Source organism: Panthera tigris, chromosome D4 (genome assembly GCF_018350195.1).
Source record: "Panthera tigris isolate Pti1 chromosome D4, P.tigris_Pti1_mat1.1, whole genome shotgun sequence".
Taxonomy (NCBI): domain Eukaryota; kingdom Metazoa; phylum Chordata; class Mammalia; order Carnivora; family Felidae; genus Panthera; species Panthera tigris.
The window spans coordinates 52155191-52443548 of record NC_056672.1 but is presented as its reverse complement, the minus strand read 5'-3'; positions in this window follow the sequence as shown (position 1 = coordinate 52443548).

Sequence of the window (288358 nt, the reverse complement as noted above, 5' to 3'; positions counted from 1 at the left end):
CTCTCCCTCTCAAAATAATAAATAAACATTTAAAAAATAATAATAATAATAAATAAACCTAAAAATCTTTAAATTGTTGTATTATAGGAACTCTTTATATATTCTAAATATGAATCCTTTGTCATATATATGCATATATGTATGTACACATATATGTATGTCTACATATATTATATATTGCTTGTATGTTTCTTCCCAAGAGTGTGTGAATCCTTGAGCAGGTATTTTACATCCATTTGAGCATCATCCATGCTTTCACATGGGAAGTTTTTCACTCTCACTGAATTAAGAGAATTTTAAAAAGTAAGCAAATCACAAAAGTTATAAATAAAACTACTATGTCATGAGGTAAAGGGATATGAATTTATTTCTTTGGAAATACTTATATAATTGGTTTCATTGTCCTTTTTTTAGGTGATATAAAGATGGGCAATTGACTTTTTTAATTTTTTCATTAAATATTATTAACATACAGTATTAATATTAGTTTCAGGCATATAATATAATGGTTCAACAATTCTATGCATTACCCAGTGTTCATCGTGATAGTGTACCCTTGATCCCCGTCTTCTCTTTCATCCATCATTCCACCCACTTCCCCTTTGGCAACCACCAGTTCTCTACATTAAGAGTCTGGTTTTATGTCCTTATCTTTTTGTTTTCATTTATTTTGTTTCTTAAATTCCACATATAAGTGAAATCATATGGTATTTGTCTTTCTCTGACTTATTTCACTAAGCATTATATACTCTGGATCCATCCATGTTGTTACAAATGGAAAGATTTTATTTTTTTATTTGTGGCTAAGTAGTATACCATTATATGTATGCCCAACTTCTTGATCTATTCATCTATCAATGAATGCTTGGGTTGCTTCCATATCTTGGCTATTATAAATAATGCTGCAGTAATTCCAGTAATGGAATTTGCATTCCCACCAGCAGTGCAAAAGGGTTCCTTTTTCTCCACATCCTCACCAATCCTTCCTGTTTCTTGTGTTTTTGAGTTGAGCCACTCTGACAGGTATAAGGTGATATCTCATTGTGGTTTTGATTTGTATTTCCCTCATGATGAGTGATGTTGAGCATCTTTTCATGTGTCTGTTGCCTGTCTGCATATCTCCTTTCAGGAAATATCTTCTTTATGTTTTCTGCCTATTTTTTAATTGGATCATTTCATTTTTGGTGTTGTGTATGTTCTTTATATATTTTGAATGTCAATCCTTTATCAGATATTCCATTTGAAAATAACTTCTCTCATTAAGTAGATTATCTTTTTGTTTGCTGATGATTTCCTTCACTGTGTAAAACATTTCAATTGTGGTATAGTCTCAATAGTTTAATTTTGCTTTTATTTCTCTTATCTGAGGAGACATATCTAGAAAAACGTTTCTATGGCTGATGTCAAAGATATTACTGCCTATGTTTTCTTCTAGGAGTTTTATAGTTTCAGGTATCACATTTAGGTCCTTAATCCATTTTCAGTTTGTTTTGTGTATGATGTAAGAAAGTCGTCCAGTTCCATTCTTTTACATGTAGTTGTTCAGTTTTCCCAACATCCCAACTGAGCCCAGGCACCCCTGTTGTAGTTTAATTAGTCATGAAAGTATGTGCTTATTTCTGGGCTATTTTGTCCCATTGATCTATGTGTTTATTTTTGTGTAAGTTTCATACTATTTTGTTTTTATTTATTTTTATTTTTTTTATTTTTTTTTTCAACGTTTTTTTATTTATTTTTGGGACAGAGAGAGACAGAGCATGAACGGGGGAGGGTCAGAGAGAGAGGGAGACACAGAATCGGAAGCAGGCTCCAGGCTCCGAGCCATCAGCCCAGAGCCTGACGCGGGGCTCGAACTCACGGACCGCGAGATCGTGACCTGGCTGAAGTCGGACGCTTAACCAACTGCGCCACCCAGGCGCCCCCATACTATTTTGATTAGTATAGCTTTACCTTGAAATCTAGGATTGTGACACAGTTGTAATGTGATTGGTTTTTAAATTAAAACACTAGAGGGGCACCTGGGTAGCTCAGTCAGTTAAGTGCCTGATTTGGGCTCAGGTAATGATCTCATGGTTCTTGGGTTCAAGCCCCACATGGGGATCCTCACTGACAGTGCAGAGCCTGCTTGGGATTCTCTCCCTCCCTGTGTCTTTCTGCCCTTCCCCTGCTTGTGTGCTCTCTCTTTCTTTCTCTCTCTCTGTCAAAAATAAATAAACATTAAAAAAAACACACTGGAAACTCTTGCTTTCCTCCTCATTTTAATCACTTTTGGTAAAATCGAACTTCTTCACTTTTTGCTTTTTATCAAAATGCTGAGTTGTATCCTTCTCTTTCCTTGTTTCTCTTTAGTACATGGAAGTGATTGTGTTTATTTCCTGCCACTTGCCCCACCTTCTGTCATAATTAATTTAAAAGCAACTTCTTTTGATCTGAGAAAATTGAAATTCTCACCAGGAATTTGTAACATATCGGGTCCTTTCATTTTTTCCTTCTTATAATTTATATATGCCAATCTCCAGTTTTATTTTTCACATTTAATTGTATCTCAGCAGTTTTCAAAAGTTGAACCCCATTGAATAATTTGTTATATTATTATATAGTATGGGATTAAGATGTTCTTAATTATTAGAAATAATAGGTTACTATGAATTATTACAAATAACTGTCTCACTCTGTACTCAAGACTCAAACTGAATCTGTCTGCAGGGGGTCACTATTTCAAAATAAAATCAGTAGGTGGAGTCACAATAGAATGTGTTATATATAGTTTGGAACTGGCTTATAAGGCGACAAATAGACTGCTTCATTTTTTTCTCAACAAATGTTTCCTCAACATTTTTTCTCATTTTCAAAAGTGATCTGCTACTGATTGTACACAGAAGTTAATGTTAATCTTTATCAAAGGATATATCCTTAAAGAAGATTCTAGGCGAGTGGCAATATTATTATTTATATTTTGATTCTTATATATCTTTTTAGAACAGTATGGTAATTTATAAAATAGTGCTTGAATGATTATTATTTATCAGAATTATCCTGGAGATTTTTCTTCTATCAAAATATATGTTACATGTCGAGACTTCTTTTAGCGCTAATGTAACAAAAACTAAATAATTGTTTTTTTCAAATAACTTTCAAAAAGTTGTTTCAAATAAATATGCTCCCAGTTTCATAAATTGTTACTATCTTTATAATAGAGTCAGTTAAACATTATCCTAAATATTATTTACCTTAGTGTATTTTTGATTAAGAAATATTGATATAGCTAAAAACTATCTGGAGCACCTGGGTGGTTCAGTTGGTTCGCTGTCCAATCCTTGAATTTGGCTCAGGTCATGATCCCAAGGGTCATAGGACTGAGCCCTGTCAGGCTCCATGCTAAGCATGGAGGCTGCTTAAGATTCTCTCTCTCTCTCTCTCTCTCTCTCTGTCTCTCTCTCTCTCTCTCTCTCTCTCTGCTTCTCCTGCACCCCCCCACTTGCATGTTTGCTCACTCTCTAAAATAAAATAAAATAAAATAAAATAAAATAAAATAAAATAAAATAAAATGATTGCAAATTACTATTCTTTTAAAAACTCTTATAGCTATGGCTTCCAGATTGACTGTTTTTGATAGTGTTAATTTTGTTAGTGACCCTTTACAATTTATTAATATTCTGGGCTCAGAATACCTGACCATGTTATTATCAGCCCCTTCTCACCTCTCAAGTAAATTAATTCACTAAATTTATCAATTATCTTGTTCAGTGTCTCCTAAATATCTCTCAGTTTTATATTTTATATATTCACACTAATTTGAGCTTGAGGAATCACAGAGAATATCTCCTAAATCCTGATCTGATAATCTTCACTATATTCCTACAGAAGGCAATTCTTTCTAAAATTTTGTTTCTGTAATCGTATTCACTCTCTAGATGTAAAAGCTTCATGTAAAAGCCCACTGCCCACTCAAGAAATAGCAGATTCCTTAATCTTCATAACCAAGGATTAATCTGATTTTTAAAGCTCTTCTTTGCTTTTCTGCAGTCTTACTCTCCTAGTCCAGCTCTTTTAATTTATCTATTACTTCTTAATTATTTTTTGTTGGCTATTTCCTCCATACCTCTATTTTTCTTCCATGCTCCCAAATTTCCTTAATTTCCCTATTAACTACTATCAGAATTAACTTTTATAATATGCAATTCACAATTGCCCAAATATATTGTTGGTAATTGTTTCTTACATTTGTTTTATGTGACATTGGCTCACTCAAGGACATGATGTTTTATTTTATATCACCAGAATAGTAAAAAAGATAATGATATATGCCACAAAATGATTTTTGTGAATGAAACTTGATTTAAGTTAGGGAATACAAGAGGTAGAAGATTCAACATGAAAGCAAAAACAATAGGATTTACGACTAGCTTTTTTGTATACAAGAATAAATTGGTCTGTTCAAGCTGTACAGAATATTTTTCATATAAATGATATCAGTATGAATAAGTAATGGTTTTCTAGATAACTTATGCTTTGTATTGCAAATAGCTTGTATTTATAGTGATTATGTATCAAGAGAAATGAAACAGTACATGCACTGTTGGTAAATGTATGCAATTTGGGGCATGAATTCAATTTATTTGTCATATTGACTCACCAGAATATGTTTGGCTTATGCAAAGTCTTTATTAGTCGGGAAGAGAAGCAGAATAGCTGTGTTCTTCAGAATTTGTTTGGAATTAAAACCTGCTTCTCCTGTGATCACTTGTTATCAACCCTGAAATATAAAACTTCCTTTTATCAAGTTTCTCTCACCATAAAAACATGGAACTAATACAAAATAATCAGAATTTATTTTTCGAAGGATGGTAGTGGACTCACAGGTGTATCTCATATAACATAGGCAGGTGGAAAAAATTACCTTTAAAATGTTGTGCTTCTGGGGCGCCTGGGTGGCTCAGTCGGTTAAGCGTCCGACTTCAGCCAGGTCACGATCTCGCGGTCCGTGAGTTCCAGCCCCGCGTCAGGCTCTGGGCTGATGGCTCAGAGCCTGGAGCCTGCTTCCGATTCTGTGTCTCTCTCTCTCTCTGCCCCTCCCCCGTTCATGCTCTGTCTCTCTCTGTCTCAAAAATAAATAAACGTTAAAAAAAAATGTTGTGCTTCTTTTCCCTCTCTAATTTCTTCCAGTTTATGTGGCTTTGTTCACTCACATTTTTTTAAAGGCCATTTTAAAATGTAATTCCTTGTAAGGATGGGCCATATCAAGAGGTGCCACAAAAGAATCCAAATTAAATTAAAAGAATACTTTGAAGGGTTTTAATTCTTTTATTCTGAGTAGATTACAAATTAAGCAGATCATGAATCATTTAAATTACAACTATGAACATTATCTTTTAATTAATGTTCCAGAAATTAGTTTATAAAAAGTATTTTGTTTAAAAATAATCTCTTAAGTCTATCAATAGACTGTGGGACAATTGGAATATGAGGACTAATATATTCAGTATAATTAAAAAAAAACTTTTAATTCAATTATGGATATTATGTGTAGATAACAAACCTCCATCTGCATTTCACATTATCTGAAAATTTTGCTTCTGGTTTAGTTGAGTAGCTCCTATAAAACTTTCTGAAGATAACAACTAAATTTTGAGGACAGGGGACCTACCTGAAGGCATCGGACAGTAAAAAAAATAACGTCAGAGACTAGAAGTGAGTTGACTCTTGGAAGGAGGGAATGGCCCTGGGGAGACTGGGCAAGTTTCTCATTTTTTAATGACTTCTACCTGAGGGCAGGCCCAGATCTGTATCACTGAAGGCACTTAAAACTCTGGTGGACAGCCCACAGTCACGCTGCATGGAAGAACCAGAAGATGGACTTGAGAGCTACTGTGGGTATAGGACAATCAAGGGGAAATCCCAGAAATGTGAAAGCCAGAGAATGAGAGAAACAGGCCCTGTGTGTAGTCATTGCTCAAATATCTGGCTTAGTGCTGGGCAATTCATAAGTTAAACTAATATCAAACAGCCCAGAAAAAAAGAAGTCAATTGAAATTTAAGCTGCTTACCCATCACAGGGAAGATGATTTTATAGTCTGATTTCAGCCTACTTAAAAAAATCAATATTTTGGGGAAGACCATAACAGATTCCAGATTTTCTACATTATACCATTCATGGTGGCAAAGATACCACAAAAATCTACTCAACATACAAGGAATAAAAAAAATCAGGAAAGCATGGCCCACCCTCAAGAGAAAAGACAATCAACAGAGGCCAACCTTTTGGTAACTTCAGTGTTCGAATAAATTGAAAAGGATTTGAAAGCTGATGATGAAATTGTGTTCAATATCATAAAAGTAAATATGCTTGTAATAAATGAAAATGTAGGAAATCTCAGCAGAGCATTAAAAAATCTATTAAAAATGGAAATTCTATAGCTGAAAATATAATATATGAAATATTAGCTATGTCTCGAACACATAAAACTCAGATTAGCAAAGCATGTTGTTCCCTCTAATGATTATAAGGGTAATCCATATGGTTTCAGTCAAAATTCGACTTGATGAGCTTTGTTTCTGAAATTGCATTATGGAAATAATATAGCTGGCATAAAAAATAAATGTGTACTCAATCCCCTTCTACCATTTAGGAGAATGAAGAGGGACAACCTCTTGTCTTTCTGCCTACCAATTCCCTGTTCAAGTTCAAGTGGCAAATAGCTCTGTCAATTGATTAAATCAGCATTGCTGCAGAAAAAAATAAATAAATCTAAGTAGATTTTCCCACTATTTCTCTTATACCATTTGTAGGTAACAGATTAGCTCTGCTTCTGCCTCAGACCATAGTCTGCTACTTGTGTCTTTTTATTTTAGCACTCAGCCTAAATGAAAATAAAAGGAAATACAATTTTTAAAATTTAAAATAAAAAGTGGAACTGAATGATTGAAGGAGGATATATCAGATATTTGGGTAGAAGAACAAGGTAAAAATGAATGGGAACAACACAATGTGTCAAAGAAGTCCCAGGACTCAGGGAGAAAGTATTATTATATGTCCAATTATATATCCAGGTCATAGTATCAGTGTCAATATGAATACCTATACACTTAGGTAACTAGGAAATATGAGTTATTCTTTTGGTCAAAATATGATGTATAATCAACAGTGCATTGAAATAGTTGCTAATTGTCATAACTGCCAAGTATGAGCTTCACATTTATTACGGTGATAAGATCAACCTTTTATAAAATCAAAGAATTGTGATATTGTTATTTCTTTGTGCTGGACTTGATGCAAGCTAGTGTCACAAGGCAAATGGAACATTCTAAAATTCAGCTAGGCAAACTGGCCTTTGTCTTCAATATATCTCCAACAGTCACCAAGCAAAAGCTAGGGCTCTGATGGATAATATGCTACTTGCAAAGGTCACATAAACCTCTCAGATCAGTTTATAAGCCTTGGCTATATCAGAGAAGTAGTGTCTATATTTTAACACCTTCCTGGATCACAAGCTAATTCAGGGCTTCTCCACATGAAAGTAAAGAAGCATAGAAGCATACTCCTTCTTTGTAGTCCTATGAAAGTTTTCCTGCACATTTGCAGCCTGGGACCCCAGGGATTTAAATAAGCCCTCCATAAATGTAACACAGATCCTTTCTCTGCAAAGATTAGCTTGAGAAATTATTGCCTACGTCACTTGGATTATACCTTCTGTATATTTCTTTAATTATTTTTACAGTCTCTTCCACATAACAAATGTAGAAGCTATTCAAGGGGAGACTTTTCTTGAATTTTGTAGCTCTGTTAGCTCTAAACATCAGTATTCTGTTCAAAGCAGGTGGATACATACTTGTTGATCAATTGATTGTTTGGTATGTACTTGTTTCTAATGCTTACATACTATGGTCTTGCCTAGTATGGGTTTCAGTCTCTACTCACATTCACAGAACAACACACCAAGAGCCATATATACATGTTAAGCACAAATTCACATAAAATATCAAAATCTAGCAAAAAGTAGCCTGAATCTGTGTACATGAATCAAGCTATAACTTCTATTAAGTTTCTCATTATGAAAGTTCTGCTCCTACTGTAACATAGGCCAAGTGACCAATTACATATTTTAATTGTAAATCGGTAAAATGATCTTTCCTCTATCCACCAGCAGACTTTGTCAGTAAGAGAAACAAAAAATGGAGATTTTATGAAACTCTCTTAATATGATCTTTCTTTGCCTTTTGGCAAAAAGCAATTAACAGGAATTTCTTACACTGCGACCCATTTTGGCAGTTTCTATGTGGGTCACAAATTTGGTTAGATATTGGTGAGCGTTGCAGGACTCACAAAATATTTCAGTTGTTACAAACATGAGAATTGGAGGATATACTCAAGATTTTTGGGTTAGAGGTTGAAAGATGCAGAAAAGAAGATAGGCTAGCTTTGGGGAGGATGCTACTTAAATGTCATCAATTTTTGTTTTTGTCCCTGTATGGTCAATATGGTTTGTCCTAGCAGGGGTCATGTCATGGTTTTAAATTATGACCCCCCAAATCTTTGGCATTTCTCCCTTTGAGAAGCGTGGTCTTGATGCTGCTTCAGTTTGGGACTGCTTTGAACAACGGAGTATGGGGCAGTTCTACTTCTGACTGAAAAGGCTATGAAGCTTTTGTCTGATTCTCTTAAGGTCCTCACTCTGGAGGAACACAGCTGCTGTTTAAGAAGCATGATTGCTCTGAGACAGGAATTTTGAAAAAGCCAAGCATTAGCCCTTTGGTCAGTATCACTGATACTGATATTCATACGTAGTAGCCAGGTGCCACAACTAGCCTTGTGAGGGAGTTATCTTGAACATGCAGTCTAGGGAAGCCTACAGGTGACTGAGCTCCAGCCAGCGTCTGAACACAACTGCAGGAGAGATTCTCAAGTGACTGGCACCGTTTCTGAAGTCTTGACCCACTAAACTGTGACCCCAATGATTGTTATGTCATACCTCTACATTTTGGGCTAATTTTTTATGCAGCAAAAAATATCCAGAACTTGCCACCGTGCTTTGGGCTTAACATTTGTTTCCACTTTGCTTATGTGCCTCCTGTGCTCACTGATTTACACATGAGGAAACTGAGAAGCAAAGAAGTTCCTTGTACAAAGTTTTACCACTAAGTTAATACAGGAGCAAACGGGAAATGCATATGAAGTATTAGCACAATGCTTGACACAGACTAGTTACACGGGAAAAATTAGGTCTTTACTGTGACTCTCATTGTGATTATATTTATTACTTAAAAGCTTCAAGCAAAGTGCTAGTTGTATATCAGGCTGCAATTGAGAGTACTTTGCTGAAAAACTTTTAAAAACCTTGCCCCTCCTTGAATTATTGAAGTAACTGGGGGATACTGCCTTGCTATTTACAGTACTCTGTAGGAAAATTTGGAAATGTCTCATACCTCCCTTGAAGCGCCGAAATAAGCACATGATAGACAGTCAGATCACCTGTTCCATCTGCTCTGGGGTTTGCCTTTAACCTGGGCAGGTTTCAGGACTTCTCATGTTCTCAGCTTCATCTGTAAAATGAGAGAACTAGGTCGTAGAACTCTACATAATGTCATAGCTCTTTGACTTTAATATGTTTTAATTTTTTTAATGTTTATTTATATTTGAGAGAGAAAGAGTGTGAGCAAGAGGGGGTGCAGAGAGAGAGACAGACAGACAGACTCTGAAGCAGGCTCCAGGCTCCGAGCTGTCAGCACAGAGCCCAACGTGGGGCTCAAGTCCATGAACCATGAGATCGTGACCTGAGCTGAAGTTGGTGGCTCAACTGACTGAGCCATCCAGGTAGCCCTAGTATGTCTTAATTCCCAAGATTGTGTTAGATGCAAATATTCCTTGTTTGAAAAGAATATTCAGCCATGTTTTGCCCATGTCTGGTGAGATCTAAGAAAATATAGGGGCACCAGACACCTAGGAAAGGAATGGTCTAGAGAATAAATTTTGACAGTGGGAAAGAAGTTAAGTGGTAGAAAGATAATCCCCAAGAAACACTTGAGCTTCAGCTCTTCCCCAATGATCTGATGTCTCCAAGAGAGAGCCCAGATATAAGACAAAAATTGCTGCAGCCTAGGATCCAACGTTAGTAAATTCTACACGTGAAAGTTTTTTTTTTTTAAGTTTATTTATTTACTTTAAGAGTGAGAGAGAGTGCAAGCAGTGGAGGGATAGAAAGAGGTAGAAAGTTGAGAATCCCAAGCAGGGTCTGCACTGTCAGTGCAGTGTGGAGCCCAATGCGGGGCTCCAACCCATGAACTGTGAGATTATGACCTGAGCTGAGATCAAGACTCGGATACTTAACCGACTGACCCACCCAGGTGCCCCTCTACACGTGAAAGTTTTGATGTAACTGAGCAACTTCACAGGTCATCACCCATGAAATCAGCCTTGCGTTGGAGAGGGCACAAGATTATGCCATCTAAACCTCTCACTTCATAGGCAACAGAATTGCAATCCAAAGAGAACTGGTTTACTAACAATCACTTTGATAGCAAAGCTCACAGAAAGATCTAGAACCTAGAAACATGGGAGTCTTTATAACTGCAAGTTGTGTAATTTTGAGGCAGTAGATTACAAAGAGGTGACTTGGGAAAAAGACCATGAAAACTAAAACATTCCTTAAGACATGACAAATAAAAATGGAATCTACAATGGGAAAAAAGCAGGGAACCTGCTCTGCAAACATTTCTTCTTGACAAATGTCCTATTCCACTAATAACTAAATGTATTTATGCCTCCATGACATGTTTATGTCAAAGAGGGGTCAGCAATTTTTTTTCTCTAAGGGGCCAAATAGTAAATATTTTCAGCTCTTTGGGCTCTGTGGTCTCTTTTGGAACTACTCAACTCTGCTGTTGTGGCATGATAGCAGCAAAAACCAATTTTATAAGTGAATGGGCATGGCCAGGTTCCAATAAAACTTTACTTATCAGAACAGGTAGCCCACCTTATCAAGGCAGGTGTGGCCCACAGGTAGCAGTTTTCCAATATAGATAGATTTGCTAAAAATTGTATTGAATAAATGTCTGAGATAACTCATAAACTCTTAATAATCTTGTAGAAGTAACTGCATAGAAATGTTGCCTAGTTAGTGTATTTTATTGCTTATTCCTTTATACATACATACACAAACATGTACACACACAACCTATTTAACAGCTCTCATGCATAGAAAATATAAAGAAAAATGACAAAATCCATTGTCTCAATGTGTTAAAAATCTAATGCATGTGTTCAAAGAAACAGAAATAATGAAGTGCAGTGTGTTCTAATGGAAGAGAGTGCTTTCTTGACATCAAGTGAGAGATTGGATAAACCTTTAATAGAAAAGGTGACGCTTGAGCTAGAGTTTGATGATTAGATAGGAGTTTATCAAATGACTAAGGATAATGGTATTTTTCAGGAAAGGATATCTTTTTATAAAGATGCATGGTCAGTGAAGGAACTTGATATTCCAAATCATGTAATTCTCAAGGCTAATTTTTTTATTAGATTGTTGCATTCTCCTTGGCCCTTCTATGTTAGTATCATCATTCTCATCAGTTTTTGCCAAAATTTAGTCTCATCTTAGTTTCCTATGAAATTCACCCATTCACTGATTTCAGAATTAATTGGAGTCTAGTGTGGCAGGAAATCCTGTTTTGATACCAGTATAAGTTTGGAAATACTCTTGGCTTAAGCCTCTGAATGGGTCAATCATTGCTATTGCCATAGAAAACTTTTCTGCATTTACCTTGCCTGCTTAGGATACACACACACATGCAGATATATAGCACCTGAACTGAGTACGTTGCCCGTCTTATCCCAGTAATGTTTGTTGTCCTGTACTTTGTCTTCTTCACTTATCACTTCAGGTGATTTCTTCAGATAAAATTTCTTATATCCTTGGGGCGTCTGAGTGGTTCAGTCAGTTGAGCATCCGACTTCGGCTCATGTCAAGATCTCACAGTTTGTGAGTTCAAGCTCCACATCAGGCTCTGTGCTGACAGCTCAGAGCCTGGAGCCTGCTTTGGATTCTGTGTCTCCCTCTGTCTCTCTCTCCCCTTCCCTGTCTCATGGTCTGTCTGTCTGTCTGTCTCTCTCTCAAAAATAAATAAATATTAAAACTTTTGTTTAAAAAATTTCTTCTATCCTCAAAGTTAAAGACTACTTTATTAGCAGGGCACCTGGGTGGCTCAGTTGGTTAAGTGTCTGACTCTCCGTTTGGGCTCAGGTCATGATCTCACAGTTTTGTGAGTTTGAGGCCTGCATTGGGCTCTGCTCTGGCAGTGTGGAGCCTGCTTGGGATTCTCTCTCTCTCTCTCTCTCTCTCTGTCTGTCTCTCTCTGTCTCTCTCTCTCTCCTCTCTCTGCCCCTCCCCTACTCATGCTGTCTCTGTCTCTCTCAAAATAAATAAATAAACTTTAAAAAATTAGAAAAAGAGTACTTTATTAGCAATGTCCACAATAGATAGAGGAAGGGAGAAGTGATAACGAAGGTGTTACGTATTTACAAGATATGATTTAGAGGCAACTTGGTTCTTCATGGACTTTCTGTATTATCTGTTTAATATTTTCACCTTCCTTTTGATATCAACTCTGTTTAACTCTATGCACCCATAGAGTTGTAGTATATTTATGTTCATGTTAATTATACGTTGGTTTATTTCTTTATTTAAAGTAATAGTAAATAAATACTTTTACACTTGCTACTTTTCACAGAATCTCTAATAAAGTACTTTTTAAATATTGCTTAAAAAAATTTTTTTTGAAACCAGAGAGAAAAAAAAAAATAGGCATTTGGAATCAACATCTTAGCCCCTGACATAGGATTTCAAGTAGGCGGCCAATCTCTTACAGCTAGTGAAGAGAGATAATCTATTGCCATCTAGGGTGTCCCAACTGGAAGACTGGATAGAAGCCTTAGTTGTCCCTCTCTTTTATGTAGGGATTCTTTCTTAGAATGGTTATGTTTTTACTTTCTTTCTGTTTTATTGGACCTTGTGTCTTCCCAATAGTTCATTTTGAATGTATCTCGCTGCCCCAAAAGTTACAATATAGAATGAAGCAAAGTCAATGAATTCATCTAAGTAAATCATGCTCAATCTTATTTCAGATGCTGAGAGAAGAAAATGAGGATCTGTGAGAACATATCATATGGTCTTAGATCATTCAATGAAAAAGACTATAGCTTTCAATAAAGGGTTCATCTTAAGTGTGGGCCTTCAAGAGAAACTATCTTACAGATAAAAATACATTGAGCAAGAAAACCTAAGAAACAAAGAACCTAAGAAACAAATCAGAGAAATTTTTCAAGTTTTACTGTAATAGTAGTGTTTCAAGGACAATTAGGATGAGTTGTCATCAATCTTCATTACACTAATAAATAAATAAGTTATACCCTGTGTTATTTCTCTATAAGTCTATCTTAACTGCTCAATTTAGTGCCTCATATTTGTCTGTTAATTTTAAGCCTAAATGATTATGCTGATGTTTTTCTTTTCAAGGCACTATTATACAATTTTTGAATCTTAGAGAAGAAAAGAATTTTAGATATTATACAGTCCCTCAAAATACATGTACACTCATAAGCGTATTTTATCATTATGAATAGAATTTTAACTTTTTCTTGGAATACATATTGAAAAGTCCTTAAAACTGCTCTAGGGTGGATTATTTTCATTCTTTGGTAATAGTTTTTGAGGACTATCTATAGGAATGAAGGAGTTTCATTTTTTGTTTCATATAATATAAGCAATGTGGAAATACAACTTTCTTATTGTTCTATCAAGTAACTTGAGCAACCAAGAAGTCTGACTAAGGCAGAAACTATAATATCTTTTAGTATTGGTTTGGTTCTTCTTGTGGTTTTTCCAGTACACATAACACAACACAGTTGCTTGGCATAAAATAAATGTAAATAATTGTTTTGACAGAAAAAAATCCCATACAACTCATTATTTTAGAGATATAGAATTTCAGGCCTAGAAAAATGAAGAAAGTTGTCCTGAGTGACACTGCATGATAACTCTAAATTCATTTGAAGAATAAATAAAGATGATTTGTTTTACTGATTAAGTCTTGTCTTTATAGCATATTTGCCTTGGAAGATAGATTGCGTGAAATAAACGCATCTAACTACTATATCTCTATAGGGTGTTTTGATTTTTTTTCTTTCTAATAGTAGAAAACTATATACTATATTTATGACTGCTATCATGAGATAATGTTAGTTTCTAAACATCACAATCCATTTTGCAGTAATCAATATATAATGAAAAAAGCTGACAAATTGTGTAGAGTTGGCCTCAAAAGGATCTTTGAGATATTCTATCAATACGGACAAAAATAACAGAATCATAGTCTAAAAAATAAAAATACAACTGTCCATGGTGTTTAATTTTACAATTCAGTAGATGACAAGTTTTGCATATCTTTTTGATTTTTATCTCTTATCTTATAGTTCATATTTCTGCCTAAGGCTCCCTTTTGTAAAAACACCTATTGTTCCCCTTAAGTGAATTAATCTTGAGCAAATCTATTAGCTGTACTTTTAGTAATTGTTCTTTCTTGCTGGTTTTGCTGCTAAATTAACCTACACACTAGCTTTTTCAATTTATTCCTTGGCCTCTGAAGCTTTTATGTTTCTTTCCTGCATGGTGTAGGTACTGGTCTATAATGGCGTTAGAAACCTCAATGCTCCTGTAATCATATTAACTTCTAACGGTATAGAGAATTCTGTGATTTTTAAAGCATTTCTTTCTGTACATTGAATAGCACTCATGTGGTAAAAACATTAAAATACTTGTCTTATCTTCATTTTCCAAGAACGAGATGAAAAATAAAAAATGAAACTGGTGTGAATATTTGGACATCCTGACAGTCAATTTGCACACCAAATAATGAAATTAAACATAGCACATTATCACAAAACTGCCGAATGATTAATATTATAGACCCAACATTGCAACATTGCAACCTGGAGGAAGGGGAGTTGGATTGACTTCTTCGGGAGGATTTGCATATGTAACTTCTCTAGAGCTTGTGTGATTAGTCAAAAGATAACTAGAAGTGAATATATTAAAATACCATGTTTGTTGTTCATCACAGATGTACGTCTTTACCAGACGAGTTATCCATGGCTTGGATAGAGGAAAAAAAACATAGATTTGGAGTTTTAAAAAAATGTCTTTAAATTATTGGAATAACTTTCATATATTTAAATTATTACAAAAAAAAAGGATTTGAGTTTTAAGGTCCTAAGATAACATCTAGGATAAAAGAGAAAAAAGTGTAAGTATAAAGAAATAGATTTCAGTTCAATATAATCTGTATTTTTCATTTATTTATTTATTAGTCATTTATTGAGTACCTCTTACGTGCCAGAAGAATTTTACTATGAGGAAAAACAGTGTCAGGTCTACCTGTGAAACAGAGATGATAGGAAATATACGCATAAAGAAGTTAGAGCTTGACAATATCCGTGAAAAATAGTTAGATATTCGTGACACTAGCACATTTAGGTTATATCTCCTTTGCAATGAAGATAAATTAAAGAGATTTAGGGAAGTGAGGGGTGGAATCAGATTCATGATTTATTTCGTTCTTTTCAGATATTGCAGAGGAAGTGTTTGAGATCCATAAGACTAGAGAGCAACCAACTTTTTAAGATACTATTTCACTTCTCCAAGTAAAATGTAATGTGTCCCTAAGTTGCAGCAGGAACCGATAAGATGGAGTAAAGGGTATGAATACCAAACATGTTCAAAGCAAGATTCAAGAGACTCAGTTACTGAATAAATTGAAAAAGTAAAGTGATTGAAATTTCTGTTTTGGATGATTGCATAGATGTTATTGTCATTCACCAAGGCATGAACCACAGAATGAGAAATAGATTTTTAAAAAGAAAAAAAAATACAGGTTAGTCTGTGTTATAGTCATTTTGAGATACCAGTAACACTTTCTGCATTAAGAAAAAAAAAAGAAGGAAAATTTTTACAAGGCAGTTTCCTATAGTCACAATTACAAAACTTAGGAATAGAGAGAGTAAGTAAAATTTCATTCATATACTTTTCATTAATGAAACATGCTTTGGTGTTTGAGTACACACTCTAGGTCACATGTACACATAGATGCGTAAGTATGTAGGTCGCATTAGTTAAAACAAGGAAGTGCGTTTGCTAATCTGTCAGGAGAAAACCCTCAAAAGTCCAGTCTGCTTTTAGTGTGAAATTTGCCCCATTTAGAATTTGTGTCTAATGTAGACGTTTAGCCAGGACAGCCACCGTAAGATTTCTAAGACCTCTCTGACACTCATCCCTTGAGGGAAGCAAGATCAGACTCTGTTCTGTGTTTTCATAAACTGGGTCTACTGGTTACATCTCATGGCAGTCTGCATCTGAGACATCTGGTCTGGCCCCTGTCAAGGCTGCATTTATTTGTCCACGGATCAAAAAATGAGAGTGGCCCCTGAGGCTGGAGGAAGAGAGAGAGCCATGATGCTCAGACTCACTGTGACACCTGCAGACTTTGACCACTGTAAATCTTGGTGCTAACACCTCGTGTTTGCCACACCCACCTCAGCAGTTATGAATTTATTCATCCTAGGGGATAATACAAGAAAATATTGCATTAGCCTTAGGTGCTAAAAGAAAATGTGGCACTTTGTATTTTCTTCAACCATTCCTCTGAAAGAGAATTGCATAATACGTTTTGGGGCACTTCAACTGTTTTCCCGCTAGAGAGAAGATTTAACAAGATGGAGAGTGTCATGTACCTGAAATCCAGAAGCAAGGCTGTCTACAAAAGATCGACTTCAGTGGGTGGACCAGTGGCCTCAGTCTTTATTAAAAGAAACAGGTCAGAAAGGAAGCCCCTACATGAATCAGGAAACCATCCTAAGCTACAAAAGTTTTGCTCAAATATGAAATATTTATTTCCTCTTAAATTCGCCCATGCTGTTAAAAAAATCCCTGAATAGAATTTCTATGAAGAATTTCACATATTCTAGTTATAAACTTCAAGTAGCTGCCAAGTGGCAACATATGTAATATATGACAGATAGAGGAAATATGTTTTTAATAGTGTAATCAAAAGAATCTCTACTTCATATGACTATACTTTCAAGTCATAAAAATGCATAATAAAATACAAACTGAAGGAACTTTGCTTTAACTCAAAACTTATATTACAAAGGTTTCTGCTAAAAAAAATCAAGTAACATTTCCCTCTGTAATACCACAGCAATATCCCTGTTTATAACAATTGCTTGTCACACTTACCCTCCTGATTTATGGGAAATTGTAAAAGAAAGAGGAGAATAGGATGATGGAGGATAGATGACAAGGGATTTCATTGTTGGGTGGTTTTTCCTGGTCTAAGTATTTGGAATCCCAGGGAAGTAGGACAGAAAGCATCATGTCACTGTGGTTCAGCACATCTACATTCACACCATATATATTTCTTGTTTTATGTAGTAGTGACCTGGAAATAGGAGACATGAATGTAGGAAAAAAATATGCCCTTTTGATCAGACTTTGACCATTGTAAATCTTGATGGTAACACCTTGTGTTCACCACACCCACCTCAACAGTTATGAACCTAGGCAGACATCATGGGAGAATAAGAGGGAAACAGAAACAGTGCAGGTTGTTTCTTCCCCATCTCTTTCTCATTAGAAGACTGCTTATTTGGAATGTTACTATTGTTGGATGATATATGCCAAAATGAAAACCTTTGATGACAAAACAGATGACTGGGCTGTGTAGTCATGCAATATTAGTGAATGGGCACTGGAATGCTTTTACATTTCTTTGGCTGTATCACAATTTTTTTTGAGATTTAAATATACCATAGGCTGGGACGCCTGGGGGGCTCAGTCGGTTAGGCATCCGACTCTTGATTTCTGCTCAAGTCATGATCTCACTGTTGTGAGATGGAGTCCCATGTTGGGCTCCGAGGTGAGCATGGGGCCTGCTTGGGATTCTCTCTCTCTCTCTCTCTCTCTCTCTCTCTCTCTCTCTCTCAAAATAAATAAATAAATAAATAAATAAATAAATAAATAAATAAATAATTTTTAAAAATAAAATAAATATGGGACACCTGGGTGTCTCAGTCGGTTGAACATCCAACTCTTGGTTTCAGCTCAGGTCATGATCTCATGGTTTGTGAGTTCGAGGACCACATTGGAGGGACATCCACTGTCAGTGTAGAGCCTGCCCAGGATTCTCTCTTGCACTCTCTCTCTTCCCCTCCCCTGCTCATCCTCTCTCTCTCTCTCTCTCTCTCTCTCTCTCAAAATAAATAGAGAAACTAAACTAAAATTAAATTAAATTAAATTAAATTAAAAAAATAAATAAAAATATCATAGCCTTACAAGGTCACAGTGCACTAAGAATTAACCCAAAAAATGGTGTAGCAAACTTGAAATAATTAAGAGTCTCTTATTCTTGTCAATGAAGCATGTGATATATCAATATATTTCTTATTTAAATAGCTCTCATTCCTCCAGTTATTTAACGTACTTGGAATGATGCATCCTACTTTTTAACCACTACAGAGATGAAAAATGCCAGCTTTCCTGGTCTCTTTCTCAACCTAACAGCAGGTACATGGTTCAGTCATGACCAATGAAAGACAAAAGGAAGTCATCTGGGACTGGAGGAGAAAGATCTTTTTACCTGCACTCTCCAACCTCATCTTTCTTCCTTAAGGAAGTGTTACACTGCCTTGTAGACATAGGGTGTTTCAAGAGCTGTTGTCGTCAAACTGAGTATGATTTAGCAAAAGGACCAGAAAATCTTGGGTTCACACTGGACTTATCAAGTCATTGAACAAAACTATGGACCACCTGTCTACTAATATCCTGGGTCATAAAAGTCCTTAAGGTTTGATACATTTTTAGTCAGGTTTTCTGTTACTAACTACTAAAGCACTCCATGTGATTCAAGTGGTAAATGAATTACTAAAGGGACCTATCATGTATCATCTGTCCAGTTTTGTATTTGGTAGTTTAAGGAGAACTTGGAATCTAAATGTGATCACCTTAGTCTTATTAGTAAATTTGAATCTCATTTATTTTCAAACTGAGATTTTTACAATTTTGTTCTTTTTTTAAGAGGATGGCCTTCATTTGAGCCTTTTAAAAGTTATTTTGTCAGAAAATCCAGCATGCAAGTGGAAACCAGTCACCTTGTCACTAGGTACATGAAGGATAAGTAAAAATCACAATACCTTGTCTCTATATACTCTGTCTCTATTGTGCTGATTTTTAAAAAACAAAGTGTATGTCCCCAACTCCTATTGGTCCTCTGGTTATTTACCTGTAAATCTGCATTACAGGAAAAATACTGGAAGGTAGAGGGTGAATTCTGCTTATGCTTTACAGATCTGACTCAATACGCATGTATGCATCTGTTCATAGTTTAATAAGAGAGAAACTACTTAAGACGAAAAAAAAATATTCACAAATCGCCCACACCATTGAGAATTGCCAAGCTTACTGGCTGCTCCTTTTCACCTCCAGTTAGTTGTAAAGTCATAAGAAAGTTGAAAAGAAATTTTGATTTTTCTCTTATTCAGTCTTCTCATGCTATTTTATGAATTAAAGATATCCAGACTACAGGGTAACTTGTGTTAAAATGGTGATATAGAATACATATCTGTCTATCTATCTATCTATCTATCATCTCGTTGTATATCCACATATAAATCAATAGATAATCCTTATGTGTCTTAAACGTATTTGAGTTAGTCCTTATATGCTAATTGCATTAGTTGATTTAATCCTCACAACTACCATATGCAGCATCACCATTGCCATTTTACAGATGAAGAAACTGAAATTTAGAGAGATAGTCTATTGAGTTCGTATAGCCAGCGAACAGTGGGGTCGGGATTTGATCCCATTCAGCCTGACTTGCTAACTCACCCTCTTAATCATTGCATTATACACATCCAGGTGTGTATACAGTTGTTTTCTGATGCAATAGTTTCTGTTACCACTGTTTAGTCCATCCTCACTAAATTGCTATTATCAACTTTAAACAGTAGATAGGAAATTAATGTACCTAAATCTCAAGGGCTCTCTCAACATTTGTCCTTCCTGAACATTATGTCCCAACATAGTTTTATCTTTGATGTTCAAAGTTTAAGTTTTCCAGAGTAAATTTATCCAGAGCAAGTGTCCACCAGAGTAACAGACGCAAAGATTTACAGTGAATTTCATGCAACAGACCCTCAGTGAACTGTGGGGTATTTATAATGGGTTACGGCATTGAAACGTGGGAAATGACATTGAGATTCCCATTAACATTCCAGAAGTGGAAAGTAACTGCCTCAAGGTAATCAGCGGTATAACAGCTAATTAAGTATTTCCCTGTGGTCACCTGGAACCATGTGTCCAACAAGAGCAAAGCTTTGAGTGACTAACTGCTGGCAAAGAACAGCCCAGAAAGTTCAAATAATTCTGCAAGCAAGGGTAAGGGGAGTTGTTTCTGACAGTTGTCCATATTTTAAAAGCAAAAGAATGTGACAAGCTCAAATCTTAAAATGCTTGCCTCAAGGCATGGACTGAAACTCAGGGCCTTTCTGTGACTAGGCTAAAAAAAAATCTCTCTATTGTAGCTATGGGGCTGAGATACCAAAAAAAAAAACAATTTTAGAGATTAAGTCTTTAGATTGCTGAATTAAAAGTCAGTTGGATTTATAATCTTCTCTGTTTTCTTTCTCTTTTTTCCCCCTCAGTTTTCTGATGTAAAGTTCAAGCACAGCTCTAGAACTAATATATCCTCAATAATTGGGACAATTAGGGTGCACTATATGGAGGAATAAGATCAGGTTGAAAGCCCAGATCTCTCAAGTCCTCATGAAATATCCTTTTTAAAAGCCGAGGAAATCCATGGTTCTCATGCAAGAGAAATCAAACAATCCCTGTATTGTTGAGAGACTACTGGCCATAATCGCGAATATATACAGCGATTGAAATGCGGAATTAGAGTAGTGAAGCTAAGAATTGGTCCCAGAAGGGTTTATAGGAATTTGCTAATTTGTGTAGTCTAAGCCTGGAAATTATTTGTAAGATTGGATTTCGAGAAAGCTTAGCCAAGGAGGGGGCTGAGGAACATAGTTTTGGATCAGGCTGGATTTATTGAAACAGTTACTCTCAACAGAGTTTCTGCGTTTATTGAGCGAGCTTAAGAAGCCAGCTGCCGCGTCTGGTTTAGATAAAGCAAACCTGGATCCAGTTTGCTAACCTGCACTGAAAGACCAAAACTCCCCAAGGAGACCAAATACCCAGAATGAAGTATTACCACAGACTTTGAGATATTGCAATGGGGATTGGCTCTTTTATGTGCATCTGTTCACTCATTGTGGTTATTATAGTGAGCATAGCAGATTGAAAGGTAATCAGATCACGTGGAAAGTTATGAGCTGCATATACACCTGACAATGAGCCCAGAGGCTACTTGAAATGAAATACAGTTGTTATGGTCTCTTAAAAGGGAAACTGTATACACATTTTACAACCGCAAATACATACTGTGAATCTTTCAGTAGCTCTCCATAAAGAGACCTGAATTAATATCCAGAAAAACTTTATGAAGGATAATGAGAAATAACTAAAAATTTTGGAAAGCACTGGGTACAAAATGCTAAGTACTACCGTGGCCTGCTGGGAAGAGGGAGTGCTTGTAGGGTTTGAATGATAGAGACACCTGATTATGACCTCAAACCCATCCTAGATTTTTTTTTTCTTCTTCTCACATTCTAGGACTAGTAATCTGAATATTCTCATAAAATGGAAGAATTCATCACGGACTGCACTGTAAAGATCATTATTGAAGGAATGTTCAGGATGAAGCTTTTGAAGACTCCTCTCCTTACAAAAGTAATGACATATCCTCAGGAAACTCAAAGATATTAGTGCCACCATCGAAAATCTACAAAATAAAAAAAATCTGAGAAATTTTAATTTTAATATAGATAATATGGGAAATTTCCATATTATTGCTGCTCATATCTTTAATTTGGCCTTTGAAAATTCCTGATGAGGCTTAGAAAATTCCTGATGAGGCTTAGAAAATTATGGAATTATCGAAGTTTAATTAAAAAAAAAAAGACTTCCACTATATACACTATTCCTGACGTTGTTATCTTACTGGGATAAAATAATGCAGTTTCTGGTTATTGATATCAGCTACTGAAATCGTTTATTTTCCTCAGCAAAAACAATAGTATCCTTTTACTATTTGTATTAGTTTTCTACTCCTGCTTTAGCAAATTACTGCACATTTCATAGCTTAAAACGACAAAAAATACATTATCTTTTAGACATAAAGTTCAGAAATCTATGATGTGTATGCAGCACCATGTTCCTTCCTGGGAGAATCTCTGTCCTTGCCGTGTGGCTACAGACTGCTCCCCTTCTACTTCCCTTATCACATCTTGTCTGACTTTGACCTTCCTGTATCCCTTTTTTAAGGACCCATATTATTACATTGGGCCCTCCTGGATAATCCAGGATAATCTCTCATCTCTAGTTCCTTAACTAAATCAGATCTGCAAATCCTTTTTTTGCCCTGTCACAAAACATATTCACAGGTTATGGGGATTAATATGTAGACATATTTGGGTGCCAATATTCAGTCTACCACACTTTTTTTTGTTTGTGGAGTTTGAATAGTGTGGCAGCATATCAGGATATTACCTCTGAAGTCAATAAAAACTTTTCATTTTTTGTTCTATCAACACTAAGAAGGACAAACAGTATTTGAAAGGCTAGTTAGAATTTTGAAAACATTTCAGTTTTCAAACCCGTTTTCCAGATGTAATAAGAAATTGATATTTGTGTGTGTGTGTGTGTGTGTGTGTCCCAGAGCAAGACAAAGCACTACAAGGGATTACTGTGAATGATTCTTTCCACTAGTCTGAATATTCAGCAGAAACAATGATTCTGAGTGTCTATGACAGAAAGGATGGAGACTTTGGCAACCATCATTCTCACAATGGAAGAGTTGGGTCCTAACAATGGGGATGAAAAGCATGATCCTTTTGGTAGTTGATCTTAGAGAAACAGCTTTTAACATGCTACAGGGCTCTGATAAAAATTTAACATATGACCATATGACAAGGTGATGTTACCAACATCATTTGGTTGAAGAGCACTATTATGGGGCCAATGCTGTGTTCTGCAAACCATTTGTCTATTGAGTGCTATTTCTCTTACTGCCACAATATGTAAGTCCAGGAACCAAGGAGCAGATGTGGGAGTGGTGATTCAGTAAAGTACATTCTTTGACCTTCTCTAAAGTTAATCTCATTTTTGCCACTCTAGGTTTACTCCACCAAGGCATACAAAAATGGTTACATTATATTAGAAGGTGATAAGGGTGCCTGGGTGGCTCAGTTGGTTGAGCGTCCAACTCTTGATTTCAGCTCAGGTCATGATCTCATGGTTCCTGAGATTGAGCCCCACATCAGGCTCTGCAGTGACAGCACAGAGCCTACTTGGGATTCTCTCTCTCTCTCTGTCTCTCTCTGCCCCTCCCCCACTCTCTCTCTCTCAAAATAAATAAATAAAATTAAAAGAAACATAAAAATAAAAAAATAGAAGTTGATAATATCTTGTAGCCCTTTTAGGCATTATGCCACCAAACCTATAGACAAGAAATAATTAAAGTCATTGGTAAGTAGGTTTCTGTTAAATGAAGGGAATAGAGTAGAATATAAGATCTTTGGGGTATACTATTTTAAATTAATATTTTAAGTTAATAAAAGAAGACAACTGAAGTGTTATCTAGGCAGGATCACCAGAAAATCAGATCCTTTAAAATTAAAATTTATGAAAGTATTCCAATTAGCTAAGTTTTTAGGCAAAAAGAAGGGGAATATCATCAGGAGGAGGGGCACCATAAATATAAGTTATACATTTGGACAATTACAGAAGCAGATATTATGGTGTTTGCTTATTAGATTACACTAAAAAAAACAAAACCGTATGTTTCCTCTTCTTTATCCATGCTATAAATAAAGGACACACTGATTATGGACACATATGGCATAGATTATGGGGTTTCTAGAAAGAAATAAAAATAAGACAAGAAACAAGAAAAAGAATGCAAGTCATTCAAAAATCATGAAGCTGTCGAGGTTACCTTGGGTTTATGGATGCCTCTCTTTGGCAGAGGCAGGGAGGAGATATGTGTGTATAGATCATATAGATAAAGATGATATGGATATAGATATGTAGATATAGGTTATATACAATAAACATTTATAGTATATATGATAATGTGAAATATATGACATGAAAAGATGCTGTGTGCGTGTGTTAAATTCTTTGCGTGAAACAAAATGATGTTGTATTGGGGTGCCTGGGTGGCTCAGTCCATTGAGTGTTTGACTCTTGAGTTAAGCTCAGGTCTGGTTTCTCACAATTCATGGAATGGAGCCCTGCATTGCACTCTGCCATGATGGCACAGAGCCCATTTGGGATTCTCTCTCTCCCTCACTCTCTGCCCCTCCCCCACTCATGCTTGCTGTCTCTCTCTTTCTCTCTCAAAGTAAATAAATGAACATTAAAAAACATAGTGTTGTGCTTATGCTGTGAAGCCAAGAAAAGCAATGGATGGAGAACTTATTTTTGCAGGCACATCTTTCCTTCCGCTCTCATTCAGTCATAATGCCTCTTAGAAAACTACCCTGTCCGGTCATATGCAGGCTGCTCCTTTCTCTTTCAGGTCTCATGACTCAAGCTAATCAAGTTAAACTCTCTTGTGAAAGCTAATCTGTATGAGACAGACACAATCAAATAAAATCTTTGGGCTATTCTGTAGAAACAGAATGAAGAAAGAATTTGTGAGTCCTACACAAATCCTCAGCCTGCTCTGTTTCCTGCCTTTTCTTAGATTCTATTGTAGTTTTCTCAGCTACTATTTGCCTTCAGATACAATTATTTTATGATAAAGTTATCCAGAAATATTTATTCTGCTGTTTATAAGAAAAATAGCTCCAGTGTGTGAATGAATAATATCTTCAAAATTATAAAAATAAATGACTTAGTCATGAAATAAAGTTTAAGAAACATCTCGATTTGGATAAATTTGAGGTCGTCTGCATTTGGACAAACAATTCTAACTAAAGTGAGCAGTGTGTGTAGTCATTCTCTTTTCTCTTTCTCATTAAACATAACATGGAAGGAAGCACTTTTTGACTCCATGTATTTTCTTTAGTTTTCCTTCTTTCTGTGAAGTCCTTGTCTTCCACATCTTCACGTCGAAATGGCCATTCATCATTTAAGGCCAAATTCTCTTCTCTTCTTTCTTAGAAGAATTAATTATTACCTTGCTTGTATTCTTATATGTGGGACACAGATGTAAGATTTTGTTAGAGTTGAATATGTGTGCATTTGTCTTGCTCACTGGACTCTGTGTTCCACCAGGGCTTTATGAGCATATTTTTCATTTCTAGTCTTTAACAGATGCCTTGCACAAAGCAGATGGTCAATCACTGAGTATTTAACTAAATATTAAGAATTGACCTATTTCTGGGGCGCCTGGGTGGCTCAGTCGGTTGAGCATCCGACTTCAGCTCAGGTCACGATCTCGCGGTCCGTGAGTTCCAGCCCCGCGTCGGGCTCTGGGCTGATGGCTTGGAGCCTGGAGCCTGCTTCCGATTCTGTGTCTCCCTCTCTCTCTGCCCCTCCCCCGTTCATGCTCTGTCTCTCTCTGTCTCAAAAATAAATAAATGTTAAAAAATTAAAAAAAAAAAAAGAATTGACCTATTTCTCATCAAAATTGAGCCAGAATTATTTTGGAAATATGTAATGATTCGGAGGTTCATAAAAATTGCAAAGCAGTATTTTGCCATTTGCAACGACATGGATGGAGCTAGAGAGTATTATGCTAAGGGAAATAAGTCAGTCAGGGAAAGACAAACACCATATGATTTCACTCATATATAGAACTTAAGAAACAAAACAAACATGCAAAGGAAAAAATAGAGAGAGAGGCAAACCAAGAAAGACACTCTTAACTATAGGGAACAGTTAGTTACCAGAGGGGAGGTAGATGGGAGGATGGATTAAATAGGCGATGGGGATTAAGGAGTGCACTTGTGATGAGCACCAGGTGTTGCATGAAAGTGCTGAATTAATATATTGTACACCTGAAACTAATATAACACTGTATGTTAACTGGACTTATATATTTATTCATTTACTTACTTATTTAAATTCAAATTAGTTAACATACACTGTAGTATTGGTTTCAGGAGTAGAACCCAGTGATTCATTGCTTGCATATAACACCCAGTGCTCATACCAACAAGTGCCCTCCTTAATGCCCATCACCCATTTAGCCCATCCCCCCACCCATCTCCCCTCCAACAACCCTCAGTTCATTCTCTGCATTTAAGAGTCTCTTATGGTTTGCCTTCCTCTCTGTTTTTGTCTTCTTTTTCCTTTCCTTCCCCTATGTTCATCTGTTGTATTTCTTAAATTCCACATATGAGTGAAGTCATATGATATTTGTCTTTCTCTGACTGACTTATTTTGTTTAGCATAATACACTCTAGTTCCATCCACATTGTTTCAAATGGTAAGATTTCACTATTTTTGATCACTGAGTAGTATTCCATTGTATACACACACACATGTACATATATATGTACATATGTGTGTACATACATATATATGTACATGTGTGTATATATGTACATATATGTACACACATGTACATATGTGTGTGTGTGTGTACATTTGGGCCCTTTCTATAATTTGACTATTGCCAATAGTGTTGCATTGGGTGTGAAACATTGGGGTGAATGTGCCCCCTTTGAACCAGCATTTGTGTACCTTTGGATTCCTAGTAGTCCAATTGATGGGTTGTAGGGTAGTTCTATTTTTAAATTTTTGAGAAAACTCTATACTCTATGTTTTCCAGAGTGGCTGCACCAGTTTGCATTCCCACCAGCAGTGCAAAAATGTTCCCCTTTCTCCACATCCTTGCCAATATTTGTTGTTTCCTGAGTTGTTAACTTTAGCCATTCTGACAGGTGTGAGGTAGTATCTCATTGTGGTTTTGATTTGTATTCCTCTGACGTGAGTGATGTTGAGCTTCTTTTCATGTGTGTTTGCCATCTGGATGTCTTCTTTGGAAAAGGGTCTATTCATCTCTTCTGCCCATTTATTCCCTGGGTTATTTGTTTTTTGGGTGTTGAGTTTGATAACTTCTTTATAGATTTTGGGTACTAACCCTTTATCTGATATGCCGTTTGCAAATATCTTCTCCCATTCCATCAATTGTCTTTTAGTTTTGTTGATTGTTTCCTTCACTGTGCAGGAGCTTTTTATCTTGATGAGGTCTCAATAATTCATGTTTGCTTTTGTTACCCTTGCCTTTGGAGACATGTCAAGTAAGAAGTTGCTACAGCTGAGGTCAAAGAGATTGCTGCCTGTTTTCTCATCTAGAATTCTGATGATTTCATGTTTCACATGGTCTTTCATCCATTTTGAATTTATTTTTGTGCATGGTGTAAGAGAGTGGTCCAGTTTCATTATTCTGCATGTGGCTGTCCATTTTTCCCAGCACCATTTGCCAAAGAGACAGTCTTTTTTCCATTGGATACTCTTTCCCGCTTTGTCAAAGATTAGTTGGCCATATATTTGTGGGTCCATTTCTGGGTTTTCTATTCTGTTCCATTGGTCCACGTGTCCGTTTTTGTGCCAGTACCATACTGTTGCGATGATTACAGCCTTCTAATACAGCTTAAATTTCGGAATTGTGATGCCACCAGCTTTGATTTTATTTTTCAACAGTACTTTGGCTATTCAGGGTCTTTTCTGGTTCCATACAAATTTTAGGATTGTTTGTTCTAGCTCTGTGAAGAATGCTGGTGTTATTTTGATAGGGATTGCATTGAATGTGTAGATTGCTTTGGGTAGTATGGACATTTTAATATTTTTTTCTTCCAATCCATGAGCATGAAATGTTTTTCCATTTCTTTGTGTCTTCAATTTTCTTCCTAAGCTTTCTATAGTTTTCAGCATACAGATCTTTTACCTCTTTGGTTAGGTTTATTTTTATGTATCTTTTGGTTTTAAGGGCAATTTTGCAATTGGTTTCTTTCTCCTGCTTCATTATTGGTGTAGCAACGCAACAGATTTCTGTATGTTGATTTCGTATCCTTTGCTGAATTCATGTTTCCATTCTAGCAGTTTTTTGATGGAGTCTTTGGGTTTCCTATGTAGAGTATCATATTATCTGCGAAGAGTGAAAGTGTTCCTTCTTCTTTGCCAACTTGGATGCCTTTTGTTTCTTTTCGTTGCCTGATTGCTGAGGCTAGGACTTCTGGTGCTACGTTGAACAACAGTGGGGAGAGTAGACATCCCTATCATGTTTCTGACCTTAGGGGGAAAGCTCTCAGTTTTTCCCCTTGGAGGATGTTAGCTGTGGGCTTTTCATGCATGGCTTCTATGCTGTTGAGGTATGTTAACTGACTGGAACTTAAATAAAAACCTAAAAAAATTTTTTTTTTAATTAAAAATGCGAAGTAGCAAAAGAAAGCAGAAAAGGAGGACAAGCATGATTTAACTTCTACTCACCAATATTATCCATCTCCCAGTAAAAAAGCAAAGTGAAGAAAAATAAATTTGTCTGTACACTTTATTCATAGTAGATAAGAAAGAGCTAAAGGTGAATTACTTTTCATCAGCAACTGCAAGATTTCAAAGCAAGTTGGCATATTTTGAGTATATTCATTCTTTTCCCTTGACCCATACCTGAGAGGGAACATTTTCAAAACCAGGGATGAGAGAGCTACACAGAGACAAAATTTCTTTTACTGCTCTTTGGTTTGCTCTTTGCAGTTGCTATATGGTATTTTCTTGTTTTGTTTTGTTTTTTCAGCAAGTAAAGTTTATGTGGGCAGAGAGGTTAGCACTAAGATAGAAGAAAGATGTAAACAGTGGAGTCATTGAACTTGTGACAAGGAGATCAAGAGGGATACTGTAGAGCAGTGATCTCCAAACGGAATCAGTGCATTCTTAAGACTATGCAAGATCAACCACTGAAATGAAAAAAGAATATACAGTATCAATATGTTTGATATCTATCCATACCTATATCTACATATTAAATAAATTAAGTCTCATTTATAATTAATAGAAAACTTGATACTGAATGTTACCTTAATTTGTCAGGTGGCCCTGTGTCAAACATGTCAACAGACAGGAGGCAATCTGAGTACTGGAAGAGAAAGCTACAACTCAGGGCTTCAGAGGCTTATGCTCGCTCGCTTTTAGATTCTTACAGTTTTTTGGGACATTGAAATTTACATGTTCTAAATTAAGAAGATTTATAGACTATGTTATATAATTTTAACTACATTTGCCCTCACAAAAAATGGTTTTAAAATATTTAAAGACATACAGATTAGAAAGTAAACTAATACAGGTAGAAGCATGTAATAATACAATGGCAGAATTGACAACTTTTCTCTTATTCCCAGCTGTATTATTAGTAATATTATGGAATTAAAGATTTGTCATCAATGATCTAATCAGATATGAGTAGAGTATTGGGCCAAAAACATTACTAGAGTAGTACACACATAGCCACATGCACAAATTATACTGCCATATACAATCATTTTACTGATAGAAGTATATAGACCAAACTTTTGTCTGAAAATCATTGGCTTGGAGGACTGGGTAGACTAAGACCAATTCTTGAAAAATACAGGAAAAAAGAAAGAAAAACAAAGAAAAAAAAAGACTGAGGGGAAGGGGTGAAGTATTACAAGGAATAATAGAGAAAAGTGGAAAAGACAGTCTCATAGTCCCGAGATCAGAAGAAACAACCAAATCAAGAGCAGAAGCAAAACGATACTTTCATATTTAGTGTAGCAAAACATTTGCAATAAGACTTTATATTACAAAGTATGTCTGTCATACCCTGAGAAGTATACAAGAAAGTCAAAGATAGGCAAAACAATGAGGTCCAAGATTAAGTAGGCCTGAGATATATTGACTTATCTACTCAAAGCTAGTATATTTTTAATAGCAGTCTGGTAATCAGGGATTAAAGGTATAGGATCAGAATCAAACCAATCCATTACCCTTGTTGTCTGAAAAGTTTGCTTTAAGTATTTAGTAGATAGGAAGTTATCAGTATCCAATAATATGATAAGATCAGTTGCAAGTACTGCATTGTATCTGGATTTCCAATGAAAACAGCCCTGTTTTGAAAAAGACCAATCATATCCTTCATAAATAGGAAAATGACTGGAACTGTAAGGTACAGTAAATGACAGCTTATGTGGTGCCTCAGGAAGGAGCCCATCTTATCTGGCAACAAGTGGGATATAGTTATTCTGATACACGCACAAAATTGGTTATTATTCCTAGTTGTACAGACAAATGAAACTCCTCTATGTTTCAGTTCAAAAAAAAAAAAAAACTTCAGAAACTAGAGGGTTTCTGGTTGCTATCTCATAATCTGTTGACATATATTGGTGACGAGTATAAAACAACAGCAATGTACAAAGTACTGACAAAAACTTACAAGAAAATAGCAGACAATAGTAAGCACTGTTTTAAATATGCTATGTTGCCAGTTCTCTTGGTGTCTCAGGAGATAATATTGTGTAGAAAAATATAGATTGTTTTACATTGAGTCAGAGAATATTTCAGAAAATTTGAGTTGAGAAGAAATTCTAGAAATCATTTGATCAGTTAGCCTTTGTTACATTTTTATTTTTACTGATATTTAACAGATGTATGATAAATATCTTTACCAGAATATGTATTTTAAAAAGCTCTGTTTTTAGTTCTAAAACAAAATTTCCAAGTAATAAGAAAATATTGAGTGAGTCAATTTGGTAGTGGTAACTCTTAGATTACACATGATAGACAAAATTCTACTTCTTCCCATCAGTTATGATGCAAAGACATCTTTGAAGTACATCAGCACTGTTCTGTCAGGAATATCTTGCTGACATCTTGAAAATCTTTCTTGAATTCTCATTCATGCTATATTTCCAAACAGGATTTCATTTCTCATTCTGTTGTGTGCTTGACTTCTAGACCAATAACATCACTCTTTTTCACTGTAGTATCATCTCTGTGCTTTGATGGCTGGAGCTTTCAGTATAAATGTGAGAGGGTACATACAAAAATGATTGGGCAAGTATATCAGAATGGTTGACTTGCAAGTGGAAGGAGAAATCACATACATTCAGGTAATCAATTATAAATATAAGCTCTTAAAAATTAAATTTCCCAGAAAATATACCTTCTTTACTTTATATATAGCAAGCATATGGCTACGGAAAATTTATATTAAAACAATCTAACAACATCAGCAATAACTTTTACCTGTCATTACATCTTCCAACATACCTTTCATTAGAGTTTTGCATTGTAAAATTTATCTAATCTCTCTCCGTTCTATAAGAACAGATTCTGGCAAACAATAGAATGCAGTAAGCTTTAGTGCATCTTATCAAAATTTTCATTTCAGTATGCCCCATGGTAATATAATTATTAGAATATTGGAAAAAATTCACGTTCAATGTACCCAAAGCTAGTTCACAGCATCAATTGCAGTAGAAATATGAGCAGAATATTTCATGCTTCTGTTCTCTCTTGAGGATAACACCTTTAGTAATTTCCATATGTCATCCAGTTAATGTGACAAACAAAGAAAAGTTGAGGATTTCAAGTACAATAACAGAAGTGAAAGATTTTGATTGACTGGTACATTATAACTCTTATTACATACTGTGGACCCAGGATGTTATAATAATTAACCTGTCAAGTCAATTGTTACTCTTCATTAAAAATGAATATAAGGGAGCAATTAATCTCACAACTTTAGCTTCATTAGGACATTTGTTTTTGCAGTTGGGTGCAGTTCAGTGTCTCAATCTAAAGGATGTATCATTTTCTAATAGAAGGTTTCACCTTCATTATTTTGATTATGTACTTGAATAGCAAAATGTAAGCTTATGTAATGACTGGGTGAAAATTCTGTGTTATTTATAATTTGCCTTTTGAAATTCATTGTAGATACAAGAGATTTTTCCCTGTTCCTTTTCTTCACCTTCACATTATGAGGCTGTGGACTCAGAATTTCACACTCCTTAAAAGTGATTCTATCCTCTGTGAATAATGTCTCTGAAAATGCTGACACCTACAAAAATAGACAAAGCTCAAGGACTTTTCTACAAGCCCAAAAAACATTGCAAAAAAATGTGAAATTAGAGTTGAGTTTTTCTTATAGTAAAGGTTAGATGAGTAATAATAAAAAAATTGTGTTAGTAATAAGATTCCAGCTTAGACTGTGGACTGATTGACTGCTCATAGTGATTGAAACCTGGCAGGTGAAAGTTACAGCACAGATCACAGAGATTATGGTTCTGCCCTCTCTGTTCTAATGAAATAAAGACAAGAAATAATAACAGTTGGAAATCAGCATCTTCCTTCATTTTCTGACAACTAACTCCATAAGTTATGAAATTAGAGAGAGAAAGAAGTCTGTATGGCCAGTAGACATTAGAGGGAATCATTGAAGCATAGACGAGCAATGGGAGAATAGACTCTAAAAGGCAGGCCATTTCCAGTCCCATCACCTTTGCCCAACTTTGGCATATACGACTCTATATGGGAAATGTCATGATATCTCTTGAGAATATATAAAACTTTCACTGTTGGCAAATGTTACTTACAATAACTTGAGGATATTACTGCTGCTGTTTATGTGAGCCAACATGGGGTAATGGAAAAGAGCATTTACTTAGATTAAACAATCTATGTTTAGATCATATTCTCCATTTCTATCTGAGTCAGTTGACCTTGGACAAAGTACATAACTCTGGGCTTCATTTACAATATCGATTAGTTTGCTAAGACTGCCATAAGCAGTCTGGCTTAAACAACAGACATTATTATTATGTTTTTTACAGTTCTGGGTGCTGCAAGTCTGAGATTAAAATGATAGCAGGTTTGGTTTCTTCTGAGACCTCTTTCTTTGGCTTTGTCCAAATTTCCTTGTATGATAAGGGTATCAGTCAGATTCGATTGGGGCCCACCCTAATAGCTTCACTATTTTAAAAGCCTTATCTCTAAATACAGTCACATTCTGGAGTATTGGAGGTTAAGAAAGGCTTCAAAATAGAAACTTTAGAGGGACACAATTCAGCCCATATCTATGTAATTGTAATATTAGTATTGAAACTCTCAGGGTTTTAACTGAATTAAATGATTCAAGACACATAAAGTGTCAGCTAAAATTTCTCTTGTTTATAGTACACATTCAACAGAAGTTATATTCTATTATTCCTCCTTGAGCTATTGATCATTTAACTCTTGAATTTCTCAGGTTAAGGGTTGTTCCTTAGTGGCCCAACAATCAGAATCTAGCAATTGGAGGTGGTGGTGAAATGAGGCAAATGAACTAGTTCCCTGGGTGAATCCTATATACCCTAACATTTATGAACTTCTGGAGTGAACCCAGTGGGAAAAGAATGGGTACATTTGGTCAGGCAGAAGATGAAAAGAATCAGAAGAATTTATTATTAGGTCAGAGGAAGACATACTAGTCCTTCAAAGAAGTTCATCAACACGTAAAGTGCCAATGTACTAGAGGTGAGCGATGGCTGGCACTGCCCAGGAACATCACAATGAGAATGTTAGTTAGGTTGTCAGGAATATTTAGTGACAGGAGTTGGGACCATCTAAGATTCAGGAACAGGACTCCACTACTGCAGGAGAAATTACTAAAATAAAATAAAAGACACAAGTTGCAAAGGGGTAAGTTAATAAGTGAGTAAATAAATAAACCAGTCATCACTGTGCGAAACCTTTTTAGATGCACTGCTCATTAAGTCACAATTTTAGGCATGGAGTACAATTTCTGCCTTACACATGGGGAAATGGTAGTTTGGAGATCTAAACTTCATGAGGCCAGAGTCCATTATTTATGTTTTAGCACCCACCAAAAGACCTGGCATATGGTGAATAGTAAATAACTGTTCATTGCCTGAACCAATGGATTGTCAGTTACCTTATAGTACAATGATCAAGCTAGGAATTAAACCAAAGCTGTGACTGAAGTCATTGCACCAAAAACAGAACATGAAAGAAAGGGAAATGGCACAGTGTGCAGTATATGAGAAATAAAAATGCGAACAGCAGTAAGAGAATTAAAAAGACGGTCTCCAGAGTTGTTGATTTCATCATTGGAAAATCATAGCAGTATATGCAGAGAGCCAAATAATGTGTCTTAAGTTATGTCTTTGTTCAAAAAAATTTTTAGAGAGAATGAGTGAGAGTGCAAGTGGGGGAGAGGGGCAGAGGGAGAGAGAAAGAGATAATCTTAAATTGACTCCACACTCAGCGCAGAGCCAAATGTAGGGCTTAATACCATGACCCTGAGATCATGACCTGAGCCGAAATCAAGAGTCGGCCAACCGACTGAGCCACCCAGATCCCCTTCAGTTATCTTTTATTAATTGATATCACTTGATTAGTCCTCTCTGAGAATTGGTTGTGCATCCATCTGTCAATCATCTTTCTTTAACACCTAGCCCATGTTTTTTTATTTATCACTAACATATTATTATATTTACCATATATCTAATAAGATTAGGCAGCATAACATAATGGAATAATAATGAACTTTGGAGTTAGCACATTGTTAGTCTTTTGATGTTCAGCTCTAGTACCTACCAGCTTAATTACTTTGGGCAAAGTACTTAATGTCTCTGAACTTCAATTTGCTTTATCTATGCAAAGGAACATTTTATAGTTTGAAATGAAGGTACAATTAGAGAATTTCTGTGACAAGCCCCCACCACAAAGTAAATGATGAGCTAACCTGGTAACCCAGCAAACAAATGAAATAAATTTTCTGCCAGAATAATTTTTATATAAAATTGTCACTTTCTTCCATGATGCTCATCAGTTAACATCAACTTGTTCCTCTTTTCCAGAATTAAATTTAAAATAGTTGTTTCTTCAATTGTCATCCTGCTGCATTTGACACCAGAGCTCACCCTTCATTTCTGAAAATCCTTGGTCCACTGTCTTTCATAGCACCATTCGTTCTGATATATTTTTTAATACCTTAGCTGTTTTTTTAATGAAGGATATACATATATATATTCATATTATCACGAAATTCAGTCATGATTTCCAGCTGTTTTTGAAAACACATCACATGTATTGGGAGATTTTATAAAATAGGAGTTGTATATCCCTAACGAAGAAGTCAGAAAATTTAGTCTTAGTTTTTCTTGACGCTAGGAGAGTGGAGGCATAGAAATGAAGCTCTGCCAATCAAGTTGAACTATGTGGGATTTTAACTGGGAAGTGAGGAATGAGACTGTGTGAAGATTAGGATGAAAGCATTCAGCATAAAAGCACAAGATTGAGGGTCTTGTGGTCCATGGGCAGTCTCCATGATTGTACTTGCAGCTCCTGGGTCTTTGCTGGCACATTCCTGTGACATCGGTGGAGCCTTTGGCTGCATATTCCCTAAGCCTGAATCTCTAGCGGTTACAAATATACTCGGAGCTACCTATTCTCTTTAATCTCTTCTCCTGAGTAAACTAGCTACAAGGGTTTCAGTTGTTAGTAACAAAGATCAGTGACTGACACAATGTCCCTCAAATGACTATCCATGACCTTCTATATTCCAGTCCTAACTAAAAGTTTTTCACCATGTCAGCCAAGACTCAGAAGTTAATAACTGCCAAGTATTGATTTCTGTCTTTGACATCAGTCATTTGAGCCTCACACATTATTTCCATTCATTTATTAGACATCCCCACATGAGTATGTATCAAAAGTTCTCAAACTAAATACATTCACAACTTACTCTCACTACATCACACATACAGTAGATGTAATTTATCAGTCAAGCCAAACACGTTTTTTGTTGTGTTTTTGTGCTGTTGTTTTGTTGAGGTGTTTTTTTTTTTTTCTGTTTCTAGATGTGATTGAGTTCAGTCTAAATTTCAGTTTATCTTCTTTAACTGTTCTGTCCAGTAGCAATTTATGCGATGATGCAAATGTTCAAAGTCTGTGCTGTCCAAAATGGTAGGCATACCCACCTGGAGCTATTGAGTGTTTGAAATATGGCTGGTGCAACTGAGGAGCTAAGTATTTAATTTTGTTTAAATTTTATTAAATTTATATGGAAGTTTCAGTAGCCACATATGGCTAATACCTTCCATATTGAACATTGTGGTTCGGTATTATATCCCTCAGCTTTGGTTTAATTTGCAGATGCAGCAAACTGTATTTTTATTCAGATTGAGTGGATAGAAATTTTTACAGTAAGACTTGAGATTTTTCCTTTAGAAATAATGCTCATTACATTGTCTAGGTCAGCATTTTATACTGATAACTCTTTGGGTATTAACCACTGACTAGTTTTACGGCCACCTAACTGTAGTGTCCAGAATGATCGTTCTGAACTATTGATGTAAGCCAAGTAAAACAATCAATAAGTTCCCTCAAGCTCTATGATATCTGTGCTAGCAAAGTTGATCATCTGAAACTGCCAGGTACATAGACTTTGTATCAAGTGAAAGAATAGATGTTTACCTTGCTTTTGGAGGAATTTGTAAAACTCCTGCCTGAAATAAAGTTGCTAGTACATTTCAAATTTGAAACTGCTCTATTTTTATTTTTTTTTTAACCATAGCTTAAGTAACAGATTTCCTTAGTGTGGGCTTTGGGGATGAGTTATAGGTTATGCTTAGAACACGTGAATCAACTATTTGTAACTAATTGCGCTACTGGAAACAATTGGAAATTTAACTAAACAAGACTTTTGAGGACTTTTTTCTCTAAATTAACAAAAGTCACACATTCTTTATTATTCTAAAGATGAAGCATGGGCACAATTTTTCTCTACAGAGTCAGATGGAAAATATTTTAGAGTTTTTGAGCCAAGAAGCAAAGTCAAGGGTATTATATAGACATGTACATCGTCAGTTATAAATGTAAAAGTCTGATATACTTTTAAAAAAATATATGGTCTATACTGTTATAGTAAGCATTGTAAATCTATGTCTGTGTATTTTTTGTTCATATATATTTGTTTTTGATGTCTTATTCTGTTCTTAAGAGTATTATTCCCTCATAGTCTGCAGAACTTAATTCATTCTAAAGTCACTTAGAGATTGTTCTATAAGTCTAATGTATTATAATTGCTATTAATTGTTGGTGCTTTTCTTAGTTTTCCTCAGGAGGTTTGTAAATTTAATTTTATGACATTTTACTTAGTTTTTTTTTAAGTTTCTGATTTTAACTCCAGCCTGATTAACATGCAGTGTTATATTAGTTTTAGGTGTACAATATAATGATTCGACAATTCTATACATTACTCAATGTTCATCATAAGTGTACTCTTTAATTCCCATCACCTGTTTCACCTATCATGAAACCCTTTTCCCCTCTGATAAACATCAGTTTCTTCTCTATAGTTAGAAGTCTGTTTCTTGGTTGTCTATTTCTCTTTTTTCCCCCTTTGTTCATTTGTTTCGTTTCTAAATTCTATATATAAGTGAAATCATATGGTATTTACCTTTCTTTGCCTTATTTCACTTAGCATTGTACTTTCTAGCTCCATCCATATTGTTACAAATGGCAAGATGTCATTATTTTTATATATTTTATATATATTTATATATAAATTTATATATAATATATATTAAATATATAATATATAATATATATTATTATATTTATATAATATAAATATAAAAATATATATAAATATATATAAATTTAATTTAAATTTTAAATTTTAATTTTATATTTATATTTAAATTTTAAATTTATATATATTTATATATATTTTATATATATATATATATATATATATATACATACCACGTCTTCTTTCCATTCATCTATCAATGGACCCTTGGGCTGCTTCCATAATTTGGCTATTGTATATAATGCAGCCATAAACATAAGGGTTTGCATATGCTTTTGGATTTGTGTTTTTGTAGTTTTGGGGTAAATACCCAGTAGTGTGATGAATGGATTGTAGAGTAGTTGTATTTTTAATTTTTTGAGGAATCTCCATACTGTTTTCCACAGTGGCTATACCAGTCCCACCAATAGTACACATGGGTTCCTTTTTCTCTACACCCCCACCAACCCACTTGCTGTTTCTTGTGTTTTTGATCTGAGCCATTCTGACAGGTATGAGGTTATATCTCTTTGTAGTTTTGATTTGCATTTCCCTGATGATGAGTGATGTTAAGCATCTTGTGTCTGTTATCTTTGGAGAAATGTCTGTTCGTTACTTCTGCCCATTTTTTAAAAGATTTTTTAAAAGTAATATCTACATGCAGTGTGGGGCTCAAACTTACAACCCCAAGATCAAGTGTTACATGCTCTACTGACTGAGCCAGCCAGATGCCCCTCTTCTACCCATGTTTTAATTAGAATATTTGTTTGGGATATTGAATTGTATCAGTTCTTTATATATTTTGTATACTAACCTTTTATCAGATATGTAATTGGCAAATATCTTCTCCCATTCAGTAGGCTATATTTTAGTTTTATTGATTATGTCCTTTGCTGTGCAAAAGCTTATTATTTTGTTGTAATACCAATATTTATTTTTGCCTTTATTTTCCTTGCCTCAGGAGACATATCTAGAAAAATGTTACTAAGGCTGATGTCAGAGAAATTGCTACCTGTGCTCTCTTCTAAGATTTTTATGGTTTCAGGCCTCACATTTAGGACTGTAATCCATTTTGAATTTATTTTGTGTATAGTATAAGAAACTGATCCACTTTCATTCTTCTGCATGTAAATGGTTTCCCAAACCATTTGTTGAAGAGACGGTCTTTTTCCCATGGCATATTCTTGCCTCTTTTGTCTAAGATTAATTGACCATATAATTGTGGGTTTGTTTCTATTCTGTTCTATTGATCTATGTGTCTGTTTGGGTGGCAGTACCATACTATCTGGATTACTAGAGCTTTGTAATATAGCTTGAAATCTGACATTGTGATACCTCCAGCTTTGTTTTTCTTTTTCAAGATTGTTTTGGCTGTTTGGGATATTTTGTGGTTCCACACTAAATTTAGGATACTTTGTGCTGGTTCTATGAAAAACGCTATTGCTATTTTGATAGGACTTGCATTAAATAATGTAGATTTGGGTCGTATGGACATTTTAACAATATTGTTCCTCCATTCCATGAGCATAGAATGTCTTTCCATTTATTTATGTCATCTTCAATTTCTTTCATAGATGTTTTATAGTTTTCAGAGAACAGATCTTTTATCTCTTTGGTTATGTTTATTCCTAGGTATCTTATTTTTTTCGGTGCAATTATAAATGGGATTAATTCGTTGATTTCTTTTTCAGCTACACATATAGGTGTGTAGAAATGCAACAGATTTCTGTATGCTGATTTTGTAGCATGTGACTTTCTTGAATCTGTGTATCAATTAGAGCAAATTTTTAGTGGAGTCTTTCAGGTTTTCCACGTAGAGTATCATGTCATCTGCAAATAGTTTAAACATGAAAGTTTGACTTCTTCCTTGCTGATTTGGATGAATTTAATTTATTTTTGTCCTCTGATTGCTGAGGCTATGACTTCCAATACTACATTAGGTAACAGTGGTGAGAGTGGACATACTTAACTTGTTCCTGACTGTAGAGGAAAAGCTGTCACATTTTCTCCATTAAGGATGATATTAGCTCTGGATTTTACATACATGGCATTTATGATGTTGAGGTATGCTCCCTTTATCCCTACTTTGCTGAGGGTTTTTATTAAGAATGGATAGTTTTTCAAATATTTTTCTGCATCAATTGAGAGAATCCTATGGTTCTTATCCTTTTTAGTATGGTGAATCATATTGATTGATTTGTGAATATTGAATCACCCTTGCAACCCAAGTATAAATCCCACTTGATTATGATGAAATGATTCTTTTAATGTACTGTTGGATTCAATTTGCTAATATTTTGTTGAGAATTTTTACATCTATGTTCATCAGGGATATTGACCTGTAGTTCTCTTTTTTAGTGGGGTCTTTGTCTTACTTTGGAATCAAGGTAATGCTGGCCTTGTAGAATGAGTTTGGAAGTTTTCCTTCCATTTTTATTTTTTGGAACAGTTTGAGAAAAGAATAGGTAGTAACTCTTCCTTAAATGCCTGGTAGAATTCCCCTGGGATGCCATTTGGCCCTGGACTTTTGTTTGCTGGGAGAGTTTTGGTTACTGATTCAATTTCTTTGTTGGTTATTGGTCTGTTCAAGTGTTCTATTTCTTTCTGTTACAGTTTTGGTGGTTTATGTTTTTAGGAATTTATCCATTCCTCCCAGATTGCCCAATTTGTTGGCATATAATTTTTCATAATATCCTAAAATGATTTGTATATTTGTGGTGTTGATCTCTCCTCTCTTATTTGTGCTTTTATTTACTTGGGCTCTTCTTTTTTCTTTTTGATAAGTCTGGCTGGGGTTTATCAATTTTATTATTTTTTTTCAAAAATCAAGCTCCTGATTTCAGTGATGTATTCTACTGTTTGTTGTAGTTTTATTTGTTTATATCATTTATTTTTGCTCTAATCTTTACTATTTCTCTTCTTCTGGCTTTATGCTTCATTTGTTGTTCTTTCCTAGCTCCTTTGGGTATGAGGTTAGGTTGCATTTTGAAATTTTTCTTGTTTCTTGAGATAGACCTGTATTGCTATATCCTTCCCTTTTATGACTGCTTTTGCTACATCCCAGAGGTTTTGGACCATTGGGTTTTCATTTTCGTTTGTTTCCATGTATTTTTTTATTTGTTCTTTAATTTTCTTGTTGACCCATTCATCTTTAGTAGGATGTACTTTAACCTCCATGTATTGGTGGTCTTTCCAAATGTTTTCTTGTTGTTGACTTCAAGTTTCATAGTTTGTGGTCTGAAAATATGCATGGTATGATCTCCATCTTTTTATACATATTGAGACCTAATTTGTGACCTATGTTTGTGAAGTTTGTGACCTATGTTTGTGACCTATGTTTTCTTGTTGTTGACTTCAAGTTTCATAGTTTGTGGTCTGAAAATATACATGGTATGATCTCCATCTTTTTATACATATTGAGACCTAATTTATGACCTATGTTTGTGACCTAATTTGTGAAGTATGTTCAGGAGAATTTCCCATGCACACTTAATAAGAATGTGTATTTTGCTGCTTTAGAATTAAATGTTCTGAATATATCTCTTAAGTCCATCTGGTCCAGTGTGTCATTCAAAGCCATTGTTTCCTTGTTAATTTTCTGTTTAGATTATCTGTCCATTGATGTCAGTGGGGTGTTAAAGTCCCCTACTATTTATTATTGTATTTTATCAATGAGTTCCTTTATTTTTGTTATTAATTGTTTTATATATTTGGGTATTTCAAGTTTAGGGCATAAATATTTATAATTGTTAGATCTTCTTGTTGGACAGACCCCTTTGATATGACATAGTGCCCTTCTTCATTTCTTGTTACACTCTTTGGTTTAAAATCTATTTTGTCTGTGGCACCTGGGTGGCTCACTCAGTTAAGCGTCCAACTTCTGCTCAGGTCATGATCTTGAAGTTCACAAGTTCAAGCCCCGCGTCAGGCTCTGTGCTGACAGCTCAGAGCCTGGAGCATGCTTCAGATTCTCTGTCTCCCTCTCTCTCTGCCCCTCCTCTACTCACACTCTGTCTCTCTCTCTCTCTCTCTCAAAAATAATAAAAACATTTTTAAAAAATTTAAAATCTAATTTGTCTGATATAAATGTTGCTACTCTGGCTTTCTTTTGACATGCATTTGCATGGTAACTGTTTCTCCATTCCCTCACTTTCAATCTGCAGGTGTCCTGACATGAGTCTTTTATGGGCAACATATAGATGAATCTTGTGTGGGGTTTTTTTTTTGTGTTTTTGTTTGTTTGTTTGCATTCCATCACTATGTCTTTTGATTGGAAAATATAGTCCATTTGCATTCAAAGTAATTATTGATAGGTGTGTATTTATTGCCATTTTATTATTTGTTTCATAGCTGTTTTGGTAGTTCCTCTCTTTTTTTTTCTTCCTTTGCTCTCTTTTCTCATGATAAGTTGACTTTCTTTAGTGATGTACTTAGATTCCTTTCTCTTTATTTTTTTCAGGTCTATTGCTGTTCATTTGGTTTGTATATAAATAACATCTTCTGCATATAGCAGTCTATATTAAGTTGATGGTCATTTAAGGTTGAACCCATTCTTTATTCTTCTCCTCCCCATGTTTTAGGTGTATGGCATTATACCATACAACCTTTTATTTTGTGAGCCCCTTGACTGATTTTTACAGATATACTTATTACTGCTTTTGTACTTCCTACTTTTCCTATTCTTATTTATGGTCTTTCTTTTCTACTCAAGTATCCCTTTTAACATTTCTTTTGGGACAGGTTTAGTGGTCCTTAATTCTTTTAACTCTTGTCTGGAAAACTCTTTATCTCTCCTATTCTGAATAACAGTCTTGCTGGATAGAGTATTCTTGGCTGCAGAATTTTCCCTCTCAACACTCATAACATTCCCTTCTGGCATGCAGTGTTTCTATGAAATATCAGCTGACAGCCTTATTGAGTTTCCCTTGTATGTAACTGTTTTCTTTTTTCTTATTGCTTTTAAAATTCTCCCTTTATCACTACTCTTCACCACCTTATTTTCTGTGTGTCTTGGTGTCCACCTCCTTTGGCTGATTTTGTTGGGGGCTCTCTGTGCCTAGATCTGGATTTCTCTTTCCTTCCCAAGATTTGGGAAGTTTTCAGCTATTAATTTTTCAATAAATTTCCTGCCCCCTTTTTTTTCTCTTCACTTTCTGGGATGCCTATCATGTGAATGTTATTACGTTTAATAATGTCACTAAGTTCCCTAAGTCTAATCTCATTTTACATAATTATTTTTTCCTCTCACTGCTCAGATTGATTACTTTCCATTACTCTGTCCTCCAGGTCACTGATTCTTTTTTTTTTTTTTTTTTTTTGCTTCATCTAGTCTACTATTTATTTCATCTACTGTATTTTTAATTTCATTTATTGTATTATTCATTTTCTAATTGGTTCTTTTGTTTCTCATTGTTAAGGGTCTCATGGTGTCCCTCACTCTTTTCTCAAGTCTGGTGAGTAACTACGATCATTACTTTAAATTCTGTGTCAGGCATATTACCTATCTCCGTTTGCTTAGGTGTCATACTATAATTTTGTCCTGTTCTTTCATTTGGGACACATTCCTCTGTCTCCTCATTTTGTCTAACTCTCTGTGTCTGTTTCTGTTCAGAGACAGCTATGTCTCCTTCACTTGAATGTAATGGCCTTATAAGGAATGGATCCTTTAGTGCCCCACAATGCATTGTCCCCTGTTCACTAGAACCTGGCACTTCATGGGTATCTCCTATTTGTGATGCATATGCTCTGTTATGGCTGAGCCCCTTTTTCCTTCAGTCCAGTTTTCTATAGTGGCTCTCCTTGGCTGTTGTGGGCAGTGTTTGGTCCCTGAGGTGTTAGTGGGCTGGTCTGGGACTCTTTTTTTTTAAATTTTTTTTAACATTTATTTATTTTTGAGAGACAGAGTGAGACAGAGAATGAGCAGGGAGGGGCAGAGAGAGAGGAAGACACAGAATCTGAAGCAGGCTCCAGGCTCCAAGCTATCAGCACAGAGCCTGATGCAGGGCTCAAACTCATAGACTGTGAGATCATGACCTGAGCTGAAGTTGGACACTTAACCGCCTGAGCCACCCAGGCACCTCTGGCCTGGGGACTCTTTTAGCTTGATTTGAGTCAGACCAGGTATTTACTAGAGATACAGTAGCACAGACCTGGATGGCATTTTCCCTGGTTGTACCCTGAGAAGCTTTCACTGGTGGGCAGGACCTATAGTCAGACCAGTTGTCTGTTTCCAGTCCACTGTGTGGTTATCTTTCCCTTTCTCTGGGTCAAGAGTCATATTGAGTGATGCTGGCCACTGTAGGGGCTGCTTGTTCACTACAAGTCTGTGACACCGCTCTATATAGGCTCTGGCCAAGAGTATATTAGAGAGGGTGGATATGTCAAAGCACAGTGCAGGGGCAGTGATTTGGGGTGGGGAACCTAGCAAGCTTTTCATGCCCCTGCCCTCTGTGGGAAGGGTCCTGCTGTGGAGGGACTGAGGCAGCCTATCCAGAGGGGTAGACCCCTGGAAGCACAGCATGGTGGGACAGGGAAGCCATGCCAACAAGTTAGGTAGTGAGTCATGCAAATGGCCATATGTTTATGTTGGGAGGCATGGGAGGAAAATGGCACTTTCCAGTTCGTTTGTTCCTAGAGGAGTTCCCCAGTGATTTCTGTCCCTCCAAGACATGCTCTGAGATTAGTAAGTAACTCTCCCTCCTGTAGGCCGAGGCTTCTTTCAAACTTCTGCTTCTATGCTGTATCTCTGAGCTGTTTGTTGTACTATATTTTTACAGGCATGGACTCAATTTCCTCTCATCTTCCCAATTCTCGTAGAGTGAACCCTGCTGTTTTTTAAAAACATGTTTTAAGTCCTGCTGGTTGAAAGAACTCATGAAATTTGAAATTTTGTCCCTCTGGTTTTCAAAGCCAAATGTTAAGAGGATTCATCTTCCCCATGTGAGCTGCCCAGTGTAATAGTCTGTTTCTTTCACCTCTCTGTGCTTGTGGTATCCCTCCTTCCTGCAGATAGTCCCATGAGTCCCTTTAATTCCCAATTGTATCTCCTCCCTTCCTACCCTCTTCATTATGATATCTTCTTTACAAAAAGTTGTGGAGTTTATTCTGCCAGTCTTTGGGCTGTTTTCTGGGTTATCTGAGTGAGTGTTATCTAGTTGTATCCATGGGACGAGGTGAGCCTGGGGTCCTCCTACTCTGCCATCTTCCCTGGAAGTTTCAAAAAATTTCTTTTGAAATGTTCCCCCTCAATATGAGTGCTTAACTTTTTCCTTTTAGGTTTTGTGGGTACTGCTAGTGAACTCCCAGTCCAGACTCAGGTATTCTATCAGTAGCTAAAAGCCTCTGTCTCATAGTAATGTTGTTGATATTCCAGCCTTCATGTTTCAACCAAGGGATAAATTGCCTGTAGCTCCATCTGCAATGATTTCTCCTGCAACCGAAGGTATACTGATCTCTATCAACTGTAGTCCCAGGCAGCATTTCCAGCTTATTTTCAGCTTCCTTGACTCAAATGGTCAATTTTGGTCCTGGCCTATGCCCCTCATTGGTTTTTCAATATTTGCTATGAATGTGCTATGCTGCTCCACTCCTAGTTTACTTCTGTGCATTTAGAAACCATGGAAAACTTTTTTTTTTTAATTGAGGTTCTGTTGTTCTTAGTATTGGATTTATAGTATTATAATTTAGTTCAGTACTTTTCCTGGAATTATCATGATTTAGTTGTGTGGGAGTAGAGTTTCCCAGTACTAAGCTCACATCCTTACAAAAGCCTTTAATGAATTTTCCAAAATTTGTCAGAAATACTCAGAAGGATAGAAACTTTTTTCTTTGAATTGCATTTCTTTACAGATGAATAGAAGTTCTTCTGACTAGCCTCTGTGCAATTTCTCTGCACCAGTTAGAACCTTCTGGTTTACATGGCAGATGTGGCTTGAAATGTTCTTGTGTAAACATCCATCATAAATACTGTGATATTGACATACAATATCTGTGAGTTCTCTCACCTCAAGTCAGATGGTGCATGAAGCAAATGTGGATCTTCCTTGCCTTTCTTTTTTTTTCAACTTTTTATTTTAAAGTAATAATAGAGCCACAGAGAGGTGTATAGAAATATACAGAATTGTCTGCCCTCTTTGCGACTGTAATATAGTAGTGGATTTTCTTGCAATTTTTTTGTTGCTATCTTCCACATTTTCTTCTAAATAATTGATATACATTTGTACATAAAGATAGCTGTGTTCAGGATGTATTTGCTTTTAAATTCTAACTTAATCTTTTAAAATTTTCTTTGAAGACCAACACTGTTTCTATATCGAGATATGCCAATCATTAGACAGTAAATATTTCAAAGCTTTTGTTAATTTTAGTCAGCATCACTAAAAAACAATGTTGTTTATTTTCATACACACACACACACACACACACACACACAAGCACTCACGATTATACACAGGCTGTCTTTGGAATGTATACAAGTAAAACTGTATGATAGCATAGTGTTTTTCAAAATGCAAATTACTATTTTAGAGAAGACCTGGACAGTGAGAACACCATCCACCTTCCTGTGGACGTTTGAACAGAAATAACAGGGTCCTCTGCCTTCTTTTCATCCTGGTTATGGCTCATCTCTTTAATATTGTTTGTCTTGTATTTTACCATATTTTTTTTCCTCTTTTTTTCTTTACCATTGCTTTCTCTAACTTCTTTTTCAGTATTTGTCATTAAGTTAATTAGTCTTCTGTCTTCATAGTGCAATTCTCTTCTCCATCTCTATACAATACAGCAGTCCATATACCTAAAACACCATTCATTTATTCATTCATTAGAGAACACTGCATCAGTCCTGTCCATTAATAGGTATTGTGAATGTCATTAAGTCCCATGGAGCTAGGAACCCATAATTGGGAATATGTCCTGAATGGCAGCAATAGCTCTCATGTGGGAATGTTAGTACGGGATCAAAAAAGAAAGAAAAGAAAGAAAAAATGAAAAGTTTCCTATTAAAGAATTTCAGCATCCAAAATTACAGAATCTGTGTCCTTTCAGAATTCATATGACTTCAAAATTCCATTTGTGTTTTGGAGAAGTTTTGCTTAGTTATCAACTTTACCCAGTTGTAAAAATGTGTTGGTTTTAATAGTTATTATTGCTGATTTTGTTTCGGAAGGGTCTCCATCTCTTCTTTCACTGAATTTTCTGCCAATAAGAATCAGAAAAGAAATGGAAAAGAGGCTAAAAGGAAAAGGTTTACCAGAGAGAAAGGCAGAGTGACATTTATTTTTAAAATTAAGTTGTAATAATTTATCTTGTTCACAGTGCAGATAGATACTGTCATACATTGTTCTTAGACTTACAAATATTTAGAAACTGTTTTAGAGGTATGGCAAATAAAACTTTAAAGTAATATACAATTACTCAAAAGGGCTTTTGGTAATGTGCTCAAAAGTTGCTTTTATAGGGGTGCCTGGGTGGCTCAGTCAGTTAAGTGTCTGACTCCAGCTCAGGTCATGATCTTACAGTTTATGAGTTTGAGCCCTGTGTCAGACTCTGTGCTGACTGCTTAGAGCCCAGAGCCCAGAGCCTGGAGTTCACTTTGGATTCTGTGTCTCCCTCTCTCTCTCTGCCCCTCCCCTACTCGTGCTCTGTGTCTGTCTGTCTCTCTCTCTCTCAAAAATAAATAAACATTTTTTTAAAAATTTAAGAAGTTGCTTTTATACAAATTAATCTTAAATATACAGCATCTCCTAAATTTCTAATACACATGAAATATTTCCTTTATTTCTTTTTCTTTTTCTTTTATTTTTTTGGTTCTGCCTGTAGTTTTTATTTTCTATTGTATTAACAAAGAAAGACTTTGGGAAATATAATTGCCCTAAAGAAAGAAATTGGAAATGTTTATCACAAATGTCAAGATGCTGTTTTCCTTATATGTAATATGTAAATTGTTAAATGGTCTGTTAATGCATAGATGGAACTCTAGTGTATAGTTGTATTTATTTGTTGTTTACTCATTTATTTCTCATCTGATTAGCATCTGTGTTTTCTCCAAACTCATCTGAAATATTTGGTCTCAGAACTTGTGCAAACGCAGTGTTTCTGCCATTTATTTATAAGAAGAGGCTTTAAAAGTTGTTTTGTTTTTTTTTAAATAATACTGCCTTGAAAAAAATATACAGGTACACTTACAGATTTTTGCCATGGCCTTAGATAACACATACACACGTGAGATTAAATACCTCATAAGATCGACCCCATTCCCTGGGAATATAAAAAGTCGTGTAAGACAGGCTAGGTGCATTTATGTAGGACATAGTTGCTACAGCTGTGCACATCTCAGCAATGTCCTCTTTGCTGAGGTAGAAAATGCCAGAGGCCAGCATACTTCATATCAATACCCACTGATAATATTTTGTGCTTTAAAGAAACAAAAAAATAAAAAAAAAAGAACACAAGGGGGAAGAAAACAGGCCCTCAAGTGAATGTTCTTATAATACTACTTTCATGTTCGCCCCAAACTAACCGTGTTGTACAGCACATGTCGTTCTACTTCATTTTTCTCAGCTATTCATTTTGATTGATACGCTAAGCCAAAATAGTTAACTGAGTAATAAAGTAGCCCATTTTTCTGAGTGTAGAGACTGTTGGAATCTTTGCTATCCCAAAGCACAACCCTCTGAAGCTGCCTCTGCAAATCAATCCCTGTGGGTGGCCTCTTGCAAAAAGAGTATGTTATCTAACAACCTCACATAAGAAATGGAAAAGGGCAGGGGAGAAAAGATAAGAGAAATATCTTCCCTATCCAGGGACCACACTTCATCTTGCTACGAGCTAATTAGTTTTTTCTTGAAATTTCTTGACCACAATACTCCTTATACCTTCTACAACTGTGGTAACTCAGAACTTCAAGGGTTTTTAATGTTTTTTGTTGTTGTTGTTTTCTCTCTCTCTTTATAAATCACTAGTCATTGATGTAGGAAATCATTGTATTCTGAGCCTGATAAACTTGAATGGACTTTTTTTTTTTAAGATTTTATTTATAAGTAATCTGTACACTCAATGTCAGCCTCAAACTCACAACCCCAAGAGCAAGAGTCACATGCTCTATTGACTGAGCCAGCCTGGTGCCCCATCTGTAATGAACTTTGAATTATGTTATACAATACCATTATATGAAGAAAAAAAGGCCCCTAGATATGAGTGTTCCAAATATGTTCTCACAGATATGAGTCTTTATATAGGAATATTAGAAGAATATGTCTTTCACTTCATAAAGTGGAATCCCTGATGTGCTCCCAAAATGGAATGAATAGAAGACTAGGCAAAAGGAAAGTATCAAAACACAGAAGGGAGTTCAGTTCATATAATCTCAGGGAGTTTCAGCAAAGTATGCTTTTTTATTTATGCTAAGTTATGTCCAGCAACAGAGAAAGCTTGAGACATGTTATTATTCCAGGAATGCGTTTGGGCCTGAACAACCAGAGATTCATCTGTACAGGGATGACCATCCTCTCCCATCCTGGGTTACATGAATGGAGGTCTCCAAAGACCTAAGGAGCAATGGCTGAACTATACAGTAACTCATGGAGAGCTGTAGGCCAGATATAACAGAGGTTCTGGAGCCGTGTTCTGAATCTGGAAGGGCAAAAAGGGGTCAGGAAAGAGGAAGGAAATTGTGGCAGTAGAGAGGCCACTCAAATAGTCACTTACAAGGGGATCAGCAAAGAAGGTTAGTCCTAACTACAAATTGGGACATAGTGTGGAACTTGGAGCCCAGGATTCAATAGTACATTAACCCCCAAGCTTTTTAGAGAATCTATATTATTAAAGGCTACTTAGTGAAAGAGAAATGAGATTGGGGACTATAGTTGGTATCTAACGCTAAGTAGTGGATGTAAGAAAGTGGCCAAGGGTAAGGAACAAAAATAGGAAATTTGGAGCTGGGGAACAGTGTGGGAATTAGCAGCTACCTTGCACAAATATGCCACGACTGCCCCATGCCAGAATAATATCACTCTCTACTTTTAGAGAGGCACAAATTGCCTTTGATTTTGCTTTTCTGAGTCTATTTAGCCTTGGAAACTGAGTGATATTGAGCCTGAAGGAAAGGCGTTCAGTAGCATTGAGTGTAAAGAACTAGGGGTGGCAAAGTCAGGAGCTAAGAATCTGGAAGGCCTTATTCAAAGCAAGGACACTTTTAGGAATGCACCGGCCTCTCTGGTACTCTTCCTATTTACCGCCCTTGTAAATCTAGCTCATGCATTTGTAACAATTAATTCATGTGATGAAATATTTTATGAATATGTTAGTTGTATATATTTTTTTGACTTTCCCCTTCTATTTTCTTTATTTTGTATGTTATGGTAAATATTCTCTTTTGTTTTCAATTAGTTTTCTAGAATCTTCTGAATTCACAGTACATTATCCATGTGAATATTGTATTTCCTCCTCCTCCTTTCTTTTCTTTTTTAAAATGTTTTTAATGTTAATTTTTTTGTGATAGAGCATGAGCAAGAGAGGGGCAGAGAGAGAGGGAGACATACAATCTGAAGCGGGCTCCAGGCTCTGAGCTGTCAGCACAGAGCCCGATGTGGGGCTCGAACTCACAAACTGTGAGAGCCGAAGCCAGATGCTTAACCAACTGAGCCACCCAGGCACCCAACTCCTCCTCCTTTAATACCAGTCCTGTAATACGAAGTCCATTAGTGTTCATCTCCATTTCCTATAGCTGATAAAATATCTGACACACCATGACAATAAGTGGCCTACACAGCTCATTTTCTAAACATTTTTCTGTGTTTTCACGCTTTTTTGTGCTTGCATATTTTATTTACTTTTTTAATAAGATCTTTTTTAGGTTTATTTTTTTAATTTTGAGAGAGAGAGAAAGGGCAGGGGGGCAAACAGGAGAAAGACAGAGAGAGAGGGAGAGAGAGAGAATCCCAAGCCGACTCTGCAGGGTCAGCATGAGGATCAGACTCACAGACTGTAAGATCATGACCTGAACCAAAATCTAGAGTTGGATGCTTAACCAACTGAGCCACCCAGGTGCCCCTGTGCCTGCACAGACATTTTAATGGGAAGTTGGCAGGGACTTATCATGAGTTGTTAGCCCAGTGCTTTCTTAAAAAACAGTATTTTTTTTTTTATTCATTTATCATTGCTGCAAAGACTGTCAATAGTCCAAACTAATAGTGCTTGAGAGCTCCCAGTTTATAGGTTTTTGTTTTTGTTTTTTTTTTAAATCCTTCTTACCTTGGCTGCAGAATCCTTAGGCAAGAATCTGAGTGAGCTAGAGAAGTGGGTAAATTGTAGCACTTACAAAACCTGACGTTGGAAGCAAGTTGTCTGGATCCAATTCCCACCTTGTTATCTTACTAGATGCACAACTTTGGGGACCTTGGGTAGGTTTATGTTCTCTGGGCCTTAGTTTCTTTATTTGTAAAATAACATTACTGAGAGGATGTGATAAGGTGATAGAGAGAAGCATTTAGCACAGCACCTGGCAAAGAGTAACACTATAGGGCTTTCATTATTGCTGTCTTAGAAGACCAGGGGTATATAATCTTATACAATTGCTTCGAAATCTGTATCAAGCATTTTTTTTTAAATTATAGCTCGATCATACTTGCAGCAACAGAAACCAAAGATATATGCCTCTCTTAGTTTCAAATGATACTGATGATTCTAAAAGTGAATAGATGCTAAATACTGTGGTTTATTAGCATGGCTTTAAATTTTCTGTCTTTGGGTGATAAGCATACATCTCATGATCAATAGGGTTGTTTAAATCAAAACCATAATTATGATCAATCAAGACACCACGTATTTTAGTTTAAAAATATCAAAAGATGGAAGCCAAATAAAGCATTGTTTGAGCCTTTGTCGTCAGCTTACCAAAGCTCATCTCCCAATGTGATCGAGCATAGATTTACAATTCTCAGAACAAATGGGGCTGAGTAGTGTGAAAGCAAACCAAGAGGCTTTGTTTAAATTGTGTGTGTGTGTGTGATTTTTCTAGGTTTAATTTATTTGGCATAATGTATCATTTTAATGTTTTGGGTTTTTTTTAAATCATAGTTAATATTTTTCTTACCGTGTTTGGACTTTGCTGCTCTTGATGGCTCTGGGCCAGAAAGATGAAAAAAAATACACAATGAGATCTCTAAAACACCGAAACTACAAGCTTTCATGTACAGTTTTGAGGTCTAGCAGGTGCTAGCAGAAAAGAAAATAGAATCCTTGCTGTCTCACTATTATAGAAACGTAAAATCAGTGGCATGGAGAACGAAATCCCAAAGTCCACAGACTTCTACACATCTCTTATTTATAACAATACATCTACATTAGGTAAAGCCTATCCAATTTTTTATGACTTAATTGGCTCTCTCTCTTTGCATTTATAACACCAATCTACTTTCTGTCTTTCAACATATATCCCAGAGAAAGGAAATAGAAAATAAAACACATTATTCAGTAGGATTTCATTGTGCACTGAGGGTAAAAAGCAGGCATGTATAAATGGAAACACATTTGAAAGCCTTCCCAACTGAAATCTGGCAGGAGGTAAAGCACTTCATTAGGATTTGTAACATCGATGGTGAACTGCTTCATACAAAGTGCTACATTTGCGAATAAGGCACAAAATTGACTGTCAAGGAGATATAAGACCATAGCAGATTCCAATCCATTTTATACAAAGTAGTCTATGGGAACACTGTACCTCAGCAACTCCAAGATTTAGATTTCATAAACTGTTGGTAGAGATTCACCATTGAATCTTCATTTGGTTCTGAAATAAGTCCTGTTTGTAATGACACTGTGTAAAGGGCACAGCTACACCCCGTTAGTCAATGAGCTTTTTACTGATATACTCAGAGAATTACTGGCAAAAAAGGTAATGCACATTTCCTAAATTTTAAACAGAGACATTGACATATCCTAATTTCATAATGGTCATAATTATATGTCACTTGGCAAAATGTATGGTTCAAGATAATGTCAAAATTGCATTTTACAAATCAGGGTCAGATGTAAACAGTAAAGCCTCTGGTCTTCTCCTCATATTGACTTCCATTATTGACAAGCTTATTAGCATGTAATAAGTATGTTTGCTTGCTGAGTTACAGACACGTGACTTGGAAGCACCTTTTAAAACACATCCCCCTAGTCAGTATTTAACTGTCTCTTTACCAACCTCTTCCTCCAAACCACGATTCTTCTGCACCACTGACATTTTTTTGTCTGGCTAAGAGTCAAAACCGTAAGGATGACCCTGTCTTTATTACCAATACCACTTATGTCATTTCATGTGCCTCATGTCAAAACCCTAGGAATTTAATTATTTGCAGTGTATGAGGTAACATAAAGATTGGCTCTGTAAGACCTGTTTCCCACCTCATCCCATAAAAAGAAGTATATAACTTCATATGTTTCCTTTTAGACTTGGATTTTAAGAATAAAATTCCTCAATATGATTTCTGTGCTTACATGTGGTTTGGATCTCCTACGCCTCCATAGATTCTTGGTATGTCTGATTCTCCCTTTCTGAAGGATTTTCTGCTCAATTTTTACTTCAATTTCAACTGTGTTGTCAGAGTACCAGCTCCTCAAGGGACAGGAAAGATGTCTGGTTCTTCTGTATTGCAAAGTGATGTAGTGCTGGTAGCATAGATGTGTTGGATTTCATTTATGTGATTATTAAAATATAGTCTTGTTTTAAGGAAAAGGTATAGCTTACTTGTAAATGGTGGGGAATTAAAGGGGTTCAAAATTTAAGTGGCTTGGAATAAGTTATGTGAGAGAACTACAGAGTACCATTGTTATTTCTAGGTAGTATTTCAGCACATGCCTGGTTTTAGGTTGTCTTCCTGTGATTTTGAAACTTCCTTGTGGACAAAAACCACCTGAAATACTTGTCAAACATACAGATTCTACAGAATCAGACTGTGTAACAGAGAAAGTTTGGTAATCTTAGATTTGACACATAGGAGCAACTGTTCAATAGTGCTTAAAGAGAAATATTGAGATGTGTAATGAAAGAAGAGACTGATGTGAAAGCATCCAGGACCTGAGGGGAAGAAATAAGTCATCATGAAAAGCAGCTGGGAGTTTCTGCCTCAAACAGCACCAACGGTCAGTCATATTCCTGGGAGTTTTCATCAGAAAGAGAAGTTTTACATCCTCTAGTGACCAACGTTCTAGGTTGACTAGAAGCAGATGGTGTGGTAACCTGGGGAAACCAGATCAATTGAAGGTCCCTTTTCCTTTCTATATCATGTGAATCACTCCTAAAATCTAATGCGGAGATGACTGAAAGCACAAAAATGGAGAGAGAAGGTGATTGGAGAGCTAGAAACTCCAGGTCTTTCAACATCTAGTTCCCTGAGGAGAGAAAGAGCATATGGTCACCAGGACATGTGGGACTTCGGAAACTGGGTGCTCCACAAGTCTGTAACTCAAGTGTCAGAGTGCTGACCAAGGCACCAGTCTTCTAAAGCACATCAGAGGACTAACTATTGGTAAAACTCATCTGATTCAACATGATTCAAATCCCTTTCAGATTTAAGGAACAAACTATACACTCCCATTTTTTATCTTTTCACATCTCTTTACTCCATTTTTTTTCAGTCTGTCACATGTGAAAGGAGTTACATAACCATGAAAGGGACAAGAAACTCAGTTATGGAAAGTAATTTATTGGTTATCTATTGCTGCATAGCAAAATATCCTGAAACATATCAAGTTAAGCCAATGGAGCTTCTGTTGTTCAGAAACCTACACGCTATGTAGCTGGGTCCTCTGACTCAGAATTTCTCCAAGGCTGCAATTAAGGTGTAACCTACAGATGTAATCATCTCAAGCCTCAACTGTGGTATGATTTACATCCAAGTCCAATGACATGGTTGGTGGCAGGAGTCAGTTCCATGATGGCTGTTGGCCTGTGACCAAATGCTCTCGCTGGCTCCTGGCTAGAGGCCTGCATCAGTCTCCTCCCATGTGGTTTCTCCATAGGGCAACTCACAATATGTCAGAGGAGCAAGAGAGGGCAAGCAAGACAGAAGCCAGAGTCTTTTTGTAACCTGGTCTTGAAAGTGGTTTTGCCCTATTTTATTTTTAGAAGTGATTCACCAGTACAACCCACAAGTAAGAGAAGGGATTAACAATGTCGTGATTACCAAGAGATAGGGAGCCATTTTAGAGGTTACAGATGTTAATGATAAATAGCTGAGGACAAGAGAACACTAGGTTTTGATGTAGAATCAAGCATAATGACGAACTGCTACCTATTAGTAGTAATGATAACCACTAACAGGTGGTGGTGGCAATTGTGATAATAGTTGTAAAAACAGCAGTGATAGTAACACCAGGTCCAATGATAATAGTGATCTAAGAGAAAGAACAAATAATATTTAGAGCTTACATATTCTAGCTATGGTGACTGGATTTATTTCAGAGGCAGTTGGCTTTGATGTTTTGGAAAAAAAAAGCTTGATTGGTATTTTTTTGTGGTGATATGTGAAGGCTTCGGGGCATGATTTGAATAAGTTTTTATACACTGGAAGCCAACACCCATAGTGTTTTATAAAGTCACTTAAGTGGCTTGAGAGTAGGACGCAAACAGAAGACAGAGACTGAAAAAGTAAATTGTTCAGGTTAAAAATGAGAAATAGATCAGGGACATAAAGTCTTACCTAGAAAAGGAAATCATAATGGAGAATTGTTGAAAGGAAAATTGACCTGAGGGAAAGGAGGAAGCTTGTAATTTGGTTCTAGTATTTCTTTAGTATTTAAAATTTCCTCTGAGTTCCCATAATCATTTTTTTCTATAGACAGCAGCTTGTGTTAGCAGTCCATGGAGAAAATGATGAAAAGTGTGCCTGGGGTGACACATCAGCATCATGGAAGCCAAGAGTAAGGACTGGGATCTGGCAAGGACACAGGCTGCTGAGGGAACAGTTCAGAAACAGACTTTGAGGGGGCACCTGGGTGGCTCAGTTGGGTAAGCATCTGACTTCAGCTCAGGTCATGATCTCACAGTTTGTGGTTTTAAGCCCTGTTTTGGGCTCTGTGCTAACAGTCCAGAGCCTGGAGCCTATTTCAGATTCTGTATCTCCCTCTCTGTCTTTGCCTGTCCCCTGCTCATGCTCTCTTTCTCAAAAATAAAAATTATTTTACAAAAATAATACATACAATTTTACAAAAATTATACATACATACATACATACATACATAAACTTTGAGACCCAGTCAGGTTGCCTTTGATAGCCTACAGATGAGACCAGAATCCACACCCAACGATATCTTAGATCAGACTAACATTTCACATAGTGCCACACTGCTGGGGATGAGAGTAGGAGAGTAGATTCAAACTGTTATGATCAAAAATGGGACTTAAAATCCAGGATCAAAGTAAAAGCAAAAGCAATTGAGGGATCCTAGCATACTGAGGGATGAGAAAGCTCTCATTTGACTGGTTTAGGAAAACAAGGCTGCCGTTATTATTTTTTATTTTTTTAAGGTTTTTTAAAATTTATTTTTGAGCAAGAGAGAGAGACAGAATGTGAGCAGGGGAGGGGCAGAGAGTGAAGGAGACACAGAATCTGAAGCAGGCTCCAGGCTCTGTGCTGTCATCATGGATTCCAATACGGGGCCCGAACTCAAGAACCATGAGATCATGACCCGAGCTAAAGTCGGACGCTCAACCGATTAAGCCACCCAGGTGCCGCGCAAGTCTACCATTATTGATGGGATTCACCATGAAACTTGTTGGGCATTAGAAGAATTCTGTGCCTTAATTAATAATATCTCCTTATATGGTTTCACCACACCAATCAGAAAATGTTCTGAACTTTTTGCATTCTCTTCACCATCCATGCCACCTTGAGAAATTCAGGTTTTACTAACATTGATGACCACTGGAACTGTGCTCCTTCTACTTTTAGGAAGATGCTATCAAGCTTAAATTTTTTCAGTCTTTCTCTCTCTACCATAACTACTTTAATGCATATGATTGATTTTTAAGAAAATTCAAATTATATATTCCCTTAAAAATCATGTATAATTCTGTTTAAAGTGCTCTTTATATATTTACATTATCAACAGATATTTTAGGAATAGCTTTATTTAAAATTTAAGAAAGGATGGTTCATAACTACAGTTAGTTTATTCTACTTCATGTATTATTTTGTGATTAATTTCTTAATGTATTATTTTATACATTTAAATTTTGAGACTTGAAAAAAAACATTTATTTCTTTATTTTCAGAGAGCAAGAGAGAGCAGGCAAACGCACTCATGATAGTGGAGAGAGAGAAAGACAGAGAGAGAGAGAGAGGGAGAAAATCCCAAGCAGGCTCCTTGTTGTCAATGCTGCAGAGCCTGAGGGGGGGCTCAATCTTGCAAACAGTGAGATCTTGACCTGAGCCAAAATCATGACTTGGTCACCTAACAGCCTGAGCCACCCTGGTGCCCTGAGACTTTTTTGATATTAAAAATAATAATTCCTAAAAAAAAAATTAGATCTTGGGAATATTAGTTCCTGTCTCTTGGCTGAAGCAATAATTGGTGAAATAAACTCATGAACAGTTCATGCGATTTCAAGCTACTGAAGGAAACTAATTGAGGACAAGTGTTTAATGAAATCAGAATTGGCTGTGTTTCTGGATCTTTTTCCTGCTGAGGGAATGTAGTTAGTTGCTTTATACAACAGGGACATAAAATAGCCTCATATACAAACGAAAGTTCTAATAATGTTTGTTTTTTTTTTTTTTGGATTAGCAGTTAAGCAAGCATAAACATTTATCAAATTGTAAAGAAAAAAAGACTTAAAAACAAATGAAAAATAATACTAATTTCAGTACAAGGATAGAAACAATGAACAGACAATGAATATAGAAACACTTGAGCTTTCCTATAAAGGAAGGGTAAGAGAAACAATGTAGTTAATTTACTCATGAGAGAATTATGCAAATGTGTACTAAATTTTCTTTGGAAGACTTATAATTGGATACGGAGTATAAAATACAGTCACAGTCACACCAGGCTAGCTAGCATCTGGGAACTGAGACTAATAATCATAATGCAATTGTACTAGCTTTCTATTGCTGTGTAACAAATCATCACAAACTTAAGTGTTTAACACAACATCCATTTATATCTCACAGTTTCTGTAGGTCAGAAGTTCAGGTACTGGTTAGCTAAATATTCTGCTCAGATCTCTCTAGGCTTAACCCCAGATGATAGCTGGATTTCTATTCCTTTGTGGTCGTTAGGCTTCTCTTCCAAGCTCATGTGGTTCTTGGCAGAATTCAGTCCTTGCTGCTATGGGTTTGATGTTCCCTTTTTCTTTCTAGCTGTCAGCTAGAAGCACCTTCAACTCCTAGAGTCAACTGTCAGATTCTAGCCAGGTGACTCTTCCCATAGGCAGTTCACCACATGCTTATTTCCTTTCTTTCAGGTCAGCAAGAGGGTTCCTCTTTTAAAAACTCACCTGATTAGGTCAGCCCCAACAAAGATAATCTCTTTCAAAGTCAATGAATTAGAGATCCGAATTATGTGAAAATGCCTTTACTTCGCCATGATGAAGTAAACTAATCATAAGAACAATATTTCATCAGACACACAGGTTCTGTTCACACTCAATGGAAGGGGATGATACCAAATATACGCAATCGATGGCAGAAGTCTTGGGAGCTATATTAGAATTTCGGCCATTACAATCTGCCCTCTAGCCCCCAAAGATTCACATATTTCCCAAATGCAAAATCCATCCACCCATAAAGGATGAATCTCATCCCATCACAGTATTGGCTTGAAGTTCAAAACCTCATAATCTACATCTAAATTTCATCATAGCTTCCACTCAGAATCCAAAATCAAATCTAGATATCAGCACTTCAAAGTCCAAAATCTCATCATCATCAAAATCATGCTAAGTCAGATGCAGTTGAAGCTCCTGTTTGTGATTCTTTAGTATAGCTCTTTGGGACACAATTTGTCTCCATCTGTTTGCTTCCACCTGGTCCCATCCATAGGTCCTTTTACAAAACAGAAATTTGTCTCATCTTCCATCATTTTCCCCCTTCCCAGATTTATTGAAAATTGTATATATTTAAAGTGTTCACTATAATTTAATATACATGGTGAAATGATTACCACAACCAAGTTAATTAATGCACCTTTTATTTCACATAGTTATCTTTGTGTATGTGTGTGATGAAAACACTTAATACCTGCTCTCTTAACACATTTTAAAGTATGTAATACAATATTGTTAACTGTAGTCACCATGCTGTACATTAGAATTTACTCATCTAGAATTTACTCATCGCATAACTGATAGGTTGTACCCTTGACCAATGTCTTCTTATTTGTCCCCCCAACACCCCCAGCCCCTGGTAACTGCCATTCTACTTTGTGTCTATGAGTTTGATATTCTTTTTCTTTTTCTTAAAGTTCCACATATAAGTGAGATCATACAATATTGGTCCTTCTCTGTCTGACTTATTTCATTTAACATAATGTCCTCTAGTTTCATTCATATGGTTGCAAATGGCAGTATTTCCCTCTTACTTATGGCTGAACAATATTCCATTGTGTGAAATATTTATTTATTTATTTATTTATTTATTTTTTATTTATTTATTATGTTTACTTATCCATTCATTGCTTCAAGGCCAGCACAAGAGCATTTCTCTGAAATCTCTCCCTCTTTTAAAGGGCTCACCTGATTAGGTCATGCCCACCAGGATAATATCACTTTTTATTAAATCAGAGCCACCTAATTAGGATTAACTACATCTGCAAAATTTCTTGTTTCATGTCATGAACATAAATGTTCAAAAACATTTCTTGTTTTATGAGAGTTATAGCCCACCATATTCATAGGTCAAGCTCACACTTGAAGAAGGGTTGGGATAAAGCAGGTATGTTTACATCAGTAGGTGGGAATCTTGAAGGCCATTGTAGAATTATGCCTATTCTAATAGGCTATAAAAAATAAGGTCATTTCCCCAAAGCTATTTTAAACATAATGCATGCAGGTAGGAGAAAAACCTCCCATTTCTTATTTTTAGGTAGTTCAAATATAACTCTAGTATTGTCAATAAAGATTTATGGGATATGTAACTTTGGGTTAAGAGAGAGGGCAGAGGGTACGCAGATGGCACAGTGTGGGAAAAGTTAGAGCATCTTACACTTAATCAAAATGTATACGATGGGAGAGACCAAAGGGGAAACAAATAATAAAAGCCTAAACTATTAGTTGTACTTCAATATTTGAAAGAAATTAGGCAAATGTGATATATCTACACTAAGGAAAAGCCGTGTTTTAAAAGCACGATTAACTCTGTGTGGGTTAATGAATGCCAAACAGGAGTTCTTAAGGAAAGGAAAAAAGCAGAAAGTATGTTTTAGATAGAACGTCCTGCAAGACACAACGCTGTGTACAATGTGTTTTGAGACCAGTAGAGGAGGGACAGGGGGCGTATGGGGAGGTGGCAGATTATTAGTGTCTGTTGAGGTCAGATTAATCATTCCTGTTGAGATGAGATTATGAAGGATCTCTACATCATTCTTCACAAAGTACGTATTTTCATGAGGGTAGTAGCTTTAAACATCGTTAAGCAGCTGAAGTGTTTTAAGCTTCTGAAACTTTTTCAAGTAAGATCTCATGGAATGTGGGATAGATCAAAGCAAGGTTGCACTGATGTTTAGTGGCTCTTAGTGTCCCGCCTGGAGAATTTATTTCGTATCTCAAAGACAAGAAAAGATAGAGACAAAACAAAGTTTAAGTGTGGATGCACTGATTAACCAAGTTCCTATCTATTAAGGACTTACATTTGTTAATACTCTGGAGACAAAGAAAAAGAAATAATGTTATTGTGGTAGGTTTTTTTTTTGTTTGTTTGTTTGTTTTTTGCAGAGGGGGCTGCCTAGTTCTTAACAATCCCCTGCCCAGTCTTTTGTGATAATTGCCTCTGATAACCAGGATAGGTCAGCTTCCTCTCTGGGCCTCTGCCTGCCTTGTGTGGCCTTTCCCGTCTGGCAGAGGACATTCGATCTAAGAGTAGAAAACCAGCTTCAAATAAGACAATAGGATTTTCTTTTCCAGAATTTTAAACTTTGAACAAAGAGAGATCGAACGTCCTTGAGGGTTCTTGGCTGCCTCCTCGAGGAAAAGTGGACAAAGTCTACCAGGCCAGTCCAGGCTGCCTATTTTTGTGTTTTGCATTTTTTTAATGGTTGGAGAAAAAAAGTCAGAAGAAGAATAATATTTCATGGCACAAGACAATTCCATGATATTTACACTTCCGTGTACATCTGTAAAGATTTATTAGAGGACAGCCCTGCTCACTCATTTGCGCATTGTGTGTAGCTCCTTTCACGCCACAGTGGTAGCATCTAGTAATGCAAAGGGACTGTCTGGCCCACAAAGCCTAAAATGTTTGCTATCTGACTCTTGATTGAAAAAAACAAAATGAAAAAAAAAAAAAAAGTTTGCTTGCCTCTGCTCTGGTCTAGAGGAAAGGACCAGAGTATTTCAAGCTGGCTTGGTTCAATCCCTTTGTAAGACTTGTTTACACGACTGTTCTTTTCATGACATAAGCGATTTCACTGTCTTGCCATTAAGGTTTCTGTTTTGTTGGAGCCAACAGAGTCCACTTTCATTGCTTGCAACCAAAAGAACATTAACTAATATAATTATCTAATGACTTAGTCCAAGAAATCCATTAGCTTTGCATAATTATAGAGCTGGATTGACCATTTCAAGTAAATTTACCAGTAAATTAGTGAAAACAAACAAGCAAAATATTCATTTAAAAAAATACCCAACGCAGTGAAAAATTGCTTCAATTTGTCTCAAATGGACAGCTAAAATTGTTAATGGAATTTATATTGTATGAATGGGTTACTGTGAATTCTGAAATTATTATTGCTGTTTTCTTAAAATTGGTGATTTCTGGGGATCAAGACTTAAACGGAAAGCCTGTGGTTCCTATACGAATTCTGTCAGGACCACATGGCACAACAGGTGGATACACTATGCAATGCTACCTTTTCAGTGCTAGAGGGAAAAGTTGCTTTCTCAGCTTTGCATGACTTTGAGCATGAAGCTTAGTGACTCTTCAGATCACCCTACTTGACGTTCTTTGTTTCTTATCTTTTTTTCCTTCTTCCTTCCTTTTCCCACACCTCCCTTGTGGCCAGCAGGCTATTCTTGGCCTGTGCATACCCACCCCTTTTCCTGCCTGCTCTTTGCTCTCATCACGAGACCAGATTCTTCTTGCTTATTTTGTGCAAGTGCAATTTGAGGACACAAATTATTAAAATTTTCACTCATTGTCCTTTCTTACTAAACCTATTACAAGAGTTGTATTTCTGTAATGGTTTCCTTTCCCCCTATAAATCAACCACATTATGATTTTATTTCTCAGTGCAAATAGCATCAATAATATAATAAGCCCTATCTGTGGTACATTTGCTACCACCAGAGATTCCCTCCCTTGTACTAACACAACTGCCTTTCTACCTCCCAATCATGGGTCAAACATGCCTTCCACTTTTTCACTTCTGCCTCTTCTGGAGGCAGAATAAGGGACACACAAAACGTGGTTTCCAAAGGTGTCGGTTAATAAAGACTACAAGAGCACCACTGGACACTTTAAGAATCTTGAATGTTTTCGGATTAAAAAAAAAGAATTACAATAAGCCTTAGAGAGGGACACCTGGGTGGCTCATTTGGTTAAGTGTCCAACTCCGGCTTAGGTCATGACCTCACGGTTCATGGGTTGGAGCCCCGCATCATGCACTTTCGTGACAGCTCGGAACCTGGAGGCTGCTTTGGATTCGGTGTCTCCCTCTCTCGGTGCCCCTCCCCCACTCTCTCTCTCTCTCCCAAAAATAAACATTAAAAATGTTTAAAAAAATAAGTCTCAGAGAAAGTCATATAGGTATTGGGATGGATTTCTTTCATAATCTGATTATTATGGGTTCAAGACCCCAAAACATAAATGAAACTGTTTCTGTGGAGAGTGCAATTGCTCAATGTAAGGTGTTAATTCTACTTCTCCCCAGAAGTGGGGCCAACCCTCCTGGGCTCTGGCAGAAACAGGGAGAATGATTAAAAACAGCAAGACGGTTTCTATCCTAGAATCCCCCAAGACCAAGAATGCAGTGTTGCACTTTTTCAGCCTATGATGCTGAGTTTTCTAATAAGTAGTGCTGCTACCCAACGTAATAAAGCAAATGTTTCCATGTGAACACAAAACTACATAATTTATTACCTGGCCAACCTGACCAAAAGCCAGGATTATAATGTACAAGAATTCTGACACATAACAATTTGGATTTACATATATAAAGAGAATTTTAAACTCTACCTTTATTTTTATTTATTTTTGTCTTATCCAATCTAAGTTCAGACTTAGAATTGCCCTTGGGATGGCCTAAGGTATTTAACTTGGAATTATAATAGGTCCATTCTTCCTTTTTTACTTAACTCTTTTTAATATAAAAACTAGATTTTTCCTTCCCATTCTTTCTTCCTAATGGTAGTTGCTATTAAGGTTTTTGGTTTGACCAGATTAATTTGATCAGATAAATTTAAGGCATGTTCATTCATTTAAAACATGCCATGAGACTGGTTTTTAAATATTTCAATAGTGCTTTCAATCTCAGGGATTTTGTTTTATTGAATGGGGTATAAACACTGGACCAGAGGAAATTGTCTGTGTTATAAATAAAGAACCTATGGAGGAGGCCTCTTTTCAACTCCTTTTGCTATAGGACTGTACCTCTCCTCTAGGTGATTGAGATAAGAACCTCATAAAACATTACTTTAGGATTCTCATTTTTTATGTATAAGAAGAACCAAATTATTATTATCATTATTATTATTATTATTATTATTAAATTTATTTATTTATTTTGAGTGAGAGGGTGAGGGCGAGCTCAGGTACCCGTGCAAGAGGGGGAGGGACAGAGAGAGGGTGAGACAGAATTCTAAGCAGGCAGCACAGAGCCTGACACGGGGCTCAGTCTCATGAACTGTGAGATCATGACCTGAGCCAAAATCAAGAATCAGACACTTAACCAGCTGAGCCACCCAAGCACTCCAAGAAGAACCAAATTATTCACTAGCCTTTCGCAGCTCTGTATCTAGAGCTGGCAGCATCCTCAGTTGAAAGATCTTGTCTTTCACTTTACTAAAATATACAAGAGTTATGTGTTCTCTTCCTTAATCATCCCTGCTCCTCCCCTGCATTTGATGTCACCTCATTTCTCCAAATCTCCACTCTACATGTGAGGCAGATGTGCCTGTCCTTTTATCCATTAACAAAATTTCCATTTTCTTTTTGTCTCTACCAAGTCAAAGTAGCACATCCCCTCTGCTAAAAATATCCACTATTACGCTCAAATCCATTCTCTTCACAAACACTATTGCTTCAGTCCATATATTGTCATATATCTCTAAGCTGGATCCTAGAACTATCTTTCCACCATAATATGCTGCTTTTCAAGTTCAATAAACTTTTAGTCATTACCTACTACCCTGTGTTCAATTGAGTCAAAAGTATCATTGATTTTAAGATGCACTAATATGTATGTTCCACTGAGGAGAAAAAAAAAAGATAAAGAAACTATGACATGTCATTGATTGTAAGATACATTCCAGTTTCAGAGATATTAAATTATCAAGAATGTGCATTTTTTTTTTAATTTATTTTTATTTTTGACAGAGAGTGTGAGCAGAGGAGGGGCAGAGAGAGAGAATTCTAAGCAGGCTCCGTGCTGTCAGCAAAGAGCCTGACACGGGGTACAAAATGAACCGTGAGATCGTGACCTGAGCCAAAAGCAAGAGTCACATGCTTAACTGACTGAGCCACCCAGGCACCCCATGAATGTGCATTTTAAATTGATGAATTATGCGTATGTTCTGCACTGAGGCATACTGAAGATACAGAAATGACTAAGATCATGTCACAGTTTTTGGAGAGCTTATGGACCTTTACACTTATTGCACTGTATGCTGTCTCAACAAATAAGGAAAATATTAAAAATTGAAAAATTTTATTCAATTGCATAAAGATTGCTAATTTCTGATTGTGCGTTTGCATCGTCTATGAGTTTTACTGAGCAGTTTTTGATCAGTTGTTCCAAACTCTTCAGAACAATTTTGATCAGTGCTTGTTGATTACAATAATCCTAAGTCACATTTGTATGGCACTATTATTTACAGTGGATGATCTGACTTAGTGTGCAAGTAAATCGTGATATTCACTCAAGCAAATACAATTAGGAAAGTAAATATGCTCATAAACAACTCTTGAAAGCATTCTAGTTCTATGCATAAATGTCAGTGAGGACTTTGACTCATCTTTATTACTCAAGAATAATAGAGGGAGAAACGTGTGTTGCAGTTAGCTGATGGTAAGTTTTGTGGCCATAGAACTGGTGACTTAGAGTTTGGTTTGGAAAAGATGGAGATTATTCCACATGCTGGAAGAAATCTTTAGCATACATTGCACTCTGTGCTGACACTGAAGATAGTGTCAGTTGGAAAGAAAATGTTAATGAAGATATAATGAGTGAAAAAAGAACCAGAAATTCCTATTTCTACAACTTTTCTCCCCAGCATCATAGGCACATATGCAGAAAATAAACTTGTCTTTATATTGTCACAATTCAGTTGAACTTGGATTGGTCACAGACTGGTTGTGCTTATATTAATCCTTTTCCTGATACTTATAAGTACATGAATGCTTTTTGATTACTGCTATTGTGACAATCCAGGGCTAAAGTAGAAAATTTACTGAGAAGCAATGGATACCCATGGATAAAGTTGTGGAATCAAAGGAGATTAGCAGTGGCAGAGATCCTCTATCAGATCTCTTTCATTTCCTTGGACCTGATGTGAAACTAAGAAGAATTTTGAAACTAGTTTAGAGCAAAAAATGTTTATGAAACAAGAATAAGTTAAACAGTATGCATTTCTGTTATATTTGAGCAAGTCACAACTAAGAAGGGTATGGCTCAACCTAAAGCTTAAATTTGAATATAGAATATTTCAAACTAAATCTAACATTTCTTGTATACCTACTCTTTGTAATGTGTGTGTATTTCTCAGTGATATCCATGGCAGATAAGTGTATTCAAGAGGAGGATCTGTTTGTTTTTCTATATTCCTGTATAAGTATATAGTTGAGCAAGCTTAACTTTGTTCTTAGCTCCATTGGTAATAATTCATCAGATATTAGCAAAAGTGAATGTCTGTGATGAAACTCTCATAAATTGTTAGCTTGAAAACTTGTTACTAATAAAATTCATAAAGTCAGAATAATTTATCGAATTATGACTTTTAAAATGAAGGGCCTCTTAAATAGCATTGGATTTTTTATTCTAATATCTAATGTTATATTACTTTGACTCAACTTTTAAACTATGGAATGCTTTTTATTTATTGTTACTATTAAAATACAAATCTACTTTAACTTTGTGGCATTAGACAAAGTAATAAAAATTGTTTCTGATATTTTATAGTAAATTCTACTTAATGCTTTTACTTTTTCTTGCTGCCAGTATATTTAAGGCAATATCTCTCTGAGCCTCTTCCTGAGTCTACATTAAATCAGAGAAAACATACATACTTAGATACAAGGTAGAAACCTATTCTCGGGGCAGACGTAAGGAGAATTAACCAACAGTCCTTAAAAAAAAGTGTGTGTGTGTGTGTGTGTGTGTGTGTGTGTGTGTGAGTGTATCAGCTCTTCTTTCTTTTATCACTCAGCTTAGTTTTCCTTGTAAGGGGATACGAGGTATATCTAAGCGGTCCTATTTGCATTTCATTTTTTATATAAAGGGAATCACATTTGATTCCTCTAAAAGGAGTTGCATAAACAGAAAAATCATGTTTGTGCAAAAAAACTATTTAACTTACTTTTGTGTAGAGGTGCTTGATGGACATCTTTAAGACTGAAATCAAATGCATACCCTTGAAAAGACCCAAAACCTTCCCTGTTGCAGATGATCCAGTCTCAAAGGAAATATGTTATTCTTCCCCTGAGTCTTTTGGTGGTTCTACTGAAATTGTTTTTTAAAAACTTCTAATTCTATGTTTATAGCCATATTATGCAGTATTCTTATGATAAGTCACATCAATAATTTTTTTTTCAAAAAAATATTTAAAGATTAAATAACAAAATGAAATATACTTCCTTAATCCAGTACTTTTTAAATGGTGCTGTTAAAGTACCTCTATCAGCAAAGTAAATGCCTGCTCCAATTTAGTGTCAAGCTTCTCCTGGGAGTAAAGGATGGCTTTGAATGCTAGGTTTCATTTTGGAAAATGCAGAGGAAGTTTGCATTTTATCCCATGCCATCTTAGGGATAATTTACTATAAAATTAACTTTGCAGTTGTTTTATCTTCTCAAGGAGGATGGACCAGTGTATACAGTCATTCTAGGCATTAAGTCCTTCTGGCATGCCACCAAGAAAGCTTGATAGGTCCACAGTATGAGACATTCTGTCTTAGACACTCAGTAATGTGGACAAAGAAAAAAGATAATTGGTGTTGAAAATGACTACAGTCAAAATATACCTATAGCCTGATGATTTTGTTAACTGTTTGCAAGTGACCCTATGATAGGTAGAAATAAATTGAATCCTATACAGTGTATATTTTAATAATACCATTGTGTTCAAAAATAGGGGGAGACATTTGATGTCACACTGCATTCTAGTCTACATTTCATTGATGAAGACAGAAAGGTCATCTAAAACAGCGTTTGCCATCTTTATAACAATATGTATATCATTTCATTTCTTTTGCTTCTTACTGGAAAAGCAATTCAGTGAGTCCTAAGTATCATTATTGTACATGAAAAACACACGGTGAGTGACACTACATAGTTGATGTCTTTATTATACGATTGACAAAAATACTGAGATGAGAATACCATGTAGTTTTTACTCAGAGATTGATTCACTAACATTTACTTTATCTCCTGTTGGTATATTAGGAAAGTTCACTAATTCTTTTGTATCCCTATACTGTCATTTGTGAAGGGTAGAAGTGGACAGGTTTGGAAAATACTGAAAATAATAATTATCAGCTCAAAAATTAATGCATTGAACTTCCATTTGTGGCAGTAAGGCAGACTAGACATTCTGAATATTCTTTTCAATGTGAAACACCTAGATGTTAGATAACCTAAAACAAATTTTTAAATGCATTGCTGAAATATTTCCTAAGTAATTTTTCTTAATCTCTGTTGTTTTTTTCCATCTTGGAATCAAATTACACATATATTTAACTTGATACTGTACTACAAGCCACTAAGACACTTCATATTTTTCAATCTCCTTGCTCTCTATTGTTCAGAATGGGAACTTTGTATCAATAAATCTTCAAGTTTAGTAAATATTTTGTAGTCTTCCTTGCTGTGAAGTTCAATGAAGTTTTCAACTCAGAAAATTGAACTTTCCAAGTGTAGACTTTTGTTTTAATTTACATTTTTACGTTTAAATTCCACAGTTTATTCATTATGATCCTCTTTTCCCCTACTTTCTTGAACACATTATAATAATTGATTCGAATTCACTGTCTTCTAATTTAAACATCTCGGAAACTCTTGGTCTTTTCTGTTGACTGCTTTTATTCTTGATTATAGGTCATGTTTTTCTGCTTCATCATGTATCCAGTAAATTGTTATTTTATGATGGTGATTTGAATGATATATTGTAAGGTGTCTGGATTATGTCTTCTTGTTCCGAGAAGTATCGAGATCTGTTTCTGCTGGTGGTTAAATTACTGGAAGATCCTTTTGCTCCTCCCAGAGGGATTTAATTATTTGCTAGAGCAAGGCTACAATGATTTGAGGTTCTGTCTTAGGGAGTGGCCATTATTCCTGGTTGTGCTCAGTCCTATTAGTCATGCATTTATTTTGGGATTTAATCTCACTGTACTAAGTGGTCAGTGAGGACTCTCCCCTTCTACTGGGTCAGAACTCCAATATCCCCTATGATGTATAAGCTCTGGTATCATCGTTGTTTTCAGCCAGAAGTAAATGTTATCTATAAGGTCTCATAGAGTCTTTGCATTCACTTAAGAAGCACAGCTTTTAATGAAATAATTATGGTGAATTTCCATGCAAATTCTGTACACCATAATGTACTGCTCTGTCTTTCCCTGGAATCCTATTATTTTTTAGTGGGAAGGGAGTCTAATTTTTTTTTTTTTTTTTGGGAGTCTAATTTCTATCTCCTTAGTGCAGCCCACGTGTTCCTTAACTCATTGCAAAAAATTGGCCCCATGCAGGAGGTTAAGATGATTCACATGGGGCTTACCCCTTGTGTTTTCCTTTGTATGAAAATCATAGTCTTATGCTGCCTGTTGTTCATTTCCTAACAGCAGTTGTCTCAAATATTTTGTCCAGTATTAACACTTATTTTTTTTCCCAGAAAAGTAAGTCTAATACAAATTGCTGTGTCATGGCTGGAAGCAGAAGACTTCTGCTGGCTATTTTTCTAAAATCATATATCGGTTATATACGAAGACATTTTGTATACCTTTGCTCAGTAAAACTCTCTTGGCATCATCAGAATCCTCAAATAACCTCAGTCCAGAATAGCTTCTAAGTATGTTTTTTGGATAAACTAGCTAAGCATAATTTCTCATTAGTGCTGTTTTTCAAATTTTGTCAACGTATATTCCTAATATCATTGCTTATAAAAAAGAGCCTTGAAGAACAGAATTATAGCATAATTGCCTGTATTTGGAGGCCTAATGGCCCTCTTCTCAATTTGGTTCATTACAAATAAAATTTCTTCTTTAAGAAAAATAAGGAAATCTTTTTTGCTGCTTTGTTTTAGTCTTGGCCCATCAAGAAGCCTTCACTGCCTCAGGCAGGGAAGAATGCTAATACTTGGAAAAGGTCATTTAGTTTTCTTCATTAAGACCATGAAATCAAATTGGATCTAAATGGTTCTTTACTTGAAGATAATCAATCTAAGATGATCTTTATATGATCATTTTAAAGGGCCTCTAGATCACTTATGAAAAAATAGCATGATTTTGTGTGTGTGACTAATTTTATCAGTTTAAACAAGTTAGATCCTTTTAAGACACAAATACAGACACTTTGCTGATATTCAGAGACTTTTATAGGTTTTTCATGATTGTTTTTCATGATAAAGCAAAACCATTCAGAGCCTGGTTATACCACTTTAAAATTAATATTAACTCTGAATTGGCCAGTGTTATATAAGTAGATATTTCATGTCCTCAAAACTGAAGTATTCTAAATCAAATTCAGGTAAGAGGCTGGTTATTGGAAACAGGTGTCATTTAAGCTGATTTATGCTACGTTGTAAGAACAAATATATTCTAAATCCCGGGGAATCAGTCGGGGTTCAATCAGAGAAACAAGGCCAACAGCAGTTACATATTTAAAAAGTTGTTGCGTGGAATTGACAGGCAATTGGGAGAGCTGGTGGGTAAGCCTAAAATCCATAGGGTAGGCTGCCAGGACACCAGGCTAGATCTTTCACATGTGAACTAAAACTGCCTTCTATGGGCCGAATTTCTTCTTTTTCAGGGAAGCCTCAGCTCTGTTCTTAAAGGCTTTCAGCTGATTTGAATGGCCATCTTGATTATCCAGGATCAACTTTCTTATTTAAGTCAGCTGATGACTTTAGTAATCTCTATATGATGCCTTTATGAAAATACCTAAGAAAGTGTTTGAGTAACTGAGGACGGTAGCTGCTATCATTTGTATATGTTCCCTCCAAATTCAAGTGGAAAGCTAACTTCCAAGATGATGGGATTAGAAGGAAGGAACTTTGGGAGGTAATTAAGTCATGAGGGCGGGGCCTTCCTTATAAAAGGGTACTCAGAAGGCTCACCTGCTCGTTGCTGCTGTGGAGGATACAACGGTAGCTCTGTGACTCAGAAGACATTTGACTATAATGACACCCTCATCTCAGACTCCCACCCTCCAAAATGGTGAGAAATTTCTCTTGTTTTTAAGCTACCTGTTCTGTGGTGTATTGTTGTAGGAGTCCAAACAGACTAAGCCAATAGTCTAGGTCATGACTGAGAGTTGCATCCTGCCCCTCATGGCAGTCTGCTGTAGGAATTTCTGGCTTGCCTTGGCAGTCCCACAGTTATGGCTGCCAGTTCTTAAAAGTAAATATTTTAACATGTATCAACAGTGGTTCTGTTTCTCTCCTTGAACCCTGACTGATACAGTTTTTAGCACCAGGAAATGGGGTGCTGCTATTTCAAATGCTTGGAAATGTTTAAGTGGTTTTGGAATTGGGCAATTGGCAGAGGCTGGAAGATTTTTGAAGAGCATGACAGAAAAAGCCTACATAATTGTGAAAAAAACGTTAGGACTATGGATGTTAAAGATTTTGCTGGTAAGGACTCAGAAGGGAATGAGGAAGTAATTGAAACTGGAGGAAAGGGGATCCAATAGAAGGCTAGAAGGCTACATTCAATTATGTCCTGCAGTTACATGAAAATCAAAACTTGTAAGCAGTAAATGGATATTTAAGGAGATTTCCAAGTCAGGTATTGAAAGTGTGGCCTGAGGAGGTCTTGCTGCTTACAATAAAATGTAAGAGGAAAGGGAAAAATTGAGGGAAGAAATGTTCCGTAAAAAGGAACCGGTATTTGATGAGGGGAATTTTGAGCCTACCCAAGTTGTAAAAGTTAGGAGAGATCAGGCAGAGAAGTGTGTTTTTAAGAGAAACTCAAGGGTCAGGGTGCCTGGGTCGCTCAGTCGGTTAAGAGTCTGAATTTTGGTTTCCGTTCAGGTCTTGATCTTGTGGCTTTGTGGGTTCGAGCCCTGCATCAGGCTGTGTGTTCATGGTGCAGAGCCTGCTTGGAATACTCTCTGCCCCTCCCCCACTCGCGCTGTCTTAAAGTCAAGTGTGTAGCTGGGTAATCTTTAATTAGTGTTTTGGAAGAATCAAATACACTATCCAATCACAAAGAGCCTTGTTTAAAGAGAATCAGAGTGTAAGGCTTCTATCTGCTCAATCATCTCAGCAGAATCCAGGGATAGGAATGGGAGTATCCATAAAATGTCTCTATAGAAGCCTCTTGGTTTTCTTGTCTGGAGGAATTCCCGTTACATATATAGAGACAGTGTTCTGGAGAAAATAATACCAGCAAAATCGGTCGTCATGGACTGAGAGAGGTAGAGTGTTCGCAATGTGGGATTGGAAGCAGAGGGAAAGAAAATGTTGTGATGAAAGTAGCAGAGGTCAGAGCCATGGGAGTTCACAAAACAGAACTTGGGCAGTCTGTAGAACCAGAAAAGGGCGAGGAAACTCTCCTTTTCTGGGAGAGTTCTGGGAGGAACCAAGTGACAGCTTGATTTTAGACCGTTAGTCACTTTGGATTCACGACCTCCAGCACTGTAAGACAATGTGTTTGTAAGTCATTAAGTTTCTGATCAGGAGTCTTTTATTTGTCCTTTTCCTTTAGGTTTTTCCCCTTTGTGTCTATGGCGATGATGATCTATTTTTGTTTTTATTGCGTTGATATCTTGTGGGGGTTCAGCTGGGAGGCAGAGATGGTATTTCACCTCCCATGTCACCAGAGTGTGAACCTCGGGGCACTGGGAGAGGCAGACTTGCCTGGTGCAAGACAACCACTCCATCTGTAGGAGAGGAGCTTCTCCCTGCACAAAGGAACCTGATGAGGCCCAGGAGCCAGCTCAGGGAGCACTGCACATGAGCCTGGTAAGAACCCGGTTCATTTTGGTAGACCCGCCCCTAACAGGCAGAAGGGGAGCCTGATCACCTCCCAGAGTTGCCTGAGTAGTTCCATAAGGAATAAGGAACAAAACTGCAACTCTAAGGGGCTGAGTGGCCGGTTGGAGTCCGTGTGTGACTGTGTGGGGACTTTTCACTCATTGATTTCCTGCGTCAATGACTAGGATGATTACAGCCAACTGTCTCTGATTAGTCTCAGAATGGGGATGTTAAGGAATATTCCCAAGCAGCTGCTCAACTCCCTTTGTTTAGGGGAAATTCCCTATCTTCTCTGGATTGACATGGACTGCCTAATTCCATTAGTGGAAAACAAAACCAAACAAAAACTTGGAGTCAGCTCCACTGCTGAGCATACAAGATTTAAAACTGGGAATTCTCTTCCTCTGCCTTCTGCTGGCACCTCACCTCTTCTGCCTTCCCTTCCCCCCTCCTGTTTGTGCACCACCTGGGGTGTGGCCTGGGTAACTAGCTCCTCAATGCCTCAGGCACTGTCAGCTCCTCCCCCCCACCCTAGAGGTTTTGGAGAGAAGATCACAGATTTCCCCACCTGTATTCTAGGTCAAGCTTAACCATGGGGAACAAAGTATCTTAAGTGGACCCAAGTAAAATGTATTCAGTATTTCAGCTAATTGAAGTTTGTTGGTTTAAGATAGACCTGTTTATCAACATTAAGTAAAAAAAAAAAAAAAACTTGTATTCTACCTAGGTTTGCTGAAGGTCGCATAAGCTCATGTTACCTCTGTTCCAATTTGTTAGCAAAAGGATGACTTAAAGTAATGGTTAACTTTGTCTCATAGTTTTCATGGGTAATTGTTGAGATAGCTTTTAAAGTCTTTGGTAACCTAAAATGTTCAAGTTATGCCTGCGGGGTAAATTTGGATTGAATTCATTGTATATATCTACAGAGCTAAAAGGCTAAAGCACTAAATACTAGATGTAGGTTTGTGCTTTTGCTTATTGCAAAAAAGGACTCTGGCTCTTACAAATAAGCTTTGTGCTTTATTAAGATTTACTATGGAAAACCTGCTTTGTGCCTAATAAATGTACCATCTTAAAAAAAAAAATTCTGATGTAACAGATCAGTCCCTCACTACTTAGTTGTCACTGGAGACTAAGGTTTCTAAGAGTTAAAATTCTGCTAAATGTAATTAAGACTGATTAAAAATAAGGAAAGTAACTCTGTGTGTAGAAAAGTAGCATATACATAAGAAAGATGTAAGGAATGGAAATACATTTTTTTTATTGAAGGTGAAAGAAAGCAATTTTGTCCTAAATGAGACTGGTTGTTTGGAGAAAAGGGACTTAGGTCAGAATCTGAAAGCAAAAGAAAGTTGTAGAAGGTTTGTGAAGGGAAATTTTTGGAAAGAAATGTTGTATGTGGTCAGGATGGACTAAGGTTAAAATAAATGGATTTTAAAAGTACAGTGGCATAAGATTAAAACTCTGCTTGACTCTTCTGTTTAAAAGGTAAAGTTTGGGGCGCCTGGGTGGCTCAGTCGGTTAAGCGGCCGACTTCAACTCAGGTCATGATATCGCTGTCCGTGAGTTCGAGCCCGCGTCGGGCTCTGTGCTGACAGCTCAGAGCCTGGAGCCTGTTTCGGATTCTGTATCTCCCTCTCTCTGACCCTCCCCCGTTCATGCTTTGTCTCTCTCTGTCTCAAAAATAAATAAACGTTAAAAAAAAAAAAATTAAAAGGTAAAGTTTTCTTGAATTGTTGGTATGCTTCTGATCAAAGAAGAAATAAAGGTTTTTCTTTTTTCTGCCCAAAAAAGATGGAGAAAAAAATACGATTTTAACCAAAAGGGCAGGACAGCAGGACAGCATGCCCTTTTGAGTTGTTTTACTCAAGCCTTGGTTGAAATTACCCCTCCTTTGATCCAAAGGCTGGGGAGACAGTGATGACATCCTTGCTGCAAGCCTCCAAATGCTCCACATTTTTGTTGTTTCTGTTTAGCAAAGGAATGCATGGCTGTGCCATATAAGGGATAGATGACTACCATATATAAAGGGCTTTTACTGGAATACATAGGGGCCATTTTGCTACAGTTAGCCCAGTGTATGACAATTTGTAACAATCGGATAGTCTAAAATGGATATCCACATGCCTGAAACATACTTATGTGGGCTCTGCTGAAAAAGGCAAGGTAATAGACCTTGACTTTAGCCCTTTTAGCCCCCTTGACAGCTAGTTTTATCCTTACAAAAAATGGCTTTTGCCAGCCTTTTACAATATATTTGTAAAAGGGATTACTTTTTTTTTTAATTTTTTTTTTAACGTTTTATTTATTTTTGAGACAGGGAGAGACAGAGAATGAACAGGGGAGGGTCAGAGAGAGGGAGACACAGAATCCAAAACAGGCTCCAGGCTCTGAGCTGTCAGCACAGAGCCCGACGCGGGGCTCGAACCTACGGACCGTGAGATCATGACCTGAGCCGAAGTCGGCCGCTCAACTGACTGAGCCACCCAGGGGCCCCGGGATTACTTTTGAGCCAAAATAAAATTAGTGCATCCTTCTACAACCAGGGAAGTCTTGCTTGGTCACAAGTTGATAACCGCACAGTCCCACAGGTGGAAAACGTAGGGTTAGGAGAAATCAGGGAAGACAAGGTTAGCTCTCAGAGGAAAGGTCAAGCCCCTGGGTAAGAGTGAGTACTCCCAACACCTCTTGAGACTGACAAAGCTTTTGGCTGCCATTTGCATAGCCAGCCAAAATATGTGGCCAGGAGATGAGGTTTCTCCTAGCCAGCTATGGAAATTTAAGATAAGGGATGCCTCTTCCTCGTTTTTCCCTATAGATGGGCAATTCTCCAACTAAGGCCAATACTCATTTGGGATGCATTCTAAAAACATGAATTAATTTTTAAAAATGAGATGATTTTGATCTATAAACTGAAGAAAAAGCAACTTGTTGATTATTGTGGGGCTGGAGGTCCTATAGGGAACTTCCAACTGCCTACTGGGGGCCCAGGTAATTCCCTCCCAATACAGACATATTATGCTAACTTACTTTCCAGATGTGAAACCAATCTTACTATATTAATAGAATATATACCACTTATATTATCAATCATCTTTTATATGTGGTTAGATTTACTTGTTTGTATTTTAATAAGGATTTGTATCCATATTCATCAACAGTATTGGTCTGTAGTTTTTGTTGTAATGTCTTCGGTTTGAGTATTGAGTTTGGAAGTATTACTTCTGTTTTTTGTTTTTAAGAGTTTGTGAATAATTGTTCACAAATTATTTTTTAAGGGTTTAGTAGATGATAGTGCTGAAGCCTTCTGTGTCCCTTCTGTGTCTGGGTTTCTCTTTGTGGGTTTCTTGATAATAATGATTGCTAATTTAATCTCTTCAGTTGTTTTAAGCCTATTTACTTTTTTTTATTACTTTTTGGGTCAGTTTTGGTAGTTGATGTCTTTTTTAAATGTTTGTTTTTTTAAAGAGAGATCATGAGTGGGGGAGGTGCAGAGAGAGAGAGAGAGAGAGGGAGGGAGGGAAGGAAGGAGGGAGGGAGGGAGCGGGAGGATCTGAAGCAGGCTCTGTGCTGACAGCAGACAGCCCCATGTGGGTCTTGAACTCACAAACCATGAGATCATGATGTGAACCGAAATCAAGAGTTGGGACGCTTAACAGACTAAGCCACCCAGCTGCCCCAGTTGGTATGTTTTTTAAAAACAGAATCCAGGGGCGCCTGGGTAGCTCAGTTGGTTGGGCGTCCAACTTCAGCTCAGGTCACGATCTCACGGTTCATGAGTTTGAGCCCCGTGTCCGGCTCTGGGCTGATGGCTCAGAGCCTGGAGCCTACTTCCGATTCTGTGTCTCCCTCTTTCTCTGCCCCTCCCCTGTTCATGCTCTGTCTCTCTCTGTTCCCAAAATAAATAAACATTAAAAAAAAAAATTAAAAAAAAAACAACAAAACAGAATCCATTCCATGTAAGTTACCTGATTTACTGGCATACAATTATTTAGTGTCCCCTCCTAATCTTCTATTTCTGTATTCCCAGCACAGAGTCTGATTCAGGGCTTGGTCTCACCACAGTGAGATCATGATCTGACCTGAAATCAAGAATGGACATTGAACCAACTGAGCCACCCATGTGCCTTGATACTACACTTTTTCTAGTTCAGTCTAGCTAAAAGTTTGTCAATTTTGTGGTTTTTTATTTCTTTAAAAAAGCTTTTGGTCTCTTTAATTTTTCTCCATTGTTGTTCTATTTTCTCTTTAATCTTTGTGCCTCTCTTCATTATTTCCTTCCTTAGGCTTGATTTAGGTTGAGTCTACTCTTTTTCCCAAATGTCCTCAGATGGAAGGTTAAGTTTTAGATTAAAAATTTTTGAACTCAAGAGAAAAAAAAGAAAAAAAAAAAAAAAGATGGGCAGAGGATCTGAATAGACATTTCTCCAAAGAAGACATAACAGATGGCCAACAGGCACATGAAAAGATGGTTAAAAATGACTAATCATCAGGGAAGTGAAAATCAAAACCACAATGGAATATCACCTCACACCTGTCATTATGGCTATTATCAAAAAGACAAGAAATAATGAAAGCTGGCAAGGATGTGGAGAAAGGGAATCCTTGTGCACTGTTGGTGGGAATGTAATTGATACAGCCACTATGGAAAACAGTATGGAGTTTCCTCAAATTAAAATAAAATTACCATATGTTCCAGCATTTCTTCTTCTGGGTATTTATCCAAAAGAAAAGCAATGAGTAACTCAAAAAGTTATCTATACTCCCATATTCATTGCATTATTATTTAAAATAGAAGAGATGTGGAAGTAACCTGTATCCATTGACAGATGGATAAGAAAATAGAATGTGTATGCACAGTGGAATATTAATCAGACGAAAGAAATCTTGCCATTTTCAACAGCATGCATAGACCTTGAAGGCATTGTGCTAGAAAAAAACTTTAAAAATACATACATATATATATAATGTAATATTAATATATATATATAAATATAATAATACACAAACACCGGTACAGCTATTAATTACCCTGTAAAGATTTGTTGCATTACATTCTATTAAATTTTGGTATGTTCTGCTTTCATTTCATTTATTTTCTGATTTCCCTTTTGTTTTTCATTAGTTATTTATATAACATTCCTAAGAGTGTGTTGTTTAATATCCACATATTTGTGGGTTTCCCAAATTTTTTTCTTAATGATTTCTAATTTCAATTCCATTGTGAACAAATGAAATACTCTGTGCCTCTCTACTTTTAAATGAATTGAATCTTGTCTTATGGATGAAGATACGGTCAATCCTGGAGAAGTTTCTACATGTAATTGAGAAGAATGTACATTTTGTTCTTCACTGGGGTAGTTTATAGTCTATCAAGTCTATAAAACACTGAAAACAGAGCTTTGAAGTGTGCAACCGTTATTTCTGAATTGATACCTCCATTTCTGTTTTCTTCATGTAAATTGTCACTCTATTATAAGGTGTGTATATTAATAACTGTTCTTTCCTTTGATGGCTTTACCCTTCTTGAATTGGAACCACTGCCTTATAAACCAGTGTAGGATGCTTAGGGACCCAATATTCTCATGGTACCATAACCCTCCTAATCTCTAGTAACAAATGGTTTTAACATATGTCTGATATTTGTATAGCCACTTAGCATTCCTTGTGTTTGCTATTTGCATAATAGATTGTTATCCATCTTTTAAAAAAAAAACTTTTTTAACGTTTATTCATTTTTGAGAGACAGAGACAGTGAGTTGGGGAGGGGCAGAGGGAGAGGGAGACACCCATAAACCATGAGATCATTACCTGAGTTGAAATCCAAGAGTCAGATACTTAATGGACTAAGCCACCCAGGCACTTTGTATTTGTATTTTTCTTTTCTTGTCCTTTTTTTTTTTTTTTTTTTTTGTATTTTTCAATCTAAATTTTGTTGACAGTATATAGGTGGATGTTTTAAATTTAGTGTTAAAATCTTTGCCTTTTGATTGAATTTTAATCCACTTACATTTTGTGATATATTTGATTTATGTGTCTTGATGTTTTTCTATGTGTCACATTTCCTTTCTGTTTGCCTATCCCTCCTTTACTGCTTTCATTAGCATTAAGTATTTTCTCATGACACATTTTACCTTATTTTATTTATTTATTTTTTTTTACATCATTTTAAGGAGTCATTATTTCATGGTTGCTCTAGGGCTTACCATAGATATCTCAATGTACTGGAATTATCAGATTTATATTAACTTAATTTTCAGTGAGCTAGAGAAATCTTTTCACATATCTGAATCTTCCTTTTGTAATATTTTTGTTGCATATGTATTATACCTATTAATATGGAATATTATGGAATTAATATGGAATAACTATTCCCATTTGCTTTATACCACAGCCTTCATTGTTTGGTGTCCTTAGACCTTAATTTCTCCAGGTCCTGTTGAAAATTAAATCGGATCTTTTGGGAAGAGATTAGGAGTTATCTTGTTTCTGTCCTGTTTTTTACCTCATGAAAAATATGAGCCAAGGCCAATACTCTTGAATTGGGCACAATGGCACACTTTTCTTGGAGTGACACCCCCTCTTTATGTATTAAACACTCAGGTGGGAGATGGACAGATGGACAGTAGTCGAAGGCCTCTTTGAGTTGGAACCACTGTGGAACCACTTCCTTATAAACCCGTGTAGGATGCTTACGGACCCAATATTCTCATGGTACCATGAGTAGAGTATTCTATACAGGAAGGCTGGGCAAGAGAAAGAACCCCATCCCTCAACTATGCTCACCTAGTATTTGGCCACAGCAATAAGAAACAGGGTAGATTGAGAAATGCTAATGTCTTGATCTTCCCAGGAATAAAGCCCTCTGACTGGGAACTGGCAGGATGGGGAGCCCTGTGTTCCTGGACACATTAATCTGGAGTCTCCATCTTGCTGAGCTGGGAAGTGGAGGGAGAGAACTCTCCTTGGCTTAAATACTACACATTCTTGGGGCACCTGGGTGTCTCAGTTAAATGTCTGACTTCAGCTCAGATCATGAGCTCATGGTTCATGAGTTTGAACCCCATATTGGGCTCTGTGCTGTTAATATAGAGCCTGCTTTGGATTCTCTGTCTCTCTTCTCTGTCCCTTACCCACTTCTGTGTGCGCTCTCAAAAACAGACATTTAAAAATAAATACTACAGATTCTTAATTATTACTGAATTTTCAATCTTTTGAACAGAAGTTTCTTCATTTGCTGTATTCTTTTAGAAGTACTCGTAAAGACCTTAAATCATTTTCTTTTTTTAAAAGTAGAACTTTTACCACTTAACTGAGGAGGTGGTCTAAAGATATTTCCATGCTAGAATTTGATGTAGGTATAAAGTTCCGAACCTCCATTTCTGAAACAGTTTGCAAAGCCATTACATATTACATATGGATCTCCAGCCTGGAGACCTAGTTCTCCATTATCTATTTGGGTATGGTTTCATTTCCTTATTGACATTTATATTTCTATTAAGCACTTGAGTAAGACAAATACTTGTATTAAAAGAAAATGAGAAAGTATAGAGTGACTCTAATTAAATTTAGTAAGGTTTTTCTATTTCCAATCATATAAACCACTTGAGCTTTTTACCATTTCTTGAATGAAGTGGGAAATAAGTCATTCCATTTGCCCTCATTTATTCTTCACAAAATTATTCCATAATGAGAAAGAAACATGTATCTGATTCATTAAGTTAGGAAGTCTGGATTTTTTTTTTTTTTTTTTTTTAAACAAAGGTAAAAGATGTCTGTATTACAGATAGGCTAAAAATGCCGGACTTCTCATAATCTACTTTTTTTTTTCTCTTCCTCAGAGCCCCAGTTCCAATGTACCCACTGATAGAATCATAATCTTCTGAACAAAGTTTTATGATGACAGCCTGTTTTCAGTTTGAATTCTGAATGTAAGACAACACAAAGAATTTCTGACCTCCCAAGACTTGATAATGCTAAATATTTAAAAATGAAAAATAAGCATCCTAAGAGGCCAGGTTAACTGTTTTTGTTTTGCTTTTGAAAACAAGGATGTAAATCCAAATAGCTTTTTCCCAAAACAACAAATAGTCATGCCTTTTCAAAACTGTAATCTGAGTTTTGAGTTAAACAAGGTTACACAGTCTGCCTCAGAAAAGCCATGTGACTTAGGCACCAAAATACAGAAATTACAAAGACCTTAATTTTTAGTAACAATAATTGAGTAATATCAAGCTTTCCTTTTCCTTAATTGCTTTTATTCTTAAAAGTGTTAGGTTTAAAATGATCAAAACATGTAAGATACAGAAAAAGAGTCATGAAAGGAGTGATTTACTGTATCTAGTTGTGGATACTGCTATATCATAATTATGCTTTCATTTTTCAAATAATTCTAAATTTGGAGAAATTCTATCAGCATAAAAGAGAACTCTTAGATAAATTTTACAAAAATCTATTAATTTCTAACATTTTTCTACCCTCCTCCCCACCTTCCTTTGTGTTTATGCATTGTATGCATTACTTTTTTTACACAAAAGTGAATACATGACCCATTTGCAATGATCAAATTAAGAAGTTCATATTAATACCTCTTTTAATAAAACTATCTTCTATATTCCAGTTTGGTAACCTGTCCCAATGATGTCTCTATTCTTCTATTCCAGGAGGAAAGCATCCACTGATGCTTCACCACAGTTTTAAAGCTTTGGTTATGAAAAGGTGAATCTAAATATCTGGAGATTGATTAGTTTCTAAATTTGAACAACAGGTCCTAACTGATATCACTTAGTAGAAAGTTTGTCAAACATACGGTGACCAAACTAGACTTGGTTATTGTCTTGCCTTAAGTGATAAGTTTGTTGTCTATCAAGGCCTCCTGAGATAAGAAGGGAAATGGAGAGAACAAAAATAAAAGTCTCTACCAAACTAAGTGTATTCCTGCTAAGTGAATTTTGGAATGGATATAAATCAGACTATTAAAGTTACTGAAGCTACAGTTAGAGTATATGCCCAACAATAGTCATAGCAAATAACTTTCCTACAAACAAAATTACCATTGCTTAAACATGGTAATTTTACCTCTAAACATTCTTCTATCATCAAATAGAGGAATCAGAATTTCTACACAGGAAACTTCTAATTTTGTGTACAAAACTGCCTTTGATAATGCATTGCAAAGCAAGTAGATGATTTTTACTTGTATTTTATTTAATATGTGAAAGATAGAAAGCTGCTTTTATAAACAAATTATGTGATATTTAAAAAACATTGTGTATAAAATTCTTTGGTTAGTACTGAATACTGAATAACATTTCATCTCTTTCTGATGTCATTTATTTTTTTAAATATTCTTTCTTATTCCTAAGGAGTCTAATTTTATTAATGATCTTAAATGGATATTTATTTTCATTCCTTTCTCCATTGTTTCCCTGGAAGACTGTTCCTATTTTGTTAACCATGCTCTGCTTAGTCCAACATCTACAATTTACCACAGGCCATTCTTTTTTATCTATCCTATCCTTCCACTCAGCTTTAGAAAGTAGAAAATTATTTATAAGGTTAAATTAAGCTAGCCCTTTTAGAAGCATATCATAGTGTATCCAGTTGGAATTAAGCTTTCCCCCAATCCTTTTACCCCAACAGCACTTGTAAGATAGTTTTGATCTGTCTGGCAGTAAATCTATTGGCATCAATGTTCTAAAATTGCACATATTGAGGAATAAATGAATAATTTGTATGTTTATCTTCTTCATTCCAGTTGGTTTCTTTAGAGAAAGAACTTTCTATCCTCCATGGTGTTATTCAGTTTTATATGGTGTGTGTGTGTGTGTGTGTGTGTGTGTGTATACACATATATATATGTTTATATTGTATACATACATAAACATGTATATAGTGCATTTTATTTCATAATATTTGACATACCCAAGAATAGAACACTGCAATGTCTGCCTCCTGGAAAGAATTTGGTATACTTCCAGATCTACTGGGCGGTGAACTTTGTGATGATTTTTTTTTTTTTTTTTTTTTTTTTTTTAGGAATACTGAAATAATCACTTTGGTATGTTTCTAGGGTTGGCATAACAATGCATCACAGACTATCCAGCCTAAACAACAGAACTGGAGGCTGGAAGCAAGATCTAAGTGTGAGGTCTCTTAGAGCTATGAGGGAAAGCTCACTTTTAAGCTTCTGTCCTTATAGCTTATGGATGGCTCTCATCCCCCCCCCCCCCTTATCTTCCAGTGTTTTCCTTTTCTTGCAGGACTTGAGTTAGATTGGATTAGGATCCGTCCTAATGACCTTACATCAAGACTGTATTTGTAAATACAACTACATTCTTAGTTACTGGTGATTTTAGGACTTGCACATCTATATTTAAGGAATCAGGGAACATAGTTTGGGCCACAATAGCCCCAGTCAAAAAATTTTGTTACATGAACATTTATGACTGTAAATTTTTGAATGAAGATAGATGTTTTACAATTAGACAATGATAAAAACCACTGGAAAACTTAAAACACTATATTAAGATTTATATGTCGAGTAAGAGACGATACTGATAAAGACAGAATTCGACAAATGTACAGGGAGAAGGGGGGAAGTAGAATTAAAACACAGCAATTATAAATTCCTAGAAGAAGAGAAAAGGGTTTCATGCACTGTGTAAACCGGTGGAGAGAACTTGGAAATGAGAAGGAAGAACACTACATAGAACTTGATGCTGATTTCCCTAGATATGACCCAGGCTCAATTTTTAAACAATTCCATGTTGATGATACATTCCAACTGTAATATGGCAAAAAGAGAATAGCCCAAACCTGTATGTATGAGATTTTTCCCCATACATTACTAGCCAATATAGCCCTCTCCTTAAAAACTCTCTGGGTGAAATAGTTACCTCTGTTTTTGCCACAGAACTCATTTTGAATTGAGAGATAATATCAATGATGGCCACCCTCTAATACTACTCTGAAAAATGTGTATCTGGCCACCTAATCCTGTGTTCATATAATTCCATGTGGAACAAAAAAAATTCTTGAGCTGATGTTGAAATAAACAGCATCTCTTTTTAGGGACCGATTTAGGGACAGTTTGATTTTTGCTTCCTCCCTCCTGAGGCTTGTCTTTAGTCTCAATTTGTTGCTCATTAACACCTTTGTCAAAGGGTAAAAACAGGAAATAAAGAAATGAAACAGTCCAATTCAGTCCTCATATTGGACTCATAAAAGCATTTAATGGAAGAGGATGTTGAATTTTATGGGATGGATAAAATGGTTGTTTTAAAAAATCAGCTCCTTTAAAATTGTAATGAGTGGCTTATTTTTGTGATATTGTATGAAAATAATGTATGTTAAATCTCACTAGTCACAAAAGCACTAGTCTTGCAGCTTCTGAAGATAGGTGAAGTCCTATGCTATTTTTGAGATTACTACTTATAAAATGCAAAAGAGATTAGAATATATTAATATGACTTTTTTCTAAAGTGATACAAATAGTACAAAGCTGTTTGTTACCTGTTACATCTCTAGTTCACTTAAAGTGACAATTTTCAACATTTTAAGAATTATTGACCATGTTAATACCTGCAGAATATCCCCTATAATTTATTTCCACCAAAGCTAATGTTGTTACCCATGGACTTTTCTTTGGGCAATCTCATGCCTCTGTAAGCAATTACTCTGTACTGACTTTCTATGATAGCAAGTAGTATTTTCCCAAGCTTGACTTTTCTGAAAAGATTATTGGCACTGTTATTTTTTCCCCTTGAGAAGTCAAACTGACTTACAAAACAGACTCATGGATACTCCTATCCAGAGTGAATTAAATAGAAATCAAATTGCGTTGTAAAGTTTTTTAGAAATAGTGAACTTTTGAAACCTGAATTTGGAGGTTGAAATGATGTATTGTTAAGCATATTTTGGCAAGTATTTTGAAAGCTAAGGCAGATGAATGTTGGGGGGATGGGTTTAAAAAAGCTCATGATAAATTCATAGAAACTAGTTTGAGATACAACTTTGCCGTACTACCGGGACGATGATTGGACTTTTAATGGTTTTAGACTTTCTTGCAGCAATAGGCAGTTTTTCCCTCCAGCTATCCTGCTGAAAGTCATTCCATCTGAATAGTAACTGTGAACAGTTTTATGGTGCTATCATATTCCAGAAATTGTCCTACAGGTGTTCCATGTGTAAATGGTGAATTTTCTCAACAAGGTACTATTTTAAATACGAGAAAACAAGGCAGGCAGAGTTAAATAACTTGTGTATTATCACTGTGAGAAGCAAGGGAGGTCAGAGAACTTACACTCTAGTCCTGGCAAGTTCCTGTCCTCAGAGTTCAAAGTGTGGTAAAGTAACACATAAACTTTACCATCTTAACTATTTTGAGTGTGCAAGGCAGTAATTACATTCACAAGGTTGAGCAACAAGTCACAATTAAGCTCTGGATGCATCAAACAACCACTCCTCTTTTCCTTTATCTCCTCAGACTCTGGCAGCAACCATTCTACTTCTTATTTCTATGAATTTTAACTACACTAGGTATGTTATATGAAGGGTCAAACAGTCTTTGTCTCGTTGTGGCTGGTGTATTTTGGTTAGCCTAATATCCTCAAGGTTCTTGTGCGGTGTAGCCTGTGTGAAAATTTCTTTTTTTAATGCTGAGTGATACTCCATTTTACGTATAAACCACATTGGATTCATCCTTTTCTCCCTAAATGGATTCTTGGGTTTCTCCCACTACTAGTGACCATTAATCAGGTTGCTGTGAACATGGGTATACAAATGTCTTCTGAGCCACAGCTTTAAAATTTTTAAAGTATGTAGTCAGAAATGGAGTTGCAGGATCATATAGTAATTGTATTATTATTTTTTTTTTAAAGAACCATTGTAGTGTTTTCCACAGAAGCTGTACTATTGTATATGCCCACCAACAGTGCAAAAGAGTTGAATTTCTCCACATCCTTATCAACATTTGTGGTTTTCTGGTTTTATTTTAATGCCAGCCATCCTGAATGTGTGAGATGATATCTTATTGTAATTAGGATTTGTGTTTTTCTGAAGAGTGGTGTTGAGAATCTTTACATGTGTTGAGCCATTTCTATGTCTTTTGGAGAGATCTCTATTCAAGTCATTTGCCTATTTCTTGGTCATGTTTTGTTGAATTCTAGAAGTTCTTTATATATTTATAAGATATTAATCCCTTATCAGGTACGATTTGCAAATTTTCATACATAGGTTTCCTTCTCACTCTGTTGCTTGTGGACTTTGATGCATAGAAGTTCTTAATCTTGACCTAGTGTAATTTACCTATTTTTGCCTATTTGCCTTTATTTTTAACTATTAATTGTGGTCTAGGTCTCTCTAGAAACTTGCCATGTACCCATGCATATGTCTTGAGCCACTAACTCTTCATTCCTTCCCTGTTGAGAAAATGTTTATTGTCCCTAAATGGCTGATAATTCATGAGAGAAGTTATTCGCTTTCCTGAGAACTTTGACCAACCTATCGTGAAAGAAACTGAACTCTGCTGACTGCTTCCTGCTAAAGACCTTAACTTTACTTGGAGACTTGACTTCTCCAAGTTGTTAGGCTTATACAGACTTATGAACTGTTTGATCACAGATTTGAAACCCACTAGGCTGATGATAGAGTCAGTTCTTGTAACCACTGAACCCACTGTAAGTCCATCTGTAATCAGCATTGAAAAAAATTACTGAATGTGTTACTTGCAAACCTGTGTAAAGATATTTTATACAAAAATGGTACTGAATTCTTTAATTTCAATTTATAGCACATACTGAATTAAAATATAACTGTTTCATTCATATATACTTTATTAAATAAAATAAAACAATTTAGTGTTTATAACTGTTAGGGAATTTCATGGAAAAATATACTATAAATGTGTAAGATCATTTGTAGCTGGCTCATGTTGCAATAATTTTGTGTGTTAAATTTCCCATTGGGAATAAACTCTCCAACTCATCATACTGTTAGGGTGGCCAACAAAAATCATAATGTACAGTTTACAGTGATTGACAATGAACCCCTTGTCTACTTACTATAAAAAACATGCAATAGAATTTTGAGCAATTTTTAATTTTGTCTACACAATAACCAGTAGTGTGTGAGGTAATACTAGCACAGTAATCATTGTTTTACATTTATCCATACATGCTATCTTAAAATGCAATTTTTTAAGAAACAAAAATGGAAACCAATCATAAATCAGTTTACCCTGAGAAGTGTCCTAAATAAAATATGCCCAAGCTGAATGTATTAGAATGAATTACCACATTTGTATTTGACTTAGAACTTATGAAACACACACGGGTATATAATTTTACATGGTAAGGGACAGGTTACTGAAAAGCTTTCCAGAAGAAATACTATTCCTTATTGGAGATTTGCAGTACACAAGAGGTGGAACTAGTATGGTACATAATTTCATCAATCCAGTTCCTACCATCAACAACTTGAGCCCAAACTTGTATAAAATAAAAGCAGATCTTCATAAAGTTGAACTCCATAACTTGCACAAAAGCAAGATCAAAAAATAAAATTCCCTTAAAATTCATAAACCCTTCAACTTTTGGCTAATAAAACACTTTAATCAGGGAATAATTGAAATAATTTCAAATAGACTTTATCTTGGAGAACCTAAATATTTCACTCATTAAAGCAGTGTAGGTGCCCTACCATCACAGGGGGAAGAAAAGAAGAGAGATCAGAATAAACGTCGTCCTTTCTGTAGCTATTCTCTTTATGGATTCCAACTTGAATAGACATCTAGTGTGTGGTTTCTTCATCTTCCCTCTTCCCCTTAACAAGAAGAGCCTTTTAGAGATAAGAATTTTAATTGTTAATTGTTTCAGACTTTATTTGGAATAAGAAATTTATATAGTATGTTTATTAGTGGTTTAGGGTTTTCTTTAAACAAGCAATTGCTTCTTTTTAAAGTTTATTATTTTGAAAGAGAGAGACAGAGACAGAGAAAGAGAGTGAAGGAGTGAGGGGGTAGGGGCAGAGAAAGAGAATCCCAAGCAGGCTCCGTGCTATCAGTGCAGAGCCCTTGTGGGGCCCAAACTCACAAACTGCGAAATCAGGTCCTGAGCCAAAATCAAGATTTGAATGCTCAACCAACTGAGACAGCCAGGCACCCCTATTAGTGTTTCAGTTTTATCTGTGAGGAGCATTCATGTTCTTAGTAATTTTCTTAAGTTTCAAGTTGAGCTCATAAATTGGTAGCAGATGACTTTATGATATTCTCTTCAGGAGAAGAGAATCCAGCCCCAGCTCTCCTATCAGTTATCCATGTAACTATTAGTCTCTGAGTTCCAGGTTTCCCCAATCATTAAATGGTCCTCTCACTAACAAATTTCCCATCTCCTTTATTGCTGGAGATGATTGAAAGTCTAGCCCGTGCGGAATATCTTACACATAGTTAATTCTGAGAATAACCTGATGTTGTAGATGTGACCCTAATTTTACAAATATTTAGAAGCCAACCAAGGAAGCGTTGTTATTCCACAGTAAAGTCTGCGCTTGCAGACATATTTGTTTCAAATTCGCTTTCCGTAGTGTTCTGCCACTTTGCTGTGATGGTGACGGCCCACTGAACCAGTAGTTTTGCCAAAAACATTTGTAAGCAGACGGCCGATACTTCTTTCTACTTGTCTGATAGAAGTAGCCTGTTGAAATACAGTAAAAGGGCACTAGAGTAGGGATTTGAAAATCAACGTTCTACTCTTCTGTGCTAGTTTCCTTTGGCGGCCATAACAAGTTAGTACAAAATCGATGGCTTAAAACAACATACAATTATTTTTACAGTTTTGGAGATTAAAATCAAAGTGTCAGCAGGGTCTGCTCCCCTTTGAAGGCTTTAGGAGAGAGTCTATTTACTTGGTTTTTTAGCTTTTAGAGCAGCATTGCTTAAGTTCCTTGGCTCATGGCCCCTTCCTTCAATATTAAAAGCCAGCAAAATAGCATCTTACTATATTATTGGTATGGTCAAAATTGCTAAAGACAAGCAAAATAGTAATGAAAATACACTTTAAAAATAAGTACTGGGGTCCCTGGGTGGCTCTGGTTAAGCATCCAACTCTTGATTTCAGCTCATGGCATGATCTCATGGTTCATGAGTTCGAGCCCCATGTAGGATTCTCTCCCTTTCTCTCTGCTCCTCTCCTGCACTCTCTATCTCTCTCTCTCAAAATAAACTTAAAAGAAAAAAACAAAACCAAAAAAAAAAACACTGCTTTAAGCACTCAAACCTAGAATGACTTCTATAAACGTTTGCTTCATTTGCTTATTTTTAAAAACTTATTTATAATCAAAGTAAATTGAATGTGTTGGACTCAAATCAATATTAAAAAAAAAAACAAGAGGTAGTTGTATCTTGCATTGCCACAGCTAGTTTCTCAGTTGATCATTTTCCAACATTTTAACTGCCCGATCACAAAAAAATTGAAAGTTGTAAATTAGCCTTAAAAGTTGAAGAAATTGAGAGAGAAGTTTGGTTGCTGGACTTACGTAATAGGTTAATAGAGTTAAGTTTTTATCTATGTTGCTGGCCAGAGAGAAGCACTCTGTAAATATGTCGTAGTTCGTGTAAAATAAGATATTCCCGCCGGAATTAACTGTGATGCCGGATTCCATACTTTATATCATAATGACTAAAACCCCCATTGGTCATGGTTATTTTTCTTCCATAATTTCATTCTATGATTTTGAGCCTACAAATAATCATATATCTATATATATATATATATATATATATATATATATATTCGTTGATTACAGAGATGGATGTATTACAATAGTAGGATATTGTAAAAATAATGGCAACAAGTAACTTAGGGGTGAGTTTTCACTGTTAAAAACATCTATATTCACCTTCACAGAAGTGTGATGTGATAGGTGCTATTATAATTTCCATTTGAGAAGAACATGAAGTGTTAATTACTCTCAAACGTCTTGTTAGAGATGAAGATTGATTTTTTTTTTAATTTTTTTTTAACGATTATTTATTTTTGAGATGGAGAGAGACAGAGCATGGGTGAGGGAGGGTCAGAGAGAGAGAGGGAGACACAGAATCTGAAACAGGCTCTGCACTGTCAGCACAGAGCCCGACGTGGGGCTCAAACTCACAGACCTTGAGATCATGATCTGAGCCGAAGTCGGATGCTCAACGGACTGAGCCACCCAGGCACCCGAAGATTGAGTTTTGAACACAGGCAATATACAAAACTGAGGGCTTAAATCTACATAATAATGCTTGATTATATTAACTTTTCGGGGTTAGGGAAACATTATATTTTCTATTAATCAGGCCATATTTTCATTTTTGTATTAAAGATAGACATATATAGACAAAATGCCATTGTATTTCAGACTTTCACAGATAAAATTTTATTCCCTGGCAACTCTTGTAGCCCATTGAGCATATCAAACTTGTGCACCCTAGATGTGACATAATTAGATGTCATTGAGAATTCAGTTTATAAGAAAATCTAGTGTATTTTCAACTACAAGTTCCTTCTGATATTAAGACTCACAGAGGTACTATGGTGCTAACATTAAAATAGTAACAGCTCTGCTAAATGCCTTAACAGTGTTCATTTGATTTATGACTGTTACAGCACTAAACTCAGAGCTGTTATGGATAGTATTTTTTTTTTTTAAGTTTTAGTTTTATTTTTGAAAGAGTGAGTATGAGCAGGGGAGGGGCAGAGAGAGCGGGGGACAGGGATCAGAAGCAGACTACACACGGACAGCAGCAAGTGTAAGGTGGGGCTTTAACTCAGGAACCTTGAGGTCATGACCTGAGCCAAAATTGGCACTCAACCAACTGAGCCACCCAGGCACTATTCTTTAACAGTCTTGATAATCCTCACAAAAAATCAGTTTATAGAGTAAAATAGCTGTAGTAATGATTTTAAGAGAAACCTCTTTGGCTTCAGAGACCAGTAAGTACAGAACTCTATCTTGTTTATGTGGAATATTCTTCCAGATAGACCATATGTTAGGCAATAAAGCAAGTATCCACAAGCATTCAATTGCATTAAAACACAGAATACTTGTATTCTGATTTAAAAAAAGAAAGAAAAGGAGTTAAACTAGAAATCATCAACAGAAGAAAATTTGGGAAATCAATACTTGGATATCTAAATTTGAAAAACAACAACAAAAACTCTGAATTCTGAAAATACTAAAACTTTGAGGCTGTAGAGTTTGTTGGCATGTAACTGTTCATAGTAGCCTCTTGGGATCCTTTGTATTTGTGTGGTATCAGTTGTAATGTTTTGTAATGTTTCGTCTTTGTATTATAATTTGAGTAGTCTTGTGTTCCTTGTTAGTCTACCTAACAGTATTGTTTATCTTTTCAGGAAAAAAAAAAAAAAACAATTCTTGGTTCCATTGTGTTGTTTTTTTTTTTTTTTTCTATTGTATTTTTAGTCTTTATTTCCTCTGTGATATGCATTTCCTTCCTTCTGCTAACTTTGGGCTTTTTTTTTTTTTTCTGGTTCCTTTAGGTATTAAGTTGATCTTGAAGATCTTTTTTTTTTTTTTTTCTTCTCTCGCTAAGGCATTTATCATCACATTATGAACTGCTTTTGCAGAATCCCAAGTTTTAGTAAATTCTATATTCACTTTCAAGGCTTTCTATTGTGTTTCATTGGTATATCTGTATGCCAGTTACATACTATTTTAATTGCTCTAGCTTTGTAGTATAGTTTGAAATCAGAAGTCTGATGCCTCTAGCTTTGTTACTCTTTTCCAGGATTGCTTTGGTTATTCAGGGTCTTTTATGGTTCCGTACCACTTTTGGATTTTCTATTTCTGTGAAAATTGCCAATGGAATTTTATGAAGGAATTCATAAATCTAGCGATGGCTTTGGGTAGTTTGGACATCTTAACAAAATTAATTCTTATCCATGAACACAAGGTATCTTTCCATTTGTTTAGGTTTTAACTTTCGTTCGTCAGTGTCTTGTAGTTTTAATTGTACAGATCTTTCACTTCATTGGTTAAAATAAGTCCTAAGTATTTTAATATTTTTGATGCTACTGTGAATAGGATAGTTTATTTCTTTTTCTGGTACTATATTTTAGAGTAGAGATAGGCCATTGATATCTCTGTTTATTTTACATCTTGAAATTTTACTGAACTGGTCGACTAATTCCAATTGTTTTGGTTGAGTCTTGAGAATTTACTACCTACAAGATCACACCAACCGCAAATAATGACAATTTTACTTCTTTCTGATTTACATGCTGTATTGTAAACCAACATTGCTAAGACACTAGTTCTTAATTGTTCCTATCACAAAAGAGAATTGGTACTTAGGTGACAGAGAGGTGTTAGCTAACATTACAGTGGTAATCATATTGCAATGTAAATGTGTCAAATCGACACATTGTACACCTTTAAGTTCTTAAACATAAATAACAAAAAATCAATGGAACCAGGGCACCTGGGTGGCTCAGTGGGTTGAGCGTCCAACTTGACCACCAGTCTGTTTTCTGTATCTGAGTTCTATCATTTTTAATTCCACTTATCAGTGAGATAATACAGTATTGGCTTTTTTCCTGACTTCACTTAGCTTAACGCGCTCAAGGTCTATTCATGTTGTCAAAAATGGCAATATTTTAATTCTTCTTATGGCTGAACAATCCACTGTGTTGTGTGTATTATGTGTGTGTACACCACATTTTCATGATCCATTCATCATCAATCCACGGATGTTTAGGTTATTTCTGCATCTTGGTTTTATAAATACAGTTGCAATGAACATGGGGGCACGTATAGCTCTTTAAGTTGCTGTTTTCATTTCCTTCAGATAAATACCCAGAAATATAATGTCTGGATCATAGGGTAGTTGTATTTTTACTTTTTTGAAGAGTCTTCACATCCTCACCAGTGCTTGTTACTTGCTGTCTTTATGATAATACCCATTCTAATAAGTGTGACTTGATTCAGCACATTGTGGTTTTGATTTGCATGATTGATTGATTTGATTTCTGATGATTAGTGATGTTGAACACCTTTTCCGGTACCTGTTGGCCATATGTATGTCTTGTAAACTGTGGTCCTCTTTTCCTCAAATGATAGAACTAAAAAATGGAACCTACAAAGGACTTGTTTTCTGAATGTATAAATAACTCTTAGAACTCAGTAATAATAACAGAAATAATCTAAAAGAAGATAAGTGGTTTTGACAAAAATTTCACAAATTAACATACTCAAATATCCAGTAAATACATGAAAAGATGCATAGAATCATTAATCATGAGAAATGGGTAAATTTAATCCACAAGATATCATTTAATACAAATTGAAAATACTGAACAATACCAAGTGTTGGGATATATAGCAACTAGAACTCTCATGAATTGCTTATGGTAATGTGTGATGATAGGACCACTTAGGAAAAGCATTTGGAAGCTTTTTAAAAATTTAAATGTAAACCATGGGACCCAGGAATTGTACTCTTACGTATTTACTCATGAAAAAGCAAAACCTATACTTCTCAAAGACTTATATCTAAATATTCAAAGTAGCTTTATTCATGAGAATTAAGCTCATAAAATTAGACACATTTATATCTACAGGTGATTATTCTTAAAATGGCAAGTATTTAGCAAGAAACAGGAAGAAACTACTGATAATGCAAAACAATGGATGAGTTTAAAAAACGACTATACTGAGCCAAAGAAGCCAAAAAAAGAGACATGGATAGTATATGATTACATTTATATGAAATTATAGAAATGAAGAATATGGACCATAGTGAAAGAAATCAAATGTTACATATAACATAAGGCCAGGGAAAAACTGATAGTGGAGTTTAAATGAGATGTCCAAAGACACATAGTTCAAAGTTGGCAAGTGGTTTAATTACAATACCAGTGATGATTCTACCGCCTCCTAGAAAATGTGAAATCAAATGTGTCAAAAGCATGTGGTTGTCCACTGTGTCCCACTGAAGAAGCTCTTTATCTTTCATGTGAACCAGCTGCATCTGGTTGAATTAGGAAATGAGCCAGAATCAAAAATTTTGTAAAGCAACTTGGAGATGTGAATTTAGAGTCTCTTTCAATGTTTTTAATGCATGAGAATGAGGAGGGTTAGAACATAAAGTCTTTGATCGTAATATAGGATTTTCTCCGTAATAAAAAGTTTTCTTCTACAATCATGCTCAAATGTTACTGACCTCTTTAACCATTAGCAAAAAAAAAAAAAAAAAAAAAAAAAAAATCAGAAGCCAATTTACACTTATTATGGAGCACCTACAGTGATTTCAGCACCGGAATATGACATAACCATCCCTCTAGCTTTTGTTCATTTTATATTGCCCTCCACACACTTATGCATGCCTAATATATGTTAAAGTATAAAAATAATAAACACAGAAGAAGAGTAATTCATGCTTTGTTGTATCTGCTCTGTGAAGTGTTTATTAATAAACCATTAAAAGCAAGGTTAGGGCACAGTTCATTTTAATGCTCTTATAAATATGGATTTCTTTTTAATTTTTTAAAACATTTTAACTTTCAGATACCATTATCTTTCCAGTATGAAAAACAACCTGAACAGAAGAGAAGCAGATACATTAAATAAATATATTGAGTCTGTTTACATAATGCCTTCTACTCTTTCTAAACCCTGGTAAAAATTTAAATTTTGTAGGTTTTAAAATTTATTATTATTATTCCGCACTGGAGCGTGTGGAACCTTCAAAAGGGGAGATTCATTTTTACCTAAAATTCTTAGCAAAGGAAACTCAACACTGTTAGAGAAAATTCAAAACAATAAATAATAATTAAAAATGGAAAGCCGCTTCATTTGTAGGCCAGTGAGTTCATAAATAAGCATGTAACATTAAGTCTGATGATCTCTCTGAATATTTTGACAAATGTCTGTCATGAAATAGTTTGTCATCGCCCGCATAGCCAAGGTGTAACATGAAGCCATTTGGAATGTAGTATACTCCTCTAATTTAGATTATCTAGAACTTGTAGACATACTGGATTGAATAAATCCAAGTCGGGAAAGATCGATAGAATTTTTGATATTTGATAAATTCTGTGGTTCACTGGAATGAATCAAAATAATGGAATTCAAATTCTGGTTTTGTCACTTACTAGCTGTTTGACTTTGGATAGTAATTTTAATCTCTGAACTGTTGTTTCATCGTAAGAAAAATAAGAGTGATATAGAACAGACTACAAGGGCTGTATAAAGAGTTAAAGAAGGTAATATTTAAACTAGCTCTGAAAGCATCGAAATCCTACAAGGGTAAATGTAATTAGTGTCCCAGACATGTTAACCCATATGAACTATTTTTGATACAATAGCATCTGGTTTTTCTGTGCATAAGAATCAATTCATTTATGTGTCTTTATGTGTTCTGTTTCCTGCCTTTTGAGTACGTTCTCCTTTCTATATCTGTTCAGATCTCAACTCAACTGCAACAATAGTCTGTACCATGCCCTCCTGCACAAAGCCATCGAAGTCCACAGAAACCCACAGTGGTGTCTCTATTTTCTAAATTGATAGCACTGATTTGAGTCCTTTCACTTAACTCTTATAAGATATATCCATGCCTTTTTTCTCTAAACGAGGCATAATTTCTAACATTTAGAAATGTGACTCGAGTAGGCGTACAATAATAAAATCGGCTTATCAGAAGATAGATAACATGTCAATGGGCCAACTCTAGCATATCATCATCTCATAAAACATTTTTCCCATGACCACTACTGAACGGGTAGTAGACCACATGGTGCTAGCCTTTGAAACTAGTGATATATGAGTTGGAAAACTGATTCAAGTGAGCCATTCCATTGGATATTCCAATCTTAAGAGAAAGAAAGAATGAATGTGATACTCAGAACAAGGGGAGGAGAAGCAAACTGTTGCCAAGAGAAAGGGAGAGGGAGGTTGTATTTGGGGAATGGTCTATGAAATCTTAAGGCATATATTCAATATGCTTTCCTATATACTTTCAACATACTCTCCTTTGTAGCCCATTTGGCTTATTTTCAACCAAATAATACATGGCCAAGAAATTGATGAATGCATTCTTTAAGTAAACTGACATACGTACACTTAGATATCAGACAGCATTACTCGTTCTATCCGATAACAGCAAGCAAGTAATGTCAGAGCTCTGTCAAACTGCATTCATTCATTCATTCCCTAAACAATAATTTAAAAAAAAATAACTAGGTATGTGCTTCCTCAGCTACCCTGTAGTTTCTAGCCTTCCTTGTAATTAGGTGTAACAATAAGACTAGCTGTAAAGTTTTGGACAGTAGAATATGAACAGAAGTGGTGGGTATTGATAATATACAAGTGCGTTGAAACAGTGAGCATACCCCTCCCACTCTTTGCCCTTTTCAGAAGCTAATACATGGAGGTACCTAGGATGCAGTTTTGGCCTGAAGATAAATAAAATGCCTCAGGAGATGACAGAGAAAAAAGATGGAACCCAAGGGCCTAAATGACCTGAGGGAATAGAGGCCTCCATTGATTTGGTATGCTCACTTTGGACTATTTTCAGGAGGGAGTTGGGGGAGAGGGAGATGTGTGGAATATGTGTGCTTAGTTTTTAGTTCTTACTGTCTCTTTCACAAGCAGCTTAATTGTCCTTTGCTAAAACAAAAATCATGATGTTATTACCACGGAAATAGTAGGGTGTTCAGGAAGAAATTCACACAATTCCATATAAAGTCTACCACACCAGGAGACAATATGAGGATTATAAGGAACGGATACTAGAGACATGAATGGTGATTGAACAGCAGCCCGATAGTTGAAGAGCTGTTAAGATTCGATATTTCTGGGGCGCCTGGGTGGCTCAGTCGGTTAAGCGGCTGACTTCGGCTCAGGTCATGATCTCACGGTCCGTGAGTTTGAGCCCCGCATCAGGCTCTGTGCTGACAGCTCAGAGCCTGGAGCCTGTTTTGGATTCTGTGTCTCCCTCTCTCTGACCCTCCCCTGTTCATGCTCTGTCTCTCCCTGTCTCAAAAATAAATAAAACGTTAACAAAAATTTTTTAAATAAAATAATAAAAAAATAAAAGATTCAATATTTCCTCTTACCCGACTTCCCTCCTGTGCTACAAAGTTCTGTCATAGCAGCCTTACCCACACAAGTATTCTAAGTTTTTCTCTCCTCAGCTAAAGAGTTTATGGATGATTTCACATACATTAACCCATTTACTCCACAAACCAATCTTTTGAATTGCTATGAATGCGAGATACATTGTGTTCTCCCTTTCACCAGATCTATGTTCTATTCAGCCAAAGGGAGGCAATGGCAGGAGCTTGGTGAGAGAAAATACAGCAGCAGTGAGGCTATTTTCCAATTCCATTCCTGTTTAACCATTAGCATCTATATTCTAGATGCACCTTCCCTTGCAATGAGCTTCAACTATGTGGCGCAAATTTATAGTTCTGTTCTCAGTGGTCTCCAATACATTATTGGTCTCCAATACATTATTTGTCTCCCTTGTTATTTCAATCACAGTGATGGTAACAGTTATGCTCTACAGTTAGTTTTTTTGTATCTCATCATCATCCTTTTTTTTTCTTTTAACCCTAAATACACCTCTATAAATAATTCCTTCATTAATATCTGAGACATCTTTTTCTTGCTGCTATAATATATTGCCCACGTTTTATGGATGAGGAAACAGAAGTACAGAAAGATCAACACCCTGAGGTCACTTAATAAATGATGTAATAAGGAATTGAAACCAGGCAGTCTGATGTAGTGTCTGTGTACCTAACTGCTAGGCAATAGTGTCTCTATATATCAGCACATGGAGACTGCATAGAATTGCTCAGAAAGAACTTGGAAATAAAAGAAATATGTAACATTCTGAGAATTAAATCATCACAAGGTGAGTCAGAAAAGAGTTTTGAAAATTTAAATGACCAGATACAATGTTACAATTAGAGCTAAAAAATAGGAAAAGTCTAAAAGAATGCAAAAATCAAAAGTGGGAGGAGTGTGGTCTAATAAAGAGAAAGGTAAAAGGGGTTCAATAAAGGAAGTTATGACAGTGTCCAACTCTGGGTATTCAGGGTATTTTAAAATTTAGCCCCATTGTCAAGGTTATTCTTGAGGCTGCTTTATTCTGGTGCCATGACACATTTAATACATCTCACTAAAACTTTTATTATGTGTTCATTCAGCAATCTTATGATCTTGATTTGTTTTTGTTATTCTGTCTAGAGGGGAATAATGCACTAATTTGTACATATTAAGGGTATGCTGTTCCTGTAGGTGTTTATCATATTTTAGAATACTGGATAGAATGATATTATGAATGTATTTTAAGTCCTATGAGTTTGGTTAATGGTTATCTGTCCCTGTAGGGTAGAGCTTCTTTCAGAGATCTGTAGACATTATGTTTTTAAACCTTTAAGACCTAATGACAATTTATTATGGAGAGCAGATCTCTTTTTCAATTTGAATTTTGGAACGGAAGCAGAATAGAAGGGGAATGTTGTCTACAATTAGCTGAGAAATGTAAAAATATCCTAGCTAGGAAAAATATGTCCTAGGAGATAGAAATTATCAGCATCATTCAGAAAAAGCACTTACAAAACAAACTGTGTGCCACTTTCTCCTAGTCACTCAAGTTAACAGAGTTCTCAAAAGATTCAGACTTTATAGCTTAACATAGAATTTGTCACAAAAAATGTACACACAACCAAACATGAGTATTGATGCCAGTTTGACAGTAATATTTCTCAGCATAAAATAATAAATTGTCATTCTGGTCTCTAAACACGTCTCTTGTGAGTACTATTAAATCATCCCTATCCCTGAGAGAGCAGACTAAATCAGCAATTTTCTGAATCCTAAAAAGCTGAAACCCACATGCTGGACACAGATTCCCCGAGAGACTCTAAGAACTTGAGTCCATCTGATTCTGATACCCGTGGGCCATAAGTAGTTGTTAGGAGGCTGGACTTGGTAATCTGACACGGCTGGGTTTCACTTTTGATCTTGCCACTTCTGCTGTGCGCTATTGGAGGGGTCTTAGTTCATAAAAGGGGAATATTACTGCCTATATCATAAGGTTAGGATGAAAAGGAGATGAAATGGAATAAGAGTTTGAGATATGAACCACATATAGCAACTCTTATAATTATTGTCATGAAAACTGTGATGGGCAGAATTTAAACCTGTCCTGGATTACTAGAAGTTTATTATAGAAACTTGTAGAGTCTTGAATTAGCATTATGAATATTAATCATAAAATTAAATGAGTAGATGAACAACTGCATGGAGATCTACAGTAAATAAATGTTCAGTAAGACAGCTTTTACTAGATTTGTATGCCTTTCTAAAACTTAGACTTGTGAGAACAATGTTGTTACTAATATATTTTTAGCCACCAGATAATGGACAGAGATAAAAAAAACTTAAACCTGTATTTCAAAAATATTTCACTGCAAAAGTACTTTTGAGATTTGGGTGAGGAAAATTTCCTAAAATTAAAGCAGACATATTTTGAACTATTTTAATTACAAATACTTAGACTTTAGTAGATTTATAAAAAGATATTTTTTCTTTTTTTTTTTATTTTTTTTAATCTTACTCATTTTTGAGGGACAGAGACAGAGCATGAGCGGGGGAGGGGTACAGAGAAAGGGGAGACACAGAATCTGAAGCAGGCTCCAGGCTCTAAGCTGTCAGCACAGAGCCCAACACGGGGCTCAAACTCAGAAACTGAGAGATCGTGACCTGAGCTGAAGTTGGATGCTCAACCAACTGAGCCACCCAGGCCCCCCAAGAAAAGGTATTTTCTTAATTATGCTATAACATACTAGATAATGGCTAAAATCTGTGAATGCAGAGACAACTGGGGGAAAAAGTACTCTTAGGGAGCTTACTTTGAAATATGTGTAATTTGTAACTGGTGATTTCTCTGCATTATTATGGATAAGCCATATATAATTACATGAAATTTAATGGGAAACAGACTTTATTTTTGTTTAAAGTTTTATTTAGGGGTACCTAGGTCACTCAGTTATGCATGTGACTCTTGGTTTTAGCTTAGGTGATTATCTCACTGTTGTATGAGTCTGAGTCCCACAGTGGGTTCTCTGCTGGCAGGACAGAGCCTGCTTGGGATTCTCCCTCCTGTCTTTCTGCCCTTCCCCCATTCGTGCTGTCTCTGTATTTCTCAAAATAAATACATTCATAAAAAGTTTTTATTTAAATTCTAGTTAGTTAACATGTAGTAACGTTGATTTCAGGAGTAGAATTTAGTGATTCATCAGTTTTACATAAAACCCAGTGCTCATTTTAAGTGCCCTCCTTGATAGCCATCACCCATTTAGCCCATCCCCACCAACCTCCTTTCCATCAACCCTCAGTTTGTTCTCTAAAGTTGAGTGTCTTCTGGTTTGTTGCTTTCTCTTTTTTTTCTCCCTACTTCCCATATGTTCATCTGTTTTGTTTCTTAAATTCCACATATGAGTGAAATCATACAGTATTTGTCTTTCTGTGACTAATTTCACTTAGCATAATACACTCTAACTCTATCCATGTCTTTGTAAATGGCAAAATTTCATTCTTTTTGATGACTAATGTTCCACTGTATATAAGTACACCACGTCTTCTTTATCCATTCGTCAGTTAATGGACATTTGGACCCTTTCCATAATTTGGCTATTGTTGATAATGCTGCTATAAACATTGGGGCGCATGTCCCTTTGAATCAGTATTTTTGTATCCTTTGTGTAGATACTTAGTAGTGCAATTGCGGGGTCATAGGGTAGTTTTATTATTAACTCTCTGAGGAATGTCTATACTGTTTTCCACAGTGGCTGAAGCAGTTCTCATTCCCACTACAGTGTAAAAAAGAGGGTTTCTCTTTCTCTGCATCCTCACAAATATCTGTTGTTTCTTGTGTTAATTTTAGCCATTCTTACAGGTGTGAGGTGGTATCACATTGTGGCTTTGATTTGCATTTCCCTGCAATTGAGTGATGTTGAGCATCTTTTCATGTGTCTGTTAGCCATTTGCATTTCTTTTTTGGAAAATTATCTATTCATTTCATCTTCCCATTTCTCAACTGGAATATTTGTATTTTGAGTGTTGAGTTTGATAAGTTCTTTATGGATTTTGGATAATACCCCTTTATCAGATACATTTTTGCAAATATCTTCTCTCATTCCTTGGGCTGCCTTTTAGTTTTGTTGATTGTTTTCTTTTCTGTGCAGAAGCTTATTATCTTAATGAGGTCCCAAAACTTCATGTTTGCTTTTGTTTGACATGCCTCTTGAGACATGTCTAGTAATAAGTTACTGCAACTGAGGTAAAAGAGGTTACTACCTGTGTTCTCCTCTAGGATTTTGATGGTTTCCTTTGTCATATTTAGGTCTTTCATTCATTTTGAATTTATTTTTGTGTATGGTGTTAAGAAAATGGTTCAGTTCCATTTTTTTGCGTGGTGCTGTCTAGTTTTTCCCACACCATTTGTTGAAGAGACTTTTTTCCACTGGGTAGTCTTTGCTGCTTTGTTGAAGATTCATTGACCATACAGTTGTGGGTCCATTTCTAGGTTTTCTGTTCTGTTGCATTGATCTCGATTTCTGTTTTTGTGCCAGTACCATACTATCTTGATGGTTACAGCTTTGCAATACAGCTTGAAGCCCAGAACTGGGATTCCTCCAGCTGTGCTCTTCTTTTTCAACATTGCTTTGGCTATTCAGTGTCTTTTGTGGTCCCATACAAATTTTGGTACTGTTTATTGTAGCTCTGGTAAAAATGTTGTTGGTATTTTGATGCTGATTGCATTAAATGTGAAGATTGCTTTGGTTAGTATCAACATTTTAGCAATATTTGTTCCTTCAATCCATGAGCATGGAATGTTTTTCCAGTTCTTGATGTCATCTCCAATTTCTTTCATAAGTGTTCTATAGTGGAAAAAAGGCTTTAAACAGGTAGAGATTTAATTGCAAGGGGGATTATAAGTTGCTTTTATTTTTTATTCTATTTTAAACTATTGTAGTGATAGAAGAAAATCATGGATCTCTAATAAAATGATTTTATCAGAGATGGATGTGAGTTTAGCCAGGCAGTGTGTATGTGGTGAGAAGTGAGAAAAGGAGGAGAAAAAAAAAAAAAAAGATGTTAAGCAAGGGGAAATGGTCAGCTCAGAGGAATAACCCTGATTGGCATATCTGAAGAACTGAAAGAAGTATGGATTCAAAATAAAAGTAGGTAACAAGAATCTTAGGGAGATTAGTTGGGTCAGACCACATGGTGCTGTATGAAGAATAGGCTCAATGAGACAAGATTTGCTATGGAAAGAGAAGGCCATGGTCTACATAGGATTATGATGATGACCTGGTTCAGTGTATTCGTGAACTTATATGAATACATTTGAGAATATAGAAGAGAGAATTTAAATTTTAAGAATAAAATATATTGGGCTGGGAACCATGTTTTTTTTTTGTTTGTTTTGTTTTTTTTTTTACACCTGACTAGATTAGATATTTAAACTCAACTATAATTAACTTAAATTGTGAATAAAATCTGTATTTTAATTGGTCTGTTAGAAAATACCAAGTCTTTAGAGCATTGGATTGAGTTACTATCTTTTAAAATGCTAGAAAACAAAAATGAAAAGGAAAATCCCGAAAATGTAGACAGAATCTAACTCTAAAAAATCATCCACTGCAGGGACCAGAGGAGGAGCACAGAAAGCTTTGGCAGAATTGAAGAAAGCCATAGATCTGTGTAACAGGGTAGGAATCATTATAAGAGGGTAGTGATGGGAGAAACTGGAGGGTGATAAGGATGAGACCTATCCTCTTCTAAAACTAAATTAAATGTGACAGTGAGGAGAGTAAACACGAGACTTGACAGTGTCAAAAACTCAACCAGATGTATGCCTCAGCGACTTCAAGATTTGCTGAAAAATCGATCTTTTTAAATAAAATTTTAAGTATAGAAAAGAAATGAATTGCATGGCCCCTGTATTCTTGAAAAGAGAGAAATCCTAGTATGACCCACACAACCAGCCTCTGTCTAAAACATAATTTATCCTGGTAGTCAGTGCTATTTTACTTTCCCTTTTGTAAGAAGGATAAAAGTCCCTCCACCTATCCAGTATTTTAACACTCAATGTAAGTGACTTAACTGTATGTTTTATAAATGACAAATGTTCTCAACTGGACTTAATACTTAAATCTACCAGACAGAATATAATAGCTTTTGAATGTTTCCAAATACTGGTTACTGATACTCTGTAGAACTTACCAATTTTTAAACTTGGGTTATAGTCCCAATATGAGAAGGAGTAAAGATCCAGAGTTACTCTCCAAAAAGAAATCATCCAGTTAACTCAGTTACACAAAAAACCTTTAAATGGCTAGCATCCAGTCATCATCTGAGAAACGTTAAGTCTGTCTGGCATAGTAATGACACATTTGCATTGAACTATGTGAATCTACTTTCAGAGTGATTGACCACTAAGGAAACGAATAAGTTTTCATCAACAATTAAATCTTTAAAACATATACACATGAATATAATACACATTGATGTGGGCATACATAGTGGTAATTAAATGTTTAGAGAAAAGTTTCAGAGTTCATCACACAATTATCTGGATTGAAAATACTCAGTGGTAGCTTTGATTACTAGAAATAACCAGAAAAGCTGTTTAAAGTCTGTTTAAGGAATTCATAATGTCTTTGAAGTAAAAGTGGGCCATTTATATTCAGAAAAATAATCATTCATGGCCTTAGCTTGTATGATGTCCAACAAGGTGTCATGACAACTGTAAGGTATTCTAATCATTACATATGAGTCTAATCTATTTTCTCACTTTAGGACAAGAATGCTTCAAACCAACTTTGAGACAGATGACCTGAAAAAGAGACACACACAAAGAGAGGTATAAAGAGACAGAGAATAGAGGAACATATGAACAAGGTCTAACAAAAGCAGTAAAGAAAAGCTTATGAAGAAAATTAAAAAAGCCACAATTCTATTCCCCCACCACCATCCATGTTTCCCACAGGCAACTTTTATTAGCTTGGATTTTCACCTCTTTCATTGCTTACCTCCATGTTGCTAAATATTGTGTTGTTGTTTTTTTTAATGTTCATTTATTTTTGAGACAGAGCATGAGCAGAGGAGGGGCAGAGAAAGAGGGAGACACAGAATCCGAAACAGGTTCCAAGCTCTGAACTGTCAGCACAGAGCCAAACATGGGTCTCAAACCCACAAACCATGAGATCATGACCTGAGCTGACGCTTAACCGACCGAGCCACCCAGGCGCCCCTCCATGTTGCTAAATATTCTTAAATTAAGACATTAACTGTTTTCTCTCTAATTAAAAAATGCATTAGATTTCATTACCTTGTTCCTCAGCCACTTCTCTCCTTTCAAGATTCTAATAGTTTTTGAATCATTATTTCTACCTTAGTTTTCATTTAAACAGTATTCTGAATGTTTGCATTTTCCACAGGAGCAAGGAAGCAGCCTTGAGCTGATTCTCTTCTTCTTCACCTAAAAGCAATAATTAACAAGAATGGGAATGAAAAATAATTTATACCATGGGTAAGACAGAGGCAGGGAATTCCAGAAAACTCCCCATAAGATGTAAGTGAGCAGGAAGAGTGGGATATCCAGGTCTGAAAACATCATTGTCAATAGGCTGGATCCTGTAGCAGGTACTGTGGGGAAAATAGAGGTGCTGAAGCAGACCTAGAGAAAGCCGTAGCGGGAGAACACCATAACTAGGACTAACCCCCTTACCCCTAGACAGAGAGCATCCACCCCCACCCCCAGGAGCACCTGACGTAATCAGTTCTAAGAACATTAGGGTAGCAAAGGTGTGCCCAAAGTGGCTAAGGGGGAAGGCATGGTAAGGTGCAGAACAGATGACCTGAGAGGATCTCCTGTTAAGGAAAATGCACATCATGGGAGCAATAGAAGAGTTCTTGTGACATTTAAACTTCTCCCTTCTCGAAGGGATCCGGGAAAATCCAAAACATCTGAATTTCAATTGCTTAAATATGAATACTAATTTTGAAAACATTCATGATCACATAAAGATTTTTGTAATTAAAGAAAAATTGATTTCCAACAAGAAGAAAAATCACCAGAAAAAAGCTAAAATTAAGCAGAAAATTTAATATACCATCACTTCAATTTAAACATACATCAATTGGAACTATGAAAGAATATCAAGAAACTAAAAGGAGTTTAGAAAATAAATGGACAGATATCTAAATGGACAGAGGGTTGCCTGGATGGCTCAGTCACTTAAGCATCTGACTCTGGTTTTTGGCTCAGGTCCTTATCTACTGGTTCCCGAGTTCCAGCCCTCAGTAGAATTTTCTGTCTCATTCATATTCTCTCTCTCTCTCTCTCTCTCTCTCTCTCTCTGCCCCTCCCCGCCCCTCCCCGCCCCTCCCCCACTCATGCACATGCATACTTGTTATCTCTCAAAACTAAGCGTTTTTAAAAAAATAATCTTAATACTAATCAAAAAAATTGAGACAGTGAGCATTTTTTAAAGTTTAAAGTTTGAATAATCATGCTAGTAAAAAATAAAAACTAATATAAATATTGAAGATAAAAGTAATGCATTAATAATTCTTTTTTAATTTTTTTAATGTTTATTTTTGAGAGAGAGACAGAGAGCACAAGTTGGGGAGGGACAGAGAGAGAGACAGACAGACAGACACAGAATCAGAAGCAGGTTCCAGGCTCTGTTAGCTGTTAGCACAGAGCCTGACGCGGGGCTTAAACCCACGGACTGCAAGATCATGACATGAGCCGAAGTCGGACCCTTAAGCAGCTGAGCCACCCAGGCACCCCTGCATTAATAACTCTAAAAAAAATTAGTTTGTCTTGATAAAAACTGAAAAGCAAACACCTACATACTAACCTGTTACAGTAATATGACATTACAATTCCTGTTTTCAAGAGTTAACTTTGGTGAATTGATCAATGATCATATTTACTAGCAAATGTATTAGGATTCATATTTATGGATTAGAACAACATGTAAACTACATTTTCTATATTCATAGTTGGTCAAAGAACATTTTGAAATCTTGGCCATATTGTTTTTTAACATCAAATAACAGATACCCAAATGAATAGAAAAATCTTATAAAGAGGAGTTTGGCAGAGATTCCTTAAATGGGGCACCTAGCTGGCTCAGTTGGTTAAGCATCAGACTCTTGATTTTGGCTCAGGTCATAATCTCACAGTTTGAGTTTGAGCTCTGCATCAGGCTCTGCACTGACTGCAAAGCCCGCTTGGGATTTTCTCTCTCTTCCTTTCTCTCTGCACCTTCTCCACTCATCTGTGCATGCTCTCTCTCAAAGATAAACTTAAAAAGTTGTATGCAGATTTTAAACTGTGATATGAGTCAGCACCCCTTACTCCTGTGTATGAGTGTATGTATATGTGTGTGTGTGTATATATATGTGTGTGTGTATACATATATACACACATATATTTACATATATATAAAGACATATATGCATATATATACACATATATAGATATATATCTATATATAATAAAATGAAGAACAGTAATGATACAAGAGACAGGAAAGAGGAATTAGTATTATTCTCTTTTTATAAAGTACTTGCACTGCCCATGTAGTGGTATAGTGTCTTATGAAATTTGACTTGGATTAATTGTACATGTATATTGCACACTCTAGGGAAACCACTAAAATAATTGGGGAAAAAAAAGTAAAAGCAATATGCTAAGAAAAGAGAGAAAACGGAATCATAGCAACTGCTCAGTTAAAAGCACAAAAGGCAGAAAAACATAGAAGACCATAACAGAATTTGTAATAAAAAATAAGACCCAACCATATGTTTTCTACAAAAAAATTCAAATATAAAGATATATATGGTATAAAAGTAAATGGATAGGGAAATGATAAGTCATGCTAACACTAAGAGAGTGGGAGTAGCTATATTTCAGACAGATAACTTTAGTGCAAGGAGCGTTATCAGGGATAGAGTGGCATTACATATGATGAGGGGTCAATTCCCCAAGAAGATGGAATAATCCTTAATGTGTATGTGCCCAGCAACACACCATCAACATGTATGACAAATTACATAAGGCAAAACTGATAAAACTCCAAGGAGAAATACATGAATATGCTCTGATAGTTGCAGATGTCAACACTCCTCTCGGAAATGGATAGATCAAGCAGGCAGAAAATCATTAAGGACATCTTTGAACTTAACGATACCATACATCAATTGGAAATAATAGACATCTATAGACTACGTGATGCAACAACAGCAGAATACACATTCCTCTCAAGATACCATGGAATATACATCAAGATAGACCACACTCTGGACCATAAAATACACATTAACAAAACTAAAAGAATGGAAATCATACCATGTCTGCTCTCAGACCACAATGGAAGTAAAAGAGAAATCCGTAATGGAAGGATAGTTAGAAAATCACCAAATATTTAAAGATTAAACCACAGACTCCTAAATAACACGAGTCAAAGAAAACATTCCAGAAGAATTTTAAAATATTTGTTCTAAATGAAAATGAAGTGCAACTTACCAAAATGTATGGATACGGTAAAATCAGTAAGTGGGAAATTTATAGAATTGAATGCATATTTTAAAAAAGATACACAATCAATCATCTAAGCTTCCACCGTAGGGAAAAAAAAAATCTATCATCTTAGAGATTAAAAAACCTTTCAAAAAGGTTTTTTTTTTGTTTGTTTGTTTTTTTGTTTTTTTTGTTTTTTTTTTTTAAGCAACAAAAAGCCAGAGGAAGTGGCTAAATGATAGAAAACATTGACATCACTTGATTTAAAATTTTAAGACAAGCGTATATTGGGTTTTTTTTTTTTCTTCATATCCTTCTTTGAAATATGATTATTTTCTGTATGTAAAAGCTGCTTGCTTTTGTTGTTGTCATTGCAAAATTAATGGTCTTCTGCATAATTTCTTTTCTTCCAGGAGCTGTTTTAAAGCTTGATATTTCACTGTAAAAGGCTCTTCTGGCTGCATGTAAATGTTACAAAACTTTATCTAAAGAAAAAGTAAATTATTCCCAAAAGCAAAATCACATATAGCAAATAGAAAAATCTGAGCAGATTCTTTTCGATCTCCATTTTCTTTTGGATAACACAGTACTTCAAAGTTGAAATTAACTTGCCCAAATTTCTTTTTATGATGCTCATAGCTTGACAATGAGCAGCACTTGACTTTTGTGGGAAGGTCTTTTTATTTCATACCAATATTCTGCAACAGTCCCATTGCAGAACAGAACTGGAGTTCAAGTTCTGTATGTTAGTCTTTGTAATCGCTGCACTTACTATTTATCTCAACTTGTGGTCTGCAGGGGAAGGTATGTGGTACCAACAGGATTAGAGACACAAACTGAATCAGAAGAAAGCTAGAAAGATTTTGAGCCGTTGCAAATGTACTCTTAAAAGAATCATGTGTGGCTGAGTCTACATACTTCCAGGCTAGTTGTAGAACAGAGTTCTCCAAAGTAGCTTCCAAGTATAAAATAATGTTTATTAAAGATAAATAATATTTATGAACTAATATGAAGCATATTTATATGTGTATAAGGGAAATTCAACAGTATGGTAAATATCTGGAAATTAGACAAAAGATTTTGGGGTTAATTAATTTGGGGAGTTAATATTACTGACATTATTAAAGTTGCTGGCATCTAATGATAATAAAAAGTAGACCAAGTGTTAATGAATGTTATTATTGAATTAAAATGCTCTGGAGAGAAAGCATTCATTTATTGACTACCCCCACATTTGACTACTCTCATAACTCTGTCCTTGGAATTTGATTGAGTGGACTGAGTTCTAAGAATTCAAAGAACACATGGGGCACCTGGGTGGTTCAGTCAGTCCGACTCTTAATTTCAGCTCAGGTCATGATCTCATGGTTGTGGTATTGAGCCCCACATCGAACTCTGTGCTGGCAGAGGAGCGTGCTTGGGATTCTCTTTCTCCCTCTCCCTCTGCCCCTCCCTGGCTCAGGCTAACACTCCCTCAAAAAAATAAGAATTAAAAGAACACAGATGCTACACTTAGTTTTATTGTTTGTAGTAATACCAGCATTTTTATTTTAAAGCTACTTTTATAAGGGTGAATAAAGCAATTATGTTAATTATGTTATGAATAAGTAGATTCAGTATAAGAGAAAAGAGATGCAATTATAAAATCGAGTTAAGGGGAAATACAATTATGTTAAAGTTTAAAAATATGAAATATCGCTGCCTATACTCTAAAAATACATACTCTTAAACATCTTTTCAGTAACAAAAACACTTGGTACTATGTTTAAGTCTCTCAGTTACCAACTTAATGGAACCAGGAATTCTAAGAGAAATATGATTCCAGAATGTAAACAGGCAAAGTAACAAGGATCCTGATATAAACCTGAAGAGCAAAAAGAAGCAAGTATTGAAAAAAAAAAATAGGATCATGAAAAAAATTATCTAGAGTCAGCTTGAATTCATGTTTACTAACCAGAACTTTGTAGGAGAAATCCTTCAGAGGGATGGATGTTAGCAAGTGCCAAAAGCATAAACTTGTTTTGAATGTTAGAACCTCTGCTTATTGTGTCTGAAGATAAATCACCACACTTAATGATGAAGTGAGGATAATGATACTTCTTAGGATTATTGTAAGAGTCACATAGTAGCAAACAATATTTGGCTTGCGATAGGCACATCCTAACTCTTAGATCACTTGACCATATCTATAACACTCCAGAGCTTTTAAAAAGTAAGTTCTGTCCTACGCAGTTTACAGCCTTTAAAAAAAAATGTGGATTATCCAGAGCTGTCTTGATTTATGGATAATCTCAATCCACTATTAGAACCAGTGATATTTTCGACTTTTGCCAAAAACATTCTGGTTAAGATTATTACTAAGGTGTTAATAACTATGAATTCTTTACCCTCTGAAGCAAGAGAGCAGATAAAAACCAACAAACAAAAAAAAAGTGAACAATGATTTATTTTTTTGAGATGACCCCAGAGGCCATGAGTGAGGTTTCTTTAAACAGAAGTCAGAAATTTGACCTATACTTCTAGACTCAGTACCATCTTGGAATAAACTTTCTGCTTTTATTTATCTTTTGTCATGTTTTACTTACTTGGGAATCAACGTCATTTAAACTTGACTTGATCCATTTTCCTTAGCAAAGTGTTAGTTTATGACAAAGCAAGATTTTATGGAGCTTTTGATCTATAGAGTTTTGTTAGCTTGTGGAAAGCCCAAACTCCCATTAGGAATACAGATTGAGAGAGGTAAAAAGTCTATGAAAACACAAAAATTAAACATTGAAATAGTGCTGGGCATTTCCAGTTGCAAATATCCTTTGTAGGAAATTTATAAAATCATAATTTAAGAACTAATTTTACATTATGGACAACTTTCCCAATGTCATAGTATTTTTAAATATTACAAATATAAATAGATTTTCAGGTCATAACATTTAATCCTTAATGAAACAAAAACAATATAACTTTGAATAAATTATTGAAGTCTTCTAAGTTTCCTGTAACATAAAAATGGTGATTATAATAGGAACTTACTTCAAAAGGTTGTTGTAAAGATGAAAGTGATGCCAGGGGTACCGGGGTGGCTCAGTTGGTTAAGTGTCTGGTTATTGGTTTCAGCTCGGGTCATGATCTCCGTGTTCATGAGTTTGAGCCCCACATCTGTGGACAGTGTGGAACCTACTTGGGAATTCTCTCTTTCTCCCTCTCTCTGCCCCTCCCCTGCTCATTTGTTCTTTCTCTCAAAATAAATAAACTTAAAAAAATTTTTTAAACGATATAAAAAATCACTTGCAGAAGTCTCAATAGTAGTAGCAGTTAGTGGTAGTAACTGTTACCACTCTACGCTGTGAATAACATACATAGGTGTCTGTGTGTATGTACACACACACCTATGACTACATATGCTATATCTCTAGATCCATGTATCTATACAGATAATAAATCCCTACTTCTTTATTAATTCCTTGATAGACACTTAGGTTGTTTCCATGTCTTGGCTATTATTATGAATAATGCTGCAAAAACATGGGGGTGCAGATATCTTTCTGATATCCTGTTCTCATTTCCTTTACATATGTACTCAGAAGAGGGATTGCTGTTTCGTATGGTAGGTCTATTTTGCATTTTTTGAGGAACCTTTATGATGTTTTCCCTAGTGGTGATCAAATTTATATAACCACTAACAGTGCAAAAGGGGTCCTTTATCTCATTATCCTTTCCAATATTTACCTGTTGTCTTCTTGATAGTCATTCTAACAGGTGTTTGGTGATACCTCGTTTTGATTTGCATTTCCCCTGATGATCAGTGATGAGAACATTTTCATATACTTGTTGCTCGTGTGGATGTCGTCTTTGGAAAAACATTCTTCCACTCATTTTTAAATCAGATTATTTTTTGATATTTAGCTGTGTGAGTTTTTACCTTGTCTAATGTTTGATTTGCAAATATTTTCTCCCATTCTGTAGATAGTGTTGATTTTTTTTTTTTTTTTCCGTGCAGAAACTTTTTAGTTTTGTGTAGCCTTAGTTGTTGGCTTTGCTTTTGTTGCTTGTGCTGTTAGTGCCATATTTTTGAAACAAATCCTTTCTTAGACCAAGGGGAAGGAGCTTCACTATGTTTTCTTATAGATGTTTTACAATATCAGGTATTTGCAGTGTGAGGTTTAAGTCTTTAAACCATTTGGAGTTCAATTTTTTAAGTGGTATAAGATGGCTTCAATTTGATTTTTCTGCATATGGTTTTCCAGTTTTCCTAGCACCATTTCTTGTATAGACCATCCTTTCCCAAATGTTTATTAGCCATGTATGGAGTCTTTATTTCTGAGCTCTCTATTCTGTTCCATTGGTCTGTGTGTCTATTTTTATGCCATCACCATATTGTTTTGATTACTGTAGCTTTGTAGCATATTTTGAAATCAGGAAGTGTGATGTCTGTGGCTATTCTCCTTTCTCATGTCTGCTTTAGCTCTTCAGGGTCTTTTGAGAAGATCATGTGATTTTATCATACATTCTATTAATCTGGTGTATCACATTTATTGATTTATATATGTTGAACACTCACTGCATCCCACGGATAAATCTCACTTGGTCATGGTGTAATATCCTTTCAATGTGTTGTTAAATTCAGTTTGCTACTGTTGTGTTCAGAATTTTTGCGTCAATATACATCAAGGATATGGGTTTCTGTATGTTTTCTTGTAGCTTTCTTCTCTAACTTTGGTATTAGGGTAATGTTAACAAGTAAATGACACTATCCTGAACAACTATTAGTCAGAGAGGAAATTAAAGAGAATTTTTAAATATCTCGAGACCAACAAAAGCAAAAATACACTATACCAAAATTAATGGAATGTAGCATAGGCAGTACTAAGAGGGATGTTTACATCATTAAATGCCTACTTTAAAAGAGTAACTTTCTATCTCAAAAAATAACTTTATATCTTAAAGAATAAGGTGAAGAACAAACTAAGCCAAATATTTTGAAAAGAAAATAACAATGATCAAAGCAGAAAACAATGAAAAGTTTAATTGACCTTTTTTATTGTCATTTTAGTATCTAAGTGTTGGTTTCTCGGAAAAAAAAAAGAATTGACAAATCTTCAGCTAAACTAAATAATAAAAAAAAGTTATGACTCAAATAATAAACGTAAGAGGAGACATTGCCGTGGTTACCTCAGAAATAAAAAGGGTCATAAGGAACTATTAGGAAATCCTGTACACCAACAAATTGGATAACTTAGAATTAGATAAATTCCTAGGAATATACACCTTATAAAAACTGAATCAAGAAGAAATAGAAAGCATGAGCAGGTCAGTAACAAATAAGATTGATTCAGTTATCACAAACCATTCACCAGGGAAAATCCCAGGACCAAATAGAAAGACAGGGGAATCCTAAACATTTAAAGAATAATTAATACCAATCCTTCTTAAACTCTTCCAAAAAATTGAATTGGACAGAATACTTCCAAACTTACTTTATAAGGCCATTATTACCAGGATGCCAATAACAGACAAAGTGTCACAGGAAAATAATGGACCAATATCTCTGATGAACCTAGATGCAAAATCCTCACTGAATTACTAGCAAACCAAATTCAACAAGACACTAAAAAGATTATACACCATGAACAAGTAAAATTTATTTCTGAAGTGCAATGATGGTTCAACATACTGAATCACTCAGAATGATGTACCACACTAACAGAGTGAAAGATAAACACCTGATCATTTCAATGGATACAGAAAAAGCAGTTGATGAAATTCAACATCTGTTTAGGACAAAAGCTCTGAACAAAATACGTACAAAAGGACATTTCCTCAACACTACAAATGTCATTTATGGAAAAGCCCAAAGCTGGCATAATCAATGATGAAACACTGAAAGCTTTTCATCTAAGATCTACTACAAAACAAGAATACCCTCTTTCAAAACTTGTATTCAACACAGTACTAGAAATCCTGCAAAGCAAACTCAGACAAAAAAAAATATCCAAATTGAAAAGGAAGAAGTAAAATTATCTGTATTTATAGATGGCATGATGATAAATATGCAGAATACCCTAACAATTGTACCAAAACATTGTTAGACCTGGTAAGTTAAGTAAATTTATAGGGTAGAATATCAATACAGAAAAAAATCAGTGAAGTTACATATGAAAAACAATGAACTGTCCAAAAAGGAAATTTAAAAAAGCCACATTTATGGGGCGCCTGGATGTCTCAGGAGGTTAAGTGTCCAACCCTTGATTTTGTCTCAGGTCATGATTTCAGTTTGTGAGATTGAGCCACATATCGGGCTCTGCAGTTGTAGCACATGGAGTCTGCTTGGGATTCTCTCTTTGTCCCTCTCTCTTCCCCTCCCCTGCTTCCACACTCACTCTCTTTCAAAATAAATAAACATTAAAAAAATTCACAACAGCAACAAAAATAAATAAAATACACACAAACTTAAAGAAGTGAAAGAATTTTATATTGAAAATGATAAAGCCCTGATTCGGAAAACTAAAGAAGACACAAATATGTGGAAAGATATCTTGTGTTCATGGATTGGAAGAATTAATGTTAAAGTATCCAAAATGACTACAGATTCAATGCTATCTGCATCAAAATCTGAATGATAATATCCTTCAAGAGTATATTACAATATCACAACTAGGATATTGATATTGATACATTAAGATATGCAATATTTCCAAACTCCTTAAGAGTCCTCGTTGTTGGTCTTCTAGAGCCACAGCTACTTCATTGTTCCATTTACCCTGTTCTTAAACACAAGCAACCACAAATCTCTTCCTCATTTCTATAATATTGTCATTTCAAGAATGTTACGCAAATTTGGATCATTCACTGTATTTTTCCACAACAAAATTTTCTGAAAATTCACCCACGTTTTTGTGTGTATCAATACAGTGTCTGTTATTATTGCTGAGTCATGTTACACGGATGCAAAACATTGTGACTAACCATTTGCCCATTAAAGAATATCTGTTTGGGGTGACTGGCTGGCTCAGTCAGTTAAGTGTCCAACTTCAGCTCAGGTCATGATCTTGCCGTGGGTCGGTGGGTTTGTGCCCCGTGTTAGGCTCTGTGCCAACAGTTGAGAGCCTGGAGCCTGCTTCAGATTGTGTGTCTCCCTCTCTCTCTGCCCCTCCCCAATTAAGTTCTGTCTCTGTCCATTTCTCCAAAATAAATAAACGTTAAAAAAAATGTGTATATCTATTTCGTTGCTAGTTTGGGGCTGTTAAGAATATAGCATAAAAATTTGTAAGCAGGTTTTTATACGAACATAAGTCTTCATTTCTCTGGGATTATTGCCCAGAAGTACCACTGCTGGCTTGTACAGTAATTTCATGGTGTGTGTGTGTTTAAAGAAACTTCCAAACTCTCCAATGTATTTGTATTATTTTCTATTCCCACCCACGTCATATCTTGTGATCCAGTTTCTCACTGTCCTTGCCAGCATATAATATTTTTATTTATTTATTTTTAATTTCACTTATTCTGGTTAGTGTGTAGTAATATTTCATTATGGTTTTAATTAGAATTTCCCTAATGAGTAATGATGATGGACATACTTTCCTGTGGTTATTTGCCATTTGTTCATAAAATGTCTGTTTATGTATTTTTCCCATTTTTTAATTGCATTGCATGGTTTCTTCTGTTAAGTTTTAATGATTCTCCATATATTCTAGATACTAATACTTGTGAAAAATGTGGTTTGTAAATCTTTTATCCCTGTGTGTAGCTTGTCTTTTTATCTTCTTAAAAAAGGTCTTTCATAACAATTTTTAATTTGATTTTTTTTTTATTTCAGAGCAATTGTTTTTAAAAATTTTGATGTAGTATAATTTATGATTTTCTTTTATAGATAGTATTTTTAGTGTCAGGTCTAAGACCTCTTTACATAGCACTAATCCCAGAGATTTTCTTCTATGTTCTTTTCCAAAAATTCTATAGTTTTATGTTTTACATTTAAGCTCATGATCCATTGGGAAGTTATTTTTGTATAAGCTGAGAGACTGTTTTTAGGTTCTGGTTGTTCAAATGCTGTAGCACCACATGTCTGGAAAAAAAAAGGTTAAGCATGCAGGTCTCTTTGTGGGTCTCTGTTACATCTATATATTTCTCCCTCTGCCAATATACATGGTCTTGGTTAATGAACTATGTATAGTAAGTCTTACAATCAGGCACAGAAAATCCTCACATTTTATTCTTCCTTTCCAAAATAGTTTTGGCTATTTTAGTTTTTGTGCCTCCCCATATGCATTTTAGAATAATCTCTTCAACATTTAGGTAAATACATACATAGAGAGATGTTTGGGATTTCAGGACTGGATTAAACCTACATGTCAATTTGGGGACTATGTATATATTCACTGTACTGAGTCTTGCACACCATGAATGCATTATGTCTTTTCTTGCTTTATTTCATTGGGTAGATCTCTAAAATTATATTTAATATAAATGATGAGGGAGAGCATCCTTGTCTTATTCTCAGCCTAGAGGTAAAGCATTTAGTCTTTCATCATCAAGTATAATGGTAGTTGCAGGTTTTCGGTAGATGCCCTTTATTAACTTAAGGAAATTTTCCTCCATTTCTATTTTGCTGAGGGTTTTTTTTTTTTTTATCATAAATGTGTGTTGAGTTTTATCAAATGCTTTATGTGCACTGTTTTATACAATCATGTTTTGTTCTTCAGCATGTTAATATAGTAGATTCCATTGTTTGATTTTCAGATTCTGAATAAGCATTTCATTCTTGGAATTCATTCCCACTTGGTCATGGTGTATAACTCTTTTGTATGTTGCTAAATTTTATTTGATAATATTTTGTTATGAAATTTTGCATATGTATTCATTATAGGTATTTGTATATAGTGGTGGGGGGTTTTCATTTTTTGGTTTTTTGGGGTTTTTTTGTTTTTTGGGGGGCTGGATTTGGTAACAGGGACCTATAACCTTCATGAAATGAATTGGGATTTGTTCCCTCATGTTACGTTTTTGTTTTTTTTTTCCCCAGAAGAGATTATGTAGAATTGGCGTTATTTCCTCTTTGTTGGATAGAATTTTCCGGTGAAGTCATTCATGTAGGCCTCCAGATTTCTTCATCAAACATTTAAAAATTATGAATTCAGTGCCCTTAATAGTTACAAGACAATTCAATTTCTCTGTTCCATATTCCATGAGTTGTAGTAGTGAGTGGTTTTTGAGGAATTGGCCTATTTCATCTAAGTTGTTCAATTGATGTATTCAGAGTAGTTTATACTATTCTCTTAACCTTTAAATGTCTTCAAAATGTGTAGTAGTAGATCCTATTTTATTTGTAATATTGATTATTTACATCATTGTTTTTAGTCTTGCTAGAGCTTTGTCAATTGTAGTGATTGTTGCAAAGAGCCAGGAATTTTAAAATTCCTTTTTCTCTTTTGGGTGTCTATTTTCAGTGTTGCTGACTTGTGCTCTTTATGATTTTCTTTGTTTTGAGTTTCTTTTGCTCTTCATATTCTAAGTTCTTGAGGTGAGAGCTTGGGTTAGTGGTTTAGGACTTTTCCTAATGGGTGCGTCTATTTATTGCTATAAATTCCCCCCCTCCCCAATTGATTTAGTTGTGCCACACTAATTTTAATGTATTTCATCTTGACTCTCATTTCAATACATTTCTTTTCCCTGAGACTTCCTCTTTGACTCATGGATTCGTTACAAGTAAGATATATAGTTTTTTTTAAGTATTGGGAGATTTTCCTTTTATCTTTGTGTTGTTGATTTCTCGTTTGATTCTATCATACTTGGATAAAACATTCCATATGATTTAAATTATTTTAAATTTGTTTAAAATTTTTTTAAGTTTTTTTTTTTTTTTTTTTTTAATTTCGAGAGAGACAGAGACAATGTGAGTGGGGAGGGGCAGAGAAAGGAAGAGAGAATCCCAAGCAGGCTCCACACTGTCAGCTCAGATCCCATGTGAACCTTGAGCTCATGAACTGTGAGATCATGTTGTGAGCCAAAATCAAGAGTCAGAGGCTCAACCAACTGGGCCACCCAGATGCCCCTGTTTAATTTTTTTTGTTTTGTATTGTTTTGTTTTTATGATTCAAGATAAGATCTTTCAGTATATGTTCTGTAGACATTTGGATATGTATTTTGTTGTCATTTGACGGGATGTTATAAAAACGTTGATTATACCCCATTAGTTGAGAAGTTGGTGTTGATTGAGCTCTTTTATATTCTTGTTGATTTTCTGTGTAGTTGGCCTATCAGTTCTTGAGAGAGAAGTGTTAATGTCCCCAGCTATAATTGCGGATTGGCTTATTTCTCAATGACTTATGCATCTGTTGGCATTTCCAAGTTGTCAGCTTCCTCAGGTCCAAGTCTAAGTAACATGTAGCAAAAACAAAACCCATAGAACTCATTATCATGCTAATCCTTCGATCCTGGGGTCCTTAGCCAATCTGATTTCTTTTACCAACATTTTATAGTCATCTTATATTTGTTTTATATAATATGTCCAGGGTTTTTAGTTGTATTTAGTGAGAGGAATAGGAAAAATATGCCTAATTCATCTTATTGAAGAGAAAGTCTATCTTTTTTCTTTTTATATTTCATCTCTGGTGTGCAAAAATCCCATAAAAATATATCCCTGTCATTTTAAGGTAGTGCTTCTCAACTTGGGTACAAGTTAGAATTACATGGGGATCTTTAAACATTACTTATAAGGTGATAACACCCCGTAAACATTATGATTTTAGAATTTGGAGTTATTTCCTGGATATTGGGATTTATAAAAACTCTCCTTTAATCCAAATGGGAAGGAAAGGTGGAAGATCACTATTTCAAGTAAATATAAAGTAATTTAAGGATAGGACCATAAGTACCCTGACATGATCTACCCTTTTGATTCAACTACCCTTTTGAATCTCTTCCATCCATGAGCTTTTAGGTTAATACCTGAATTAACAGAATCTCATCACACAATCTGAGGCACTGACTGATGGGTACTTGTTGGTATTATATCATTGTTTTCATTCTTGAGAGAAAAATATTTATGTAAAAATCTACATATAGAAACATCAGCAATGTGGTAGAATAGGAAGATACTTATCTCCCTAATCCCATGGACACACCAAATATTCAGTTGCACATAGATCAGTACCCTCTAACAGAAGTCCTGAAACCAGTTGAGAAAATTCTACATACCCACATTGAAATGGGTAGGAAAAACTGAGAAATACTCAGGCCATAAATCCTACCCTTAGCACAATGCATTGTAGTCAGGAAGGAATCCTAACTCCCAGCTTCTCCCTGAGGACCAAAGGTTTTGGACCACACATCTAGTGTCACCTGAGAGACTTCTAAATCATATGGCTCAGAGAGCCACTAGAGTTTGGCATTTTTGGGTTTTGGAGCACAACAGAATACAAATGGCTGTTTTTAAACAATTATATTCTTGGAGAATATATAAAATTACTACTAGGTATATGAAAAAATGCTCAATACCATTAATCATCAAGGCAGTGCAAATCAAAACCACAATGAGCTTTCCCCTCACACCTGTTAAGATGGCTGTTATTAAAAAGCCAAGAGTTGCTTTGGCCAGAATGTGAAGGGAAGGAAACCTTCTTGCACTGTTGATAGCAATGCAAGTTGGCACAAACATTATGGAAAACAGTATGAAGTTTTCTCAAAGAATTAAAAATCGCACTACCATATGAATCAGTGATCTCACTTCTGAATATATATCCAAAAGAAGTAAAATCTCTATCTCAGATATCTGTACTCTTTGGTTTTTGCAGGTTTTTTGAGGTTCAGAATAACCAAGATATAGCAGGAAACAACCTATATATAAACAATATATCTAAATTATATGTGTGTGTGTGTACATATACACACAATGGAATATTATTCAGCCTTAAAAAAGAAGGAAATCCTGCTAGTTAAAAAAACAGGGATAAACCTGGAGGACATTATGTTAAATAAAATAAACCAGACACAGAAGACAAACTTTGAATGATCATATGAATATGGAATATTAAAAAAAAATTAAACATGAGCCAAATTCATGGTAACAGATAGCAAAATAGTGACTACCTGATGCTGGAGCATAGGGGAAAAGGGGAGATTAAAAAAAAAAAAAATAGAAGGTGTTTGCTAGAGCCTTATGGGAGTGGGTTATAGGGATTTATTGTTTATTGGGGACAGACTTCAGCTTGCAAGATGAAAATTGTCATCTTGTGAAAGATTCACAACTGGTGACAGTTGCACAAAAATAGAAAAGTTCTTAATACCAGAGAAGTCTTTACTTACAAAAGGTTAAGATAGTAAGTTTGACCTTCTGTGTATTTTAGCAGAATATAAAAATGCATACATATTCCCTTGTTATAATTTGATGCGTGGTTTGGTAACTGTGATTTTCCTAACATTTCTGAAAATTGCATTTAATTTTTGGAGCTAAATGAATAAATTTCTGAGAATATGGATTATTTAAAAATGTAAAGTCTCAAAGAAATGAAAATTCTGTTTCTATCATCTCTTTTTTTTGACATATCTGCTCAGTATCCAAATATTCATTGCTGTTTACACTCTGATGTCTTTGGTACCCAAAAGATCTTTTGAAGTTGAAATGTTAACAGCAAGACTTTGATCCTATAATCAGGGGGAAATGTCCTATAAATGTAATGCTGCTGGGCTCTGAGCTTTGGCATAAGTAATATAAATCCTTTGTTCTTGATAATGTTTTGGTGATGTTGACCCCCCCCCCTTTTTTTTCTCACAGTGAATAACTATAGTGAGTGCTTGGTGTATACTTTTGTATTAGCAGTCTATCTAATATACATTTTTTTCTCTTCTCAGTTGGAGAATAATCAGTAACATTCAGATTTTATGTAAGTTAAGTAATGCTAGTAATACAACAGAAACTTTGAAATCTTAGTGGTTTAAAAAATATTTGAAGTTCATTTTCTCCTAGTAAAGTTCCAATTTTGGCTCTGCACAAGTCACTTAGAGACCCAATCTGATAGATTTACCATTTTCAACAAGATAGACTTAAAGGTTCCCTACAATAGGAGAAGGGGGAAAAAAGAGCAGAGAATTAGGCTGAAAATTATATTTAATAAGCTGATCCTTGGAGGGTATACATTCCTCATACCCACATTCCATTACTCAGAAATCCCAGCTATATACCCACACCTAAATAAATGTATTTATCAGCTAGTCAGTCTCTCACTTGTCCTGATATGTATATTGTCTAATTTTACATTCAAAACATTCCAGTAAAATCACATTTTATAGATGAGTAAACTGAGCCTTTGAGAAATTAATACCCTGTACTATAACAGTTAGAAATGGGAGCTCAAGATTTTCTAACTCTAAAATACATGATTTCACGTTTGGAAATTCCATTTTGAAAGCTGTTTAACCAAAGAAAAATGAGCTAAAAGAAGTTACTCAATAATTTCAATTCACTAAAACTTAGAAACTTTTGTCCTTTGTATAATATTAAGATTTATGTAATATTTCCACTAATATTTTCTTTAATATGATAAAATAAATCACTCAAAACTACAACCTACATGTAAACTTTTTCTCCTTGTAAAACTACTGAGGCTGATTCAAAATTTTCTGACCTTTAAGACGCCTTTACTCAATCAAGGCAAAAATGCAAGTAAAAGAAACTTGGCAAGGTATTGAAATTTGTCAGTTTATTTTCACTCCCAAGAAAAAAAATTGGTACACTAAGAAAAAAAATAACATAGATTCCTTTAGTTAATGTCAAGTGAGATTTTGAAATCATGGTCTTAGGAGTCACAAATCAAAATTTCTGTCGGAATAGTTAGAAAAAAGAATTAGCTGAAAAAGATGGCTCATTTTGTTATTGGTAATAAACAATAACTCAGTTATTTGTGGTCACTAAGGAGAGGCATAAATATAACTATTTGAGTGTTAATTATGCTCAGAATATACTGAAAGGTGAATTTATATTTACTTTATAGTTGTAGCTTAATTGTGATAACAGTGCACATAAATCTTTAGTAAAAAATGTGTAATATACTAAACACAGTAGTGAAGACCATTTTTCATTGTTCTTCTATCAAACACAAATGACAGGCATTTGAGGGTGAGGTGACACCCTTCCCTACCAGCATTCCTATAGAATACTCCAGCAATCCTATGAAGTCACCCACCAACAAAACTTTGGAATAAGTAACTCAGAAATGACTGTAAAGTTCATAAACATAAACCCAAAGTTGTCATTTCTGAACCTTTTCTGCCTGTCTGCCTGTGTGTGGGAGGGGGAGATTTCATGTTGCATGTAAATGCCATTAATTTAATCAATCAGTCTGTTTAGGATTAAATATTGAGCTGAGGTAACATGATATTGAGGGAGAGAGAGAGAGGAAGGAAACCAACTAAAATATGTTAGACAAATTCATTTCCATAGAGCTCTGGGTGGAAATTAGGTCAAGTCAGGATCTTACTGCTTTTCATAAGAGAGGAAATAAATTACATAGTTGAAACATCTGCAGTTTCTTTTAGAATTCTAATTTGCAAGGAAAATTCTTACATCGTAGCTACTGTACCCTTTATACCAGTATCTGTGTTTTATTTGCATATTTAAATTGACAAAAGTGAAACCTCATAGAAAATACTTTATAAAATGATTCTTCACACTTGGTAAATTAAATAGATTGTGGCAGAAAGATGGCTAGGTAAAATTTGAGCAAACAAGACTATAACACTCAACTAGCCTGTGGCTTCCACAAATCCACGAGCCTATTTAGTGTTCTGAGATTTAGAAAAACAACAACCAAAAACCCTAAAATTTAAAACCGTTATTTAAAAAGTAAAGTTAAATATAAGTTCACCACTTTGTTTTCATGTATTCATGTCTGGTTTGAAGAAATTTTAATCTCCCATGAAATAAGTTTAAAAAAAAGATACAGAAAACATGCAAACCACCACAGGGACTACCTTGGCCATTATTCCAATTCAGTGTTCTCAGTATGTTTTCTATCTCAAGTGTACATATGAAACAGCAGTCCATTCCTTTTTTATACCTTTTTCATAATTTATATGTTTAAGAACCAAACTTTTTGCAATAGCCATTTTCCCATTTCTAACTTGTTTAACTTTCTGGGAGATGAGTGATTATTAGATCAGTTTTAACCAATTTTGAAAGAATCAAAACAATTGTTGAATAGTAAAAAGTTATCTAGCTAAGGTCTTAAAACCAAAGGAAAGTGAAAATAGGATGAATTTTTAAAGGTAACATAACAAACCCAAGGACTACCTAAGTAGGTCTATAACAAAGAAATTTTGAGTCTAATTTCTCCCTAGTTTCCAAAAAAGGAGTTAGGTATAGAAAGTATAAATGAAGAGGTGAAACTCCAAGTTTGTCTATTCACTTAATCAGAAGAAGAAAAGAACATTGACCTATTTTAAATGCAGGGCAAAGGACAGTGAATTTTCATGTATGTTAGCATGTGTTTTTTTTAAACAATACGAACGTGTGCACTGTGGCTTTATTCAGATGACAAGAGTTACTCACAGTCTGCGGGATGCGATACAATTTTTGCTTATAAGCCAGCCTTAACTTCTAAAGATACATGTATAGTTTGTCATGTCCTTTGTCCATTTTGTAATGGAGTTTTTCTTTCTTTTTACAATTTTTTTTATTTTGAACTTTAGAGTTATTTCCATATTACAGATACTATTCCTTTGTAGGATATATGGTTTGTAAATATTTACCCCTAGTCTGTATCTTGACTTTTGATCTTCATGAGGTTTTTCACAGAGCAAAAGTTTGTCACTTTGATGAGGTCCAATTCATTTTTTTTATGGATACAATAAGAACTACTTGCCAAACCATTGACTTGGATATATTTCTTGAATAGAATTTACTGATTCATCATTTACATATAACACCCAGTGCTCCTTCCAACAACTGTCCTCCTTAATGCCTCTTTCCCATTTAGCCTATCCTCCTACCCAAAACCCCTCCAGCAACCCTGTTTGTTCTGTTTTTAAGAGTCTCTTATGGTTTGTCTCCCTGCTAGTTTTTATGTTATTTTTGTTTCCCTTCCCTTATGTTCATCTGTTTTATATCTTAAATTCTACATATGAGTGAAGTCATATGTTATTCGTATTTCTCTGACTTATTTCACTTAGCATAATACACTCTAGTTCCATCCAAGTTGTTGCAAATGGTGAGATTTATTCTTTCTGATAGCCGAGTAATATTCTGTTGTATATATGTACCACATATTCTTTATCCATTAATAAATCGAAGGACATTTGGCCTCTTTCCATGCTTTGGCTTTTGTTGATAGTGCTGCTGTAAACATTGGGATGCATGTGCCCCTTTGAAACAGCACTCCTATATCCCTTTGGAAAAATACCTAGTAGTACAATTGCTGGGTCATAGGGTAGTTCTATTTTTAACTTTTTGAGGAACCTCCATACTATTTTCCAGAGTGGCTGCACCATTTTGCGTTCCCACCAGCAGTGCAAAAAGCTTCCTCTTTCTCCATATACTTGCCAACATCTGTTGTTGCCTGAGTTGTTAATTTTAGCCATTTTGACAGATGTAAGGTGATATCTCATTGTGGTCTTGATTTGTATTTCCCTGATGATGAGCGATGTTGAGCATTTTCTCATTTGTCTGTTAGCCATCTGGATGTCTTCCTTGGAGAAGTGTCTATTCATGTCTTTTGACCATTTCTTCACTGGATTATGTGTTTTTTGGATGTTGAATTTGATAGATTTTGAATACTAATCCCTTATTTGCTATTTCATTTGCAAATATCTTCTCCCATTCCATCCCTTGACTTTTAATTTTGTTGATTATTTGCTTCCCTGTGCAGAAACTTTTTATCTTGATGAGGTCACAGTAGTTCATGTTTGCTTTTGTTTCCGGGCCTCTGGAGACATGTCAAGTAAGAAGCTGTTGCAACCAAGGTCAAAGAGGTTGCTGCCTGTTATCTCCTAGGTCTTAAATTTAGGTTTAGGTTTTTCATCCATTTTGAATTTATATTTTTGTATGGTTTAAGAAAGTGGTCCAGGTTCATTCTTCTGCATGTTGCTATCCAGTTTGCCCAACACCATTTGGTGAAGAGATTTTTTTCTTTTTCTTTCGTTTTTTTTTTTTTGGGGGGGGGGTTCATTTATTTTTGAGAGAGAGACAGAGTGTGAGCAGGGGAGGGGCAGAAAGAGAGGGAGACACAGAATCCAAAGCAGGCTCCAGGTTCTGCGCGAGCAGCACACAGCCTGATGTGGGGCTCGAACCCCCAAACTATGAGAACATGACCTGAGCCAAAGTCGGACGCTTAATCACTGAGCCACCCCGGCATCCCTGAGACGGTCTTTTTTCCATTTGATATTTGCTGCATTGTCAAAGATTAGTTGGCCATATGTTTGTAGGTCAATTTCTGGGTTCTCTGTTACATTGATCTATGTTTTTGCTTTTTGTGCCAGTACCATACTGTCTGGATGATTACAGCTTTGTAATACAGCTTGAAGTCCAGAATTGTGATGCCTCTAGCTTTGGTTTTCTTTTTTTAGGATTGCTTTGGTTATTCAGGGTCTTTGCTGGTTCCATTCAAATTTTAGGATTCTTTGTTCTAGCCCTGTGAAGAATGCTGGTGTTATTTTGATAGGAATTGCATTGAATATGTAGATTGCTTTGGGTAGAATAGACATTTTCACAATATATGTTCTTCCAATCCATAAGCATGGAATGTTTTTCTGGTTTTTTTTGGGGGGGGGTGGGGGAGGGGTCTTCAATTCCATTCATAAGTTTTCTGTAGTTTTCAGTTTAGAGGCTTTTCACCTCTTTGGTTAGGTTTATCACTTGGTATTTTATGGGTTTTGGTGCAGTTGTAAATTGGATCTATTCCTTGATTTCTCTTTCTGCTGCTTCATTATTGGTGCCTAGAAATGCAACTGATTTCTGTACATTGATTTTATATCCTACGACTTTGCTGAATTCATGGATCAGTTCTAGCAGGGTTTTTTTTGTTAGTCTTTTGGTGTTTCCACATAGAGTATCATGATATCTGTTAAGAGTGAAAGTTTGACTTACTCCTACTCAGAATATTCCCTTTTGTATTTCTTTGGTGTTGGTTGTGATTTCACTTCTTTCATCTGTGATTTTATTTGGGTTCTTTCCTTTTTTTTTTTTTTTTTTTCTTTTCATTAATCTGGCTAGGGATTTATCAATTTTGTTAATTCATTCAAAGAACCAGCTCCTGGTTTCACTGGTCTGTTCTATTGTTTTTTTTTTGTTTGTTTGTTTTGTTTTATACCATTGATCTGTAATCTTTATTGTTTACCTTCTGCTGTTTTTGGCCTTTCTTTGCTGTTCTTTTTCCAGCTCTTTAAGGTGCAAAGCTAGGCTGTATATTTGAGAACTTTCTTCTTTCTTTAGGAACACCTGCATTACTATATACTTTCCTCTTCGGACTGCCTTTGTTCCATCCCAGATGTTTTGGGCTGTTGTGTTTTAATTTTCTATGGTTTCCATGTACTTTATAATTTCCTCTTTAATTTTTTGGTTAACCCATTCATTCTTGAGTAGGATGTTCTTTATTCTCCAAGTATGCATGGTATTTCCGATTTTTTTCTTGTGGTGGATTTCGAGTTTCATAGCATTGTGGTCTGAAAATAAGCAAGGTATGATCTTGATCTTTTTGTACTTGTTGATGATTGATTTGTGTCCCAGTATGCAATCTATTGTGGAAAATGTTCCATGTGCATTTGTGAAGAATGTGTATTTTGCTTTAGGATGAAATATTCTGAATATATCTGTTAAGTCCATCTGGTTCAGTGTGTCATTCATTACTTGAAGATTTTTAGTATTTCATCTTAATTTATTTAGCATTTTGAGTGTATCTCTGTATATACATTTTTACAGTCACTGCTCTAGGTATTAGTGTGACTTAACAGTCTACTGGTGGTTACAATCAGCACTTCAAGAAAAGCGTGAAACCTCCTATCCACTTAGATCTCTTTAACTTTCTCCTTTTGTTTTCTTATGTATAAGATAGTGTTAAAATTTTCATTTCCATAATAAAATATGATTTATAAGCCTTGCAAGGAGAACAATGGTCTGTTATATATACCAAAATGTCAGCACTTTCCATTCTTCCACTTTCCTTCCTAATTCTCCATTATTCCCTCTTATCATGTCATAACTTTTTGAAGAATTTCCTTTATCCATTCTTAATGGATAGGTTTGATATTGACAACCTCTTTTACTGTTTCTTTGAATGAACATGTATTTCCTCTTCATTCCTTAAAGATAGTTTTGCTGGATATAAAATTCAGTTGATATGAGCGCCACTTCTTGTTTGGTTTGTTTTTGCCACTGTTATTTTATAAGAAAAAATTGGTTGTCATTTGAATTTATGTTCCCCTATTGGTAATGTATTTTTTAATCTGATTGTGTACATAACTTTTTTCATTTGCTTTATTTTTCTGAACTTTAACTAGAGTTTGTCACTGTGTATTTCCCTAGGTTTATCCTGTTTAAAAGTCACTTAGTTTCTTGAATCTGTAGGTTTGTGTCTTTCATGATATTTGAGAAGTTTTCAGTTGTTATTTCTGTGTGTATTCTTTTAGCTCTTCTCTCATTTTCTCCACTGGGACTCTAATGATAGTGTTCTATTGGTCTTTCAAGCTCTAATTACAGGTTTTCAATCTATTTTTGCTAGGAATTCTTACCTCAAGTTTACTGACTATACTTTCTGTCATCCTCACTATGTTATTGAGCCTATTGAGTGAGTTGTTTGTTTCTGTTATTGTGCTTCTCAGTTCCACAGTTTCCACATGGTTATTTTAAAATAACTTTTATTTCTTTGCTGAGTTTTTCTGATTCTTTTTTTTTTCTATTTGTTTCTAGATTATTTGTAATGCTTTGGTAAGCACTTTATGATGCCTGATTTAAAATTTCAACGTCTGATTCAACTTTGTGTTAGCATCAAATCATTTAGGTTGGATATGGGTGTCTCACACTTTTGGTGATAAAGTAGATACTGGGCTGGGCTTCTTGTTGGGGTAGGATGCCTTTGCATTTCCCTCAGGAAAATTAGTGTCTTGGTGCAGGAGTAGAGCCTCAAACAAGATGGGGAAGTGGAGAACTTCTAAGATTTAGGACGTTTTGTGATAGGACACCTCCTACAAGTAGAGGAAGGAGCTGCTTCCATGGATAGACTGTCCTTGTGTTTGGATCATTTCTGTGAGTGCCTTAGAGCTATCTGGTGTTTCTTAATGGATATTGGGAGATTCAGGTCTTCAGGGAAAATGTTCCTTCTCAAGCCAGGTTAGTTTTGGTGAAATCTTGCCATTGATACCTCGTTCATTTCATTGAGGGAGGTGTTTTCAGATCCTCATGGACCAAGAGGCTTCCCAGGCCAGGCTACTTGTTAGAGGGTTACATATTGTCCTCTTGCAAGGTTTGCTTGTAGACCCTGTGTCTCTGGGTGAGTGTTAAGACACTCAAGTCCATAGATACAAAGAGGCTTTCTGTGTTAGGCTTTTTTTTTTTTTTTTTGTAGTGGAATTCCTCTTGCCACTATCTCCATTCCATCCTGGTGGCTCTCAGTGAGAAATGAGAGTCTCAGATCCATAGGGATAAAGAGGCTTTCTGGATCACATGCCATTTATGGGAAGTACTTACATACTTACATACTTACTTTGTATGGAAAGTTCATACAAAGTTTTCATCAACATTATAGTTCAGTGTGGTGGAAGAATAAGTCTACCTGAATGATCTTCAGTTGGGTTAAATTGGGTCACCTTATTGTATAACATTCATAAGATGTTCTGCTGTGTTGTTCCTCTAATCCTGGGTTTGTAACCAGTTTTCATTTGTTCTCCCTTGCTAATTCTCTGTTGGTTGCCTCTTTGATTCTATCTAGGTCTTACAGCTATACTTGGAAGATAGCAATAGAGTTTGGGTATTGAGAATTGACATGAATCCAATTGTATCAAAAGAGATAGGGAGTAGCTTGAAATAAGTTTGACAGTATGGACAGTACTAGATTTTTAGTTCATATACACACTGAAGAATCTGAAGCAGAGATGTAATTTACTTTTATTTACTTCTTTTTAAAAGTTTTTTGCCCTAATAATAGTGTAAAGAATAAATTGAAGAATAGAAAGTTTAGAAACAGGCTGACATCTTAATATAATGTTGTTTTAGTCCAGAAGAGATATGATGGTGGTTTAGATTAGGGTAATGGTGGACATGAAAGGAATTTAATAGATTTTATATTTATTTTAGAATTAAGTTTGGGGCACCTCAGTGGCTCAGTCAGTTAAGTGTCCAACTTCAGCTCATGATCTCATGGTTTGTGGGTTCAAGTCCCGCATCAGGCTCTGTACTGACAGTTCAGAGCCTGGAGTCTGCTTCAGATTCTGTGTCTCCCTCTCTTTCTCTGCCCATCCCCAGCTCATGCTCTGTCTCTCTTTCTCTCTCTCACAAATAAACATTAAAACCTTTAATTAAAAAAAGAATTAAGTTTGATCTAGCTAATGAAAGAGTCACTATTAGAATTTTTCTGGAAGTAAGTCTTGTGACTACTTAAAATATGAATATTAATTAAATAGGTTAAAATGAAAAATTTTTGTTTTTGGTGTCAAGTACAAAAACTTACTGTCAGGAGTGATGTCAAGAAGCTTACCATCTGTGTGTTCTCCTTGGAGTTTTAAGATTTCAAGTCTTATATTCTAATCATTAATGCATTTTGAGTTGATCTTTTTGTTAGGTGTAAAATAATGTTTATTTTAGATTTTCTTTTAATTCCTTTGAATACATCTGTCAAATTTTCCCAGCACCATTTATCAAAGAGACTATTCTGTCTCCATTACATATTCATAGCTCCTTTGTCATAAATTAGTTGACCATGTATGTGTGGGTTTATTTGGGGGTACTCCATTCTTTTCCATTGATCTTTGTGTCTATTTTTATACTGATGTCCTACTGTTTTGATTATTATAGCTTTGAAATATTGTTTGAAATCAGGAAGTGTTGGGGTGCCTGGGTGGCTCTGTAAGTAAAGTATATCACTTTGGCTCAGGTCATGATCTCAGGGTTCATGAGTTCGAGCCCCACGTCAGGCTCTGTGCTGACAGCTCAGAGCCTGGAGCAATGCTTCTGATTTTGTGTCTCTCTCTCATTCTGCCCCTCCCCAGCTCATGCTCTGTCTCTCTCTCTCTCTCTCTCTCTCTCTCTCTCTCTCTCTCTCAAGAATAAATAAAACATTAAAAAATAAATAAATCAGGAAGTGTTACACCTCACGCTTTGTTATTTTTCAAGATACTTTGCCTATTCAAGGTCTTTTGTGGCTCCATACAGATTTTAGAATAGTTTGTTTTAGATAGTGAAAAATACAATTAGAGTTTTTATAGGGATTGCATTGAATATGTAGATAGCTTTGGTTTGTATGGACTATTTAACAATATTAATTCCATAGGTATGGAATATCTTTCCATTTATGTCATTTTCAATTTCTGTCAGTGTCTTCTAATTTTCAGTGTACAAGTCTTTCACTTCCTTGGTTAAATGTATTCCTAAGGCTTTTTTTTTTTTATGCTGTTATAAATGGGATTTTTTTTCTTAATTTATTTCTCAAGTAGTTCATTATTAGTATATAGAAATGAAACTGATTTTTGTGTTTATTCTGTATCTTGGAATTATTGAAATCATTTAATAGTTTAATAGTTTTCTTTTTGCTGGAGGCTTTAGTATTTTCTGTATATAATATAATTTCATTTGCAGGTAGAGGCAGTTTTATGTTTTATTTTATTATTTGGATGTCTTCTATTTATTTTTCTTGCATAGTTACTCCAACCAGGACATCCTCTACTATATTGAATAAAAATGGCAAGAGTAGGCATCCACATTTTTTTCCCGATCTTAGAAGAAAAGCTTTCAGATTTTCAATATTATGATGTTATCTGTGGGCTTGCCATATGTAACCTTTATTCTGTTGGGTATGTTCCCTCTATACCCACTTGATTGAAAGTTTTTATCATGAAGTTTTGTCAAGTGCATCTTCTGCATCTACTGAGATGAACATAGGATTTTATACTTCATTTTGTTAATTTGGTGTGTCCTTGTGATTGATTTGGGGGTGTTAAACCATCTTGCACCCTAAAATAAATCCCACTTGATCATGGTGTATGATCCCTTTAATTCATTGTTTAATTTAGTTTGCTAATACTTTGTTAAGGACTTTTACATCTCTGTTCATCAGGGATATTGGCCTATAATTTTCTTGCCTGGTAGATTCCTGTCTGGTTTATACATCAGGATAATAATGCTGGTCTTTGAAAATGAGTTTGGAAACGTTTTCTCTCCTATATTTTGGAGAAAGATGAGAAGGATTAGAAGGAATATAGAAGGATTAGGAGAAGGATAGAAGATTTTCTATTTCTTTGTGATTCAGTCTTATAGGTTGTATGCTTCTACATATGTATGCTTATAACTTTTCATAGGAGTCTTCTGGTTTTTGTATACCTGTGATATTAATTGTAATGCTCCTTTTTTTTTTTTAAGTTTTTTTCTAATATTTATTTTTGAAAGACAGAGCACAAGCAGGGGAGGGGCAGAGAGAGAGGGAGACACAGAATCTAAAGCAGGCTCCAGGCTCTGAGCTGTCAGCACAGAGCCCAATATGGGGCTCGAACCCATGAACCATGAGATCGTGACCTGAGCCGAAGTCAGACACTTAACCAATTGAGCCACCCACATGCCCCAGTGCTCTGTTTTTAACTTCTAATTTTAATTATTCTTTTTTATGTCAGTGATTTAGCTAAAAGTTTGTTTCTTTATCTTTCCAAACACCATTCTTAGTTTTATTGATCTTTTCTACTGTATTTCTTGCCTCTATTGTATTTATTTCTGCTTTGATATTTTTAATTCTTCCCTTCTGCTAACTTTGGGCTTAGTTTGTTCTTCTTTATCTAGTTGCTTGAGGCCTAGTGTTAAGTTTATTTTCGATTTTCCTTTTTTTTATGTGTTTATTGCTACTATGAACTTTCCTTTTAGAATTGGTTTTGCTGTATCCTATAAATTTGTGTTTGTTATGTTTACATTTTAATTTATCTCAAAATACTTTATTTCTCCTTTGATTGCTTGTTTGACACATTGGTTATTCAGCATCATGTTCTTTAATATTTACATTTTGTGAATTTTCTAGTTTTTTTTCTTGTGATTGATTTCTAGTTTCAAAACATTGTGATCAGAAAAGAGATTATGATTATAATTTTCTTAATTTTATTATAACTTTTATCTGGCATAACATACCTATTTCAGAGAGTGTTCTATGTGTGTTTAAGAAGAATGCATAGGGGCTCCTGGGTGGCTCAGTCGGTTAAGCGGCCAACTTCGGCTCAGGTCATGATCTCGTGGTCCGTGAGTTCAAGCCCCGCGTCGGGCTCTGTGCTGACAGCTCAGAGCCTGGAGCCTGTCTCAGATTCTGTGTCTCTCTCTCTCTGACCCTCCCCCTTTCATGCTCTGTCTCTCTCTGTCTCAAAAATAAATAAACGTTGAAAAAAATTTAAAAAAAAAGAAGAATACATATTCTGCTTTTTGGATAAAAAGTTATGTAAATGTCTGTCAATTTCATTTGGTCTAACTTATAGTTTAAGTTCACTGTTTCCCTATTTTATATCGGGATGATCTGTCTTTTAATGAAATTGGGGTACCAGCATCCCCAATATATTGTATTACTTTATTTATTTATTTACCTACTTATTTATACTTTGTTTGTTTGTTTATTTATTTATTTATTTATTTATTATTTTAATGTTTATTTATTTTGACAGAGACAGAGTGTGAGTAGGGAGTAGGGGAGGGGCAGAGAGAGAGGGAGACACAGCATCCGAAGCAGGCTTCAGGCTCTGAGCCATCAGCACAAAGCCCAACACAGGGCTCAAACTCATGAACCATGAGATCATGACCTAAGCATAAGTCTCACACTTAACTGACTGAGCCACCCAGGCGCCCCTATTGTATTGCTTTCTATTTCTCCCTTTAGATCTTTTAATATTTGCTTCAAATATTTAGGTGTACCTATATTGGTTGCATAAATATTTTCAGATACTATATTCTCTTGTTGGATTGACCCTTTTATAATGACCTTATTTGTATTTTGTAACAGTTTTGGCTTAAGTCTCTTGTCTGTATAGCCTCCCAGCTTTCTTTTGGTCTCCATTTGCATGAAATATCTTTTTCCATTCCTTCAGTCTGCATGTGCCCTTAAAGCATGTATTTGCGGTCTTTTTTTTTTTTTTTTTTTTTAATCTATGCCACAACTCTATGTCTTATGATCAAAAATTTAGTCCCATTAAATTTAAAGTAATTATTGGTAGGTATGGACATACTGCAATTTATTAAAAAATAAAAAAAATTTCTAGGGGCACCTGGGTGGCTCTGTCACTTGCACAGTCAACTCTTGATTTCATCTCAGGTCCTGATCCCAGGGTTGTGGGATCAAGTCCCCTATTGGGCTCTTTGCTGAACATGGAGCCTGCTTGAGATTTTCTCTCAGTCAGTCTCAGTCTCCCTCTCTCTCTCTCTCTCTCTCTCTCTCTCTCTCTCTCTGCCCCTCTCCTTTGTTCATGTTCTCTCTCTCAAAAAATAAACATAAAATAATTTAAAAATTTTTTCTAGATTCTTTGTAATTCCTTTGTTTCTTTCTTGTTTACTTCCCTTATGATTTGATAATTTTTTTGTGGTGGTATGCTTAGATTTCCTTCTCTTTATCTTTTATGTATTTATTGCAGGTTTTCGCTTTGTGCTTATCATGGGACTTACCTGAAACTTTCGTTGTAACAGTGTTTTACACTGTTAACAACTTAATTTCAAATATATTCTAAGGCTGTATTATTTTTACTCATTCACCTCATGTTTACATTTTTATGTGGCAATTTGCATCTTTTTATCTTGTGTAGCCTTTAACAAATTATTGTATTACAAATATTTCACTACTTTTGTCTGTTAACTTTCATACTAGATTTATAAGTGAGTAACCCAGCCCCATTACAATGTTAGATTATTCTGAATTTAATGGTATATGTATTAGTGAGATTTATTCTTTTGCCTGTTTGCTTGTTACTAAGTAGTGCCCTTTCTTTTCAGCTTGAAGAAGCCCCTTCAACAACATTTCTTGTATGGCTGATCTAGTGATGATAAGTCCCTGAACTTTTGTTCTTCTGGAAAAGTCTTTCTCTCCTTTAGTTCTGAAGGGCAACTTTGCTGGGTATTTGTGGCTGGCAGATTTCATTTGTCAGTTTGTTTGTTTTTTTTCAGCATTTTGAAAATACAATGCCACTCCTTTCTGGCTTGTGAATATTCTCCTGAAAAACCTGGTGATAGTCTTCAGGGGGTTTCCTTGTAAAGAAGTAGTTCTCGCCTTTCTCCTTTTAAGACTCTCTCCTTGTCTTTACCTTTCAACACTTGAATTATAATGTGTTTAGGTGTGGGTCTCTTTGGTTTCATCTTCTGTGGAATTTGTGGGCTTCTTGGATCTGGAAGTCCTCAGGTTAGGGTAGTTTTTGGCTATTAGTTCTTCAGATAAAATTTCTTTGCCTTTCTCTGTACTTCTTTTGGGACGTCTGTGATACAAAATATCAGTCCACTTGTGTATGTTGCATAAGTTCTTTAAGCGACTTTCACCCTTCCTTCTTCTTTTTCTTTGTGCTTCTTTGATTAGATGAATCAAACTGCCCTACCCCTGAGTTCATTGATCCTTTCTTTTAATTTATCTAGTGTTTTGTTCAACCTCTCTAATGAATTTTTTGGTTGAGTTATTGCACTTTTCAGATCTATGATTTCTGTTTGGTACTTTCTTATTTCTCTGTTGAAATTTTCACTTTGTTCTGACTATATTTTGAACTTTTTTTTTTTTTTTTTTTTTAAGGTAAATCACTTACCCTCATTTCATTAAGGTCTTTTTTCTGGGGTTTTATCTTCTTCTTTCACTTGGAACATATTCTTGTTACTTCATTTTCTTTGATTCTCTGTGCTTGTTTCCTATACCTTGGATAAAATGGCCACTTCTCCTAGTCTTTAAGGTTTCGCCTTGTAAAGATGAAATTTACTATCCAACCCTGACCTGTCTTAGCTCCTGGTTGGCTCTCAAATCTTTGTCCAAGCAGACTTCTTTGTTCTTAGTGGCTCCAAGTAGTGGAGGGTGTCAAGATCTCAGTGTCCCAAATCCTGGAAGATCTCAATCAGCACATGGATAGGCCACTTGGAATCTGGACCCTCAGGCAGCAGCTTTTAAAGTATGCAAATATATCTCTTTCAGGAGAAGACTGGTAGATGGGAGTTCTGTCTAATCCCTCTGCCCTTCAGTTAGTTAAGGACACTTAATATGTTTGCTCCCATCCTATTGAACCCATAGACACACACCCTGCTGCCACCGGAGCCAGACCATGAAGGGGTTTGTCTTCTGGGTGACAGCACAAAAGCTGAAGTTCCAAGTTTCTTGGAGGCACCAGTGACATGGGGTGGGGCAGAGAGAGGACATAAACATGACACCCACTGGCCTCTCTGGTCTCCAGAGAAAATAAAGTATGTTCTTACTTCTGTGTTAAATTAGAAACCTGACCCCCAGAGTACAGCTTTTAAGGTAGGTAAATAGGCCTCTTTCATGAGAAGTCCGGGTGCCTTTAAATATGTTACCTCTGCATTGGGCCCTGGTGGGATAGCCACAGTGAGTCCATTCAAGCCTATGAAGAACTTAGTTTGCTATAATCTTGCTGGTTTTATGGAGATGATCCCCATTGGCTTTTAGAGTTAGATATTTTGGGGATTTCTTTTTCAGCTTACAGTCCCAAAAATTTGGGTGCCAAATGTGGAGTCGAAACCCTTTGCTCTTCAGGAAGAAACTGTAGTTGTAAGTTCCCTCCTGGTTGTATGCCATCATGTCAGCGGTGGATTTATGGAAAGATGATTTCACCCTCTCCTACCCCTTTGGATTTTTTTATTCTTCTTCTTTGCCTAATGTATAGGATTTGCTCACCTAGTGTCTGAATTCCTCTGGAGGAAATTTTTCAAATGTAACTGTAGTTTTAGTATTCCTCTGGGATTAGGGGAGCTCTGGGGTTTACTTTGTCTCTGTCTTCTGTTTTTTTTTTATTTGATTATTTCTGCCATAAACTCACTAGCATTTTAGCACAAGTGTTAGTTTTAGATTATTCTATCTAATAACAGAATCAAGAAACTCTGAGTAATCACTCTCATTTTTATCTGATAGCTTCTGGAAAGTTCCATAAGGAATTGAAAATGGAAATACACATACATACACTATGAAGAGTTGGAATGGAAAAATAGATGTATATGTGTATACTTGCTTATGTACACAGTTACCTCCAACTTCATGGGAAGGAACACAAAGTCTCTAATTGGATTAATGGAACCCTCACATTTGGGCTATCTTCTCTTAAAATATGGTATTTTCAAAATCAATATGCTATGGTGTTTGGAGAGAATAATGACTTTCCTCATTTAATTTTTTTTTCAACTTTTTTGTCAATTGGTCATTTGGATTTCAAAGACTTAGTATGTAAGGGAGCAGCGGTAGTTTAATCATTCTGTGTAAAAAAAAAAAAATCAATGTCAATATTGGTCAGCTCTAACCTTGCTAACCCTGTTCGTTTTATGCTTACTCATATTTCGTCCTACATTGTCATCATTGTGTGATTGTCTGAAAAACACTACAAGTTTAAACTTGGATCTGCTTCATAACACTACCTTAGCTTTTATTTCTGAGATGGCAAGTTGAGGTCATCCAGCTTTTCTTCCCACCTATTATTCTGTCTGCTCTGGAAATGAAGTATTAAAGGAAATAATAAAAAGAGTGCCGATTAAAGGAATTGCAAGCCTAGGTTAAATATCCTATGAGACTAGAGTCATTAACATTGTGGGAAGCAAACATACACATGTGTTGTGTTTCCTGCTGTGTTGGGTGCTGATTCCAGGTGTGGCTGTGGCTTTGATAAATGGCATTTAAGTTCAAACGTTCTGTCTATACTTTGTTAAAATTTCCTCTTTTTTGGTCCTATGATAAGGCAAAATAATAAAAAATACTAAAAGTATGAAGACAATTGTTTTTGAAAACAATGTTGTTCAAATTAAATAATAATTTTCTTAGCCTCTATGAAAGATTCAGAAATTGAACCACAAAAAATCAATTTAAATGTATTGTTGAAAATAATTCTTTTTTAAAAACATCTTTCTCTGCAGGAAGTATTGAATAATTTCCTTTTAATGTCAGATGTTCTCTGTTCATTCTCTCTAATGTCACTTTGTCCATATTTTTCTTATAGGTCCACTTGACGGCACACCCCTCACTCCTTCCCCATCTCCAGTGTATAGAAATTAAGTTCCTATTAAGAATTCTGACTCAAACTTCTTTCCTTTTAGATCTTTGTATTCTTTCTTGCTATTTGATGTCATTTTGATATTTTCACTTACATGGTAAATTCCCATTCTGTTTGTGTTACACTGTGACAAACAGCAGTCTATTTTCTGCAGTAGTTTTGCTTATTCTGATATAATCTCATTCATGTTGCTTTGCCACCTCTTTATTCCAACTTGCCCAGGATCAAATTTCTTTATTGCCTTTTTCTATTCTTTCTCACTGTTCCCTAATTGTTCTCTCGACTGCTATATCCTGGGACTGTCTGTGTTTATTACTCTCTTGTCCACCTAGACGATGTCTATTTACAATTAGGCAGCTTCCTAAGGTTCAGTAACAATAGTCCTTTCAAGTCTGGTACGATTAAATGTCAGTTTCCTACAAACTCTGTCTTAGGAAACTAAGAAATACAGAATAGGGTCAGTTCCAGAGTATGGTCAGTTACTGGTGTACCACTGTGACTAAGATTGTTAGACTTTCACAAGCAGAGTAAAGAACATTCAGTTAACGGACATTCTGGAATCTCTAACTGCAGTCTTTAAGTCACCAAAAACCTCTCATTGCTTTTACTTTTCAGTATGGAAATACTGACAAATATTTTTGTCTCTTGCCAATTTTGTCTATGAAATAGACAAAAAAAAATATTAGAGATGCGGCAGTGTACTCATTAAAGACAGCACAATATGTTTCATCTTCATACAGGTGCCAGTCAACCTGTAGTGGCCACATGGGTCATAATGTTAGGAGGGAGTCTGAGGTCACGATTAATAGCAACCAATGGCAGCACCGTAATAGCACTAATTAATCAGATATCACTGATTAATCAGTAAAATCTGCCTTGAACTTAGAAACTGAGACTGATACCTAAGTGTTATCTTTATCATCATTGATCTAACAGAAAACTGCTGAGGTCCTTCTTAGGGGGAATTGTGAATGATGACACCTCTGAATGAGATTGCCAGTGACCTACGAAATTACTGAAGAAGAGTTTTGCAGGCAGGAAGCTAGTAAATGAGACTGTTACCACATTTTAGTTTCCATTCATGTTTTATTATTTTTAATGATCTTTAATGATACCATTATACCCACAATTCTCTGTAAAAATAAAATTGAAAAAAAATGACTTAGGTCTACTTAACAACATTCTTAAGTCTAGTCTTTTCCTCTCTTCCCCAGAGATAACCATAGTTATGCGTTATTCACTTTTCCTATATTCAGTAAATTGGGGTTTCTTAACTTCAACATTATTGATATTTGACATGATATCATCCTTGGCGGTTGTTCTGTGCATGGTAGCAGCATCCTTTGCCTCTGCCTACTAGACACCAGTACCAAACCCTAATTGTAACACTAAAGAATGTGTGGCCGACTGTCTCCAATGTGCAAAACCACCCCCAATTGAGAACTGACCTATACACCTAAGAATCCATAGGAAATGTGTAGAAAGAGAATTCAGTTTAACACAGATGTGGAAGATGTTTTATCTAAGCTCACTCAACTCTGTTACAATTCTCTTGAAGTGTTCCTTACTGCATATTACTGTAAGGAAAGCCACATTTCCAAAACTCTTTTACAGTTCAGATTCTGCATGTTGTCTCCATTCAGTGAAGTTAAAGAATGAGTATTTGGAATTGAAGGCAAAGAAAATAGCATGAAGCAGCTATAGGACTCCTCTGGAAAGCATGACTATATCATATTTGGCTTCTCTGTGTGAGCTGTACCAGAAATCCAAAGCCAGGAACCTAGTTGCTTGGCTATGGAGAGATGTGGGGCCAATATTTTGTTGGTCCAGTTCATGGCAAACACAGTGTGGTCATGGAGTAAGGAATAGTAATAGCATTGTGTTAATTCTCTAGTGTTCCAAACATCACACGATCTGTATCTACCTAGTGGTTTAGTTCATCAGTGTTGTTCAGGGAATTAGTCAAGAGCTGATTATCTAGACTTTTCAGTGATTTTGTAACTCATGTGATAATTGATCATAAATAACAAATCATCTCCTTGTTACCCTCCCTAGAGGGTATCTGATCGTCAACAGCTGAAATCAATACTCATGTTTTGCTGCCTTCTGAAACTTTAATAAAACAAAAATGAAGAATGGTTAATTGTAAATTTACAATTCCAAAGAAGAGGAGTAGGGGCACACGGGTGGCTCAGTTGAGTGTCTGACTTCGGCTCAGGTCATGATCTTGCGCCCTGCGGCAGGCTCTGTGCTGACAGCTCAGAGCCTGGAGCCTCTTTGGATTCTGTGTCTCCCTCTCTCTCCCTGCCCCTCCCCTGCTCTTCCTCTCTCTCAAAAATAAACATTAAATAAATTAAAAAACAAAAACAAAGAGGGGGCACCTGGGTGGCTCAGTCGGTTAAGCGTCTGACTTCGGCTCAGGTCATGATTTCGCGAGTTCGAGCCCCACATTGGGCTCTGTGCTGACAGCTCGGACCCTGGAACCTGCTTCAGATTCTGTGTCTCCTTCTCTCTCTGGCCCTTCCCCTCTCGAGATCTCTCTCTCTCTCTCTCTCTCTCTCTCAAAAAAAAAAAAAAAAACATTAAAAAAAATAAAAACAAAGAGGAGTAGAGACTAGTGGATAGAGGATGTTACTAAACTTACAATGACAGAATGTGGACAAGGCATTAGATTTAGAAAGTCGATTATCAATTGCCTGCAGAGAATAATGCAAAGAAAAAGCAAGATAATTCATAATACAGAACCCTGAGTAGACTTAAGTATCAGAAGCACTGATATTATTGGGTGGGATATAAAAGTGAGAATGAGGACTAGTAAGTGTGGGATTAAAATCAGGGAAGTATGTAAAAGCATAATACGAAGCAGGTGTGTATCCCCAGGTTACTTTCTCATTCCATACATGACAGTCACTACTTGTCTCAAACTTGAATTGTTTACCAGGGAACTGGGAAAAAAAAATGAACTGAAGAGGCATCAGACTCAGGAGAGAAAAGAAAGAGCTGCATTGCAAAAAAAAACCCAAAAGAAGTGTTCAGTGAAATTGAGCCCTGAGAACAGTGGGACCTCCAGCCATCTTCTATGATTAAGAATGCTGGTACCCACATTTACCTACCTCAAGTATGAGATAGGTGGGTCCTTCTATAGAGACCTTGAATAACCCAGTAAAACTGACTTCTAGATAATGGTATATAGAAGTTCTCCAACTAAATTCATGGGCCCCCAATCTGCCCATATCATCTTTCTTTAAAGAAAACCTTTAGTTGACAGTTTTTGTCCCCTCACTGCTCAACAGAGTGTCTATCAGTATTTTAGTGCCCTGAAATTAAGTATGAAAGAAGACATCAAATATCAGATATTTGGGGGATATGGGTGTTGGGGGGGGGAGAAGGAAGGCAGATTTGAGGGTATCAAACAACATGAAAGATAATGACCTAAACAATTAGGAGAAAAAAAGAATTAAGAGAAAATAGGACATATGTGCATACCTGCCTGTGTGTGTGTGAGAGAGAAAATCTCCAAATCAGCCATACTACGCCCTATTTTTTGTCCTTCTAGAGCATGAATTTAGGACCCAGTACTCTGGGACTCCCTGGTCTACTCACCTGGAGCCAGCTTCCAGGTCCATTACTTTTCTTCCCTTGTGGTTCTTCCAAATGCAGACTATATCCTCGTAGCAAAAGCTGCTTGGGAATGGACATCTACAAGTGATTGAACAGGCTTTAATCACGTCTAGATGTGCAACTAGAAGGAACTGTGCTGTGTCCTGCGGGAGCCTGGAAGGAGAGAAGTGGATCTAGCTAAGCAGAGCTTCTAGAGCCCAAGGTTGCTTCTCTTGCCTCAGCCACTGAAAATAAAAGTTAGCCAGGGCCTGTTCCCCACCTCCACCCGATAATCCTAGTGTAAGAGACTGTGCACCTTGTGGCAAATTTTTGAAACTCCATGGGCTTCAGATTTTGCATCTGTAAAAATGAGAAGCTAGAACTTTATCTCTGAAGATGTGTTAAGCACTAACGCTTCACCAAAAGTAAAGAAAATTAATAATTTTTTATACCCAACGTATCTTTATTTGCAGGGTCACATGAACAATAATTTTGCAAAACACTTTCATTTTCAAAAGACATGGATTAAGCACACATAAAGCAGCAGATTTAGTCATTTCTGTTTTTTTTTTTTATTTTTAATTTTTAATTCTTCCAGCCTTGAGAAGACTTTAAGTCAGCAGTAATAATGCCTCCATTGACCGGCGGGGGCTTCTGGCAGTGACTCAACATCTTTGGGTTCATTTTTCCCTTAGACTAAGTTAAGATGCCAAACCTAAAACAATTTTTCTATGCAAGATTTAGCATGGAAGGAATTATTGAAACCACAGGGTGGAAATTAATGATTAGCCTGAGATGCTATTAGCATACCAGCAGGCGAAAAGACTAAATGAGCTATGATCTGAAGTAAAATATGTCATCCTGGAAATTGCAAGTGATATGATGGAGAAACAATGCTGGGTAATAGGGGAGGAGAAGGAATGAGCTATTAGACCGAGAGGCAAGGAGACAAGCATTTAAATTAAGAGGACAGGACAATGAGACAGTGTGAGTTAAATGCCCGAGAACCCAGACTGAATGACAGTGGTTAGTGATTGCAGACAGGAAACAATCCATCAGCGGGGCTAGAATGCAGCTCTAAGGGGACTGGGCATGGAAGAGGATGCAAAAGGACTTTCCTGCTTAGATAAAGCAAGCAGACATAAAATTCATTCCAGGCACATTCCCTTAAGCGATATCATTAAGTGCTGCCGCAAGTAAAAGGCTCACTAATCAGAATATTACGGGGGAAAAAAATGGGTGAGCAGATACAAAAAGACTGGGTAAATGTTGGAGATAATATACAAAAAAAAAAAGGAAAAATGAAAGCCACTCTACACTCTTGGCAAAGGTGGGTATCAAAGTGCAGTAATTATATACATAGAGAATGAGAGACCGATAATCTCATCAAGAACTAGTTTCTTTGTTTTGGAAGGAAAGGTGTGTGGCTTTTGCTGTTGTCAACCTTTCACATTTGCTGTTTTCAACCTTACAAATAGTTACCAGCAAAATGGGTTTATTCAGGAATAGGTAAGGAATTGTAATTCAGGATAAGCAAACTGTGGCCAACCAGAGGCAAATCCAGAGACAAAGGGGAGTGCAGCTCTTATTACATTTTCAGAAAATTGAGGAGGTTTGTTTTCAACAAAAGTTGACTGGAGAAGAACAACAGTTTGAGGTTGTGGTGGGTTCTCATTGGGTGCAGGTGGTGCTTAGTGCATTGCGGCCGGGCAGGAAGGAGTTTTTCTCTTAAAAGCAGGAGATGAAAGTCCTATGTGAGATGTCCTCCATGGACAACTAACTCTCACCTTCCTTCTTTGTGCTCATTGTGGAGTTCTATGTGCATAAGAGCTCCCCCTTCAGGGCTTTCCAAATCCAGTTTAAATGAGGTTTCCTTTATTTATTTTCACACTGTATAACATCGTTACCTTCGTAGTGCTGTGCAAGCTGTGCTTATGACATGTCATTCCACTCTGTGTCTGGTTCCAGGAAATTCGAGTGGGGCAGAGAGGGAAATAAGCTTGTAGCTGCACAGCTAACTAGCCAGCGGGAATGAGTATTAGGTTTTTCCATTTTCTGTGAGTAAAAATAGTCAATGAAACTAGCTAACAAATTAGCCCCTTTAATCACCAGAAAGCATTTTTTCCACTATTAGACACAAAACGTAGGGATTTCTGATTCCTTAACATTTCCACGTTCGAAGTTGGATTACTGATTCCAGCAAATCTTATTTATAAACAACAACCCCAAAAGGAATGAATAAGATTTATGAACACAGCACCCATGTATCCAGTCAGGTAAATTTTTTAAACATTGAAATTTATTTTTCCGATGTGCTTAGAGATTGAGAATAATGAATTTTGTTTATAGCTTTTCATTGTCAATGAAAAGGAATTGAAATCTTATTAAAATAATCATTGATGGGACTTTTTAAAGCAGACTCTCATTTTGTCAAGAGTATTTCCAACTTCTTTTATTCATTAACAAACTTTTTTCTTTTCAAGTTTTATTTCCAAGAACTAGGACTACATAGGTGAGTAGGATACAGTTGCTTTTCTCATGTAATCACACTCCAATATGGGAGTCAGCATTTTGTAATGAACAAGTGCAGTGGAGAAAATGCTCTAATGCCTGTTAGTGAAGAGGCTAAGATGACATTATCAACTTTCTTGGGTGATGAAATAATTATTTACAGAGAAGATGCTTGAGCTGGAATTTGAAGAATGAGAAGGGTTTGTCACTTAGTCAAAGTGGAGGTCATTTGGGGCTGACACCGGCATTGACATGTGCTCGTTAATGTGCAACAACATGAGTAGGGAAGTTACGTTTCTAAGACGATGGAGCATACAAAGAGTGAAAAAGAGGGCTAGTGAGCAGTAGGCAGGGGGTTAACCAATAGTGGAAGAGTTAAACAACATGAAGTCATGATATGATTATCACCAGTTTAACGCTGTGATTGGATATGTATGTATGTATTTATTTATTTATTTATTTATTTTTAAATGTTTATTTTGACAGCATAAATGTGAGCAGGGAAGGGGCAGAGAGAGAGGGAGAGAGGATCTCAAGCAGGCTCCATGATGTGAGTGCAGATCCCAGTATGGGGCTCTATCTCACAAGGTGTGACCTGAGCCGAAATCTAGGGTTGGATGCTTAACTGACTGTGACACGCAGGCGCACCCACCTTTACTTTATGGTAAGATCATAGGATTTGCTTCTGCGTGATTTGATCTTGGTAATCAGTGATAACATACACTGTGGTCAACAAGCCATATTTGTCATCACAGACTAGTTTGATCTATTGATTTGCTTTTTACCAGGTCAGCCACCTGCACGGAATATTTCAGGTGGAATAAACAGAAGTATATCCTGTTTCATATTCCGCATGGATGTCTCAGAATGGTGTAATTTTTGGTTGGGCAAATCATAATTCTTTTCTTCCTGTTGTGAGAGTTAGCAAATTTCTCAGCCCTTTTAATGCCTTATTTATTAATTGATAAAAACGATTATCCAAACAGACGGCTTAGTTAAGGAAAATAGTTACTTTTATAGCCCATGGGGAAGAACCATCTGCTCAGATTGGGGTTGGGGCATTTCCAGATGTTGTCATTTCCCTATAACCTGTGGAGTCTTTGTAATCCATTATTTCAACTGTGATACAGTACTCTCTATAGAGTAACAGCTGGCTTGCATTATCCTCCCTATCAACACATGTAAAATATAAGGATACAGCCAAATATACTGGATCAAAGCCAGAGCTCATTATCACATCTCTCCTTACCTCACCTTTTGATTCAAAGTTTAAAACTTCCATTATTAAACCTACAGTGGACATGAAAAAAAAAGTAAAAATGAGTACAGGACTTGAACAGACATTTCTGTAAAGATATACAAATGACCAATAACCACACAAATAGACACTCAACATCACTAATAATTAGGGAAGTGCAAATCAGGTTGGCTCTATAGCTCAGGGGTTAGAGCACTGGTCTTGTAATTAGGGAAGTGCAAATCAAAACAACAATAAGATGTTACCTCACATCCGTTAGGTTGGCTAGTATTTTATTTCTTTTTTAATGTTTATTTTTGAGAGAGAGCACAAGAGGGCAGAAAGAGGGGGCAGAGGATCTGAAGTAGGCTCTGAGCGCACAGCGGCAAGCCCAACGTGGGGCTCGAACTCAGGAACCATGAGATCATGACCTAAGCCAAAGTCAGATGCTTAACTGACTGAGCCACCCAGGTGCCCCAGGATGGCTAGTATTTTAAAACTGTTTGAGCAAACAGAAAATAATAAGCATTGACTATTTGCAAGAAACAAATGGAAAATGACAAGTCCTCGGTATTGGCAAGATTATAAATCCAATACAATTGAAAGCAGGGATTCGGGTAGGTATACACACATGTTCATAGCATCATTGGATAAACTTTGATAACATTATGCTAAGTGAAGTAAGCTGGTCACCAAAGGACAAATGCTGTATTATTCTAGGATCCTAAATTAGTGGAATTCACAGAAAGTAGAATGGTCATTACCAGGGTCTGGGGGCAGGGATAAAAGGGAGTTACCATTTAATGGGTACAGAATTTCAGTTTTGGAAAATCAAACAGTCCTGGAAATGATGGTAAAAGTTGCACAATTATGTGAATGAGATGTATTTCATTCTCAACTGTACACTTACACTATTTTAAATGATAAATTTAACATTATGTATATTTTAACATAATAAAATAACTGAGGTGAGTTTATTAATATTGTCAAAACTAATACCATGATTTTTTTTGTAAATTTTTTTTGTTTTATTTTATATTTAAAGAGAAAGAGAGAGTGAGCAGGGGATGGGCAGAGACAGATGAAGACAGAATCTGAGGCAGGCTCCAGGCTCTGAGCTGTCAGCACAGAACTCACGAGCAGTGAGATCATGACCTGAACTGAAGTTGGACCCTTAACAGACTGAGCCACCTGCCACCCAGGTGCCTCATAGTTGCATGAGTTCTAACTTGGAAGTTGTGCTTTACTTTTCCTTCCCAGATTGGGGACAGTTCATAGACAGTTCTTAATCTTTTATCTTTTACTCTAATAAGCTGATAAATGTATGATACCTCAATAAAATTAAAATACCAAATTGTCATTATGCCCTTAGTCTTTAAATTTTTTGTACTGGATCAAGGGTCGTAGTATGATATAACAGCTGAACAAGGAAGCGAGACATGAGGTCAGACTACAAAAGAAAGACTCTTAGATCATAATCAGAGATCCCACATGTAAACAAAATCAACAGAATATAGTGTTAAGAGTATGGTAAAGGTGTGTAATTACAAGCCAGAAATCTGCAGAACCTAAGGATCAAGAAGAAGGCCAAAGCAGTCACTGTTCAAAATTGAAAAAATTGGAATACCTGGGTGGCTCAGTCGGTTGAGCTTCCGACTTCGGCCCAGGTCATGATCTCGTGGTTCAGGAGTTCAGGCCCCACCTCGGCTCTGTGCTGACAGCTCAGAGCCTGGAGCCTGCTTTGGATTCTGTGTCTCCCTCTCTCTCTGCCTCTCCCCTGCTCATGCTCATGCTCTGCCTCTGTCTGTCTGTCTGTCTCTCTCTCTCTCTCTCTCGAAAATAAATTTGAAAATTTTATTTTCAAAATCGAAAGAGCTTTGAGTAAATTTGCATTGCAGTAACACTGGAAAATGAGGTAGACCATGATGGGCATCACCACGTAATTGATGTAATTGCCACCTCCACCAGTGGCAGTCTACACTAGGGGGCTGATAGAATGAGAGTAAGCATTATCGACAGAGTTAATTTTTCCCCACAGCACAAGGCAATATTAATACTAATAAGAACTAGCATCTGCATAGCACTTGTCATGCTCCTTACATCTCAAAAGCAGTGGTTCTACGTTTTTCTGCACCAGGGTTGGGTTGTGGTCCTATACTGGAAGGAAAGATCATGCCAATTCATTGTGCTCTGACACTGATGGATAAGTACTTCTGATAATCATGTTAAGAAACTTCAGTGATCTAAGATTCATGTCTTCAGTTATTTATAAAGAAGGAAGTGAAAATAATAAAAGTTTATAAAAAAGAGTTAATTTTTAACTATTACAAAAAGTAACTATCACAAAAAGTACAATGTTGATGCCCAGTCCTTTATAAAAGGAATAATCCAAGTAAAGAAACAATATTAAATGCAACGTTTATGGCTTCCAATAGTTAAAAAAAAAAATAGAATCAACTTAAATAATCATTTGTAGGGAAATAATTATTTTAAACATAATGTAGCAACATAAAATTTATAAGCAGTAAGAAGGAAAAATGCAAGATAAAAATGATACAGTAAAATGACAACCATTTAAAAATACATAGTCATAAAACAGACACTACACATACCTAGTGGTAAATGAAAACGTATGTATTTTTTTTCTTTTAAACTTCATGTGATGATGCTATGTGAATTTAATAAGAAATGTATGACTTTAACTAGAATGGGTTAATAGCTCTCAGGTAAACAATATTTACATTACTTCAGTAATATCTGGGAAGCCTGTAAAATAAGTTCTGTTATCCCTACTTCAAAGAGGAGGAGGGGGGAGGAGGAGAAAAGGGACGAGAACAAGGAGGAAGGGAAAAAACAGTGATAGTGGTTGTAGTAGTAACAGTAAATCATAGTTAGACTGGTCACACCGGTATCAGGTAGAAGATTTGGGATTTGAAAAGGGACTGGTCTGCCTTTGAAACTTGCCATTTTTATATTATGCATTCTTCATGCTCTACGCCATGTTGCCTCCATGCCTTGGAGCTCCATGCAATTCTCCCAGAACACCAGCTTTCATTTCTGATGAAGAATGCCAAGTGTGATTGTATCCCTGATCGCAAAAGCCTTCAAGTCTTCCCCAATTTCCCTCACCCATTTCTCATAGAGGTCTCTTTTTCTTCTCTAGTGTTGTTTGTTTGTTTTATATCAACACAATTTTAGAAGTTGGGTGAAGACAGTGTATTTCCTCAAAATCTGTATTCTCGTGCTGAAATGATTGTTTTTAAACTTTTAATTTTGAAATAATGGTAGACTCACTAGTCACAGAAATAGTGCAGAGGTTCCCTTCATCATCTTCTTTTCATGTTAACATTTGACACATCATAGTAAAATGATCAATACCAGGAAATTAAAATGGATACAATACTATTAATCAAACTCCAGATCACATTCAAGTTTCACCAGTTTTTCCACTAACTTCCTCTTTCCACTTCAGGATCCAGTGCAGGAGCCCACATTACATTTTTGTTGCTGTTGTTGTTTTCCCTTCCTCTCTTCCAGTATGAAACAATTCTTATTCTTATTTTTTTATAATCTTGAGACTTATGAATAGTACTACTGATTGTTTTGTAGTATGTTCTTCAACTTGGGCTTGTCTGTTTTCTCAGGATTGGACTGTGGTTATCAATGATTGGCATGAATATCAAAGAATCAAAAATAATATCAATGTGTCTTTTTATTGGTGATGTTACTTTTGATCACTTGGTTTGCTGGGTTACTTACTCTCTTTCCATCTTTGTTAGTAAATATATTGGGGTATGTGTTTTGAAACTATGATAATACCCTGTTTCTTGTCAATTTTTTGACTGCTGCTCTTAATATCCTCTAGTAAATCCTGCCTGCAGCTATTATGTCTGTCGTGTTTGCCACTACTGATTTTCTGCTGAAATGTAATTTGAATCTGCAGTAGCTTAAGGATATATACATTACAAAAGACACATATATATGTTTTTCCTTTCTCAGATCCTCAGTTCCTACCGGGAATGTAAATGTATCTCTTAATATTGTTCTTTGCCTTAATCAGCATTGAATTCCATGAAAAAATGCTAATTACCTTCAGTCCATAATCTCACATTTCTCAGCCACCTCATTTTCTTTGGAACTGGAGTCGCCTGAGCAAAAATTAAGACTGCACTGTGTGCTGTGAGTCTGTTTCCTGCATAAATTCTGATGGGGAAACCATCAGCAGTATGCCTTTCAATATGATAGATACCAAGAACCAAAAAAATCCCATTGATTTTGTTAGATATTCTCTAGTTTGGGCCATTAATGAAACAAATTTGATTACATGTAAGAAAAGTCTCTTCAGGCTTTGTTTTATTACTGTCCAGGCCTTCTTATCCTGTGTTTTTTTTTTTTTAAAGGAATCATAGTAACAGACTGAAATGCTGTATTCTCATAACACTAAAGGAAAAGTTTCCCTTAAGGACAATAGGAGGAATTAAGTGACTGTAAGAACCCCCATCCTCATATTCCATCAAGACAGAGAATTAGAAGAAACAACTTAAGGCATAGGATTGGCTATTCCACTTATATTTATGTGTGTCCCCAGACAAGTCTTCCTTTGACTTCGCTTTCTCTAAAACTAGACAGGCAAATAAGATCTCACGCATTTCTCAGAGCTTTGAAATGTTAGTTAAACTGAGAGAGGCCAGGTATAAATTAGTTAAGCAATAGCACTGATTTTTCCCAAATATATATTTTTTCATTTTATTTAGGAATAACACTACTTGGTTTTTTTATCTGCTTCCTTTTTAGAAATGAACTCTGATAAGTAGATGATAGGTTTAAAAAGTTAATCCATATATATATAGATATAGATAGATAGATATAACCTTATTTCTATCATTTGTATATTCAAATACTCAATATTTTATAAGTTATATCAAGACATAAAAAGAGTCATGTTCATTATTTTCTCTAACCTGTAAAGGGCATTCCTAGTGAATGTTCTTTCCATCTGAAACAAATTTGTTTTTCAATTTGCCTATGCCAGAACAATCTTAGGCAATATTGTATAGCAAGTCATTGTAATCTTTGCTTTCCCTTATTTTCCTTCCTTACTCCATTCCACATGCAAAACTATGAATTGACTGCTGCTAGGATCTTTGTCTTAGCCATCTGTTTTTTTAGTGCTTGTACAGTATTGGCATATTGTAGGCATTCAGAATGTTTTTGGTTGAACTCAATGGAATTGATTGGGATGAAATGCAAGATTGTTTCTGGTTAGGAATGAGAAATCTGGAGACAGAAACAGAGAGTCTGAGGCCAAATCCTAGATCAATCACTCAAAAACTGACACATGGCATTTAGCCAGCCCTCAGTTTCTTGACTAAAAATATTTTTTAAAATGTCCTTAGAATGTTTCTATGAGACTAACAACATACTGAACTTCCTCTCCACTGACAGAATATGTCTCCATAATATGAAGAGGTGCCATTACTGAACCATAAAATTAAAATATTTATGGAATATAGAATGCAAAGGAGATTAGATCAAAAGCAAAGCAAAAGCATCATGAGATGGAGCAAAGGTCAGCAAGTGAAAAATTTTGACACCCCCAGTTCTACATAAAAAATAGGCTATTCTTAAAGCTCTGCCTAACTTAATATCCCATGAACATTTTTCTTTCTAAAGCAAGTGCCTAATTTCTACCTAGAGAAATGTCTCATGTGTGAGAAATAGGATCTGCAGAAAAAGAAAGCATTGCTGGACTTGTGAAATAAAAAGAGAAAAACTTATATCCATAAAAGAAATTTGCTGAGATACTATTACCTTCTTATTTTGGAAATTAGGGGATGCCTACTTTTCTCTGTAACGGAAAAATCTGTTAGTTGGCATGTACTTATTGGCAAACTTATTTAAAAAACTACTTTAATAGAATTTGCTGTTAAAGCTCATTTGGAGGAGGGAACTACTGAGAAAATAGGACTATATACCTATATAGAAAACATATACCAGCTATTTCTACCGATCAACCTGATTTTCCACTTAAAAAATATGAGAAATAACCCTTATCACCTGACAATTCAGAAAAACAAAACCAAAAACACAGCTATTTGAAAAAGGAACAAGATATGGAAACAAAATCTGACTCAGGGATAGAGAGCAAAAATTTTAAAACTCTAGATCATATTCTTAAGATGTGAATAGTCATTATCTTTACAAAACAAGTAAAATACAACAATAATTTATCAGGAATTAAAAATAAAATTATCAAAATAATTTAAAACTTTAATAGAATGGCTAATTAATAGGACAAATGCAGTTACATACTTAATTAGTAACCACAAAGTTCATTTGGGGAAAAAATCCTTTAGAATCCAAGTCAAGAAGAAAACAGTGAAAAATATGAAAACATTTAGAGATAGGAAGCCTTAACCACCTAAGAGACAATTACCAACAATATTATAGAAAAGTATTTTCCTAATCTAAAACATTTTAGCAAGTTTATACTTTCAAAATGAACAAATACACTTTATCATAAACAAAACTAAAAAACATTATGCACCTATATGTTTTAGATATATGATCTTGATATTGATTGACAATGATATTATTTACAGGAACATGAAATTGGTTATCTACAAATAAATGCAAGTCATTGTCATGACTTCCAGTCACCAACACATGAAGATAGAACGTAATGTTAAATTTCCTTTAAATTCTGAAAAAGTTAATATGTTCTAAAAGTTCTATATCTAGCAAACTAGCATCAAAAGTATGTGGGTATGTGTGTGTTCAGTGAAATGAATCCATACATATTCTCTATACTTAAAAAAAATACTGAAGATCTTATGGTAAAAGATTGGAAAAGAAAACAAGACTGGAAAAGAAAAAAAATGGTCAACATGAAATATTACAGACACAGATTGCACTTGGCTGTGGACCATGAGGCATCAGTGAATCATGAGGGAATTAAAGGAAATTGCACTTCACTTCAAAGACTGGAAAATTCTCCTTTAAATAGCATGTTTACTTACTTTTCTACATTATATAAACATACTGACCATCCTGCATTTCTACTTAGATAATGTATTAAAACTATCTTACAAACTCAGTGTATGCATGAAATATTTCCAGCAACGTGGATTATGTATACATTTTATACTGCTTGAAATTTCTAAATTCTGTCTGTTCAAAACAATTGTTAGAGCAATTAATTTCACAACAGTGAAACCCTACTCTCCACAAGCATTGTTCCAGAAAGAAAAAGTACAATATTGTTCTTTCTGGAGAACTGGTTTGTCACTATTTTCAAAATAGGGAGTGTTTCAGTCAAATCAGAAGAGGTAAAAGTAGCAGTTTCTTTTGAAATCAGTGAAAAGAACAATATTAAAAAATAAAAGTTTTATAATTATCATCAGTGAAGTAGCTGGTACTATGTAAAGGACAAGATAAACCCATTCATGTACCATATACAAAGAAAAATATAAAATAATGAAAGTGAACATAACTTTTTTTGTCCATGCAAAGAAGGACCCCAAATTTCTTGGCATAATTTTAGATCAGAAGTGAGATGGAGCATTTTTAACATCTATCTAAAGCTTTGAATTTAAGATTATCTACACATAAACATCAACTCACATTTTCATAAATATGCCTTTTTTTTTCCTACTCCAAATAATAAAGAGAAGAAGTCTCAAGGAAGAGACCATATTGACTCCTATCTTCTTCATTACCAGTTTTTCAACTGTCACATTGAAGCCTGTAATTCCTATCACTGGTGTCTCAAATAATATAGTAGGTAATACTTTAAAGAAGCTATATTAGGTTTCTCTTGCTGATATAACAAATTACCAAAATTCATGGTTTTGAACAATGCAAATTTACTATTTTATAGTTCTGAAGGTGAGAAGTCCAACACACATCTCACTGGGCTAAACATGAATATGTCAGCAAGGCTGTGTTCCTTACAAGGCTCCCATGGAGGATCCATTTTCTTTTCCAGCTGCCAATGGCCACATACTGGTTTGGGCTTTTCCTTCCACCTTATAGCGAGTCATATTGCACCTCTCTGACCATTTTGAAGTTACAGCTCTCTCTGACTCTGATGTCAGCCAAGAAATGGTCTTTTAAGGACTTTCAAAATTAGATAGGGCCCCTTCGGATAATCTAATATAATCTCCCATCTCAAGATACTTATTTCAATCACATCTGCAAGGTCTCTTTTTCCATGTAAGGTAACATGTTACAGGTTCCAGTGACTAAGATGTGGACATAATTAGGGGTCCATGATACTGCCTACCACTGTCTGCCTTCTGCCCCCCAAAGATGCACACTCTTTCACATACAAAATACATTCACCTGATTGCAGCATTCTAAAAAGGGTTATTTTTAGATTTATCTAAAACCCATTATATCATTGACTCAAAATTCAAAATCTTACCTAAATCTCATTCGTTCAAAATTGCAAAAACCTATCATGTAAAACATCAAAAAGAGATATTAGTGTTACTCTGCGAATAATCCTTTCTGGGGCCTCCTCTCCATCTATGGACTTATGGAACTAAAGAGGCAAGTTATCTGTTCGTAAAATACTGTGGCAGGGCAGGCATAAGACCACAGTTACAGAAATTCTGGAAAAGTCAAAACAGAAGGAAGAAGTGTCATGGCTTCCAAGAAATTTCAAAATCCAGGTGGAAAAATTCCATTAGATTTGAAATCCTGGGATTAATCCTAGGTGCCTCAGGTAACTTGGGTTCCCAGTTCTGCCCTCTGAAGCATCCTCCATTTCTCATGAATGCTAATGTATGTTTTGCATCTGGGTTGTCTTATCAGCCTATTTCCTTTCTACAGAAATTTGTGGTTCTATCAACTTGATTTAGTATTGTAGTCTCTCTAGTCCTTTGAGTTCCCAGCCAGCAGTGTTTGTACTGGTAAAAATTCTGAAGACTCTTGTGGATCTCTTGTGCATGTTGTGATGTTCACTCCATTAGTCAAATCTTCCACAGATCTTTCCTAGATAATCCCGTCTCTATTTGTGGCTTTTGTAGAGATGGCCTAAGGATAATGCTAAAGCTTCTTAGATGCTGTCCAGTTAGATTGAGTTTATATGTGAGACAATACTTTAATCTCCTCAAAGACCCATTGATTGATATGAATGAATACTATGACGTTTTGACTTTTCTGAGGTATTAACAGAAAGTGGTACAGCCCCCATGCTTGGCCTTCTCTTCTGTATCATGATTTACTAATGGTGCATCTCTTAATTTTGGTATTTTCTTTTTCAGTCTGAATAGTCTGAGAATGTCCCAAATCATCCAAGACTGTATGTTTCTTTGTTTTTTGTCTGTTTAATAGTTGTTGCTTAGTTTATCCCTTCCTTCTACCATTTTGCTATAAGCAGCAAGAAACCAGGCTTCATCTTCAAAACTCTGCTTAAAAATCTCCCATTAAATATATAATTTCATCACTTACCAGCTCTACTCTCCACATATCTGAAGAACCAGTTCTGCTAAGTATTCTGCCATTCTACAGCAAAGACTTTCTTTCTTCTAGTTGCCAGTAACACGTTCCTCATTTCCTTCTCTGCCTTTGCCAGCTGTTCCTTTAATGTCCATTGTTTTTACTAACCATCTGTTCACAGTGATTTTGGATTCTGTAAGGATATTTGTTTTCTCAGACCTGTTCCTCACTTTTTTCTGAGTCCTCACTAAAAGTAATTTACATCGGTATTTTTACTAACAGTTTGTTCAAGGAAATCTAGCCTTTTTCTGTTATGCTCCTCAAAACATTCCCAGATTCTGCCCATAGCCCAGTTACAAAGCCATTTTCACGTGTTTAGATACTTAGTACATCAGCATCTCATTTCTGGTACTGAATATATGTTAGCACTTTGTTAGAGTAGCAATATTAAGCTAAAAGAAATAGTGTCTTAATGAAAATTTATGATCTTACATATTTGTAGGTTAGAATTGTAAAAGAGGCCTTATTGGATTTAAATTAATTTACCAGCACGGTGGTGTTCTCTTGGAGATTCTAGGGTAGGATCTGATTCCTTGCCTTTCCTAGCTCTTAAAGAATAACCACATTTCTTGACTATTGGCCCCCTTCCTTCATCTGAAATCCAGCAATATGGCATCTCTCTGACAATTCTCACATCTTCTTTTCTGCCTACAGCTGGGAAAGGTTGTCTCCTGTTAAAGATCACTGTGATTAGATTTGGCCCCCTAGATATCGAGGACAATCTTCTCATCTCAAGACCCTTAACTATAATCAAAGTTCCTTTTGTCATTAAGGTAATACATACACAGGTTCTGGGATGGGAATTAGAATGTGGACATCTTTGCAAGCCATTTTTCTTCCTACCACTGGTGGCCTCATCTGAATAGACTTAATAACTATCAAGAGCTTCTTTTCTTTTTTTTTTTTTTTTTTCCTCTTTGAGTACTTGCTGCCCCACACCTCCATCATTTTAATCTTTGAATGAGTGTGATCATCTGTCTAATCATTTGGCCAATTAGCCTTGCTCCCTTAATCTCTATGGGCTTCTTGGCAGCTGACAATGGATACAGAGGCAGACTGTTGTAGATCTTTTTGAAGCCTGGGTTCCCCAGAAAACAGACTGCAAAGTAGAATGTACATTGTAGGAAGCTTGTTAGGGAGTGTTTTGGAGATCTTCAGTGTAGAAAGGGAGGGAAAGAAACAGCAGGGTTTGGCAGAGAAAAATATCAGGTTGTAATATAGTCTCAACAAAAGCCTCAGGTGACAGTATATTGCAGAAGGAATTTCTAAAGCTAGGTGTACTCTTTAGATTATTCTCTGTTACAGCAAGAGGACCAGGCCTTTATGCTTTGGAAGCTATGAATCATTGAATGTAGGCTACCCACAAAGAAGTAAGGCAGTCTCTCCAATCTAACTTCCAGAGGAGGCTAGAAGTTGAAAGCCATCAGACAGCAGTACTCATAGCAGCTGGAGAAATAAGCTCTTCAGTCTTGCATGGGGATCTCAGAAGGACACCACCGCATCTATTCCTCCAGAGTTTGGTTTCTTAACCTAGATCTGATCATTGCCACATATATTCTTACAATATATGTGTTATCTGTTACTCTAGTGATGATGTCTGCCCAAGCCACTCATACAGCTACTACCCAAATTTCCATTAAAACTGAGTATTTGCTTGTTTATATATACCACTTCCAGATTCATCCCATCACTCCTGTTAACAAATGCTGCCCCATCATCCTGTTTGATTTGAGGTTTTTGTTTTTTTTTAATGTTTATTTATTTTTGAGACAGAGAGAGACAGAGCATGAAGGGGGAGGGGCAGAGAGAGAGGGAGACACAGAATCCGAAACAGGCTCCAGGCTCCGAGCTGTCAGCCCAGAGCCCAACGTGGGGTTCGAACTCATGGACCATGAGATCATGACCTGAGCCGAAGTCAGACGCTTAACCAACTGAGCCACCCAGGTGCCCCTGATTTGAGTTTTGATGTAAGAGAGTCAATCAGGTGGAACTGAAGAAGGCAATTTCCCCTTCTACAGGGCTGTCGATTTTCTACAGTAATCCAACACATCCAATTTAGTCCACAGAGTGGGATGGTGTTAAGAAGGAAGCCAATACTTCACATCCTAAAGTTACCTGCAAATGAGAAGTGGAACTGAGAAGTCTTGTTCCTTCTGTCATTTTCCTGTACACAATGACATGAGTAGATTTGGAGTCAGAGCTGTATTAAAAGTCAAGATCCACCACTTACTGATACTGTGACTCATGGCAAAAAAAAACAAAAAACAAACAAACAAAAAAAAAAACTACATTGAGCCTCACTTCCTTTACTTCCAAAATTTAAATAATTATTCTAATATTGTCTTTATGCTGAAAAACATAGTGATAGAAGGTCTCTGCAGGTGGCACAGAATTACTGTTCATAATGCATTCATTTTTTCTAGGTTATTATTATATCTTTAATCATCTTTCATCTCTCTTTCCCTTACCTTTTTCTATTAGCCACCATCCTTATTATGTACTTAGTATGCATATATCTATTATAATAAGCCTAGAAATAAAAATTAATACATAAAATAGTTGTTTTAAAAAGAAACTTTAAAAAAATTTTAATTTAAATTCTAGTTACCTAAAATACAGTGTAATATTTGGTTGCAGGAGCAGATGTATCACTTACGTGTAACACCAGGGCTCAACACAAGTGCCTTCCTTAATACCCATCACCCGTTTAGCCCATCCCCTGCCCACCTCCCTTCTGGCAACCTTGTTTGTTCTCTATAGTTAAGAGTCTCATGGTTTGCTTCCCTCTTTTTTCCCCTCTTTCCCTATGTTCATCTGTTTTGTTTCTTAACTTCCACACATGAGTGAGATCATATGGTATTTGTCTTCCTCTGATTGACTTATTTCATTTAGCATAATACTCTCTAGCTCCATCCACATCATTGGAAATGGCAAGATGTGATTCTTTTTGATGGCTGAATATTATTCCATTGTATATACATATCATGTCTTTTTTTATCCATTCATCGGTCACTAGACATGCATGTGCATGTATATCGGCACATTTGAATCAGTATATTTGTATCCTTTGGATAAATACCTAGTAATGCAATTTATGGGTAATACAGTAGTTCTATTTTCAAAATTTTCAGGAACTTCCATACTGTTTTTCAGAGTGGCTGCACCAGTTTGCATCCCTACCAACAGTACAAAAATGTTCCCCTTTCTCCACATCCTTGCCAAAATCAGTTGTTTTCTGAGTTGTTAATTTTAGCCATTCTGACAGGTGTGAGGTGGTATCTCGTTGTGGTTTTGATTTGTATTTTCCTGAAGACTAGTGATGTTGAGCATCTTTTCATGTGTCTGTTAGCCACTGGTATGACTTCTTTGGGAAAATATCTATTCATGTCTTCTGCCCGTTTCTTCACTGGATTATTTGTTTTTTAAGTGTTGAGTTTGATAAGTTCTTTATACTACTCTTTATCAGCTATGTGATTTGCAAATTCTTTCATTACATGGGCTGCCTTTTAGTTTCGTTGATTGTTTCCTTCGCTGTGCAGCATCTTTTTATCTTGATGAGGTCCCAATAGTTCATGTTTGCTTTTGTTTCCTTTGCCTCTGGAAACATGTTTAGTAAGAAGTTGCTATGGGTGAGGTCAGAGAGGTGGCTGCCTGTGTTCTCTTCTAGGATTTTGATGGTTTCTGGTCTCACATTTAAGTCTTTCATCCATTTTAAATTTATCTTCATGTTTGGCGTAAGAAAATGGTCCAGTTTCATTCTTTTTCATGTTGCTGTCTAGTTTCCCCAACACCATTTGTTGAAGACACTATCTTTTTTCCATTGGATATTCTTTCCTGTTTTGTTGAAGATCAGTTCACTATACAGTTATGAGTTTATTCTGGGCTTTCTACTTCTTTTTCATTGATGTATGTGTCTGTTTTTGTGCCAGTACCATCCTGTTTTGATTACTAAAGTTTTTTAATGTAACTTAAGTCTGGAATTGTGATGCCTCCAGCTTTGCTTTTCTTTTTAAAAATTGCTTTGGCTATTTTGGGGTCTTCTCTGGTTCCATACAAGTTTTAGCCTTGTTTGTTTTAGTTCTGTGAAAAACATTGTTGGTATTTTGATAGGGTTTGCATTAAATGTGTGGATTGCTTAGGTAGTGTAGGCATTTTAACAATATTTGTTCTTCAGATCCATGAGCATGGAGTGTTTTCCCATCTTTTTCTGTTGTCTTCAGTTTGTTTGATCAGTGTTTTATGCTTTTCAGAATACATGTCTTTAATTTCTTTGGTTAGATTTATTCTTTCTCCTAGGTATCTTACTTATTTTGGTACAGTTGTAAGTGGGATGTCTTCTTAATTTCTCTTTTTGCTATTCATTATTGGCATGTAGCAATGCAACAGATCTCTATACATTGATTTTCTATCCTGCAATTTTACTGAATTCATTTGTCAGTTCTAGCAATTTTTTTGGTGGGCTTTCAGGTTTTTTACATACAGTATCATTTCATTTGCAAATAGTGAAAATTTTACTTGTTCCTTATGGACTTGAATGCCTTTTATCTCTTTTTTCTATCTGCTTGCTGTGGCTACAACTTCCAGTACTATGTGGAATAAAAGTGGTGACAAAAAACATTTCATCTTGTTCCTGACCTTAGAGGAAAATCTCTCAGTTTTTCTCTGTTAAGTATTATGTTAGCTGTGAGTTTTTCATATATGGTCTTTGTGATGTTGAGGTATGTTCCCTATAAACCGTCTTTGTTGATGGTTTTTATCTTGAATTGATGTTGTACTTTGTCAAATAATTGTTCTGCATCTATTGCAATGATTATATGGTTCTTATCCTTTCTCTTATTGATGTGAGGTATCAGGTTGATTGACTTGCCAATATTGAACCACTCTAGCAACCCAGGAATAAATCTCACTTGAGTGTGGTGTTTGATTCTTTTACCATATTGTTGGATTCAGGTCGCTAGTATCTTATGAAGGATTTTTGCATCTATGTTCATCAGAGATGTTGGCCTGTAGTTCCTTTTTAGTGGAGTCTTTGTCTGGTTTTGGTCAAGGTAATGTTGTCCTCATAGAATGAATGTAGTTTTCCTTCCTTTTCTATTTTTTGGTATAGTTTGTGGAGAATAGGTAGTAACTTTTCTTTAAGTGTTTGGTATAATTCATCTGTGAAGCCATCTGATTCTGTACTTTAGTTTGTTGGGAACTTTTAAATTAATGATTCCACTACTTTGCTGGTAATTGGTCTGTTCAAATTTTCTGTTTTTTTCCTGTTTCAGTTTTGTGTTTAGTGTTTATGTGTTTCTAAGAATTCATTCATTTCTTCCAGATTTTCAAATACATTGGCATATAGCTTTTCATAATACTCTTATAATCCTTTCTATTTCTGTAGTGTTTGTTATTTCTCATCTCCCACTTCTTATTTATTTTATTTATTTTTTAGTTTCTAGAGCATTTATTTCTGCTCTAATCTTGATTATTTCCTTTCTGCTGATGGTTTTAGGTTTTGTTGGTTGGTCTTTTTCTAGTTCCTTAGGCATAAGGTTAGTTTGTTTGAGATTTTTCTTGCTTCCTGAGGTAGACATACATTGCTACAAACTTGCCTCTTAGAACCACTTTTGCTGCATCCCGAAGGTTTTGAACTATTGTATTTATATTTTCATTTGTTTCCATTACTTTTTAATTTCTTCTATTTCCTCGTTGACCTATTCATTGTTTAGTAGCATGTTATTTAACCTCCATGTATTTGTGGTCTTTCCAAATTTTTCTTGTGGTTGATTTTTAGTTTCATAGTGCCGTGATCAGGAAAGATGAATATGACTTCAATCTTTTTTAATTTGTTGAGGCATGTTTTGTGATCTAATAAGTGATCTACTCTGGGGAATGTTCCTTGTGCACTTGCAAAGAATATGTATTCTTCTGTTTTAGGATGGAATGTTGTGAAACTCTGTTAAATCCATCTGTTCCATTGAGTCATTCAAAGACATTGTTTCCTTATTGATGTTTCTTGTTCTGTCCATTGGCGTAAGTGGGGTGTTAAAAGTCCCCTACTACTATAGTATTAATATCAATTAGTTCCTTCAAGTTTGTTTTTAACAGTTTTATGTATTTGGGAACTTTCATGTTGAGTGCATAACTATTTACAATTGTCATTTCCTCTTGGGTTGTCTCCTTTATTATTATATAGTGTCCTTCTTTGTCTCCTGGCTCAGTCTTTGTTTAAAGTGTATTTTTTCCAGTATAAGTATTGCTACACTGGCTTTCTTTTGATGTCCATTTGCATTATATATGTTTCTCTATCCCCTCACTTTTGATCAGTGGGTGTCTTTATGTCTAAAATGAGTCTCTTGTAAGCAGCATATAGGTGGGTCTTGTTTTTTCAATCAACTCTATCACCTTGTGTATTTTGATTGGAGTGTTTAGTCCATTTACATTATAAGTAATTATTGATAGGTATGTATTAGTTGCCATTTTATTACCTGTTTTGTGTTTGTTTCTGGGGATTTTCTCTGATCCTTTCTTGTCTTTCTCTCTTGCATGGTCTGCTGATTTTCTTGAGAGATTTGTTTGGATTTCTTACTCTTTATTCTTTGCACACTTATTAGTGGTATTTGATTCATGAGTGCCGTGAGGTTTGTATATAACCTATTCAGCATATAGCAGTCTATATTAAACTGATGGTCATTGGGGTGCCTGGGTGGCTCAGTCGAGCGGCCAACTTCAGCTCAGGTCATGGTCTCACAGCTCATGAGTTTAAGCCTCGCATCGGGTTCTGTGCTGACAGCTTGGAGCCTGGATCCTGCTTCAGATCTGTGTCTCCCTCTTTCTCTGCCCCTAACCCACTTGCATTCTGTCTCTGTCTCTCTCAAAAGTAAATAAACATTAAAAAAAAAAAAAACTGATGGTCATTTAATTTTGAACCCATTCTTTTCCTTTCTCCTCCACACATCTTAGGTATATGGTGCCATATTTACAGCCTTTTATTTTGTGTGTTTTTCAACTGATATTTGATAAAAAATACTCATTATTACTGCTTTGTTTTCTACCTTCATAGTGTCACTTTTGGTCTCATTCCCACTCAATGGGTCCCTTTTAATATTTGTTGGTTTAGTGGTTATGAACTCATTCAGCTTTTCTGTGCCTTGGAAACTTGTTATGTCTCTTTTTATTGTGAATGATAGCCTTGCTGAATAGAGTATTTTTGGCTGTAGATTTTTCACATTCAGCACTTAGAATATATCAGGCTACTCCCTTCTGGCTTGGCAAGTTTCTGCTGAAAAATCCCCTCATAGCCTTATGGGGTTTCACTTGTATGTGACTATCTGCTTTGTCTTGCTGCTTTTAAAATGTTTTCTTTTGCTCAACATCGCTCCTCATCAGAGAAATGCAAATCAAAACCACACTCAGATGTCACCTCACGCCAGAGTGGCCAAAATGAACAAATCAGGAGACTATAGATGCTGGAGAGGATGTGGAGAAACGGGAACCCTCTTGCACTGTTGGTGGGAATGCAAACTGTTGTAGCTGCTCTGGAAAACAGTGTGGAGGTTCCTCAAAAAATTAAAAATAGACCTAACCTATGGACACAGCAGTAGCACTGCTAGGAATTTACCCAAGGGATACAGGAGTGCTGATGCATAGGGGCACTTGTACCCCAAAGTTTATAGCAGCACTCTCAACAATAGCCAAATTATGGAAAAGGCCTAAATGTCCATCAGCTGATGAATGGATAAAGAAATTGTGGTTTATATACACAATAGAGTACTACATGGCAATGACAAAAATGAAATATGGCCTTTTGTAGCAACGTGGATGGAACTGGAGAGTGTTATGCTAAGTGAAATAAGTCATACAGAGAAAGACAGATATCATTTGTTTTCACTCTTATGGGGATCCTGAGAAACTTAACAAAAGTCCATGTTGGAGGGGGGAAAAAAAGAGGCTAGAGAGGGAGAGAGCCAAAGCATAAGAGACTCTTAAAAACTGAGAACAAACTGAGGGTTGGGTATTGAAGAGGCTATCTTTTGGGATGAGCACTGGGAGTTGTATGAAAACCAATTTGACAATAAATTTCATATTAAAAAAAAAACTACAACTATAAAACCTCCAAACAAAATAAATAAAAGCCATGACAAATTTTTTAACTCCAGGTTATAAAAACATTTTTAAAGATATGACACCAAAATAAATGTCCATAAAAGAATAATAAATTGGACTTTATTAAAATTAAGTCCTTTGAAAAACACTTTAAAAAAGAATCAACAAAGTTATTGACCGGGAGACAATTTTACAAACATATTTCTGATAAAGGACTTGTATCTCAAAATAAGCCAATTTGAAATAAATGGGTAAAAGATTTCAGCACATCCTTTAAAAGGTTTAGCAGTCTCTTTAAAAGTTAAACTTTCCCAAGATGTAGGCATCCCACAACTAAGATTTACCCAAGATAATTGGAAACATATGTCCATATTTACTTGTGCATAAGTAATCATAACAGCTTAACTTGTAGTAGCTAGATTCTATGTGCAAACCAAATATTAATAAGTGAATTTATCAATGCATAAACAAACTATAGTACATCTATAGAATTAAATACTACTCAGTAACAAAATGAAGGAATTATTGGATAAATTTTAAAGTTTATTTGATAGAGCAAGAGCAGGGGAGGGGAAGAGAGAGAGGGTGAGAGAATCTCAAGAAGGCTCCACACAGCGCAGAGCCCAACTCGGAGCTCAAACCCACCACCTGTGAGATCATGATCTGAGCTGAAACCACGAGTCAGATGCTCAACCTACTGAGCCACCCAGGTGCCCTACTGAATAAATTTTCAAGTAATTATGCCGAGTGAATCAAGTCAAGTATATTGTATGATTCCATTTATATAAAACACTGTTAGTCAAAAATGCAAAGAAGTCAATAGAAAGTTTGTAAAAAGTTGATCAGTAATTTCCCTGGGAATGGGGGAAGGAGGTTGGTCATGGAGGGGAGAAGAGAGGGGTCACAAGGGAACATGTGCAAACTTTGAGAATACTAAATATGTTTATCTTAATTCTAGAGAGTTTCTTGGGCATATACATCTGTCAAAATTTATAAAATCATATATTTATATGTGTGCAATTATACTTCAATAGTGTTTTTAATTATTTATGATAAATATTATTCAATTTCTTGCATCTGAGTTCCTTGCAGATGGAAAAATACACACACACACACACACACACACACATATACACACACACATACACGCACACATTTAAAGAAATTAGTAATGCCAAGTGAATGAAAAAGATTTGGGTCAAGCCTTAAAGAACAATGTAAATGTAGGGCAAAATGGAGACAGAATGGAAGAAGACAGACGTAGAAATAAACATATTTAATTAGTACACTATTATGAATTTAAAAGAAGGAAAGCAATTTCATTAACCTCTTATTTGTTTTATTGTAATTTGGTCAGTGCATATTGTAACTAAAGCCCACGCAAGGTCAAACGATATTGCTTATGGTCTCCAGAGTTCAGGCAGTTTTAATTGCACACTGGAAAACAAATATGTTTATGCTTTGCAGTGTGAATACTATTTAAATAGAGGGAAAGGAAACATCTGGGGTATCATAAAATAAGAAGCATAACTACAAAATTAATCAGCTGCCATTTTTAATTATCCTAAGGCTGAATGACTCTCTAAGAGCATGGGATCTGTACTTATTTGGACACTACCATTAAAATGTTTTAGGTACATTACAGCATCATTCTGACACTAACGGTTTGCCTTAATAAAAATATATTGTACTGTGAAGAAAAACACTGAGGAAGAAAGAATGGCCAGAAGTCAGTTTGTATAACCCTGTTTCCTTCTGCCAGTTAATATTTCATTTTACTTGTAGTAATTAATGTTAAAGATGAACATGTTTTTCAGTTATTTTTATATATTGTTTTATACTAATTATAATTATGTTCCCCCAACTAAAATATTATTTGAAGCTTTTATTTCTAGGCTCCCCCCTGCCAGACCTCTTTGTTTGTTCAAATTTTATATATTATTCAGCATTCAGCATAAGCATTCTCTCTTCTAAAAGCATTCCCAAATCCCTCGGCTGGCTTTAGTTCTCTTTCTGTTTGTTAAATGTCTCATGTTTACCACTTCAACTGCATATAGTCCACTACATTGATTATCTGTCATCTCTTCTTTCTCTTCCATTGGGCCAACCTGGACCAGTAGCCATGAATCCACTTATATTCATGTACATGCATAGAAACTTCTAAATACCCCACACATATTTGACTGAAATCATGGGGTGCAATGCCTTTTTTTTTTATTTGAGAGGGGGAGTGAGAGGAGCAGAAGGAAAGAGAGAGAGGGTATTAGGCAGGCTTCATGCTCACTGCAGAGCCCAACACAGAACTCGATCCCATGACCCTGGGATCATGAAATGAGCCAAAATCAAGAGTTGGACACTCAACCGACTGAGCCACCCAGGCACTTCATCAATGCCTTTTTTTTTTTTTCTGAAGTCTCACTAAAAAGATAAAGTAGAAGGATAAAATTTAAATAACTACATAGCATACGAATAACTAGGAAAGGTAAGTTGACTAGCTACTTTGAAGAATTACAGAAATTAAAGAGCTCTTTTGTTCAAATCAACATCAAAACTAAATACAGCCATATATCTCAGTAAATTAATATAGAAAGACTACTTATGAAATGCATATTGATCCAACTAAGATATTCCCAGGCAACTCTGTGGGAGACCAGGCCCCGGTGCCAGGCTAAGACCGGGTCGAGCAATGGCTCCCTGTTGACTCAGCCAACCCGGTGGTTCCCCCTCCCATTCCCCCACTTTCAAGGGCATACGAAAGCCTTGTCAAGGCTGAGAAAGTTAATTCCTGAAGCCTGTGGTCTGTGGGTGTTGGCAGTAATGTTACCTCCCCTTTTTCTACTCTGGGCCAAATAGAAACAAACATGGGAACTATGTTGTGCTAGCAATCTTATCAACAAGGTCTTGCTGTGACCCGTTTAGAAAATTCACAAGGTACACAGAACTAAATGTTTTGGTTGGCAGCGATCATGTGAAACCTGTTTATTCTTAGAATGGCCTGACCCATAAGAGTCTTGATATAAAAGATTGTGTACAGCAACAATAAAGCCGTCACTTGGGCCATCAGCCCAGGGGATCCTCCTGTTCCCAAACTGTCTTCTCTTCTCTCTTTTTTTCTTACATTCCCCTACCCTCAGGACCCTGATCTCGGTGTTTGTTGTGCTGGTCACAACACAACTCCCAGAAGCCATTAGCTGGAGTGTGCTATATGGTATCCTAAATGGTAACTCTTTGGGCCAATCCTCTGTCTTCCATACAAAAACAGTTCTATTTACATTTTGTTCAAAGGTTAAGAAGAGCTAGTAACACAAGCTCTTGAAGCAAAATAAAAAATTCAAGTATGGTACTCCTAGACAGAATGATACAGCTACAAAGAAAAGCAAGATATTTTTTGTTTAATTTAGACTATCCTAAATGATATAACAGCTCACAGACAGAAACACATTCTACCCACCTCTCATGACCAGGGCTTTTCCATTCCCAGCTGCATTTCCTACCATCGAAACAGTAAGGAAACCCATTCATTTCTGATAGTGATAATTAATTATTATTATTACCAATAACTATTATTTATATGAATGGACAATGAATTATCACTAAATATATGAAAAAATGGAGAGGGAAAACAGAAGTAACAAATTCAATGAATAAACCAACCATCAAGAAAACAGAAACTAGAAAAAATATGTCGTTTATACAATCAGAAATTCCAGAAGACTTCACATACATAAAACAAAAATAGGCTTCTCTGAATAAAAAAAGTTGTTCTTCTTTTCCATCATCACTAGATCTTGACCCTTTTTCTGTGCCCCTAACAGTGCCTGGCAATGCACGTACTAAGTTTTTCTGCCCATCTGTGCTCTCTAAATTCAAGCCTGGGTGGCTCAGTCGGTTAAGCGTCTGACTTTGGCTCAGGTCATGATCTCGGGGTGAGTTCGAGCTCCACGTCAGGCTGTGCTGACAGCTCAGAGCCTGGAGCCTGCTTCGGATTCTGTGTCTCCCTCTCTGCCCCTCCCCCACTTGTGCTCTTGCTCACTCTGTCTTAAAAAAAATAATAAACATTAAAAAAATTTAAATATACAATGAAATATTACTCAACAATCAAAAAGAATGAAATCTTGCCATTTGCAACTACATGGATGGAACTGGAAGGTATTATGCTAAGTGAAATTAGTCAGATAAAGACAAAAATCATATGACTTCACTCATATGAGGACTTTAAGAGACAAAACAGATGAACATAAGGGAAGGGAAACAAAAATAATATAAAAACCGGGAGGGGGGCAAAACAGAAAAGACTCATAAATATGGAGGACAAACTGAGGGCTACTGGAGGGGTTGAAGGAGGGGGGGTGGGCTAAATGGGTAAGGGACATTAAGGAATCTACTCCTGAAATCATTGTTGCACTATATGCTAACTAATTTGGATGTAAATTAAAAAAATAGAAAAAAAAATTTAAAAAATTTTAAATTCAAGGTAGTTGAAAGAGCTAAGAAATATCACACTGATTAAAAAGTGGCAGGGGCGCCTGGGTGGCCCAGTTGGTTGGGCACCTGACTTCGGCTCAGGTCATGATCTCGCGGTCTGTGAGTTCGAGCCCCACGTCAGGCTCTGTGCTGACAGCTTGGAGCCTGGAGCCTGTTTCAGATTCTGTGTCTCCCTGTCTCTGACCCTCCCCTGTTCATGCTCTCTCTCTGTCTCAAAAATAAATAAACGTTGAAAAAAAATTTTTAAAAAAATTAAAAAATAAAAAAAAGTGGCAAAATCTAAGCATATAATATTCAACAAAGTAATCCATTCATCAAATATTAATCACCAGTTCTATGTAATACTTTTCTAGGTTCTATGGATTCATCAGCATAAGAAAAAAAAATTATTTCCTTCAGGGAACTTATGTTCTAGTGAGAGAAAACTGAAATTATCCATCGGTGGTAAGTTCAAAGAATGTTAGATATGTAATGTGAAGAAAGAAAGGTGGTATATTCTGATCATATTCTTGAAACAAGATGTTTCTGGTAAACTATTATTTGGCATTGACTTGACAACAAAGAGTTTGTATATGATGAGTAAAGAGATTTCTAGGCAGAAAGAACAGCCAATGCAAAGATTGTAACAAAAATCATGTTCTGGTCATGCCCAAAGGATAAGGAGCTGAAATGGGTAATGGGGAGTGAAAGTAAGAGCTGAGTCAGAGAGACTGCCAGGGAAAGATTGTGTAGAACCTCCTAGCCACTGGCTTTGAGAATCCATTGTGGTGGGGCAAGAGTAAAAGCAGGAAAAAAAAAAAAAGTCAGAAGTTCATTGCAATAATCCTTTTTAAATCTGGTGCTCAGATTTTGGACATATTCTGAAAGAAAGTTGACAAAATTCAATGTGGTATGTGAAAGAAAGCAGTTAAGAATTAATGTTATTTGTCATTCTCTGTTGTACTTATGTAACTACATTGTTAAGTATTGAAACTACCTTGGGTAATATTTATTTTAATTCTCTGAGATAGATACCATCAATAACCACAGTTTCAGATAAATCAACTTAATCTTATATGATATTTCCCAAACCCTCAGATAGTACACCTAGTAGTTTGTGGAGTCAAATGACATCAGACCACCTGACTTCAGGTCCTAAAATCTTCAACTAAATTGTATCAAGGGACTACCCACACCTGGTCACAAAATGCACTTTACAAAGACACCCCTTTTTACTCATCATTATGAAGTAAATATGAGCAAACCACTACTTAGGATAGTCAACTTATCAAACGCCACATAGACTTCAAACATTAATGATTACATTTTTTATTTAGAACAATATAAAGGGTATTAACTGAGCTGTTTGTTACAAAGAATGGAAGGAGACTTTATATTCAGAAGTTTCAGGAAATGCTGGCATAATTTGTTTTCTTGATTGCAGAAGTTCTTGTAATACTTTCACGAATATTGTTATGATCCAAAGGAGTTTCAGCATGTGAAGTTTTTCAGACTGAGTTATCCACACTCTTAAATTTAGAAATTCTGATTTTAAGTTTTATTCATTCATCCATTCATTCATTCTAGAGACAGCGAGGGAGAGACAATCTCAATCCATGCCCAGCACAGATCCTGATGTGGGGCTCTATCCTACAATCCTGGAATCATGACCTGAGCTGAAATCAAGAACCATCATCATCAACCAACTGAGCCACCCAGGCACCCCAAAAGAGAGAATCTTAATCAGGCTCCAAGCTCAGCATGGAGCCCAACAGGGGCCTCGATTCCATGACCCTGATATTATGATCTGAGCTGAAATCAAGAGTCAGATACTTAACTGATTGAGGAACCCAGGCACCCCAATTTTTAGTATTTTCTATCACATTTTTTATTACATATACTGTAAGAGTAATGACTGTTCCTAGCAACTGGATAAATCAAATTCCTTGGGAATTTTAAGATCTCTTCAAAGAGAATTTATAGACTTATAGATGGCTTCAGAGATCCTATAGAAGAATTTCAGCCACATCATTCTCCTTGGAAAGAAATAGAAAACATTCCAAGTTGACCAACAGTGGAGAGGGAAAAGAAACTTGTTAAAATACCCATATCTATAGCCAGTATACAACAGGATCAAATGTAACACTTTCATTTCCTCTATGAGATAAAATTTGGGTGTGTTCACTGATTCATCATTCTTGTTATTCAGCAAGTGAGTTACTCAGTTACAAATATGCATCTTTATTGTTTGCATGAACTCAAATATTTTGAAAAGTCCTGAAAGGTAAGTCGCTTATTGAGAGAAAATGAACCACTGATGTCTTTAACAAACAATCATTTTGATTCTATAAGCCACAACAGACAAAAACAGATTTATAAATGTTTTTGGAAATGGTATCTATGTTTGTGAGCTAGGAAAAATTTCACAGGCTGATGAATGCCATCTAGGATTATTCAGCTGCTAAAACAAGATGCTGCTTTCTATCCACGACTGATAATACTATCAACTGGTACGAAATCATCAGACTTTGCTAGTTACTTGCTGTGTGACATTAAACAGGTAATAATAATAATAGTGTTTATCTGATAGGGCTTGTAATGAAGTTGATTAATGATGATGAAGGAGGAGGAGGAAGAGGAGGAACAAAACAAGAAGAAGGAAAAGGGGGAGGAGAAGAAGAAAAAGAAGGGCAACAACAACTTAGAAGATTCTATCACATATGGTAAGTGGTATGAGGCCTAGTTAAATTTTAAAAACCATAATAAATCAATATACCTCAGGAATTATAGACAAAGTACAAATATATATAGTGTCTTCCAGATATTCTTTTTTTTTTTTAATCTGTAAACCTAAAAAGCATAACAAACACCGACATGTTACCAACCTCTCACAATTGAGGAAAGAGTAATGTATTGAGTAACTTTTCTATTAACAGTTTACTGGGAGCAAAGCACAAGTGGATGCTGTGATACTGGATGATGGCTCTACTTGGAATGTGCCTCTACAAACAGGCATTCATTTTTGACACTTTTTTTTTTTTTTTGAGAGAGAAACAGAGCATGAGTGAGGGAGGGGCAGAGGGAGAGGGAGACAAAGAATCCTAAGCAAGCTCCAGGCTTTGAGCTGTCAGCACAAAGCCAGATGCAGGGCTTGAACTCACGAACCACGAGATCATGACCTGAGCCTAAGTCAGACACGTAACCAACTAAGTCACCCACGTGCCCCCATTGTTGAGATTTTTAAATGCCTCCCGAATTTATTTAAAAAAAAAAATCTCCCCATTAAGAATACACACACACACACACACACACACACACACACACACACACTCTTATTGATTTAAATTAGATATTCTTTAGTGTATAGCCCTTGCTAAGTATGCATACAAATTTAGAAAAAATACATTGTCCGTTTCTACTTAAAAATAGAATACAGTATTAGGATGCAGAGATGATAAAATTGCTTGTGAATGTGCTGCTTATACCTTGAATCTAACAGGCGTGAACACAAAAGATGAGTAATATTAGCCCAGTTTTGAATCTTATGGCTTGTGATTTGATAATGAAACGAACAGTGGCCCCCAGCATTGGATTATATAAAGTCACTTTCAAACGATGCATAATCCAGAGTGTCTTTGAAGTATGAGTTAGAAATGTAATCAACAGTTCTGTCACACACATATGTCCTGGTACCTGGTAGCAAGATGAATCCATGGAAACAGGTCCTGACTGCTTTTTACATGCTTTTGATTCCTTTTATTTTGAAGCAAAGAAATCAAATTAGGAAATAAACTGGTGATACACATAAGTTGGTTTTAATTCATATGTATCTTTATTTCTTTTTAAGTATGAGAAGGTAATTTAAGACATGAAAATACATAAAAACAATAGAATATCTCAGGAAGTAAAATCAGACAAACTAGTATTTGAAAAATATTGTATCAGTTGGGTTTTTTTGGTACAACATGTTTCGAACTGGCTTCAGAATTTTCTAAAACTTGATAAATATAATTCTCTTTAGATAGCCTGATGCACATACACACACACACACAGAGACAGAGACAGAGAGAGAGAGAGAGAGAGAGAGAGAGAAGTCTCATTTAATGGTGATAGCTTCTAGTCTTTCCCTGTGTTAAGAATTATAAACTGAACACAACTAAGATATCCCTAATTCTTTAAGGCAGAGAAGCTTAGAACTGTATTTTTAGCTCAGCCCCCAAGCATTACTTTTTAATATGGAATACTAGGAGACTTACAACAGTATTTTTCAAACTGTGAATTGACCCATTTATGGGTTATGATGGAGCAGTGGGTCATAAGATCAAGTTAGAGGGCTAGGTAACACTATTTTTAAAATAAGATAGAACAAAACAGCAAAAATCAGAGTGCATAGCATATGTAAGAATAGGTGCTGTCTCACGAACACTTTGTTTCCTTTATGGGCTTAATTATGTACAGGTGTGCATATACACAAAGTTTTTAACCATATTTTATATACTATGCATAGTTATTTAGAATTGATAGAAAATATATGAGAATTTATGGATCTACTTTAAGGGATTCACATGCTCTAAAAATAGTCTTCAAAGTTCTCTGGTTATGCTCACTTTCTAGGAAAAAGTGCTTTGATCTAATGATTATAAAAATATTTTTTTAAACCTCCAAAAACAGGTAAAGAGACGAAGGTGGTGACAGAGTAGGAGGACCCTAGATTTCCCCTCCACCAACATGAATACAACTAGGTAACTATCAAGTCATCCTATATACCCCAGAAACCTATGTGAAGACTGGAAGAACAAATTCCACAACTAAAGGTGGAGAAGAGACCGCATCGAAGAAGGTAGGAAGTAGAGATGCAGTTTGGGAGAGAAATAGATCATGGCTGCTGTGGTGGAGAGGGAGCTGTGGACACTGACAAGGGTGAGAAACGGACTAACACATAAGGGAGCTCAGAGGGAAAATGAATCCCCAAAGAAATTGGCTTGAAAATGATAGGGTTGAATTTTCTGAGTTCTTGAAACCACTGGAGCTTAAAGCCTGGAGTTCTAAGGGTCAGTGGGCTTGGCAGAGAGAGAGCCTGGAAGCAATGGGGCTGTTCTAGGACAGAACCAGGGCAAACAGCCCATAGACACACAGTGTGGAAACAGTGATCTGAAGAATGACTGGGACACAGAGTGGAGAAGTTATTTTCTCAGAGTATGTTCCAGAGTCAACATTCAGGAGTGTCTCCTTTGGGAACAAAGGAACTGACAGTCACCATTTCCCTCCCCTACTCCTCGGCATAAGCACAGGGGCACCTGAAAGAACCAGCACAGCCCTGACACTCAATACCTAACTAGCTTACACCAAGTCCTACCCTCCATGCTCTGGTGGAACTGTGCTTCCCAGTCATGATTGCCTCAGTCCCAGCACTACTGGCCCCCTCCCCCAGAAAACTGGCCCAAACCCCTGACAACATTGTATCTCCCAACCTGAGAATTTTGTGAAACCTTGGGTCCAGTGGCGGTGCCCATAGGTCTCATTTGTCAAGCAGACCAGAGCACACCCAATTAAAATTCATCACATTACCACATTCAATCCAGGGACCAAACATTGCCCACAACAAACAAAGAGAGCCTCTGCTGACAACTGGCCTCAAGGATCAGGCAGCCAGGACACAACAGCACAGTATGTGCAGCACACATTGGAGACACTCCTTGAAGTGCCAGGACCTAGGGAAAAGGGGATACTACGTAGAGTCCTGGGCATTACAGGAATTCTGCTTAATAGGACCATTACCCTCAAGAATAGCAGACATAGCTGACTTTCCTAACACAGAGAAATAGGCACAGAGATAGACAAAATGAGAAGATGACAAAATTTATCCCAAATCAAAGGAAAGGACAGAGCCATAGCCAGAGATCTAAGTAAAACAGATACACATAACCTGCCTGATGGATTATTTAAAGTAATGACCAAAAGGATACTCACTGGACATCAGAAAAGAATGGAAGAATCAGTGAGACCTTTAACACAAAAGGTACAATGAACCAGTCAGATTTGAAGAGTGCAATAAACAAGATTAGAAACAGGTTGATGCAATGAACAGCAGGCTGTAAGAAGCAGAGGAATGCATTAATGACATAGAAGACACAGTAATGGAAAGTAATCAAGATAAAAGAGAAAAAAGAATGATAGAAAATGAGAATAGACTTAAGAAACTCAATAACTCCATCAAACAAAATAACATTCACATTATAGGAGTCTCAGAAGAAGAAGAAGAAGAGAAAAAAGATGGCAGAGAATTTATTTGGAGAGATAATGCTAAAAACTTCCCTAATATGGGGAAGGAAACATTTATCCAGATCCAGGACGCACAGAGAACCTCCAAAAAAGTAAACAAAAGCAGATCCACACCATGACATATAATTAAAATGAAAAAATATAGTGATAAAGAAAACATTTTATTTATTTAATGAAATTTATTGTCAAATTGGTTTCCATACAACACCCAGTGCTCATCCCAAAAAATGCCCTTTTCAATACCCATCACCCACCCTCCCCTCCCTCCCTCCCACCCCCATCAACCCTCTGTTTGTTCTCAGTTTTTGAGTCTCTTATGCTTTGGCTCTCTCCCTCTCTAGCCTCTTTTTTTCCCCCCTCCAACATGGACTTTTGTTAAGTTTCTCAGGATCCCCATAAGAGTGAAAACAAATGATATCTGTCTTTCTCTGTATGACTTATTTCACTTAGCATAACACTCTCCAGTTCCATCCACGTTGCTACAAAAGGCCATATTTCATTTTTGTCATTGCCATGTAGTACTCTATTGTGTATATAAACCACAATTTCTTTATCCATTCATCAGCTGATGGACATTTAGGCCTTTTCCATAATTTGGCTATTGTTGAGAGTGCTGCTATAAACTTTGGGGTACAAGTGCCCCTATGCATCAGCACTCCTGTATCCCTTGGGTAAATTCCTAGCAGTGCTACTGCTGTGTCCATAGGTTAGGTCTATTTTTAATTTTTTGAGGAACCTCCACACTGTTTTCCAGAGCAGCTACAACAGTTTGCATTCCCACCAACAGTGCAAGAGGGTTCCCGTTTCTCCACATCCTCTCCAGCATCTATAGTCTCCTGATTTGTTCATTTTGGCCACTCTGACTGGCGTGAGGTGATATCTGAGTGTGGTTTTAATTTGTATTTGCTTCATGAGGAGCGACATTGAGCATCTTTTCATGTACCTGTTGGCCATCCGGATGTCTTCTTTAGAGAAGTATCTATTCATGTTTTCTGCCCATTTCTTCACTGGATTATTTGTTTTTCAGGTGTGAAGTTTGGTGAGCTCTTCATAGATTTTAGATACTAGTCCTTTGTCCGATTTGTCATTTGCAAATATCTTTTCCCACTCTGTTAGTTGCCTTTTAGTTTTGTTGGTTGTTTCCTTTGCTGTGCAGAAGATTTTATCTTCATGAGGTCCCAAAAGTTCATTTTTGCTTCTAATTCCCTTGTCTTTGGGGATGTGTCAAGTAAGAAATTGCTGCGGCTGAGGTCAGAGAGGCTCTTTTCATGCTTTTTCCTCTAGGGTTTTGATGGTTTCCTGTCTACATTCAGGTCCTTTATCCATTTTGAGTGTGTTTTTGTGAATGGTGTAAGAGAGTGGTCTAGTTTCATCCTTTTGCATGTTGCTGTCCAGTTCTCCCAGCACCATTTGTTAAAGAGACTTTTTCCCACTGGGTATTCTTTCCTGCTTTGTCAAAGATTAGTTGGCCATATGTTTGTGGGTCTAGTTCTGGGGTTTCTATTCTATTCCATTGGTCTATGTGTCTGTTTTTGTGCCAATACCACGCTGTCTTGATGATTACAGCTTTGTAGTAGAGGCTAAAGTCTCGGATTGTGATGCCTTCTGCTCTGGTCTTCTTCTTCAAAATTACTTTGGCTATTCGGGGCCTTTTGTGGTTCCATACAAATTTTAGGATTGCTTGTTCTAGCTTCAAGAAGAATTCTGGTGCAATTTTGATTGGGATTGCATTGAATGTGTAGATTGCTTTAGGTAGCATTGACATTTTAACAATATTTATTCTTCCAACCCATGATCACGGAATGCTTTTCCATTTCTTTATATCTTCTTCAATTCCTTCATAAGCTTTCTATAGTTTTCAGCATACAGATCTTTTACATCTTTGGTTAGGTTTATTCCTAGGTATTTTATGCTTCTTGGTGCAATTGTGAATGGGATCAGTGTCTTTATTTGTCTTTCTGTTGCTTCATTATTAGCGTACAAGAATGCAACTGATTTCTGTACATTGATTTTGTATCCTGCGACTTTGCTGAATTCATGTATCAGTTGTAGCAGACTTTTGGTGGAATCTGTCAGATTTTCCATGTATAATATCATATCATCTGCAAAAAGTGAAAGTTTGACTTCATCTTTGCCAATGTTGATGCCTTTGATTTCCTTTTGTTGTCTGATTGCTGATGCTAGCACTTCCAACACTATGTTAAACAACAGCGGTGAGAGTGGGCATCCCTGTCGTGTTCCTAATCTCAGGGAGAAAGCTCTCAGTTTTTCCCCATTGAGGATGATATTAGCTGTGGGCTTTTCATAAATGGCTTTTATCATGTTTAAGTATGTTCCTTCTATCCCAACTTTCTCGAGGGTTTTTATTAAAGGATGCTGAATTTTGTCAAATGCTTTTTCTGTATCGATTGACAGGATCATATGGTTCTTATCTCTTCTTTTATTAATGTGATGTATCACATTGATTAATTTGCAAATGTTGAACCAGCCCTGCATCCCAGGAATGGATCCCACTTGATCATGGTGAATAATTCTTTTTATATGCTGTTGAATTCGATTTGCTAGTATCTAATTGAAAATTTTTGCATCCATATTCATCAGGGATATTGGCCTGAAGTTCTCTTTTTTTTACTGGGTCTCTGGTTTAGCAATCAAAGTAATGCTGGCTTCATAGAATGAGTCTGGAAGTTTTCCTTCCCTTTCTATTTCTTGGAATAGCTTGAGAAGGATAGGTATTTTCCCTGCTTTAAATAGCTGGTAGAATTCCCCAGGGAAGACATCTGATCCTGGACTCTTATTTGTTGGGAGATTTTTGATAACTGATTCCATTTCTTTGCTGGTTATGGGTCTGTTAAAGCTTTCTATTCCTTTCTGTTTGAGTTTTGGAAGTGTGTGGGTGTTTAGGAATTTGTCCATTTCTTCCAGGTTGTCCAGTTTGTTGGCATATAATTTTTCATAGTATTCCCTGATAATTGCTTGTATCTCTGAGGGATTGGTTGTAATAATTCCATTTTCACTCATAATTTTATCTATTTGGGTTATCTCCCTTTTCTTTTTGAGAAGCCTGGCTAAAGGTTTATCAATTTTGTTTATTTTTTCAAAAAACCAACTCTGGGCTTCATTGATCTGCTCTACAGTTTTTTTTAGATTCTATATTGTTTATTTCTGCTCTGATCTTTATTATTTCTCTTCTTCTGCTGGGTTTGGGGTGTCTTTGCTGTTCTGTTTCTATTTCCTTTAGGTGTGCTGTTAGATTTTGTATTCGGGATTTTTCTTGTTTCTTGAGATAGGCCTGGATTGCAATGTATTTTCCTCTCAGGACTGCCTTCACTGCATCCCAAAGCGTTTGGATTGTTGTATTTTCATTTGTTTCCATATATTTCTTAATTTCTTCTCTAATTGCCTGGTTGACCCATTCATTCTTTAGTAGGGTGTTCTTTAGCCTCCGTGCTTTTGGAGGTTTTCCAGACTTTTTCCTGTGGTTGATTTCAAGCCTCATAGCATTGTGGTCTGAAAGTATGCATGGTATGATTTCAATTCTTGTAGACTTACAAAGGGCTGTTTTGTGACCCAGCATGTGATCTATCTTGGAGAATGTTCCATGTGCACTCGAGAAGAAAGTATATTCTGTTGCTTTGGGATGCAGAGTTCTAAATATATCTGTCAAGTCATCTGATCCAATGTATCATTCAGGGCCCTTGTTTCTTTATTGATCCTGTGTCTAGATGATCTATCCATTGTTGTAAGTGGAGTGTTAAAGTCCCCTGCAATTACCACATTCTTATCAAAAGGTTGCTTATGTTTGTGAGTAATTGTTTTATATATTTGGGGGCCCCTGTATTTGGCGCATAGACATTTATAATTGTTAGCTCTTCCTGATGGATAGACCCTGTGATTATTCTATAATGCCCTTCTTCATCTCTTGTTACAGCCTTTAATTTAAAGTCTAGTTTGTCTCATATAAGTATGGCTACTCCAGCTTTCTTTTGACTTCCAGTGGCATGATAAATAGTTCTCCATTCCCTCACTTTCAATCTGAAGGTGTCCTCATGTCTAAAATGAGTCTCTTGTAGACAGCAAATAGATGGGTCTTGTTTTTTTATCCATTCTGATACCCTATGTCTTTTGGTTGGTGCATTTAGTCCATTTACATTCAGTGTTATTATAGAAAGATATGGGTTTAGAGTCATTGTGATGTCCGTAGGTTTCATGCTTGTAGTGATGTCTCTGGTACTTTGCCTCACAGGATCCCCCTTAGGATCTCTTGTAGGGGTGATTTACAGGTGACGAATTCCTTCAGTTTTTGTTTGGGAAGACCTTTATTTCTCCTTCTATTCTAAATGACAGACTTGCTGGATAAAGTATTCTCGGCTGCATATTTTTTCTGTTCGTCACATTGAAGGTTTCCTGCCCTTCCTTTCTTGCCTGCCAAGTTTCAGTAGAGAGATCGGTCACGAGTCTTATAGGTCTCCCTTTATATGTTAGAGCACATTTATCCCTAGCTGCTTTCAGAATTGTCTCTTTATCCTTGTATTTTGCCAGTTTGACTATGATATGTAATGCAGAAGATCGATTCAAGTTACATCTGAAGGTAGTTCTCTGTGCCTCTTGGATTTCAATGCCTTTTTCCTTCCTCAGATCAGGGAAGTTCTCAGCTATTATTTCTTCAAGTACACCATCAGCACCTTTCCCTCTCTCTTCCTCCTCTGGAATCCCGATTATACGTATGTTATTACGTTTAGTTGTGTCAGGTCTCTAATTTTCCCCTCATACTCTTTTTTTTAAATCTCTCTTTTTCTCAGCCTCCTCTTTTCCATATTTTTTATCTTCTAATTCACCTATTCTCTCCTCTGCCCCTTCAATCCGAGCTGTGGTCGCCTCCTTTTTATTTTGCAGCTAATGTATAGCATTTTTTAGCTCCTCCTGTTTCTTAGTCCCTTGATCTCTCTAGTAATAGATTCTCTGCTGTCCTCTATACTTTTTTCAAGCCAAGTGACTAATTTTATGACTATTATTTTATATTCATTTTCTGCTATTTTGCTTAAATTGTTTTTGATCAGTTCGTTAGCTGTCACTACTTCCTGGAGTTTCTTTTGTGGAGAATTCGCCCGTTTCATCTTTCTGGAGAGTCCCTGGAGTGGGGTGGAACTGCAGGGCTCTTCCTCTTTGCTGTCTGGAGTAACTTGTGTTGTTGGGCGGGGCCGCAGTCAGACCTGATGTCTGCCCCCAGCCCACCACTGGGGCCACAGTCAGACCGGTGTGTACCTTATCTTCCCCTCTCCCAGGGGCAGGACTCACTGTGGAGTTGTGTGGCCCCTGTCTGGGCTATATGCACACTGACAGGCTTGTGGTGCTGCCTTGATGGGATCTGGCATATTAGCTGGGGGGATCCGCAAGGTGCATGGGGCGGGAGGGGCAGATTCAGCTGGCTTTGCCTTCGGTGGTCTCCTTTGGAAGGGGCCCTGTGGCACCGGGAGGGAGGCAGACCCATCAGAGGGATGGATCCACCAAAACACAACCTTGGGTGTTTGCCCAGTGCAAACAAGTTCTGTGATGGGAACCGGTTCACTTTGGGATTTTGGCTGGGGGATGGACAAGAGTGATGGCGCTTCCCAGTGCCTTTGTTCCCACCAGGCTGAGCTCTGTACTCCGGGGCTCAACAACTCTCCCTCCTGCTCTCCAAGCAGGGCTGTTGACTTATAACCTTCCAGATGTTAAGTCCCGCTGGCTGTCAGAACACACTCCCTCTCACCCCTCAGCTTTTGTAAGCCAGACTTAGGGGCTCTGCCTTGCGGGTGGGCTGGCTGCCCCTCCACTGCCCCAGCTCCCTCCTTCCAGTCTGTGTAGCATGCACCGCCTCTCTGCCCTTCCCACCCTCTTCCGTGGGCCTCTAGTCTACGTTTGGCTCTGGAGAGTCCATTCTGCTCATCTTCTGGTGGTTTTCTGGGTTATTTAGGGAAATGTGGGTGGAATCTAAGTGGTCAGCTGGATGTGGTGAGCCCAGCATCCTCCTACGCCGCCATCTTCCTTCCAGCTTATAGTTGTAGTTTTTAGTTGTGATCCATTACCTATTTTAAGTTAATTTTTGTACATGGGGTAAAATAAAAATATAAGGTAGAAGGTTTTTTTTTTTTTTTTTGGTGCATGAATATCAATCATTCCAGCTATTGAAGTGCTTTTACACTTTTTTTTGTGTGAAAAATAACTTTTTTTTAATGTGTGAGAATGATTCTAGAATCTATATTTTTTTCTATTGACCTATTTATTGGTCTGTATGTCAGTTCCATTCAACCTTAATAAATGTATCATTTTTAAAAATTACTGTACAATTAAAATAAGTCTTGAAATCAGGTAGTGTTACTCCTTCTACTTTGCTCATCTTTTATAAGAATTTTTCACCACTCTAGGTCCTCTGCATGTCCATATAAATTTAAGGAAAACCATATAATTATTTTTAATTAATTTAATGCACAAAGATATGCTATACATAACATACATCCTATACCGCAGGTACATGCAAAGTAAAAAAAATAAAATAAAAAGTGAGCTCAGGGGAACACATATTTTAAATAACTCCAAAACAAAGCATAAAGTATTTCCAGTTACCTGAAGTTGATAAAAAGACACAATAAATGCATAAAAGTGGCCCCTTGTGTCTAAAGTGTTTATGTATTTTAAATAAATTAAGATTTCTTGTAGGTTGTTGTAATGTCTCAGATATTGGGAGAATAATCTAGTTCATCTCCCTCCTGAGCATCAGAGAAGTGGTTTGCACAAGATTAAAACACTAATATCTGTAGTAGGCACAGTCCAGATGCATAGCACATGGACTGTGACCAGTATATTACATTATACTCATTTGTATCTTCTAACTTCACTGAGTAAAATAGGCTGCATTCTTGAATAAATAAATGAACAACCTATTAATACCTGTGTATTCTACTTTATGTAGTATAAATATATCTGTACTATTAACATATAATGGAAATCTAATGTGTTTTGATCTTCTGCTATAATGTAGATATTTCTTCGTCTCCCACATGACTATTTTGACGAAATTTATTTTACTTTTAAATTCAGAGAGATTTGTTCAATATGCTTTGACAGAGCTGTACTCTGACTCTGAATATGGCCAAATTGTTTTAGTAAGGGTTTTAATTCCCATATCAGAAAATGACAGCTTTAGTTATTAAGGTACATATTAACACCCCAAATATTAAACTTTATAGTATCTTTTGGATAGCTGAAGGCAGTAGATATGCAGGAGCCATCAACATGTTAACAAATAGATGAACTGAAGACACAGAAATAATTCAGGTATGCTGGAGCAAATGGAAGAATAGACATTGTAAGGGTGAGAATAACACTATCCATGAAATAGTTTACTCCCTATTTCAAGTATACTTGCAAGAGAATAAGAAAGAGATAATGCTTTTGAGTCTTCAGTATTAGGAAGAAAATTTTCAACCTAGGATGCAGCCAAACAATGTACCAGAGAAAAAACTTTACTAACCCAGTAGTGATAGAGGTTCAAAGCCACTCTGCTGTAGCTACGACCTTTCTTCCTAAATTCCTTCAAATGATCTTCAGTCAGTACTGTTTCAATGCTTCCCAAATTATGCTCTAATTGATAATTTGTAAACTGCATTTGTCACACTGTGGAGAAGGTTAGTAGCAAGAAATACGTTTTTCAGAATAGCAAGCATTGTAAGAATAACATGTTAGCAGAATAACACATTGATTTCTACATGGTCACATTCATGTTAACAGGAAAAATTGTTGCAAAATTTTGTTATGATATAAATCTTGTTATGGCTTTATTAATGTCATAACAGGAGGCTAATAAAAATAATATATAATAAATATAACTTTAATTGTAAACTAAAATGAGTTTCCACTTAGTAAATTGATAATAACTCAAAATGTAAAAAAATTTACATTCCTGAACAAGTTTCCTTTTTTCTACTGTTTTTATAATTCAAGTATTAAAGTTCTCAGTTCCTCAGAAGAATAGGCTAGGGCAATATCAAAGCTCTCTTTCAAATCTGAGTTTCTTTTCATACTGAGTAATAAAATGAATTGTCCATGTTGCCACAATATTAAAAATCTGTTAATTCACCTTTAGACTAAAACAACTTTGTCACTAGCATTAATGATATTTTTTTAAGGCACTGGTAAACAACTTTAAAGGACGTGTCAATCTAGAGACTTCAGAGTCATGAGTTAATATTTAAACATTTTGGGGTGGTGCCTCGATGGCTGAGCGGGTTGAATGTCCAACTTCATCTCAGGTCATGATCTCATGGTTCATGGGTTCGAGCCTACATCAGGCTTTACACTGACAGCACAGAACCTGCTTCAGATTCTCTGTCTCCCTCTTTCTCTGCCCCTACCCCACTTATGCTTTCTGTCTCTCAAAAATAGATAAAAAAATTTTTTTAAAAGTTAGCCATTTTAAAATTATATGGAATATGGGCTTGTTATGTGAGGAAAAAGTTAAAACTGTGTTGTCTGTTAAGTGTATTTCTCAAAATTACATTGTAAACAGAACATTTATGAAATTTTTAAATTCCCATGAGTACTTTATATTTGGAATATGTCAGTTTCTAATTATCTTTATATGAGCAAAGACATATCTGGAGCACATAATTAAATCTTTTAACAAGGAAATGTATAGTTTATTCTTACTTAAAATTTCAGTAACTATATATTAGTGTTGTTTTAGCTGGATATAACCTTATTAGCTTCTTTCTTTCCTTTCCACAAAAGGCAAGGAAAATAATTCCATTGAAACTTCAAGGAGGAAAGTAGGTAGGCAGAAGTAATTATAGAACTGGAACATCTCCAGAACACTGGGGCTAACATCCTGGTTATTAGAGCAGCATCTTTTACAGCCATAGGTGATTTCAGATGAGCCTAATCTATCACTTTCTGTTTCCCCAAAGGTCCACTTCTAATTCCTGCTGGAGCAGTGGCACTTTTGTTGTTGTTGTTGTTACTACATTTTAACTTCTAAATCTGTGTGAAGCTCTATCTCTGAATGTTCAGGCATTCTACAACTGTTGTCAATACAAAAAGATCCTACAAACTGAGAGAGTTACCCACTGACAGATAAGGTTAGAAGACCTTGGGAGAGTTGGACCTTTCTGTGATCACAAGTAGCCCTTCCAGTGCATGAAGGTGAATCTAGTGCATTAAGGAGCTGATGACTTCTGTGGTTTAATCCTACAGTTCCTAGGTTTTAACTCTAGGAAGGAACTGTTCATTCATGCTTTTATTTACTATATTTTCTCTTCACTCTTTCAAAGTTGCTATAGTCTAGGAGATGGGGTATATGGAAACCAGGAAGATAGCATTAAGGAAAATCATTTTACCTCAATCTGTAGAAAATGGCTTTCAAACAAAGGACATAAATGCACCTGTAGACCCCTCCCCAGCACATTATATATAAAGTGATCAATAAGTATTTAAGTGAATGAGTCATATGAATTATGACATGGGAATCCAAATTTTCAGGATGATATGTTAGGACATTGTTTGGCCAGTGAGACAAAAACAATGTGTTATAGAACAGTGAAGTTGTTGGAATATCATTAAGTATCATAAAGTAAATTACATAGAAATACTAGAATATGTCAGCAGGTTTTTTCCTAATTCATAGACATTCAGTTTCGAATGATCTGCATGAATTGCATGTACCAATTAGGAAGACTTGGTAAAAATGACTTCTCAACTTTACACTGAAAAATGAATGAAATAGTAAATTATATAGATTTAAAATGTATAAGAATATTGTGTCCCAAATTATTTACCACTCTGAAAATCCTGTCTGGAAGAGACTTAAAATTAATATTTTCCAAAGTCACTTTATCTTCAAAAACAAACAGGAAAGTTTTTCCTTCCAAATTATTCTTCTTTCAATAAATTGGTTTTTATGTTAGTTCCAAATACATCGAATGAATTCTGTCCTTATACAGGTCACTCTGCCCCAAGTGGCACTCCTTTACTTACCTTTGTGTTAAGAGCATAAAGTAGCTGATATAAAATTATAACTAGTAGTCAAGTTCAAGTCTCAAAGCAAACATATAGTTTAAATTATTATAAAACATCACCAGAAAGGTTTGATTGGCTGAATCTTAAAATTTTCAAACTTCAAAGCATAAACCTTGGTGTCACTAGAAAGCTGTCACTGCCACTTAGTATGCCAAGATTTTTACATGAAAAAGAACTCTGTTTTTAATCCCAGGTTTGTCATTTATTACTAGAGTAACTTTTTATGCAAGAAATTTTATTAACTTACTGTGTTATTTTATTTATTTACTATATCTTAACCAAAGCAATATAGCCTTAGTTTTGTCATGAGGAAACAGGAAAAACATAAAGAGTTGGGGATATTATGAAGATAAAAAAATTAAAAATAAATAATAGAGAAGGATTAAATATTCTGGAGCTAATATTTATATATTATATCTATCTCATTTATATCTTTCCATCACTAGTACTTGCCTTACTAATAACAAGATTCCAGAAATATATATTCCTAAAAATTAACATGTGAATATACAATAAAAAAAAAAAATGGAGCCTAAAGTTTCCTCCATCAGTTTATCCAGGAAACCAATCTAAGGAACACAATGAGGAAAGAGTGTAGATTCTACATTTCTTTTGAAGATTGACAGATTATTGATGAACCTTTTAGAATAAACTGACTATATATGCCTCGGTAGCCATAAATTTGATTTTCAACAAAGATCAGGAACGATCAAAAGATACATTACTAAGCTAAAATTTAGTGTTGCTGTGGTTTTTTTCTTTTTTTTTCTATTTTTTTTTTTTTCTCAAAGAGAATTTCATGAGAGATCATGTGGATTATCACTGGGTTGTCTTAACGACCATACTGATTCAATATGGTAATTATTTACATACAGTGAATTTGAGATCCAGGATTGGCATAAGACTGAAAAGTAACCAACAAAAGAGCACAGTGTCTTCTTTTCTTCTAACAATACTTCAGTATAAATACTTGCGCAAAGTTTTTCTTCCGGGGTTGTTTCACATTTTTTGAGATTAGGAATAAGATTTTTCTTTTTTTTTCTAATTTTATTTTTATATTAATACTTTTTAAATTTATTATTTTTTTTTAATTTACATCCAAGTTAGCATATAGGGCAACAATGATTTCAGGAGTAGATTTCTTAATGCCCCTTATCCATTTAGCCCATTCTCCCTCCTACAATCCCTCTAGTAATCCTCTGTTTGTTCTCCATATTTATGAGTCTCTTATGTTTCGTCCCTCTCCCTGGTTTTACATGATTTTTGCTGCCCTTCCCTTATATTCATCTGCTTTGTATCTTAAACTCCTCACCTGAGTGAAGTCATAGGATTTTTGTCTTTTCCTGACTGACTAATCTCACTTAGCATAATACCATCTGGAGGAACCAGATTTTTCTACTTATATTTGTTTATGTGCCTAGCACAATGTCTGGCATATAGAAAGTACATAAGAAATACACATTAGAAGAAAGTTAAAATGGCAGAGCAGCATGGAGACCCTGAGCTTGTGTTGTCTGTGAAACACAGATCAGCACTAAACCATTTTGAACCCCTAGGAAATTGATCTGAGGATTAACAGAACAATCTGCATAACTTGAATGAAAGAACTTGGCAGATAGGCAGTGCAGAGAGGTGAACTAGGGGAGAGAAGAACCATGGAGTGTAGGGAGCCATTTTCGTGGAGAGAGAAAGAGAAATGGGGAGAGTGTGGTACATCATGATTGTGCAAGAAAAGCACTCCTCCAAAAGTAGCTGGAGAGAAAGACAAAGAGTGAAAACACTCGCAAGGGACTGAACAAGAAATCTGTTCCCAAAACCATTGATGGGGAGAAAGAAAAAGGGCTTTAATACTACCAGGATTCCATAAACATTGGAGCACAGAGTCTGAAGTTTTGGAGCTCAGTGCCTGGCGGTGCTCTGCTGAGGAAGTAGGGCTAATCCCCAGGGGCAGGCAGCAAGGACCGAAGGGTACTGTGTGCCACATGTGGAGAAGCAGTTTCCCTGCCTGGAGTGCATTTGATAGAGGCTACATGGCCTCCCCATAGGCAAAGGTTCCAGCAGACCCCAGAAAAAAGCCACATTTGATGGTGTGGGGACAAAGATACCTGAGTGTGGTGAAACTTGGCATTGACTGTGTTGTGATTTGCAATAATCTCTAAACCTCTGCCCCTGTGTGATTGCAGAAATGTTTTCTGGGGCAAGCTGGTACCCAGCCGTTGCTCAGTGAGACCCTCCCCTAGCAAATTGGCATGGGCCCAAGCCACAGGGCTCTCTGAAGTGTGGGATTTTGAAATAAAACCCCATCTGAAATAAAAATATGGTTGGAGGTACCCCTTGGCAAGTGGACAGCTTGGACATGGACAGGGTAGAGGCAGTGAGTAGAAGGAGGCCTGATGCAAAGTAGGGGTGCTTGACTGTGGGTCAGGGAGAGCACGACGTTCCTGCACCAGAGACTAGGAAGCCAGGTGACGCTACATCTGCCTCTCCCATGCATACCATGTGTTCATGGACACTGATCTACCCCAGTAAGTTAAGCAATACAGATATAAGGAAGGTGTCTGAACTAGAATTTAGAACCACGATAATAAGAATACTAACTGGACTTGAAAAAAAGCATAGAATCCCTTTCTGTGGACATAAAAGAAGTAAAATCTAGTCAAATGAAATTTAAAATGCTATAATTGAGATGCAGTCTCTAACAGATGCCCAATGGCAAGGATGGACAAAACAGAGTAGTGAATCAGCTATTAAGAAGATAAAATTATGGAGAATAATGAAACAGAAAAAGAGGGAGACCAAGGCAAATGATCACTATACAAGACTTAGAGAAGTCAGTGACTTATTAAAAAGGAATAACATCCAAATCATAGGAATCTCAGAAGATAAAGAAAGGGACAAAGGGGCAGAAGGTTTATGTGAGAAGATTATGGCAGAAAACTTTGCTAATCTGGGGAAGGACACAGACATCAAAATCCAGGAAGCACAGTGAACTCCCATTAAATACAGCAAACACTGGGCATCACCAAGTCATATCAAGTCAAATTCACAAAATACACAGACTAGGAAAGATACATGAAAGCATCAAGGGAAAAAAGTCCTTAACCTATAAGGGAAGACAGGTCAGGTTCACAGCAGACCTATCCACAAAAACTTGGCAGGCCAAAAATGAGTGGCAAGATATAGTCAGTGTGCTGAATCAGAAAATATATAGCCAAGAATTCTTTATCCAGCAAGCCTTCATTCAAAGTAGAAGGAGGCATAAAGAGTTTCCAAAACAAAAAGTAAAGGAGTTTGTGACCACTAAACCAGCTCTGCAAGAAATTTTAATGGCGACTATGGGGACTCTTTGAGGAAAAGACAAAACAAAACAAAAAAGACCAAAAGCAACAAAGACGAGAAAGGACCAGAGAACATCACCAAAAATACCAACTCTACAGACACTGAAATGGCATTAAATTAATATCTTTTATTGCTCACTCAAAATTTAAATGGACTAAGGGCACCTGGGTGGCTCAGTCGGTTGAGTGTCCGACTTTGGCTCGGTCATTATCTCACGGTTTGTGAGTTCGAGCCCCGTGTCGTGCTCTGTGCTGACAGCTCAGAGCCTGGAGCCTGCTTCAGATTCTGTGTCTCCCTTTCTCTCTGTCCCTCCCCTACTCACACTCTGTCTCTTTCTCCTTCAAAAATAAATAAACATTTAAAAAATTAAAAATAAATAAAAATAAAAATGTAAATGGACTAAACGCTCCAGGCAAAAGACATAAAGTATCAGAATGGATAAGAAAACAAGACCCATCTATATGCTACTTATAAGAGACTCATTTTAGACCTAAAGGCACCAGCAGATTGAAAGTAAGGGGATGAAGCACCATCTATCATGCCAAGGGTCACCAAAAGAAAGGTGGAGTAGCCATACTTATATCAGACAAACTAGATTTTAAAACAAAGACTATAACGGGATGAAGAAGGGCATTATGTCATAATTAAGGGGTCTACCTACCAAGAATATTTAATTATAAACATTTATGCCCCCAATGTGAAATAGCCCAAACATATAAATCAATTAATCACAAACATAAACTCATTGATAATACCATAATAGTAGTGGACCTCAACAACCCACTTACATCAATAGACATATTATCCAAGCAGAAAATCAACAAGGAAATAATGGCTTTGAATGACACACTGTACTGGATGGATTTAAGACATATATTCAGAACATTTCATAAAGAAGCAGAATACACATTCTTCTCAAATGCACAGGGAACATTCTCCAGAAGAGATTACATATTGGGTCACAAATGAGCCCTCAAGGAGTACAAAAAGATTGAGATCGTACCTTGCATATTTTGAGACCATAATGCTCTGAAACTCGAAATCAACCATAAGAAAAAAATCTGGAAAGACCATGCATACTTAGAGATTAAAGAAAATCCTACTAAAGAATGAATGGGTAAACCAAGAAATTACAAAGGAAATTAAAAAGCCAATGAAAATGAAAACATGACAGTCTTAAACCTCTGGGATACAGCAAGGGTGGTCATAAGAGGGAGGTATATAGCAATCCAGGTGTTCCTAAAGAAGGAAAAAAGGTCTTACATATACAACATAACCTCACACCGTAAGGGCTGGAAAAAGAACAGCAAGTAAAGCCCAACACCAGCAGAAGGGAAATAATAAAGATAAGAACAGAAACCAATGATACCAACATCAGAAAACAAAACAAACAAAAATGGTAAAATGGATCAAACCAGGACCTGTTTCTTTGAAAGAATTAACAAAATTGATAAACCCCTAGCGAGATTGGTCAAAAGAGAAAGGAAAGGATGAAAATCAATAAAATCACAAATTAAAGGGGAGAGATCACAACCAACATTGCATAAATACAAACAAGAATAATCTGAGCAATATATGTCAACAAATTGGGCAACCTGGAAGAAATGGACAAATTCCTGGAAACCTATAAACTACCAATACTGAAACAGGAAGAAATAGAATATTTGAAGAGACCCATAACCAGTAAAGAAATTGAATCAGTAATCAGGAATCTCCCACCAAATAAGAGCCCAGGGCCAATGGCTTTCCAGGAGAATTCTACCAAACATTTAAAGAAGAGTTAAGACCTATTCTTTTGAAGTTGTTCCAAAATATAGAAATGTAAGGAAAACTTCTAAACTCATTCTGCAAGGCCAGCATTACCTTGATTCCAAAATCAAAGACTCCATTAAAAAGGAAAATTACAGACCCATTTCCTTGATGATCATGGATGAAAAAATTCTCAACAAAATACTAGCCAACCAGATCCAACAATACATCAAAAGAATTACTCAGCATGATCAAGTAGGTTTATACCTGGGATGCAGGGCTGGTTCAATATCCACAAAACAATCAATCTGATTCATCACATCAATAAAAGAAAGGACAAGAACCACATGATCCTCTCAATAAATGCAGAGAAAGCATTTGACAGAATACAGCATCCTTTCTTGACAAAAACCCTCAATAAAGTAGGAATAGAAGGATCATGCCTCAAGATCATAAAAGCCATATATGAAACACCCACTGCTAATATTATCCTCCATGGGGAAAAACTGAGAGCATTCCCTGAAGGTCAGGAACACAACAGGGATGTTCACTCTTGACACTGTTAATGAACATAGTATTGGAAGTCAGCCTCAGCAATCAGACAACACAAAGACAGAAAAGGTATCCAAATTGGCTGGGACGAAGTCCAACTTTCACTCTACACAGGCAACATGATACTCTATATAGAAAACCCAAGAGAGTCCACCAAAAAACTGCTAGAACTGATCCATGACTTCAGCACAATTGCAAGATATAAAATCAATGCACACAAGCTGGTTGCATTTCTATACACCAATAACGAAGCAACAAAAAGAGAAATCAAGGAATGGATCCCATTTATAATTACACCAAAAACCGTAAAATACCTAGGAATAAATCTAACCGAAGTGGTGAAAAATCTATATACTGAAAATTATAGAAAGCTTATGAACAAAATAGAAGAAGACACAGACAAAAAAGGAAAATAATCCATGCTCCGGGATAGGAAGAACAAATATTGTTAAAATGTGAATACTACCCGAAGAAATCTACATATACATTTCAATCCCTATCAAAATAACACCAACATTCTTCACAGAGCTAGACCAAAATCCTAAAATTTGTATGGAACTAGAAAAGACCCCGAATAGCCAAAGCAATCTTGAAAAAGAAAACTGAAGCTGGAGGCATCACAGTCCCGGACTTCAAGATACATTACAAAGCTGTAATCACCAAGACAGTATGGTACTTGCACAAAAAAAGACACTCAGATCAATATAACAGAATAGAGAACCAGAAATGGACCCACAAACATATGGCTAACTAACCTTTGGCAAAGCAGGAAAAAATATACAATGGAAAACCCCTTCAACAAACGGTGTTGGGAAAACTGGACAGCGACATGCACAAGAATGAACCTGGACTACTTTCTTACACCATACACAAAAATAAACTCAATATGGATGAAAGACCTAAATGTAAGACAGGAAGCCATCAAAATCCTAGAGGAGAAAACAGGCAAAAACCTCTTTGACTTTGGCCACAGCACCTTCTTACTTGACATGTCTCCAGAGGCAAGGGAAGCAAAAGCAAACATGAACTATTGGGACCTCATTAAAATAAAAAGCTTCGGGGCGCCTGGGTGGCTTGGTCAGTTAAGCGTCTGACTTCGGCTCAGGTCATGATCTCTTGGTCGGTGAGTTCGAGCCCCGCATCGGGCTCTGTGCTGATAGCTCAGAGCCTGGAGCCTGTTTCGGATTCTGTGTCTCCCTCTCTCTCTGCTCCTCCCCTGTTCATGCTCTGTCTCTCTCTGTCTAAAAAATAAATAAACGTTAAAAAAAATAAAAAAATAAAAAAAAAATAAAAAGCTTCTGCACAGCTAAGTTTCGACACAACTAAAGGACAACTGATGGAATGTGAGAAGATATTTGCAAATGACATGTCAGGTAAAGGGTTAGTGTCCAAAATGTATAAAGAATTTATCAAACTCAACATCCAAACAACAAGTAATCCAGTGAAGAAATGGGCAGAAGACCTGAATAGACTCTTTTCTAAAGAAAACATCCAGATGGCTAACAGACACATGAAAAGATGCTCAACATCACTCATCATCAGGGAAATACAAATCAAAACCACAATGAGGTATCACCTCACACCTGTCAGAATGGCTAAAATTAACAACTCAGACAACAACAGATTTGGGTGAGGATATAGAGAAAGAGGAACCCTTTTGCACTCCTGGTGGGAATGCAAATTGGGGCAGCCACTCTAGAAAATATATGGAGATTACTCACCAAGTTAAAAATAGAACTACCATATTACCTAGCAATTGCACTACTAGGTATTCACCCAAAGGACACAGGAGTGCTGGTTTGAAGTGATACATGTACCCCAATGTTTATAGCAGCACTATTGACAATAGCCAAAGTATGGAAACAGCCCTCCATTTGCAACAATGTGGCTAGAACGAGAGTGTATTTTGCTAAGAAAAATAAGTCAGAGACAGGAATCATATGATTTCACTCATGTGGAATTTAAGAAACACAACATATGAACATAGGGGAAAGGAAACAAAAAGAAGACAAAAACATGGAGGCAAACCATAACAGACTCTTAAATACAGAGAATGAACTGAGGGTTGCTGGCAGGGTGTTGTGTGGGAATGAGGTAAATGGACAATGGACATTAGGGAGGGCACTTGTTGGGATGAGCACTGGGTGTTATACGTAAGAGATGCATAACCAAGTTCTATTCCTGAAATTATTATTATACTCTATGTTAACCGACCTGGTGAAAAAAAGAAAAACACATTAAATTGTAATATTAAAAATGACCCTAAGAGGATATAGAAGAAGATGAGTTCCTTTATCACACTAAAGTAGTTGAATTTAGATCCATTTTACTTAGGATTGTAGAATATGGAAGGCTTATCATGTGTTCAAGCTAATAAATTACCCTGAAAGAAGCTATCTTATGACTCTCAGATGCTACACAATTTATAAAGTGTAACAGCAGGCTCTACCTACTAAAGAAAGCTCTGGTGTCTTTAGTGCTTGAGAAAGGGTGAAATATTTGTCAATCTCCTATGCTTTGGAATAAAAACTACAATGACAAAATATTGTAATAACAGCTATGCTTTAGAGTTTCCAGCTTGGGTAGAAGCACAGAGTGAAGATACTATAAAGTCATGATTTTAAGATATATTTGAGATAAAACAGACTTTTGGATTTGGCTAGTTTTTATGAATATTAACTATGATGCATTAACGTGAATATGTGTATCATGATCTTTTGCAGACACCTACAAATATAAAGAAAAAGGAGATACAAGAACCATGTGACCACCAAGTAATGGGTAAGTACTTTACACTTTGAATAGAGTGCCTTTTTTTCTTTCTGTTTTACGAAGATATAATTGACATACCCCACCGTATAAGTTTAAGGTGTATAGCATGATGATTTTACTTTTGTATATTACAAAATGACTACCACAATAAATTAGCATCTATTATATCATATGAGTACAAAAATGTTTTTTTTCCTTGTGCTGAGAACTTTTAGGATCTACTATTCTCTTAGCAACTTGCAAATATAATGTACATTGCATCCCCAGTACTTATTTATCTTATAATTGGAAGTTTGTTTTTTGACCACCTTCACCCAGTTTCTCTTCCCTCTTCCCCTTGCCTTTGGCAACCACAAATCTGATCTCTTAAGTTTGTTTTTTATGCCTTTGACATCTAAAGTGAGAATATGTAGTATTTGTCTTTTCCTCTCTGACCTAATTCACTTTGCATAATCTCCTCAAAAATCATCCATATTGTCAAAATGATAGGATTCCCATTTTTTATGGCTGAATAGAATTCCACTTTGTATGTGTGCATGTGTGTTGTGTGTGTGTACACACAACCCACAATTTCAGTATCCATCTGTTTATGGACACGTAGGTTGTTTCCATATCTTGACTATTGTAAATAACGTCATAAAAATGGGGGTGCAGATACATCTTCAACATAGTAATTGGATTTTCCTCAGATGAATACCCAGAAGCAGAAATGCTGAATCATAGGGTAATTCTATTTCTAATTTTTTGAGAAATTGGCCATAGCCAATTGAAATGCCCACCAACTGTATACAAGGGTTGCTTTTTCTCCATATCCTTACCAATATTTGTTATCTTTGTCTTGTTGATATTAGCTATTTTAACAGGTGTTAGGTGAAATCTTACATGATTGTGGTTTTGATTTGCATTTTTCTAGTGATTCATGATATTGAGCATCTTTTTGTATACGTGTTTACCATTTAAATATCTTGTTTGGAAAAATGTCTATTCAAAGCCTTTATTTTAAATTTGGATTGTTTGGCTTTTTGATAATTGAGTTGAATGAGTTCTTCATATATTTTGAGTACTAACCCCTTATCAGATATGTGGTTTGCAAATATTTTCCCTAATCCATAGGTTGTCTTTTAATTTTCTTGATGATTGCCTTTGCTGTACAAAGTTTTCTAATTTCAATTTCCTATGTTGTCGCTTGTGCTTTGGATGTCATATCCAAGAAATCGTTGTCAAGAGCCATGTCAAGGAGCTTTATTCCTGTTTTCTTCTAAGAGTTTTGTGGTTTCAGGTCTTATATTTAAGTCTTTGATCCTTTTTGAATTAATTTTTGTGATGGTGAGAGACAGGTGTCTAATTTCAGTTTTTTTATACATGTGAATGTCCAATTTTCCCAGCACATTTGTTGAAGAGACTATCTTTTTTATTTTCCATTTAGTACTCTTGGCTCCCTTGTAAAATACTAGTTGACCATATATGTATGGGTTTATTTCTGAGTTCTGAATTGTGTACCATTGGTCTATGTGTCCATTTTTTGTACTGGTATGATATGGATTTGGTTAAGATAGATTTTCAATATAGTTTAAAATCAGGACTTTTGATCTCCAGTTTTGTCCTTTCTTCTCAGGATTGCTTTGGCTATTTGTGGCCTTTCATGGTTCCATATGAATTTTAAGATTTTCTACTTCTGTAAAAAATGCCATTCGGGTGCCTGGGTGGCTCCATCAGTTGAGTGTCCGACTGGCTCAGGTCATGATCTCATGGGTTCATGAGTTCAAGCCCTTTGTGGGGCTCTGTGCTGACAGCTCAGAGCCTGGAGCCTGCTTCGGATTCTGTGTCTGCCTCACTCACTGCCCCTCCCCAACTCACCCTCTGTCTCTCTCTCTAAAAAGTAAACAAATATAAAGAAACAAACAAACAAACCAAAAAATGCCATTGGGATCCTGATAAAGATTGCATTAAATCTGATGGCTTGAATAGAATATCGTAGAAAGCTATTTCATGCATGTAAACTGGCACATTTTAGAATTTCAAATAAAACTTTCACTTTCAAGGATTCCAGTTTAAGCCCTAAGTATTCAGGATGTTAAATACTAATAGAGATACTCTTTTTAGTTTGAAATATTGTGATTCAAATAGAACACCTCAAGCATTTCCTTCAAATAGGATCAAATTATACAAGGAATATACTTCTTTTTCAGATAAAATAACTTTACAGAATAATTCTTTTGACAATCTAATCTGCAGTGATATAAACAAAAGTTTAGATGTGTGTCCATGCACTTAAGGAAGTAGATGACTTTTATGAAATAGTTTTTACAATAATAAAAAAGAAAAGAATGCTATTTCCTTTTTACATTTTCTTATGATCCCTAAATAAACTATTTTGTTTCTAAAGCTTTTATTTCTCTTTTTTTAGCCTTTTATTTGGGGACATTGTAGATTCACACATAGTTATGAGATATAACATAGAGAGGTTCCTATATTCTTCAGCCAGTTTTCCCAAGATGGAAACATGTTTCTCAATTGAGCTATGAATCACAACAAGAATATTGGTATTAAAAAAACCTTTGACCTTTTTTGAAGTCCACCAGTTTTACATGCACTAACTTTCTTCATGTATGTGTGATTTGTTATTTATTATGTTATCAAATGTTTACATTCATGTGACCACTTTGTGAGTCGAGATACAGAACATCACAAGGAGCCCACGTGTTGCTTTCTTATAGCCACAGTCACCTGTGTCTATTACCACCACACGCCTAGAAACAACTTACTGTTTTCATCTCTATAACTTTGTCATTTCAAGAATGTTGTATAAGTAGAATCATAGAGCGTGTATCCATTTCAAATTGGCTTTTTACACTCAAGATAATTGTTGGACTATATTTATCTAAGGTAGTATGTGTATCAATATTCTCTTCAGTGATAACTCATATTCCATGACATGGATGTACCACTGTGTGTTTAGCCATTCACTTATTAAAGGTTCAAGTTTGTGACCATTACAAATGACCAAAGCTGCTATAAACATTTGTATACAGATTTTGTATGAACATAAGTTCTCATTTAATAAAAAATAATGCCAAACAGTACAATTGCTAGATCTTACAGGAAGTGCCTTGCTTTGGACTTTATGCTGACAGTACAGAGCCTGTTTGGGATCCTCGCGCTCCCTCTCTTTCTGCCCCTCCCCTGCACACTCATGAATGCACTCTCTGTCTCTGTCTGTCTCTCTTTCTCTTTCTCCAAATAAATAAATAAATGTAAAAACTATTTAAGAGGATTTCTGAGATTCTGATAGAAATTACATTAAACTTATAGGTCAATTTGGGAATAATTAAGATCACTACACTGTTGAATTTTCCAGTCCATAATGCAGTGTGTATATCCATTATATTTTTAATTTTAGAGCATTAGTAGGGGAGAGGAGCAGAAGGAGCGGGGGGTGGGGGGGGTGAGGGTTGGTGGGGAGGAAAGGGGAGGGAAAGGGAGAGGGAGGGAAAATCTTAAGCAGGCTCCATGCTCAGCCTGATGTGGAACTCAGTCATGACCTCAATCATGAGCCATAATCAAGAGTCAGGTGCTCAACAAACTGAGCAACCCAGGCGCTCCTGTCTATCCATTGGTACAGAGCTTCTTTGATTTCTTTAATGAACATTATGGAATTTTCATCACACAGATACTGTATAATTTTTGTTTCCGTCTGTTAGTCTGTAGACCTGAAATTGACATTTGTGTTTTGATATATTGTCCTGCAAACTTGGTGAGCTCAATAGTTTTAAGAAGGTTGTTTGATCCATGGGATTTTCTTTTCTTTTCTTTTTTCTTTTCTTTTCTTTTTTCTTCTCCTTTTTCTTTCCATGGGATTTTCTACACAGACAATCATATCATAGGCACATGGGGACAGTTTTTTTCCTTCAATTTCCAATATGTATGCCTTTTCCTTTTCTTGCTTTAGTTCAGTGACTAGAGTTTCCAGTATTATGCTGCATGTATTGGTGAGAGTAAATATCCTAGCCCTATTCCATTCTTAGGGGAGAAGTATTCAGAATTTCACCTTTGAGTATAGTGTTAACTACACACATTTGTAGATATTCCTATGAAGTTGAGGAAGTTCTATTTTATTCTTAGATTCTTAGTTTGCTGACGGTTTTTATAGTGAACAGGTGTTTGATTGTCAAATGATCATTCTCTTTCAGTGGATTATGATCACATATTTTTTCTATAGCTTTTTTATATGTTTGATTATATTGATAAAATCATGAATATTGAACCAACCTTCAATATCTGGAAGGAATTTCACTTGTTCATGGTGCTTGGTTCTCTTTATATATTGCTAGATTTGATTTGCTAATATTAACCTAAAGATGTTGCATTTAAGTTCCTGGAAAATAATGAATCTGTAGTTAACCTTTTCCTACCATGTTTGTCTGATTATAGAATCAAAAACAGGATAAAGTAGTCTTGCAAGTGAGATGGGAAGACTTCCCTAGTGTTCTCTTTTCTGAAAAATATTTTGTAAAATTGATGTTTATTTTTTGAATACTTACATGAATTCTCCAGTGGAATAATTTGGACCTAGACACTTCTACTTGGAAGATTTTTTATTACAAATCCAGTTTGTTTAAAGGTAACAGGTCTATTCAGATTTTTTCATTTTGATTTAGGGAAATTTATGATTTTCATCTATGTTCCTTCTAATTTTCTCTATATTTCTATCAAATATTTACAAGATGTTGATGTCTTTAAGTATAATTCTGGATTCATCTCTTTTCCCTTTTAGTTTTAGATGTTTTTGCATATATTTTATATGTTTTCATGTATTTTGCAGGTCTCTTGTTCAGGACCTTAAGACTGCTATATCTAGTTAATGGACTGACCCTTTCTTCATTATAAAATTTACCTCTCTGTCCTCCATAATTTTCTTTATTAAGTAAATTTATCTCATTTTAACATAGCCACTCCTGGTTACATTTTTTTGTAAGTTTATTTACTTTGAGAGAGAGACAAAAGCGTTAGTGGGGGAGGGGCATAGAGAGAGGGAGAAAGAGACAATCCCAAGCATGCTCAGGACCTTGAGTACAGAGTCTGGTGCAGGGCTCAAACTCACCAAGCATGAAGTCATGATCTGAGCCAAAGTCAGTCACTTAATGGACCGAGCCACCCAGGCACCCCCCTGTTTACTGTTGATTAATGTTGACTAATGATTTATAGTATATATTTTTCTGTCACTTATTTTCCCTTATTTATACCATTATACTTGAAATGAGTTTCTTGTTTACAGCATGAAATTAGGTGATGTGCTTTTTTCCCCCTATTGATCTCTTTTAAATATTTAAACACTTTACATTTACTGTGAGTATTGCTATATTGAGATTTAATTGTTATTTCCTTTTTTTGTTTTCTGTTTAGTGTCTCTTTGTTTTCTGTTTCCCTGTTTTGGTTTGGTTTTTTTGTTTTTCCTGCTCTTCTGAGGTCACGTAAAAGTGGAACTCTAAAAAAATATTTGTCTCCAGTATTTTTTACTGTATTTCTTTATATGGCTCTTTAGTGCTTGCTCTAAGATTGTTATATATAAATAACTTAGCAAAATCTATGATGTTAACATTTTACCAATCTGACTGAAGTGTAAAAAACTTATCTCTATTTATATCCTTTTGCCCTCTCCCATTTATAATCAAAATTGTGGAAATATTTACTGTATTAAGCAGTATTATAATTTTTGCTTGAAACATGATTTTGAAATCTCAAGAGAAAGATGATCTGTTGAATTCCCATATTTATTTTCTTGTGTTTTTACTGCCGTTTCTTCTTACCTAACGTCACCAAGTTTCTGCTTGTATTGTTTCCACTATGTCTAGAGAACTTTAGACATTCTTTAGGTAGGTATGGGCCTACCAAAAAAAAAAAAAAAAAAAAAAAAAGACAGAAACAAAAACAAAAACCTGGTTTCTGCTATCTGAGAATATCTTGATTTTTCACTCCTTGTCAAAGGATATTTTTGCTAGATATAGGATTCCTAGTTGCCAGTTCTTTTTTGTTTTGTTTTATCCCAATAAAAATGCAGTTTTATTTACTTCTATATGCATAATTTCTGTTGTGAAATTAGGCCATATCTTCATTATTTTACCTTGGTAGATAAAGAGTTATTTCACACTAGTTGCTTTCAACAGAATTTCTTTGTCTTCATTTTTACAAGATTATTAAGTATGAGGTCTCTTGGCATTGATTTATTTGGGTTTATCATGTTTGAGGTTTACTCAGTTTTTAAATTTTTAGGTTTATGTATTTGACCAAGTTAAGGAAAATCAATAGTTATTTGTTTACTCTTTCAGTTTATTCTTCTGGGATTCAGATGATATGATTGACAGATTGTTTTTCTTATAGGCTCATAATTGTTTGAAGCTCCTAGCAATTTTTCACTGTTTTCTTTATTTTGTTCAGATTATGTAATTCTATTGTTCTAGTTGCATGTTTATAGACTCTTTTCCCTTTTCCATTCCACTGTTGAACGTACCTATTTAGCTGTTTTTGTTACTGTATTTTTAGTACTAAAACCCATTTGATTCTTTTAAAATGTTTTTTATTTAAATTTATATAACATGAAACTCACCATTTTAACCACATTAACTTGTGTGATTCATTGGTTTTGAGTGTGTTCACAGTGTTGTGCAATCATCACCACTAATTCCTGAACATTTTCATGACACCTGTAACAATGTGATTTATAATTAGAAAAATATACTTGGTTTTCATCTCTGTCCTTGGCACAAGAGCCCCCAAAAGATTTGGAATTTGCTAAGTGCCTAAAGCAATAAAAGTATCTGTATTAAGTTAATGAGACAACTTTTGGAAAACACCTATGAATCAGACCTAGTGTCTATGGAGCCAAACTTATGATTAGAAACTTGGAACTTTGAGTCCCACCACCCTTACGCACATCAGATAGAGGGACAGAGCCTGGTGGCTGAATCAGTTGCCAGTAACCAGTGATTCAATCAATTGTGCTTATGTAATGAAACTTCCATTAAAACCAGAAAATAGAGAATTCAGAGTGTCCAGCTTGGTGAACATGTACAGACTGAAATAGAGTAGCATGCTCTGAGGGGCATGGCAGCTTAGTGCCCTTCCCCATTCTTTTCCCTATGCATCTGTTCCATCTGGCTGTTACAGCAACATGAGGCTTAAAATTGTTCACAATATTCTGTTACCAGTTCTGTAAGGTCCATAGTAACATCCACGTGTCTATTCCTAATTGTGACAATTTGATTCTTCCTTTTTTCTTCTCTTGTTAAGTCTGGATAAAGTTTGTCCATGTTCTTGATCTTTTAAAAAATACACCATTGATTTCATTTTTCTTCATTATTTTGCTATTTTTTTCATTCATATTTAATGTATTTTTCTTGTTTGAGTTTGATTTTCTTTCTCCACTTTCTTAAAGTGGAAGTTTAGGTATGGATTTTAGATTTTTCCCATCTTTTTTGATGTATGTATTTATGGCAATAAGTTTCCCTCTGAGCACTAGTTTCTATGCATTAAATAAATTTTCATATGCTGTCTTTTAGTTATTTCATCCATTTTGAATTTATTTTTTGTATATAAGTTTTCCCAATATCATTTGTTGAAGAGTCTCTTTCTCCCACTGGATACTCTTTCCTGCTTTGTCAAAGATGAGTTGACCATGTAGTTTGAAGTCAATTTCTGGGTTCTCGGTTCTGTTCCATTGCTCTTTGTGTCTGTTACTGTATTGGTACCATACCGTCTTGATGATTACAGTTTTGTAAAACAGCTTGAAGTTTGGAATTGTGATGCCTCCCACGTTCTTTTCTTTTCCAACATTACTCTGGCTATTTGGGGTCTTTTCTGGCTGTGTACAAACTTTAGAATCATTTGTTCTACCTCTTTGAAAAGTGCTGGTATTATTTTGATAGTATTGAATGCATTGAATGCATATGTTAGTTTAGATAGTATAGACATTTTAACAATATTTGTTCTTCCCACCCCTGAGCATGGAACACTTCTTTGTGTCTTCTTTAACTTCTTTCATAAGTGTTCTCTAGTTTTCAGAGTACAGATCATTTACCTGTTTGGTTAGATTTATTCCTAGATACCTAGATATTTTTGGTACAGTTGTGGATGGGATCAATTCCTTGATTTGTCTTTCTGCTGCTTCATTATTGGTGTACATAAATGCAACAGTTTTTCTCTATGTTCATTTTATATCCTGCAACTTTGCTAAGATCATTTATCGGTTCTAGCAATGTTTTGGTGGAGTTATTTGGGTTTTCTACATGGAGTATCATGTAGTCTATGAAGAGTGCAAGTGTGAAGTCAGACCATGCTGGGTAGGGGGAAGATGGCATCACTCTGCACTCTTGTCCCCAAGGAGGGGAGCTCAGGCCCACCACTATTTCAAAAGCCCTCATACAAAAGTGAAAAATTTCCCTTGTTGTGTCCCAGGCTTCCATCAGATCTTGCCTTCAACTTGTCCATGGGCAGGGCCACCAGCATGCTTGGCCCTACAGTTTTATCCCTGTGTTTTATCACTTGTTCATGGTTCTGATTCAAACTGCAAATCTTAAAGGACCCAGCAAGATACAGACCCACTTTCCTCCTCTGGAGGAGAGCCTCACAGTGCTGTGTCTGGTTCCATTTTGTTCCAGAAAAGCAGTCTCATGGTCACTCTGATGCTGAGAGTTTACGGTGAAGCAGAGCAAAAAGCTGAGACGATGTTATCTGCCCTCTGTGCCCGTTTCTGTACCTTGCTGTTGAATGGCCACTCAATGGTGCCAACTGGGTCTTTTGTCCTTGGAGAGGCAATATACCCTTTCTATATGTATTCCAGGAAGAAGAACATGCTCTCCCAGTGTGACCCAGGGATCCCTACACCATGTTGTCCACTGTCCACTCCTGGGCTTCCACCCACCTTCTCCCCAGGAGCACTGCTGCCTGCCAGGTTTGATTCCAGTGAATGGCATGGACTTCTAAAACCTTGGAATTTGACCTCTTCACAAAAACTTGGAATAGTCCATTCTTCCCTATTCCTCAGTCAATGGTTTTGGGAGAGTATTTTTCTTGTGTGAATGTGCTGCTCTCTCCCACGCTCCCTCTTGTCTCTGTGCTCTCTCTCTGAAAAGGCCTCCCTCCCTTCTGCAGCACTGTTGTTTTTCTCTCCCCCATTTCAAGTCTCTGTACCTTGTGTCGGCTACATCATTCTCTTCAGTTGTGCAGATTGTTCTATTAATCCTCAATATCCTAGGTGTTCAAAAATGATTTGATGTTGATCTAGCTGTGTTTGAGCGATGAGGCAATCCCAGGATCGCCCTAGTACTGTGCCATATTAACTCCTCCTAGCTAGTTTCATATGTTTTGAAATCCTGTTTAAATATATAGAAGATAGATAGATAGATAGATAGATAGATAGATAGATAAATGTTATATCTTCTTAATGGATTGACCCTTTCATAATTTTTTTCAAGTTTATTTATTTATTTTGAGAGAGAGCAAGTGGGGGAAGGGCAGAGAGAGAGGGGGACAGAGGATCTGAAGTGGGCTTTGTGCTTAGAGCAGAGAGCCTCATGTGGGGCTTGCACTCACAAACCATGAGATCATGACCTGAGCTGAAGTCAGCTACTTAACCAATTGAGCATCCACATGCCTCAAGCCTTTTATAATTGATAAAGTCTTTTTTTGCTATCTTTTAATGATTCTCAATGTCCATTTTGTCTGCTATTAGTATAGTAACTCCAACTCTTGTGATTACTGTTTGCCTGGAAAATATTTTACCATACACTTACTTTCAATCTATTTGTATCTTTGAATTTTAAGTCTCTCGTAGACAGCACATAATTGGATCATTTTTTAAAAAATCCATTCTGTCAATCTCTGCCTTATAACTGAGGAGATTGGTCCATTTACATTTACTCTAATTATTTGTAATTCTGCCACTCTTATTTTTTAATGTATTATATCTTTTTTGTATTAAACATATATTTTATATGGCAACATTTTAGTTACCTTGTCATCATTACAGATTTTCTAGTTATTTTCTTAGTGGTTACTCTGAGAATTACAATTAATATCTTTATAGATCAAATTAAGACCAACTTATTTTCAGTTAATTTGCAAACACTTTGTGCCTATATATTCTCCCTTGTGTTATTTCCAAAAGTGTATTTTTGTGTATTGTTTGCTCAATAACACAATTTTGCAATTATCGATTTATGCAAATGTCTTTTAAATGAGATAAGAAAAAAAAAGTGCAGTTACAAACAAAATTCTACAAAGACTGTATTTTATATTTATCTTTACTGCTGTTCCTTATTTCTCCATGTGTATTCAAGTTGCTATCTAATATCTTTATTTCAGCCTGAAGACTACTTTTAGCATTTCTTGTAAGGAAGGTTTGTTAGTAAGCACTTGTCTCAGGCTTTGTTTGTGATATCTTAATTTCTCCTTCATTTTGAAAGATAATTTCATAAGACACAGAATTGTAGGATGATAGGGGTTTTTTTTTTTTTTTTTCCTGTTAAAACTCTGATGATAGCATCTTCCTCTAGACTCTATGGTTATGAAAATCAGCTGTTAATGTTTTTGAGGATACTTTATATGTGATACCTTGTTTCTCTTGCAGCTTTTTTGGATAGTCTCGTTGACTTTGGGTTTTGAAAGTTTGATTATGTGTTTTAGTGTGGACCTCTGAGTGTATTTTACCTCAAGTTCACTGAACTTTCTGAATGTGTATATTAATGTTTTATATCAAGTTTGGGGATTTTTTTAGACTTATTTTTAAAATACTTGTTTTTTTTCCCTCACTCTCCTGCTGTGACTTACATTATGATAATGTTCATAGGTTTGGTGGTACCCAACAGGTCTCTTAGGCTGTGTTCATTTGTCTTGATATTTTTGTGTGTGTGTTTCTCAGTCTGAACTAACTTACTTGAACTACACTAAATGTTTTTCTGCCTGCTTCTATCTGCTGTTGAACTCCTCTAGTGAATTTTCCATTTCAGTTATTGTAGTTCTCAACTCTGCAATTTATATTTATTTCCTTTTCATAGTTTCTATTTTATGACATATCCTTTTTTTAGTTACACATTGTTTCTATTAGTTCTTTGAAGATATTTAAAATAGGTGTTTAAAATATTGAACTAATATTTTCTATTAATGTCTGCTTAGTCCTTATGTCTCTGCTTCCTCAGTAATGATTTTGATTAATTATTTTATTTCCTGAACATAAAGCATGGTTTCTTTGTACACCTCAGGGTTCTGTTAATGCTGAAAATTGGTCTAGTTGAATATTTTAATATGGAAATACTGGTAGTCCCATTCTCCTCCCCCTTCAGGGATTATTGTTATTATTTGTTGCAGTCATCACTGTTTAGTTACTTTCCCGAACAAATTTTGCCCACTTATTTTTGTCATCTGTGACCCCTGAAGTCTTTATTTCATTATCTTAGCACTCAAGCAGTGAACAAAGATCCTCTTGAACTTTCGGAACACAATAGCTCCTAGTCTTTTAATAAGTGTGTATTTGGGTCACTTTCAACATATAGTGAGGTATCTTACAACTGTGTCTTAGCTTTTACTTACTTCTCGCACAAATCCTCAAAGTCAAACAAGGAGACAATAACCAGCAATGATGCTATAGCTAAGGATCTTATTTTTGTGAAAAACATCCATGAATAAATATATGTAGGTGAATAACGTGTAATTAAGGAATTATGATTTCTGCAAGTGTGGAGAGCACTATTTTAGCAGTCATTTTCTCTTAGTGTATTTTAAGGTGATTTTTGCTTTTTCTCGGTACTTTTTCTGTTGAACAATAAAATGAGTAGAATATTTAACAGTAAAATGTTATTTTCAAACAAATAGCCATCTTAAAAAAATTATCTTTCCAATTGTTTTTCACCAAACACTCTTATTCATTCTGATTATATATCATTGGGGTTTAATGTTTTCTATGGACAGACAATAATCACAAGGATTTATCAAATGTATCGGTACATCGTGTTATGGTGAATGAGGGGAAAATTGGATGGGTTATAGGCTACTTTGCTAGATTTCTTCTACTCAATTTATATATTCCAATGAATTTTCAAAAACTTTAAGGAAGGATGTGAAAGATTACTTCAGTTCCAGTGTAATATTAATATAATTTACCAGTATTACACATCATTGGTTAGAAAGCATGTCTAAGAACAAAGTGATTTTTGGTAAGAAACTGCACGTCTTAATATGTGGAATGCCTTCAGAATCATTTTACCGAATCTAATTGTGCTGTATATGTGTGCACCCAAAGAAGAAAATGTCTTTTGTTTCAATGTCACACACAGTAATTTAACAGCCTACCAGTGATGTGATAAAACCACTTAGAATACTCAAGAATATTGCACATAATGTAAATTCTCAGCACACTGAGTGCATAAAAGGAAATTATTCAAGCAAGCAATGGCTGAGATCTTGAGGAAAACACCTATTTGGAAACACATTTAAGTATCAATGGCATGTTACTATTTTCCTACAACAACAACACTGAAGAAATGGGAGAAAGATCGTCTTCTAATCTAGGTATCAATGGCTTGTTGGATAATTACATACATCCTGCAATTTTCTCACTTATTTGATCTCTCTCTCTCTCTTTTTTTTTTTTCCCAGAGACAGGGGTCTTTATAATCTAGTTTATTAATTTCCCCATAGTTAACCATAGGGTACAATTCATGTGTTTATAAAACATTTCAGACACACAATAGAAGTCTCTTGTCAAACTTTCAGAGAATTACAGAGTTCCGGGATGCTTGTCTTCTGCAGAATGTAAGCCATTTACCATTGGGTTGAACTGTAGGAACAGCATAGTGTAGGTATAGAGGATATAGTTTCATTGTTTTCTTTAGTTCTTGTATAAATACACTGTGGATTGAGTTATGGCCTTAACTTTAATGCTTACTACTTATCACATATTAATACTTAATAAATTAATGTTAATAAATGTTGAGGCATTATGAACATTTCACTGTTAGCAAATACACATTGTATCTACATTACATTTGTGTTATTTATGTTCTTTTTCTGAGGTACAATTGATGGACTCCTTTCAGGTATACAACATGATATTTTGTGTGTGTGTATATACATATATATATATACATAGTGTATACGATATATATACACTATATATATATTGTGTATATATATATATTGTGTATATACATTGTGTATACATATATTATGTATATATATTTTGTATACATATATTTTTTGTATATACATATATATTTGTATATTCTGAGCAATGATCACCACAATAAGACTAGTTAATGTTCTTTTATTTTTTTTTTGTGATGAGAATATAAGATTTATTCTGTTGACAAGTTTCAAATATGCAACATAGTGTCACTAACTATAGTTTTCATGCTGTGAATTACTTTCCCTGTAACTTATTTCATAACTGAAAGTTTGTAACTTTTGATTCCCTTCACCCATTTTACCCACCCCCAAAACTGCAACCTTTGCAATCACCAACCTATTGTCTGCATCTATGAGCTTTGTTTCTGTTTTTCTTATTTCGGATTCTACATATAATTGAGATCATATGGTATTTGTCTTTCTGACTTATTTCATTTAGCATAAGTGAACATGCCATTTCATCTATTGCCTTTTTACTGTGTTGGTGATTTCCTTTGCTGTTTTTTTTTTGTTTTTTTTTTTTTTGTTTTTTTTTTTTTGGTTTGATATAGTCAGTCCTGCTTTTGGAATCAAACTGAAAAAATCATTGCCAAGAGTGATGTCAAGGAGTTTATCACCTATGTTTTGTTTTAGAAAATTTATGGTTCAGGTCTTGTTTTCAAGTCTTTAATCAATTTTGAGGTAATTTTTGTTGTGGTGTAATCATCTTTCTGATTAGAGAATGGGATAAATGAGATATTCATAGTCTCTTCATATCTTTGCTCTTATGCTTGGAAGATAAAAGCACAGTACTACATATTTAATTTAAAGCCATTAAACAGATATTTTTTAAGAATATGGCAAAATGAATCTATGACAAAGGTGTTTTTCAATGCTATTACATGTAATAGTGGTAGAAAATATTGGTTTTCCCAGTTAAGCTGCTGAGAGTTTAAGGTCATTTCTGACTGCAGCATATGGTAGTCTTAAACTAATAAGGATTTTGTCAGTTTTTTTGAAACCACTGTTTTCTATAGAGGAATATGAGGAGTACAAAAATAAAGCTATGTGAAATTGACTCAAATTACTAAATTATATAAATGTTTAATCAAATGTAGGCCCATTTTAGACTCCAAACCTTTCTTATTTATTCTTGGCTGAACTGTTTTTGTTGTTGTTGTTTGTTTCTACGGAGTTCTTTGTCTTTTCATTACCTTTTCTGGGAGACCTTGGACTTTTACTTTCCTAGCTTTTTTTATGCCCCTTAGGTAAATAAAACAGGCTTCACACTTTTCAGTATCTCTCTTTTCACACCTTTTCATATCAAGAAACAATTGGTTCTCTGTGTGTCAGTGGGTTTGGTATATTTAATTGGATTAAGGAAAATAATAGTTTTGATACTTAGACATTTTCTTTTCCTTTATTCTTTATTTTATATTTTCCATTGAAGAAATAATCTAATTCTCAATATTATTATTTTTTCCCCTACCATACATGTGTTTGTTCTTCCCAGATGTCTTTAGAAATATTATGGTATATGTGAAAGATCACTAACTAGCTGAAAATTGAAATAGTAAGATTATCTTGTTGCTGTGTATCTAGATTAAAGATGTAGTAAAGAGATGCACATGATGATAATGAAGATACTCTGTTTTTCTTTGTCTCTACTCTTTAGTTGATATATGACAAACATTTAGAAATGGCTGATGATATCATTCAGTAATTTATATTAAAAATGAAAGTGTGGAATCTTTATAGATTTTTCCATTATTTTGATTTTTAAATAAACCAACAAAGGAAAAATCAGTATTAAAATTGAATAAAAACTGTTATCAAGTTAATGTTCCAACAAGTTCATACACCAGTATGTGAAATGTGTGAACCTCCAGTGACCTTTCACCCCCGCCTCCTCTGATTGTTGTTACAAAAGGATATGTAAAAGATAAGGCTATGAAAAATAACAAAGAAAAGAATTCACAGACTTTAAAAAAGGTTATACTTTTTTAGATATACCTGCTATTCTTTAGGATTGAGGTGTTACGACAAACATGCTGTTTATTCACTTATCTGAAACAGATCATTCAAATGAGAATGTTAAATTATTTGAGCAAATATTTTGGGGAAAGATTTTGGGACACTACTATTTCCACCAAAACAAAAACAGATAAGCATAAACGCGCCTGGGTGGCTCACTCAGTTAAGCATCCAACTTTGACTCAGGTCATGATCTCACAGTTTGTGGGTTCAAGGCTTGAGTCAGACATTTGTGCTGACAGCTCAGAGCCTGGGGCCTGGTTCAGATTCCGTGTTTTCCTCGCTCTCTGCCTCTCCCCCACTAATACTCTGTTTCTCTCACTCAAAAATAAACATTTAAAGTTTTTTAAGCATAAAACCTTCAAACTTGCAGAGGTGTGGATGAGTTAATAGACTTCCTAGAGGAAATTTTATCTTGGAACTGAGTACAGAACTGATTCCTATGTTAGCTAAAATTCTTGGATTCTAGGACAAAAGGGAATACTTATTTACTGGTGAAATATAGGCACCTCTAAACAAAACTTACCATGTCTCTAAACTTATTCAATGGCATACAAATACATCTTATATATGAAGTGGAGATAACTGAATGTACCTAAAAGGTCAAAATGTGTAGCAGACAAGGTTGCCAAAGAGCTTCATTGTTAATTTATAAAAATGAATGGAATAATTCTGAGGGGGAAAACAGTAGCTTACTGCTTTTGTCATGAAGGTCAAAGCAGATAAACTTTGTATGTAGAGTATAATGCTCGATAATAGTGATTTAATTTTAACAGTCTGGAAGGAGAACTCAACATAAGCTTTCAACTTTTAATTAGAAGAATCACAAAAGCTCAACATCTACACAGTGGCATTTTTTTTTAAGAGACATAATTAACACACAGCAATGCATATAAACTGTACAGTAGGATGATTTAACATGATTGTGGCAAAATGATTACAATAAGTTAACGTCATTACCTTCTTGTGATGTTCCTAAATTTCCTTGCAAACTTTAAATTTACACTCAAGCAGTGTTAACTATAGACCTCTTATTGTACATTACATCCCCAGTACTTATCTAATAACTGGAAATTTTATCTTCTAACCACCTTTACCCAATTCTCCCATCTCCCACTTCTGGCCTCCAATAACCACAGATCTCTTTTCCCATGGGCTTAGGGGCTTTTTTGGAGTCTACATCTAAATGAAATCCTGTAGTCTTTGTCTTCTTCCGTCTGACTTATATCACTTACATAATATCCTCAGGGTTCATCAGTGTTGTTGCAAATGGCAGGATATCCTTCTTTTTTATGGCTGAACAGTATTACATCATGCGCATGTCTATGTCACCATTTCTTTATCCATTCAACCATGTATGGACACTTAGCATGTTTCCATGCATCTTGGCTATTGGGAGTAATGATGCAGTGAACATACAAGTTCAGATAACTCTGTGAGATCCTAATTTCAATGTTTTGTATTTTGTAGGTCTATATTTAATTTTTTTTTGAGGAACCTCCACACCATTTTCCGTATATAGCTATCCCAGTTTACGTTCCCACAAACAGGGCACAGTGTTCCCTTTTCTCCATATCCTTGCCAGTATTTCTTGCTTATGTTTTTGATAGTAGCCATTCTAAAAGGAACGAGGTGGTGCCTCATTGTGGTTTTCTGTCTCACAAATGATTAATAACGGGGAACACCTTTTCACATACCAGTCAGCCATTGTTGTGTCTTCGTAGGAAAAATGTTTAGGTTCCTTTTCCATTTTAATTGGATTATTTCTTTTTTGCTATTCATGAGTTCTTTTTTAGCATATGTGCTGCTGAAACGAACAGAGCTATTCATAAGTTCTTAAAAAAAAAACTTTTTAGATCTTAACCATTTATCATATATGATTTGCAAATATTTTCTCCCATTACATAGGTTGCTTTTTCATTTTTATCAATGATTTCCTATGCTGTGATAAACATTTTTAGTTTGATGCAGTTTAACATGTTCATTTTAGATAGTGTTCTTGTGCTTTAGATGTCCCATCCAAAAACACACTGCCAAAGACCCATGCCAAAGGGCCTTTTTCTGGTATTTTCTTCTAGGAATTTTATTGTCTCCTATTTGAGAATTTAATCCATTTTGAGTTAATTTTTGTGAGTGGTGAAAAATAGGGATCTAGTTTCATTCTTTTGCATATTAACATCCAATTTTCCAAAGTACCATTTATTGATGAAACTTCATCTTCTCTATTGAGTATTTTTGGCTTCCTTGTCAAATATTAATTGACCATATATGCATGGGTTTATTTCTGAGCTCTCAAGTGTAGGGTGTCCTTTACCTCCTTGGTTAAATTACTCCTAAGTATTTTATTCTTGTAATGTTATTTTTAAAATTGATTTTGACAGAGAGTGCGTGCAAGCTGTGGAGGGACAGAGAGAGGGAAAGAATTTCAAGCAGGCTCTGTACTGTCAGCACAGAGCGCAAAGCAGGGCTCAATCTCAGGAACCATGAGATCATGACCTGACCAGAATCAAGAGTTGGATGCTCAACTGACTAAGCCACCCACGTGCCCCTCTTGTGATGTTATTGTAAAAACATTTTCTTAATTGCTTTTTGAGATAATTCAATGTCACTGTATAGAAAAGCTACTGAATTTTGTACATTTATTTTGTATCCTGCAACTTAATTTGTTGAGTAGTTCTAACAGATTTGGGGTGGTATTGAGAATTTTCTATATAGAATATATCATTTGCAAATAGAAACAATTTTACTTCTTTCTTTGCAGTTCTAAAGCCTTTTTCTTTTTTGATCCCTTTGACTACAATCTACTACTATGTTGACTACAAGTGGTAAGAGTAAGCACTCTTATCTTCTTCCTGATCTTAGTGAAAAGGTTTTCAACCTTTCAGCATTGAGTATGTGACCTATGAGTTTGTCACATATGACCTTTATTCTGATCTGCATTCCTTCTATTGGTGGAGAGTTTTTATCATGACTGGATGTTGCATTCTGTGAAATGTTTTTTCTATATCTATTGAAATGATCATAAGATTTCTATCTTTCCTTCTGTCAATGTGGTGTATCATATTTATTGATTTGATTATGTTGAACCATCCTTGTATCTCAAGGATGAATCCCACTTGAACAGGGTATACAATTCTTTTAATATGATTTCAGTTTCCTAGTATTTTATTTAGAATTTTTGCATCTGTATGTATGTGGTCTCTCCCTCCCCCTCTTGTTCTTCCACCTCTCTTCTCAGGATAATGTTGGTCTTGTAAAATGAGTTTAAAAATACTGCCTTTTCTTCAATTATCTGAAAGAGTTTGAGAAAGATTGGTACTAATACTTCTTTAAATGTTTGGTAGAATTAACCAGTAAAACCATCTGTTCCTGGGCTTTTCAGTGTTGGGAGGTTTGTGATAACTGAAAATCTTAATAATTGTCCTATTCAGATTTTCACTTTCTTCCTGATTCAATCTTAGTAGGTTGTATGTTTCTGAGAATTTATTCATTTCTTTTAGGTTGTGTAGTTTGTTACCAGATAGTTGTTCATAGTAACTTCTTATGAGCCTTTATATTTCTGTGGCATCAGTTGTATGGTCTTTTTTCATATATAATCTTGTTGATTTGCATCCTTTCTCTAATCTTTACTATTGTTTTCCTGTTCTTGAAGTCCTCTTTTTCTGCTCTTTTATTACTTCATTTCATCTCCTAACTTGGACTTAGGTCTTCTTTACTTCCATGAGTCAGAAAGTTGGGTTGTTTGAGATATTTCTGTTATTGTTCTGTATTCATTTATAGCTATAAATTTTTTCTTCCAACTGTTTTTGCTGTATCCCATACATTTTGGAGTGTTGTTTTCATTTGTGTCAAGATAGTTTCCTAATTCCCTTTAATTTCTTCTGTGATCCATTCATTGGTCAGGAGAGTGTTGTTTCCAAATTTTCTTCCTGTTATTGATTTCTAGTTTCAAGAAATGATACTTAGAATTTCAATCTTTATGCATTTATGAAGCCTTATTTAGTAGCCTAATATATGATCTATCCTAGAAAATGTTCTGTGTGGGCTTGAAGAATATGTATTCTGCTATTTGGGATAGAATGCACTATATACATTAGTTAGGTCCATTAGGTTTATAGTGTGGTTTAAATCTATTGCTTTTTATTCATTCTCTGTCTAGATGATCTGTCCATTGCTGAAAGTGGGATATTAAATTCCCCAACTGTTATCGTATTGCTGTTTATTGCTTCCTGTTGCTTTATATATTTAGTTGCTTCAATGTTAAGTGCATAAATATTTACAACTGTTAAATCTTTGTGATGGATTGAACCTTTTATTATTATACAGTGACCTTCTTCCTCTCTTATATCAAACAAAATAGAGTGGAAACTAAAAATAAGTATAACTACTTCTGCGTTTTTGGTTATCATTTGATTGAAATATCTTTCTCCCTCCCTTCACTTGGAGTTTGTGCCTTTAAAGCTGGAGTTTTTTTTTTTTTTTTTTTTAAGTAGAATACAGTTGGATCTTACATTTTTAATCCCATCAGCCACTTAAAAATTTTGATTGGAAAATTTAATCCATTAACTTTTTAAGTATCGATAGCAAAGAATGTAGTATTGATATTTTATTGTTTTTCTGTTTTGCAAATCCATTGTTGCGTCTCATCTGCTGTCTTTTGTAATTTGATGACTGTTGGTATCTGTATGCTTTGGCTTCTTTATCATGTTTCTTGTATCACCCTTACATCTTTTTTCCCCTTGTAATTACGATGAGGTTTACATAAATTATCCTAAATTTTGAACACCTTATTTTAAACTGATAATTTAACAGCATTCCTTAACTTTACACTGTTTACTTCTCTTCTCCCTTATATCTGATCTTATCAGTGTTATACAGATCACTGCATTAGGCATCAACATTAACATATCAAAGAATTTGATACAGACTATATATTGACCGTCATGGGCTTTACTCCACCTTCACATTTTTATGATGTTAATTAGTGGGGTTTTTTTCTTCCAAAATTTTTTTTAGATTCCAGTGAGTTAATATGCAGTGTAATGTTATTTTACTGTGTAGAATTTAGTGTTTCATCACTTATATTACCAAGTGCCAATCATAAAAGGTCCCTTCCTTAATACCTATCACCTATCTAACCCATCCCAGTTGCCCACCTTCTCTCAAGTAACCATCAGTTTGTTGTTTACTTCTTGGTTTGCCCTTTTTCTCACCCCATGTTCATTGATTTTGTTTCTTACATTCCACATGAGTGAAATCATATGGTATTTGTCTTTCACTGACTTATCTTTGCTTAGCATTAGTGTCTTTACTTCTGCTTCAAGAACTCTTTAGCATTTCTTGTAAAGAAGATCTAGTAGTAATGAACTTCTCACTTATTGTTAAAGTTTATTTTCTTCTTCATTTCTGAAGGACAGCCTTGCTGGGTGTAGTATTCTTGGCTGACTTTTTATTTTTCTATCAATATTTTGAATATATCATCCCATTTTCTCCTGGCTTGGTTCTTTGCCCAACTTAGGCTAGAAGATGGGCTGTGTGGTTCCCTGAATTCTGTCGGCAGGTTTCCTATCAGCAATACATAGGGTTATGAATTAAATTCCTTTCCCTGGCTGGACTGCCAAATGGGCCCCACAGCCAACAGAATTCATCCTTTGGAGACCCAAATCAAGCAGAATTTTGCACTAAATTCCCTGGCCTGAAGGGGCAAGTGGTTTTGGTATGCTTTCTACTCAAGTGCCACTGTAAGTGGGGTATAGGATGAACTACACAGTTGCCAGTGTGCCCTGGTTAGTTTCTTGGTCCAGGTGGTGAAGGTCATATTTAGCAGTGAGTGGGACTATGCATTAGTTTCACAGATGTGGCCATCATACAGGCCCCAAGGCTGCCAAGAGTCTTATTTGTGGATCAAATTAGCAGAGCTGTGCATTAACATCATTGAAGTGGTGGGCTACTGTCCTATCTCTCAGCTGGGCAGGATCATTCATGAGGGTCCCTGCTAAAGTGCCGTTGTATTCTGAGTTGCAGGATGGATGTAGATTCCTGGGATCTTGGGTTGGATTCCCTGGGTATCCCAGCTGGAGACTGTATTCAACTTTGGGAACAGTTACTAATTAGGTTCCTTGCCTAGGTAGGGCTACAGATCAGGACCCAGGGCTGGCAAGGCAAAACTCCACTAAGCTCTGTGTCCAGATAGGGCCACTGGCTAGGTTCTGTTCTCAAGTGCCACTGTAATTAGAATTGCAGGATGGACTACGCAGATTCCTGGCATCTCTGGTTAGAGAGGTTGTACTCAACAGTGGGTGGAGATACAGATTAGGTTTTCTGCCTGAGTGGAGCAAAACAAACCAGACTCCAAGACCACCAAGGCTCTTTGTTTGGATTCCCAAATCCAGCAGACCTATGTTCTGCCACGTTCTCTGGTCAAACTGTGACACTATCTTAGCTCTATAGATGAGCAGCACATAAGTAGAAATCCTAGCAGTATTTCTTGAGGTAAGAGCTTAGTCTGCCTTGATCCAAACTGGGTGCTCTAAACTGTACTCCTCTTCTCCATCATAATCTCATTCCCAGTGGTCATTCCCCAAAGATGGATCTCCATAACACAGGACCCAAGTGGGCCTCCTGAAAAGCAACAGACAATGCTAGAGGACTTAGATGGTACCTTAGGCTCTCTTTTTCCAACCGGAGGCTCAGGGGAGGTGTTTGACTGATATAGACCTCATTGCTCCTCCCAGATTCTGTGGTGCCAGGGGGGTCCTTCAACCTCACCCCCATATTATTGAATTTTCATAACCAGGTCTTGTCTACAGTTGTTAGATCGTATTCTAAGAGGAAGGAGAGTCGAGAATGACCAATGTCACAATATTGGTAACATTACTTTTCAGCATTATATTTCAAACAGCTTTGATTGTAGATATTATAAGTAAATTTCACAATATAAACTTCCTAATTTTGTTTTTTAATATAATTACAAACTCAGAATTAAACATATTTGATGGGGTTCTACCCATTGCAATTAAATGGCCAAGCTTTGGATAGTGGTAGTTTTCCCAAATTGACTACTGTGTCCTTTTGGTTATACAGACACGGCCTTTTTTTCCCCCCCCCAAGTACAGTAAAACCTTGGATTGTGAGTAACCTGTTCTGTGAGTGTCCCACACGATGAGAAAACATTTCTAATAAATTGTAACTTGATAAATGACCATTGTCTTGCAATACGAATCGTACATAATGCTGAATGTCACATGATAACAACTAAGCCAATGTTTCTTGCAATTTGCTTTGATATACGAGTACTTTGGGTTAGAATTATGTTTCTGGAACAAATTGTGTCCACAAACCAAACTTTTACTGTGTTTTTTTTATACTTTATATGTTATGCTATGCTCACAAGTGTAGCTACCATCTGTCACCATACAATGGTATTACAGTATCATTGACTATATTCTCTTGCTATCACTGTATCCCCATGACTTAATCATTCTATACCCAGAAGCCTGTATCTCCATTTTCCCCATCCATAAGGCAACCACCAAATTATTCTCGGTATTTATGGGTCTCTTTCTATATTTTTGTTTGTTCATTCGTTATCTATATACCACATATATAAGTGAAATAATAAGGTATTTCTCTTATTTCACTTAGCACAATAACTTCTAGGTCCATTTGTCTTGTTACAAATGGTATGATCTCTTTTTTATGGCTGAGTAATATTCTATTGTGTATATATACCACATCTTCATCCATTCACCTACTGATGGACACTTAGGTTGACTATTGTAAAAAATGCTGCAATAAAATAGGGGTACAAATGTCCTTTTACATTAGTGTTTTGTTTTCTTTGGGTAACTACCCAGTAGTGGAAATACTGGATCATAGGATACGTCTATTTTTAATATTTTTTTAAATGTTTATTTATTTATTTTGAGAGAGAGAGAGCATAAGAGGAAGAGGGGCAGAGAGGAAAGAGAGAATCCCAAGCAGGCTCCATGTTGTCAGTGCACAGCCTGATGCTGGGTTCCATCTCACAGTTTGTGTGATCATGACCTGTGCTAAAATCAAGAGTTGAATGCTTAATCAACTGAGCCACCCAGGCACCCCTCTATTTTTAATTTTTTGAGGAACTTCCATACTGTTTTCCACAGTGTCTGCATCATTTTATATACCCATCAATAGAGCACAGGGTTCCTTTTTTTTTTCCACATCCTTGCCCACATTGTGATTTCTTGTGATTTTGATTCTTGCCATTTTGATATGTGTGAAATGATATCTCACTGTTTTGGTTTGCATTGCTATCTTTATTAGTGATATTGACCATCTTTTCATGTGTCTTTTGACCATTTGTATGTCTTCTTTGGAAAATGTCTATTCAGATACTCTGCCCTTTTTAAATTGAATTGTTTGGGGTGTTTTGATGTTGAGTTGTAAAAGTTCATTATATATGGTAGATATTAATCCCTTATTGCATATGTAGTTTGCAAATATCTTCTCTCCTTCAGTATGGTGCCTTTTCATTTTGTTGATTATTCCCTTTGCTGTGTGTGCAAGAGGTTTTTATTTTGGCATAATCCCAGTAGTTTATTTTTGTTTTTGTTTCTTTGCCTGAGGAGATATATCCATAATATGTCTAAGGACAGTGTCAAAGAGATTTCTGCCAATGATTTCTCTTGGACAAGTTTTATGGTTTCACATCTCACATTAGGCCTTTGTCCATTTTGAGTTTATTTTCATGTATGGTCTGGTTTCATTCTTATACATGTAGCTAATTTTCCTAGCACCATTTAGTGAAGAGACTCTTTTACCCATTGGATATTCTTGCCTTTGTCATAGACTGACCATATATAAGGGTGCATTTCTTTCTGGGCTGTGTCCTTAATTTGTGTGTCTCTTTTGTGCCAATACCATACTCTTTTGATTATTGTAGCTTTGTAGTATAGCTTCAGATATGGGATGATTACTTGGGGTCTTTGGTGTCTTTTGTGTCCACATAAATTTCATTATTATTCTTATTTTATGAACAATACTATTGGTGTTTTGATAGTGAGGGCATGGAATCTGTGGATTTTTTTTTTTTTTTTAGTAGTTCATTAATTCTTCCAATCCATTAGCATGCTATATTTTTCTACTTGTTTCTGTCATCTTCAGTTTATTTCATCAATACTTCATTGTTTTCAGCATGCAGGTCTTTCACCTCCTTGGTTAAGTTTATTTGTAGGCAGTTTATTATTTTTGGTGTAATTGCAAATGGGATTGTTGTCTTAACTTCTCTTTCTGCTTTGTTATTACTATATAGACATGCAATTAATTTCTTTAAATTTTTTGTATCCTGAAGTTTTTACTGATTTCACTTATTAGTTCTAATAGGTTTCTTTTTTCTTTGTCAGAGTCTTTAAAATTTTCTATATACAGTATCAGCCTCTCTGAAAATGGTGACAGTTTTGAATGTCTTTTGCTTGTTTTTATTGGTTGATTGTTACGGCTACGACTTCCAGTACTATGTTGAATACAAGTGGTGAGAGCAGACATCTTTGTCTTGTTGCTGATCTTAGAGGAAAAGTTCTCAGCCTTTCACTATTGAGTATGACATTAACTATCATTTGGTCATATAGGGCCTTTACTCTGTTGATGTGTATGTTCCCTCTAACCTACTTTGTTGAGAGTTTTTACCATCAATGGATATTGAACTTAATCTTGTGCTTTTTCTCCCTCTATTGAGATGATCATATGGTGTTTATCCTTTATTTTATTGATGTATTATATCATAATGATTTGTGATTATTAAACCATCCTTGCTTACCCTAAATAAATCATTTACTATATTGTTGTACATGGTTTGCTAATATTTTCTGGAGGATACTTGGCATCTATATTCATTAGAGATATTGACCTGTACTTTTATTTTTTTGTAGTTGCTTTGTCTGGTTTTGCTATCAAGGTAATGTAGCATCATAAAATATATTTTGATGCTTTTCTTGTTCTTCTTTTTTGAATACTTTATGCCTATTCTCAAACTCTTTAGTTGATTGTTAGAATTCATCTGTCAATGTATCTGGTTTATTGGGAGTGTTTTGATTATAGTTCCTTTTCATTACTAGTATTTGGTCTTTTCAGAATATTTTTCAGGGTTCACCTTGGGATAATTATATATATCTAGAAGTTTATCCTTTTCTTCCAGGGTGTTTAATTTATAAGCATAAAATTCCTCATATTAGTGTCATAATCCATGTTATTTCTGTGGTGTCTGTTCTCTTTCATTTCTTATTTGTGTCTTCTTTTTGTCATGATGAGTCTGGGTAAATGTTTATCAAAGAACCAGTTAGTTCTTTGATCTTTTCTATGGTTTTTTATATAGGTACCTTCAAACATAGTTTTAATATTCACTGAGAGGTACCTTGAGATCTGGTATGACAGGTTCATCTGGGCTCCTTTCACACATGGAATCAGCCAATTCTATATTAGTCCTGGATTCTTTTAAGGGGAAAAGAAAATGGATGTTTATTGTTAAGTTTATAGATAACTTTAAGAAAAACTATATATTCAGATTATATGTGTAGATGTAATAAATATGTTTATCTAAAATCATCTGAAAATATATGTATCTCCAATAGGTGGAAGACAGGGATACAAAGAGAAACAATATAAAAAGATATTTTAGGGTAAAAGAACAAAACAAGTGCTTATGGAGCTAAATGTAGAGTTTTCACTTAATTTTTTTCTATATCATATTCGTATTATATTTATCCACTTTCTTCCACACAGACATTTGTTTCTGAAAAATATAGAATGTGGCAGAATTAGAATATTTTATGTTTGCTCATTTTGCTTTATAGCATATTACATGTGAACAGATCCAGAACATTAGGAATCCTATCAATACCACTAGGATTACTGAAAACAGTTTTTACATTTTTTGCATAAATTTCTCGACATCCTGTCCCAACTTTTACATTTAATCCATGTCTAATAGAGCCATTACATGGTATACATTCTATCCTAGTTCTGCAAGTAACTAAGTGTGTAATTCTTACCACGAGTCCTCATGTTATCTTTCTGGCTTTTCTCGTTGTCTAATTCTTACCCTAGAAGAGAACTTGAGAAAATCTCATGGGAACAATATTCAATTAATACTTGCATATTAATAAGCTTATGGCTTTTAGAAATGAAAATCAGTTTTACTGAGTAGAAATCTTTGGCATACATTTTCTTGTCTTGCATACCTTAAATATGTTAGCCAATTTTACTGCAGCAAAAGGTGTAGCTATCTTAAATATCTCATGATCTAATTTGCTTTCTCATATAAATCTTGTACGTTGTCTGTTTGTATAGTCAAAGTTGTTTATTAGTTTTAGGTATTTTTTTCTCTTTAAAAGAGACATTTGAAACATTTTTAAATTTCAAGAGTTTTTTAAATTACAGTTTTAATATATCCTCTATGTCTTCTACCTTCTGGTTTTCTTCAGGTACTATCATTATCCATATATTGGAATTTATTTGCTTGCCTTCAATAACTGCTAATTTCCTTGAAATTATTTTAACTTTTTTTTAATCTATAAAATTCTCCCCTTGTTTGTGGTCAGTGGCTATGAAGGCATTATTTTGCATTTATTTGCTCCTTCTATAACATTCTTAAGAAATTTCATGACTTAGGGCATCTGGGTGGCTCTGTTAAGTACCTGACTCTTGGTTTTGGCTCAGGTCATAATCTCACAGTTTGTGAGTTCAAGGACCCCATTGGGGGCACCATGCTGACAAGTGTGGAGCCTGCTTTGGATTCTGTGTCTCCCTCTCTCTGCCCTCTACTGCTCACACTCTGTCTCTCAATAACAAATAAACGTTAAATTTTTTTTTTTTTTAATTCATGCCTTGCATAAATCTCTAATATGTTTCTGGCTTTATACTTTTTTTGAATGTGTATTCTACTCTTTAGTCTATTTTTTATTTTCTTATATTAACCAAGTATGGTATCTGGCCTTAATACTTTCGTATTTATTCATTTTACATGCATTGAGCTTTCTGAATTTTCACAAGGTGGTATGTTTTAGGGTAGCTTTTAAAAATTTACAAATCTCCTTTTACTCTTGTTTGTGTGCTTTGTTTTAAAATGTGGCAGTTTGCTTTCTGAGATTTCCTGCTTAATGTTTCTCTCCACTTTTATCTAGAATTTACCTCTTATCTCTGTCCTACTCAATTTTGATTATATTCCCAGAAGTTTCTCCTCATTATGGAGCCCTTCTCTGGAGACACATCCTTGTGTGTCAGTGTTGAGATTTTACAGGGACTTGGGTTTTACAGCCTAATTAAGATTTGTATAGGCATCTGCCATGCACTGAACAGTGCAGGAAGCAAAAACCACATGCCTTTCAGCTGATTATCAGTGTTGCTGAGCAGGAAATCTTGGGCTCATATATTATTTTCTTGAGTAATTCAAATATTAGTCTGTTTCACTGTAGTATAAAGTGGTGACTGTCTTAAATATTTCATGGTAATCTAAATTACTTAACAATATAAATCTTGTACATTTATTCTGCTGTGCTATCCAAGGAAAATTTGTTACATTTTTGTGATTCTTGTCAAGCTTTTTGGTTGTAATAATTTTTCTCCACCGTTTGTATTTGGGGGCTTTTGTAAATACTTTGTCACCTATTTTTGTTTTTATGGGGTTTCTGTTTCCCTTGCATCAGTTTATCTACAATTTTAACCAAAATATTCATGACAATTTTTATTGAATATTGATAAAAATTGAACTTCAATATGTGGTTTTTCTTTTGTTTACTGAAAGGTATGTATTTTCATTTTCATATTAAGTAAATGCATGGAACTATCCACTTGTGCTGTTGCTTTCAAAATCCCATGTTTTATGCATATGCGTCTAGAGGTATAATTGCCTGTCTTCAGAAGAAACGATAACCCAGAAGAATTTATTAGATTGTATTTAGTAATTACAGAAAAGGAAGCATCAATTTATTCTACATATTTTTTTTTTACACCACTAAAATCAGCTAAATGTTATATATAACAGTCTGGTGAACTCCCTTAAATCCCATAAAAGCTTAGTCACAAATAAATTTAGGTATCAATATAGTCCAAGTAGAAAGCATTTAGAGTTTTACTTTAACATGAAAAAGTTTTGTTTCTTTTTAACTAACCATTCCTGAGAACCAAAGGGAGCTCCAAGTCCCCATATTAAATCCTAAAGTAGCTTATGAAATTGTTGTTTAATATTTGAGTACCTACAAATATCCATTCATCTTCTCTGAAGTATATATATTTCTAAGAGGGTGCACAACAGAAGCTTAGCTGCAAAAAAGTAAAAATGAAATTGTCATGTTTAATCACTTCTCTTCCTGAGAAGAAAGATTTAAGCATGTGAAAATGGAATCACTCAAGTCAGAATTAGGCCAACTGCTGTGACTAATATCGCCATGATGAAACAAGCTTTTTCATTTTTTATTCCAAGCAACTAGTTATATGAAGCACAGTGTAGAAAAACCTAACAGACAACCAAAAGTTCTTTCTTGAAAGAGTGAATGAATCAATGATTGAAAGGACATTTTTAAAATACTGGGTCAGTGAGTGAAGATACCTTCTGGTATTTTCACTAAGAGGTAGAATACTAAAAATGTTCAATAATGGGGGTGGAGGGGCAGGACATAAGGCAGAAAAGTGTAAAAATTTTTAGTTATATAACTTGTGTTTGAATCCTGTCTCTGTCATTTAGCTGTGTAACCTTAATTTACCCACTTTGCTAAATAGTAACCAAAAGTGTTTGTTTGCAGGCATTAAATAAGAATTTGTTCTCTTTACTTTCCTTATAGCTCAACTCTGTAAGAATATGATAATGAAACATCATAAGAAAATCATTTAAATGTTCATGAGCTATGATTGACATATAACATTGTATAAGTTTAAGGTATATACAGCATCATGATTTGATATATGTAATACTGCAAAATAATTACCGCAATAGAATTAAAGTCCATCACTTCACATAGTTCCAATTTTGTTCCAGCCATGTAATGAGAACTTAAGACTTACCCTCTTAGCAACTTTCACATACACAATACAGTGTTGTTAACTATAGTCATTGTGTTGTATGTTACATCTCCAGAACTTACTTATAACTGGAACTGATAAGTTATAACTTATTTCTACCTTTTGACCACCTAACTTAATTTTCTCACTCCCACTCATTGCCTCTGGCAATCAAACTTCAATGTTTTTTGTTTGTTTTTTTCCCAGATTCTAGAAGTTAGTTCATGCAGGTTTTGGCTTTCTCTGACTTATTTCATTTACTTGGCATAATGCCCCCAAAGTCCATCCCTGTTGTCATAAATGGAAAGATTTTCCTTCTCTTTTTATAGTTAAATACCATTCCTATGTATGTATATACACTTATGCATGTATATATACACACGTGTATATGTATGTTACAAATTATTTAGATAGTGGGATTGCTGGATCAAATGGTAGTGGCTATACCAGTCTACATTCCCACTAACAGTGCACAAGTTCCCTTTTCTGCATGTCCTCATCAGTATGTCTTACCTATTGTTTTTTGATGACAGAATAAAACCCATGACTGTGAGAATAGCTAACAATTGTGAGTTTATATATCACTGTGGTTTTGGTTTCTCTTTCCCTAATAATTTGTGATGTTTAACTAATTAAACGTTTTTTCTGTACCTGTTAGCCTTTTGAATATTTTCTCTGGGAAAGTGTCTATTCAGGTCCTTTGCCCATTTCTAAGCTGGATTATTTGGCCTTTGCTATTGAGCTGTAAGAGTTGAGTTTTTTTCCTTCTTTCGCAGATAATCTGTTGTTAGTAAATGGAACTGCTATTTAAATCACCTAGAGATTGCTGTGAAAGAGAGAAATCTAATCAGTGATTATCTTGTATTTTTCCAATCTGATAATTATTTACCATTTTCCATATCAATTCTCAGTTGGAGCCATTTATCACTATTGACCTATATGCTCAGCAGTACATGTTTCCATGCCAATATTAATTTACAATTTGCTTTGATTTTTGAATGGTTATTTCTAGTGGCATTTATAATTATTTAGTGTGTAAATTAGGTACAAGAAGGCAAATTAATTAATTTCTATTCAGAGGAACAATACACTGGACTAGAAGTATTTCTAGAATTCATTTTGAGCAATTAATGTCAGAAGTATTAGTAGTCAAAACAGAAAAACATATACTCTTCTTTTTCTTTCTTCTTCCGCCATTTGTTTTGTATACCTTTCCTCATCTTTTTTACCAGACTTCATTTTAGATAACATTTGAAGTAATTTGCTGACTGATTTAGGTTTCAAATTTTGTGCTTACCTTCCTTACAGCAACAAGTAGAGGAAGATGGGGTCAGTCATATTAATAGTGGAAAGTAACACATGATTCTCAGTGAAAACCAAGCTATTTGTGACATCAGTCTCTAAAATAATTTTGTTTTGTGGAACCTCAGGAAGTTGAAACTGGGGAATATCACCAATAGCTTTTTCCTGAAAAACATGCTACAGCTAATGCAGTAATGGGTTTTCTGTGGGGACTCTTTAAAGTGCTCTTGGATAAAGACCACATTTTAAATATTAAACTGCACCTTAGGAAACATGGCCTTTCAGCAGGCTAAGTATATGTTATTCTAGAGACTGACTTGAAAAAGTACAGGTCATATGAGTAGCTAACCCCAAATGGATGAACCATATATTTCAACATATCCTATAAATAGAATGTGTCTAAATAAAATGTGTGATAAGAGCAGACAGTACATTCTATGACCAGGCCGGGAGTGCTTATGCTTGGACTTGCAATGAGCAAAGTCATAAGTTAACACGTTGAGAAGTAGCTATACTTTTGTACACATGAAAGCTAACCAGAATTTTGCCTTAATTGGAGGCTTAATCACATAATGCCTTGTGACATCTGGCATACAATTGCTGTATTTTGTTATTTTTCTTATGTGGCTATCAAATGTATAATAAGCATGTAACATTTCTGGGCATGTGCCCTCCAGAAAGTTTTCTGCTTAATTCACCCACAGTTTCTAAAGCATCGTACTCCTGTTTCAAAAATGTTATGTTATTAAGCCAAGGAAAGAAGTTCCCTCCTAGTCAATTAGCCAGGATCACTAGAAGTAAAAGTAATGAGGGGGCTAACAGGAGCCAGGCATCATAATTTTAAGTAGTCATGACTCTTCTTTTACAGGTGTTATGGAGTCTACTTTAAGTGGCACAGGGAATTGCAATGGAAGCAGTTAAAGTTGACCAGGAATCTTAAAGATGGGTCAAGGAAAGTATTCCTCTTGTCACTCTGCCCTAGCTTGTATGCTTTTAGAATAGTGGAAAGTCTAATATTACCACACATTCCAGAAATCAAACCTGTAGTTGCCTCTTGTATCCATTTTGTTTACCTGTTCAGAGAAGAAAAAGTTTGAACAGCTCTATATTCTCAACCACAAGAAAGGCACTAAGTTTTTGTTCCTATGAGAGTCAATATCTAGGGTGTACTCATTCTAGAACCCATGCTTATTCCCACATTCTATGGAAAAAAAAACAAAAAACAACTTTCAGGTCTAGAGAAAGGCAAACAGTCCAAGATTAGCTGTCAACAAGGGCTTAGTCAAGATCCAGCCATAAAGTTATGGGTCTAAAAGAAAAAGCAGAAGGCACAATCCTAGCATGTAAAAAATAGAGCACATGAGATCAAAATGGCCATCTTCCAAATGATTTTAGCAAAGCTAAAATCTGAACTTATGGGAATTGGTAATAGAAAAGTACCCTGTGGTAACCATGCCTGAGGCATTTTATTGAGAATACAGGGAGGAGTCCTTTTGTCTTTGATGTGAATTAAGGGATGAGTGGTGAACCTATTATAGGTGTTAATGAAGAGGCTGCACTCTAAATCTGTCAGATGAAAAGAACCTTCCTGTGAGCAAGGTACATGAGAAATTTAGGGAACAGGGTGCACAGATCATCTAGCAAATGAGGTGACTAACTTCCAACTCTCAGTGTTTAAAAGCCCTGTAATACAACTAAATAAAGGATCATAGCATTGCTTTATTTGACCTACATATTCATATTACTCTTAAATAATTGTTTTTGTTGTTGTTCTTTGGTACGTGTTTGTTTTTGTCTAAAAGCTACATACTTCTATGGAAGAAAAAATTCCGTACTCTCAATCGCTGTTTCTCAGGCTAACACTCCACTAAAAGGCAAAGAGATGTAAACCTGGGAAGAAGAATCCAAATATTTTTACTATCCTGTCATCTGAGTTTGGAGAATATTGTAGAACTTACTGTGTTAGATGGCACAAAAGCAGAGTCAACAATGAGGTCTGGAAGCTGGGAGGAAAGATGTAAGGGACTGGACGAAGAGAACTGTGTCTGTGCATTTCTTTTTTTTTTTTTTCAATATATGAAGTTTATTGTCAAATTGGTTTCCATACAACACCCAGTGCTCATCCCAAAAGGTGCCCTCCTCAATACCCATCCCCCACCCTCCCACCCCTGCCATCAACCCTCAGTTTGTTCTCAGAGTCTCTTATGCTTCTATGTGCATTTCAAGTACAACCAAGATGTTTTAAAATGTCCTATTTAATCTATGAGTTTAATTGCTATTAATCCAATGAAGACATTTTCTCAATGTTAAACAGTTATTAAGGGAGAAAAATGGGAGTGCTTTCGTAGAGGTAATCGTTATCCTTGGGAAACTTTTTCATAAAGTCTGAAGAATCCTTCTGTTCTATTAGAAGATGTCTGCTCTATAAACAGATAAAATCAGTTAATGCTTTGCTTGTTTTCCCTCTCTTAAAAGATAGTCAAAAAGTCAGAACCCTATTGACACTCACATCTGATTTAAAGAGCTACAGAAGAAGTAAAATTTACTCTCAGATAAGTCTCTCTTCGTGTGAAAATCTAGAATTTTTATCATACTAATTCCTCTTTGGTGAAATGTAGTTAACAAAATGGTTAGCATGACTTAGTTCCTTGATTGTGCTTGTTGTGACATCATGGCTGTAAGAGTTACTAACACATGAAAGACTAAGAGAAGAACCACTCAAATATCCTACTTTTAGACCGTGGTTTCACTAATGAAAATGATGACAATGTTTAGTGTACAGGATAGAAATTGCAATCAGAAGGGCTAGGTTTACATTCTGTTTCTGACAGTAACACAAGGGTTTTTTTTTTTTTTTTTTCAGCTCTTAATTTTGAAATTATATGGATTTTGGTGAAATTAGACCTTAAAATCTAGAATTACTCCAAAAGAGGGTGATGACAGGGTTGAACACTCAAATGAGTCACATCCACAGGTACCACAAGCTTGAATATGTCACAGATTTTTTTCATTACACAACTCTCACAAGAGCAAAAGAGAATAAACACTTAATAAATGCTTAATCTGTACCAAGAACTTGGTGAGAGCTTTTATTTTCATTTTGTCAATTTTGTGTAACAATCAAATGAGAGAATTGTCAGTATCCACTTACCAAGTAGAAGGAAACTGAGGAAGAGAGCACTTAGAAAAATTTCTGAAAGTCCTATAAGCATTTAGCTAGAATGTGGAGTGATACAACTTCCTCTTTTGTGGATTTTGTAATGATATGAACAACTAACTATTAAATTTCTACAATGTACTGCAAGGCACTGGCCTAACCCTGGTGACTTCTACCTCTACGTTGTCAGTTTTACATTTCTCTAATTTTATGGGCTTTCCTGATCTTTTCTTCCCATACTTTTGTTTACTGTCTGACTTGAATTTTTCTTGTGGAGAACAAAGGGATTCGAGTTGCTCCCACCAAGATAACTACAACAAAGTTCAGGGGTAAGCAGTTAAATTGATGTTATTTTTGTTTAAGCAGAATAAATTGCCCTTGCTCAGCCTCTTGTATGTGGTGGGCATTTAATAAATGTTTGTCGCATAACTGGAGGAATAAATACATTAAGATACTATTACAAACCCCATCAGTACACTTCTAGAATTTATCATTTAAGTCTCTGTCTATAAATGCTACAACATAGAAAACTTCTATAGTTCAGGTATGTTACCACGGGTTATCAATCAAAAATAAAGCAGCCAAACCTGCATTTCTATAAAGATTAAAAAAATAATCTAGATCATTGTCTCAGAATTATTTTTTATTTTCTTTGTAAAAATGCAGACTAAATGTAAGCCAAACTCAGTACTCCTATTTTGGGTTATTTCCCCATGGTCTAAGTACTTTTTACCTCCATTTAAGAAGCTCTGTTGTATAATTTATATCATTGCATTGGACAAACGGTCTGAGTTCACATAATATTCTTTATAGTGAAACAAAATATTTATATGTACAAGTTTTCATTAAACTTTTCTTTATTGAAAATTTGAGACAAGTGTTTTTTTTCTAAATTAGATTTCACCTGATTTGGCATAACTCTGACTGCAGACACCGAATACTAGATTACATTCTAAATAAAATATTATCACAAAATGTCTCTGTTGGTATTTGGCTTGAGTCTAGGCTGAGCTACCCACAACTTATTTTGTGATATTGCAGATTTGTTAATGTATTCATATCATTTCAAATTTGAAGAATTGCAGTTTGAGGCTATAATAAAAGGAAATTCCTCTGTAAATTAAAATCTTTAAATATGAATATTCATTTATTCAACAATTATTTTTTGATAAGTAGCACACCATCTCCAACAAAATGGTGAGACAGAAGAACCCAGCCTCTGTCCCCCAAGAAAGATCAACAATATTTTACCCAGGAAAGTTGTCCTTCATTAATGAAGATGAGATCATACTTTCCTCATCAACAAAAGCTGAGGGAGTTTATCAGCACTAAACCTGCCTTACAAGAAATGCTGGGAGGAGTTCTTCAAGCTGAAATAAATGGATTCTAATTAGTAATATGAAAACATATGAAAACATACAACCAGTCATAGAGGTGAGTATAAGGTTGAGAATAATATAATATAGTGGTGTGTTAACTTCTAAGTATGAATTTTAAAGGACAAAAGTACTAAATATAGCTACTGCTATAATTTGTTAAAGGATACATAATAGAAAAATAGAAATTGTGACATCAAAAACATGAAAAGTGAGAGTAAAAGGGTAAGGTTTTTATATGCAATCAAAGTTAAATTGTTATCAGTGTAAAATATATTACTATATTGATCAGATATTTTATATAAGTCTTATAGTAATCACAAAGCAAAAATCTACAGTAGAATCACCAAAGATAAAGAGAAGGGAATCAAAACATACCACTGCAGAAAACTATTCACAAAGGAAGACATCAAAGAGGGACTGCAAAACAGCCAGAAAACAATTAGTATGATGGCAACAGTAAGTCCTTACCAATCAATAATTATTTTAAATGTAAATGGATTGAATTCCCCAACCAAAAGATGTAGAGTGGCTAGAGAGACTTGGAAAAAAAAGAGCCTATAACAGACTCACTTTGACTTTAAAGACATTTGTTGGCTCAAAATGAAGAGATGAAGAAAAGATACACCATGAAAGTGGAAACCAAAAGAAAGCAAGGTAGCTATCCTTGTTATCAGACAAAATTAACAAATTTAAGCCAAAATTAACATGACAGGCAATGTCATTCTATAATGATAAGGACGTCAGTTTATTGGGAAAATTCATATGCACCCAACATGGGAGCACCCAAGTATATTAAGCAAATACTAACTGATCTGAAAGGGAAAAAATAGACAACTATACAGAAATAGTAAGCGACTTTCAATAGCCTACTTTCATCAATGAATAGAACTGCCAGACAGAAAATCAACACCATAATGTTGGACTTGAACCATACACTAAGTATACAGAGATAGTACCACTTATCCTTCCAACCACTATGGCATAAAACTAGAAATCAGTAATAGAGAAACTGGAAAATTCACAGATAGGTTGAAATTAACATACTCTTGACAGCTAGTGAGTCAGATAAGGAAACAAAAGGGAAATTTAAAATACATATATTTTTTGAAATAAAAGCACAACATATCAAAACCTATGAGATGCAGCAAAGGCAGTTCTAAGAGGGACTTTACAGCAATATATACCTACTTGAAGAAAAGAGGAAGAATTCAAATGAATTATGATACACCCTGTCTATACATCAAAGGACTACAAAAATAAATAGTAAACCTACAATAAGTAGAAGGAAGGAAATAACAAAGATCAGAATGGAAATAAATGAAACAGAGACCAGAAAAACAATAGTAAAGATAAATGGAATTGGCAAACCTTTTGCTGGAAAAAAAAAAAAGAGTTACTACAGTTGTTAACACAGAAATATAAAGGAACCTAACAGACTACTACAAATACTTGTATCCCAACAAGTTTTATAACTGAGAGAAAATTAAATTTCTAGAAACATACAACCTACCAAGACTTAACCATCAAGAAATAAAGAATCTTAACAGACCAAAAATGAATAATGAAAATGAATCAATTATCACCAGCCTCCTAATACAGAAAGACCCAGAGGCAGATAGTTTCATGGGTGAATTCTGCCAAATCTTTAAAGAATTAATGTACATTCTTCTCCAACTCTTCCAAAAAAAAAAAAAAAAAGAAGATGACAGAATACCTCCACACTCATTTTACAAGGCCAGCATTATTAACCTGACACCAAAGCCAAATAAGGACACTACAAGAAAACTACAGACCAATATCCCTAATGAATAGAGATACAAAACTCTCAAAAGGTACCAAATTCAAGAAAACATTAAAAGAATAATGCACCATGATCAAGTGGGATATATCCCTGAGATGCAAGAATTTTCAACATATGCAAGTCAATGTTATGTACCATAATGACAGAAGGACAAGTAAAAGTTATCTATATGAGCACATCAACATATGACAAAAAGGCATTTAACAAAACACAACATTCTTTTATGAAGGAAAAAAAAAACACACACTCAACACCTTGGGTATAGACAGAACAGACTCCCAACACAATAAAGCCATAAAGGATAAACCCACAGCAATATTGTACCTAACAGAGAAAGGTTAAAAGCTTTACCTCTAATATCTGGAAAAAGACAAGAATACCCACTTTCACCATGCCTGTTTAACACAGTACCAGAAGTCTAAGAGCAATCAGGTTAAGAAAAAGTAATACAGAGAATCCAAATAGGAAAGGAAGAGTAAAATTGTCTTTATTTGCAGATATGATTTTATATAGAGAATAGTACCCTCAAGACTTCATACATGAAAAAATTCTAAAAACAGCTAAATTCAATAAAGTAGGATACAAAAATCAACAGAAATTAGTTTCATTTCTATACAATAACAAAACATCTGAAAACAAAAAACATCATTTTCAACAGCATCAAAAATAAAGTACATAGGAATGAATTTAACCTAAGAGCTGAAAGTTCTATACAATGAAAACTACAAGATTCATGAAACAAATTGAAGAAGGAATAAACAGATGGAAAGATATTTCTCTCATCCATGAAGACAGGATATTGTTAAAACATCCATACTACACCAATACCTGTATATATTCAATGCAATCCTTTTCGAAACTCCAATGGCATTTTTTACAGAAATATAAAAAATCTAAAATACTCCAATTCCCAAAGAAGCCTTAATAAAGAAAAGCAAAATTAGAGGCATCATACTTCTTGTTTTCAAACCATACTGCAAACCTTTAGTAGTCAACATAGTATGGTTCTGGCATAAAAATACACAACAAAGACCAAGAGAACAAAATGGAGAGTCCAGAAATAAACTCTCACATATATGATTAATAATTGACAAAGGAATCAAGAATACTCAATGGGAAAGGATAGTCTGTTCATTAATGGTGGGGAAAAGTGGATAATCACTTTCAGACCCTTAAAAAATAAGTTAAAAATGAATTAAGGCTTTTAACATAAAAACTGAAAACCTAAAAAACCTAGAAGAAATTATAGGAAATACAGAAAATACCCTTGACATTGCTTGACCATAATTTTTTGTACACAACACCTACAGCACAAACAACAAAAGCAAAACTAAACAAGGATACATCAAAACAAAAAACAAAATGAAAAGGCAACCTACAGAATGGGAGAAAATATTTGCAAATCACATCTGATAAGGGGCTAATATCCAAAATATATAAACAGCTCCTACAATTCAATAGCAAAAATATGACCCAATTAAAAATGAGCAAAACACCTAAATTGACATTTTTCAAAGAAAACATACAAATGGCCAACAAGTATATGAAAATGTGTTGAATGTTAGTAAGCATCAGGAAAAAGAAAATCAAAACCAAAATGAGATATCTCCTCACACCAGTTAAAATGACTATGGTGGAAAAGAAAGAGAGTACCTGTTGATGAGAATGTAAAGAAAAAAGTAACCCTTGTGCACTGTTGGTGGGAAAATAAATCAGTACATCCATTATGGAAAAAATGTATTTAAGTTCCTTAAATTACAAATAGAATTACCAATAGTATGATTTAGCAACCCTACCTCTGTGTAGATACCCAAAGTTAACGGAATCATTAGATCAAAGAGTTAACTATACTTCTATATCCATTGCAGTATTATTCAATAGGCAAAGTATGGATACAACCTAAGTGTCCCCTGATCGATGAATGCATAAAGAAAATGGGGTATGGATACATATCTATCTCTATCCACACACACACACAAAGGATTATTATTCAGCCTTATAAAAGAAGGCGATTCTGTCATTTGCAACCACATGGGTTAATCTGGAGAGCCTTAAGCTAAGGGAAATAAACCAGACAAAGACAAATAGAGTGTGGTGTCACTTACACGTAGAATCTAAAAAACCCTAATTCCTAGAAACAGAGTGGTGGTTACCAGAAACTGGGTGGTTTGGCAGGGGAAGGGAGATGTTGGTCAGAGGGTACAAACTTCTAGTTATAAAATAAATAAGTTCTGGGATTTAATGTAAAGCATTTTTACTCTATAGTGCTAAAAAGTTGCTAAGAGAGCCCTTAGATGTTCTTATCATACACACAAAGTAATTATGTGACATGAGGAGCATGTTAGCTAATATTACAGTAGTAATCATTCTGCAATACATATGTATCAAATGAACACATACATCTTAAACTTACACTATATTTCAATTATATATCAACATTTTTTTTAAAAAAGAATAAATCTTGAACAAGAAAAATACATATAGCATGCCCTCTGTGATATGCCCTTGAGTTTCAAAAGATGCAATAATTTTATCTCCTTCTAGAATCCCATTTAGCCAACAGAGTAGTAAATACAACTTTTAAGTAACTAATTGAAGTGTGGGCAGTATATCAAAATGCATACAGGGATCTTGGGCCTCACTGTTAGTTTGCACATTACTTGTACATGATTTGGGCACAAACTAGATGATGTCACTGCTGTTACCTTTGTAACTATCTTCAGTGGACTTAAAGTTGATCATCAAAGTACCAGTAAATTTCCCTTTATAACTCCAAATAGCTAATGCTGAAGAATGGAAAGAAGAATTTTTCTCCTCTTGCAGAGACAGCCTAATGTGATAATTTTCCCAGTGTCTTTATTAATGCAGCAAAGATAATTATGGATTTAGTTAGTGGGTGGTCACTGCTGTGAAATGAACAAGTCACAGGAGCTGAATAAAGCAAGCCAGTTTAGAAATCTTTACCACACAAGGTATACTTTACCCATATTTAAAATTAACTTAAAATAGATTGTGTGCCCTTTTGCTATGGTATCTGTGCTTAGACAGTACAGCCTATTCAAATCTCTGAATTCTGCAATTTACCAGGCAGCCTAGGAAGAAAGGAAAACTAGGTTTGGAAATATTTTCTAGTTAGGTTATATTTGAAAATCATGTGCCTTATGCAAGTTTAGGAAAATCTCATCTAGCTTGAATGTTGCGGGAAATAAATATTTGGTTTATCTGGAAAATAGCATGCACTAGTTAACTAAATCATAAAAAAATCTTTAAAAATAAGTGCAGAAGATCTTACTAAAATATAATAGTTACCAGTGTTTGAAATGCATCTTCATATTATATGCATAGCTCTGTATGTTGACTTTCTTCAGGAGCATCATTCACACTATTGAGTCTCATTGTAAAGAAAGACAGCTTCAGACAATTTAATAGGCAAGAGTGAATAAGCAACGACTTTATGTTACTCCCTAGAGAATGCCTAACGTACCTTAAATTGCCTATCGTTGTTTGCTTTTTCCATGACTTTTCTTTTGAAAGTGAAGAAATTTATTTACAGTAAAAATATTTTATAATCCATCAAATTTCATATAATATCTCTATTTCTTTATTCTCTATTATAGAAAAACTTTGATCAAAATCTTTTTTCCATTAATAAGTACTGGTCAATTTTATTTAAATGTTAGATCTGGAGTTAATCCTAAATATTATTTTCTAAACAACGGCAATTTTTAGAAGGGGGCTAGAAATCAGGCAATATGTCACCTGAGTGTTAGGTGAATATACTTTCCATGAATCTTAACTACTTTATGCTACTGCCTTAAATTATACAGAAATAGTAACTACTAAGAATATTTTAGGCATGAAATAAAGTATGAAGACATACAACTGGACAGACAGGCATCTTGTTGGTTCCACTTTTTTTTTTATTTTATTTTTTTTAACGTTTATTTATTTTTGAGACAGAGAGAGAGAGCATGAACGGGTTGTTGGTTCCACTTTTATGCAAATCTTGAAATCCTAATCATAGTAATACTAAGAAAATTTGATACAAATTCTTTTGGAGAACACCACTAGTATCCTATAATGAGATAGTATTTAGTAGATAAATTCCTAGAAACGTACAATACTTCAACACTGAATCGGGAAAAACAGAAATCTGAACAGACTAATTACTAGCAATGAAATTGAATTGATAATCAGAAAACTACCAAAAACAAAGTCCAGGACAAGCTAGATTCACAAATGAATTCTATCAAACATTTAAAAAACAGTTAATACTTATTCTCCTCAAACTATTCCAAAAGATACATGAGGAAATTAAGGTTCCAAATATGTTCTGTGAGGCCAGCCTTACCTTGGTAGCAAAACCCCCACAAAAACACCACAGAAAAGGCCAATACACTGATGAACATAGATGCAAAAATCCTCAACAAAATATTAGCAAACCACATTCAACAATACATTAAAAGGATCACTCACTATGATCAAGTGGGATTTATTTTGGGGAAGCGAGGATGGTTTAACATTCACAAATCCATAAATGTGACACAGCACATTAACACAACAAAGAATAAAAAATACAGTTTAAAGGGACACCTGGGTGGCTCAGTTAAGCTTCAGACTTCAGCTCAGGTCATGAACTCATGGTTCCTGAGTTGGAGCCCCACGTCAGGCTCTGTGCTGACAGTTCAGAGCCTGGAACCTGCTTTGGATTCTGTGTCTCCCTCTCTCTCTGCCCCTCCCCTGCTTTCTCTCTGTCTCTGTCTCTGTCTGTCTGTCTCTCTCTCTCTCTCTCTCTCTCAAAAATAACACTTGGCTCAAGATGTTAATTTTTAGGGTAGCTCAAGAAGTTAAGCATCTAACTCTTGATTTCAGCTCAGGTCATGATCTCATTGTTTGTGAGACAGAGCCCCCTGTCAGACTCCCTGCTTGAGATTCTCTTTGTTTCCGTTTGCCCCTCCCTCGCTGTCTCTCAAAAAAAAAAGAAAAAAATGTTAGTTTTTAAAAATATAAACCTTTGTACTTTTTTTTTTTTACTGGCAAGTATTTCTAAGGAGTTGAAAACTATCATTTTCAGCCTTTTGTGATATATTTACATGAGAAAAATGTGTAGAAAAGAAATAAAATTGATACTGGGACTTAGAAATACTTTTTTTTTTTAACTTTTTTTTAATGTTTATTTTTGGGAGAGAAAGAGAGAGCATGAGCAGGGGAGGGGCAGAAAGAGGCAGGGAAGACACAGAATCTGAAGCAGGCTCCAGGCTCTGAACTGTCAGCACAGAGCCGGACACGGGGCTCGAATTCACAAACCGTGAGATCATGATCTGAGCCAAAGTCAGATGCTTAACCGACTGAGCCACCCAGGGGCCCCACAAAAGAAATACTTTGTAAATAATTTTAATAAAAATATTCTTTATCCATCTAGGGACAGGTTAAGGGACAAATTTAAAACAAAAGCAAACAAAAAACTAATCTAAATATAAATGGACTAACAAAAATAGATTAGGCATTGATGACTTTGAATGTATTCTTTTTATCTTATAAGACCAGGAATGGACATACAGCAAAAATATATCTCAGATGTGTGTGTGAGTTGTTTTTATTTCTGATTGTTTTGTACAAGTGCTATGGGAAAAAAAAAACCTAAAAACTGAAGTTCTAGTATTACACAGACTACAAATTACTTTCATTATTGACTCTGATACTACTAATTTTTTTATATGAAAGTTCATTTGCTTATAAAAAGCTTGGACTTTAATATTTTCATCCTAAAATTCTGACTCACAAAGAAACTAAAAAGGAAAACATAAGGAAAGAAACATCACTGTTTAAATGATATACAAATTGTCAATATAGAAATATAAAAGGACTAATTAAAAATTAGTTTAATGAGTAAAATAGTGAACTAAGTTTTCTGAAAAAATGTAATGTACAAAGTAAAACTTTAAAAATTATATTCACCACAGCTCCAAAATCCAAATGTTAACTAGGCATAAGTATCTATGAATGTATTGAAACTACATAAAGGAAATTATAAAATTACTAAAAAAAAAAAATAAAACAAATTAAGTTTTTTAAATGTTACTGTGAGCAAATGTTGCTAGCCCATTCCATTTCAATGATGGCTGAGAATAGGAAAAAGTAACTGATACTGATAAAACCAGGAAGGAGTTGCTTCTGATGGTTTGGGGGAGTGTCTTCAAATTCATTGGAATTAAACTAGAGGAATATTATTGGGTATGTTCTATGTTTTGATTGAGATGCTGGTTGCAGGGGTTAAATTGTCAGAACACATCAAGCTGTACACTAAAGAGTATTTTATCATATATAAATTATTTTTTTTGAGAAATAAAGTTAGTAAGAAAAAATTCACCAAAGATATCATTCATATAAACATTTGCAAAAGATGAGCACTATCTGCTTGGTGTATCAAATGAAGGGAAGCAGTGGAAGCCATGTGTCCCAGTAAGGGAAAATATTTTATCACTGATACTATTTAGCATGATTATTGTATGGTAATTTAAAAAAGACAAACTGAGTACAAATTAATTCTATTGTTATATGTATGTAATGCATCTACTCATTTCCTGTACCTAGGTTAAAACATAATGCAGATTGGAATTTGCCAACTTCTTTATGCATAAGGCCCAAGGTTGAGTGAAGTGATTGCAAAACTTTTTTAGAAAAAATTAGCGAGCTTGAAGAAATGCTATGTAAGAAAAACAGAAAAATAACATTAAGAGAAAGAGCAGAAGCCTAATCAGTAAGTCACAAAGTACAAAAATCAGGGGTGCCTGGGTGGCTCAGTCGGTTACGCATCCAACTCTTGGCTTCAGCTCCAATCATGATCTCTTGGTTCATGAGTTTGAGCCTTGCATCCAGCTCTGTGCTGCCAGTACAGAGCCTGCTTGGGATTCTTTCTTCCTCTGTCTCTGTCCCTCCCCTGCTCCCACACTTGCTCATTCTCTCCCTCCCTCTCTCAAAATAATAAACTTATTTAAAAAGTACAAATATCAGGGGCACCTGGGTGGCTCAGTCGGTTAAGCAGCCGACCTCGGCTCAGGTCATGATCTCGCGGTCCGTGAGTTCGAGCCCCGAGTCGGGCTCTGTGCTGACAGCTCAGAGCCTGGAGCCTGTTTCAGATTCTGTGTCTCCCTCTCTCTGACCCTCCCCCATTCATGCTCTGTCTCTCTCTGTCTCAAAAATAAATAAACGTTAAAAAAAAATACAAATATCAGAAGAGAATTAAAAAAATAAAACCTAATAGATTCTATAAAATGCAACTGATATTTACAGGGAAGGTGTATGAAGTTCTGTTGCTGGAGTGGCAGAAGCACTGTGAATCTAAAGTAATTAAATCAAGAAAATAGAAATGCTTGGGACACCAGCTACCATAAATACCATGTTTACTCCAGGAAGATGCAATTACCAAATATTTCTACACAGCTTCCTTCCTCACAACCTATTTTAAAGCCAATAGAGTTGGGGGAAATTTCTCCTCCCTATCAAAAACATATCAACATTAATTATGGCTCTCAATAGTGGTCTTAAATTCTGGCTGCTTTAAATAAAAATGCAGTTGTAACTTATTAAAGTACAGACCTAACCAGATACTTAGCTTTCTGGAATTCTTTTTCTCGTGTGAACTTAATAAGCCCTTTCCATCTGTTGTTTTGTGACTGTATTCTCCTTTCTTGCAACTTTAAAGGACCTGAGACAAATCTAATCACTAGATTTCAGATGGTAGAAATTGATAGTAGTAGTGAAACAGAGCATGAGAAAGTTCAGGAATATCCTTTCCTTCCGTCGCAGGCTAATGTTCACTTCCCTACATCTGAGAAAATACCAGTCCAGAGAACTTTTCTACAAACCTCTTCTCTTTGGGGAACCCTCTTTTCCTGGCATTTACCTTTCCCGCTTTTGTATTTTTAACCATAACTTAAGTTGTTGGCTGAGATGGGATCTTTTTTAGTGCTCTTTTGCTTATCCTTAACTCAAGCTTTGCACCCAACTAAAAGGAAATCATAAACGTGGAAAACAGAGATAGGGAAATGGAGGCTAACTGCCCAGATTCACTGTTCCTCCAAGAGAATAAAGTAATTGAGTTTTCAAAAGGGTATATGAAAGGCCCTAGGAATTCTGCACCTTAAAGTCTCTTGCTATCCTTTTTCTAAGAACAACAGAATACATATGAGGTTCTAGAACTGGAAAAAAATATAAGGACTTACTCCAAATGTTTGTGTGTCTTTAATTTTCCTAAATACAAAAATTTACAGAAGAGTTCCGTCACCTGATTCTAAACATCTCATTTTCTCCTCTTGTTAAAGACTAATTATTAATATTCTGTTGGTTTCCTGAAGCTGTTGTAACAAATTATCACAAACATACATTTATTCTCCCATGTTTTTGAAGGCCAGAAGTCTAATATCAGTTTCACTGGGCCAAAATCATGAAGTTGGCCAAGCCATACTCCCTGTGAAGGCTCTAGGGAACAATCTGTCCTTTGCTGCTTCTATCATTCCTTAGCTGGTGGCCTTGTAACTACACTCTCAGCTTCCATGGTCACATTGACTTCTCTTGTCTGTGTCAAATCTCCTGCCTCCCTCTTATGAAGACATTTGTGATTGCATTTAGGGTCTACTTGAATAAACCAAGATAATCTCCCCATCTCAAGATCCATAACTTAATCCCATATTTTACTTATATGGTAATATTCACAGGTTCTAAGGATTAGGGCATGAGCTTATTTTGGGGGAGAGCATTATTTAGCCTATTCACAACCATGTTTTGGAAAGTTAACAGTGATTTAAAAAATAGTAGCAATAAAGACATATTTAAGTACAATGAATAATATTTTAGACAAGATATTATTGACTCAAAACAGTATGTCTTGTTTATACTTTAATGAATTATTATAAGGGATAAAAGTGGTTAAAAGCTTCCCCTCTTTTGTTTAATAATAAATGTAGGATTTTTGGTTAATTAAGACAATCACATATATCATCTTAAATCTAAAAATAAGCCTCATTAATTTCAAATTTAGAATTAGAAGTAATTAGGAAAAATGTGTTAAATATAATCTTGTTTTAATGATGCTACCAATTTATAAATAAAATCCATCAATTCAGTCATTAGCTAAAGATAAAGCAACACATTTCTTAAAGATCATGATGTAAAAAATAGTGTGGATTAGGCTGAGAAGATAATGAAACTTTAAATCTGAATTGGAACATCATAACTAAATTGGCATTAGGCTGAATCCATTTGAAAAAGATTTTTAAGAGTTAGTAGGCTATAATTTATACCTGAGAAATATTTTGTTCCTATTTCTTAATCTTAGATCTCTATAAAGTAAAATAGTCAGAAATGTTAGAGTTTTAGAACATAATGTGGGCTTTCATAAAGAAACTTTGGAGAGTTTTAAGATACATTTTATAGGCTTATGCCACTCATCATGTTCCATTTCTAGAGAGTACTAAGGGAAGATAATAGATAAGGGGTTACAGCCTGCCTATGTAATCACCATATTTTATAGATAAATGCTAAAGGAAATGCTGCTACAAGTTAGCTAATTTGGATAGTTCTTATTTAAAACTAAAAACTCAATTTGTTAATAATTTTTACTTCTTTATCATATATTGGTAATTGGATAAAATTCATAAGCTTACATTTTTATGAGGGTGAGACCGAGAACTAGCTTTCTTTTTTTAAGTTTGTTTCTTTTGAGAGAGACAGAGACAGCACAAGTGGTGCAGAGGCAGAGAGGGAGACAGAGAATCCCAAGCAGGCTCTACACTGTCAGTGCAGAGCCCAAGGTGGGGCTCAAACCCACAAAACTGTGAGATCATGACCTCGGCCAAAACCAAGAGTCAGATGCTTAACCAACCTAGCCATCCATGTGTCCCACCAGAACTAGCCTTTTTTTTTTAAACCCTTAAAAACCATATATCTCATAAGCAGTTTTATTTTAAAATTAGGTATAAAGATTCTATCTAGTAGCAGCTTTTCACTGTTAAAGAGTACATGTAATGGCAATTAGGTTTTAAATATATGTTAAAATTTTTCAAGGATAAAAACATGACAATTAACTGTGTTACCAAAAGTTAGAGCATAGTTAATAAATGTGTTCATAATAGCAGTGTTTGTTATCCCATTTATTTTAAAGACATAAGATGAACAGCCTCTACATCCAAATGCTAGACATTTTATCAATTTTTTTATTCAACAAATATTTATTGATTGTTGCTGGGGATACAAAGCTATGCATGACCACCTTCCTTCCAAAAGTTTACAGAATACAAAGAAGGTAAAAGCAAAGCATAGATAAGTACCTACAATACAAAGTATTTGTGATGATTTACAGGAGAGACAATTCTGTAAGAGAATAAGGCAGGAATTTTATTGGTCAGGGAAGAGCAAAGGTTAATAGAATTGTTCACTATATCTCCTTAGTAATTACATTAAGTGGTTATGGGAACTCTTCTGTGTAGCTCCCTACTTTCTAGTATTCTGTTCCACAAATTCCAGTCACCTTAGTCACTCTGTCTTTTCACTTTGGGGAGACCACCATGGGTGCTTGATTTGCTCTTCCCTTAACCAGGCTGAAGGGTGGGTGATCTTAGGCCTCACTACAGATGTAACCTATAGTTATTTACTATGGGGGGTGGGGGGATTAATGAAGCTCATTGCTTTGACTAGTGACATTCCAGCTAGAGATTTCCAGCTTCTATTATCTGCCTGGGATAGAGTATGAGACAAAAGAGATGAATTAAAGAAGAAATTGATATTACAAAAGAACAAAAGAAAAAATCAACGTTGAAAAAAACTACAGCAAGTATAAAGAATAAGAGTAGAGCATGGTAAAAGGGGTTAGAGATGAAAGTTATAATGATGTGAAAAGAGGTAAAGGGCACAGACTGTAATATTAGAGTAGTTAAGAAAAACCTACCTGAGAAAGTGAAAATTGGGAACAGCTTGAAGAGACGGCACCAAGCACATATCTGGGGAAAAGCAGCTGCAGGCACAAGATTAGAGCAACGTCAGTAGGGCCAGCATGGGCCTGGAATACTAGAGGGGCATCAAGAGTTAGGGAAACAAGGTGCAAAGTAGAAGAAGAAGAAATATACAGCTGGTGACGGCAGGCTTTGTAGTTCCTTGTAGACTATGGAAAGATTCTGGCTTTACTGTTAATGAAATGGAGAGCCATTTAATGTGGTGTTTTGGTCAGTTTTGAGTGACATATGCTAAGTTAGGTTTTAAAATATTCATTCTGGCTGCTTCATGTATGACAATAAAGTTCAAGATAAATAGGGGACCAAGGTTAAACACAAGGAGCCAGCTAGGAGGCTATTGCAGATGTTTAGAAGAAAGACGATGGTAGGTCCAAACTGCTGGTAGGAGTATAGGTAGTGAAAAGATGATGAATATATTTTAAAAGCAAGGTAACCATAATTTACTAAAGGAGTGGATGAGGAGTATGAGAGCAAGAGAATAATTAAGAATGACTTCAAGTACTATAACCTGACAACTAAAAGAAAAGGATTATCTTTAACTGAGGTGGAGAAGGTTGTGGATGGATCATATCAGGGTTGGGAGGGAAAAGGAAATAAAAGCTCAGATTAGGATACGTTGAGTGACCATTAGAATTTCAAGTGGGTGTTTACTATATGACAATCCATACTACTGATTATTTATTCAAGTATTTAACCATTACATGATGCTTATGTTTAGGGACCAGTGCATATTTGTATTTCATTTTCCATGGTACCTAGCACAGAGTAGAATATATTAGCATATCCAATGCTTCTCTTCCTAATTATTCAATGTATTTCTAGAGTATTCTAGCAAGTAACTATGTAGTTTTAAACAAGTTACAATCAATTCTAAGTGCCTGTAAGATGCAATATTAAAAATAATATAAACACAACGGCCTTAAAGCATAAAATACACAAGAAAATATATAGCAGGAGGTTTCTATGACTGAACGTGCTCTACTTGGCTGTGTAGGCTTTGTTTTCCTGAGTCAGGACAAATCTATATAACTGTACTGAAACACACATCTTCTGTAGGTTTCTGTTTTGTAAAGTATCTTGTCCATCCTTTGTTGTTTGAAATATAACTCTGTAACCATGCCATAGAAGTTTTTCTCTTGAAATACACAGGAATCTACAGAAAATAGATCACTGAAGCACATTCATGTGAAGGCTAAGGAAGTAGATAAAGCATAATTCTATTTACATTGCCTTAGCACTTTTGCTTTTGTTTCTCTTCATGGCTCATGGTAGAGACATTCCAATCATGAATGGTAGAGGAGTATCCATACCATTTATGAGTAATAAATAAGGATTATAGTATGGGGTATATATTAACACTTTAAAATATAAATCCTTACATGTATATCAATAGACTCCCTTTTTTGATAAAGTATGTTTTAAGTTTATTTATTGTGAGAGTGAGACAGGGAGAGAGAGAGAGATGACAATGGGGGAGGGGCAGAGACAGAGGGGGAGAGAGGATCCAAAGTGGACCCTGGGCTGACAGCAGAGAGCTCAAAGCAAAGCTTGAATTCACTGTGAGATCATGACCTGAGCCAAAGTTAGACACTTAAATGACTAAGCCACCCAGGCACACCCAAATCCTCCCTTTTCTTACTAGCATTTTTGTCTCACTAACATAGAAATTCCTTCACAATATATAATACTATTCCAGTTACACTATCTCTTGGACATTTTTTTTATTATTTTCTCAATGTTTATTTATTTTGAGAGAGAGAGAGAGACAGACTTAGGAAGGGAAAAGAGAGAGAGAGAGAGAATATCCCAATAAGGCTCCATGCTTAGCATGGAGTCCAACATGGGGCTCAATCTCATAACTATGAGATCATGATCTGAGCCTAAATCAAGAGTCAGATGCTTAACCAACTGAGTCACCCAAATGCCCATGTCTCTTGGCCATTTTAAATGTCCTGAGCCAAAATAACAACTCCTTCTTCTAAAATCCACTTAATCCATTCAATATTAAAAATATTATTTTGTCATAATCAGTAATAAAACCATAATTTTCCTTAATGTAGATTTTTAAATCAAATCAAGTACTTATCATGCTGCCTTATCAGGTAATTGCCTATCTGTTTTTGTAGGCAGATTATATATATCAAAGTGACTATCAGAGGCATTTGGAAGATGGTGTTGGAATAAAAGGACCCTAGGCTCACCTCATCCCATGAACACAAGTAGATACCTATCAAATCATCCTAAATACCCTCAGAACTTGAGCTGAACACTGGCAGAAACTCCACAACTAAAGGTAGAGAAAAGGCCATAGTAAAGAAGAGATAAAGTGTAGACATGTGATTAGGAAGAGAAACAGATCATGGCTGCTGTTGTGGGGAGGGAGCTGCTGTTGTAGAAAAGACTAGCATACAAGGAAGCCCACAAGGGGATGATGAAGCCCATAGCAATTGGCTTGGAAAGGTATAGCGGCAAAATTTCATCAGTTCCTGCAACCTGGGCTTAACCTGGAGTGCTAAAGGTCAGTGGGCTTGACTCAGATAGAGCCCAGAGGGCACTGGGGCTGCTCTTGGAGAGAAGGCAGAGCAAAGGGCCTGTGAATATACAGACTGGAAACAGTGATCTAAACAGCATGTGGGGTACACAGTGGGGAGGATATTTGCTCATCTCTTAGCATGTCCCAGAGGCAGCATTCACAGAGAGAATCTGAATCAAGCATCTGACTCTTGATTTAGGCTCAGGTCATGGTTATGAGATTGTTCCCTCTGGGAACAAAGAAACTAATAGGCACCACTTTCTTCCTGTCCTTTAGCATAAGCACAAAACCACCTGCCAGAACCAGCACAGCCCCTACACTTACTATCTAACTGGCTTATACCAAGCCCTGCATCTCCAAAGCTCCAGTGGATCTGCCGTTTCCATTCACCCTTGCCCCAGCACCATGGACCCCCTCCCTCAGAGACCAGCACAAACTCCTGCCCACAACCCATCTCCTGACCGAGGAGTTCCACATGGCCTCAGTTCTTGTCACAGAGGCTACAGGTCTTATTTCACAAGCAGACTAAGGAATACCTAGTTTAAAAAACACCACATTCAAGCCAGGGACCAAACGCTGCCCAGAACAGGCAAAGAGAACCTCTGCTGACAACTGGCCTCAAGGATAAAGTGATCAACCCAACAGCAGAGCACACGCAGCACACACTGGAGATACTCCCTTAAGTTCAAGGATCTAGGGAACAGGCGATACTACACAGCAGGCCATTACAGGGCCTCTTCTTCATAAGACCCTTACCCGCAAAAGAGAAGACATAGCTGACTTTCCTAACACAGAGAAATAGGCACAGAGATAGACAAAATAAGAAAAATTTATCCCAAATGAAAGGACAGGACAAAGCCACAGAGATCTAAGTGAAATAGATATAAGTTACATGCCTGATGGAGTATTTAAAGCAATGATCATTAGGATACTTCACTGGACTTGAGAAAAGAATGGAAGACATCAGTGAGACTCAACACAGAGATACTAAGGAGTCAATTAGAGATGAAGAGTACAACAAACAAGATTATACACAGGTTTGAATAGTAAGCTGGAAGAAGCAGAGAAATCAATCAGTGACCTAGAAGACAGAAATGGAAAGTAATCACGATGAACAAAAGAGAAACAAGAATTATGGAAAACAACAATAGACTTATGGACTCAGTAACTCCATCAAACATAATAACATTTGAATTATATGAGTCCAAGAAGAAGATAAAAGGCAACAGATAATTTATTTGAAGAGGTAATAGCTGAAAATCTCCCTAATCTGGGGAAGGAAACATTTATGCAGGTCCAGGAGGCACAGACCCCCAACAAAATCAACAAAAGCAGATCCACACCAAGACATATTGTAATTAAAATGGAAAAATATAGTGATAAAGAAAACATTTTAAAAGCAGCAAGACAAAAGGAAACATTTACATACAAGTGAAAGGTCACATGGATATCGGGATTTTTCAGTAGAAACTTTCCAACCCAGAAGGGAGTGGCATGATATATTCAAAGTGCTGAATGGGAAAAATATGCAGCCAAGAATACTTTATCCAGTAAGGCTATCATTCAGAATAGAAGGAAAGATAAAGAGTTTCCCAGAGGAATAAAACTAAGGGAGTTCATGACCACTAAACTAGCCCTGCAATAAATATTAAAGGGACTCCTTGAGGGGCGCCTGGGTGGCTCAGTTGGTTGAGCGGCCAACTTCGGCTCAGGTCACGATCTCACGGTCCGTGAGTTCGAGCCCCGCGTTGGGCTCTGTGCTGACCACTCGAAGCCTGGAGCCTGTTTCAGATTCTGTGTCTCCCTCTCTCTCTGACCCTCCCCCGTTCATGCTCTGTCTCTGTCTCAAAAATAAATAAACGTTAAAAAAAAAAAATAAAATAAAAAAATAAAGGGACTCCTTGAGCAGAAGGGAGAGACCAAAAGTGACAGTATGAAAACAGGAAATACAAAAGCAATAAAAATGAATACTTTTGAAAAGTATAAGTTGAGAAACACACAAAATACAAGTTGGAAAAAGTGACAGTATATACCTAAAATCTGTGGAGAAGAGGAGAAAAGAATGGGTCCAAACTTAAATGACTATCAATTTAATATAGACTGCTATATACATAAGAGGTTATACACAAACCTCATGGCAACCACAAATCAAAAAACCAGTAATAAATGTGCAAAGAATAAAGAGAAAGGAATCCAAATATATCACTAAGGAAAACCAGCAGATCATGAAAGAGAAAAAGACAAGAAAGGATCAGAGAGAATCTTCAGAACCTCAAAACAGCAAATAATATAATAAATAAAATAAAATAAAATAAAATAAAATAAAATAAAATAAAATAAAATAAAATAAAATAAAATAAATATCAGTGATTACTTTGAATGTAATGAACTAAACAGCCCAATCAAAAGACAAAGGGTGACATAATGGATTAAAAAAACAAGGACCATCTTTATGCTGCCTAGAAGAGTTTATTTAGGACCTAAAGACACCTGCAGATTGAAAATGAGGAAACAGAAAAACATTTACCATGCAAATGGAATTCAAAAGAAAGAGTAGCAATACTTATATTGAACAAAATAGAATTTAAACAAATACTGTAACAAGAGACAAAGAAGGACACTATATAGTAATAAACGGGACAATCCAACTAGAAGAGATGGCAATTGTAAATAGTTATGCACACAACATGGTAGTATCCGAATACATAAAACTGTTAATAGCAAACCTAAAGTAACTAATTAAGAGTAATACAATAATAGCAGGGACTTTAACACCCAACTTATGTCAACGGACAGATCAGCTAAAGAGAAAGTCAACAAGAAAGCAACAGCTTTGAATTACACACTGGACGAGATGGATTTAATGATATATTCAGAAAATTCCATACTAAAAAGCAGAATACATATTTTTGAAGTGCACAGCGAACTTTCTCCAGAAAAGATCATACATTAGGCCACAAAACAGGCCTCAACAAATTCAAGATCGAAATCTTACTGTGCACCTTTTCTGACCACAGTGCTGTGAAATAGCAGTCAAACACACACACACACACACACACACACACACACACACACACACACACACAAATCTGCAAAGACCACAAATTCATGGAGGTTAAGTTACAAGCTACTAAAACAATAGCAGGTCAAACAGGAAAGAAAAGAAGAAATTGAAAAATTCATGAAAACAAATGAAGGACACAATGGTTCAAAACCTTGGTATGCAGCAAAAGCAGTTCTAAGAGGGATGTTTATAACAATAGAGGCTTACCTCAAGAAGAAAAAATCTCAAACAACCTAACTTTACACCTAAAGGAGCTAGAAAAAGGACAACAAAACCCAAAAGAGGCAGAATCAAGGAAATAATCAAGATTAGAGCAGAAATAAATGATATAGAAACAAAAAAAAATCACAATCACAATTGTGACCTGATTCTTCTAGGTCAATGAAGCCTAGAACAGTTCAATAAAACCAGCAGATGGTTCTTTGAAAAAAAAAAATCAGTAAAATTCATAAACCTTTACCTAGAGTTATTGAGAAAAAAAGACAAAGGACTAAAGTAAAATTATAAATGAGAACAATTAACAACCAACACCACAAAAATACAATTATAAGAGAATATTATGAAATCGATATGCAAACAAATTGCACAATCTAGAAGACATGGATAAATTCCCACAAACATATAAACTACAAAAATTGAAACAGGAAGAAATATAAAATATGAAGATATGGATAGCCAACAAAGAAATTTACTCAGTAATCAACGATTCCCAACAAATAGGGGCTCCTGGCTGCCTTAGTCAGTGGAGCATGTGACTCTTGATCTCAGGGTTGTGAGTTTGGGCTCCATGTTGGGGCCCAAATAAATAAATTAAAAACATACATACATACATATTAAAAAAAAAAAAACAAAAAAACTTCTCAACAAAACAGAAGTCCAGGACCAGATGGCTTTACATGTGAATTATACCAAACATTTAAAGAAGAGTTGATACATTTTCAACTCAAACTGTTCTAAGAGTTAGAAGAGGAAGGGAAATTTCCAAATTCAATCTATGAGGCCAACATTACCTTGTTACCAAAACCAGATAAAGACACCACAAAAAAAGATAACTACAGGCCAATATCTCTGATGAACATAGATGCAAAAATCCTCAACAAAATACAAGCAAACCAAATCCAACAATACATTTAAAAAAATTATTCACCACTATCAAGTGGGATTTATTCCTTGATTTCAAGGATGGTTCAATATTGGCAAATATGATCATTTCAATAGAGGCAGAAAAAGTGTTTGACAAAGTACAATATGCATGCATGATAAAAACCATTAACAAAGTTAGTTTAGAGGGAACATACCTCAACATAATAAAGGCCATCTATGAAAAACCCACAGATAACATCATCCTTAATGAGAAAAAACTGACTGCTTTTCCTATAAGGTCAGGAAAAAGACAAGGATGTCCACTTGTATTCAACCCAGTTGAAGTCCTAGTCACAACAATAAGACAAAACAAAGAAATAAAAGACATCCAGAGCTATAAGGAACAAGTAAAATTTTCACTATTTGCAGATGGCATGATACTAAATACAGAAAATCCAAAAGACTCCACCAAAAAAACCCACCAGAATTGATTCATGGATTCAGTAAAGGCAGGATACAAAATCAATATACAGAAATCTGTTGCATTTTTATACACCAGTAATGAAGCAGCAGAAAGAGAAGTTAAGAAAATTCCACTCACAATTTAAGAAACAAAACATAAATATATGAGAAGGCGAGAAAGAGAGACAGAGAGAGGGAAACAAATGATAAGGGACTCTTAACAATAGAGAACAAACTAAGGGCAGTGGCAAGAGGTGGGTGGGGGATAGGCTTATTGGGTGAAGTGTATTAAGGAGGGCACTTGTTATGATGAGCACTGAGTGTTATATTTAAGTGATGAATCACTAAATTCTACTCTTGAAAAAAATAAAAAATTACATCATTTTCAAATTACAGAGAAACACCAAGGAAGTTCATTGAGAGTCCAAAACAGACTTGTTGTCTTTGACATTTGCCCTGAATGTTTAATCCAGGTTTCTGTACAAAACAGACCCATATGGATATCTTGTTCTTTATAAACCAAAGATAAACCTTCTCATTTGCCATCAGTAGTACATAGCATTGGAGGCTCAATTCTCCATTTAAATAGGAAAATCACTTGTATGTCCAATCATTTTCCCTATGAATACATGTTCAAGGTGGCTGGATAAAATAAATTAGCTATGGAGTGAAATTTGTCTTGGTTTACAACTAATCAGCTCATACATAAAATACGTACCTTTGGTCCTGGTTCATATGTGCCGTATTTTAACCGAACTCAGTTAAAGAAAATAAAAGTTAATGAAGAATTTATTTCAAAGCTATGAATTATATTGCATAATTGTTCATAAATTAAAAATTACCAAAGAGCATCTAAAATCCCACTTAGAATTGCACCAAAAATAATAAGATACTTAAGAACAGACCTAACGAAACAGGTCAACATACTCTGAAAACTGCAAAACACTGATGAAAGTAAATGAAAATGACACAAAGAAATGTAAAGACATTCTATGCTCATGGATTTGAAGAATAAATATCATTAAAATGCAGATAATACATAAAGAAATCCACACATTCAATGCAGTTACTATCATAAATAGCAACAGCAGTTTTCACAGAACTAGAACAAGCAATCCTAAAATTTATATGGAACCACAAAGGATCCTGACTAGTCAAAACAATCTAGAAAAAGAAAGAAAGCTGGAGACATAACATTTCCAGACTTCAAGTTATATTACAAAGCTGTAGAAATCATGGTACTGGCACAAAAATAGAAACATAGATCAATAGACCAGAATAGAAAACCCAGAAATAAACCCACAATTATATGGTCAGTTAATCTTCAACAAAGCAAAAAATATCCCCATGGAAAAAGACAGTATCTTCAACAAATGGTATTGGGAAAACTAGACATATCTATAAAGAAGTGAACCTGGACCACTTTCTTTCAGCATACAGAAAAATAAATTGAAATTTTATTAAAGAGCTAAATGTGAGATCTGAAACCATACAAATCCTAGAAGAGAGGACAGACAGTAGCTTTTCTAACCTCAAACTTACAGCTTTTTTCTGGATAGGTCCTCTCAGGCAAGAGAAACAAAAGCAAAAATAAACTATTGGGATCACATCAAAATAAAAAGCTTCTGCACAGCAAAGGAAACAGTCAACAAAACTAAAGACAACCTACAGAATGGGAGGAGATATTTGCAAATGGCATATTTGATAAAGGGTTATTATTCAAAATATATAAAGAACTTATTAAACTCAACACCTAAAAAGTAAATAATCCAAATTATAAAAGGGGCAGAAGACACGAACAGATATTTCTCCAGAGAAGATATACAGATGGCAAACAGACACATGAAAAGCTTTTCTTCATCACTTACCATCAGGGAAATGCACATCAAAACAAGGAGGTATTATCTCATACTTGTCAGAATGGCTAAAATCAGTAACTCATGAAATAACAGGTTTTGGTGACGATGTGGAGAAAAAGGAACACTCATGTATTGTTGGTGGCAATGCAAACTGTCACAGCCACTCTGGAAAACAGTAAGGACTTTCCTCAAAAAGTTAAAAATAGAACTATCTTATGATCCAGCAGTTGCACTACTGGGTATTTACCCAAAGAATAAAAAAACAAAACAAACAAACAAAAAAAAAACAATAATTCAAAGGGATACATGCACTCTTATGTTTATAGCAGGATTATTTGCAATAGCCAAGAAATACGAACAGCCCAGGTGTCCATCAATTAATGAATGGATAAAGATGAGTGATATAGATAGATAGATACATGCATACATATATACTACACTTGATCCTAGCCAAAAGGCCAAGAAGTAATGATTTATATATACATATATCATGGAATATTATTCAGCCTTAGAAAAAAAGAGTGAAATCTTGCCATTTGCAACAGCATGGGTGGAATTAGAGCTTGTAATGCCAAGTGAAATAAGTCAGTCAGAAAAAGACAAATACCATGTGATTCCACTGATATGTGGACATTAAAAAACAAATAAGCAAAAGGAAAAAGAGAGACAAACCAAGGAATAGACTCTTAACTCTAGAGAACGAACTGATGGTTACCAGAGAGGAGGTAGGTAGGGGGATGGGTGAAATAGGTACACTTGTTGGGGTGAGCACAGGTTGTTGCATGGAAGTGTTGAATCACTATATCACACAACTGAAACTAATATTACACTGCATGTTAACTAACTGGAACTTGAATAAAAAACTTTTTTTTAAGTGCCTATTAGAGGGGCCCCTGGGTGGCTCAGTTCGTTAAGCATCTGACTCTTGATTTCAGCTCAGGTCATAATCTCAGGTTTGTGAGTTCGAGCCTGGCATAAAACAAGTTACCAATACACATCTTTTAGAATGGCTAAAAGTCTAACTACTGACAACACCAAATTTAGGCCACATGTTGAGCAAGAGTAACGCTCATTCATATTGATGGGAATACAAAATGGTATAGCCACTTCAGAAGGCACCGTGGAAGGAGTGCTTGGGTGACTCAGTTAGGTAAACATCTGACTCTTGATTTTGGCTCAGATCATGATCTCATGGTTGAGAGCTGGAGCCCCACATTGGGCTCTGCACTGAGTGGGGAGCCTGCTTAAGATTCTCTCCCTCACTATTCCTAAGCCCCTCCCCAGCTTGTATTTTTTCTCTTTCTCTCTCTCTCTCTCTCTCTCTCTCTCTCTCTCTCTCAATAAATAAAAAATTCAAAGCATTAAAAAAAAAAAAAACGATGATGACACCATGGAAGTTTCTTACAAAGTTGAACATAGTATTACAACTCAATCCAGTAGTCAGGCTCCTTGGCATTGCCCAAATGAGTTGAAAATTATGTCCCCTTGAAATCTTGAACATGGGTATCTGTAGGAAGTTTTACTCATAATTTCCAAAACCTGGGAGAAATCAAGATGTCCTTCAATAAGTTAATGAATCAACACACTGGCACATCCAAACAATGTAATAATATTCAGCAATAAAAAAAAATGAGCTATCAAGCCACAAAAGATATAGAGAAAACTTAATGATAAATGAAAGAAGCAAGCCTGAAAAGGCTACATACCACATGATTTCAACTATATAACATTTGGAAAATGTAAACTTATAGAGATAGTTAAAAGACCAGCAGTTTACAGAGGTTGGAACACTGGGGAATTTTAGGGTGGTAAAACCATTCTATATGATAATGTAATTGTGGATACATGACATTAAACATTTGTCAAATCCACAGAAATGTAAAATGCTAAGAATAAACCCTAACAGAAACTGTGGACTTTAGTTAATAATTACATATTAATAATGGCCCATCAATTTTAACAAATGTACCAAGCCAATGGGATATGTCAATAATGAGGAGGCACCTGGTAGACAGGAAATGGGGTGGGCTGAAGGTCAGGGAATATTTCTCTGTACCTTATGCCCAGTTACAGTATAAACATAATACTGCTCTAAGACATAAAGTCTTTAAAAGCACAACCATCTTTTTCTGAGAAAAAAGTCTATTTTTGTGTATAAAATCTATAAGAAATGTCATCATTTTCTCTGGGCTTTAGGTTTTGGGTGCTTTTAGTATGTATTTATACTTAGTTTATTTTCTAATGTTTTTGCTATGTTAATTTTATAATTAAAAATTAAAGAATGAGGAAATTACATATAGCTAAAATAATTTCAACTGCCTTCATGCCTATCTGTACAGCAAATACTCTAAAACAAAAGGGGATTCTTTGTTTTTCCCTAAAAAAAAAAAAAACATCATTTCTGTTTCACAGTAATTTGTCAGTCACTGCGGCAATCTGAGAAATATAAACATTATAGTTAGAGCTTACAAAAACAAGTTCACAGTCTGCATATTGAATAAGATCTATAAACTCACTTTAACACACTCTCATAGAATACTCTTGAAAGCATGGGTGAAATGCTGGGAAGAACTAGTAAGATAGAGTTTTTTCATTCCAGAGTGATGAAAAATATTCTAGATGCAGGACCTACAAGGCCACTTTGTACTAGTAGGTATTCTAGGGGGATTATGAGAAATTTAATGTGATTATTTGTCAAACATCAGAAACACTTTTTTTTTTTAATGCAGATTCGTGGGCACCATCCAAGAAAAAATCAATCAAATATTTGTAGATAGGTCTTGGGAATTTTCATTCCAATTTGCTGGAGTTCATTTAGTGCACAAGTATCATGGAACCAAAGTTTTAAGCAAAGAGCATTGTAATCCTGTCCATATATATACTAAAGTAGTTAAGTAAGGAGATCATTGGACTGAGATAGTTCTGCTTTCATAGCCCTTTAAGCAAAGTGACACCTACCAGAATCAAAGCATTCAAATCTAAGAAAAGAAGAACTTAAAAACAAGCAATCACAGTCAACTAGGCTTTCTCAAATAAGGCAACTGCTTAAGTTATAGCCAAGCAAATGATTTTCTTTCTTTGCTTCCACATATTCTCTAAAAAAAAACCTCTCCCACTGCTTCTGTTGGTGGAGTTCACCAAAGAAACTCTTGAAAATTCTAACATATGCCTCAATTTATCTTTTAAGTGTGCGTGTGTGGGTGCGAAAGAGAGAGAGAGAGAGACCGAGAGAGAGACAGAGACAGAGACAGAGACAGAAAGGGAAAGATTGGTGGTGAGAAGCCCAGGTGAGTATTTTTTTTTTTTTCCAAAAATTTCAGGTAAGCATTATTGAGAACCTATATTGGATTAGGAGGGCACAATGCTTACATTAAGGGCAGGAGAAAAAAAAAAAAAGTGAGTTAAGAAGGAAGGAAGGAAGAGAACAAAAGGATGAGAAAAAAGAAAAAGAGAAAATCAGATGGAAAGAAGTAGAGTAAATGGATTAAAAGCAACATGATAGGAAAATAGGATTAAAATGTAATCATACAAAGAAACAGTGTTTCCTGTCAACATAAGACCTCAGATTTTGGCACTTGAGTATCAAAGCATTGTTTATATATCCAGGCCAATTAAAACTCTGGGCAAATGGTAGATGCTTCCTATCTTTATATCTATCTCTATCCCCTGCTCTCTCTCCAAAAGCACACCAACTCCTGTCTTTGCCACCTTGGAGCAGGTGCTAATCGCTGACTCAAAAATCCTTCCCTTCTTCTCTCTTATCTCCTTCCCCACTATCCACACACACAATGTTGTTCCATCCAAACAGGAAGAAGAAAGGGAGGTGTGGAAGCCATGGAGTCACTGTGGAGGTAGAAGAAAGCCTTTAGTAAATCAGCAGATTCAGGCAGGGAGATGGAGAAATACTGTGAATAAAATGTATATCACCAGATGAAGTTTAGTACTGCATGTATAATCAACATGAAAATATTCTCAGCCTTTAAGTACCCTCTGAAGTGCTTTGAAAAGCTTGGACAAACTTGTGTTTTATGCAAATCAAAGCTGTCTATTTAAAATGTATCATCATCTTACTTTTCACAAATAGTAAAGCAAAAGTCAGACTGAAGAAAGCACATTGTCTCGGGGGGAAAAGAGGGAGGAATATTAATAACATCTTCCTAGCTTAATTATTTGAGGTACAAATGACTTTATAGAGTCCTTGATATTCTGTGGTTTTGAAAAAGGGGTGGCCACAGTGTAACGCATATAAAAGTAAAAGTCAATTTGAAGGAGCTGAATACCTTGCTTATTTCTCTAAAGAGAATTCAGCTGCATTTGTTTAGTAAGTAAACATGGATACCTCTTTGCAAGTAACTGCTTTTTTCTAAATTTATAAGGTCTCCCAAGGGCCTTTAAGTGAGAACACAGAAATCCCTTTTAAAAGCCTCCTTAAAAAGTTTAAGAGGAGTATTTGACAAAATATATAGCAAATAACATACATATATATCTAGTACTAAATATGCTAAAGCAATAGATTTAAAATCTGTATAGTTTCTCATAAGCTTAATGAATTTAATTCACAAAGTCATGCATACATGTATTTGTTCATCCATGTAACTATTCAGCCATCTACTCAACATTTATTAACTGCCTATTATTTCCAGATTCTACAGAAACATATATAGATTACAGAGACCAAAAATCATTAAATTATTCCAGCAGATACAGCACCTTCTAGAAATGCACTATTTTCCTCAATAAGAGATATATATTTTATCAGCAAAGTGTATAGCAAATTCATCCACTTCTTTTGATTTCTACTACCACTACACTAGACTGAAGTGCAAACAGCTGTCTCTCATAATAGCCTGAGTTTTCTTTCTATTAATCTTTTTCAGACTTCTCCCTCCATGCCCATCCAGCCACTATATTCTTAAACCAATTCACTGAAAGCAGCAAAGAGTAGTAAACATACAATTTAATTCTAGTCATGTCACTCCTCCACATATAACCATTCAATGCTTTCCTACTGTACATTTTTTTTTGCACTTGCAAAACCCATAACACAGTCTTCTAGAGTTAAACCCTCACGACTGAGACCTTATAAACATTATAAAGGTAGCAACTTTCCTTTGATTGTTTTCACATAAGCAGAACAAAGTATTATCTTAAATTTTGGATACTTAGTCCTCAGGTTTTGATTGAATAAACGGAATATGTAAGACCAATATCATTATCTTCAATTTAAGATGCTAAACACATATGCCAACAGAAAGTTACTGGTAGAGTAAGGATGGACAACCCAGGACTTACAGTGTGGTATTTAAAAGGATGGTATGAGAAAGAAAGGGAGACCTACAGGGTACAATGAAATGGTGGCACCATTTGTAGGAGTTGTGGAAGACTAGGAGAAAAAAGTGGGTGGAAACAAAATTCAAAGCTCAGTTTTATGTATTTGTAACATATTTAAGTGAAGCTGTCAAGTAGGTCCTTGAATTTACACACACACACACGCATACACACACACACACAATTTTCTGTCATCAAAGTACAGGAGGGAGCTTTCCTTAGAAAACAACATAGTAAAAAGGAAATGGACTTCAACTCTAAATGAAATAACCACACCATCGCAACATGTAGAGGGTCAGAGAGAAATGAAGGGTTATAGTGAAGATTAAGCACAACTGTCCAGAGAAATAAGAGGAAAACTTAGCACGACAAAGTGATAGGAGGAACACTTAGAAACGTAAACAGTCAATTATGTCTGAAGTTGATGAATGTCATTCAAGTAAAACAGAAATGTCTCTTGTGGATGTGAGAGAATGAAGCTATCAATGGTTTTGACATGAACAGCTTTATCAGATTAAGGGAGGAAGTGTAGGGGAGGTTTTGTTAATGTCTTTGCTTAGGTGAAAGATATTACAGTTTGTTATTTGGAATGATGTGAGCAACGAGGGGAGACTTGATGCCAGGGAACTGAAGTAATCAAAGAATGAAGCCTTTAGGTTATGAAGATCAGATGTCAGTGATTGGCTAGAATATACCAGATGCTCAAGAAATGGTAGCTATTAATCTTTTATCAGAAAGAGTAAATATTGTAGTAAGTTCTAATGCGTGTTTGTCATGTAATAAAACAATGCTTTTTTATGTTTTTGCTTACCTAAGTCTTAATATGACTATTTGATTGTCACATCACACCAAATGAAAAATAACATTTTAGCCATAAAATAGCAGTTCACTGACACTCTCCGATCCCCTCTAGCCCATATCTGCTCTGCTACATGTTTCTTCTAAATTCTTCTACGAATCGCAAAGGAATGCTTCATGAGAGGCCAAGGATTGACTAACTGTCTTGGACACTGGATGGTGTCCGTTTTCCTCTCTGCTCCTTCAGAGATGCCTCTATCATCACAATATCCAACAGGGGGAGCTGTGTGACCAGAGTTGCTACGTACCAAGAGCATTCCTCATACCTCATAGCAGTGATCAAGAGTGTCAATCTCTGCTTGAAGTGCCTAACACTAAGACAATGAGACGTCACAGCTGGTAAGTTTGCCATTGTCAGTTACCACTGTAATTGCTGCATCTATCATTGCTAATCCTGACACCATATTTGCCAATGCCTTTTCCAATAACCTCAGTAATATTCTCAATGAACCTTGCTCTCACTTTCCCAAGAGTACTGTAGAGTAACATTCACTTAGCTTTTATGTGTTCTTTCATTATCACCTTCTCCCTCTAGTAATCGATTGAGATTTCAATGAGGCTGGAGATATGGATGATGTGCCATTCTCACAACTACTGCTCTTTCCAAAGGCTCACTTTGCTTTGCTTAATTTTACTTATTCCTTCTTTATCAGTGGGGGGCTCAGAGAAAGGGATGGTAGTAGAGATTCTCAGCTTGTGATATAAATGAGTTTGCTTCCAGACTAAACCATTCATACCAGGATTCTTCTAGCATGGCCACAAAATAGGTTCCTGATATCATTTTGTGAAACCATTTGGTGACAACACTAGACTTCTTGTTTTTTTTAATATGTTCTGTATTATACCTGTTAGAAAAATGCAAGTGAATCGTTAATATGTAATTTAGGGGGAAGAGGAAGGAATGAGAGTTACTGTCTTTGTATAAAGAATCAATAAATTAATTCATAAAAGTTACTTAGAGTCTAAGTCTACTTCTAAAATAACCCATTGAATCCTCATAAGCTTTCCTCAAACCTGAGGTCAAAAAAAACGATTTAACAGATATATTTTGGTTCACATTTCCTAATTTACTAAATTTTTAAGTGTTTTCTTTTTTAGTACTTTTTTGAAGTCATGCCAGAGTGTTAGCACAGGTTTAGTAATCATAATAATCAAGTGCTTATTTCCCAAAGATACTGTTTTGAATGTCAATTGGCAAAGATCCCACACGATGGTAATGATAATAGACCCACACCTGGTTCATATTAGAAACTTAATTTTTTAAGAACTGGCATATGAATGAATGACAATCACATTTTCATGGAATACTACAAAACGTATTATCATATATTAGCTGATTTGGTTCATAAAACAGTCATGTAAGAAGAGTGGGAATTACCAATTTCACTTCAATGATGAGGCCTAGATTAAGAAATTTGCCCCATGAAGCAACAGCCAATAAAATCATTGACGGTAAGGACTTCTGGCCCAGCCTCTTTGCTTTTTCTCTAATTCTTTTCTAAACTTGTTTCTCTTTATTATTTAAATACATGTTTTAAGGTAACTTGGTAGAAGTTTACCACTGGGCATTGGTGATCCTCCTCTGTCAATTCTGGCTTAAAGATCTCCTTTGATTACCCAGACTCTTCTCAAAGTGTGTTTCCCCTTCAGAAACTAGTTACATAAAGTGAATCTGAGTTTCTTTACCTACAGGTTTTATTTGAGTGTTTTGATTGACAAGTATCAACTCTGCTACCTTGACGAGTACCACTCTTAACAATTCTTCAACTGTGGTTTAACGTCAATAGGTTGTTTTAATAGGTGAATTTTTATTTATTAAAAAACCCAAAGGAATAGCTTAATGCATGTGAGGATATTAGGAAAAGGTAGATAAATCTGTTTTTTCCTCCACAGAAATAAGTGGCTCTGTGGTACAATGGATAGCACACTGACCCTCTATTTTTTCATCCACAGAAAATCAAAGATCCCTAACTCGTATAATATATTTGGCAAATATGACATTGACAGATATACTTTTATTTACTTATTATTTTTAAATGTTTTATTTATTTTTGAGAGAGAGAGCAAGAGCAGGGAAGGGGCAGACAGAGGGGAGAGAAAGGGAGACAGAGGGGGAAAAAGAGGGAGACAGAGGATCTGAAGTGGGCTCTGGGCTGACAGCACTGAGCCTGATGCGGGGCTCGAACTCACCAACTGTGAAATCATGACCTGAGCCCAAATCAAGGATCAGCCACCCAGATGACTGAGCCAACCAGGTGTCCCAAGAGATATACTTTTTAAAATCTTCACCTACATCACATGAAGAAACATGGTGGGTTTCTTAAAACACAAGTCACCAAAAGTGAAAATTTATTTGCTGCTTCAAGACAAAGTCTAGATATTCCAAAAATTCAAGGAATATGCTATCCTTACTATTTATATTGTATTCTAAGAAATAGCAGTAGTTATCACAAGGATTCTTGTTCAAATGCAGACTTTCAAATCTCCCAATGAAAAGTCTTTAATTAGAATTTGTGTTTTCACAAGATTCTCCATGTAGTTTCTATGCACACTAACAATGTGAGAAATAATGATCTAGACTCAGAGAAACCTCAGAAATCCTCAGCAGGCAATCCATTCTTTTCAATACAGGGTTCTAAAATCAAGTATCCAGTAAATTAATCAATGTCTTTATTCTTTCAATAAATATATGTTTATTTATGTTACAATAAAAAACACTCATAGTAACTGCTCTTGTGGTACTTGGAAATTAATGGGATAGACAGAACTTGAAGAAAAAAATGATAACTGTTTAAAAAGAGAGAATGCAACAAGTTGTGAAAGTTATATAACTAGACTAGAGCAGATTGTAAAATCTGATCATATATACTAGTCACCTAGAGAGCTTGTTAAAGCACAGATTTGAGGGCCTCAGCCCCATGTCCCACACCCCTAGAATTTGTGATTCAGCAGGTTTAGGTTGCTGTTCAATAATTTGCATTTACATCAAGCTTACCAGTAAGGCAGATGCTGGCAATCCAATGACCATGTTCTGTATATAAAGGTTATAGAGTGTAACAGTAGTCATCCCTAAAAAAGTAAACACGGAGTTGGCCTGAAGCTAAGAAAATAACTAGTTCAATAATGAGGAAATGAATAGCAGAGAGATGTAACATGTGTGAGAACTCTGAGGTAAAAGAGGCAAGGGAAGAAAAAAAAAAGAAGAAAATAAGGAAACTACTCAGAGAGGGAGAAAGTATGGTGGAAAAAGACCGATTCAAGAAAGTAAAAGAAGTTCAGTGCTCTTGGAATGTAGAGACCCTAAGAGATTTAATGAGTTGAGACAAAAACCCCAGTATAAAGTCTTCTAATCTATTAGATGGATTTTGGTTGTTAGCATAAGATCTTATGTAAAACTCTAAAGTGTTCTAAGCATAAAAATTAAATAATCAAGTTAGTAGTTTTCAGACTCCTCTGATAGAAAATGCAGTGGTTAGAGCCAAATGTTCGTATGAGATGATCTGTCAAGAGAATTTGTCTTCTGGGAAGAGGTAAGAGTGGCTTAGTTTAAAGCGATGGTAGTAATGGAGAGAAACCACTGAAACTCAACTGGAGAGCTTTACAAAGTTTTAATTTACCCTTGTCACACACCCATCCTGGTGCAGTGGCAGTCTTAAAGACATTGGCCTGAATATCTTGTGAGGGTTCTTGGTTCTAGAGAAAGCACAGCAAACCTTCTGCCAAACCAAATTGTGTTTCTCTGTTTTGATCTGCCATGGGGGATCCCTGAAGGACTGACACAAGGGCTTACCTTTGTTGTGTCCAACTAGGAGTACTTTCAGGGTGAAGAAACAACTTTAGGGAGGAAATTCCTTAAAACAATTGAAGCCTATGAATGAGCCTCTGCTTCCTGGGGCAAAAGGTAAACTTTGTGACAAACAATAGACTTGCTGAAAGCCTTGGAGAAAAATCTAGGGAGTAAGATATTTTGTGGATTAAGAGCTCTGAAAAACTCCTGGATATGTCAAGTCATTTGGAAAGCCAACACAAGTAAAAAGGGTAGAACACATGCTCAGACAAGACCTGAAAGATCATTAACCCTTCAATTTTGGATGAAATTTAGTTTCAGCAAAAGCAGGAAGTGAGAAGGCTGAAGCAAACTTCTAAATGACCTGGCCAAAACCTGAAAGCAATGTCTCCAGAGAGAATCAGCTGGCAAAGAAAATTCTTAGTTTTTTTCTTGGACGTAGAAATTTGAGAAAACCCATTAGACGTATACAGAACATTCTATCTAACAACACAATACACATTCTTAAGCACACATGGAATATTTTCTAGGGCAGACAATATGTCAGCCCACAAGTCTTAACAAATTCAAAATTGAAATCATATCAACCATCTTATGTGACCACAAAACATTACCTTCATAAATTTAAAATAGAAATCATACAATGTATGCTCTCAGACCACTATGGAATTAAATTAGAAATCAGTACAAGAAAAGTAACTGGAAAATACTAAAATGTATAAATGTCATTCATAGATAACAGGTAGGTCAAAGAAGAAATCAAGACAAATGTGAAATATTTTGAACGAAGTTTAAAACACAATTTATAAAAGTTTGTGCATAGCAAAAGCAGTGCCTAGAGGTTAATTTATAGCAATGAATTCCTATATCCAAAAATAAGAAAGACTAAATAAACAATATACATTTCTACCAGAAGAAATTACAAAAAGAAAAGGAAATTAAATTCAAAGTAAGCAGAAGAATAAAAATTAGCACAAAAAAATCAAGGAAATTCAAAGCACAAGATCAATAGAGAAAAATCAATGAAACCAAGTACTGGCCAAATACGCCCAGCCAGGCTAAGAAAAAAGCTAGAGAACATGAATTACTAAAATCAGAAATGAAAGAGGGCACAGTACTATAGATGCCATTGAAATTTTAAAAATGATAAAGGAATACTATGAAACACTCTATGTCCACAAATTTGATTACCTGGATGAAATGGACCAATTCCTTAGAGACACAATTTTCAAAAATCACAGAATACACTGAACAGAATCATATCTATTAGAGAAAATGAACCAACAACTGATAGATTTCTACAACTAAGTACCAGAACCACATGAATTTAATGGCAAATTCTACCAAACATTTAAGGAAGAAATTGTACTGAATCTCTGTTATCTTTCAGAGGATGGAAACGGGGAATACTTCCTAACCAAATCTATGAAAGAAGCATTAGTCTAATACCAGGAATAAAGACATTACAAGAAAACTATAGCCTATAGATGGAAAAATCTTCAACAAAACGTTAGCAAATCAAATTCAACAATTTGTAAAATGAATTATACACTATGATCAAGTGGGGTCTAACCCTAGTAGGCAATTCTGGGTCCAATATTTGAAAATCAGTTAAGGCAATCCGTTACATCAGTAGGCTAAAAAGGAATAAAAAATACATGCTAATATATGTGCAGAAATCACTTGATAAAATCCATGTCCCATTCATGTTAAAATTCTCAGAAATCCAGGAATAAAGGGAAACTTTGTCAATTTAATTAAAAAAAAAAAAAAAAAACCTACATAAAAAGCCCTGCAGCTAACATACTTGCAAAACTCAAAGCTTTCTAACTTAGCTCAGGTAAACGATGTCCCTTCTCACTACTGCTTTTCTTTTTTTTTTTTTTAACTAAAAAAATATTTTAATGTTTATTTTTGACAGAGAGAGAAAGAGAGAGAGAGAGCTAGCAAGCCAGCACAAGTGGGGGATGGACACAGAGAGAGAAGGAGACACAAAATCTGAAGCAGGCTCCAGGCTCTGAGCTTTCAGCATAGAGCCTGATGTGGGGCTCAAACACACAAACCATCAGATCACAACCTGAGCAGAAATCTAGAGTTGGATACTTAACAGACTGAGCCACCCAGACTCCCCTGTGGTCTTCTGATTTTTGATAAAGGTATCAAGGTTACTCAATGGAGAAAGAATATCATCTTCAACAAATAAGGCTCAAATGATATCCATATACAAAAGAATAAACTTGGACACTCATGTCACACTATTAAAACTAACTCAAAATATATAAAAGGTCTATTTATGAGTGCTAAACGTATAAAACTCTTACAACAAATGTGGGCATTTCTCATTCTTGTATTCAGCCATGGTATACTAGATCTGATACCAAAAACATGAGCCACAAAGTAAGAAAGAGATAAACTGGACTTCATCAAAATTAAAATTTTATATGGCAACATTAAATGAGTTAAAATACTTCTCATGGGAGTGGGAGAACATATTTTCACAACACTTATCTCATAAAAGTCTAATATCCAAAAAAATAAAGAATTCTTACAACTCAAAAAAAGAGAAAACAACGCAATTCAAAACAAGCAAAGGATCTCAACAGACACTTCTCCAAAGATGATATACGGATAGTAATAAGCACATAAAAAGATAATCAATGTCATTAGGGAAATGCAAATAAAAACCTTATGAGATACCACTTCACAGTCCCTGGGATGGCCATAATCACAAACCGAGAAATAGCACGTTTGGACAGGGTGTGGAGAAATCGGAACCTGATACTCTGCTGGTATAAATGGAAAATGGAGTGGTTGTTATTGAAAATAATTTGGTAGTTTCTCAGAAAGTTAAAATATAGAATTTTCAATTTAACTGCAAGGTATACATCAAAAACAACAGCAAACAGATGTTCAAAATGTGTACACAAATGTTTACTGTAGGACTATTCACAATACATGAAATGTGAGAACCCAAGCTATCAATAGAAAACAAACTGATAAACAGAAAACAAATGTAGTATATCCATAAAATGGATTACTCTTCTTCCATAAAAAGTAATGAAGGATACATGCTATTATATCAATGAACCCTGAAAACATAACATGAAGTAAAAGAAGCCAGATAGATATATGGGACACCTGGGTGGCTCAATCAGTTAAAAGTCTGACTCTTGGTTTCAGCTCAGATCATATTCCCAGGTGGTTCATGACATGAAGCCCTGTGTTAGGCTCCTTGCTGACAGTGTGGAGCCTGCTTGGGATTCATATTCTCTCTCTCTCTCTCTCTCTCTCTCTCTCTCTCTCTCTCTGCCCCTCCCCTGCTCATGTTCTCTCTGTCTCAAAATTAAACAAACATTTAAAAGAAGCCAGATACAAAAGACCACATATTATATGATTCCATTTATATGAAACATCCAGAAAAGACAAATCCAAGAGGTACAGAACAGATGAGAAGTGGCCAGGGACTGAGAGGAGGGGGTATTTCATCTATTGTGTTTAATGGTACAATTTCCTAGTTGGGGTGATACAAAAAAATTCTGGAATGAAATAGCAAGAGGTGTACAACATTATAGATGTCCTTAATGCCGCTGAACTGTATATTTTTAATGGTTAAAGTGGTTAATTTTATATTATGTATCTTCTACCACAATATAAGAGAAGGGACAGAGTTACTATATATTCACAAGTCAGATTTGTAGGATATAGAAGAAAGACACATGAATATGATGCACAGATTTTATCTTCAAAAACATGAATAATGGCCCAGTTAATGGGTCAAAAACATCTTTGCAGGGAAAAGGGAAAATTAGCTTGAGTTTGAAATTTTAAGGTTGAAACTCTCATGAAATCTGTAAATAGAGGTGATAAGGAATCAGTGGGACTTACAGAATGTAGCTGCAGTGGCAGTTCTAGACTACAGATAGGGTTTAGGGAATCATAAATGGTAACTGAAGACATGAAAGTACAAAATCGCCAAGAGTATGGAGTCCAAAGAACATCATTTAAATGTTAGAGGAGAATAATGGCAGATAATTTTAGCAGATGGACTCACAGTAATAGGAAAACTTGTAGCTTAAGATCGATTTCAAGGAGGTACAGTGATTTAATGAAAGAGAGCGTAGTCAAAATATTGACAACTAATTAGGCTTCAAATATGGCCTAAGAGCAGAGTCATGCCATTTAGATTAATCAATATGGAGTCAATGTTGATCTACTTTTGAAAGAAAGCAGTGATTGGAAATCTAATTGAAATGGTTTTGAAGTATATGTGGAGTTTAGGGCAGAAATGCAGGTAGTGGTAGTATACCACTCAACTGAGAACTTTGGCTCTAAAGGCTAGTGAGATGAGAACTGTGTTTGGGGTAAATGCAGTGTTGGTGGAAGAATTTTCTTGCTTGCTGGGGGTGGGGGTTGGAACGGAGACAATTAAATACATTAAAAAAATAGTTAAGTAGCACCCTTCCATTAAGGGGAAACTGTCAGTAAGTTAATGCTTTTTAGATGCTGGGAAGTGAGTAAAGTTTGTATGAAATATAATAAAAGGGCTAAAGAACAAAATTAGTATCATAAACACACTATTTGAAAGACACACAGCTATTCTTCTGGGAATACATAATGTAATATTTAATATGTATATAAAAGCTAGCATAGGTCTCATTATATGTTAGATAACATTTCATTAATGGAAAAAAATTGTAAATCTGTTAAATATACATTGTTTTTCCTTCTTAGAATGAATCACTTATATTAATAAATATATCAGCATCCACCTGCATATACTTTATAGAATTCAGGATGTTTACCAGAATTTTAATCAAATCACTTAATGCTTACAGAAAGCATCCAAAACACTTCCATTGAAACCCAAAATACAGCGATGCTTAGAGAGCATATTACTGATGTATTTAATGAATGTTTTGCTTTTATGATGCCGAATGTGGAATTTTTATTCTAAACATCATCTTCTATGTATTCTAGGTATTATGAATGAGAAGGAAAAAAATAAAAGATAACAAAAAGGAAGATGTAGTTTATATATATGTGTGTGTGTGTGTATATATATATATATATATATACACACATGTGTGTATATGTGTGTATATATATACATGTATATATATGTGTATATACATCTATATGTGTATACATGTATATACATGTATAAATATATACATGTATATACATGTATATATACGTATATATACATGTATATACATGTATATATACGTATATATATATACATGTATATATAATTAAAAATAAAAAGGCAGTTGTACTTTAACTTGACATATAACGTGACACCACCTGTGAGAAACACAGAAGAGGATAATAAACATACATTATTTACTTCTGCAAGGGTTACATTTCCCAGTGTGATCTGACTTTTGGCGTGTCAAAATGTTTAAAGTACATTTTATAAATATTTAAACATTTGATCCACTGAATTTTTAAAAAAATCTATAATAAATGTCATTTTTAGTACCGGATGAAGTTAAAGAGTAGCTAGTTTTTAAACTACCAAAAATGTATAGAATTAGCATGTGTGTTAAGATAAAGTATTGTGAGCAAAGAAACAAACTGTTTACTCCACAATTGTGGATGCTTCATTAGATATTTGTACAGAGCACAAGCTGTAAAATTTAATGGCTAAGAGCATAGATTTGGATTTCAGACTGTCTATAAAATCATGGCTCTATATACCAAATGACTGATCCTGGGTGGATGATATATCCCATTAAATTCCTTCCTCATCTGTAAAATGGGTCAGTAATAGTGGTACCTATTTTATAATTTTACTTTATAAAAAATGAAGCAAACACATTAACTATTTTGTGTAGTATACAAATATTTTCAACTGCAGTTTTATTAGTATTTTTATTAGACTACTCAGCTTTTCCCAAAAATTAGGTACTTCTGATATACCAAAGACAGTAGCATGTAAACTTGTAGAAAAAAAAAATGAGAAGAAAATTAAGGTGGTTGTCTCCACAGAATAAGTCTTATAAGCAGAAAGTGTAAGTAGCCTACCTCAGTTATCCAACAATATGGATGATAATTTAATTGGCTTTCTTTAGATCTCCTTACCCATTTACTTTACTTTAATACTACTTTAATACTTTAACCTAGTTATGGTATTTAATCAGATATTGAGCCTGATTGGCAACCTTGTATAAACTATGAATGTTTTAAGAAGAAAGAAATTCTTGTGTGGGATTTTAATAGAACATGCCCTTTGATAAAGTAATTGGGTGCTAATGGGCTTCCATATTTTCTCTAATAATAACTAGTTTGCTCCTCTGACCCAAAGTCAAGAAGTAGAAAATTGTTTGCAATCATAACTAAAAATCTCTGTGTGCATTTAAATTTATTTTTTTGTGTATGGAAACTAATGGTCTGCTAAATTTAATATTGAAAAATAAAATTAAGAGCTAGAAGGAATCTTCAAACTACCCAAGGTTAATGTCTTTACTTAAGAGACAAAAACTACTCCCAAATACTATAAAGGAATACCTTCTAGGTCACACAAGTAATAAATGGCATAAGCAAAATTAGAACTAAAATCACCTGAATTATAGAAAAAAGTTTTCATTTATGGTATTATGCCTGACTCATTTTTTTAAACGATCAATAAATATTCATTGAGAACCTACTATTGCATATATCCTACAATACCTGAAATTCCATAGCAATACTGGTACAGTACCTTTCATTTTAAAAAATTTATATTCCTATAGTGAAATACAGGACTATTCACACTGAGTGGGATAAGACTAGAAATAGTCACACATCAGTTTACAGCAAACTTGGCCATCAAACAAGTGATAAAAAATATTTTTTTGTTTTACAACTATTTGGGTTTGAGACTGCAGCTGAAGTACAGTGTGGATACTAGATAGTTTCTTATCACTTAGGAGGTCAGGAACAAAACAAGAATGACTGCTAGCACCACTTCTTTTGAACCTAATGCTGGAAGTTCTAGCAATGTAACAAAAAAAGAAAACGAAAAGACATTTCATTTGTAATTTTCTTTACATTTATTTATTTTTGATAGAGAGAGACAGAGCACAAGCGGGGGAGAGGCAGAGAGAAGAGACACAGAATCGGAAGCAGGCTCCAGGCTCTGAGCTGTAACAACAGAGCCAGACGCGGAGCTCCAACTCACAAACTGCAAGATCATGACCTGAGCTAAAGTCGGAGGCTTAACTTACTGAGCCACCCAGGCATCCCAAAAGACATTTCATTTGTAAGGAAGAAATTAAAAAACCCTCTGTATTCACAATGTGATTTTGTATATAGAAAATTTTACAGAATTAACAAAGCAAACAATATTTCATAAAACAATAACAGCTTTTTTAAAATGTATGTCTAGGGGCGCCTGGGTGGCTCAGTCGGTTAAGCCTCCGACTTCGGCTCAGGTCACGATCTCACTGTCCGTGGGTTCGAGCCCCGCATCGGGCTCTGTGCTGACTGCTCAGAGCCTGGAGCCTGTTTCAGATTCTGTGTCTCCCTCTCTCTCTGACCCTCCCCCATTCATGCTCTGTCTCTCTGTGTCTCAAAAATAAATAAATGTTAAAAAATAAATAAATAAAAAAAATGTATGTCTATATGCTAGCAGTGAACAAAACATAATTAAAATTATTTTAACCAATATTAAAAGAATAGAGTATGTAAGAATAAATTTAACAGAAGAGCAAGAGTTAAACATAAAAATCTACAAATCACTGCTGAGATACTATCAAATACTAAAGAGTGAAATGTACACATGATTGGAAGATGCATGTGGGGTGAGTTATCTACTCTCTATTATTTAATCTATTGATTTAATATAATCCCTATCAAAATCCCAAATGACATATTGAGAAAACAACAAGCTGAACCAAAATTCATATGAAATTTCAAAGGACCCCAAATAGCTAACACAATCTTGATAAAGAAGAATAAAGTTGGATGGATTAATTACACTACTGAGTTTCAAAACTTACTACAATGTAGTAATCAAGTGTGGTACTTGCCTAAGTATAAACATATATATCTATAGTACAGAATTGAAATACAGAATGAATGTTTAAATTTATGGTTACTTTATTCTGTCTAGGTACCAAAGCAATTCAACTGAGAAGGGCAATTCAACAAATGTTTCTCTAATTACCTATCTGTATACAAAAAGATTAATTTAGCACTTTACCTCATGCCATGCACAAAAAATCATTAAAAATGGATTATTGTGCAGAAAAGAGTTAACATCACAGGGCTGAGACTACTATCCTTAGAAAGACATGCTTGCAAAACTGAATCAATAATCAAAAAACTCTCAACAAACAAAAGTCCAGGACCAGATGGATTCACAGGTGAATTCTACCAAACATTTAAAGAAGAGGTAATACTAATTCTTCTCAAACTATTTCCAAAAAAAAAAATAATAAATAAGAGGAAGGAAACCTTCTAGAATCATTCTACAAGGCCAGCGTTACCCTGATACCAAAACCAGACAAAGACACTATTAAAAAAAAAACAAAAAACTACAGCAACTATCTCTGATAAACACAGATGCAAATATTGTCAATGAAACATTAGCAAATTGAATTCAACAACACATAGAATCATTCACCATCATCAAATGAGATTTATTCCAGGGATGCAAGGATGATTTAATATCCATAAATCAATTAATGGGATACATCCCCCCCAAAATTAAGTGATACATCCCATAAAAACTATACGATCATTTCAATAGATGTAGAAAACGTATTTGACAAAATTCACCATCTGTTCATGAGAGCAACTCTCAACAAAGTGGGCTTACAGGAAATATACCTCAACTTAATGAAAATCACATACAAGAAACCCACAGCTAACATCATATATGATAGTGGAAATCTGGAAGCTTTTCCCCTAAGATCAGGAACAAGATCTTATTCAAGTGAGTACTGGAAGTCTGAGCCACAGAAATCAGACAAGAAAAAGATATACAAGTACCCTTGGAAACATGATTTTTTTCTGAGCTTCACCCAATGCATCTTTTTTCTTCACACATTTTGCTTCATGTCCTTTTACTGTGATAAATTTTAGCTGTACCTTATGCTGAGTCCTGTAAGTCTACCTAGCAAATCATCCAACTACTTTTAGTCTTAGGGAACCCCAACACCATCAAGACTGACACCAAAGACATCTGCAAGGTAAGAAGTAAAAGTGTCACTATTTGCAGATGGCATGATACTATATATGGAAAACTTAAAGATTCCACAAAATAAATCTTATCAGAATAAGTGAATTTTGTAAAGTTGTAGGATATTCAAAAGTAATATACAGAAAGCTGTTGCATTTCTATGCACTAATAACTACCAAAAATAGAAATTAAGAAAACAATCCCATTTATTCCTGCACCAAAGATTGTAGAATACTTCTGAATAAACTTAACCTAGAAGGTAAGAACATATACTCTGAAAACTACAAAACATTGATGAAAGAAATTGAAAACAACACAAATAGAAAGACATAGCATGCTCATAGATTGGCAGAATTAATATTGTTAAAAGGTCTGTACTACCCAAAGCAATCTACAGATTTAGTGTAATTTCTATCAAATACTAACAGTATTTTTCACAGAACTAGAAAAAATACTAAAATTTGTATAGAACCACAAAAGACTCCAAACAACCAAAGCAATCTTGAAAAGAAGAACAAAGCTGGAGGTATTACACTCCCAGATTTCAAGCTGTACTACAAACCAGTAATAGTCAAAATAGTTTGGTGCTGGGAAGAAAACATACACTTGACTCAAGGCAACAGGATAAATAACCCAAAAATAAACCCATACAGTTAACTACAGCAAAGGAGGCAATAATATACAATGAGCAAAAGGCTGTATCTACAATAAATAGTATTGGGAACATTGGATAGCTATATGTAAAAGAATCAAGCTGGACTGCTTTCTTACAAACATGTATAAAAATAAATTCAAAATGGATTGAAGACCTAAAAGTGAGGCATAAAAACATAGAACTCTTTAAAGAAAAAAATAGGCAGTGATTTTTTGGACATCAACCTTAGCAACCTATTTATGGGTATGTTTCCTCAGGCAAGAGAAACAAAAGCAAAAAATAAATTATTGGGATTACATCAAAATAAAATTTTTGCACAGTGAAGGAAACCATCAGCAAAGCAAAAAGGCAAGGTAGTGAATGGAAGAAAATGTACTACTGGTGGGAATGCACACTGGTGCAGCCACTGGAGAAAACCATATAAAGTTTCCTCAAAAAACTAAAAAAAAAGTAATACTGTATGATCCACTACCACTATTTACCCAAAGAAAATGAAACTAATTCAGAAAGATATAGATATCCTTATGTTTACTGCAGCATTATTTATAGTAGCTAAGATATGGAATGTCTCTCAATAAATGAACAAATAAAGAAGATGTGGGATATATACCAAAGAACATTACTTAGCCATAAAAAAGAATGAGATCTTGCCATTTGTGACAACATGGATGAATCTAGGGGGTATTATGCTAAACAAAATAAGTCAGTTGGAAAAAGACAAATACCATATGATTTTACTCATATGTGAAATAAAAAATAAATGAATAAAAAACATACATAGATGCATAAATATGGAGAATTATATTGTTTTTATCAGAGGGAAGTAGGGGGGAAGCAAAACGGGTTAAGGAGATTGGAAATGGAAAGAAAAGAAAGAAAAAAAAAAAGAAAAAAGAAACAGGGATACGTGCAAGATGGACCCTTAACTGGTATCTGAAAATTAATTTTAGGACTGTTCCCACCATTCTATAAATAACAAGGGTGGATTGATGTGCCTAAATGTTTTGTGCAAACAATAAGGTTTATGCTGAACACTAGCATTCCTTCTAAGTCTGGAGTTTGGGTACATGCTATGCAAAGTATGCCTATATGACTAACCCCCCCCCCCAAATAAATTTAAAAAAACATGGCCGATTAGTCTAATGAGCTTCTTTAACAGGAAACATCCTACATATGTTGTGACAATTAGATACTGGAAGACTTCAGCACTTCCTGTGAGTCCACTGTGAAAGTACCCTTGGAAACATGATATTTTTCTGAACTTCATCCAATTCACCTTTTTTTTTTCACATGTATTGCTTCATTTCCTTTTACTGTGATAAATTTTAGCTGCACCTTATGCTGAGTCTTTTAAGTCTACCTAGCAAATCATCCTACCTACTTTTAGTCTTAGGGAACCACAACACAATCAAGTTTAAGAGCTGAGTCTATACAATTCGCATTAAAAAACAGGAGCAAGTTTTCATGTTCTTGAGTTAGGTAAAGACTTCTACATGTGTTACCAAAATCATAAGGAATAAAAGAAAATTTGATATTTTGAAGTTCATCAAATATTTTTTTCATTTAATGATACCATTAAGAAAGCAAATAGGTAAAGTACAGAATTCAAGAATATAGTTGCAATCATATATCTGATAGAAGACTTTCATCCATCCAATAAATGGACATTTAACCAAACAAAATATTTGAATGGCTAATAGGTACATGTAAAGATACTCACCTTCATTACTCATTGAAAATTAAATCTGCTCTAAAATACTACCTCTTCCCCAGTAGAATAACTATAAGCCCAAAGACGGAACTAGCATTGGTGAGAATATAGAAAAACTAGAAGCCTCAAACTTTGATGTTTGGCATGTAAAATTGTGGAGATATTTTTGAAAAATTGTTTGGAAGTTTCTTAGAAAGTTAAATATAAATTTACCATCTGATCAAGAATTCCATTCCTAGATATCAACCCAAAATTAATGGAAATGTATTGCCGTATAGATACCTGTACATAGATGTTCATAGCAGCATTCTTTATCATAAGCAAAAGGTGGGGGAGGGAGTAGTGGAGAGAAAATCAATGTCCTTCAATTGGTGAATAGTCCAATAAAAGGTGGCATATTCATGCTATGGACTACTATTCAGCATTAAACAGGAACAAACTCATACCTGTAACCATACAGGATCTCAAAATCATGACACTAAGTGAAAGAATGCAGACAGAGAAGACCACATATTGTATGATTAATGTATCTAATTAATCAAGAAAAGACAAATTTATAGATGCAGAAAATATATTAGTATGTACCAGGGGTTGGCAATGGGAAGCAGTAACTGCAAGAAAGCCTCAGTTTTCTTTATTGGAGGAAAAGAAATATTCTAAAATTAGGTTATAATGATGGTTGAACAACTGTAAATTTACTAAAACCTTTTGCATTATATCCTTTAAATGACTGAATTTATTGTATAGAAACTATAACTCACTACAGCTGTTAAAATTAAATCATTATTAAACCTTATTGTAGTTTTTGTAAATTTTTCTTATTGCTTGAGAAGGATGTGTATTATTCAATTGTTGATTACATGTTAATGGCATTATTCCATCATACACCACGGAAATACATCTTTTCTTTTGCTTTATAATTCTCTCAAATTTCACATTATTTATTTTGAGGATATTGTATTGAATACACTTAAAATTCCTTAATATTTTCCTGTGAATTAAACATTTCATTTGTATTTAACCTAATAATGAGTTTGTTTTCTTTTGCTTGAAAAAAAAAAAAAACAAAACATTGTTACCTCAGATGTACTTAGGATAGTATTTAACTTTTGGCATTCCAGCATCTCTATTTTTAGCAGTATTTTGAGGTTCCAAGTATGGTCTATTTTGATAAATAGAAGGTCCAAGTGCATTTGAAATGAATGTGTATTCTATTTTTTGATAAAGTATTCCACAAATATCAATTAGGTAAAGTTGATTGATCTAGTACTTCAAGTTTTCTGTATTTTAATGAATTTCCGTACTTAGTCTATTAATTATTGAAAAACAAATCCTGAACTCTCAGACTATAACTATTAGTTTATTTCTTCTTTGAATTCAATCAGCTTTCATTTCATCATTTTAAGTAGCATACCTACATATGCTATCAGGCTATGCACTCACAGTGTGGAGCCTGCTTGAGATTCTCTCCCCGCCCTCAAAGTCCCTCCCCAACTCTTGTGCTCTCTCAGAATAAACTTAAAAAAAATAAAAAGAAGAGCTCTATGCCCCCAAATTTGCTAAACTAGAGAAAAGGAACAATTCCTTACAAGACACAGCTACCAAAATACATGCAAGAAATAAACAATTTGAATACACCTAGATCCACTGAAGGAGTACAACCAATAATTATTGCCTCTCTTGGTGTATGTAGTTTTTGTTTTGTTTATAATATATAACTTCAGCTTATTAAAGTCTGCATTCAATAAAAATTATGCCACTTCACATAGACTGTAACAACCTTAAAATACCACACTTCCGTTTCTTTCCACCTGACCTTTGTCCTCTATTGTCAAACATTTTATGTGTTATTAATTGTACACTACATATTTTGTTGAAAAACTCAATTATCTTTTAAAAATTAACCTAAGTAGAATGCTTGCATGTTTACCAATAGAATTGCCAATAACTCTTCAGTTATTCCATCTTTACAGATTGATATTTCTTCCTGGGTTCATTTTTCTTTTGCCTAAAGGATTTCCTTTAACATTTTGGCAAAGTAGGTTTTCTGGCAATAAATGCTTTCAGCTTTTGGACGTCTGAAATAAATCTGAATTTTACAAGAGTGGAAATATTTTCACTGGGTACAGAATTATCTTTTATTCAAGTACTTTAAGACATTCCTCCATTGTATTCTTGCTTGCATTGCTTCTGATAAAAAATCTGTTGTTATTTTTAAGTTTCTATCTCTAAGTGCTATCTCTGTTTCACTTTGAATTTTGAATTTTTATTGTTATGCCTTCAAGTAAACGAACCTTTTGTAATATCTAAACTATCATTAATCTCATCTAGTGTATTTTGAATTTCAGATACTGTAGTCTTTACCTCTAGAATTTCAACATCCCTCTTTAAATATTCGTAGGACTCTAGATTTTTAACATCAAAAATATAGTTATAATAACTATTTATCATCCTTATCTCATAGTTATTATTTCTTTTTTAGTTACGGATTTGTTATCCTGAAAATTATTGGTCATGAATTCCTGCTTCTTTGTATGCCTGGTACTTTTTTTTATTAGATGCCACTTCTTAATTTTACATTCTTGGGTTCTAGTTATTTTTATGTTCCTATAAATATTCTTCAGCTTCGTTCTGGAATGCAGGTAAATTACTTTGAAATGTTTGATCTTTTTGGCTTTATTTTATGGTTGGTCAGCTCTGGCCAGAATCTTGTTTAGACTAGGACTAATTATCACCCCCACACAGCTGATGCAAGACCATGGGGGTATGCCACCCAATGTTTCAATAAGCAATGAGGTATTCCAGTTTGACCAATGAGTTCCAGCTGTGTACTCAGTCTTTTGTGACTTCCTAGTACTGTATTTGCCTATTCTTGCGGCTGGTTCTTCTCTAAGATGTGACTCTTCCTTCCAAAGACACATTTTGATCAGTACTCTGCCTACTACTAAAGAGAAACTCCAAGTGGATATGTGGATTTCTTGCTCTCTGTAGTTCTCTGCCCTTTGTTACTTTATATGTAATCTCTTGCTGCTGTGGTTTCTCTTGACTCCAATATCCATCTCTCCAACATATGTAATCTCTTGTGTTCCACATCCCTCTGTGATGCCATGGAACCTATCAGTAGACACTAAGCTGAGAGAGCAGTATGGCTCAAATTGTTTCCCATCTCTTAAGACCATTGTCCTTCACTCTCTGATGTCCAGTGTTCTCTGAACTGTTGGTTACATGTTTTATCCTTTTCATTTTATTTCTTTTTATCCCCACTTGGAAGGATAAATCAAGCCTCTCTACTTTTCTTTATGTGCCAGAAACAGAAATCAGCCATATGTCAAGCTTTTGAAGATCCTCAGTTAATAAAGTTTATTAGCCTCTACTAGTCTCTTTTTGCTTCTTTCTCTGGATTCTCTTATATTACCTAAATATTTTCATGACCTGAATTTCTGTCTACTATAATCTCATTTACTCAAACTGTGATTTTTTAGTAGTTGCTCCAATGAAATGCTATGTAATAGAAACACAGTGTTTCCTGACAGATAATTTAAAATTTTGTGGTACTTACAGTAAAAACAATGTAAGAAAGAGGTGGATTTATTTTTAATATATTTTATGTAATTCACTTATATGAGATATCTTTGCAAATCAGTTAAATATCCTCTTAATCATTTTAATATACATAAAATTATTAAGATTTTCACATTTTTTCATTTTAAGTTGTTGAAATCATGTGTCAATTTTATGCTTACAATGTTTCTTGTTACATGCTAAAATGTAATCGGAAATATATGGTTTATATTTCTATTTCATAAAATTTACAATTGAAAATGTAGATTAAGAACGAAGTTTTTCTACAGACAAGTAAAGATTTTCCAATAACTAAATTAAATACAGAAATAATTTCCTTTAATACTCACATCCATAGAGATAAAACTTTTTTTATCTGAAAATTTATTTTTTGTAAGTTAAGTGAATTTACTAAGTCTTATGTCAACATGGTAAACATTAATTTCAAAGGAGTATTGTGTATGTGTGTATAAATGTCTTCACAGCAGAGAAGGTGATCAGCAAAACAAAAAGGCAACATACTGAATAAGAGAAAATATTTGTAAATCATAATATCTGATAAAGGGTTAGTATCCAAAATATATAAAGAACTCATACACCTTAATAACAAAAAATAAACAAACCAAACAAGTGATTCAAATATGGGCAGAGGATCTAAATACGTATTTTTCCAAAAAGACATGGCCAAGAAGTACATGAAAAGATGCTCAACATTATTAATCATCAGGGAAATGCAAATCAAAACACAGTGAGTTATCACTTCACAACTGTTAGAAGGGCTATGATCAAAAAAGACAAGAAACAACAAGTATTTGTGTAGATGTGGAGAAAATGGAACACCCACCCACTGTTGGTAGAAATGTAAATTGGCATAGCCACTATAGAAAAAAGATGATGCTTCCTCAAAAAAAAAATTAAAAATAAAATTACCATATGTCCCAGTAATTTCACTTCTGGTTATTTATCTGAGGAAAATGGAAATACTAGTTCAAAATTATATATGCACCCCCATGTTCACTGCAGCATTATTTACAATAGCCAAGATACGGAAACAACCTAAGTGTCCATTGATGGATAAATGAATAAAGAAAATCTGGTACATATGCACAATAAGATATTATTGACACATTTAAAAAAAAAAAAAAAAAAAAAGAAATCTTGCCATTTGCAACAACATGGATAGACCCTGAAAGCATTGTGTTAAATTCAGTAAGTCAATGACAAGGAAAGACAAAACTATGTGTGATGTCACTTATATGTGGAAACTAAAACAAACGAAAAAAACAACTATGCTCAGAGATACAGAGAATAGATTGGCGGTTGCTAGAGGTAGGGGTTGGGTGAAATGGATAAAGGGGATCTAAAGGTACAAAATTATGAAATAAATAAGCCCTTCAAGGACAGCATAATGACTATAGTTAATAATACTGTATTGTATAATTGAAAGTTCCTAAGAGAGTAGATACTAAAAGATCTCTTAACAAGGGAAAAAATTATGCATAGTGTCAGAGGTCAGCTAGACTTATTGGGGTGATCATTTCACAATATATATAAATATTGAATCATTACTTTTTAAACCTGAAACTAATATGATGTTAGGTGTTATACCTCAATAAAAAACTATGAAACCGAATTTATCATGACCCCCAATTTTTCAGATTTTGTAGATTTCACAGTATAAGTACAAATGTGTATAACAGTTTCAACTAAAATCATCTCCATGTTGATTCATGTTAGAAAAATACGTAAAATTGTAACATTCTTATTTTGAAAAATTTCAATTTCAGTATACATTTTATATCTGTCTATTTAGATAACAAATAAGTTTTCCTTTCCTTGAATTTCAAATTGAGCTCATTCATATGCAGTGTGATATCTGTGCAAAAAGAAAACACGCTGCCATTTTTTGTCTTTTATTATTAAATATTTGGCAGACACTCCTTGGTTTCAAGAAAATCTGCAAGTAGAATTAACAGTACAGTAAATCTTCTTTAAAAAATTCTTCAATGTTGAACGAGAGTCAATTGGCAAAGAATACAAGATTACTGAATTCATTGTCTTCTATTTCTTCTGCAAGTTCCATAAACTGTTAATGATTCATAGCATCTGTCATATGGGCTGAACAGTTTTCACGACTGTATCCATGACAATTTTAAGATTCTGCTTCAGAAACTAAGCACAAATATTTTCAATATGCATAATGCAGTGGAACAGAGCAATAAGGAAAGCATCAGTCCCTTCTTTTACCATCCCAACAATTATTTATATTTTTGACCTAATACAGCAGAAGCACCATCTGTCAAGATAAAACTAATTCTCTTATATCTAGCTTAAAATACTTAACAGAAGCATTAAAATATAATTCCAACACAAATTCAATTTTTTAGGCTATAAAATGACTGTAAAATTCTGTGTGAGTTGGAAGTTCTTTGGTGCATAATTTCCTCAGGAGCATTAAATACATATATATACACGGCATCTATTACATTATATAGCTCATGTAAAGCTAAAGAGACTGTATATACTGTTTCAATTTTCAGTCTAGTCATCTTTAGGTCTTTTTACAATGGACTTGTGTTTTACATATATTTGGTGACAAATTTGAAGACCAAACACTTATTTGTAGGCTTTTTAATATTTCCTCAAAATTTTCTACCCAAATTTTAGTAACTTAAATAACCATTGTTTTTACGATCTAAAAATGGTCTTTTCTTATGAGAATAGCACACATTTTATACCTGACTGAAAGAGGGATCTCATGAGAAATCAAATCTGCAGGTATTTAGACACTTTCTATTCATTTCACTTCCAGGAACACCATGATCAACTAGCCAACATTTTAGTTCTGTGCAAATCAGACTATTCTGATTTCTGCTTTGGCTGCACCATCTTCCACCTATTATGGTAGCTACACTCATCTTTTCCTTGGTGGTTTAGTGCAGCCACTTGGCCCCTGCCAGCTTGCAACCCAATTATTCTTACTGTATTTAAGTTTCCAAATGGAGTGACCATGGCTCCCACTGTAAGATGTGGCCTACAGAAAAGATTTATCACAATGTTTTCCAAAGATGCTAGGGTTCAATTCCTAAATTTATTTCTCATAGTGGCAGTTAAAAGCTTGTCTTCTGGATATTCTCCTTTGTGGTTAATTTACTCTGCCATTCAATCTCTTAAGCCTTTGAATTCTATTCTCAACATTAAGCCAGGGCAGATCTGATCTAATTAGCTCACTGTGGGCCACCTTTGGTCCTTGTTTCAGCCAAACAACCCAACTGTTTGAGCCCTAATTTCCCAAGATGCAACAGTAAATGCAGAATCTCTGAGGCCTCATTAATAAATTCAACCTAACCCAAATGTATGTTCCTTCCACCATTATCTCAAGCCATTAGTATCTATTTCCACATGTTCCTTGAATTTCTGTCTGTATAAGTTAGAAAACTACAGCAGTACTTTTGGACTGTAACACACCTCCTCACGGGTTACACTTTATACCTCACATTTAAGGTTCTGCTATTACTTGAACTTACAGTTCTAAAAGCAAGGAAGAGTGGTATAGGTGGGAATTGAAGACAGTAAGCATTGTCTTTCATGGTAACTGTGTCTGGGGAACCATTACAGTGTTCTCAGGCAATGAAGTGAATCCCTTGAGATTGGGATGCTACCACTGAGGTGGAGAAACCACTACCCTTGGGCATGTGGTCTGCTTGTATTAGGGGAAGAGAGGTCTCTTCTACTGGCAGATAAGACTCATCAGAACTTAGGGCTTCAATACCCCTAGTCTCTCCAGGATTTTCCCTCATGTTCCCATTCCAACTCACAGGACCTCATTCTTTCCCAAAGATGCTCTCACTTTAACAGCAGACACACTATAAGGCTGAAAATTTCACTTGAATTGTAATTCATCTGGTCATGCAATGAGATTATGTATTTTATTTTTACTCATATCAATTCTGGGTCTACAGAAAACAAGGCCATCCTTCAGGGCACACACAGAAGCTCTGAGGTCATTTATGTCATTCCTGGTTTGGCAGTTTGAATCCTTGAGCTCATCTTTTTCTTGCACCACTTTGGCTGGTAATATTAGGAGCAACCAGCCAACCTCACTGTATTTGTTAGTTTTTCAAAAATGTTTCCAAGTATTATATACAGAGTAACCTAGCTCCTGGATTCTCTTAAGTGGTTAATTAGGAATATCCAAAGTAGATATGTCACATATCTCTATTGCCATATTACACTGTGGACTATCAGTTCTCTAGTCATTGCCAGAAGGACAGTCATTAACATGTTTAAATCCAGTGAAATTAGAGATCTAATTCCAGAAATCCGAGATCCAATTCAGGTAGTTCACCCTTAACACTCTGTTCCTCTAGAAAACACTTTCAGTACTAAAATCTTTGTTAGTCAAGATATCTATCATTCTCTCCACCTACCTATAGAATAAGGAGGTGGCTCATATGATTATGGAGGCTAAGAAGTCCTAAGATGTGTAGTCCAAATGAATGAGAACCAAGACAACCAGCTTTTTCTTTTAGATTTTTTTCTCCCAGTTTTTATGGTTTCAGATGTAATATTAGCATTCATATAATTTTTGTGAATAAGGTGTTTTCTCTAGATGCCCTTAAGTTCTGAAATTTGTTATAATTTTTATCTATTCCATTATAATATATCTATATATAGGGCTTTTTTTATGTAACTTCTCTTGTGTTTAGTGATCTATCAGTTGATGCTTTTCATCTATTTTGGAAATCTCTCTGCCATTATCTTCTCTCATATTTCATGTGTTCTATTTTCTCTATTCTCCTGAGAGTTGAATTATGAGTATGTGAAACTACTTTGTATTCTCCAGAAGACTGTTGATGCTTTCTTTTATAAACTAACTTTTTCTCTTTGTGCTTCAAGATGATCATTTGCTATTGACCTGTATTTAGTCTTCTACTGATCTCATAATTTTTACTACTGTGTTATCGTATCAAGCATTCTCTTTAGGGCATTTTTGTTAGTTTAAATACTTCCTGGAATGTTCTCTCTTTTCATTCACATTGCTTATGTATCCCACTAGATACCTTAACATTTTATCAGAGGTATTTTAAGGTCTATGACTGAAAATTCCAACATCTGGAATATCTTTCTGTCTACTTCTATTGACTGTTTACTTTATCAAACATGTTTCACATTTTTTTCTTTTCCATGTTTTTTTTTTTTTTGTTTTTTGTTTTTTATTTTGTGTCACATTTTTATGAAAGTCCAACAGGGACTGACATGGGTTAGATTTATCTCCAGAAAGGAAGACGCTCCTCTTCTTGTCACTTCCTTATTGGAAAACCTAGAATCCTTGATGAGTTTCTATTCTTTTTTTTCTACTCAGCCTCTGGTTTTTTGGTACAACCTCTAGAGTTCCATGGACACTGGTGGACAAGTGTTTTTTTTTTTTGTTTTGTTTTTAACGTTTTTTATTTATTTTTGAGACAGAGTGAGAGACAGAGCATGAACAGGGGAGGGTCAGAGAGAGGGAGACACAGAATCCGAAACAGGCTCCAGGCTCTGAGCTGTCAGCACAGTCGGGCTCGAACTCACAGACCGCGAGATCGTGACCTGAGCCGAAGTCGGCCGCTTAACCGACTGAGCCACCCAGGCGCCCCTGGTGGACAAGTGTTTTAAAGGTACTACTATTTTGCTCTGTATGTAGAGATTCTCTGACTCTAGTCTACCATGTCAGTTAACAAATAGCAAATAAAAGCTTTTTGAAAAGTAGGCTGATTGTCCTTATCTTAAGCTATTGCAAATACATTACCTTGTTTTCCAGTCATGGATCAAAGTACCCATGGATCCTTTCTGTTTCCATTCTCTTAAGTTTAATTCATTTATTTTACTTTTACTTCTCTATGTTCTCTATGATTAGTAGAAAATAATAACTAAGTATGTCATTGATTTGTCTTGTTTCTCTTGTTAGGACAAGAGCAACATTCTTTTACAACTTTCTATTCTGACCCAGAACATACACATTTAGTTTTTAATTTCAACTCCTGTTTTTTAATCTATTTCTAAAAAGTTCTATTTTTAAAAAAAAAAATCCTTATGCATGAGGTCCCAATGTTCATTTTTTGCTTTTGTTTCCCTTACCTCCAGAGACATGACTAGTAAGAAGCTACTAGAGCCAAGGTCAAAGAGGTTGTTACGTGTTTTCTCCTATAGGATTTTGATGGTTTCCTGTCTGACATTTAGGTATATCATCCATTTTGAATTTATTTTTATATTTGGTATAAGAAAGTGGCCCAGTTTCATTCTTCTGCATGTTTTCCCAAAACCATTGATTGCTGAATGAATAAAGAAGAGGTAGTATTCATATATGAAATAGAATATTACTTGGTGATCAAAAAAAATGAAATCTTGCCATTTGCAACAATGTGGATGGAATTTGAGTATATTATGCTAAGTGATTATGCTTTCTCAGTTAGAGAGACAAATATAAATTTCACGCATATGTGGAATTTAGGAAACAAAACAGATGAACATAGGGGAAGGGAAGGGAAGGTAAAAGTAAGATAGAAATAGAGAGGGAGGCAAACCATAAGAGACACTTACATACAGAGAACTGAGTGTTGCTGGAGGGGTGTTGGGGGGATGGATCAGCTAAATGGTTGATTGGCATTACGGATGGCACTTGTTGGGTTGGGCACTGGGTATTATATGTAAGTGATGAATCGCTAAATTCGACTCCTGAAACTATTATTACAATATATGTTAACTAACTTGGATTTAAATAGAAAATAGAAATTTTAAAAAAGCCTCTATTCATTTTTAGTCTTTTGTTGTTGTTCATTGTGTTATTCTGTTAAATCTACCATGTGGAAATCTGCAAAACTCAAAATTGTGGATCCTAGAGATGATTTAGCTTTGCTCTCCATTAGGGACTAGAGGGCACTATTTACCCTCTTTCAATATTTGGCTAAATTTCAAGATTTGCAAACTTCTCGTCCTACCTTACACCTGGCACAAAGCTTAGGTTTTAAGTTCTTGCTTTGATATTAATATTTCTACCGATGACAATCCAAGTCTTCTCTTTGTTTATGCCTCACATGACCATTTTAACATGGTTATTTTGTTCTGCTTTTTCTTTGCTGTTGCTTAGAAAAGTCCCCTAACCACTTGAGCATTCATGAATTCAATTCAATAAATTTTACGACAGTTTACTCAGAAGCTTGTTTATAGCATCCTATAATAAAAGGCTAGACAGTATTATTTTCACTTTTGACTTCACAGCATTTATCACCCAGTCTCATAACATAGAGAATACAATTCAAAAGTGTTAAAAGAATGCAAGACTTAACATAAATATTAGGTCAAGGAGCATTTCAATCCAAGGGGAAACATTATGAATAACTAGATTATAACCTCTTAGACATAATTATCACAAAGTAAATTAGATATTAATAAAGCTTAATTTTTGGCATATTTTATTGATGAGATGAGCAAGGAAGCAAAAATGAAATGCTGGACAAGTTTGGAAAAGTAGGATGGAAGTTAGTATAAAGATCATGATTGATAAATGAAGATTGCTAGATTAATTAGTTCATCACCAAACATGTTAGAGGGGTTGTTCTTTCCAAGGAAATAGAGTAGCAACTTCAGCTCCTGAAAATATGTTCAAATATTGAGGCCAAAATTCCCAAGAGACAAGTGCCAAGAAGGCCAGGGCAGTATAGTATCACAGAAGACCAAGAGAATTACAGTTGCTATATTGATAGTCTTGAAATGTCACTGACACTAATTTGAGTTGTTCTTCCATTTGCAAGTTTAACCTTCCTTTTGAGTGAATTCATGGTCTTTAACAAAGTGCTTTAATGAAATAATAATAATGGTTCCATTTTAGCTTGTTCTCCAATTATAGAAAAGCATGCAAAATTAATAGAATTTGAAAACTAATGCATGACCAAGCTCACCCCTTTTGGAAAAGCTAAATTGTAATGAATGGGAGATGTAGACTATTGATCAGCAATGGCATTCTTAAATTGTTGAACTGAGTTTTTTTTAAATTATATTCCACATAGAAAAAGATTTAACAGTTTCAACAAAGGTCTAGCGTGTGTGTGTGCGTGCACGTATGTATATATACGTGCACACACATTAATATGTTAATATTAATAACACACATTAATATTAATGTGTGTGTGTGTGCAAAACCTCAAAATTGAAACGTTTTGCATTATAGGCACAAAAATAGCAAACACATGACCCCCCTTTACAAAATTGCTCTTGTTTAGCTCTCAGAGTGAAACTAGCTTTAATTCAGGTGGCTTGAAAGCATCCTTAAACAGTTCTCAACCCTACTAATAGTATGCATCCCACATTGCCCATTAGGACTTCTCAGAGAATAATTTTGAGATGAAAATATATGGGAAAATATATGGGAAATTTGTTATTTTTTTTAATTTTCTTTCTTACCTGTTCCTCACTTCTGAATGCAATGGAAGTTTTAACTTTTTCCCTAATACCCATCAGACACCTGCCTTAGAGATTAGAATTTGAAAGAGTGAGGAAGCAGCTCTAGTAGATGTGAATCAACAAAAAAAGGAAGAGCTGATTTTTCATTTGGGGTTTGCAGCTCTAATATACTGGATCCCAAACTAATCATGCAATTCAGTAGATCAATCTTAAAGCAGATATGGTAAAGAGTGTGGTCATTTATAACAGGTGATTAGCTGCCCTAACCATTTGGATATCAGAAGTGATAGTGCTCAGAGACTGAGCTGGAAAATGGAGGTCTCATCGAAAAGAAAATCAAGCAGTTCATTAATTTATGCCCTTTTAAACCCATAAACGCTTTGTAATTCCTAGATTTTAGGGAAGTTTTAAAAGTCTGGTCTAAAATGCCACAGGCACATTAGCAGAAACATTTAAAGCTGTTAGAGGCTTCCAGCAGATTGTATTATTTATTATGTGCAGGCTCTGGAGGCTAAGAGCAGCTGAAAGGATTGCAGTGCCAACAGCTGAAAATGAAGAATCTTTAAATAAAGGGTCGGTTGCCATTTAGCCTGATGTGCAAAGAACCAAATATATAGAACTCCTGTGAAAACGAAAATGAGTCCTACTATCCTTGTGTAACTCGAAGGAGAAATGTTTCTGTGTTAATCAAAGGGTGTTATTAAAATAGATGCTTCTTTCTCCTCATGAATGAAAGGACTATGATGAACAAATAAGGAACTAAATATGAAAGCACATTTTCAATCACAGGGCATTTGGCAAAATGTATATTATTATTATCTTTATTAATATGGCACATATTAAAAAGTGCCATTCATATTTACTTTGTGCAGATGCATTCTCTAAATTCTTAACAAGTTTTGAGACCAATCTCCTTTCAAAAATGGAAAACTGCTCTTTGTCTGCATAAGCCGTTGCTTCACTGTTAGGTAGGAAGCACTAGATTGAGTTGACATTGTGGCACAAAGAGGTATCCGGAAAATTTGGTTCCCAACGTTCAATTAGCTCTTTGTCTAGGCTCACATGTAAAACGTGGGAAATGTGAGGTGCTAACCTGTGCTGACACCTTTTTAATAATAGAATGGCATTTGGTAAACTCCAGAGAAAAACTGAATCAAAATAATTGAAAGGTTTATTGTCCAACTCTCTTCGAAATCTCTAGAGGATAGCCCCAACAAATGTGTTGACAACTCATGTTTTTCTACCTCTAACAACAATATCTAGATTTAGGATTCAAATGTAGGTGAGACCTACATGCTTGGATCCCCCACATTTCTAGATTAACACAAAGTCCATTCTAGCTCCATTATGTTTAGAAAAGCGTATGGTCTCAAAACTGCGTGCCCTTGCATGTGCCTTGGGGGAGGGGTATCTGGGGAGGAAAGAGTGGGCCCAATAGCTGGATAGGAAGACAGGGAAGGGGTTTGGGGCGGTTGGAAAGAGCAATCCTACTTATTCCAAAATATTGTGAGAGTGGGCCTCAGATGAATGCCATTTGGGCCTGGGAAATGTCACAGCTGCTGCTGCTGGAGGGAGCCAATGTGGCAGCTGCTTCAAACCAAGTCTGGAAGGACAACTTCCTCATTGCTAAAGCCAGTTTATGGGGGCTTCTTTGAGGGATAACTACTGTACCACTAAGTATCACATAAGTGAAGGGTGTTCTATGACCATAAGGATCCAGGTTCCTTATAGTTATGAACTTTTAATTCCCTCTGCAGCTCTATAATGATCAGCAGGGATTTTTCAAGAAGATACTAATGCTTCAGTATCACAGTTGCACACTAGCACAGGTTTTTGGTTTTGTGATGCTTATAGTTATTTATCATTTTATTGTTTTTGGTCTTAACGTTTTATTTACTTTTGAGAGAGCATAAGCAGGGGAGAGGCAGAGAAAACAGGACAGGATCTGAAGCAGGCTTGCTCTGCACTGACAGCAGTGAGCCTGATGTGGGGCTTGAACTCACAAACTCCAACATCATGACCTGACCTTAAGTTGGACCCTCAAATGACCAAACCATGCAGGCGCCCCTCATTTTTAGAATTGTTGTTAGTCTTCTCCTCATGAAATCTTCATTTTCACACATAATTTGTATTGTGTTCCTTAAACTATCACCAAATTGGAGTAATACTGTCTTTAGAAATAAAGGGAACTAAATCAAGAAAGATAAACTGCACTGTCCCTGAGGATTATGTTTGAATTTGAGTTACTGGGGCAAATCCCCTATTCCTGTGTGTCTCCTGCCTCAGACACCATGTGGACTTCTGTCTCAGTCATAAATTTGTTCAAGGAGTAGAAATTAATGCTTTTCATTATACTCAATAAGTACTCCATGCCAAATTGGCCAACTCTACATTCAGATTCACTCACGCAGCCACCTATAGGGTATTTGACCTAATTTCACTTATCTTTGTAAATCCTTAATTATTGATTTTATCTTTTAGTTTTACATCTTTAGTGTCCTGTGGTTTCTTGCAAGGATCTCTCTAGTGAGTAAAGTGTTCCTTCATTCAAAGTACAGACTGAATGTCTAGGGAAACCATACCTCTGCCTCAGGGAATTGGTTTCCTGGGAAAATTACAAAAGTTTGTCCAATTATATAAATGTATCAGCACTCCAAGAATAGGCTAAGAAGAAAATCTGGAAACTGCTGCTTAACTGTCTATCAAAAGCATTTAGTTTCCTAAAGAAACACAGTCCAAATTTCTCAGATTCAGCCAGATCGGTAGAAAGCCACAGGCCTAGACCGTAAAGCACCGGTCCCCGGTGGAACTGTATTTACGTAACTGAGCTATGTGAAGAAGATAAGGATAATTGTCAAAAGTTGGGATGTTATTGAGGGTGTTGTTTCTTGATTAAAATGGGATCTTATTCCTGAAGTGGGAAATCTTTCTAGTCTTATTATGAGAAATAGTCATACTCCTTAGCAATCAACCTTTAATTGTTATAATTTAAGTTAGTAAATAACAAAAAAGACCATTGTATTCTCATTGTCATGGCTTCCATTGATGGCAAATTCATGGCTCAACCTTGCCAGTTATATTTGTTATTTCACAACTTGTGTCTGTGTATCAATCTCACATCTATCCATTTGTATTCCTTTTGCATCCTCTTGCTTACCTTTTAAAAATGTTATTTTCTCAAAAATACAATAAAGGCCTTTCTGAAAGCTACAATAAAATGTTATCTTATTTTTTGAAAGCTACAATAAATGAAACAATGAGCATATCCACTTACAACCTAATATACCTAAGTAAAAGTAAAATATTAAGAAAGCTACACAAAATGTTAGATAAAGCAGAACAATGATCCATACAGGACACGGGCAAATATAGAAGAAATAAAATTTGTGTCTTGTCTTAACGATTAATTTATTTAGCACCTTATAAGTAATAACTCCTTCATCCTAATGATGACAATAACAGACATGTATCTAGGTGGGTAAAGACATATGCACATTAAAAATGCGTTGCCACTTGTGATGAACACCAGGTGTTACATATAAGTGATGAAAGACTAAATTCTACACCTGAAACCAATTTTGCCACGTATGTTAACTAGAATTTATCTATCTATCTATCTATCTTTATTTTTGAGAAAGAGAGAGACAGAGCATGCGCAGGGGAGGGTCAGAGAGAGGGAGACACAGAATCTAAAGCAGGCTCCAGGCTCTGAGCTGTCAGCACAGAGCCCGATGCGATGTGGGGCTCGAACTCACTAATCGTGGGTTCCTGACCTGAGCCGAAGTTGGACCCCCAATGGACTAAGCCACCCAGGCACCCCTTAACTAACTAGAATTTAAATAAAAACTTGAAATAAAAAAATACGTTGCCAAATATCAGATCAAAGCCATAGGATCCTAAATATGCTAATATAAGTTATTCTGCAAAGGTAAAATTGACATGATGGATTTTTCAAAAGAAATGAAAAGGGAGTGTCTGATTTCCGCTTTATTTGATCAACTGTTTATCGTATTTATGGGCCATATCCAATATGCCGAGTATGTCTGAGGGCACCCTGGGACAGTGATGAACAAAATACACACAATCTGCATTCTCACAGAGTTTGAGGTGTGTACACGTGCGCACAGATGAAATAATCACGTGAATTCATTATTATATGATAAATAGCATGGAGCAGCTTCTAAGTGTCAATTAATAGGGATAGATTCTGGGGTCACAATAATGAACAAGACAGAAAATATCCTATCCGTATGGGACTTTCATTTAATGAGAAATATTTAAGTTTGTTGGGGAATACAAAAGTACTGTAATTCAATCAAAATTAGAAGAGGGAGACTGATAGTGCAGGATGATCTATTTTAGGCATGGTAATAGAAAAGGATGTATTTTTTTTACTTCTAGTTCAGAAATTTCTTGGCCTTCGTCTATTCATTGACCTTTCTTCAGCACATTGCATGATAAATGCATGAATCTTAAAGCTGAATTGTGGTGGGAGGGAAGTAAGAAATGGATTGGAATTGTTATGGTTTTTATTTTAAAATAACATTATTTCAATTATTTTTAAAATAATATAATTTTATCTTCATAAAATGGCATTTGTGGATATGTAGCTATTTATAAATGGGATAATGCTAAAAGGGATAAGTTGTTACAAAACTTTGAACCTGACATAATTCTGAGAAAAACCAGCACATAGAAGGTAGTCAACAAAAAATTTTGAATGATTAAGACTAAGAAGTGACATTTCCACAGTATGGCAATTTTTACCTTATTTAAAATGGACCTGGGCTATGCAGAGCTAGTTTATTCAGTCTTTTCCTATGTCACACTGTCATCGTTGATCCAAGTATGGTCCTCTTTTAGTCACTTTTATAATTTGCCTAGCAAGCTACAGTTTGCAAAATCACATGCTCCTTTTAAAATAACTCTAAGAGAGGGGAGCCTGGGTGGCTCAGTCAGTTAAGTCTCTGACTTTGGCTCGGGTCATGATCTCGCAGCTCGTGAGTTAGAGCCCCGCTTTGGGATGTGTGTTGACAGCTCAGAGCCTGGAGCCTGCTTCAGGTTCTATGTCTCCCTCTCTCTCTGCCCCTAACCCACTCACGTTCTGTCTATGTCTCTCTCAAAAATAAATAAACATTAATTTTTTTAAAAAAAAACAATAAATAAAATAACTCTAAGAGAAACATATATTACTTCTATTAATACATATGGTAGTAGACTTCAATGTACTAACTCGGTAAAACTGCCCAACTAGAAAATGACATATCCTGGACTGCTTCTAAAGCCTGTGTTCCTTCCACTACATTACAATAGTCCATTCCCAGGCTTCAGTGAGATCCTGGTAGGTGGCTGATGTGTGTTTAATATTGTTATCAATGAGGTTCCCATAAATGTTTAGATAGGTTGCCAGCAGAATTATGAAGCCAGACAAGAAAAATGGCAACAGGTTGAAGACAAGTAAGATCCGGGCCTAAAGACATATAGGGGGAGAATATAAGAGATGGAAGGAGATATAAAAATTGCAGAGAGCAGGGCTGGTTCAACATTTGCAAATCATTCAACGTGATACATCACATTAATAAAAGAAAAGAACCGTATGATCCTGTCAATCGATGCAGAAAAAGCATTTGACAAAATTCAGCATCGTTTCTTAATAAAAACCCTCAAGAAAGTTGAGATAGAAGGAACATACTTAAACATCATGAAAGCCATCTATGAAAAGCCCACAGCTAATATCATCCTCAGTGGGGAAAAACTGAAAGCTTTCCCCCTGAGACCAGAAACACGACAGGGATGTCCACTCTCACCGCTGTTGTTTAGCATAATGTTGGAAGTTCTAGCACCAGCAATCAGACAACAAAAGGAAATCAAAGGCATCAAAATTGGCAAAGATGAAGTCAAGCTTTCACTTTTTGCAGATGATATGATATTATACATGGAAAATTTGACAGATTCCACCAAAAGTCTGCTAGAACTGATGCATGAATTCAGCAAAGTTGCAGGATACAAAATCTATGTACAGAAATCAGTTACATTCCTATACACTAATAATGAAGCAGCAGAAAGACAAATAAAGAAACTGATCCCATTCACAATTGCAACAAGAAGCATAATATACCTAGGAATAAACCTGACCAAAGATGTAAAAGATCTGTATGCTGAAAACTATAGAAAACATTAGAAAACTATAGAAAACTATAGAAAACATTCCGTGCTCATGGATTGGAAGAATAAATATCGTTAAAATGTCAATACTACCCAAAGCTATTTATACATTCAATGCAATCCCAATCAAAATTGCACCAGCAGCAGCCGCTCTGGAAAGCGGTGTGGAGGTTCCTCAGAAAATTAAAAATAGACCTACCCTATGACCCAGCAATAGCACTGCTAGGAATTTACCCAAGGGATACAGGAGTACTGATGCATAGGGGCACTTGTACCCCAATGTTTATAGCAGCACTCTCAACAATAGCCAAATTAGGGAAAGAGCCTAAATGTCCATCAACTGATGAATGGATAAAGAAATTGTGGTTTATATACACGATGGAATACTACGTGGCAATGAGAAAAAATGAAATATGGCCTTTTGTAGCAACATGGATGGAACTGGAGAGTGTTATGCTAAGTGAAATAAGCCATACAGAGAAAGACAGATACCATATGGTTTCACTCTTATGTGGATCCTGAGAAACGTAACAGAAATCCATGGGGGAGGGGAAGGAAAAGAAAAAAAAAAAGAGGTTAGAGTGGGAGAGAGCCAAAGCATAAGAGACTGTTAAAAACTAAGAACAAACTGAGGGTTGATGGGGGTGGGAGGGAGGGCAGGGTGGGTGATGGGTATTGAGGAGGGCACCTTTTGGGATGAGCACTGGGTGTTGTATGGAAACCACTTTGACAGTAAATTTCATATATTAAAAAATAAAAAAAAATAAAAATAAAAAAAAAAAAAAAAAAAAAAGGAAATGTCTAGGAAAAAAAAAAAAATTGCACCAGCATTCTTCTTGAAGCTAGAACAAGCAATCCTAAAATTTTAATGGAACCACAAAAGGCCCCGAATAACCAAAGTAATTTTGAAGAAGAAGACCAAAGCAGGAGGCATCACAATCCCAGACTTTAGCCTCTACTACAAAGCTGTAATCATCAAGACAGCATGGTATTGGCACAAAAACAGACACATAGACCAATGGAATAGAATAGAAACCCCAGAACTAGACCCACAAACGTATGGCCAACTAATCTTTGACAAAGCAGGAAAGAATATCCAGAGGGAAAAAGACAGTCTCTTTAACAAATGGTGCTGGGAGAACTGGACAGCAACATGCAAAAGGATGAAACTAGACCACTCTCTTACACCATTCACAAAAATA